Source organism: Doryrhamphus excisus, linkage group LG2 (assembly GCF_037039965.1).
Source record: "Doryrhamphus excisus strain RoL-2023G ecotype Guam linkage group LG2, RoL_Dexc_Guam_v1.1, whole genome shotgun sequence".
NCBI lineage: Eukaryota > Metazoa > Chordata > Actinopteri > Syngnathiformes > Syngnathidae > Doryrhamphus > Doryrhamphus excisus.
Window position 1 is genome coordinate 3604918 of NC_136358.1, and position 285319 is coordinate 3890236.

At 39.7% G+C, this 285319-nt stretch overlaps 19 protein-coding genes, 4 long non-coding RNA genes and 2 other non-coding genes across 38 annotated transcripts in view; 14 read left to right on the forward strand and 11 right to left on the reverse strand.

Moving 5' to 3' along the window:
- The first annotated feature begins 2524 nt into the window (after nt 1–2524).
- On the forward strand, nt 2525–9506 carry LOC131125539 (5,6-dihydroxyindole-2-carboxylic acid oxidase-like). Its single transcript, XM_058067181.2, has 7 exons — nt 2525–2904; nt 4004–4326; nt 6013–6217; nt 6301–6468; nt 8120–8299; nt 8377–8523; nt 8609–9506. The coding sequence occupies exons 1-7, from the start codon at nt 2547–2549 to the stop codon at nt 8794–8796; spliced, it is 1569 nt and encodes a 522-aa protein (XP_057923164.2). The 5' UTR covers nt 2525–2546; the 3' UTR covers nt 8797–9506.
- Nucleotides 9507–9692: 186 nt separating this feature from the next.
- Nucleotides 9693–12908, forward strand: lurap1l (leucine rich adaptor protein 1 like). Its single transcript, XM_058068863.2, has 2 exons — nt 9693–10068; nt 12265–12908. The coding sequence occupies exons 1-2, from the start codon at nt 9850–9852 to the stop codon at nt 12652–12654; spliced, it is 609 nt and encodes a 202-aa protein (XP_057924846.2). The 5' UTR covers nt 9693–9849; the 3' UTR covers nt 12655–12908.
- An 11546-nt stretch (nt 12909–24454) lies between these two features.
- LOC131126393 (large ribosomal subunit protein uL11) lies at nt 24455–27592 on the forward strand. Of its 2 annotated transcripts, none has more exons than XM_058068864.2 (6): nt 24455–24623; nt 25584–25657; nt 26742–26840; nt 26957–27038; nt 27112–27198; nt 27444–27592. In XM_058068864.2, the coding sequence occupies exons 1-6, from the start codon at nt 24587–24589 to the stop codon at nt 27560–27562; spliced, it is 498 nt and encodes a 165-aa protein (XP_057924847.1). In that variant the 5' UTR covers nt 24455–24586; the 3' UTR covers nt 27563–27592. The 2 variants fall into 2 exon arrangements, with proteins under 2 accessions (XP_057924847.1, XP_057924849.1); XM_058068866.2 differs by having other exon boundaries at nt 24494–24706.
- LOC131126998 (small nucleolar RNA SNORA65) lies at nt 25715–25839 on the forward strand. Its single transcript, XR_009129486.2, has one exon. It is a non-coding gene; the product is annotated as a small nucleolar RNA SNORA65 (small nucleolar RNA).
- A 656-nt stretch (nt 27593–28248) lies between the features above and the next one.
- Nucleotides 28249–60833, reverse strand: mpdz (multiple PDZ domain crumbs cell polarity complex component). Its single transcript, XM_078795657.1, is given in 49 exon segments — nt 28249–28751; nt 28826–28949; nt 29062–29156; nt 29702–29806; nt 30989–31285; nt 32356–32442; nt 32512–32659; nt 33301–33315; nt 34474–34667; nt 34857–34940; nt 35096–35241; nt 35316–35405; nt 36227–36337; nt 36411–36497; nt 36566–36752; nt 36939–36986; nt 37233–37311; nt 37918–38009; nt 38079–38275; nt 38932–39121; nt 40217–40288; nt 40402–40473; nt 40544–40654; nt 40741–40918; nt 41454–41534; nt 41602–41706; nt 42814–42849; nt 42981–43179; nt 43548–43656; nt 43730–43939; nt 44759–44893; nt 45039–45152; nt 45501–45710; nt 47312–47500; nt 48302–48469; nt 48538–48684; nt 48754–48833; nt 48952–49014; nt 49965–50184; nt 51863–51951; nt 52190–52292; nt 52371–52583; nt 53582–53704; nt 53770–53920; nt 54470–54612; nt 54689–54856; nt 57168–57334; nt 58632–58720; nt 60711–60833. Coding segments are annotated over 48 exon segments (6195 nt in total). The 5' UTR covers nt 58648–58720; nt 60711–60833; the 3' UTR covers nt 28249–28604.
- Nucleotides 31692–35508, forward strand: LOC131125494 (uncharacterized). The gene is made up of 3 exons (XR_009129036.2): nt 31692–31729; nt 31965–32016; nt 32343–35508. It is a non-coding gene; the product is annotated as an uncharacterized LOC131125494 (long non-coding RNA).
- Nucleotides 60834–62256: 1423 nt separating the features above from the next.
- Nucleotides 62257–68550, reverse strand: coro1b (coronin, actin binding protein, 1B). Of its 2 annotated transcripts, none has more exons than XM_078795673.1 (11): nt 68530–68550; nt 66254–66464; nt 66062–66184; nt 65825–65954; nt 65078–65259; nt 64893–65012; nt 64530–64634; nt 64304–64449; nt 64176–64233; nt 63492–63797; nt 62257–62891 (listed from the first exon to the last, which is right to left on the reverse strand). In XM_078795673.1, exons 2-11 carry the CDS (start codon nt 66455–66457, stop codon nt 62769–62771), a joined length of 1497 nt encoding a protein of 498 aa, XP_078651799.1. In that variant the 5' UTR covers nt 66458–66464; nt 68530–68550; the 3' UTR covers nt 62257–62768. The 2 variants fall into 2 exon arrangements, with proteins under 2 accessions (XP_078651799.1, XP_057924798.2); XM_058068815.2 differs by lacking the exon at nt 68530–68550 and adding an exon at nt 67250–67512.
- trnar-ucu (transfer RNA arginine (anticodon UCU)) lies at nt 68062–68150 on the forward strand. Its single transcript is given in 2 exon segments — nt 68062–68098; nt 68115–68150. It is a non-coding gene; the product is annotated as a tRNA-Arg (tRNA).
- Nucleotides 68551–68612: 62 nt separating the features above from the next.
- Nucleotides 68613–77737, forward strand: LOC131125839 (oxysterol-binding protein 1). 2 transcript variants are annotated; one of them, XM_058067749.2, is made up of 17 exons: nt 68613–68956; nt 69163–69341; nt 69419–69627; nt 71566–71734; nt 71817–71928; nt 72337–72523; nt 72581–72698; nt 72778–72835; nt 73792–73956; nt 74476–74721; nt 74799–74919; nt 75245–75348; nt 75678–75773; nt 75855–76048; nt 76341–76576; nt 76653–76691; nt 76777–77737. In XM_058067749.2, exons 2-17 carry the CDS (start codon nt 69199–69201, stop codon nt 76917–76919), a joined length of 2340 nt encoding a protein of 779 aa, XP_057923732.1. In that variant the 5' UTR covers nt 68613–68956; nt 69163–69198; the 3' UTR covers nt 76920–77737. The 2 variants fall into 2 exon arrangements, with proteins under 2 accessions (XP_057923732.1, XP_057923733.1); XM_058067750.2 differs by lacking the exon at nt 76653–76691 and having other exon boundaries at nt 68614–68956.
- A 1193-nt stretch (nt 77738–78930) lies between these two features.
- On the forward strand, nt 78931–83166 carry LOC131125840 (N-acyl-aromatic-L-amino acid amidohydrolase (carboxylate-forming) B-like). Of its 3 annotated transcripts, XM_058067752.2 has the most exons (7): nt 78931–79272; nt 79342–79559; nt 79627–79822; nt 81030–81123; nt 81191–81298; nt 81364–81476; nt 82145–83166. In XM_058067752.2, exons 2-7 carry the CDS (start codon nt 79342–79344, stop codon nt 82382–82384), a joined length of 969 nt encoding a protein of 322 aa, XP_057923735.2. In that variant the 5' UTR covers nt 78931–79272; the 3' UTR covers nt 82385–83166. The 3 variants fall into 3 exon arrangements, with proteins under 3 accessions (XP_057923735.2, XP_078651808.1, XP_057923734.2); XM_078795682.1 differs by lacking the exon at nt 82145–83166 and having other exon boundaries at nt 81364–81903; XM_058067751.2 differs by lacking the exon at nt 78931–79272 and having other exon boundaries at nt 79292–79559.
- A 2065-nt stretch (nt 83167–85231) lies between these two features.
- On the reverse strand, nt 85232–91147 carry cldnd1a (claudin domain containing 1a). Its single transcript, XM_058067753.2, has 4 exons — nt 90642–91147; nt 88347–88454; nt 87570–87707; nt 85232–86768 (listed from the first exon to the last, which is right to left on the reverse strand). The coding sequence occupies exons 1-4, from the start codon at nt 90934–90936 to the stop codon at nt 86548–86550; spliced, it is 762 nt and encodes a 253-aa protein (XP_057923736.1). The 5' UTR covers nt 90937–91147; the 3' UTR covers nt 85232–86547.
- Nucleotides 91148–92755: 1608 nt separating this feature from the next.
- On the reverse strand, nt 92756–116603 carry LOC131126076 (uncharacterized; the record flags this gene model as incomplete). The annotated part of the gene is made up of 22 exons (XM_078789148.1): nt 92756–93018; nt 93083–93228; nt 93326–93390; nt 93483–94450; nt 94518–94798; nt 95085–95134; nt 95715–95843; nt 97611–97805; nt 98880–98983; nt 99243–99267; nt 99999–100228; nt 100995–101047; nt 101187–101212; nt 101271–101661; nt 102016–102080; nt 102487–103256; nt 103386–104742; nt 104827–107379; nt 107461–108103; nt 108186–108250; nt 108545–113046; nt 113699–116603. Coding segments are annotated over 22 exons (15609 nt in total), but the record flags the coding sequence as incomplete, so codon positions are not given.
- A 24-nt stretch (nt 116604–116627) lies between these two features.
- On the reverse strand, nt 116628–117688 carry LOC131124904 (uncharacterized). The gene is made up of 3 exons (XR_013629665.1): nt 117567–117688; nt 116912–116971; nt 116628–116791 (listed from the first exon to the last, which is right to left on the reverse strand). It is a non-coding gene; the product is annotated as an uncharacterized LOC131124904 (long non-coding RNA).
- Nucleotides 117689–121045: 3357 nt separating this feature from the next.
- Nucleotides 121046–124245, reverse strand: LOC131125777 (uncharacterized). The gene is made up of 8 exons (XM_078789108.1): nt 124102–124245; nt 123765–124000; nt 123632–123696; nt 123373–123548; nt 123106–123293; nt 121904–121965; nt 121665–121813; nt 121046–121578 (listed from the first exon to the last, which is right to left on the reverse strand). Exons 1-8 carry the CDS (start codon nt 124172–124174, stop codon nt 121490–121492), a joined length of 1038 nt encoding a protein of 345 aa, XP_078645234.1. The 5' UTR covers nt 124175–124245; the 3' UTR covers nt 121046–121489.
- A 7312-nt stretch (nt 124246–131557) lies between these two features.
- Nucleotides 131558–132136, reverse strand: LOC144898125 (uncharacterized). Its single transcript, XR_013627029.1, has 3 exons — nt 132071–132136; nt 131826–131992; nt 131558–131682 (listed from the first exon to the last, which is right to left on the reverse strand). It is a non-coding gene; the product is annotated as an uncharacterized LOC144898125 (long non-coding RNA).
- Nucleotides 132137–132217: 81 nt separating this feature from the next.
- LOC144898126 (uncharacterized) lies at nt 132218–134233 on the reverse strand. The gene is made up of 3 exons (XR_013627030.1): nt 134098–134233; nt 132824–132869; nt 132218–132390 (listed from the first exon to the last, which is right to left on the reverse strand). It is a non-coding gene; the product is annotated as an uncharacterized LOC144898126 (long non-coding RNA).
- Nucleotides 134234–135820: 1587 nt separating this feature from the next.
- On the reverse strand, nt 135821–141461 carry LOC131126450 (uncharacterized). 7 transcript variants are annotated; one of them, XM_078795695.1, is made up of 10 exons: nt 141131–141461; nt 139649–140224; nt 139019–139051; nt 138200–138952; nt 138063–138127; nt 137808–137983; nt 137545–137732; nt 136395–136456; nt 136165–136313; nt 135821–136075 (listed from the first exon to the last, which is right to left on the reverse strand). In XM_078795695.1, the coding sequence occupies exons 1-10, from the start codon at nt 141431–141433 to the stop codon at nt 135987–135989; spliced, it is 2394 nt and encodes a 797-aa protein (XP_078651821.1). In that variant the 5' UTR covers nt 141434–141461; the 3' UTR covers nt 135821–135986. The 7 variants fall into 7 exon arrangements, with proteins under 7 accessions (XP_078651821.1, XP_078651816.1, XP_078651817.1 ...); XM_078795690.1 differs by having other exon boundaries at nt 139085–140224; XM_078795691.1 differs by lacking the exon at nt 139019–139051 and having other exon boundaries at nt 139085–140224.
- Nucleotides 141462–189855: 48394 nt separating this feature from the next.
- LOC131124914 (uncharacterized) lies at nt 189856–204030 on the reverse strand. The gene is made up of 5 exons (XM_078789149.1): nt 203930–204030; nt 193703–193852; nt 191481–193291; nt 189964–190025; nt 189856–189883 (listed from the first exon to the last, which is right to left on the reverse strand). Exons 1-3 carry the CDS (start codon nt 204028–204030, stop codon nt 191530–191532), a joined length of 2013 nt encoding a protein of 670 aa, XP_078645275.1. The 3' UTR covers nt 189856–189883; nt 189964–190025; nt 191481–191529.
- On the forward strand, nt 203933–207242 carry LOC144898127 (uncharacterized). Of its 2 annotated transcripts, XM_078789110.1 has the most exons (3): nt 203933–204216; nt 205204–205521; nt 206305–207242. In XM_078789110.1, the coding sequence occupies exons 1-3, from the start codon at nt 204088–204090 to the stop codon at nt 206443–206445; spliced, it is 588 nt and encodes a 195-aa protein (XP_078645236.1). In that variant the 5' UTR covers nt 203933–204087; the 3' UTR covers nt 206446–207242. The 2 variants fall into 2 exon arrangements, with proteins under 2 accessions (XP_078645236.1, XP_078645235.1); XM_078789109.1 differs by having other exon boundaries at nt 204079–205521.
- A 345-nt stretch (nt 207243–207587) lies between these two features.
- Nucleotides 207588–215030, forward strand: LOC131125533 (uncharacterized). Its single transcript, XM_058067172.2, has 7 exons — nt 207588–207746; nt 209428–209537; nt 209616–209697; nt 209891–210086; nt 210205–212035; nt 212109–212312; nt 213656–215030. Exons 1-7 carry the CDS (start codon nt 207655–207657, stop codon nt 213907–213909), a joined length of 2769 nt encoding a protein of 922 aa, XP_057923155.2. The 5' UTR covers nt 207588–207654; the 3' UTR covers nt 213910–215030.
- Nucleotides 215031–215575: 545 nt separating this feature from the next.
- On the forward strand, nt 215576–222223 carry mfsd8 (major facilitator superfamily domain containing 8). The gene is made up of 14 exons (XM_058065923.2): nt 215576–215946; nt 216036–216118; nt 216347–216390; nt 216479–216719; nt 216795–216908; nt 217311–217455; nt 217530–217588; nt 217660–217768; nt 217850–217984; nt 219552–219655; nt 219731–219942; nt 220133–221218; nt 221331–221350; nt 222075–222223. The coding sequence occupies exons 1-12, from the start codon at nt 215888–215890 to the stop codon at nt 220337–220339; spliced, it is 1512 nt and encodes a 503-aa protein (XP_057921906.2). The 5' UTR covers nt 215576–215887; the 3' UTR covers nt 220340–221218; nt 221331–221350; nt 222075–222223.
- LOC131124920 (uncharacterized) lies at nt 221215–228762 on the forward strand. Its single transcript, XM_078789150.1, has 13 exons — nt 221215–221218; nt 222075–222226; nt 222311–222391; nt 223319–223444; nt 223975–224176; nt 224253–224343; nt 224547–224688; nt 225224–225328; nt 225412–225569; nt 226122–226196; nt 226288–226390; nt 226468–226586; nt 227643–228762. The coding sequence occupies exons 1-13, from the start codon at nt 221215–221217 to the stop codon at nt 227716–227718; spliced, it is 1434 nt and encodes a 477-aa protein (XP_078645276.1). The 3' UTR covers nt 227719–228762.
- Nucleotides 228763–234056: 5294 nt separating this feature from the next.
- On the forward strand, nt 234057–267549 carry LOC131124923 (RNA-binding protein with multiple splicing-like). 2 transcript variants are annotated; one of them, XM_058065926.2, is made up of 9 exons: nt 234057–234560; nt 244957–245034; nt 245897–245935; nt 247543–247605; nt 251947–252097; nt 254261–254388; nt 256872–256935; nt 263404–263521; nt 265404–267549. In XM_058065926.2, exons 1-7 carry the CDS (start codon nt 234504–234506, stop codon nt 256932–256934), a joined length of 579 nt encoding a protein of 192 aa, XP_057921909.1. In that variant the 5' UTR covers nt 234057–234503; the 3' UTR covers nt 256935; nt 263404–263521; nt 265404–267549. The 2 variants fall into 2 exon arrangements, with proteins under 2 accessions (XP_057921909.1, XP_057921908.1); XM_058065925.2 differs by having other exon boundaries at nt 234060–234560; nt 256872–256941.
- A 1090-nt stretch (nt 267550–268639) lies between these two features.
- On the reverse strand, nt 268640–270383 carry LOC131124925 (fatty acid-binding protein, intestinal-like). The gene is made up of 4 exons (XM_058065929.2): nt 270219–270383; nt 269097–269269; nt 268903–269010; nt 268640–268828 (listed from the first exon to the last, which is right to left on the reverse strand). Exons 1-4 carry the CDS (start codon nt 270283–270285, stop codon nt 268778–268780), a joined length of 399 nt encoding a protein of 132 aa, XP_057921912.2. The 5' UTR covers nt 270286–270383; the 3' UTR covers nt 268640–268777.
- A 14692-nt stretch (nt 270384–285075) lies between these two features.
- LOC131124922 (doublesex- and mab-3-related transcription factor A1-like) overlaps nt 285076–285319 on the forward strand; it is a 1756-nt gene continuing 1512 nt past the window's right edge. The window contains exon 1 of the mRNA XM_058065924.2: nt 285076–285319. This exon is cut by the window's right edge and continues 267 nt beyond it. Within this exon, the coding sequence (XP_057921907.2) occupies nt 285130–285319 (190 nt within the window). The 5' untranslated portion in view covers nt 285076–285129.

Genomic DNA, 285319 nt, shown 5'->3' on the forward strand with positions numbered 1-285319 from the left:
ACATGATCACCCTGCAGGTTTATTGGCACACATGAACGGCCTATAAAGGACACGTGGATGAATGAGGGGAACTGTTCCATCGCCAAATAATGGAGGCCGTGTCCAGTAGCACTAAAGACTCTCTGTTGACATAGTCTGTTTTTATTGTTTTTTTTTTTTGTAAACAGTATATTTTGTCACCAAATGGAAATATACAAAATGATACACAATGCAAGGTGTTGAACAAATGGTTCAGCTGTGTTATAAGTGCTGACTGTTATGTTTGCTAGAACTTCGGAGGTTGGCGTCAAAAGTGAGTGCAAAAAAATTATTATTATTTCAACTTGTTGACGTTTACATACTTATTGTGAATATACTGAATCACCGCCGCACTGATGATGCTAAAAAAAAAATCCCCCAATTCACCCAAATTGCCTCCAGTGCATCCCACACACATTTCCACCAGACTCCACCGGGGCAGCTGTGACTACAGATGTAGTTTACCTCAGTGTGTGAATGAATAATGGCTTCACTTCATTTAGAAACCCTTTGTGGGGTGCCTTGAAAAGTGCTATATAAAATCAAATCCAATTGTTATTATTATATATTCAATATAAAAAGACAAATTTATCATAATAAAAATAAAAGCAAAAATTCCTGCGGAAATTTTGATGGGCATGCAACCTGTGCTTTGAACCTCGGGTGAGTTGTTTGCAAAAAAAAAGTTATTTTTTGCACACACCTCCTTCTGACAAAGATAACCCCAAAACTAAAACTAAACATCCAACCCAAAAAATGATCCACAGAGAGAGTTGAGAAATTTGTCTAAAAAAAAATGAGCCATGAATCCCGTTTCTACGAGACCGTATGGCCGAGCTAAAAGGCTGTGAAAAGTCTGTAAATTCTTGTTTTTCCTCTGAAATAGAACAGATGTACCTCATCTAGTGGCCCATTTTTTGAACGTTTGTCGTTAATAGCGTCGCCATGGTTACACAAATCTTTCCAAAGAATAAATACCGACCTAGTCCCTAACGTCATGACTCGGTGTAACATGTGTGGGGGTCCTTCTTGCTTCGGTTTGGGTTGCATAAGCTGCTCTGTTACGCCGAGCCCCCACTGACTGCTGCTTGTGCATTGGCAGGGCATGCCCATAACAAAGTATACTGATCATGCTTGGATGTATCAAGAACAGTTTTCAGCCCAACTTATACAACGGTAGATTTGTACAGATATGTAGATACTGTATGTAGAGCAGGGGTCTCAAACACGCGGCCCGCGGGCCAAATGTGGCCCGCAGGACACTAGTTTGAGGCCCCCGCCTTGATATGAAAGTTAATGAATGTTAGTGCGGCCCGCGCAAGTTTGATTTGGATGCTGTATGGTATCATGTACCCAGAAAAAATTATTACGTTTGATTAATGTTCAAGGTGTTAAAGGTTAAATAAGTGTTAATAGTTATCCTCACTATCCGTGTGGAAGTGGTAAGTTTTTGGCTATTTAAGTTTAAAGGAAATAACTTGAAGGCTACCGTTTAGGTCGCTAGCTCTCTAGTTTGCGAGTTAGCATGTGTCTCAAGACGCTGCAGTTGCGCAATATGTTGTAAATAAAAAAAAGTATAAATGTGACTATAGTCGTGTTTTGTTATGTCTACAGGGCTCTAATAATGCTTTGTTCATTTTAATCTGAAAAAAATAATTTGTCTAACCACCAACTATATGTGGTTTCTTAAGGTTTTATTATTTGCCGTTTTATTATTTTTATTATTATTATTATTATATTTATTACTGATTGATTGTTTATTTATTTTTCATCTTATTTTGTGTAGAAAAATATTAAAAGTAAGATATTTGAGAACAGTGGAATGTTTTATCAGAGCTTTTCTTGTAGAAAATTGGAACCAAAGCGAATTTTTTAATTTTTTTTGTTTTTAATAAATGTGGTTTTTTTTGTTTTTTTTTGGAAAACCTAATGCGGCCCAGTCTCACCCAGACCATAGCTCCAGTGGCCCCCAAGTAAATTGAGTTTGAGGCCCCTCATGTACAGTCACATGTGCAAATTGGCCATCATGTAGCATTCCATAAGGGGCGTGTCAGCGAGGATTAAAGCTAAGCTCGTTCTCACGGAGTACACTTGAAAATACATTCCCCGTGTAAGTAAGTGTAGTTGTCATGTTTGAGGTACATCCCGTAGTAGCTTTCTTTTTAGCCACAAAACAGGGTCACAACATTAGAAATACTTCTCAACAATAATTCTAAATTCCAATTTTAAATGTAACTTCATGATTATGATAATGGCGATGAAAAAGTGTTTGCCCCAATACTGATTTTTGTCAGTTTCAGATCATCAAGCCAACTTTTGAAACTTTGAACAGATGGTACATTACTTTCTTCTTTCTTCTTCCGCCTTTCCAGTCGGAAATACGATGTTGGTGTGTGTGATAGGATCACGCGGGAGTCAGAAATCCGGGTAGTCATGTGCTAATCTGTTATTTAAGGTGGGGTCACTTCTTTGAGGGTGGTGGGGGAGTCACAACAGAGGCAGAGTGTTCACTTGGTTATTTGGACACAATGTGGCAGTGCTGCTTACTGGTCCTGGTGGGCTCCCTTCTCATGGTGGGGGCCCAGTTCCCCAGAGAGTGTGTGACACCTGAGGGGCTTCAGAGCGGAGAGTGTTGCCCTTCCCCGTCAGGCCCAGACGACGACCCGTGTGGCTCCAGAGAGGGCCGAGGTCAATGCGTGTCTGTGGAGGTGGACGCGAGCCCCCACGGTCCCCAGTACCCGCACGATGGACGGGATGATCGGGAGCGGTGGCCAGCGCGGTTCTTCAGTCGGACGTGTCAGTGCAATGGCAACTTTGGTGGTTTTAACTGCGGTCGGTGCAGACATGGATGGACCGGAACCAACTGTGACCAGAGGGTGACCGTTGGTGAGTCTGCATTGTCTATTTTTAACTTGTGTATACAGCATAAATATGAAATGAAATATAAGTTCCTTGGTTTTATTATTCTGTCAAACATAAAATGATGCTAATAAGTATAAATCATATCATAATAAAATATAGGCAATACATAACAATAAAGAGTAACAAGTAATAAGGGGTAAAAAATATATATTTTATCATTTATATCAATCTATATATTCATATACTTTATTTTAGTACATGACAGATAAATAAAATAATAAAAAGATAACAAATTAAGTAAAATAAGTAATTATATAATAATTATAATAATTAATATATTATTATATATAATTATAACATTATTTATATAATTATATGTAATGTATATAATATCATTTATATATATAATTAATAATTATAATAATAATAAATAATAAAAAAGATACAAAATTAAGTAAAATAAGTAATTGTAATAATAATTATTATAATAATTATTTTTCAATATATATATTATACAATTATTTATATAATTATATATAATATATATGTAATATATATATATATATATAATATATATATGTAATTAATAATGATAATAATAATAAATAAATCATAAATAATAAAAAAGACAAAAAATAAGTAATTATTATAATAATTAATATATTAATATATATAATTATAAAATTATGTATATAATTATATATAATATATAATATTATTTATATATAATATACATAATTTATAATTATAATAATAATAAATACATAATAATTTGTGTATCTGTAGTTATACATGTTTTCAATGTAATGCATTTCATTTTATTGTATTGTTGTCCATATATACATAAATTAAAAATACTAACCTATATTATTATAATAAAATATATATGGCCCATCATGTAGCTGACATATTTGAGTTATTATTATTTGAGATATTGATGGCAGTGACTCTCATTAGGGTACCTAATGTAGTGGCCAGCGAATGTAGCTACAACAAAAAGGAAAAAAAAACAGCGAAAGAACATATCATTCATGTTTTTCCAGGATTCCTCACGCTTGTTAACCACACATTCCCAGTGAACGCATGACTAACTCACTTAATCCATTCCCAATTCATGCTCCAGTGAGGAGAAACGTAATGCAACTCAGCGCTCAGGAGAAGCTGGCCTTCGTGGATGCCTTGGACCGGGCCAAGCGGACCGTACATCCTGACCTGGTCATCGCCACCCGGCGCTATGCAGAGATTTTCGGCCCAGATGGAAACACAACACAGTTCGAGAACGTCACCATCTACAACTACTTTGTGTGGAGTCATTACTACTCTGTCAGTAAGACTTTCCTGGGGGCCGGACAGCCAAGTTTCGGAGGGGTGGATTTCTCCCATGAGGGTCCTGGTTTTGTCACCTGGCATCGGTACCACCTAATCCAGCTAGAGAGGGACATGCAGGTGAGCTCTACCACCACTGACTACAACTAAATTTCCTGTTTGTTTAAGAAAGACGCACCAGGATATGCAAATTTAGGATGCACATTTCACACATTAAAAGATGAGCACTGTGGAAAAATTTCCAGCAACGCTTTCAAAATAAGTCAACAGCAATTAAACACAGTGGGTTCCTGAATGCCGCAATTTATGGATGTGGACACAGGCACAGTAGTTTAAGCAACTTATTTGCAAGTCACTGTTTATGCAGTCATTGGGTGGTCTATATATGGTAATGGTTTTATTTCATTTCAACATGCATCAGATTACAATTGAATGCATCAGTTCACAGTTCCACATGTCCAAAAGGAGTAGGAAGAAGCAAAGTTTATTAAATCCTACCCCTGCATCTGGTACTTTTACAATCAATAACTGTTACATTTGTTCACTTCCTGCTTTCCATAATACAGTTTAAGGTTTTGTTTTGTTTTGTTTTAGTTTTTTTTTATTTTTGTTTTTGTTTTTTAAATCCTACCCCTCCATCTGGTACTTTTACAATCAATCACTGTTACATTTGTTCACTTCCTGCTTTCAATAATACAGTTTAAGGTTTTGTTTTGTTTTTTTTGTTTTTTTTAATTTTTGTTTTTTTTTTAATCCTACCCCTCCATCTGGTACTTTTACAATCAATCACTGTTACATTTGTTCACTTCCTGCTTTCAATAATACAGTTTAAGGTTTTGTTTTTTTTTTTTTTAATTTTTTTTTTTTTTTTTTTTTTTAATCCTACCCCTCCATCTGGTACTTTTACAATCAGTCACTGTTACATTTGTTCACTTCCTGCTTTCCATAATACAGTTTAAGTTTTTTTTTTATTTTTTTTTATTTATCTTTTTTTTTTTTTAATCCTACCCCTCCATCTGGTACTTTTACAATCAATCACTGTTACATTTGTTCACTTCCTGCTTTCCATAATACAGTTTAAGTTTTTTTTTTTTTTTAATTTTTGTTTTTTTTTTTAATCCTACCCCTCCATCTGGTACTTTTACAATCAATCACTGTTACATTTGTTCACTTCCTGCTTTCAATAATACAGTTTAAGGTTTTGTTTTGTTTTTTTTTATTTTTAATTTTTTTTTGGCTTTTTTTTTAATCCTACCCCTCCATCTGGTACTTTTACAATCAATAACTGTTACATTTGTTCACTTCCTGCTTTCCATAATACAGTTTAAGGTTTTGTTTTGTTTTGTACCTCGTACTTCGGTACGAGGTACATTGATATAAAAAAGTGTGGAATATTCATTCATTCATTTTCTACCGCTTATCCTCACGAGGGTCACGGGGGGTGCTGGAGCCTATCCCAGCTGTCTTCGAGCGTGAGACAGGGTACACCCTGGACTGGTCGCCAGTCAATCACAGGGCACATATAGACAAACAACCATTCACACTCACATTCATACCTATGGACAATTTGGAGTCGCCAATTAACCTAGCATGTTTTTTGGAATGTGGGAGGAAACCGGGGTACCCGGAGAAAACCCACGCATGCACGGGGAGAACATGCAAAACTCCACACAGAGATGGCCGAGGGTGGAATTGAACCCTGGTCTCCTACCTGTGAGGTCTGCTCGCTAACCATTATGCAGTCATATGTCAATCATTGTCCCCAGTCCATTTATTTTGATTTCTCTTTTATAAAACAACAACCAGGACATGCTGCAGGACCCCACGTTCGCCCTACCCTACTGGAACTTCGCCATTGGGGGCAACACATGTGACATCTGCACAGACGATCTCATGGGCGCCCGGAGCAGCTTTGACATCAACTCCCTCAGCCCCAACTCCATCTTTTCGCAGTGGAGGGTCATCTGCGAGAGCGTGGATGACTACGACACGCTGGGAACTATTTGCAACAGTACGACCATTGTTGTTGATGATGTACAAAGTGATACCCTTAAGCTAGTCAGCTAGCGTCTATGTCTCTATCTCTCTTGTTAGGCACTGAGACGTCACCGATAAGACGGAACCCTGCAGGGAATGTGAACAGACCCATGGTCCAACGTCTACCCGAGCCTGAGGATGTAGCTGACTGCCTGCAAGTGGATGCTTTTGATACACCGCCATACTACTCCACGTCCTCGGAAAGCTTCAGAAACACAATAGAAGGTAAGTAGCACCATCGCCATTTGAATCATCCATTCATTTTCTGTACCGCTTATTCTCACGAGGGTCCCAGGCATGCTGGAGCCTATCCCAGTTGTCTTCGGGCGAAAGGTAGGGTACACCCTGGACTGGTCGCCAATCAATCACAGGGCACATATAACTATGGCACCAATGCAACCGTTTGCCGGCTATAAATAATAATAATATTGTCAAAGACATTCAGACCGACCTATGACTTTTTGAACAGGGGCTAAAAAATGACCAACCAATGATCCAAGTCCTGTAACAACAAACTTTGGGGACAACAATTTAAAATCTGGGAACCACTCAATGACTGAATGAGATGGTACAGTCGGAGGTCACATCATTTAAAACATCCATTTAGGAACAGCCATTGACGATAGAGCTCAGTGGTGGGGTGCTTGTTTTGCACATAAGAAACTCCTTGGCATCTTCAGCAAGTACGTTGCAAAAGCAACAAGCTAACAAAGCATCTAGCGCAGCTTTTTCCTAAATGGGATTGATATACAGACCAGCCATCTCTGTGTGGAGTTTGCATGTTCTCCCCGTGCATGCGTGGGTTTTCTCCGGGTACTCCGGTTTCCTCCCACATTCCAAAAACATGCTAGGTTAATTGGTGACTCCAAATTTTCCATTGGTATGAATGCGGGTGTACCCCGCCTCTCGCCCGAAGACAGCTGGGATAGGCTCCAGCACCCCCGCGACCCTCGTGAGGCAATAGCGGGATGGATGGATGGATGGATGGATGGATGGATGGATGGATGGATGGATGGATGGATGGATGGATGGATGGATGGATGGATGGATGGATGGTTGGATGGATGGCTGGATGGATGGGTGGATGGGTGGATGGATGGTTGGATGGTTGGATGGATGGATGGATGGATGGATGGATGGTTGGATGGATAGATGGTTGGATGGATGGATGGTTGGATGGATGGATGGATGGATGGATGGATGGATGGATGGTTGGATGGATGGACGGACGGACGGTTGGACGGTTGGACGGTTGGACGGATGGACGGATGGATGGATGGGTGGATGGGTGGATGGGTGGATGGGTGGATGGATGGTTGGATGGTTGGATGGATGGATGGATGGATGGATGGATGGATGGATGGTTGGATGGATGGATGGATGGATGGATGGTTGGATGGATGGATGGATGGATGGATGGTTGGATGGATGGTTGGATGGTTGGATGGATGGATGGATGGATGGATGGATGGATGGATGGTTGGATGGATGGACGGACGGTTGGACGGATGGACGGTTGGATGGTTGGACGGATGGATGGATGGACAGATGGATGGACGGATGGTTGGATGGATGGATGGATGGATGATGGATGGATGGATGGATGGTTGGCTGGATGGATGGATGGTTGGATGGATGGATGGATGGATGATGGTTGGATGGTTGGATGGTTGGATGGTTGGATGGTTGGATGGATGGATGGATGGATGGATGGATGGTTGGATTGATGGATGGTTGGATGGTTGGATGGATGGATGGATGGATGGTTGGATGGTTGGATAGGGCTTTGGTTCAATCCCACTCATGGACATCTGGTTCATCTTGAAGTTTGTGTATCACTGGGATGCAGTTAAGCATATAGATTCTGTTTTTTAAGGCTACAGCGCCCCCAAGGGTAACTATGATCCCGTGGTGAGGAGCCTCCATAACCTGGCTCACCTCTTCCTGAACGGCACCGGGGGACAGACCCACCTTTCACCCAACGACCCCATCTTTGTGTTGCTGCACACCTACACAGACGCTATATTCGACGAATGGCTGAGAAGGCATAACCCAGGTAATACCGACGACTTCAAACGTATCTTTACCACTGTCTCGTCAGTTTTGACGCTGATTTTAAACATTTCACGACAGGTTCGGCTGTATACCCTGAAGAAAACGCTCCTATTGGTCACAACAGGGGATACAATATAGTGCCTTTTTGGCCCCCGGTTAGCAACGTTGAGATGTTTGTAACCGCCCCTGAAAATCTGGGTTACTCCTATGAAGTTGAATGGCCAGGTATGCAAAATTCAATATAGTGTGAATAATCCATATTCATGTTATCAAAATACTATACACATTTTTTAATTTTTTTTTTTTTTAGGTCAAGCGTTCACAATGATTGAAATCATCACAATGTGCGTCATCGCCGCCCTACTCCTCGTCGCTACCATCTTTGTTGCCACCACCTGTGTCATGCGTTCCCGCGCGTCCATGGCAGAGGGCCGCCAACCGCTCCTCGAGGACCAGTACCAGCGCTATGGGGACGTCAAAGGCCAATCTGTCGTCTAATATACTGTAGCACTCTTGGCTCAGCCAAACACCAGACCAGCGGTCTGAGCACAAAAGAACCAAGCTTCTTAACAAGGGCTACTGTTAACTAACTAACATCCGGGTTCTGGCTTACTTCCTGTCTCTTACCCTTTTCCTTCCCAACCCCGGAACATATCTCCCCACTGCATCACATGTGCAAACATGTCACATAATACCCCTAACTGTCATTACAATACTGTATCATATAATAATGTTGTTTTTGTAATTTTGTCACCGTATGTGCCTCTTCAATACAACACTGCTTATTTATATACTGAACAGAGAGATCTTTGTGTTGGAAGTTGATTGGTTTCGCATGTTTAAGTTGATGCAGACTTGCTAGACTAGACCTATTTTGGTGCAAATAATATTCAAATATATCATGTAAAAATAAACACAATTTATTATACAGCTACAATGCTCGTAACTCATGAAAACACAACTATGATTTATGCCCCAGGCACATTTTGTCAAAAACTGTGGCAAATATGTTTGTAATAGCACCATTTGCCCATTGGGTGGCACTGCAGTCCTGTTTGCTGCTGTAAAGCACACGAATGAGTCGTGGTGCATTTTTGGATCCATTTCATGGCGAGACACTTAAAACAAATGAAATAAAATGTGCCAGCTCTTGTATAAATCTATCAGTTTTTCCTCCTATGTGTGTTAAACACAATGTATTGAAAATACAACATATTTAATTTTTGTTTTTGTTTTAAATAATTAAACACGGAAGTTTTTTCCCGGTTGAAGGTGTGGTCATGTGACGTCACTGTCATGGTTCACCTGTCTGCTCAGTCTCTCGTTTCAGAGGGAGGTCCCATGGCGGCCCTCCCCCGACATAATAAAGTCGTGTTAGGACGCCACAGTGGTAAGTGAAGCAGCATTTCGAGCGCAGTCAAGTCATTTGTTCTCACATCATAACATGAATGAAGTTGGCACGACGCGGTCACGACACTGTATCCTAGATCCTAGTCTTTCAGTGGGCGCCATTTTATTTCAACTCGTTTAAACTCTTATTAAACACTTGTCATGGATGAGGACGGCAATTTGTTTCCCGAATTGAAGGACATCGAGACCAAATTGGGTCGCAAAGTTCCGGAAAGTCTCATTCGCTGCCTTGTTGGAGCAAAGCACAACAATGGGACATCATCAACAGCAGCAGCGCGTGCAGGATATGGCAAGATTCTGGCAAATTCTTCGGATTTTAAACGACTGGAGAGCAAAATGCTCATCCTCAAACAAGAAATGGTAAGTGTATAAACTTCATTTATAATAATACATATTTGTCTTTTCTGGGTATAAGCTTCCTGTTACGACTAAATATGGAAATCCCCCATTTCATTGGGAATAAATGCTCGCACGTGCTGTTGAATTAATACATTACAGCATATCATAGCAACCTCGGATGGAGAAATTTGCATGGGTGCTGTTTTTAATGGATATGATAAGAGCACTGGACTGAATTTTCAGAAGCAAATGAAGATAATGACACTCAGGTTTTTAAAAATTACAAGTTTAGTAAATAATAAAATAAAATTTAATGTAAATGTATATGAATTTGAGAAATTTAATTTGAATATCACATCAAAGTTGGGCCCCGGAATGATGTTGCTTGTCGCTTCCATGCTAATAAGTGGTGTTCATTGTGTGTTGGGAGAAGTAACTACCCAGAATTTTCCACAATGGCACTGAACACGTTGCCATTCCTGTCTGTGGACAGTATAAACACGCCACGCCTGTCACCCACACACATCATGTCACCCCATTATCATCTTGTCTCTGGAAAACAAACCAATGGTATATCAGGATTCATTGTGTGGTTTTAATTTGCTTTTATCATAATAGCAGAAAATTTCTATATTAGACACCTTCCAAAAATTCGGATGACAAGAGTTGTGACGTCATTCCACGGGCAGCATTCCGTCTGTGGGCTACCAGTTGAACAGTTCTAGTGGTTGCAAATTTCCTTTCAATTTGCACAGAATGCTCTTTCATTCAAAACATCACTGTGTGACTGTTACATGCAAAAAAAAGCCATTCTACTGTCTTTCCAGAGCACCTTCAACAAAGTCATTCACACTTGAAACCATCTTTACTGTTGAATATCATAAATACGCCTTCATGATGGGTACAGTCACCGCTAGCTCCTCCATTTAAGTACAGCTTCAAAAGGAATTAGGATTGCTCAGCAGATGGTCATGGTTTTTGAAGACTTGCAGACCAGGATTTGAGCTTGAGAGGCTTTATGGAGATGTAGACGGCAACATTGACTCCCATCTGTTTGTATGTCGGAAACTTGGTTGTTGCGGTTGTACTTCCAAGAAACCTAGATACCGTCTGTTTCCTGGCTGAGACCTGTTTTGCGTACCAGTGTTGTCTCTTTTGTACCCGAGAGAGTCGCAATAAAATAGCACCAAGGCCATGAAGCGGTCGGGGGTTGACGGGTGGGGGGGTCACAGTGGACTGGCGATCCCGATCATGGACGGGCTTGCTTCCTGTCGATGTTTAGCATTGTAAAACACTCTGACATTAACAAGCGGTAAAACACAACATGGTGAAAACGCATTCATACAGTTACACACATACAGCATGCTCTGCTAAACTATGCTATTCATACTACTTCATTCACGCTCCATAAGAGAGGAGTTACAATGTTTTGGTTTTTTTTTTGTTTTGGTTTCAGTCCAGGTTGCACCAGAGCCGGAGTCTTATATTTAAAAAAAAAAAAAACAGTCTGATGCCGATATGTATCAAAATATATTATTGGTCAAGGGCGGCACGGCGGCCGTGTAGTTAGCACGCAGACCTCACAGCTAGGAGACCAGGGTTCAATTCCACCCTCTTCCCGTGCTCCGGTTTCCTCCCACATTCCAAAAACATGCTAGGTTAATTGGCCACTCCAAATTGTCCATAGGTATGAATGTGAGTGTGAATGGTTGTTTGTCTATATGTGCCCTGTGATTGGCTGGACACCATTGATGTTGAAAATGACTGTTTTCACAACAGAGTGTTTATAATAAGATATAAAAGGGCTTTGGATGTGAGTGTGAATGGTTGTTTGTCTATATGTGCCCTGTGATTGGCTGGCCACCAGTCCAGGGTGTACCCCGCCTCTCGCCCGAAGATGGCTGGGATAGGCTCCAGCACCCCCCGCGACACTCGTGAGGAAAAAGCGGTAGAAAATGAATGAATTATTGGTCAATCACTACTATAAACTGTTATTGTTGATATTTTGGCAGCAGCAGCTTTATTATGTTGATGCTAACCTAACACACTGGTCAAGATGTCTTGGAATTTCTCACACTTGTTTTGAACGTTAACTAATCAGTTATACTGTTGTTTGTCTGAACGCTTAGGTTGAAATATGTCAAACTGAAAGCTTGAGTGCTTCAAGTACAAGTTGTCATGGTGACGCTAAGTCTAACACGAGTATCTCCCCCTCAGGCCAACCTGCGCGCCATCGACGTCAAACTAATGCATCAGCTCCTGTCCATCAACGAGGGCATAGAGTCCATCCGTTGGATGATCGATGACAAGGGGGGCGTGGCCAGCCAAGAGGGCAGCCTGTCGGGTAGTCTGTACAGTTTGTCCGACAGCCAGGATGGCGTCTCGTTGGGAGGCAGCCTCAGCAGCTTGAACGACGCTAACAGCGACGGCTTGGACGCTCTGTCTGTGGGCAGCTATCTGGACACACTCGCTGAAGATCTACCAGAAGATCCTTCACCGTCCAATCTGGACTGTTTGGTGGATAAATCCTTAATAGATGGCCACACCTTCAGTAAATCGCCACTGAAACTGGGGGTGGAATCTGATGAATACTACTGCTTTGGATAAATAATATGTTTTTTTTCATTGTGGTCTTGTTTTTTTTTAAATTAACACATGACTCACTTGTGACTTTTTTTTTGTCCTTTAAATTCTGTAACTTGCCACACCAAACCACTTAGGTCACACCCAAACCTCTTTAACTGGTAATGTCTTTTATGGTAACCTTGCGTGTCAGGTGTATAGAACCTATTTATTTACTTAATTTATTCAGTACTGTACACTCAGAAAATGTAGCAAACCCGACTCTTCAAGGGACCAGCGGCTTTCCTCAGGGTTTTGAAAATTCACAGCAAACTCAAAATTTAAGAAGTTAGAAGTTGTGTCTTACTGGATCGTAACCTAAAATGTTCTGCTTTTGGATCCTTGGCTGTTAACTGTACTTTACAGTCCAATGATTAGTCCAAATGTTATACTAGTTAGTTAGTTTTTTGGATGCAAATGGAAAACTTTCAGATTTACAATGGTCTGTTTTTTTTAGGAAGTGTCCTCATTGTTACAACTTCTGGACCGTTGACACTTCAGTTTTACAATTTGGGATTGTATCCACTTAGTCTGACCAAAGGTACCTTGGAGTCTAGTCATTACTCCTAAAGAGTTGCAATGTTATGACTAATTCAACCTTTGTTTTTTTTGTGGTACCTTCACAGTTACTACTTTGGCGGCCTTGACACAACAGTTTGGGGAACATAACTGTATCCCTTGAGCCTCGGAAAAGGTGCTTCACTGTCTACTTACTAGATCTAGTGGGTAGAAATTTAAGGAATTCTAACACAAATTTAACCTTCAGGTGGTACCCTCAACTTTTGGAACCCTAACTATTGACTTTTGCAACTTGGCAATGGTACCTCGGACTTGTCATTAGCTGAAAGAAGTAGCAATATTTCGACAGGAACCCAGTTTTGTGTTAGACTCCCACTATCGAACAATCGAAGTGATACATTTATCCGCTTATTTAAAGGTCCCGGCATCTATAATCAGACAACCCAAGAGCAAGATTTAGCATTGGATATTTCAGGAGGTTTTAATTGGTGTGTTCGTGTGCCAAATCCTGAGCAACACATAAATGGTCATAATTAAATAATAGTTATTCCCATAAACCTCGAACAAAGACTGTAGTCTGAAAGTATGTAAAAAAAGCAATTTAAGATTAAGTGCGCATTTACAGCACACATGCTTGACTGAAAACCAAAGCTATATTTGTTGCCTGGTAGATAATTTTAGCCTGAGGGGCATTGTTCTTGTGTGAAACACATGTTTACCATGTGGGCACTTTTTTTTTTTTTTTAAACATAAAAATGTACATTAAAAACACGTCATTTTAGCTTTAAATTGTGTCAGTTGCGGCCTTGTTTTGTACTGATTGCTGATGATTCTTACTGAGTAAATGACATAATATATTTGTGATTTGTTACTCGAGTTTTATTGTCTTTTTTTTTTTTCTTTTTTGTAAAATGGCTTGGTGCTCCAATAATGAAGCATGCACTCACCGTGTCCCATTAGTTCCATAGAGATCCACTCCCTTAATCCAGACACTTTAAACACGCTTGTAAACTTTGTCTCACTACAAGTGCAAAGCTGCTTCAGGCGGGTTTATGCTGCCTTTATCTCATGCAAACCTAAGCTTTAACTTAAACTGTACAACTCTTCTTAATGGAAGATCACACTAATTACAAATTCTTAGCTTTAATACTAACACAGTCCGAACAGGTTTGACTCGTTTTTTGTTGTCTTTTTGGGAAGATCCGTAATGACTTGTAATTGTATTTCAAACAGGAGACATTACACTTATTCTAGCTTTTTCCATTACATTGATATTGCCTATAATATTATGTTATCTTTAAAAGGTAATTGATTGGTTTTGAGCTGAATATCGGTTCAGGAAGAACGTCAATTTCAGTGTGTAGCAAGCATTTAGAAAAACTTTTTTTTTTGTTGCATTATTTCCGTCTAGTGTGGCAACCCGCAGTACCGTCAAAGTTTCTTCTTTCTGTTTGCAATTACACTTCCAGAGTTGACTGACATTCCGCGGCTTAAAAGTAACCCCAACAAAGAGATGAAGAGTGCAAAACAATTATATTCTTCACTGGCTGACTACAATTACGTTCCTTTACAGTTGAGACTTTGAGCAGGGAACTATCAGAAAATTCAACACCGTGGTCGGGCTCGTGCTCTAAAATGTAACTCGGACTGTCTGGAATCTGGGAAACTGTCACCACCGCAACCATGTGACGACACAGGATATGGGTTGTTTGAGTAAGGGTTGAGAAGGGGAGGGAGGGATCGAGAGGAAGTCAAAGGAGGTGATTGGTGGTAAATATACTCAACTGTCAAGCTACTGTATACTGATTTAATTAACAGTGGGCTCTGTCTTTCTTTAGGTTACCAAAAACTAACGAGCATTAATCTTTTTATTAGTCCTTTTAAATAAAGTTCAGTGGAACGCTCATTAATCTGTCCAAAAAGGCGAAAAAACGAAAACCCAAAAGCATGAAAACAGAATCCCTTTTTCCTATAAGAAAAAATGCAAATACAAGGAATCTGTTCCAGACACCCAAAAATACTAACACAAAACACAATTTATAGATAATTAGTTTTACATGCAGAAAACTACAGCCGAGTATTGGGGCTACACAGGGGGAAAAAAAGTTGGATATTTTCAGAATAAAAGTTTTTCAATAAAAAATTATCAGAAAAAGTTGTAAAATTACAACATTTATTCTTGTAAATTTATTTAAAAAATTTAAAAAAAAGTAAAATCAGAATCAGAAGTGGTTTTATTGCCAGGTATAATACATACTAGGAATTTGTTTTGGTGAAGTAGGTGCAGACACATCTATTAAAAAATGAAAATACTAAATATTTTACAGTATGTATACAGTCTGTATATTTATAAAAATATAAATGAGTACTTTTTTCTCGTAAATTTCAGACTTTTATTCTCATACACTTGTGCAAATGTGCAATACATACAAAACAACTACACTAACAAATTTTTACCTTTTTTGAAAACCGGATAGATGGATTATCCGGTTACACGGGCGCTGTTTCACCCTCGTTCGTTAAATTAGTTAACATGCATAACTTTAGATGTTAACTACGTGAACTAAGAGTGTATTGATAGAGATGCATACTTTCACTTTATTGTAAACTTCAACTGCAGCTACAATCATCATTACTCACACTGGCTTCTAATGTGTTTCTCTTAAATTCTTCCCCCCGTGTTTATTAGAAACATTTACAAATACAATCCTAATGTAAAAGATGCTAACTTTATAAGTTCTTTCTTGAATTCAATCGTGTTTTTCAGCTTCTTTATCAAAGTTCTGGTACTTTTTGTAACATTTTGCAGCCGTACTCAATGCAAAAAAATGTGTTCCCTTTTAAAAAGAGTTCCCTTATGAGTACGTCAACTGTATCCACATTCCCAGACAGGCAGCGAGTTCATTAGTTCTGTTCAGTCACCTCACTATCATATTTCATCTAGGACAGGGGTCTCAAACTCAATTTACCTGGGGGCCACTGGAGCGAGGGTCTGGGCGAGGCTAGGCCGCACCAGTTTTAAAAAAAAAAAAACTCATTTATTAAAAACAGAAAAATGAATAAACTTTGCTTTGGTTCCGATTTTCTACAAGAAAAGCTCTGATAAAACATTCCACTGTTCTCAAATATCTTACTTTTTATTTTTCTACACAAAATAAGATGAAAAATAAATAAACAAATCAAGAACAAAGAAAATCAATCAATCAGTAATAAATAAATATAATAATAATAAAACGGCAAATAATTAAAACTTAAGAAACCACATATAGTTGGTGGGTAGACAAATTATTTTTTTCAGATTAAAATTAACAAAGCATTATTAGAACAAAACACGACTAAAGTCACATTTATACTATTTTTTTATTTACAACATATTGCGCAACTGCAGGGTCTTGTGACACATGCTAACTCGCAAACTCGAGAGCTAGCGACCTAAACAGTAACCTCCAAGTTATTTCCTTTAAACTTAAAAAGCCAAAAACTTACCACTTCCACACGGATAGGGAGGATAACTATTAACAGTTATTTAACCTTTAACATGAACATTAATCAAACGTAATCATTTTTTCTGGGTACATGATACCATACAGCATCCATATCAAACTTCAACTTTCATATCAAGGTGGGGGCCTCAAACTAGTGTCCTGCGAGCCATATTTGGCCCGCGGGCCGCGTGTTTGAGACCCCTGATCTAGGATAAATCCAGCCTTAATGATGTGTATCTCCAGATATTTTAGCACTTAGCATCAAATACTAACATTTTTAGAGGGTGAATGTTGAACTGCATGACTCATTTTTTATTGCTGGTGTAGATATGACCAGGAAGTGCTTCCGTTATCGTGGACGCTTTGAAGCTCCCTGCGTCCATTCCCAAAATGCTTTTTATGCAACCCATTTTTGAATCCAAACATCCTCACAAGATGTTCTCACGCTTCAGATTTGACGGGGTTCGCTTAAAGTGACACTCTGGGAGGACTCTCCCGATCCCGCCTCCCCTCCTTTCAGACCCGCAAGCAATCACAGAGCCAAAAGGTCAAAAACTCTTTTCAAGGGTTTCCTGGCAACATGACGACTGCGAGTCATTAACAAGGGAGCGGCGTAGAGGTTTACAAACTAACAAAAATGTGTCCCCTCGGACAAATGCTTTGAGAAATTCCTTGGATTCAGGTCAAACACAGGAGCATGGCCCTTTAGGTCAGTGGTCTCAAACACGCGGCCCACGGGCCAAATGTGGCCCGCAGGACACTAGTTTGAGGCCCCCGCCTTGATATGAAAGTTTAATGTTAGTGCGGCCCGCGCAAGTTTGATATGGATGCTGTATGGCAGGGGTCCCCAAACTACGGCCCGCGGGCCGGATCCGGCGCGCCTCCACTTTTGGTCCGGCCCCCTGAGCAACACCAGATAAATACCCCTCTCCCCTCCCAGAAAAAAAATCCTTGACTCACCCCGTCAAATACAGTGGAACAATGGCGAAAAGATTAGGTAAGAGAAAAATTGATTCAGAATGCAGGGTATTTAACCTGCAGTGGACAAACGATTATTTTTTTGTTCAATGCAAAGAAAAAGCGGTTTGTCTCATCTGTCAAGAGACGGTGGTCGTATTTAAAGAATACAATCTGCGCCGACACTATGAATCCCGTCACAAAGACAGGTATGATAGCTATTTATAGTATGATATTTATTTCATAATTGTGTTGTTAAATATTTCCTGACTTTGTTTTTTCTTTGAAGTCCCCAGAGAGAGTATTTGGTTATTATTTATTTCACAAATAGTATTATTTATTTTATTAATAGTGTTATTATTTATTTCCGACTTATTTTTTTCCGTGAAGATCCCGGAAAGGGTTATTAATATTTGGTTTTGTGTGGCTTTCTGGAAAATAATAAATGTTTATGTTTAGACACCCATGCAATCGTTACATTTCCTGCTACAAACTGACCCCGGCCCCCCATCAGAGCAGGGAAAAGTTATGTGGCCCTCACAGGAAAATGTTTGGGGATCTCTGCTGTATGGTATCATGTACCCAGAAAAAATTATTACGTTTGATTAATGTTCATGTTAAAGGTTAAATAACTGTTAATAGTTATCCTCCCTATCCGTGTGGAAGTGGTAAGTTTTTGGCTATTTAAGTTTAAAGGAAATAACTTGAAGGCTACCGTTTAGGTCGCTAGCTCTCGAGTTTGCGAGTTAGCATGTGGCTCAAGACCCTGCAGTTGTGCAATATGTTGTAAATAAAAAGAGTATAAATGTGACTATAGTCGTGTTTTGTCATGTCTACAGGGCTCTAATAATGCTTTGTTCATTTTAATCTGAAAAAAATAATTTGTCTACCCACCAACTATATGTGGTTTCTTAAGTTTTTATTATTTGCCGTTTTATTATTATTATTATTATATTTATTTATTACTGATTGATTGATTTTCTTTATTCTTGATTTGTTTATTTATTTTTCATCATATTTTGTGCAGAAAAATAAAAATTAAGATTTTTAAGAACAGTGGAATGTTTTATCAGAGCTTTTATTGTAGAAAATCGGAACCAAAGCACTGAAAAAGTTTGTATATTTTTCTGTTTTTAATTTAAAAAATTGGAAAACCTGATGCGGCCCAGCTTCACCCAGACCCTAGCTCCAGTGGCCCCCAGGTAAATTGAGTTTGAGACCCCTGCTTTAGGTAAAACAGCGAGGTGTGATTTATGATATGACCCGCATTTGGCTTTTTCCTGATGGAGACCCAGAGAATAGCAGTCGAAGAAACTGTTTGCTTAGGATTTTGAGTCTGTTTTTATAGGCCCGGAAAGAATTCTGCTGAGGAACTGAATATTTGAACTGCCTCAACCGTTCCATTCCACAACTCCTTTTAAATCGAAAAAATGTGATGCTCTGGTCTTCATAACTGATTGAGCAGACATATTGCCACAATGACATTCATTTTCCCAACCACTCAGATGCACTGTCCTGCCCTGTTCTTCCTGGGAATGTGATGCCATCCTCTTGGGGAAAGGAAAAATGGTCTCCTGTGTCCGTTCTGTGGCCAAATCCTTGGTCTCTCTCATAATAAAAGTACACAAAAATGCAAAGTACTACTTATAAAAGTGAAACCAGGATTTTGATAGTGTTTACCTTATACAGGACAGTAGCTTTGGCAACAAATAGTTATTAGTTAATCATATTTTTCCAAATACAGTGGAACCACAGTTGGCATCATTAATGCATTCCGAAGGTCTGACTCTAACCAAGACGTACGCTATCCACATCAAATTTTCCCATAAGAAGTCCATCCATTCATCCATTTTCTATACCGCTTATCTTCATTAGGGTTGCAGGCCCATAAGAAGTCATGTAAATTCAATTCATCCATTCCAGTAAGTCAAAAATGTTAGTTTTTTTTAATAAAATTAATAGAAAATTCATCATTCGTGTATATATACAGTATATGCTGTATAAATGATGAATGAAATGGATAAATGAGCATTAACATTAAAATCCTTTTTACATTCATCAATTTGATTGTTGACAATAGATGAAAATATGAGCTGGAAACCCCATATTACAAATATACAACATAAGGTGGACAGAAATATTTCAGTATTGAACAAAGCAAAACTTCACTCCACACTCTTTATTGCTCTCTGGTTCTACCATATCTTACTTATTGTGTGGAAATATGGAGTAATAACTATAAAAACAATCTTCACTCACTAAATGTACTGCAAAAAAAGGTCAGTAAGGATAATTCATAATGCCGCCTACAGAGAACATACTAACTCCTTATTTCTAAAATCACAAATACTTCAACTTGCTGATATAGTTCATCTTCAAACAGCTAAAATAATGCATAAGGCTAAAAATAACCAATTACCTAAAAATTACATCCAATACTTCTCTACAAGAGAGGAGAAATATGACCTCAGGGAAGAACTACATTTGAAACACTTCTATGCTAGGACTATGTTATGCTAGCCATAGCATTTCAGTATGTGGAATCAAACTATGGAATGGATCGAGTAAGGACCTCAAACAATGCACAACGATGAGTACCCATTATTTCATTGGATGCTCATATTTACTCGTACTTCAGTACGAGGTGCATTATTAAAAAAAAAAACAACCTTAAACCAGTGGTCTCAAACTCGCGGCCCGCGGGCCAAATGTGGCCCGCAGGATGCTAGTTTGAGGCCCCCGCCTTAATAGTTATATGGATGCCGTATGGTTTCATGTACACAGAAATGACAGCTTAAAGCTGCGTGCACACCGGACAAAATTGTCGCGATTTTGCCCCGCCCATACGCAAGCGAACGAGATCAAAGCACTGAAAAAGTATTGTTTTTTGTTTTTGAAAACCTGATTCGCCCCAGCCTCACCCAGACCCTAGCTCCAGTGGCCCCTCAAGTAAATTGAGTTCGAGACCCCTGCCTTAAACTGTATTATGGAAAGCAGGAAGTGAACAAATGTAACAGTTACTGATTGTAAAAGTACCAGATGGAGGGGTAGGATTTAATAAGCTTTGCTTCTTCCTACTCCTTTTGGACATGTGGAACTGTGAACTGATTATGTGATGCATTCAATTGTAATCTGATGCATGTTCAAATGAAATAAAACCATTAGCATAATTAATTAGTTGGTAGTTTTTCTTTGGTTGTATCAAAAGCAGTTGTTTGACAGCACTGATTGGATGGAGCACATTGAGAACACCCTGAAAGTTTCAAACGAACGCCACTAAAGCGAGTCAAGTACCCGCTTAGCTTGAATTGCATGAAACAGTTTAGCCTTCCCTTGCAACAGCTGTAAAACCACACCACTGCTTTTTGTCCCAACTTGTCTCCGATTACTCCCAGCCCCCATGAACATTCCCTGTGGGGATAGCCACCTGTCTCAGCCAACTCCTGGGACTGATGAAGCCTCCCTGGGCCAACAGTCGGTTCTTTCTTTGTCTGCAACGAAATGGGGGGGGGGGGCTTTAACTGTGACTGATAGCAGCGCGGCAGTGTGTCATAGTCACATGGTTGTGCAAGCACTAAAAACGCAGCCGATCAATAGTACAGTGCAGCTTTAAAGGACAATCCAGCAATTACCACTTAGCTGACCTGTCATTGTCCCTGTTGGCTCTCTTGTTAATGATTGCAACCCCCCCCCCCCCCGAGCTTGTCTGCTCATGTAGATATATAGCTGTTCTGTGCAACTAAAACAGAAGCGGCCATTTGTACTGCTGATATTGTAGAAGTACTTACAAGGACAAGGTTACAGGTCGTTCTCTTACAAGTGACTTGCATGGTTCGACACATTTTGCCTTCAGGACGCTGTGATCTTCTGTAATGTTCAGTTTGTTCTGTACGTTTGCTAAAGACTACCCTGCAGCATCTCTTGTTAATCCTGCTATTTGTCTAACTCAATAACTGGAAGAAAACAGATGGATGGAAAGTGATAGTATCATTTTAACAAATAGGTAAATAGAAATTGCATTTAAATACAGTACATCAGGGGTCTCAAACTCAATTTACCTGGGGGACACTGGAGCTGGGGTCTGGGCGAGGCTGGGCCGCATCAGGTTTTCAAAAAAAACAAAAAAAAAACGCATTTATTAAAAACAGAAAAATTAATAAACTTTGCTTTAGGTCCGATTTTTGTACAAGAAAAGCTCTGATAAAACATTGCACTGTTCTCAAATATCTTCATTTTTATTTTTCTACACAAAATAAGATCAAGAATAAAGAAAATCAATCAATCAGTAATAAATAAATATAACAATAATAAAACGGCAAATAATTAAAAATTAAGAAACCACATATGGTGGGTAGACAAATTATTTTTTTCAGATGAAAATGAACAAAGCATTATTAGAGCCCTGTAGACATGACAAAACACGACTATAGTCACATTTATACTCTTTTTATTTACACATATTGCGCAACTGCAGGGTCTTGAGACACATGCTAACTCGCAAACTAGAGAGCTAGCGACCTAAACGGTAGCCTCCAAGTTATTTCCTTTAAACTTAAAAAAGCCAAAAACTTACCACTTCCACACGGATAGGGAGGATAACTATTAACAGTTATTTAACCTTTAACATGAACATTTTTCCGGGTACATGATACCATACGGCATCCATATCAAACTTGCGCGGGCCGCACTAACATTAAACTTTCATATCAAGGCAGGGGCCTCAAACTAGTGTCCTGCAGGCCACATTTGGCCTGCGGGCCGCATGTTTGAGACCCCTGCAGTACATTATTGAATATTAAATATAAATACATGGAAAACAAAAATCCCTATAGGCTATCTGTGTTTATTATATTCTGTAAGTACTATTGTTCTAAAGTAAAGTCTAATATTTAATATGGTGCAAAAGCACATTTCCAAGGATACGTGCATATTGCATATCACATTTATCTGAAAATAAACTCCACACCCTTCACACGTTCATGCAAGTCTGTTGGAACGATTCCACTTTTTCTTCTTGTTTGATGATTGCGTGCTTTCTTTCTCAGGTTGGTGTGCAAATTAAACACCCCCTCGAGGGATCGACATCATCGGTACGAGCGCCCGCTTGTTGGGAGGTGAGCAAAGTGTCCATTGAAATGAAATAATCTGTCCAAAGTTAAAGTGCTGTAATTGTATGGAAAGGAACCGGGTGTGCAGAGGGAGGCGCATGCTTGGGTGGTGAGTTTCTTCACATTTTGCGGTTTCACTGTATTTAAAGGCCCCATGCAACATGTTGTGTTTCATTTTAGCCCAGATGTGTGTTTGTTGTAAAGTTTGATTCCCTGCATGTACTCACAGGCTCACCATAAAATACATTAACCTAAACACGTGAGATGTCGTCACCTTTTTTTTGTTTTTTTAAGATAAACTGAACAGCTGCAAAAGTGGCCAGACAGGCATCAATACAACAATCCAGTCCGGTCCGAAGGTCAATCAGTTGTTTATTTCATGGTTTTCAGACCAAGATACATAGCAATCATAATAACAATATCAAATAAAATAAGTAAAAATGAATAAAAGAAGGCGGCATGGTGGTCGAGAGGTTAGCGCGCAGACCTCACAGTTCAATTCCACCCTCGGCCATCTCTGTGTGGAGTTTGCATGTTCTCCCCGTGCATGCGTGGGTTTTCTCCGGGTACTCCAGTTTCCTCCCACATTCCAAAAACATGCTAGGTTAATTGGTGACTCCAAATTGTCCATAGGTATGAATGTGAGTGTGAATGGTTGTTTGTCTATATGTGCCCTGTGATTGGCTGGCGACCAGTCCAGGGTGTACCCCGCCTCTCGCCCCAATACAGCTGGGATAGGCTCCAGCACCCCCCTGCGACCCTCGTGAGGAAAAAGCGGTAGAAAATGAATGAATGAATGAATCTGTGGGTCTGCTCAACAATGATGGAGCATCGACTGAAATATCGATCGAGGGCTGGAGGCGTTACATGTACGATCAATAGGTTGCTTTTATTTATAAACCGCATCGATAGTTCAGCATGCTATTGAACTGCACTTCATTTCACACTGATGACGTCCGACACCTTCTACCACCCTTTGCAAACATCACTACCAGCATTCTTCAAACACAGCCCATAAAAGCCATGATTACACTCTAAGCCTTATCGCGCCTGAGCCACATGGTGATGTCATTCCAAACTGAAAGGTAAACATGCCAAAGAGGAAGACGCAAAGGTGTGCTGAACACCTTGGAGTCCAAAGACTCCATATGGTGTAGCAGTTCAAGACTGTTTGTGATGCTAACATGGAGTGTTTAGCACACAACATGACCTTTCGCTGCCTATGTAAACACCCCACTTTGTCTAAATGCTCTACTTTGTGCAAACACATCACATCAGTTGGTGCTGTAAAATTACGTCATAAAGGCCATTCCATATTTAGTCATTTGACACCTCCCTTGAAGGTAATATAACACTGCAATTTTACATCTTACATCAATTTTACATCATTTCATCTTTATAAGACCCCCGGTTACATATTGTAGCGACCCTGCCGGGTTCATATGTTGACATGTTGTGCTCTTGAGTGTCTGACTGTTCCGGGTGACTGTGAATGCACCATATGTGGGGGGCGTGTTGTTGTTGAGTTAGCACTGTGGAGTTGCTAGCTGTGGTTTTAGCGACGGCCGACAGTAGCCATTATTGTTGTACAATAAAAAGCTTGTTATAGACCACAGTCGTGTCATTTTACAATATTATTAACTTGGGAATTGATTTGAGCAGTTTGGCTGTTCACGTAAGTGACGACGACACATCTCGCGAGATTTGGTACTAGTATATAAACAATGACGCCCACGCTGTCGGTCTTTCTTGCTTTTGTTAGAGGTGAAGGTGCAACAGTAATCGGTCGTCCCGAACCGGGTTCATCCGACACCATCACCGATCAAGCTGAACTGAGCTCAACTCAACATGCCTCCTAAATTCGATCCCAACGAGGTTAAAATTGGTATGTTTATACTGTGAAGTGCTACTTAAAGCAGTCAAGATGGCGCCGACCTCAGTTGGTCTCCCCACGGCGGGTTTGCAACGGTAATATTGGGTCTCGAGTGTGATGAAGACGTTGATAAACGTTAGTTGAGTTAGTCGGTTGTGTTTTTGGGAGGGATGGAATTAGTTTTGATGTGATAATGTGAATAAAGTATACTAACTAGTTGTTGCTAGTGACTAGTAACAACTTGTTGGCTAGTGACTAGTCCTATGGCACGTGGGGGAAACATGTCGCCGTTTACTATGCCTTCTAAATTCGATCCCAAATGAGGATAAAAAAACAGTTAGCTAGTGGGACTACTTGTCACTCAATTTTGAGCTTTCTCGTTTAAGCTCAACAGGACACATGTTCATTTTGAAATGTTAAATAAACAGGATTTTAGAGCTTGAGTATCATAAACCGGAAGTGTTGACTATATAGGTTGGGGTGGTGCTCAAAGTGCGTCCCGCGGGCCGTTTCGGTTCTTTGGCATAATCTGTAAAAGGTAAAACTAGTGTGGTTGGATACAACTGTAATTTATTTGCTTTGTTGGCTGTAATGCAAAGCGGGTATGTGCATATTTTGTTCAGATTCACAAGATATATTGATGTTCCATTATATTGACATATTCTATATAATGCAGTTGGATTTGAGCCCCATGCACAGCAAAAAAATCCAGCACATTTAAGTTACAAGCAAACCTGTTTGAATACTGTAGAAAAAGAGTACTATGTAGGGGGGTTTTGTATAAAAAGGCTGAAACCACTCAATATGCCATGAAGTTACAGTAAATAGATATATTAAAGGAAAAAAATCTTGCATGTAATCATTAATATTTGAACTTTTTCTTACATTTTCTCTTCTGCCAAAAGTGTTACTAGTGGTATTTACTGCACGCACAGCTGTTTTGATGGGCGTTTGATTGTTTTTGTCTTCTAGTGTACATGAGATGCACCGGCGGAGAAGTTGGTGCCACCTCAGCGCTGGCCCCCAAAATTGGGCCGTTGGGTTTGGTGAGTTTTGTTTTTTTTTTCCTTTTTACATTTTCTTAACGGCAAACAAAGCAGCCTCCTGCCACTATGGCGGTCTGTCAGTGACTAGCTATATTCCAGTGGAGGCTCAGAGTGACCCGGCTTTAGGAAACAGAGCTGCCCAAACTAATGGACAACTCTGTGCCGAAAAGTCCGGAACACAATGAGGAAAATGCGAGTGTTTGCTCGCTAGTCAGTATTGGAGATCAATCGATATGGATACGATTTTGCTTGGGCCGATATTTGTGGCCGATACTGCTTTTGATCCCTCAATTTACATGAAAAAATGATCATAACAAATATTACAGGTCTCATGTTTAAACAAATATTTATTGAAATGTAAACACTGAACAGGATTCAGCGTTCTTAAACACACATTTAAACAACATTATCAACTTTAAAAGGAATAAATATATAAATGTCCAGTTTAGGCTCACAACATAAAGTAGGCTAATTGAGTTTTGGCCCCTTGTGTGATTGAGTTTGATGCCCCTGTCATAGATGAATTACAAAATGTTAGCATACACTTTTTCAAAGGTGAAAAGTAATTATGCAGCAAAGATGCTTTGGCAACACACTAGATTTTTATTTGCATTAATCTTAGATTATATTTATTTTTCATTTATTCAAACATTCATTCCTTTTCTACGGCTTTTTCCTCACGAGGGTCGCAATGGGGTGCTGGAGCCTATCCCAGCTGTCTTTGGGCGAAAGGTGGGGTACACCCTGGACTGGTGCCAGCCAATCACAGGGCACATATAGACAAACAACCATTCACACTCACATTCATACCTATGGACAATTTGGAGTCGCCAATTAACCTAGCCTGGAATGTGGGAGGAAACCGGAGTACCCGGAGAAAACCAAACTCCACACAGAGATAGCCGAGGGTGGACTCGAACCCTGGTCCTCCTAGCTGTGAGGTCTGCACGCTAACCACTCGCCCGCCGTGCCGCCCAAACTGGTTCCCTACTTTATCTATAATTACTAATTACTAAAAGACAAACCCTTTGCTCCAAGTATAATGTGGCTCTGTCACTGTGTAACACATCCCCTTTTCTTCTAGTCTCCCAAGAAAGTTGGTGACGACATTGCCAAAGCTACCGGTGACTGGAAGGGTCTGAGGATCACAGTGAAGCTGACGATCCAGAATAGGCAAGCAGCGGTACGGGCCTTTTTCCTTCTACACATCAAGCAAAGGATTGACTCACTCCAACTTATCACAAAAGCACATTCTGGTTCTCAAGTGTGTTGCTCATAATTGTATTTTTTTTTTTTCAGATTGAGGTGGTGCCCTCTGCATCAGCACTTATTATCAAAGCTCTGAAGGAGCCCCCCCGTGACAGGAAGAAGGTCAAGAACGGTAAGTGACGACTATTCAAACCACCAGTTTTTCAAAAGGTATTGTTGAATAACGCAAATGTTGTCTTTTCCAGTCAAGCACAGTGGAAGTGTGACTTTTGATGACATTCTGGGCATTGCCCGCCTTATGAGGCCTCGCTCCATCGCAAGAGAGCTATCCGGTAAGAGTAGCCTGGCAGTGAAACTGCTAATGGGCCCCCAAATGGTTTGTGCTCTTTAGCCTCCCGCCACTATTCCTGTCTTGAGTGACATGAGTATATTCCAGTGGCTTTAGGAAACAGAGCTGCCCAAACTTAATGGACAACCCTGTGCCGAAAAGTCTGGAACACCAGAAGTGGATTGCAACTCTACGTAGACCTGTTTATTGATCATTAAAAGTAATTGGATTTTTATTTTTTTTTTCCAGGAACCATCAAGGAGATTCTGGGTACGGCTCAGTCTGTCGGCTGCACCATTGATGGTCGTCCTCCACATGATGTCATTGATGACATCAACAGCGGTGCAATCGAATGCCCATCTGAGTAAAAGCACTAATAAAATCTTGTGCAAAACATCTTTCATTGAAAAGCTGTTGTAATTTTTTTTTGAGTAAAAGTTTTTCATGTTAATCATAGAAATGGTTACTGAAAAAGGAAATTGTACAAAGATTGGAATACTAAAGTATTGACTTAATTGCTAAATTCTCAGCATTGTGCTGTTTGCTTTCAGAGCATTTTAGGGGAATTTATTATGCATCTGCATAGTTTGAAAATAAAATTAAAATTTTCGATTCAACGTATATTAGGTTTTAAACAAAAGTCCTCATTTAGATTGACTTTTCTTTTTTTAACTATGCGATAATTGCTCTGTATTTACTTGGTATTAGATCGATACCAAATCTAGAAGTATCTCACACCACTACCTGACATGCCTTAAGTAAACAATAACCTATCTGACTTCCTTAGAGTGGGGGGGGGGGGGTGTGACCCGGGGGTGACCCTGTTGCTCCGAAGCCAACAACAGGTGCTCCTTCACAGCTGTTCAGTCTGACCTTGAGGTGAACAAACCGCCATAATAAACCCGTTTTGTTGTGTTTTCACAGCCCAGTGAATCAGAACTAGCCCCGCTTCCCCCACAATTCACTCCACTCAAGGTAATGCAATAAAAACAGTCTCCAAATTTGTGGCGCCCTCTATAGGTTGCGGTCATATATAGATCTCAAAAAAATGTAATTGGAAAAGGTCACTTTTTAATTCAAATTCAGCATGAATAAATTCAATTATGCCGCTCGGACAGTTCTTGCATCACACACAAAGGTGGTACGAATAGACTTAACATAAATGTTGAAGAAATACTAATTTATCGTGCCATCTGTAACTCAGCTTTTACATTTTTGCATTAATACTTGGGTAAGAATGGGGTCTAACACTGGTAGAATACATAAATCATTCGCAGTTAATATCTGCCTAATTGGCTTGTGGCCTCCAGCGTCTGTCATCGTCAATTCATACAATTTATGCGAAAATAATAAAAAAAAAAAACAATTTCACAGTTAACATGGAGGAAATACTTAAGCGGAATGTCAATACTACGACAGCACGGTGAGCGTGACCCTTCCTTTGGTTCTCTTCAGGATACCCACGGCTTCCTCGTGTGTGACACCCTCGAGTGCTTGCCCGTTCACGGCCATAATCTGGTCTCCACGCTTCAGACAGCCATCCTCTGCTGCTGCCCCCTTTTACAAATACGTTAAAAAAGAAGGTGATGCATTATTCAATGCCTGCTGTATTAAACAAACAAGGTGCATACCTTTCCAAAAACGGTCTTCACGTAAATGGGCAGGTCCCCGTGGGGGCTGCCGTAGCCTCCCACGATACTGAATCCCAGCCCGTCGGGTCCTCTCTCCAGAATGATGGTCTTGTATTGAGGTGGGCTGATGGGGACACAATGAAACATGCTATCAGTTCATAGCGTTTTGGAATTTGACCAATGTGGCCACAGCTGCACTTTATTTAGTCTGCATACATGATACAGTGGATTCAAACCTGAGATCATCCTGAAAGATGCAGCTAGCTGTGAGGCCCCCGGCCACTTGATCCTGAGCTGGACCGGTCACAGTGTTATCGCCACCTGCCACCACCTTTAAGTAATTAAGCCATAGCCTTTCAGTATGTGGAATCAAACTACGGAATGGATTGAGTAAGGAACTCAAACAATGCACAACGATGAGAAACAATTCAAGAAACAATACAAGCAGTTGATGTTTGCTAAATACAAGGATGAAGAGTCTTGAACCAGTCATGATGTGCTATATATATCACTATATTGACACTTACTATGGTACACATTATGTCATTGGATGCTCATATCACCTTGTACTTCGGTATGGGACAAAAAAACAAAAAAAAACCTTAAACTGTATTATGGAAAGCAGGAAGTGAACAAATGTAACAGTTACTGATTGTAAAAGTACCAGATGGAGGGGTAGGATTTAATAAGCTTTGCTTCTTCCTACTCCTTTTGGACATGTGGAACTGTGAACTGATTATGTGATGCATTCAATTGTAATCTGATGCATGTTCACATGAAATAAAACCATTACCATAAATGTAGATTTAATTACAGGTACAGAAACCACTATAGATACATTATGATTTATTTCCTGTTCATGTGGCGTCATCTTACCTGGAGCTTTATTGTCCCTGTGGCGTTCTTGAGGAGTGTGACTGCTTGCGAGTGGCTCATGCCCTCAGTAAAAGTTCCACTGATACTGACGATTCGGTCCCCGACCTAGAGAAAAATATTGTATTTGTGTCTTTATCTTTTCATTCTATTTCATTTATTACATTGAATTTATTCATTTTCTACCGATTTTCTACTATATAGACAAACAACCATTCACACTCACATTCATACCTATGGACAATTTGGAGTCGCTAATTAACCTAGCATGTTTTTGGAATGTGGGAGGAAACCGGAGTACCCGGAGAAAACCCACGCATGCACGGGGAAAACATGCAAACTCCACACAGAGATCTGCGCGCTAACCACTAGACCGCCGTGCCACCCCAAAACAATGAACATATACAATTTGGAGTCACTAATTAAGCTAGCATGTTTTTGGAATGTGGGAGGAAACCGGAGTACACGGAGAAAACACATGCATGCACAGGGAGAACATGCGAACTCCGAGGGTGGAATTGAACTCGGGTCTCCTAGCTGTGAGGTCCACTCGACCGCCACACCACCCACATTGAATTTATTAATTCATTCATTTTCTACCGCTTATCCTCACGAGGGTCATGGAGGGTGCTGGAGCCTAACCCAGCTCTCTTGGGGCGAGAGGCGGGGTACACCCTGGACTGGTGGCCAGCCAATCACAGGGCACATATAGACAAACAACCATTCACACTCACATTCATAGCTATGGACAATTTGGAATCGCTAATTAACCTAGCATGTTTTTGGAATGTGGGAGGAAACCGGAGTACCCGGAGAAAACCCACGCAGGCCGAGGGTGGAATTGAACCATGGTCCCCTAGCTGTGTGGTCTGCACGCTTACCACTCATCCACTGCGCCGCCCACATTGAATTTATATTCTTTGTAAATGTTAAAAACCGCACACATTGTCAATACAACGATTAAATAGTGACACATTTTTTGTGATGCTTCTCCCTGACAAATATATTTAAGCAAAATATGGTCGCCATATGATAATTCACCAATATGTGTACATATATCATCGCATTGTTGTACAAACAGAAAATTGACCACATGATAGAACATAAAAACATTGTGTTCAGCTGCTTGACGAAGCTACTGTGTGTAATCGTGCTCAATGAGTCCTTCTGTTGGCGGCAACCGTTGGAATTCAACGAGTGGGCGATTCATTAGCCTTTTCTGCTCTGCGTCGCACAAAACAGCCATTGTCAACGGCGCTAAAAATCTGTGGGGGATCTCGGTATGCGCACCTTCAGTTTTTGGGTCTGCGCCGCCAGGCCGACAGGGTTCATCATGGCGATAAAGATGGGTATGTCGCCCAGGGGGCTGCCTACGCCGCCTGCGATACTGATCCCCAGGGAGTCGCTGGGGCCTTTGGTGAACTCCACCGTTCTCATGTCATCCTCATGCTCTGGAATGAGAAAGCCATCTTAAATCTCATTTTTTATTTTCGGAAGAGGGGGACGCTTACCCTCTTGACTGCCGCTCTGTTTGTCTGGGTCATTTCCTGAGTCCAAGGGCACCTTGGAGCAACTTGGTTCACTTATCTGAAACGACAGAAATCAGTGTAATGGACACATTTCATGATGCGCTTGTAACAGAGTTAAAAATAATAATTAATAATATTAATACATTTTATTTGTATAGCGCTTTTCAAAATACTCAAAGACACTTTACAGAAGAGTGAAGTTGAATAAAGCAAGTAAACAGAATAGAAGACACACCAAAATACAACATTTATTGGTTAATACACAGTTAAAACATGAGTAAAAGCGGGGCGGGGCACGTTATTATTTATTTTCTAAATGTGTGAATTTATTATTATTTAGTAATTGTGTGGATTTTGATCTCAATCAGTTGTTTATTTTTCTTATTTTTATATCGCTTTCTGTGTATGTGCTTTATTTTATCCTCCCGGGCTTCCGTAGTTGCCCCTAGCTCTAATAGCTCTCCCTCTCTTTGCCACACAAACACGGTTGGCATTGATGAGGGTAAGTCCAATTAAGGAGCTGCAGTCAAAATGTGTTGTTTAGTTTAAGATTTGGTCATCTGTGTCGTGTATATTGTTTTTTTATGTCGATATATTTGTCATTTCAAGTGGTTTTACGTTATTTTGATCGTTGGTTTTAGTTAAAAGGGCCTTGTTTTATTTTATACGTCTGGCGGGATTTACACTAGGCCTCGGTCGTTTTGTTACATTGTGTAATTTATGTTCCGTCTGTTTAGGGTGCAGAAGTGAAGAGAAAGAGAAGTTTATTTTCATTCTTTTGTTCCTCAGGTATGTGTTTTTCATTTTTGTAATCATACTTTTTCATTCATTCATTCCTTCGTTCATTCATTTTCTACCGCTTTTTCCTCACGAGGGTCATTAATCACTCTAGCCACTAGTTGGCAGTGTTGTGAAGCGTTGTAAATATAAAATCTGTGTTTATTACCATTAAAACAAGTAGGTCTCCCTCTATTTGCCACATAACGTGGTTGGCATTGATGAGAGGTGCAGAAGTGAAGAGAAAGAGAACTTTATTTTCATTCTTTTGTTCCTCAGTTCTTAACAAGGCCGTTCCACACTCTCTATATTCTCTATATTTCTCTGTGTGACGTAAGCAAGAAGGATCACCTGGCTACTTTGAGACAGCCTTCGTTCTGAGTGGAAGGGTCCGGCTTTAAACCTCCCTACGTCCATCTTCAGAGAACCAACACAGCACTGCACCCAGGGAAAGAAAAGTTCCATTAAGAAGATGCAGTCTACTGGTGGAATCACTGGCTAAAATACCTTAAGAAGAGCGGCAACAGCCTCTTGGGTGGCGGATCGGACATCTTCGCCGTTGACCGTCAAGATCTGGTCACCTTGCATGAGTCGACCGTCTGTTTCCGCCAAACCTCCTTTGACAATGTCAGAGACAAAGACGCCTGTATCGTTCCTATCAGATAAGACAGTTTCATCTGTGATTTGAGGACACTTCCTGTAAGGATTCAACTCAAATAATCTACTCACTGAAAGGAATGGGCTGCATATGACAGAATATAAGGTTCTTTGGTGGGGTATTTCCTTAGACATACACATGTAGACGCCTAATTGAGCGCTGAATCAAACATGAATGTCACCGCCATAATGGATGTGGTAAGAGAGAACAAAGAAGATGCCTCATTCATGTACGGCATGTAATTGTACCAACCGGTTTACAGTCCAAACCAGACCCAAAACCCGTAATACCGTGGATTCCTGTGGTGAAACCAGCAAAGAAGTCTTTGCTATTTAACAAAATTTATTGTTGTTAGTTGCTTAGATAACTTTTCGTATGCTATGTCGGCTTCCCATAAATAAAGACGAGAAAAAGCAATATGAATGTTATAGTGAATATAACTTTATGGAGATCCTTGTATTACTTTACAGGGCAGATCTGCCACATCCAATATGGCGGACACGTTGACGTATTGCAGTAACGCAACCAAGCTGCTCAGTGAGGCATCAATATATATATAGTATGTCTTATATAGTATTTCTATTTGTTCTAACTATGATTATCACATATGCTACATTGAGCAGTAATCATGGTTTTACCTTTGGTCCCGCGATCTGAGGAACAAAAGGAAAATTGGATATTTTGTTATGATTATTCAACACTTTGGACACCAAGCAGCAGATTTTCTAAAATATCTGACCCAGTGCAATTGAACTGCTGTTGTCAGACAGAGGACCATGAAATATGACGAGGGTTTGACATTGTCACATATTTACTAGGGATGTAAATATCTTTATGGTACACCATTTGATACGCGTCTTGGTTGAGATACAATTTAAAAACAATATATTTTCTATTGTCAATTTATAAAATAATGGCCATTATTTGACTCAAAAAATTATATACAGTCAGAAACACCGCGGTTCTTGAATGTTTAAGTTGTTTCTTGCGAGTACCGACGTGTCCCACTGTGTTCAACGTTCCTTGAACGCACCACCGAACTTACTCGCTCATGAAGCACGGATACACTGCTATACTGTTTTTACCCCTTTTTTTTTCACCTCATATTTGGTTCCAAATGCTGATACTATGTGGGAATGGTAATATTTGAAGACTAATTGAGCTAACGTGCTAATATTTGTTCGGTGCACCTGTCTGGAAAAACAAACTACCGACTGTACCGGTATATGGTGAGTCTGTATTCATTTAGTGCTTTTGCTATGATGTTGTTACTGTTTTAGTTTTAAATAATAAGATAAATTACATCGCTATAATGTACGCATGTTTTGCTGATGTGTTGAAAATATTTGCCGGTGACTAGCTAGCATGCTACTATCGCTATTAGACCCAATCTTCAGTCATGCTAAGCTACGTGGCATGAATGACAATCGTTGCACTAGCTGTTGCATGTCGATTAATCTAAGGTTTTATGGCTGATTCTTAGCGATTCAGGTGACTGTGAGAACTTTTTGTAAAATTTAGCTAGTTATTGAATTCATGAGTCCACTTTAGTCTGATGTACAGCGATAGTGTCTAATTACAGTTGACATATGATGTGATGTTAGCATCACATCACCCTGTGACGTTTATCTGCTTTTGAGACAAAAACTCGTTTCCAGTGTTTGGTTGGGTCCACTACAATAATTACAGTAAATACAGTACATTTTCACCACTAGTTGAGTCCAGTCTACTACAGTAAAGCTTAAACATTGATACATTTCATTAAAACCTGCATACTGAGCACGCTGGTGACTGCATTTGGATGAGGTTACCTCCTCCCAACGATGCTAAGTCCCAGTCCTTGTCCGGGCTTCTTGTCCAGCTCAACGGTGAACGAGTCCCACAAGTCCTCCTCTTTGTACTGGGCCTCGTCCCTGTACACACTCAGCCGGACCCTTTGTGGGGTCTGGCGCAGCACGTTGATGGCGTCGTCATGGCTCGCCGCGCGAAGGTCGATGCCGTTGACCTGCAATATGAGAGCACGCCGTCACGTCACATAAAACTAAACATTTCCCTCTAGGAAAGACAACTGCGTGATTAAAAACCAAAGTTCAGGCCCATTTAGTCACAAGGGTGTGTGTATTGCCTGACCTTCACCCCTGATAACCAATCCTTATATTATTGGATACTACATCTAGGAATCTTGGAAGCACACCTCTAGGATTTGGTCGCCGGCCCAAAGCCTGCCGTCCTTGGAGGCTGCACCTTCTTCATACACCTCATGGATGATGATGGCCCCCTGTTGCCAGGAAGAGTGGAATAAGTCAGCATAGTTAGCATTTCTTTGGAGGAAACACATTACACAATGTGGGTAGGAGCACACGTGGCAAATAATAAAAGAAGGTGCAGGAAATTGTAAATGTCAGAAACTAGGTCAGGGGTCGTTTCACTTACCAGCAGGGTGTCGCACCCCCCTACGATGCTGAGACCCAAGCCTGTCCGCCCTTTGGAAATGTCGATGGTGGTTTCGCAGCCAGGGATGATGGGGCATGTTGCTGGGTCAGAGGCGAGTGTAGAAGGGGTTGATGAACGGCTTTGACCTTTAAAAAAAAAAAAAACAGTGTTAGTGTATTTGTCATTTAATTATCACACTTAAGAAGGAAAGATAACCTACCTGTGGTTGTTTCCAGTTGACAAAGGTTGACGCTGGATAGGCTGGAGTGGCCTTCTTCTGGGTTGTTTTGAATCGATGAGTGGCTATGACCTTACCAAAAAAAAGAGCACAGTTTAGTGCAGGGGTCTCAAACACGTGGCCCGTGGGCCAAATGTGGCACGCAGGACACTAGTTTGAGGCCCCCGCCTTGATATGAAAGTTTAATGTTAGTGCGGCCCGCGCAAGTTTGATATGGATGCTGTATGGTATCATGTACCCAGAAAAAATTATTACGTTTGATTAATGTTCATGTTAAAGGTTAAATAACTGTTAATAGTTATCCTCCCTATCCGTGTGGAAGTGGTAAGTTTTTGGCTATTTAAGTTTAAAGGAAATAACTTGAAGGCTACCGTTTAGGTCGCTAGATCTCTAGTTTGCGAGTTAGCACGTGTGTCAAGACCCTGCAGTTGCGCAATATGTTGTAAATAAAAAAAGTATAAATGTGACTATAGTCGTGTTTTGTTATGTCTACAGGGCTCTAATAATGCTTTGTTCATTTTAATCTGAAAAAAAATAATTTGTCTACCCACCAACTATATGTGGTTTCTTAAGTTTTTATTATTTGCTGTTTTATTATTATTATATTTATTTATTACTGATTGATTGATTTTCTTTATTCTTGATTTGTTTATTTTTCATCTTATTTTGTGCAGAAAAATAAAAATTAAGATATTTGAGAACAGTGGAATGTTTTATGAGCGCTTTTATTGTAGAAAATCGGAACCAAAGCACTGAAAAAGTTTGTATATTTTTCTGTTTTTTTTTTTTTGGAAAACCTGATGTGGCCCAGTCTCACCCAGACCCTAGTTCCAGTGGCCCCCAAGTAAATTGAGTTTGAGACCCCTGGTTTAGTGTATGTGTCATTTAATCACCCTGAAGCAGGAAAGCTGACCCACTTGTAGTCGTTTCCAGTTGACAGAGGACGCTGGATAAACCGGCGAGGCCTTCTTCTGGGTTGTTTTGAAGCCATAAATGGCTATCACCTTAAAAAAAAAGAATATAGTTTGATTTATGTGTTGTTTAATGAATTACCACGAAGAAAGAAAGATGATTCACTTGTGGGTGTTTCCAGTTGACAAGGCGTACTGGAATGGCTGGCGAGGCCTTCGTCTGGATTGTTTTGAACCGATGAGCAGCTATTACCTTAAAAGGAACATAGTTCAGTGTATGTGTAGTTTAACTAGCACCCTTGAGAAACAACCGTGACTCACTCCTTGCCGTTTCCTGTTGACTACCGGAAATCACGCTGCATAGTCCTTCATCTGGGTTGTTTTGAAGCATTTCCACATTGGATCCAAGCTCTGTTTCTCCATTCACAGTGCCTCCTGTGTACACTTCACTGTACTGAACACTGTATTCTTCATGCACGTTCACCTCTGTGGTCTCTTCATCTTCCTCCTAATGGTAACCACAACATAAATAGGTTTCTTTAATGATAGGTCCCAACCCAATACTTAGGATATGTTTCTGTTTACTTTGATTTGGACACGATCATTTTGGAAAACGTCCCTCCCTCCTTGTGGCCAGACCTCCGAGAATACAGTCTATTTTTTGGTATTGTTTTTATGGAAGTGAGAGACTCACCTTTAGCGTTACGGCGCCGTCTACATTGCCATTGGCAGCAGTTTCTGGCTGTAAGGAAACATCAGAATCAGAAATGGTTTATTGCCAGGTATGATCAAACACATACTAGGAATTTGTTTTTGAAGTAGGTGCAGACACATCTATTACAAAATGAAAATACAAAATATACAGAATAAACAGTATTAATATATGTACACATGATGACTACACCCATACTAATTACCCATAGTCATGTCAAACATAATATAATTTCAATAATACCATGTTACTGTATATGATATGATATATTATTACCTCCACCTGGGGCTCCATTGCATCTCCCTCGGCTTCTTTCACCGGGCCCACCGCCATCTGCCCTAGTGCCTCTGTGTTCCTGTTCCAAAAATAAAAATTCATAATAACTTCAATAATAACTAAAGAGTTTAAAGCAAGGTTTCTCTCGACTTGGGACTATATCGCAGGACAGTTATGAATGTTTACTGTGTGTGAAATCAGCATTCCTCTGTACCATACTGATGATGATATGTACAGTTACACCACTACTAATTACCCATAGTCATATCAAATATGTGCCAAATCCTTTGTGTCTTGAAGAACTTGTTGTTCCATCATTTTGCATTCATGTTAACATCCACAAAAGCTGTTTCTAGTCCCGTCCCATTACTTTTGCAAAACTAGAATCACCACAGTGTTGACCACAACCAAACCAATTCTGAGCTGCAAAAAACAAAGTTCAGACTCTCTTTTTAACCGTGGGCTGAAAATGGTTGGGGACAACTATCTTATCTTAATATAACTTTAAAAGTAACTTTAAAAGACTTAAGAGTATGATACAATTGCGTCCTCTAGTGGATGTTGATGACATTACAATTGGGAGAGATACATGATAACATAAATGCTAAAACTACAGATTTTAATATAATGATATTAACAATATAATTTATCATTTGTTTTGAGTATTGACATATTAATTTCTTACCTGATAAAGATGACTTTAACCCTAGATGGGGCACTTTTGATAATGGATGATGCGTTCTGGTGACTGCGGCCATACAGGACCTCTCCATTGATCTGGAGAAACATAAATAATTAAACAAAAACAATAGAACAAAAATAACCCATCTGTAGACTCGGTCTTGCCTCCAGTAGCTCATCCCCGACAAGCATGCGTCCGTCCGTCCCGGCCGCTCCCGCCGGTTCGATTCCCACCACAAACACACTCATACGGGAGCGGTCCCTGTTGCCCGCCAGGCTGAGGCCCAGACCTGTCTTGCCCTTCTCCAGCTCAATCATGTGCAGGACGCCTGGTAGGCTGCCGTAGCGCTGGATGACATTCTCTGAAACGTAGTTCATATAGTGATATTATAATAAGTTACCAATAATTTATTAGGCAATATGCAATTGTTTTACATATACATTCATTCATTTTCTACCCCTTTTTCCTCACAAGGGTCGCGGGGGTACTGGAGCCTATCCCAGCTGTCTTCGGGCGAGAGGCAGGGTACACCCTGGACTGGTGGCCAGCCAATCACAGGGCACATATAGACAAACAACCATTCACACTCACATTCATACCTATGGACAATTTGGAGTCGCCAATTAACCTAGCATGTTTTTGGAGTACCCGGAGAAATCCCACGCATGCACAGGGAGACCATGCAAACTCCACACAGAGATGGCCGAGGGGGGAATCGAACTTGGGTCGCCGAGCTGTGAGGCCTGTGCCCTAACCACTTTCGTATCGTGCAGCCCACTTTTATGTACATTCATTCATTCATTCATTTTCTACCGCTTTTTCCTCACAAGAGTCGCGGGGGTGCTGGAGCCTATCCCAGCTGTCATCGGGCGAGAGGCGGGGTACACCCTGGACTGGTCGCCAGCCAATCACAGGGCACATATAGACAAACAACCATTCACACTCACATCCAAAGCCCTTTTATATCTTATTATAAACACTCTGTTGTTATGTTCTACATAATAACAATGTACTCACTCCAGCTGTATCCAAACTCATCCACTTCCTCTTCTTCTTCCTCATCTTTTCCCTTCTCAGCATCTTCCAAAAGCCAGTCCGGAATCTCCGTCAACATGTCGGTGTCCGTCTCCCCGACATGCGGCACTACCGGGAGGTCGAGGACACCGCTGCTGCTGCCGGGGAAATCTTTTGTCTCACACTTCTTCACCTGTTGGGAAAACGGCCTTATTAGCAAAAGGTAACACATATTTTTGTTTGGGATCAATATTATTTGCAGGAGAAGTTGATAGGCTTGATTTATGTTAGTTCTGACTAAGTCCTTCTAACAGCAGAGAGTTCCAGTCACATAGAACAGAGGTCCCCAATCACAGAAGACATGTTTTTTTTAAAAAAATACATTGTTGTGATTACATTTAATTTCATGTAAATGTATATGATTTTTGGAAATGATTACTTATTGTTACTTCATTCATTCATTCATTTTCTGCTGCTTATCCTCACAAGGGTCACGGGCATGCTGGAGCGTATCCCAGCTGTCTTCAGGTGATTCACTGGTCGCCAGCCAATCACAGGGCACATATAGACAAACAACCATTCACACTCACATTCATACCTATGGACAATTTGGAGTCACCAATTAACCTAGCATGTTTTTGGAATGTGGGAGGAAACCCACACACACACGGGTAGAACATACAAACAATATTGGAAAATATAATATACTATTGGAAAGCCCAGTTTCATGTTTTGTTTCATTGTTTGTGTTCATTCCCACTTTGTTCAGCATCCTTGAACACACCATAGTCGGTTGCTCTAAGTGAAAGTTCCGTATATCTTTCTCTGATGCTGTTGCAAATAGATTGATGTGTTTCCTCTTCTTCTTTCACCTCATTGTTTCCAAATAAGTGAGGTTTATTAATAGTGAGTCTGTAATCATTATTTTGTGCTTTTAATTCAATGTTGTTTTCAGCTACTTTTCTGATGGTTTTCAGTGCAGACACTGAGCCCTGCTGGCAGATAGACTAGACTAGCATTCCTTAAAACAAAAGAATGCTCCTGTCATAATGAGGTCCTCTAACTAGCTTTGCTGCACTATGTCCTCAAAAACAGCAGAGGGAAAAAAAACAACATTAAATTGCAGTGATATGACGCAGACAAACATTGAGACACATTCATTTGCATGCATGGACACTACAGTATGACTCCGAAAGTTGAAAATATATATGTTTTTCTTAAGCCAATATGCACATACACACACACAGCAGGAAAACTAAGATGCAAGCGGAAACGGAGAGACACAAACCTTAAACGGGGTAGGAGTAAAAGGGTTAGTTGGGGAGAGGCGGAGGACAAGTCTACTGTGACTGTCAGCCTCCTACAGAGAAGAGGACACAACCATAACTTTAGACAAGGACAAAACAACTATCAACACACAGTGTTTCATATTTAATAAAATAAAATCAAAACCACGTTTCATGCCACACCAACCTTGTCCTTCTTGTCTTTGGTTACAGATGCAACATTGTCCTCGCTGGACTCTACCGCCGCCGTTGATGCACACTGATGCATAAACAACATGACATATTATAGCTAAATATTCTACTGGTTAGTAATTAGTATTCGGGCTTACTCTGGGCTTATGGACGATACTCTGCACCAAGAAGGACACAGGGTTGCCTGCCTTGCGTATGGCCTCCACCGCCTCCTCATGACTGGCATCTCTCAAGTCTACGCCGTCCACCTGACAAAGAGACATCAGGTAGCGTCATTTTATAGCTCTTCAAGCTTGAAGAAGTAGAACTTAAAAAAATTAAAAAAAAAAAATACCTCGACAATTCTGTCCCCAGTTTTCAAGGTGCCGTTGTGTCCGGCAGGACTGTCCTCCAGGACATGCTTGATGAAAATGCCCCTCATCACCTCGCCGTTGCTAAGGCGGCTGCCCATCCCTCGCCCCCCGACAATGCTGATGCCCAGAGACTTGCCGGGCTGCCTGAAGAGCTCCACACTGAGGGTGGTGGTGAGTAAAGTCAGTGAGTAAACACCTGGCACTGGAGTTCTAATATTCTTATGCATTATTAGTCGTATTAAAATCTAAATGAATCAATAAAAGTAGAATAAATAGTATATAGTGATATAACAAGTAAAAAAAATACTAAAAATACATGAATAATTAGTACTACTGCTATTATTATTAGTAATAGTAGTATACTATAGTATAGTAGCAGTATAGATTAAAACGTGAAAAAACTAATTAAAATGTTGTAATAATACCACTACTAATAAAAACAAATTGGTTTGAAATTATAGTTATATATGCTCATATATACACACACACACGCACACAGTAAATAATAGAAACCTATTAAAACAATTACTACTAGTACTACTAATCCTATTATCATCATTATTTGTCCTAATAGGAATAGTATTAAAAGTAGTAACACTTCAAAAAAACAATAATACCAATAATAATGAAAGAGGGGTGATATTTTTTTTTATCCTGTACAAACTCATATCAGGTAGTAAATTGATGTACTCACAGTCGAGGTTGGTTCCAGTTGCTATAAGTCACGCTTTCTTCCCCCTCGCCATCTTCCCGCTCTGGAAGGTTCGGAACATCCCTATAATAACAACAAAAGACATTTAAACATTGTTTATTTTCCCTAAAAAAAACACCGTAACACGTACCTTGGAGCCGAGACCGGCGGCGGCGGTTCAGAGAAGACGTTGTCTGTGGTTTGCTCCAGGCTGTTCTTGTACTCATCCAGATACTCGGCAGGGACGTACGTGATGCTAAACACAAACATAAATACATGAATAAACTAATGGTTGATCAATATACATTTCAGAAGTCTTCATACACTCATCATGGGCTTTTATGTTGATTATGTTGTTCATTAATGATTTATTTGAGGGCGGCACAGCGGATGATTGTTAGCGCACAGACCTCACAGCTAGGAGACCAGGGTTCAATTCCACCCCTCGGCCATCTCTTTACATGTTCTCCCACATTCCAAAAACATGCTAGGTTAATTGGTGACTCCAAATGTGAGTGGGAATGGTTGTTTGTCTATATGTGCCCTGTGATTGGCTGGGGGTGGAATTGAACCCGGGTCTCCTAGCTGTGTGGCCTAAGCACTAACCACTCGACCACCATGCAGCCTATTCCAAAAATGCTATGTTAATTAGCGACTCCAAATTGTCATTTACTCCAAATTGTAATTTTTGGGGCAAATAAGGTTAAAGGTTAAACCTGCAACTTTTTTTTAAATTTGGGCCATCATTTACAATCCTGGGCGGCACGGCGGTCGAGTGGTTAGCGTACAGACCTCACAGCTAGGAGACCAGGGTTCAATTCCACCCTTGGGCATGTGGAGCTTGCGTGGGTTTTCTCCGGGTACTCCCACATTCCAAAAACATGCTAGGTTAATTGGCGAGTCCAAATTGTCCATAGGTATGAATGTGAGTGTGAATGGTTGTTTGTCTATATGTGCCCTGTGATTGGCTGGCGACCAGTCCGGGGTGTAGACTTTTGACCCTGTGTAATTTCCAAAATAAATTCAAACATCTGCACCCAGTTCACGTGTTTAAAAAAAAAATCAATGCAGATGTATGTCGTATTATCAATCTAATACATAAATAGAATGGTACCAATTAATGACTAAAGACACGAAATGGGTGATATTCATGGCCATGATGAGCGTATTAACTTCGGACCCTAATGTTAGTAACCATTAGGGGTATCACAAACATGCAACAAGACATGCAGCGACAGTGGTCCATTCAGAGGTTTAGAAAGTCACGATCGAAGTGGTTAGTAGTGAAATAAAGATTAGTACATGGTTCAAGTTTCACACTCATTTAGAATTTAGACGCATCACGTCCATTAGTTATACTCACACATAAAACGGGCACAGATCATCCTCGGGTGCCGATCTAGAATGTGAAGAATTGTTTTTTTTTATGTATGCACCGAACAACAGTGTCTTGTTTAGTCAGGCAAGCAAAATCCACTCATATTAGTCAATAATACAGTTCATGTATTAGATTTAACTATGATCTCTTACCCGATGTCTGGCCCAATGAGAGAGTGCCGGCGAAGCATGGCTCGGGCCTGAGCGTTGGTCATGTTGGCGGTGGGCTCCCCGTTGATGGACAGGATGAGGTCACCCACCCCGAGGCGCCCGTCGCGGCTGATGGAGCCGCCGTGGATGATGCTGCGGATCAGCATACCGAGGCCATCTTTCATGGCGCTTACTGTCATCCCTATCGAGGCAGATAATATCATAATAATAAAATATATGCACACACACAGTACCGTATATACATATTAGGGCTGATTAATCACATTTGTTCACAGTTAACTCATAATTAATCACAATTTATCACAGATGGAGCGTTTTTATCTACAATAAATGTACCTTTAAAGTTTTTAAATACATCTATCAACATAAGATTGCATAAAATATTGGCTTGTAAATTTTTTATTATTAAATATGCATACTGTTTCCTCCCATATTCCCAAAAAACGCTTGTTAGGTTAATTGCATTTTTTAGTTCAGGACCGAGTTGAAGGCTAACTGCTGTAAAATGTCGCCTATAATTTAAAATAATTTGAGGAATTGGACACAAACCAAGACTAGAGTTGCCCTTGACAACCGTGATGGTCCTTTCAAAGCTGCTTCCCGACATTGGCGCTTCCTCAGCGTCATCTGCGTCTGCACATCCTCTGGTTTCCTCCTCCTTATTCAACAACACACAGATTGTTAATTTATCGCATGAATACTTTCATTGATTCCTAATTCCTAATGATTACCTTCATCAACATATTTTTGTCCACAAATGTGAGCGTGGACTGAACCATCTCTTCTGACTGGACTTCAGGAGGTCTGCTTTCCAGGTCATTAAACAGGCTGTAGGAGTCGGAAGGCTCCATTGTTTCCTTTGTGTCTGACAGGTACTTATCAGCGTCATATAGTATAGTCGGGGACGATGGTTCATAGTTGAGGCGATTCGAGGCAGTCAACTGTACAAAGGAAAAAGAACTTTATTATGGCTTTCTTCCGGGGATGTTGAACTGGTAGGCGCATTTATTAAAAACTAATTTTTTTTTAAAAACTTCGCTTCGGTTCCGATTTTCTACAAGAAAAGCTCTGATAAAACATTCCACTGTTCTCAAATATCTTACTTTTTATTCTTCTACACAAAATAAGATGAAAAATAAATAAACAAATCAAGAATAAAGAAAATCAATCAATCAGTAATAAATAAATATAATAATAATAATAACATGGCAAATAATAAAAACTTAAGAAACTACATATAGTTGGTGGGTAGACAAATTATTTTTTTTCAGATTAAAATGAACAAAGCATTATTAGAGCCCTGTAGACATGACAAAACACGACTATAGTCACATTTATACTCTTTTTATTTACAACATATTGCGCAACTGCAGGGTCCTGAGACACATGCTAACTCGCAAACTAGAGAGCTAGCGACCTAAACGGTAGCCTTAAAGTTATTTCCTTTAAACTTAAATAGCCAAAAACTTACCACTTCCACACGGATAAGGAGGATAACTATTAACAGTTATTTAACCTTTAACATGAACATTAATCAAACGTAGTAATTTTTCTGGGTACATGATACCATACAGCATCCATATCAAACTTGCGTGGGCCGCACTAACATTAGACTTTTATATCAAGGCGGGGGCCTCAAACTAGTGTCCTGCGGGCCACATTTGGCCCGTGGGCCGCGTGTTTGAGACCCCTGACATAGTGGGTCCGACTTGTCTTACTTTGGTTTTTGTGCAGGTGTACATAATGTTTTGTCAGCTAACCTTGGGTGTGGATGAGTTCAGGTAATCCAGATCAGCGCTACTACCGTGAAGAGCCATCATGGACACATCAAAGGTATCCTCTTCGGCGTAAAATGTGCGCTCCAGCATCTTATCGTCCACGTCACCAGTGTCGACCTATTTAACAAAAAGAGGTATGTTTAACCAAATGCAAAACCGTGCAGGATTTGCAAAAGAAAATCTTCCAAAAGTGTTTAATCGTTGTTGTTGGTTTTCGTCGCCCTTTGTGATTATTCAGGGTTGCGTCAAAAAACTAACTAACCAATGCCGGCTCTGCTCGGAAAAGGACGGCGCCGGTCAGCTCCCCTTCATCGTCTGAATCTCGGAGGTCAAATGACGTTACTAGCTTTGGTGAGTAGGAATTCCCACTTATCCCCTGAGGAAAAGTGGAGACATTTCATCTTTGAGGGTTCTCCACAGAGAAAGAAAAAATCATGATTTGGGGATATAAAGGTACATGTATGTACGTAATGGGCGAGTTCCAACATTGTATTGGCGCATTACAACTGTCAATTTTTGAGAGAAAATGGGCCCTCGGAGGAGCATTTTCCTCTCCCACGGAGGCTTGTAATTCAAGGCGTACAAATCCCACCTCCTGCAGCCATGAACATGTTGCACTCTGGACCGTGAAGCAAAAAATGTAAACCCTTGTAGGTTTAAATCATCCCAAATAGACACCCTCCCACCATCAACACAGCAATTCATGTAGATTTAAATTACATACGGGCAAAGGCTTGGACACCCCGATCTGCACAATGCCCAGCTTGGCCCCCTTCAGTGCTTGGACAGCGTCCTCCAGGCTGGCATCCTCTAGGTCGGTGTCGTCCACGTACATCAGGCGGTCGCCCGGCAATAGGCGGCCATCTTGCTCGGCCACACCATCAGGGACCAGGGAGCGGATTACAATGACCGTTTTAGCTGGATCCAACGGGTCCTGGAGCAAAATGTTAGAGACTCTCATTAGATTTCAGCTTCAGAAAGTGCTTTTTCATTTTTTTTTTTATTTGTTGGGTCTAACACAGGGGTGGGCAAACTACGGCCTGGGGGCCACATCCGGCCCGCCAAGTGTTTGAATACGGCCCGCCCAATCTTTCCAAAGTATTTCATTTAAACTCAACATACAACCTGGCATCATGGCCTTAGCCAACCTTTTGATGGTTTTATCAATTTCGTTTTTTACATGGTCTGTTGTTTACAAAGTGCTCCTGAAAAAAGGGACACAAGCATATAATAATAATAATAATAATAATAATAATAATAATAATAATAATTATTATTATTATTAGATTATTATAATAATTATTAGAACTATTATGATTATTATAATTATTATATTAATGCTAATTATTATATTAATTATATATAATATTATTGTTATATTTGCATATTTTACATAATAATAATATAATAATTATTATTTTAATTTTATTGTAATTATTATAATATTTTATTATTTTTTAAATATTTAAATATAAATATAAAATAATAAATAATAATAGCAGATTGCATGACAATTTTACAGATACAATAATACCAGGTGGACTGTTACGTGTAAAATATATAGTCTGCCCCCCCCCCCCCCCCCCCCTGTAAATTTTGTCATATCAATGCGGCCCGCGAGTCCAGAAATTTTGCCCACCCCTGGTCTAACAGATACACTAAATTATTCATTTATGTTAAGTGTAATTTTTGGGACAAACAAGGTTAAACCTGAAACTTTTTTTTTTATTTGGGCCATCATTTACAATCCTTACACATATTTATTTCACTTTTCTGTGCATTATAACTAAGGATCGACCGATACAAAGATGTGTGCCCCCCCCCCGTTGAGCTGGTAAATTGTGAGGCGTTGTGATAATCCATCAGAAATATAGTACCATGCATTAGCTGCTATAATAACTATATCGCTGTGGCTCAGTTAATACGGTATACACGTCAGTTATGGAAATTCGCAATTCCCCTTTAAGTACCACATGTATGAAAAGTGACTGAGACACACATAACCAGCACTTATCAATAGTAAATCATATTTATATACAGCTTTTAGATACTTAAAGACACTGAAATAAATGAAAATAAACACACAAAAAATACTGAAAGAATATATTTAAGTAAAATGAAATATATAAAAGCATACATTATGATATTTTCACAAATATATCTAGGCCTCTTTTTTTAGAGCACCATTTTAACACTTAAAAGTGTAAAAAAAAGTTAACAAAATACTGACATAAAAACAATAAATGTAAAATAATCTGTTCTAAATCAAACTTCCCATACTATATATGCAGTTTGTATTTTTGTAAGATTTGTATCACACATTCAGGTGATTTGGTGTTCGGTTGAGGTGGCTCAATAAACATGTTAGGAGTAGTCCATTCCATCCACATGTTCAACAGTTATTAACAGTTATTGTTAACAGTTATGTATTGTACAATGACTGAGAACCACGGCAACATTTTTTTCATCAAAAACTGAGGCACTTGAAAACCCGCTTGAAGTGTTGGTGGGCCGTAATAAAGAGTAAAATCCCACCTGGTAGTCCAGAATGCTGAAGCCGAGTCCTCCGGGTCCTTTTTCTAACTCAATATTCTGGATCTCCAGCTCCCACATGGCTAGCGGAGAGCCGATCGTCTCGGTGTTTGCATTGTCCGCTGTCACCTCTTCTGTCTTCAACGCCGTATCGACCTCCAACTGCGTCACGCTGCTTAAATCGTTTGGTTTCTGAAAAAAGAAACATCTATTTGAAAAAAAAAACACTCGCTGCCTATTTCAGGTGTCATTTTCCTGGCTCATGTTGCTTAGGTGTAACCGGAGTACTTCTTTGTGAGGACTTCATCCATCATGCTCGCCAGCGTGGAGAACCAATATGGCCGCTGACAGCTCAGGATAACCTAATCAACCTGTTGACAGCTTATACAGTAATGTAGAAAGGAAGTATACTTCTATGAAGTATTGCAATGTCAGCATTTTCCTCTCTGAAGGAAATGGACATTTAATTAAAAAGGTCATTTTTAAAAGGAAAATTAAATAAATATGAAGCCAATTAAAATATTTCTTATTATAATTAATATGTTAATATTTATTTGTTAATTTTTTTATTTTATTATTAATTCAATTGTGAAATATAATAATATTTTTATAATTCATAATTAAATATTTTTTATTTTATAATATAACATTATTATTTTACAGCTGTTACCTTAAATAAGAACATAATTAAATTCAATTTAAATACATTAAGTTAAACTCTGAATACATATAATAAATACATACATAAATACAAAAAATTCATGATAGAAAATGAGACCAATTAAAGGGAAACTTAATTATGTAACTTTTTAATTAATTAATTCATATATGCTTAATTTAATTTTGGCAAATTGACACCAAACAAAAAACTCAATTTGACTACTATACTTACTACGTATATCGTGAGCCAATGTATACATTTCATGATCCTTTTAAAATGATGACACAGTATTGTATACAGTACTACAGTACAATACTAAGAGAGGTTGTTACCTTTAATTTCGAGCTGGCAGATAACATTTCTGACTCTTCATCTTTGGAAGAATCGTCCTGTTGGTGGGGGGTGGGTCTACAGCAGGTCATGTACACACAGAGGGGAAGCTCCTTCAAAATCCGGACCACCTCCTTGTGAGTCTCGCCAATCAGAGAAATACCGTTCACCTAAGAAAAAAAGTGTGAGTTATACCTGTATTAGTCGATAGAGCGTAAAATTCCTGGGTCTTCTTTACCTCCACCAGTTCGTCCCCACTGAAAAGCGTCCCACAGCGGCCAACGGGGCCCTCGGGCAAAACAGAGCGGATGTAATGATGGCCGCTGCTGGCTTCCAGGCTGATTCCCAGACCACTGCTCTCGCTGAACTTCTCCACCTGAGCCACCTATTGATTAACATTCATTCAGTGATGTGTGTTTACTTTTTGACACTTTATTTTTGTACTATGACTTACGACAACTTCATTGTTTTCCCCCAGAATCCCCTGCCACTTTTTCACAAGTTCCTCCTCTTCATGGCGTGTCAGCATTGTCCCTTTATAAAGTAAACAGTAAAAAAATACAATACAATTCAGTAATACTGTGTTTGTAACGGCGCATCGCTAGGATGCAGCCCTTATCTAGCATTGTTAAAGACCCCCCCGACCCCCGACCTTGTCTGTCCTCTGTTAGCTGATCTACAGCAGCAGGTCCTTGGCTCATTGTCTGCTTTTCATCTGAGAAGACAAAAGAACAATCACACACACACACACACACACACAAATTAGAGGAAACAGCCTTGAAAGAAGTGACTGACTCGCCACCCAACCGCTGCAAAAATATAAACCCAAAGTTGCTATTATTTAATCATTTATTATTTTATTTAACCCTCCTCTTGTGTTAAGGGTCGGCACCGACCCGTTTTTACATTTTAATGCATAAAAAGAATCACATAACATTTGTTTATTGCATCAAGTCAGAAAATTTCTAAAAAAATAAAACCAAAAAAATAATATTTACTACATTTTAAAATAATCTGCTTGAAATTATGACCACTGTATTATTAGGGTCGGTTTTGACCCGGTTATAATAATATGACTATGAAGCAATATTTGGATCATGGAAAGAATGGCAAGAAGTACAGTGAACCAAGATCTGGACCTGTTCTGCTTTTTCATTTCACTTTATACTAAATTTCTGTTGCTGAAAACAATCACTTTTTCTACCTTTTCTTGACATTAATATATATGGGTCAAAATTCACCCCAACACCATAGATGTTTCTTTAGTGTTTAATACTAAAATGAGAAAATAAATAAAACTAATTGATTTAAGAGATATGTTCTATATCCCTCAGTAATAGCCAGGTAACAAAAGGACCTTCAATTTATTAATATGATTCTTTTGAGGTTCATTTGACCATTTTTGGAAATTGGGTAAAGGGGTATAGTGACAAAAAAAGGCCTCCATGCCCACACCAAAAATATTAAAACCAACATTTTCATGGATGAGGAAGCCTAAGAAGATAACCAAGACATGAGAAGCAAATTTGATGGTAACTTAATGTTTTTAGTGTATTTTATAGCTGATTTAATACATGGGTCAAAACCGACCCATTAACATAAGAGGAAGGTTAATAAACAAATGCTAGCATAAATAGCATAAATAATATTTTGGCCTTGTTTTACCCTGTTCTGCTTCCTTCTGCCTCTCTATCACTTCCTGGTCGAGTAAGGCAGCGGCAGCCAACGGTGACGGCATGACGGTGACAACGGGGGCCACAGCGGGTGGGATCTCCTCAGGCCGGAAGCCCCGGCGGATCAGCTTGAGGTGGACGGCCTGGCCCGTGTGACGCAGGACTTCCACTGCTTGTTGATTGGTGTAGCCCTGGATGTTGACGCCGTCCACCTGTAAATGAAAAAGAAATGGAAGTAAGTACGGTACTCGACATGTTAATCAGCTTTCATTTCGGTGATGAATCAATTTTAGTTTAGTCAACTACCTTTATTTCCTGATGAAAAGTAATGAATAAAATAAGGTATACTGTAATCTGTATGTCCAATTACAGCTATTTTAGCTGCGTGTGGGAGATTTCTGGTGTATAAGACTCTACCCCCCGCTTTGAACTTTGCAGCTCGTACAGTGATGCAGCTAATTTATGGTTAAAACTACTAAGTTAAAACTACCCATGATGCTCTCAGTGCATATTCAGGAAGTAGGGAAATGGACGCTAACATCACGTTTTGAAGTCTTATAGAGCGGTTGCGTTTTGATCTGCTAATCCCTAAGTAAGTTGGATGCAAAATGACTATATCTTCTGTTAGGACTGCCTAAACTACCACGCGTCACTATTATAACAGTTAGATTTTGCCTAGGATGATTGGTCATGCCTGGAAAGTGGGGATGACATCATATAAAAGCGACAGTTGACTGCTGAATAAATAGAGCCAGCACTTCCACACCAAAAGAGTACAAGCATGTGAGTTTTTGTCTTGTCAAATACTAGTTTCGAAAACCTATTTTGCATACACCATTCAGCAGAAATTACAGTAATCATAATTACTGTCTTTGTGAGGTTGGGCTGTTGTGAGTTTTTGTTGAGTAAAACAAAATAAATTTAAAACTGACATTCAAAATTAACATTGATGCTAATTCATTTGTACTGAATGTCATTAATATCACCATTCACATGCAAAATTAATGAGACATAAGTTGTCAATTCATCATCATGATGCAGCTCCAAACAGTGCTCATACTGTTAAAAAATATTGGTAATGGTTTTACTTCATTTGAACATGCATCAGATTACAATTGAATGCATCCCATAATCAGTTCACAGTTCCACGTGTCCAAAAGGAGTAGGAAGAAGCAAAGCTTATTAAATCCTACCCCTCCATCTGGTACTTTTACAATCAGTAACTGTTACATTTGTTCACTTCCTGCTTTCATAATACAGTTTAAGGTTTTTTTTTTTTTTTAATAATGCACCTCGTACCGAAGTATGAGGTATATGAGCATCCAATGATATAATGGGTACCATAGTAAGTGTCAATATAGTGATATATATAGCACATCATGACTGGTTCAAGACTCTTCATCCTTGTATTTAGCAAACATCAACTGCTTGTATTGTTTCTTGAATTGGCTCATCGTTGTGCATTGTTTGATTTCCTTACTCAATCCATTCCATAGTTTGATTCCACATACTGAAATGCTATGGCTTTTTAACGTAGTCCTAGCATATAAGTGTTTCAAATTTAGTTCTTCCCTGAGATCATATTTTTGGATGACATTTTTAGGTAATTGGTTATTTTTAGCCTGATGCATTATTTTAGCTGTTTGAAGATGAACTATATCAGCAACTTTAAGTATTTGTGATTTTAGAAATAAGGAGTTAGGCGGCATTATGAATTATCCTTACTGACCTTTTTTGCAGTACATTTAGCGAAGATTGCTTTTATAGTTATTACCAAATATTTCCCCACAATAAGTAAGATATGGTAGAACCAGAGAGCAATAAAGAATGTGGAGTGATTTCTGATTGAGAACTAATTTTGCTTTGTTATTATTAATTAGAGATGCTTACAGCCACTATCTGATCTCCCACATGAATACGTCCATCTTGATCCACGGCGCTGTCCTTTGTGATGCTCTTGACAAAAATCCCAGAGGGCTCTGAGGAGTCAAAAACAAATAATATAATATTGCAGAAACATGTATTAAACATCATGACTATGTACAGTCTGTGTAACCTCGGGAATGTAAGTGCAATGCCTTGCTAACTAGATATGGGTCAGGCATGCGTGATCTGAAAGGTGCTTGTTACCGACTTCTTTCCACAGAGAAAAAGCCAGGGTTTTGTTTTTCTTATTTCCGCTAGCATTTAGTTGTCATTTTTTGTTGTCATTTTCACCTGAATTTTTATCCCCAACATAACCGGCAATCGTGATTCCCAGTCCTTGGTTGTTTTTAGTGAGGCTGACATCAAATGCTTCGGTCCCTTCGTCCTCATAGCCCTTTAAAAACAAACAGATGATTATAACATATGATATCATGGCACTTCATTATCTTTATGCTTTAAAGGGAAGACGAACCTCATCCACCACTTGCTTCTCCTCCTGTTGGTCCGTCACTGGCGTGGAGGCGGACACGGAGGGATTGTCTACGTCCACGTGACCCCTGGTGATGACCAGCTTCACCCTGTTGCCGCACTGCCTCAGGACCTGCGCCACCTGCTCGCTGCCCATGCCGTACAGGTCAGTTTCGCTGATTCTTAGGATGTGGTCTCCGCTCCGTAGGCGGCCATCCTGAGGCCAGCACAACAATGAATTAGTAACCCTAGTAAGGATTGCATTAAAAAAATTACTTGACAGATGGATAAAACAATCTCAAAACCAGGGGTCTCAAACTCAATTTACTTGGGGGCCACTGGAGCTAGGGTCTGGGTGAGACTGGGCCGAATCAGGTTTTCCAACAAAAAAAAAAAAACGCATTTATTAAAAACAGAAAAATGAATAAACTTTGCTTTGGTTCCGATTTTCTACAAGAAAAGCTCTGATAAAACATTCCACTGTTCTCAAATATCTTACTTTTTATTTTTCTACACAAAATAAGATGAAAAATAAATAAACAAATCAAGAATAAAGAAAATCAATCAATCAGTAATAAATAAATTAATATAAAAATAATAATAAAACGGCAAATAATAAAAACAAACCACATATAGTTGGTGGGTAGACAAATTATTTTTACAGATTATAATGAACAAAGCATTATTAGAGCCCTGTAGACATGACAAAACACGACTATAGTCACATTTATACTTTTTTTATTTACAACATATTGCGCAACTTCAGGGTCTTGAGACACATGCTAACTCGCAAACTAGAGAGCTAGCGACCTAAACGGTAGCCTTCAAGTTATTTCCTTTAAACTTAAATAGCCAAAAACTTACCACTTCCACACGGATAGGGAGGACAACTATTAACAGTTATTTAACCTTTAACATGAACATTAATCAAACGTAATAATTTTTTCTGGGTACATGATACCATACAGCATCCATATCAAACTTGCGCGGGCCGCACTAACATTAAACTTTCATATCAAGGCGGGGGCCTCAAACTAGTGTCCTGCGGCCCACATTTGGCCTGCGGGCCGCGTGTTTGAGACCCCTGCTTTAAACATTAGTTTAAAATGTGTAAATGTAAGAAACCAAAGCAATAAAATAATATTAACACCAAATAATACAATGAACATATAAAATTAAATACAAATATACATTACATGTTATGTTGAGAACTACCTGGTCCGCGATTCCTCCAGGAAGGATCGTCTTCACGATAACACCAGTCGTCTTTCCTCCCACGATACCGAATCCCAGGCCAGTCCCATCATTGACCAGCTCTATGGTCTCGACATGTTGCCACTAGAAAGAAAATATGATGCATGATTAAAAATGAAAATCTAATCAGTTATGCAAGCTTCTCTTACCAGTTGAGGTATGGGTCCTCGGGCCACAATGAGCTGCACCCTCTCTGTCGCCTTCTGCAGGATGCCGATGGCCTGCTGGTGGGTCACCGTCTGGTCTAGGGGCTGGCCGTTGATGGCCAGAATTTGGTCGGCTTCTTTTAACTTGCCATCGCTGCAGGAAAGCAGGAGTTAAAACAAATCGAAATTGAAATAAACAATCTATTTTGGCATACAGTGGGACATTAGTATTAGAATCAGCACTAAAGTTACTGTTCAAAGTGTTACAGTGCAGTATGATGGCTGCATTAGCCAACAAAATACATGTAAAGTAAAGTAAAACTACTCAATGGAGAGGGAACATGAGCAATAATGTCATTGAGTGGCATTTTTTTTACTATACTGAAATTGTCTTCTTGCCTTGAGCAATTATATAGCTGTATAATCAAGCTAAATAAAACTAAGATAAAGTAAAATCATTCACATTTAATGGACATGAAACAGGTTCAATAATACTATACACGATTTTTGGTATGACTGTAATTTGAGTTTCTTATGTTGTAATGAGCAGAGCAGTAAACCTGCGTTACAAGGACATCGATAAATAAAACTAAAATAAAGTAATCACTACTCAATGAGATTTGGTGAAACCTCTTTTTTTGTTTTTTTTGGAGGCATTTTCTCATTTTTTTGTGCGACTTTTCTTGACTTTGCATATGCGTACCAGTGAGCAACACTCCCCGCTTGAATCTCCTGTATAAAGATGCCGAGCTCGCCACGGTTCTCGCTCTTCAAACCCACCACGCTGAATCCCAAACCAGCTCCCGAAATGGGCTTGTTTAAGTCCACGTGAGCCACGTAGCGCCCCTGCATCACACAAATTAAACTTTTGGTCTTTGAACACATCACAGTAGCATCAAAGCATGTTAGGCAATGGTCATACTTGTGCCATGGTCTGAATAATCTGATTGAATTCCTGGCATGGTGTCTTGACGGTAGGCACCGCTGTCGAAATGTCCGAGTGAGAACCGTAGCTGCCGTTTTGTTGTTGTATTGTCGTCACGTGATCTCTGAGGTCACTCCCACCACGCAAGGCTGGAGAGACACTCCCCTGTCAGACAGAAAAAGAGGTGTCACTGCAAATATACAGTATATAGCATCTTTAAAGTAGGTCCCTAAATTCAGCTAGGCACCCCTGTCACTTGGAGGATCTTTGATTTGCATTTTGTGCAGTAGTTAATATTTTTTTTACAAATGCATAGCAAAAAAAAAAAAGAAAAACGGGGGGGCCTGACTAGGAGAGATGAAAATATGTGAGCAATGTCGTGGGAGGCTTTTGAGTGGAATTTAGATTAGAAAAGGTCTGCTAGTACAGACTGTACAGTACATTCCTCAAACACTTTGATCCTAACAGGCTTTTTTGTCACATTTTGGCTGTTAATGAATGTAGGTCAAATTTGCCCCCCCCCCAAAAAAATCTTCATTGACCACAAAAAGCGACATACTTCTCATGACCCAAAATGTGTCACTGAAAATGCAGTTTGTTTGTCCCACATTTATCTCCAAAGATTTAAATAATGAATTCATTCACTGGTGGCCAGCCAATCACAGGGCACATATAGACAAACAACCATTCACACTCACATTCATACCTATGGACAATTTGGAGTCGCCAATTAACCTAGCATGTTTTTGGAATGTGGGAGGAAACCGGAGTACCATGCATGGGGAGAACATGCAAACTCCACACAGAGATGGCCGAGGGTGGACTCGAACTTGGGTCTGTGTAGCTATGTGGGCTGCGTACACACCGTGCAGCCAGATTTCAATTAGGACTGCAAAATTACAGTTTTTATTTATATTTGTCCAACTGATTGTGCTAATTTCCCCCATTTAAAGCATGCATCAAAAACAGTTATGAACAATTACTGGCCTTTAAAGAATTAAAAAATATATATAATTCGGATTGTATAAGAATATTTCAGGCTTCTATAAAATGTAAAAATACATGAATTTTTAGGAAGCAGACATTTTTTGTTTTCTGTTTGAAATCTGATGGAAGCTGAGATTTTGTGTGGTGTGGACGAGTATTTTCAGGGTCTTGATTGTTAAACCACATTACAAGGAGGTTAGATGGCTCATTAGGGTTGTCCACCCGTCCGCCGTTTTCTGGCACTTGTGTTGCTATGGCGACGAGGCCACAGTAGTTAAAGAGGCCGTTCTCTGGTGTGTGTGTGTGTGTGTGTGTGTGTGTGTGTGTGTGTGTGTGTATGTGTGCGCGTGGGAAGTGAGGCAGAAAGAATTTCTTCAATGTGCAAGAAGCAGACTGGAACTTTAATCCTCTTTGGATAACAAAGTGCATGCACGCACCTTAGCAGCATGCAACACTAACGCAGGCTGGGTATTGTTTGGAGCTCTGTTGTATTATAATATATGTTATATTTGGTGCTTTAACCAGAAAAGTGCCATATGCCAAAACATGGGCTTTAATAATTAGTCTGTCTGAGCCTTTAGGGCTGTAAAAAGACAGCACAGAGGTGGATATTATCCTTATGAAGGATTAGGTAGCTAATCATGGTGGCATAACAACATGTGTGACATCATAGCAATAACAATAACCACGTTATTGGAGGGTTTTTTTTTTATAGTAAATAATGTATAGTATTCAGTATAGTTACTCCAGACTCCATTCACTGTGCAATATCTGATCAACCTCCATGTGCAATATTAAGGGCTCTAAATGCAATATACTAAGTTCTATGTGAAGTATTTCCATGATGCCTCATATTAACTCACTTTAAACTAACTTTAACTCAAAATTGGTCATAAATCTCATCTCGTTTCATATTATCTGCATACTGTATTTGTATATAACTCTGGGAAAAACTGTTGATTTTGTTAATACTTGGGTTGTTTATATTGTTTATTTTTCTGTATATTGTGTATTTTTTACTGCTTAACTGATTCTGTACTCTTGCTGCTGTGCAATGCAAATTTCCCCACTGAGGGACGAATAATTATCTTATCTTAATGATTGACAATGACACTAACTACTTGGTAACAAAAACAACAGTGGCAGCTGTTTTCTAGCACCTCCCGTCAAAGTGCAGCCCGGGAGCCTCGAACCCGCAGCTCATTTTATATTGGCCCTCAGCATATTCAGAAAATTAATCCTTTTTGTGTGACAAGAGTCACTCTACTATTCGTGAGTAACGACGGTAACTGCAAACCCACTAGTCAGACATTTCATAGTCACTATTGAGTACTTTTTACGTCTGTACTAACCATACTATAATACCACCATCCGGCCATGGCAAGCGTACCCTCAGAACCCATTACGAGTCTCTCTAAATGACCCACACCTTGTGACCTTCCAGATGATATCCCGCGGGGGTCATCTGTATACGGTGTGTGTACTTTACCTGGTCTTTAAGCTGCTGCACGGTCTTCTGCAAGGCCAGGATCTGGTGGAAGAGGGGGCTCTGTAGCACCGACCTGAGCAGACTGAGCTTCTCCTCAGTGGGCACCTCCCCCCGCTCCTTCAGTTTGGCCTGGAGACGCTCCACCGCCTGTAAGGCGCGCTGTGTGTCTGCAATGCGTCACATATTTTAGTGACAGGTGTATGTGTGTAAAGATAAAGGCAGGACAGAACATGGGCGGCTATTATTCATTCATGGAGGTTAGCTTTAGCGTTTAGTTAGCTGGGGCCACAAATTATGCAATATCGTAATGCATTTTGACCACAATATCCATATTATTTTCTGCTGCATTGTTTAATTCCAAGTCACTGTTCACACAGTCATTGGTCGGTCTACATGCCAGTCATCATACAGCACCACTGATTGCACTGACTGTGGTGTCAATCATTGTGCGTTTTTGTCATATAAGCAATTAATCCAGTAAGTAAGTGTTACTGATTTCAGTCATCTAATATGTTCAGTCATTGGTTGGTCTCCATGTCAGTCATCATACACAGCATTGTGTCATTTAGTGTGTGTATATATCTGCCTGGTATCACGTGTCAAAGTCTTATACAGCGATTATGTTTTGATCTGACAAATCTTAAGTAAGTTTGATCACATGTACAATGACTGGAGCTACTTGCTTGCTTGGACTGCGGCAGCTGTTTATGCCGATGGAGAAAAAACATCTCACATCTCGCTCATTGGAGCTAACGGACACCGAGTCTAGTTAGGATTGCAAGGTTAATAGTGTTTCTTTCTGTGTAAATATCCCATGTTACAACATAGACACCTATGCGGCTTATAGACAAGTACACCCTAAATGTACAAATACTTCTTTCTCTTTACATTTGGTGGGTGCGGCTTTAGATGTGCTCGAGTCTGGAATTTACAATACTTATTTTACACATCAAATGTACAGTTTTCATTCACCATTCACTCAGCTATTGGATCACTCAGTGTACATGCCAGACATTATCCATACAGAATGAACTGCATGTAGGCTAGGCTTAGCGGGCTTTCAGTTTTCATCAAAATTGTTGTTTTCAAAGCTCAATCTGCCCGTGGGGTAGAAATGAATATCCTGTATCCTTGCTGGACCCTGCATATACAGTATAAGCTCAGGGATGGACCAGCATGACAAAGTCATCTGCCCAAAAATGAAGTAATTTCCAGCGCTGGCCGACTATGACTAATACCTAATAGGGCGTGCACATAGCCGATTTGTTGTTTGAACAAAGGCAAGCAACACTTCAGACGTCAGCATGTTGTTTTTTTTCCCTTCTATTGGAACTACACAGGTAATCTTATTACATTAACTTCTTCAGTGGAGACACAGCATTCTAGAGAAGCTACAAATCTGATGCAAACTTGTCTACATGCGGCCATATTTTTAGCAGTAATTTAGGCATAAAGTAGACTCACCCATTGTTTCGATCATTTTTAGACCTCCGGAGGGATGGGATTTATCCCCATCGATAGGGTTTTTCACACTTTATCCTTTTTTTCAAGGCCTGTAGAGGAAAACATAGCATTAGCATCCCCAATCAGTCATTGGCCTGTCTACATCTCAGCACAAGTTACACGCCACGGTTTCACTCAGTGAGTTAACATAAAACATGTAAACATACTAGAGCCCTGACCTAAACTCAATTAAAACACTCGTGACACTATGGTTACAGCGATACTGTATTGCGATAATATTGTAAGTTGTTCTGTAATTCCTACCTCTACTCCGTCCCAATATTTTGGTCCATGCAATGTGTACTGTATATTATTGTAATGTATTGATACACATTGTGATACTGTGTTTTGGAAGATATTGTGATATCGGATTTGTGGGATTCTCGCCATTACTGTACAGTATACCGTATTGCAACATACGTTTTCACAAATGTCTTTGCTTTTGTTATAAACTGCATATTTTGATACAAAAACAGCTTAATTTTTGTTAATGGGGACCATTGATGCAAATTTTTGACTCTTTATTGAGTTGTGGACTCCTAACCCACACAGAAAGCTTTGTAGAGCTTCCAGAATCTGCACCTATTTCCTTGGATTTCCATAACATTCTGTTTTAATTTATTCCACCAACGGCCCGCCTCAGGGCACGCCCACTCTGCTGTGATTGGTGCCACTCAGCTTCTACAGCTAACCGCTTCAACCCTGGCACTACCGTGTTTATTTGTTTATCTGACTGTTTTAGTCTTTTTTTTTTCAGGTGGAAAAAGTAGAAAATGAGATCCGTTTATTTGTCGAGATCACCATTAAGTCTGCTCAAAATCTAACAAATAAGATTTGACTGAAAATCCTTAGTCAAAGACAGCTGTAATATTAATGTAATGTTGCAATACACTACCAATAGAACATTTTCATATCATATCATTGGTGTCTGATCATATTGACACAATACCGATACTGTGTCAATGTTGTTGGTACCTGATATCACAGAATTTTTACTTTATCATGTATTCATGGGACTATGATTGATACTATATTATTATTGGCTACTTCAGCTTTCCTCTGATGCATCAAATATCATGTAGTCGCTGTATGATTGGCAAGATAAGATAGCAACATAACATTATTGTTGTTGCTTATCACATAGTATCATAATCACTGTAATTGGAAATATATTGCTATAATTTCATGAATTAGTGTTATTGGTTAGCGTGATATCAACAGGTATCGTACGCCAATGTATTTGTTATAACTTTATTGCAATCGGTTAACATGATATCAATAGGTATCGTACATACACCAATGGTGTATCACATAATTGGCATACTGTAACACAACAGAATATGTATTGTGATATTATTGTGAATTGTTGTTATTGGTTAGCTTCATATCATGTCTCCTACACCACACTACAGTTGGAAAGATATTGCAATAATTTGATTATTATTGTTTAGCTTGACATAGTACACCAATGAACCTGGTATCACATAATCACTGTATCCTGATACTATGTATGTACTTAGTAGTGTATTTTTGTTTGCCATTCCTTGCGGGTTTTAAGGACGTCCAGAGTCATTTATCGGCATATAACCACCTAGCAATGATCCATAGGTCAGTTCACTTATTAGCCAGGTTGACGTAGAGGACTTCAGTCCCAGAACCCAGCTGTGAAACATGTTATTCAACAATAACAGACTATATGTAATATTCTGTATTCTATAATATTACTGTGAACGTTAGCTTTTATTTTGAATAGTTGCACCGAGGGGACAATCCGCTTTTCTCGACTCCTCCTCCTTTTCCTCCTCCTACTGCCTAGCTTCTGTGGCAAAGCAACAGGCTTCCCAGCGCAAAAAGTCGGGCAAAGTTTCATTCCATTACGCCGGTATAAAGTGCACGACCCAAATATGAAAGCACACAATGCCCACACACAGAGGCAACAATGGTGTCGAACCTATCATGAGATCAACAACAAAACTCTCCCCGCGAACCAAAACATCGTTCACAAACATGGATTTTGTTGCTGAATCATACGTTACTTACATGGAGCCGTGGTTCTCCGGCTGATGGTGTCCAAACCGACCATCCGTTGTCCCGCGGCTAACGGCGCACTGTCTCGGGCTTAATAAACACTGGGCGTAGCGTAACCCGATCCTAAAGAGAGTGAGGAGATCTAGGCGAGAGGGTTAAACTAGCGCCCCCTGTCGGTCGGTGGCGGCACTCACACCCTTGCCTGTATTATTTTTGAATTGAGACACACCTAATTTGTTCTTCCTTATGCATTTACTCTATTTGGGATTAAAAACTAAATGTATGTTAGGTGATGCAAATAATTATATTCAAACACTTGAGAAATGCAAAAAGTCTAATTCATAAAATCTAATTAATAATTCATTAAACATGTCTGAAAAAGAGCATGAAGAAGCACAACTTGCTAGTTTGGTGCAACAACTTAGAAAGGGAAGAAGTATAATACACTCCTAATCAAGAATTTACCTTTTGCACTGTTGGAGTTTCAGTAGGATCTAAGTCAGGGGTGGGCAAACTTTTTGACCCCATTTGGGCCGCATTGATATGACAAAATTTACGGGGGGGGGCAGACTATATATTTTACACGTAACAGTCCACCTGGTATTATTGTATCTGTAAAATTGTCATGCAATCTGCTATTATTATTTATTATTTTATATTTATATTTAAATATTTTAAAAATAATAAAATATTATAAGTACAATAAAATTAAAATAATAATTATTATTATATTATTATGTAAAATATGCAAATATAACAATAATATTATATATAATTAATATAATAATTATCATTAATATACTAATTATAATAATCATAATAGTTCTAATAATAATTATAATAATCTAATCTAATAATAATAATAATTATTATTATTATGTGCTTGTGTCCCTTTTTTCAGGAGCACTTTGTAAACAACAGACCATGTCAAAAAACGAAATTGATAAAACCATCAAAAGGTTGGCTCAGGCCATGATGCCAGGTTGTATGTTGAGTTTACATGAAATACTTTGGAAAGATTGGGCGGGCCGTATTCAAACACTTGGCGGGCCGGATGTGGCCCCCGGGCCGTAGTTTGCCCACCCCTGATCTAAGTAGAGGTCCAAAATGCAAAAAAAATAAATAAATGGGAGTGAAACAAACAAAATGTTAGTCATCAAGATGGCTGAAAAAAAACCCAAATGAAAATATAATGTTGGAAAGGGCGGTGCGGTGGTCGAGTGGTTAGCGCGCAGACCTCACAGCTAGGAAACCAGGGTTCAATTCCACCCTTGGCTATCTCTGTGTGGAGTTTGCATGTCCTCTCCGGTTTCCTCCCACATTCCAAAAACATGCTAGGTTAATTAGCGACTCCAAATTGTCCATAGGTATGAATGTGAGTGTGAATGGTTGTTTGTCTATATGTGCCCTGTAATTGGCTGGCCACCAGTCCAGGGTGTACCCCGCCTCTTGCCCGAAGACAGCTGGGATAGGCTCCAGCACATCTGCGACCCTTGTGACGATAAGTGTTAGAAAATGAATGAAAAAGCATGAAAAAAGAATGAAAAAACAGTTTACTGAAGGAATACAAAGGAGCATTTATTAGTCGTTGAACAGTCGCTACAACCACATAGAAAGATCAGTGCGTGTTGAAGTGGAATATTAGTGACAATTTCATCCGTCTAAAAAAAAAAAACAAATAACAAAATCACATTTCATTGAGTATTTCACATAATAAAACAGACATGTTGCTACTTGTCTTTAAAAGAGGTCACATATTTAATGCTAAAAAATATCATTTCAATGGAGGAATGCGGCTCACAAAAAAACACATACAAATTCTTCCCAATTCACACACTACAATAAAAAAAAAAAAAAAGTTGAGGTCTGGGACATCACCACAGATCATAGCAGCGTTCTACCTGATTAAATAGCCCTAATGGTGAAAAGATCATCTATTCGCAGATGATGTGCCACTCTGTGCTACAGTAATTTGGTACCTTTGTCTACATTTTAATCCATAAAGGAATCTATAAAAGAATCCTAACAATAATAACATGAATAATAATAATAATAGTAGTAATAACAGTTTTATACGTCGCCATCCTCAATGCGAGCTAGCTGGCGCTCCAGAAGTTCAATCCTCTGACTTTGAGCAAGAACAACAGCACGAAGGGCCTTCATCTCTGACAGCAGTTCACCAAACACATCATCCTGGAAAACATCAACAAATAAACATTTTATGCTATCTTTTATTTTAAAAGATTTTTGGTTATAAAGTGCTTTTGCAAAAAAAAAAAATGAAATTTTGTGTTGTAAAATAATTTAATTAAAATAATTTAAGTGCAACATTACTGACACCTAGTGACCAGAATATTACATAACTTGTATTTCTATATATTTTTGACTAATAAGAGGCCACAGTCAACCGCAAAACAGCAATCATTTATTGATGAATTTAAAAATAATGAACTGTGAAGTAGCAAGGGATGACTGTATTTTTAAAATACAACATTGACTCTCTGAAAATGACTTTTTTGTGTGTAAAATTTTTTATTATTATTTTTTTCTTGGTTCTCATATTTCTAAAATTATTCTTGATGTAAGCATTAACAGCTTTTTTACAGCATTTCCAGCTTTCCTGTTATAACTTTCGATCTTGTGAAATGTCAATGTTTTTATGTAACATCACTTTTCTATTTTCAGATATTTAAGGTAATATATTTTTCTCGTAAGCATGCAACTTTTTTCTTTGTTTTTAATGTAAAAAAAAATATTTTTTCTAAATTCTTAACACATACAGTATATACTGACCTCTCTCTTAGATCTGTCCATGTTCCCAGGTGTCTCTCTGGAGGCGAGACGTGGCTCCTCCTCCTCAACGTCCTTGGCGGGATTCGTGGCGGTTGGAGTGGGTGCCGCCCCGCTGCCAGAGTCCTGTGAGATGAGCTTGGGCTTGCTCCTGATGGTGTCTCTATGCTTGGAGGGTGGCGCCGCATAGCCTCCACTTAGGGACACCAAGATCGGGGGCGCATCCTGACCGGATATCCACTCGTCTGCCAGGAGCGCCGGTTCTAAGCCGGCTGTGTCAGGGTAAAGGTCTCCTTGGAACAGATCGGACTGCAAGTAGCAGGGCATCACATTAGCGGCTACGAATAACTAAATAGTCTTTCTACACAGACTCCGTTCCTTTTTGGTATGTAATTTTTGATACTGTCGTTGAAGAGTGGAGACACACTGAGGAGAATTTTTAACAAATTTTGAATTTTTCCAATTTTTTTCCGTTTTTCTTTTTGTTTAATTGTACTTTTAATTGTAGTCAGGCCCACAAATTGGACCCATTCATTTTGGGATGCCAGTCGCTGTATAACAGTGGACCTGGCAAGAGTCACGAAATTCCGAGTTTCTCCACTCAGACAACCCAGATGTGAATACATGGGAGGAAAATACCTATACTCGCACTATAATTTTTACAGTATTACTACAGTATTTCATTACCTTTCTTGGAACAGTCATGGAAATGGGTTCAACCTTCCTTTCGTGTAATTTGTAGAACCTGTGTAGAACATAAAGTGTTCAAAAAACATCCACACACCCCAAAACACACACACACACACTAATCCTACCTTGCAATTTCACACTTGTTGACGTCCACCCCTCTCTTACTGAGGTAGCCTGCCCCCCTCTGGGGCTCCTTACTGCTGTACAAACTGAGGAAATGAACGTAGGGCGATTCTTCAGTCACCTCAAAGTAGCGGATGGTGCAGTCACCCTGAAGGACAAGCATAACAAGTGCCAACTCTCAAGTCTGAAAGAAGAAATTTTTTTTTTAGGAAGATAACAATAACGAACCTTTCCCAACAGATAAACCATGTTGGTGTCCGGATCATAAAATGGTAAAAGTACGCCGTTGCTCGTATCCATTTCTTGTACAGCCATCGGCTCTGAGAGATCTTTCTGAGAGAAAAAAAAACACAAAAAGGTGAGACACTTTCACACACGCGCGATGAAATTGTCAGGAAAAACATGTCAAAGATCATTTCCATCTTTAGCATTAAGCAATGTTTTAGAACTGGTCACATTTACCATCTTTGTATTTCACTTTTAGCATTGATGCATTTTTAGTATCGTCATGGTTATATTCAGCGTTTTAGAATCAGACTACTTCTGATGGGAAAAAACTATAGAAGTCTAAATAAATGTCATGCTAATTACCGTATCCCATAGAGCTAGCTGTCTCTCACTCATACGGCTGAATCCCGTCGTCAAGATCTTTCCATCAGAGAGGAACACAGCTCTCATGGGTCTGGTGCCATCATGGACCTTCTCTTTCACCTTAGAATAAACAATATTAATTATCATAATACAGTATGATAGACTCTCGCTTGTGACTTCATTACTTTAAGGACGGTCCCCCTGCGAGGGTCGATAACACGTAAGGCCTTGTCTTTGCACACGGTGCACACGGCGCTCCCGTTCTTGTTCCAGCTCACGCTGTAGATCAGGTCCGGGTGGGCATCGGGCAGCTGGTACACCAACTCCCCTGTGCCCACGTTCCACACCAGAATCACGTTGTCACAGCCTTTAGGGAGTTAAGAAAACAGATGAAAATACATTTATTTATTTAAATGAATGAATTATTATGCTCTATTATTAGGGGATCCCAGGCCTTATCCATTTTTCTGACCTATAGTTGAAGTTAGAATGTTGTATTCTCGTGTTAAAAGATGCCAAAGTTTCAGATAATGAGCCCTGAAATAAGTTTGGGTTGGCTCTGAACACTTCCTTATATGGGCATGCCAGGGTATAAGCTGTACAAGCTGAATGGGACCAATCACAGTGGAGTGGGCATGCCCGGACCCTGGTTTCTGTGGGTGGAATAAACTCAGACAGTTTTTTGGAAATTTGGGTTTAAAATGAATTAATTATGATTAATCACCATTTTCAAGCATGACTAAAAGATGCCCATTTTTACTGTATTTTTTTTTTGAAAAACATAAATGACAGGACAGGATATTTATTTCAAATATTTTTCTTTATGAAATTTTTTCCAAAAAGGGTCCTCATTCTTCGCTGTTATAAAATGGTAAAAAGAAGCTAACACACAGACTTCCTGTTTTATTTACATTTAACAGTTATGGCGTTACCTGCAGTTAAGAGGATATTGAAGGCGGTGGGGTGCCATGCCAAGATTCCCACCCTTTTACTGTGACCCTCGAGGGTGACGATAGCCTCGGTCATGGGTGCCACCAGTCCCCCGTCGGGGATCTGCCACACCTGGATCACAAATCATGTAAATTGCTGGTTTCTGAGGATCTTCAGAGGACTTTGTGGAAGATGCTAACCATCTATGATAATTACAGTTAAAAAAAGCATAAACAGACCTTTACAGTGCAATCCTCCGAGGCACTTGCTATGATATTATCATCATGCGGGGACCACTGGATGTCCAAAACTGGGGCGGCGTGTCCGCACACCATTGGACAGGACTGATCGATCCTGCCGCTCTGTTTTTGGGACAAAAGAATGTCAATCCTGTCTAAAAAAAATTGCATCAAAGAAGATGCTAACTGGACCTTGCCGATGGGGACGACGAGGAAGGCCCCGCCTCCTCCCGCTTCCACAATGACTGCAATGAATTTAGGGTTGACGGCGCATAGCGGGCTGTCCCACGTGACACGGGACACACGGACGTCGTCGATGCAGTGCTCGGCTTTCCATGCCTGAGCGAATACGTGGCGGAACTTGCTCTGCCTGACCACACCTCGCCGGAAAGACATATTGTTCCTGGAAAGAATAGAATGAAACCTTCATACATAGGCTATTTGTATACAGTCACGCTTAACTTTGTTTACTCAGGTGCCACCTGGATTTGCATGGTCTCACAGTATATCTTCATTTCATGGCCTGGGGCCTTTACATATTTACAACATACTTTTGCATACTATTTATCTGCAGAGAGGAGTTGGCATCTATTCACTGTTTATTAGCTCACTGCTACTCAGGAGAAAATATACATGGTCTCACAGTATCTCCTAATACCAATTAGTGGACAAACAGGTATTTATGTGACTTGACTGTCTCCAAACAGATTGTGATGATGTCATCCCGATGCACCTTACAGCTGTAGCTATCTGGGGGTTGCTATGATATGCTTGGATGCTAGCACTTGGTTAGAACCCTAAATTGTGCGTATGCAAATTTGCTTTAAAAAAATATTGTCTTCATATTGTTAATGCATTTTTTTAAATTTCTTTATAACTTATTAGTTTATTTATATTTTGGAATAAATATCTAAAATTCCTATATTGTAATGTTTCTGTCGTACGTATTGGCAATAAACGTTATAATGTTGATAATAATAATATTGGGTGGAAGCACAATAGAGCCCTTTTAAATAATCCCCACACAATCTGTAGTGGAATTTGGGCCTATGTGGAACATTCCTTTTGTTCTGCTGGTGTTGGCAGAGGAATAATACAACCTTTATTACCTTCTTGGTGATGGAAAAGTGCGCATGCGTGTAATAAACAATAAATAATCTCAATAATAGTAATTGTAATGAGTCTTACCTTGTTGTTGTTTTCCGGTGATTTAATTAGCAACAACGTGAGGAGGCCAATAATAAAATAATCCAGCAGTAATCCAAATCCCCAGTCCACGTCGAATAAAAGCACTTAAAAACGCTTACAAAACCTTTACAGTTAGTGTATTTTGGGGCCTAAATGTCAGCAATTATGCGCTGACATATTCGCAGGCACTTAAGCTAGCTCGCCTTTCCATTAACGGAAAGCCAAGAGATGCTTAGCTATAGCGTTAGCCGCTATCACGTGACTATCGCGAACCAATCATATTCGTGCTAGGACGCTTACTTCTACACCACGACAATTAAGCAGCCGTAATGTAACACTGAAGCCAAGTAATATTATTTTTTTATGAATACTCACACGACAAGACGTTTTTGGTAGTCAATATTGTCACGTGACAGTATAAACAGTGGCTTTTTGCTCCATGCATTTAACGATAATGAGTTTAGAAACTACATATCCCACGATGCACATCGTGCGGCCACATCCAGCCGCTAGAGGTCATTGTTCGTCATAGAGAAAGTTTGGTGAGAAATCATTTAAACTTTAAACTTCTCAGACCAAACGCACTGGTTTTCAAAAACATGCCCTTTTTCACGTTCTGTCCTGGTTTCTTTTTAAATACCATGACAATTTTCTGGTTTTTATAGGGCCGGTAATTTGAGAGGCGTTTGAGCACTCTGTTGAATTGACGTAATACTCGAAAGCTTCCTATGCCAATTTTATTTTATGATTGTTGAGCAAAAGCCAAAGTAGTAGTTGAGTTGTATACGCTACAGCAAAGACGTCCAACAGGTGGCTCCGTGGCGCAATGGATAGCGCATTGGACTTCTAGATCTAGAATGTGGCAATTCAAAGGTTGTGGGTTCGAGTCCCACCGGAGTCGCACTTTTGTCATTGTCAAATATACTCGAGTCACACTTTTTAATTCACACTTTCCTCCTTTTCTTCTTCTAAAGAAAAAAGTTAAGACATATACAAACATGACTGTTCAAACATTCCGTCTTCTGAGTCGGATATGCTGCTTATTTTTATATTCTGGTGTTTTTACCAGCACATATTTCACGAAAAGCTTCTGAAATTGATTTTAGCAGTTGTTTGTGCAGTTTATATGCAAAGTTGAGTTCAATTCAATCAATCAATAGGCAAATAAACATCACACATTGGAAAACAATACCATGGCTAAGTAGCATGACTCTGTTGTCTAAGTAACCTCACAGTGTTTATTTAATGTCGTCGCTTCGTCATCGATTTGATTATATTACCAGTTGGAGGCGGTTGTTTCAAGACGGGCCACATCGCAGGCAGTTAAGCCAGCTAAGGTGATCTGCGCTTGCGCAGGTTAGTTGTTTCTACACGAGACACAATTCGTGTTACACCCACAGCTAGCTGCTACCATTAGGCTAGTTAGAAGTAGCCTAGCTAGCTTATAGATACGAGCAGCTAGCCCGTGGAACGTTATCTGCACGCGGGTTGAGAGATGTTTATTACATTTGGCGGTGATTTATCTGTTTATAACCACCGTTGCTGTTTTTTTCGGACGTCTTTTTTTCTGTATTTTTTCCGGCTTTTTCACCGAGCCGCTGTTGACTGTAGCGCCACTGTGAGCTAATAAGTAGCCATCTTGCATTGAGCGTATGGGTGTCAAAATTAGCAGTGACTTCACCGGGTGAACTTTTACTACACGTCAAGGTAACAAAATATGTCAGTAGAAGCACATTTTAACACATTTCTCTCAAAACGAAAACTATTGGTTCTTTGCTAGATTTAGCTGTCAAAGTTCCTTGAAATCAGCTAGCTTGGTTGAACTTTGACCTGTTACGCGACACACACAGCCACTATTGGACTCACACAGCAGTGAATCATCATTTTAAAATGTCCCTGTGTTGACTTCAAAGGTTCTGTGTATTCGTCTCTGGGTTTTGGGGATTGTGATGTCCGATCCCACCCCAAAGACACCCACTCCAACCCCTGCTGGAGATACATATAAGGGATGGGTGTTTAAATGGACAAACTACATTAAGGGTTACCAACGGAGGTGGTTTGTCTTAAGCAATGGCTTGTTGTCTTACTACAGGTATTAACATTCCTATAAATTATTTATCATTTTTATATGACACAAATTACTAATTTTCTCTCTTTTTAATGATAAAGGACTCAGGCGGAAATGGGCCACACGTGCCGCGGCACCATCAACTTGGCTACAGCGACCATCACTGTGGACGATGCATGCAATTTTGTCATCTCTATTGGCGGGGCACAGACGTATCACCTGAAAGCCAGCTGCGAGGTGGAACGCCAGCGTTGGATCACAGCGCTCGAGCTGGCTAAAGCCAAAGCGGTCCGCATTCAGGCGGAATCAGGTGACCAAAAAGCCTATTTTTCTTCTAATACTGTGTTGCATGTGATATCACAGTCTCAAAGAGATGGGTGTAGCTCAGTCTGTGCATTGCTTTCAGCACTTTGCCGTGTATAGCTAGAAGTGAGGTGATGTCAGAGCAAAAAATTACACATAAATGCGCTGCTCTAGCAAATAGTTGATATCAGGATTTTGGAAAAAGCAGTTACCAAGTACATCACAAAGGGAAAAAAGCAGACAACCAGAAGACACAGAGAAAGGTGACTGCCGAACCGGTCTCTCTGGTCCAGTGGAGCAGATTATGAACACACTCCAGTTTGCAGTGACCAACAACAAGCAAAAGTTATACTAAAACCAAAGTTAAAATGCTCTTTAAAAATAGGACATGCAGCAAGTGTTAGCTCACAACAAAACCAAAATATAAAGCTACCCAATCGGTGCGTGCCGGTTTTCCTAATGGGTCAACATGGCACAAAAAAGTAATAAATAAAGCACTATTAAACCCTAAAAGGTGAAAATCTTGTCTTGTTCTTGTAGATCCAATCTTGTGTATTGTTTTGTCTCTTGACAGTAAATAGAAACTTTGAGCCCTAAACAGCATTTTCCTCATATAACTAATTTGTTTAGGATATTGGCATAGTGTCAGGCATACAGTAAAGTCTCGTTATATCGATATCGGTTATATCGAAGTACTGCTTATTACGATACTATTTTCATTTCCCGGCAAATTTCTAGTCTTTTATGATATAATTAGTTCCGTTAGTACGATACCCGGTTATTATGATAATCCGGTTACTACGATGCCCTTTTCATCTCCCGCCAGCCAATTTGGTCTGCTTATATCGATACAAAAGCAGCTTAAATCAATCTTTGCTTAAGGATTTCAATACCAAAAAAGAACACGGCAAACGGCTGCTTCCAGTCAACTTTATTTTTCACACTTCCACCACCAGAGCACAGCACACACACCGATTCCCGCACTTCCTGGTTCACAGGTCATGCTCAACCCACCCCACATAGCTGGCCAAACACATGCCTGCAACAGAAGAACCAACTGCCTTCGTGGTTTCTCTCGTGTGTGTATAGAATCTATACACACGAGAGAAACCACCAACGCCAGCATGTAAATATGAAAAACAGGGATTATTGCAAGCGATAAAAAGATATCTGAATACAACACAATTAAATACATGTATTTGTACGCTTGTGTCTTCGTTGGAATAGGGGTGTATGCTATGTCAGTTGGTTCTTCTGTTGCAGGCATGTGTTTGGCCAGCTATGTGGGGCGGGTTGAGCATGACCTGTGAACCAGGAAGTGCGGGAATCGGTGTGTGTGCTGTGCTCTGGTGGTGGAAGTGTGAAAAATAAAGTTGACTGGAAGCAGCCGTTCGCCGTGTTCTTTTTTGGTATTGAAATCCTTAAGCAAAGATTGATTTAAGCTGCTCGACATTGTTCTATACTATAGAACAATGTCGAGTGCATTATTGCCCACTTTTAATGCAGTTCGGCGCAGGATCGGATATATCGACAGTCCGGTTATATCGATATTTTTTCCGACTCCCGACAATATCGATATAACGAGACTTTACTGTAGTTGCTAATGGTGATTAGTAAGTTGCAAATCGCAATTTGACAGCCCTTAAATACTGTGTGTGTGTTTTCACTCTGTCATCCTAACTGTCAAACTTTAATATTTTGAATACTCATTAATTGTTTAAAAAAATAACAATCAGATGAAATTTTAGGGAAGTTAAAATTGTCAAGTTTAAAAGCAATCATTAATGCAACTTTTGAAGCATATATTTTTTTCTAGGAATCCACTTTTCACTTATTTTCTTTTGTACAAACAAAATAGATGTTGTAAAAACAATAGATAACAAGCGGAAACTTGCAAGGTGTTGATGTACTCTCTTCTGTCTTCTCACTGACATTGTGGAACCAGATGACTCGGGTGATGACCCTTCCCCCTCGTCCCCGCCTGCGGCTCCCGGACAAGGCGGCGGATCGCAAAATTCTGAAATCCAGTCCACGCTAAGAACCTTAGGAAGCAAGGTCGAGGATCTGACCACATGTAATGACCTCATCTCAAAGCACGGCTCCGCTCTGCAGAGGTTAGGCCTTCATTGTTTTTAAACCTGTTTTTCTTTATATTATACCGTATTATGAAAATGTGCCTTTCTTTTTCTGTGCTAGGTCTTTATCGGAACTGGATAGTTTGCGTCTAACGGGCGAGGCGGGGGATAAGATTCGTCAGGTGACCGAAAGGGCTACGCTGTTTCGCATCACCTCCAACGCCATGATAAACGTAAGTGGCACATCCTTTTAATTCTGTAAAATTAGGACTTTATTCTTGTTTGCAAAACCTATACATTTGCTGTTGTGTAAACCGCTGTAATGATGCAAAATATTCACAAAGTGACTTCCTGTACAGTGCAAAGTAATGGTCTTGTCCGAAAAGGAGTAGGTGCTTACTGGATTTAATCCAACCCCTTTTCTGTTTTAGCAATTACTAATACATTTGGTTCACTTCCTGTGTTCATCCATTTACCATCAATTAATGTGGTTATTTGCTCTTAAATAAACACTGAATGCTTCTGCCAACCATTTTTTTGCCATAACTTAGTAGTATAATAAATACAATAAACATAGTAAAACGAATTATTGCTGTTTATTTTTTTCTTTCTGGTCCTCCATGCTGTTTTCTGCATCTCAGGCTTGCAGAGACTTCCTGGCTCTGGCTCAGGCCCATAGCAAGCGATGGCAGAAGGCCCTGCAGGCCGAGCGGGAGCAGCGGGTCAGGCTGGAGGAGACTTTGGAGCAGCTGGCCAAGCAGCACAACCACCTGGAGCGAGCGTTCAGGGGAGCCGCCCAGGCCAACGCCACCAGCCCTGACAGTAAAGGTGACTAACTGACGCAAATCAAATCAAGTACACGATTAACATACTATGAATATTTAGGATCCGTTGGAGCTGTTAAAGGAGAGGCCAGCGACGAGGACGACGAGAATGAGTTCTTTGACGCCATGGAGGAGGCGCCTGAGTTTATCACTGTTCCTGCAGATCCTCACTTCCATAAGTTAGTACATGTACAATGAAGTCTTTTGCCCGTACAGAACTCCCTTTTTTTTAACTGTAGCATTGACATCTCTACCCAGGAGGTCGAGCAGTAATGCAAGCGGTTTCAACAGCGAAATGTGCTCTGATGATCAGTCGGTAAGTGGCAATGGCAGCAATTGAATGAATCTGTTCCAGGGTCAAATCTCTGTAAAAACTATACAACCTTTCCCTTCTATCCAATTGCTATATTGCAGCCTTGAATATTGTCCGATGCATACTTTTTTTGTTTGTTTTGTAGCATGGAATGTTAGAAAAGGCTTGATCAAGTGATATTACGCAAAGAGAGAATAATAGTTATTTGTGTTGGGTATAGAGTCTGTCAGTGGTAAGAAAATTACTTATACTGGTATACATGATAAACATAAACAAGCCGAGTTGCGAGCAGCAGCCGACATTGATATATAATGTGAATGAAACGCTGTTGTCATGAGGTGAAGGAACGTCCGTGTTTTTACTCGGCGGACCGTTCTAATTATAAACACTAAACTAGTTGAAATGACGATAAACATAAGCAAAGGTGGGCAGAAACTCTGAGCGCGAGTAGAAGCTAGTCGGGTTAGATGCCTCTGTCATTGTTATGCTAACCTACATTGCTGTATGGTCCAGTTTCAGTTTGATGATAATCGTTGCGCTTTTGGTTGTGACCTTTCTGTAGTGATGTCACACAACAATAAAACTTGAATAAAAATAAATCATACTCATGGAAAAGCCTTTACATGCCGAAGATTTGCCAAAATAAACAATGAAATGAATTGGATTTGAATAAATTGTCCTGAAAAAAAATCACCCACCGAAAGGTGTGACCGCAATCCGTAATCCTCAGTTAATGATGCATTGATTTCCATCTTTTCTGTTCCAATTTTTGTACAAATTGTGCAGCAAACAGTTTTTTGCCCTAAAAATAAAAGACACATGTACATTGGAAATAGCAAGTAGTATTTTCATGTCTATACTATAAGCTACATTGCAATTTGTTCCAGGTTGGTTTAGTTGCATTATTGGTACTCTTCAATTGTGACATCAACTCATAAAACGTTTAATTTGACTTCCAGCTCAATGAGGAACCTCTCACAATGAACCAGGAGTCACCCTCACAGGAACTGGGGCCCCTGAAGAAGAGGCGTAAACGCATCCCAGACAAACCCAACTATTCTCTCAACCTGTGGAGCATCATGAAGAACTGCATTGGAAAGGAGCTTTCAAAGATCCCCATGCCTGTGAGTGTTTCAGATTTGACTGGTTGCCAAATTAGGGGCAGTTTCAATAGGGCCCCATGTGTATACGAGCACCATTTTGTACCCCACTTCCCTGAACATTTGTTTTCTATGTCACTTTTCCAGCCTTACTTGGTTGCCAAATTTGGGGTTGTGGCCCTCCCTTCAATTGTGAGGTTGGGTGTGCAGTGCCAGGCAACATCTTTTGAACTTTTCCTTGAAGCCACACATAGAACTTAATTTTCACGGAAGCCAGCACTTGAGGGAAACTGGGTGTTGTGCTGCCTCCCTTCTGGAGATTTTGCAGGGCAAGATGTGTGCCCATAATTTGGGAACTTATGTAACCAAAACTGGCATGCAATAGTGTATGTTCAGGGAAGGGAGGTATTGGGAACCATGGAAAGGTTGGACAATAAACATGCAGAGCAATTATTCAAGCATGGGGTGTGAAGTTGAGCTTGAGTTGCGCCTCCATTGAAATCCTATGTAACACTCAACCATTCTCTCCCTCTGTCCCCCCAGGTCAACTTCAACGAGCCTATCTCCATGCTGCAGCGGCTGTCAGAAGATCTGGAGTATCACGAGCTACTGGACAAGGCTGCCAAGTGCCACAGCTCACTGGAGCAAATGTGCTACGTCGCCGCCTTCTCCGTGTCTTCCTACTCCACCACTGTCCACCGCACAGGCAAGCCCTTCAATCCCTTGCTGGGCGAGACGTATGAGCTGGACCGTCGGAGAGAGAGCGGCTACCGCTCCCTCTGCGAGCAGGTGGGTGTTTCGATTTTCCTGCCAAGCTTTTGCGACTTTTGGGGAAACACTGAATAAGATGGCACTCCTTCCCACAGGTCAGTCACCACCCACCGGCTGCAGCCCATCATGTGATCTCCGACCGAGGCTGGACTCTGAGGCAGGAAATTACAGTCGCCAGCAAATTCAGGGGCAAATACCTCTCCATCATGCCATTAGGTACATTTCATAATATGACTTCCAGTGGAACCTTGGTTAGAATTACACGAGGGCTGGCCACAAGGGATGCTAACCAATACATGTTCCCCCCTAAAATTATGTCAATCCAAGGACGTTTTTTTTCCTAAAAATGCATTAAGAACACACTTGGATTCATGCAGTGTATTAATAACGCAATAATACATGCTAAAAAGAAAAAAAAAATTTGGTTTAAATTTTTGAGTTAACCGAAAATCACTTGGGCAGATGCTAACAAAGGCTCCGCTGTAGTTCACACAGTAAATAAAAACTGTGGTTTATTTTCTGTGCGCTATGGTTCCCGCAGGCACAATCCATGCCATCTTTGAGAAGAGCAACAATCACTACACGTGGAAGAAAGTCACCACCACAGTGCACAACATAATCGTTGGGAAACTCTGGATCGATCAGGTGAATACTATTGTTTTATGCAAGGTGGTGCTTTTCATTAATAACTGGTGGGAAAACTGATCACATTAATTATATTACACGTCGTCGCGGTGCATTGTCCTTGCATTAGTGAGTGCAGCGGACTGTGAGGATTATTTTGAGTTTGTTTAATTCTATTGTGCGGGGTGGCAGTTATCATCAACTGGCAGAAAGAATGATCACATTAAGTCTACATTTCAAGCATTAATGAATGTACTGAAGTAGTAATTATACAACCAATTTGGGATGTGTTTAACATCATAATGTACGAATTAGCAAGTAACATTTTCCAATTTCTACCTCCTGTCTAGTCGGGAGAGATCGACGTCGTGAACCATACCACAGAAGACCGTTGCCATTTGAAATTTGCACCTTACAGTTACTTTTCCAGAGACGTCGCCAGAAAAGTGAGTAAATCCTCTTTTCCAGCGTAATTTTATTTTATTTTTAATCTGGAAAACGGTGACCCTTAAATCGTCTGTCCACAGGTGACAGGCGTGGTCATGGACAAGACAGGCAAGGCCCACTATGTGCTGTCGGGCACATGGGACGAGAAGATGGAGTTCTCTAGGGTGATGCAAAGCAGCCGAGGAGGAGGCGGCGACAACGGCTCAGAGGGCAAGCAGAAGACCGTCTACCAGACCCTGAAAGCTCGAGAGGTGTGGAGGAGAAATCCTTTACCGTAAGTGTGTCTTCATTTCGCTCATTGTCATCTCTTGGAGCAGTTTTTAATGTTTTGTACACATTTTTAAAAATAGATTAGCACCCTGTTAGGATTGTCATTAAATTGAAATTGCTGACATCACTTTGTTGCTATTAAATTTGATGGTAATTTCAGACAACATAGTATATTTTTAACATACAGTGGAACCAGCATACCAAATTCAAGTGCCGACTACTTTAACCTGGGGAACCTCAGTCCATACTATTATGGGGTCACCTGCTAACACCGTTGGTGTCTTGGTGGTCCCCAGTGACGGCGCGGAGACCATGTACTACTTCACTGACCTGGCGCTCACACTGAACGAGCCGGAGGAGCCCATAGCGCCCACCGACAGTCGGCGCCGACCTGACCAGCGCCTAATGGAGGACGGCCGCTGGGATGAGGCCAATGCCGAGAAGCAGCGTCTGGAGGAGAAGCAGCGCATTGCCCGACGGGAGCGTGAGCGGGAGGCCCTCAGCCAGCGCTCCTCTGGCCAATCGGAAGAAGGTTAGAATGTGTTTTTTTGTTCGTGCTAAAACTTTTTTTTTGCAAAAATTCTACGATCTGATTCTTCTTTCAAAAGCTGTCGATGAGGATTCTCTTACTGATCCGTCACTAAAAAGCAAGTAGTAGCCTCAACCTGTGCTTTCCTCCGTCTCCATCCAGGTTTTTGCATTCTTATTAAGATCATAATTTGTTCCTCCCAGGTGGACCCCACGACAACTACAAGGCCCTTTGGTTTGAGTCCTGCCAGGACGGCATTACGGGTGAGCAGGTCCACATCTACAAGGGAGGCTACTGGGAAGCAAAGGACCGCGGCGTCTGGGAGGGGTGCCCAGACATATTTTGACCCCTGGCCTTAACTGGAATAAGGCCACCCTCCAGCCCCTCCAAGTGGTCGAGTTCCCCCCTCCCCCATCCCTTCTCTGTTTTAAGAGACCTCCCAGGAGGACAGTTGCTGCTTTCTAACTGAGAAGGAGGCACCCCCACTTGAGGGGGCAACGCCCTTTGGTCGAAGGACCCCCACACACCCCCAATAAGTGAGTAGTGCTTCCACATCCATAGTAGACAGTTATCTTAATGCGATAACATAGTGTTTCCTCTTGAATTCTGTGCTTAAAAACATTAATATATAAATTATAAATATATATGATAATAATAAATGTTAAAAATTTGGTGGCCTTCATGAATTTAAGGGAGAATTTACGGTATAAGAGTTTTGTGTCTTAATGTGTCTTCCATCACTTTTGTTTGTTTGGGGTGGATTTTTTTTTTTTTCTAAGTATCTGAAAAGAAGACCTTGCCTTCTCACCAACTCTCACTTGTAAGTATTGCAGTGATTGGATGCCACTTTGAATCAGTTGTCAAAAACAGTTCAAGTGTATACTTTGTTTTTAGTGTGTGATCAATCTCAACTAAAATGCAGTACACCAAAAAAGTTATGTTATGTTGTTTTTGTTTGTAAGTGTACTTAAAACAATGGCAAAGAATTTTTAAAAAAAGAATTGTGAATAAATCTGATTTTATAAATGTATAGAAAGTCCATATGTATTTGAAAACTGAGCAGACGGTCTTCAATTTCAGAGAGAACAAAAGGGAGATTCCATTACATTGTTAGGTATTTTGTATTAAAAAAACCCATCCTGTATAATAAATGCTGTAATGTCAGACAGTGTTTTTGATTTTGTTTTGATTCCACTATGACAATATTTCTTCATGTTAGAATTCAGCCTTAAACAGTTAAGCAAGCATTAGCATGCTAATGCTAATCATAGCATCATCCTGGGCTCAAACTGTATCAAATAAAGCAATGATGCAATATTGTTTTCACAAATAGGAGAGAAATTTCTCCTCTATGCTTTTCAAAAAGCAGCTCCATTTCCTTGTTGGCACTGTAGGACAGTGACAGAAAAAAAATGTAAACAAAGCACAAGAACTGGGAAATGTGGGAAATTTGACGCAGTTCGGTCGACTATAAAAGCTTTGACTTAAAATGTGTTTAGTTGAAAAGTGTTCTGGACATGTTATTGGGCAAAAAACTTTGGCTTGTTACCTGGGTAACAATGGCAATTGAAGAGAGACGTAGGGGTTTGGATCTGAATCTAATTCAATAATTCACTTTTATTGCAAATGTTGAATTGAAATTGGAGGTCCCCTCAATCCAGCATCATCATCATCCTGGTTTCATTTGTGTCAAAAATAAACACTTTAATGGGCATCACAATTGGACACAAACATAAAAATGGTTGTTGATTGTACATTTTATGTTTATTGGCAATGATGAAAAGATGGTAGTATTTTTAATCATGGTAATAATGCTAGTACTGAGCTGATCATGATACTATCCATAGTTAATTGATACTATTAATATTTGGATTAACCCACCCACCGTTTGCAGTCACAACTTTGGTTGAAATTTATTAGCTTGTTGGCTTCCTTTGTGGAAATTAGAGGTGAGTTGGATCTTTTTTTTTTTTATTATATAACTTCTATTACAAATGTGCACGTCAAACCAGGCAAAAGAGTTTGCAGTATTAGTATCAGAGATCTATATCTAACTAATATCTGATTGTTTTGTTGTTACATTGATAGTTATATTTCGTATATATGATTACAAAAGCTGGTAAGTAATAAAATAAGCTAAATGCAGAGAGCTTTGGAGGTAAAAATCCAAAGGGTTTGAATGAGCCGGTACGTAGTAGTTTTTGCAATATTGACTTTGAGTTTCCTCAAACAATTGAATGTAATGAACGGAATAATGTTATTATTTAGTTACATTGTTGACATATTCATTTAAATTACTCGCAAATAAGCTGGTTGATGAAAAAGTTTTGTGCTAAAATGTTTGTCCTGTGTTTTATTGTGATCATATTTTAAGTAATGATGTAACTGTATTAGTATTGGTATTAGCAATACTGGGTCTGTATGTACTTTGTATCAGATCCATACCAAACTTTGCAGCAGCACCCACCCTTAGCACAAACCAGGCAGCGTCTCTTCTGACGTAAGACAGATGGGACACACCCTACCCTGCCTGCCTTTGCGATAGCACGCAGTGCGGTGACAAAACAGCTACGTCGGGCCTGGAAAAGAGAGAGAGAGGAGAATGCTGAGTCAGTGAACATGCCATGAAAGCCCTGAGAGAGGGTGCCAGAGGGTAAACGCCAGGGCGAGAGGGTAGAGAAAGGTTACACCCACGGAAGGTAAGATGTCAATCCCATTTTTAAAAAAATGTCATTCCTTTTCACCAATTGTACTGCTTTCTGTCCAAGATGAACGTCCATTTGCCTGGGTTGTCCCGAGTGGCCGTATGTGGTGGTACCCATGGCAACGAGCTCTCAGGGGTCTACCTCGTAAGGGAGATGCTGAGAGCGGAAACAGGAGATGATGTGTCCATGCAGACGGTGCTGTCCAACCCGCTGGCGACCGAGCTGTGCCGCCGCTACGTGGACACCGACCTCAACCGCTGCTTCACCCACACCGCCCTCAAGTGAGTAAACTCCGGATCTTCTTTAAACCACCTCCCACTGATTGTCCTAATCTTTTGCTGCTGTTAGCGGCCCCTTACCCGATCCGGCGCCGTATGAAATGGTCCGAGCCAGAGAGCTGAATGACATGCTCGGCCCCAAAGGGAGTCCACAAGCTGTGGACTTGGTTTGTGACCTCCACAACAGCACATCCAACATGGGCCTGTGTCTTATCACCTTCTCTGACTGTGACTGGATCAGCCTGCATATATACCGCCACCTACAGGTAAGCACAAAAAAGAATGACACCTATTTGCACCACTTAGTGACTCTATTCTAGTTTCCGGCAGCTTTATGTACCTCTGCATGTGCTTTAAAATTAGCTGTTGTTATGAAACTCATGGTGTACTGTTTATAATGAGCTAATCCAGGGGTCTAAAACTCAATTTACCTGGGGGCCACTGGAGCTAGGGTCTGGGCAAGGCTAGGTTTTCCAAAAAAACCAAAAAACGTATTTATTAAAAACAGAAAAATATACAAACTTTTTCAGTGCTTTTGTTCTGATTTTCTACAAAAAAGCTCTGATAAAACATTCCACTGTTCTCAAATATCTTAATTTTTATTTTTCTGCACAAAATAAGATGAAAAATAAAGAAATCCGTCATAAATAAATATAATAATAATAAAACGGCAAATAATAAAAACTCAAGAAACCACATATAGTTGGTGGGTAGACAAATTATTTTTTTCAGATTAAAATGAACAAAGCATTATTAGAGCCCTGTAGACATGACAAAACACGACTATAGTCACATTTATACTTTTGTTTTTATTTACAACATATTGCGCAACTGCAGGGTCTTGAGACACATGCTAACTCGCAAACTCGAGACCTAGCAACCTAAACGGTAGCCTTCAAGTTATTTCCTTTAAACTTAAATAGCCAAAAACTTACCACTTCCACACGGATAGGGAGGACAACTATTAACAGTTATTTAACCTTTAACATGAACATTAATCAAACGTAATAATTTTTTCTGGGTACATGATACCATACAGCATCCATATCAAACTTGCGCGGGCCGCACTAACATTAAACTTTCATATCAAGGCGGGGGCCTCAAACTAGTGTCCTGCGGGCCACATTTGGCCCGCGGGCCGCGTGTTTGAGAACCCTGAGCTAATCAGTGCTATTCATACTGACTGGGCAGTTTGGTCCTTGCCCCTATTACAACATTGATTCTGTTGCTCCTGTGTTGTACAACATACAGTACTTATTAATAATAAATGAACATGCAAACTCCACACAGAGATGGCCAAGGGTGGAATTGAACCCTGGTGTCCTAGCTGTGAGGTCTGCACGCTAACCACACGACCGCCGTGCAGCCTTAGTAACAACATATTTTGTATAAATTTATCTAACTTTAATCAATATTTGGAGTACACCTAAATAATAAAAATAGTGTAATAAATGTGGTTCTGTATTGTTCCAGAGTGAGATGCCAGATATCCCAGTGAGGTACATTCACTTGGATGTCCCAAACAAGGATTCCTATTCTGTGGCCTCTGTGGGAAAACATGGTTTTGGTGAGTTTAAGAGGCAAATGTGTCCTCTATTGTTCTTATAATTATTACAAATTAATATCTAATGCAGCGTTAGAGATTGGGCCTCAGTCTCACGGTGTGGTGAGGTCTAACATCTACTCTGCCATGAAAGAAGGTCTCCAGCATATTCTCAACTGGGTGCGTCTCTTCAACTCAGGTATTTATTTAAACATTTTTCCATGTCAAATGACATGCAAACTAGAGCTTTATCTGCGGTTTCAGGGGTTGTTTTCAAAGGGGGACCAGTGGACGTGTTCACCACAGTGGGACATGTGGACTACCCGAGAGATGGTGACACACAAAACATCACAGCGGCAATTCATCCTCAACTCCAGGTACAAACCAGCATTAAATGGAAAATATCCCTTAACAAGTTATTGTTATTAATATGCTGGTATACTAATAATGGTTATCACCTTGTACTTCAGTACCGGACAAAAAAAAAAAAAAAAAAAACAAACAACCTTAAACTGTATTTTGGAAAGCAGGAAGTGAACAAATGTAACAGTTATTGATTGTAAAAGTACCAGATGGAGGGGTAGGATTTTAATAAGCTTTGCTTCTTCCTACTCCTTTTGGACATGTGGAACTGTGAACTGATTATGTGATGCACTCAACTGTAATCTGATGTTTCAAATAAAATAAAACCATTACCATAATTTTAACATAAAATAACATTCAATTTTCTCGCAAAATTACAACAGAATAAAACTTTATTGGCGCTGTTACAAGAACAGTGAAAATCAGTAAATTAGGATTTATTTGCGCAGTATTCAAACTTTATTTTGTTCTAAAATGACATTTTTATTACTTTCTCTTGCTTTTTGTCCATTGTCTTGCACCCATTGGATACAGGAGACCCACGCTGGCCTCTCCTGTTGTTGTTTTTTTTTTTTTTTTTTTTCCCAGGGAGTCCCATTTCTCAAGTTTTGCATACATGGAAGACTGACCAAAAAACTTAACCCCTGGATCCCTTCCTTTCCTTTCCCTGTCTCCTTCACAGGACAGAGATTTTTGCCTCCTCCACCCTGGAGACCCTCTTTTCCAGACTTTCTCGGGCCAAAGTGTGAGCTACAAAGGCAACCAAGCTCTTTACCCGTTCTTCATCAACGAATGCGCTTATTATGAGAATGGCATCGCTCTCTACCTTGCCACCAAGCGCACTTTCACCATCCCGACGGTCCGGGTACTCAAAGAAAACTATCAGGATGTGAGATTCCAATCAGAAGAAGAGGAGGAATGATGCTTGCAAATGGAAAAAAAAATTGATATTAAATATCGCCACTTTAATTCGCTCGCTCGGATCCCTTTGCTTCTAGTCAAATCTTCAAAATCCAGACTAAAAACTCACCTGTTCGATACTGCATCTGCACTGTTCATGTTGATTTCATGCTTTTTATCCTTCCATAACTTGTGCAGTGTCTTTCAGTTTTTAGAAAGGAGTTTATAAATTAAATGTTTTATTATTATTATTATTATTGTTGTATAAAATACCACTACTACTAATGCCTCGCTTTTTCATCCGCTTTTAGGCAGACTGTCCCGCATTTGAAATATGTACACTAAATGGGATCAGTATGTTGCAGCGATGGCTTTTTACCAGCCTTGACATGCACACACATGCATGGCAACGTGTACGGCACAACTCCTGCTGCGTAAAAGTGGACGGTCCTGTGCAGGATGGACATGCCTAGTGTTCAAAGCTTAAGAAAGGCAAGTAAGTAAAACAAAACAGCGGTCCGCACATCAAGAGTGATCAGCCACAACCATGATTTACTTACCTGGGGGTATTCCAGAACGCAGACCAAAACTCTGAAAGGAATCTCTGGGTCTTCCGGAAAGAGAGGCAAGTCGAACCATATTAACTTACTGACATTAACCTACTTGCTGCCTGTCCTCCCCCTTCTTTTTCCTTCCCAGTGGGAGCTTCCGATACCATATAGACGATGCAAAAAATATAGGGAAAGCCCTCTGTGTAGTGCAGCAACACCAATTTTACTATATTTTCCTCGTGATAAGCAAATTGGTGAAAACATAAAAAGTATGAATGAATATCTTAGTCCAAAAAATACCCATGATTTTAGATCTTACTTAGATTTCATTGATTTTTATAATTGAAAATAAATTGTTTATTCATTGTAAATATAATAATTGAGCTACATCGTATCCCTTAAAGTAAACTAATTTGTCTAACAAAATAACTGTAAAATTATTTTTTTTTTTTTTACATTGATTTGATGTATTTCAACTGTTTTTGATTTCATATTACTCTACTTTTCCACCCATTTAATGACTATTTTGGAATTTCATAATTGTAAATAGAACCAATATATGTGATCGATCTTACTTAACATAAGCATAAGACATCTATTTTGCATTTACTTGACTTGTCCAAGGTAATTAAAACAAAAAAATATATATATTTAATTTCCAGCTGCTTCCATGTGCATTTATGATCCATGAGATTTTATTCCATGTTATTCCATCACTTAATCTGTGGCCTAATAAGAAAATGTGCATGTTTAAAACAATAAACTGTATTCCAACTTAATCAGACTTGGCCAGTAGTACTTTCCCATGCCAGTTGTGTATTTTTGTTTTACTGAATTACTGAATTATATAAAAAAATGTGCTCATAGTAGTCCCATATAAACACATTGGGTTCCAGTGGGGAAAAGAAAGGTACCAGGGTCAATCCTAATATCAGATGGTGGCTTTTTATTGTGGCCCTAAGAGTCAACATACTCGGGAACAGAGGCGGGTGTGCCGACAGGCAAACCAGACATTTGCTTGGGACCCCGGTTTTTATTTTAGGGGGCCCCGGCTAGGGATTATATATTTGTGTGTTTAGGCTGAACGAGTGCAGAAGGGCGTGGTCCACAGGTGAGTGGGTGTATTTACCACAGAAGCCATAAATGGAACATCATCGAGAGGTAAGGCTTTGTTGACCCTTTCTAATGTGGTCTTTATTCCCAGCCATACATTTCACATGCAAAATTGCAATCACAATTTTGTCTAATTATTATAATCCCCCCCCCGTCCTGTTCATTGTCTCTGTCCCGCCACGACCCATTCTGACCTTCTCAGCGGACAAAAGTACAAGGAGGCCGCAATATTGGTCAACAAAAAAGGGCGGTTATCGTCACAAACTGGCCATCAAGCCGGGGGGAGTGAGGCGCCAAGTCAGCTCAGCCGTACGCACGCCACTGCCATGCACTCACAGGTAGGCCACCCGTTTCGTATGTTGTTGAAGCGTTGTTGTGGTGCAATTTTTACGTGCTTAAAATACACGCTCATGTGACTTTGCGGCAGGCAACGTTACTGATGTATTAATATGGCTTGTTTATGTTTATTGCAAACAAATGAATTATGAATGAATGAATGAATTCCTATATTCCAAAAAGAAACAACTTGATGCCAAAACATGTGAATTTGTTCCATCACTGCCTATTAAACAAAAAAGAGAAACACGTGAAAACGCACAATTATTTAAAAAAAACCTTGATATCACTAAAGCACCCAGCATGACATAGTAAACCTCAGTATCCAATGTCTTCTTAAAACCCCAGTACATTTTCATAGGAAATACAGGACCATAAAATAACAGTATACTGAACAAACAAAATGAAATTACAACACTCAAAATCCCAATATTTGAAGTACCTCTGAAGTTCCACACATTCATTAAAGCCTTTGAAAACAGAGTTGACCACAATACTACCTATAACTAAGATTGACTATACTTCCTGAAGTATTATGCAAAATAACTTATCTTGCAGTTCTTCTGAGGACGTTGGGTCAGGAAAAGATGGTGAGCAGCTATGTGGTGCCTTGGATTAGGACCGGAGCCTCAATGCATTCAGTGTGAGCCTCTGGTGAGATGAATTTCTTTTAGATTCTCCAGCCAATTTGCTTTTAGGATATTCAACAGTTTTTGAATTGACTTTGAATGATGTGGTTAAGGTGACCTGAAGAAGAAAATGACTTATTAGTGAACTTTGCCAGGAATATTTTGTGTTGAAATATTTTTGTCTCCTACTGTTTCTTTTTGTAATGATTGTGAGTGTCAATAATTTAGGGGAGACAGGTTATATTTTTGTGTGTTTAGCCTGCGCGGGTGTGCATGCTTACGCATACGGATGCTATAAATATTGCACACTTGCTTGGGTAAGGAAGGAAACGAGAGATTTGTCATTCGGTATGGCACATTTTCCATACATTACTGTAACCATCAATTTCATATGTAAAATATGTTTGTCTTTCACTTAAGCGCGTCAAGACGCAAGACCCATTCTGGTACGAGGAGGCTGTATTTAATAACACAGAACGGTGAAAACATATTTTAAAAATATTTATTTGTGTCAGTCACAAGACATTTCAATAAAAATGAAAAAAAAAACAGCAGAAAAGTGTTCACTTACACATAAAAATTTCATATTTACCAACAAAGGAAGCAGTGTTTTGGATATATAAAATATTATACTGTATATTATTTTTCAAAATAATTCCAGTGCAAAGCATTACAAGCTACTTTATAGCTTTATCGCAATATTGTGGCCTTTCATTTACATTCATAAATCTCAATATTAAATCCATTAAATGATTTTCTTGTAGTGTTTCTACAGAATCGCAGACTTGTTAAAAGTAAATAAACCATTTCAGTAAATGTGGAAAAACAAAGAAGCACAACCACGTAAAATCATGTAAATAAAAACCTAAAGAGTAGTAGAAAAGACAAACCAAATATGTAAATAAATAGAAACTTAGTTTACAAAACAACATATAGTTTTGAGTATTCGGGCACAATGAAAAGGTTTAAAAAAAAATGCTAAAATAAGTCATAATCTTACCAAAATACAGTCCTTTAACATGACAAAATATTACATGTATTATTATTTTTTGTAATATAAATCTTCTGTTAAAAATACTTGTTAAAGTACTCATGGTAATACCACTTTTTTTGGTATAAATATGACTTTATTCTTGTTATATTACATATTTATTAATCATAGTATTTCCACTTTTATCTGTAAAAGTATGACATTTGTAAGATTGTGTTTTTTCCTTGTAGAATGACATTTATTCTTTTTTTCTTGAATATTGTGATTAGTTTCAAATTTCTTGAACAAAAAATATTTCCATAAAATTAATTTTTTTTTGTTTTTGTAAAAATATGACTTCTCATACGAGTAAAAAGCTTTTCTTTTTTATTAATAGGACAACTTATCGATGTAATTTTCAGTATGGCCCAAAGAAAAGAATGTCTTTAGTGTTCCTAATATTACGTCCAGTGGGTTTTCCCTGATCCCTGAAGAGATGCATGATAATCCGTCAGGTCACGGATTAACCCACATCCTCTCTGTAGCGTCATAAATCAATCATGTCGGCTTCAGAGGGGGCGGGGCTTTAGGCCACTCGGTAGGCGCTCATGCGGTAGTAGTTGCGACTGTGGCTGCGCGCCGCCCACACCAGCAGCGCGGCGGCCATCATGTGGAGTGGCGAAGACATGAGTGCCAAGTACAGGGACCAACCCAGCGAGCCATCCACCTTGTCAGGAAGAACCGAGACCCTGTGCAGGAGGTCCATCCCGGCTAGGTAGCAACACACTGTGGCTAAAGAGCAAAGGCCTGTAAGGGCACAACACAGTGATGGTCTGTTACAGGGTCAAAATGTCATAGTATAGAAATACAGTAACAGGCATTCCAGGTTTGAGTGACCTCACAACAGGCACAGGTAAAATAATCCCTAATAAAAGCAAGGGCTACTGTTGCGGATGTACACGTCAAGCTAAAACTGGACTCTGAACCCCCCGCCATACACCCTGCTCCCTTAGGAACACACACAAGCATGAGTCTTATTAATGTCTTATATAGCTTATTTATTTATGTCTGCTACAGTATATTGGGTAATATGAGTGTAAAAGTGACTATAGGGGTGCTACTTTTTCTACAGGGCTTTAATGTTAAAACTTGTATTTAGAAGCTTGTAAACAGGGTTTCTATCCTCTTAACTACAAAAAAATCTTCCGTTCATAAAGAAGGAATCCTATTTCACCCTGGACTGGTCGCCAGCCAATCACAGGGCACATATAGACAAACAACCATTCACACTCACATTCATACCTGTGAACAATTTGGAGTCGCTAATTAACCTAGCGTGTTTTTGGAATGTGGGAGGAAACTGGAGTACCCGGAGAAAACCCATGCATGCACGGGGAGAACATGCAAACCCCACACAGAGATGGCCGAAGGTGGAATTGAACCCTGGTCTGCGTGCTAACCACTCGACCGCCGTGCCGCCTCATTTTGAATTATTAAAAAAAAAAGTTAATAAAAACAAAACATCATCTTAGTTCATCCCTTTCTGGCGTGATGCATGATCTCAAACTCGACTTGTGTGACGCTCACCATTAACGCAAGCTACCTTACCTGTTAGCAGGTGAAGGACACCGATGGCGAGTGTCGGGGCGAGACTTCGGCAAAGGCAGGCAAAGAATCCGATCAGGCCTGCCAAGACTTCTAATCCCAGAGATACAAGCGGGAGAAGGAACTGGAATCTCCACAAATCTATAAAAAAACATGTAATGAAGAGTAGCATATACAGTATATAGCCATTCAATATACGTATGTCTTCAATAAATACATATAGAAATAATAAAACAAAGTATAAATTGTGCAGACGTTGCTAATTCTTAGTGATAAATATGCGAATAAAAATGTTCCAGATTGTTATTCCTGGTCACCGGTCTCTGCCAGCTGTTGCTAGGTAGGAGTTCATAAGGCTCCGGAAAACTGGCCACTCATTGGCCAATGAAAAAAATAAATTTGTTCCCTTTGAATTCTGCCTGCCAACAAGTCATGACCACACATATTGAACAAATGACTTGAAATGTGAATGTTGGCATTTTTTAAAATCCATATACACAAATACATTTATTTAAAATGAATTGGCTTACTGGGCAGTGATGACTCAAATGAATGTCATTGAAAAGCAACAGATGGAGGTAACGAGTGATACGTGAATATTTAGCATTTATTGAACTTAAATTAATTATCGCCTCGATATAAGAATAAAAATCAGTCATAAAAAAAATGCTCTATACAACACATGTGTTTATTCCACCACAGGAGATATGTATCAGAGTATATCGGAAATGGAATAATATTGCCAATATTTATTGAGGCGAGAAGGAAAACATAGCTTACATGTCCGCAGCAAATCCTCTCCACTGTTGTGGTTTCCAGGTTCCTTGTATTTTGGCGTGAGCTGCTGCTGGACAGTGAAACTCCTGCACTCCAACACCATCTTGGCCCCTGGGGAGGGAGGAAGGGAGGGATTAAAACATTTTGTCATTTAATTTAATCATTCATTTTCTACCGCTTTTTCCTCACAAGGGTCGTGGAGGTGCTGGAGCCTATCCCAGCTGTCTTTGAGCGAGAGGCAGGGTACATTCTGGACTGGTCGCCAGCCAATCACAGGGCACATATAGACAAACAACCATTCACACTCACATTCATACCTATGGACAATTTGGAGTCGCTAATTAACCTAGCATGTTTTTGGAATGTGGGAGGAAACCGGAGTACCCGGAGAAAACCCACGCATGCACGGGGAGAACATGCAAACTCCACACAGAGATGGCCGAGGGTGGAATTGAACCCTGGTCTCCTAGCTGTGAGGTCTGCGCGCTAACCACTAGACCGCCGTGCCACCCCATTTTGTCATTTAATTTAATCATATTTTTTATATATATATATATATATATATTGTGTGTATATATATATATATATATTATATATGTATGCCTGAACTGTAAATAAAATATAATTTCTTCTGTACCATTTTGCAATGCAACTTTGAGTGACAGGCGGAAACAACATGACAACAAACGCTGTCCAGCCTATGATGACATCCTGTTGGTACGTATTTACTTACACAGCCAATCAATTCCCGATCAATTCATGAACAGTGTATAGTACTCAGAACGGAAGTTGGACTACCTCAAGTTCTCAAGTTTGGACAGGTGTGATACTTCAGGTGTAGGATAGTCTCAGGTTGTTGTTTTTTTATATACTGTATGCTCAGATACTTGACAAGAGGTGATGCATTTCATTTCAGAGCAATTTGAAGCCATAAAAACGACCACAAGGTGGCAGAAGAGCTCACTGTGGAAAAATCACACATGACAGGAAGTAGGAAGAACAAGAAGTGTAGCCTGCAGAAAGGTTAGGAAATTTTAACACACACTTCAGTTGCAAATGTAAAAACTGTGAATAATTCATGGCGTTATATTTGTAAATACATTATTTTTATGAGCGCGCAGACCTCACAGCTAGGAGACCAGGGTTCAATTCCGCCCTCGGCCATCTCTGTGTGGAGTTTGCATGTTCTCCCCGTGCATGCGTGGGTTTTCTCCGGGTACTCCGGTTTCCTCCCACATTCCAAAAACATGCTAGGTTAATTAGCGACTCCAAATTGTCCATAGGTATGAATGTGAGTGTGAATGGTTGTTTGTCTATATGTGCCCTGTGATTGGCTGGCAACCAGTCCAGGGTGTACCTCGCCTCTCGCCCGAAGACAGCTGGGATAGGCTCCAGCGTCCCTGCGACTCTCGTGAAGAAAAGCGGTAGAAAATGAATAAATATTATATTAAATATTATATAAGAACATAATAACTTAAAGGGGCGGCACGGCGGTCGAGTGGTTAGCGCGCAGACCTCATGGCTAGGAGACCAGGGTTCCAATTCCACCCTCGGCTAACTCTGTGTGGAGTTAGCATGTTCTCCCCGTGCATGCGTGGGTTTCCTCCCACATTCAAAAAAACATGCTAGGTTAATTAGCGACTCCAAATAGTCCATAGGTATGAATGTGAGTGTGAATGGTTGTTTGTCTATATGTGCCCTGTGATTGGCTGGCCACCAGTCCAGGGTGTACCCCGCCTCTCGCCCGAAAACAGCTGGGATAGGCTCCAGCATACCAGCAACCCTCGTAAGGAAAAAGCGGTAGAAAATGAATGAATTATTTTTATGTAAAAAAGAAAAAAAACTTTTTACGTTGTTTATGTTAGTCATTTGTTTTTTCATTTGGTTTTTCAAAAAGCTGTTTTTCTCCCTTTTCTAGTTGGATATTTGACCTGAAAACATTTTAAACTTTTGAAAAATGGCTGCCATTAAATGAGTTAAAGATCGTATTGTAACATCTACCTCATAAGGATCTCTTTATTGCCAAAAAACAACCACTAAACCACACCAAAACACAGCACACAACCATCCTTCTTCTTCCCCCTGCAAGCCTACACAGAGTCAGGACACATGACACATTCAAAAACAATTGGAAATCACAAAACTCTAACTCTACGCGGGTCACTACGTTCACTTCAATGACGTTAAGCGGTTCTATCATTGAGATAGAAATGTTGCTAAAGCTAGTATACAGTTAGCATGACTCACCCCGCCCCCAAATCCTTCAGGCGCGCCCCCGATCGACCGACTCTTACGTACCTGCATCCCTGTACCAGTTCGGGTTGTCGGGGACGAGCACGCAGCGCCACCACAGGCCCACGGTGCCGTTGAGCCTAAACAAGGTGTCGCTGTACGTCTTCTCGTCCAGCTCCCCTTCCATGGCGAACTCTTCGTACAGGGAGCGTAACTCCGTCACGTTAGCCTCCCCGCGTATCGTGGGGCTGCTGTACGCGTACCAGTGTTGCGTCCCCACGGCCACGGAGAGGTAGACGGTGGCGAGGATGCTGAGCACGCAGGCGATCACCAGAGCGGTGGCGTAACGGTTGTCAACCATTGTTAGTTGCTTTGAAAATACTTTGATATCCCTCCGCGATGACGCACTAATTCTTCATCACTGATTGTGTCCGAGCAAGCAGCACCGAAGTCTGGCCGCCACCATTGCCATCTGCCGTCCCTTGTCCCACTTCCACGGCCCACAGATGGTGGTACACACATACACAACACACACACAACACGTATAAACAGTTCCAAAAACACACAAACTAATCCATGCTGCTTCCGCTTCCGGTTCCCAGCACATAATAATGCGCGGATTCATCACAAAGTATCCAAATACATTAATAAATCAAGCAAAAAATAAGGTAAAATAAATTTTAAAAATGCAATAAAATAAAATAAAAATAAGCAAATATAAATCAGATTTAATTGTGATATTATTTTTATTATGTATTTACTGCTATTGTATTATATTACTTGAAATATGTTAATAAAAAAACAAAATGTAATAATGAATTATAAGGATTCCTCATTGTGTTTAAATAAAAGACTGAACAAATCACATTTAATTGCTTCCTGATACTTTTTTTCATTAATTTGTAATAGAAAAAAATAATAAAAAAATAATTAAAATAATAGTATTATTTTAAAATACAACCAAATTATTTTTTAAACTGTCATTTATTACAGTAAAAAAAGCACACATTTATTACAAACTGAATGTACGCATTCCAACAGATACATCAATATATTTGTACAATTTCATTCTGAAAATACATAAAAATACGAATAAATACATATGAAATACAATTAAACAGTGTGATATTATAATAATAATATTAATATTTAACTTGAAAATATTATTAGATGCAATTTTTTTCCATTTAATATTGTTTGCTTTTTTTTAGAATACAGTAATCCCTAATAAAACAAATACATGAAAATATTACAAAGAATTGTTAATAATATAATTAATTAATTAGTAATTAAAATATAAATATGTACGGCTGATCAAAATTTTAAGGCCGGTGGAAAAATTGAAAATTAAAGTTTCAAAATGCAAAAAAAAGAATGGGAGTGAGACCATTTTTTTTAGGAAGTAATTGATTAGGTAAAAGAAAATGTTATGTTCAAAAAATAAGTCACTAATAAGTAGCTGCGCCATTCTTGTTAATCACCTCAGAAAAGGCCATTTTGTGGCGTTGAAGGAAACAAGATGATGTCTGGTGGTTATTGGGCTAACCTCGGCACCAGTAATAACCTTCGTTTGACGAGCGTCCTGTGTCTTAATGGACAGGATCCTCCGGCTCAGGGGCGTTCGTTTACCATTTGACATCTTTATTCTGTAACCTTTAGGATCTATTCATAAAGGCGTCGCTCAACAATCCAATTTCTTTCAAAGAGAGAAAGCTTTTTTTTGCTTTTCCCATGAAGAGGTCATGACAGAAAATGACATTGGAGTCACATTTGTAAAGGTATTTTTGAAAATAAATGGCTTACTCAAAAACTTTTTTCTATCCCATTTTTTCAATCAAAAAATTCTTGTAATTTTTCAACTGGTCTTAAAATTTTGTTCAAAAGAAAATCATGACTGTAACTTTTATTGTTTATATTTCCGTCAGTCGTCACCTTTGTAAAAGAGGCGTGCGTGTTTTTGTGTAAATGAGTCACCCGCCATTGTATGTTGGTCTACTTTCCTTCATAATTCCAATACCATAATAAAGAAAAGCACCTTTCTTTCATGGCTTATTGCGACACAGCTGCATACGTGTGAAAACCTGATTCTCTTGCATTTATCATAACAACCATTGTGTCCGTTGTTATTGTTGCAGCAATTGTGTGTTGCACCCTGTTTTTGCGCCACGAAATAACCACTCAAGACACATTGTGATCATGCCATTTTAAATAACATTTTACATACTGTATATATAATACTATAAGAACTGAGCAGTTACATTTCATATAAATACATCAGAAAGTGCATTTAAGACAGTCTTAGTGATTTAATTATTGAATAAACCTTGCACTTTTGGCGCAAATAAATATGTATAACACTATTGCTGATGTGATAGGAGCCAGGAAAGGGCGACCAGACAGAATGCGGTGACCATATTGATTCGGAGGGGGGCTCCACTTGAAACTGTAAACAAAAAATGGCAAATTTACTACATTTGTCAAATTTCAATTTAGTTAAAATGACGTACCAATTCCATCCACGGTGATGGACCCTTGTTCGATGTCGAAACCGGTAACGATTGACGAGGCACTCCTTAGAACGTTGGCAATTTCGGTGTTGTTTGGTGACGTGTTCCGGAACTGCAAGTCCATGTCGTTGATGACTGAGCCATTTCTGTAAATATATTTTAAGAAATAACATAATTACAAGCTAACACAAAGATTTAAAAAAAATCACATGTACAATATTTATGCAAAATTTTATGAATTACCTGAAGTCCACAATAAACAGTTGCCGAAATGTGGAAGGGAATTCAATTTCGAATAAAGGTTGAAGCTGAAAAAAAAAAGATACACATAAGATGACGTTTTAGGTAATTTTATATAGTTGTTTATTGTGAATTTTTCTATTTTTACTCTCTTACTTACCTGACTTCTTATTAATGTCGCTCTTATTATGAAAGCCGGTGAGGAATGGTTGAGCAAGTCGCTGGTAAATGTACTCTGAAGAGAACGAAACGTAACTCTTCTTGTTATTATGGTTAGAGCTGTGGCAATGGTTCTGAATTGTGTTGCTGCTGGCGCATTTGTTGCCGCCGCATTAGTTGCCGGCGCATTTGTTGCCGGCGCATTTGTTGCTGCCGCATTTGTCATTCCATTTGCTGCTGTGTTCGTCACTGCATTTGTTGCTGCTGCATTTGTTGCTGCTGCATTTGTTGCGGCCGCATTTGTTGTGGCCGCATTTGTCGGTCCATTTGCTGCTGTGTTCGTCACTGCATTTGTTGCTGCCGCATTTGTTGTGGCCGCATTTGTCGGTCCATTTGCTGCTGTGTTCGTCACTGCATTTGTTGCTGCCGCATTTGTTGCGGCCGCATTTGTCGGTTCATTTGCTGCTGTGTTCGTCACTGCATTTGTTGCTGCCGCATTTGTTGTGGCCGCATTTGTCGGTCCATTTGCTGCTGTGTTCGTCACTGCATTTGTTGCGGCCGCATTTGTTGTGGCCGCATTTGTCGGTCCATTTGCTGCTGTGTTCGTCACAGCATTTGTTGCTGCCGCATTTGTTGTGGCCGCATTTGTCGGTCCATTTGCTGCTGTGTTCGTCACTGCATTTGTTGCTGCCGCATTTGTTGCGGCCGCATTTGTTGTGGCCGCATTTGTCGGTCCATTTGCTGCTGTGTTTGTCACTGCATTTGTTGTAGCCGCATTTGTTGCGGCCGCATTTGTCGGTTCATTTGCTGCTGTGTTCGTCACTGCATTTGTTGCTGCCGCATTTGTTGCGGCCGCATTTGTTGTGGCCGCATTTGTCGGTCCATTTGCTGCTGTGTTTGTCACTGCATTTGTTGTAGCCGCATTTGTTGCGGCCGCATTTGTCGGTCCATTTGCTGCTGTGTTTGTCACTGCATTTGTTGTAGCCGCATTTGTTGCGGCCGCATTTGTCGGCCCATTTGCTGCTGTGTTCGTCACTGCATTTGTTGCTGCCGCATTTGTTGTGGCCGCATTTGTCGGTCCATTTGCTGCTGTGTTCGTCATTGCATTTGTTGCTGCCGCATTTGTTGTGGCCGCATTTGTCGGTCCATTTGCTGCTGTGTTCGTCACTGCATTTGTTGTAGCCGCATTTGTTGCTGCCGCATTTGTTGCCATGATTGTCACTGCAGTTGTCGCTGCAATTGTCGGACCATTTGTTGCCGTGTTCGTCACTGCATTTGTTGCTGCCGCAGTTGTCGCTGTGTTTGTCGGTCCATTTGCTGTTGCCAAAGTTGACACAGCTTTGGTTGCTGCATTTGTCGTCACTACGGTTGTTGTTGTTTCAGCAGGTGTCACCACTGCAGTTATTGCGGTTTCTGCTGGTGTTGTCAGTCCAGTTGTTAATATTGCAGTAGGTGTTGCAAGTGCTGCTCCTGCAATTGTAGCTGGTTCAGCAGGTGAGGTCAATGCAGTTGTTTCTGTTTGTGCAAGTGTCATCGCTGGGGTTGTTGCTACACTTGGAGAAGTCATCACTGCATTTGTTTCTGTTCCAGCAAGTGTGGTCACTGTAACCGCAGCTGTTTTAGCAGCGGTTGTGACTGCGGCTGTTGGTGTTTCTGCAGGTGTTGTTACGGCAGTTATGGCTGTTCCAGCAAGTGTTGTTGCTGTTTCTGTAGGTGTCGTCACTTCAGTTGTGGCTATTTCAGTAGCTGTTGTCACTGCAACTGTTGCAGTTGTGGCTGTTTCAGCAGCTGTTGTCACTGAGGCTGTTGCAGTTGTGGCTGCCTCAGCAGCTGATGTCACTACAGCTCTTGCAGTTGTTGCTGTTTCTGCAGGTTTTGTCGCTGCCGTTGTGGCTGTGTCAGCGGCTGTTGTCACTGCAACTGTTGTTGCTGTTTCTGCAGGTGTTGTCGCTGCCGTTGTGGCTGTGTCAGCAGCTGTTGTCACTGCAACTGTTGCAGTTGTTGCTGTTTGTGCAGGTGACGTCACTGCAGTTGTGGCTGTTTCATCAGCTGTTGTCACTGAAGCTGTTGCAGTTGTGGCTGTTTGTGCAGGTGTTGTCGCTGCCGTTGTGGTTGTGTCAGCAGCTGTTGTTACAGCAACTGTTGCAGTTGTTGCTGTTTGTGCAGGTGTCATCACTGCATTTGTGGCTGTTTCAGCAGCTGTTGTCACTGAGTCTGTTGCAGTTGTGGCTGTTTCAGCAGCTGTTGTTACTGCAACTGTTGCAGTTGTTGCTGTTTGTGCAGGTGTTGTCGCTGCCGTTGTGGCTGTGTCAGCAACTGTTGCAGTTGTTGCTGTTTGTGCAGGTGTTGTCACTGCAGTTGTGGCTGTTTCATCAGCTGTTGTCACTGAGGCTGTTGCAGGTGTGGCTGTTTCAGCAGCTGTTGTCACTGAGGCTGTTGCAGTTGTGGCTGTTTGTGCAGGTGTTGTCGCTGCCGTTGTGGCTGTGTCAGCAGCTGTTGTTACTGCAACTGTTGCAGTTGTTGCTGTTTCTGCAGGTGTTGTCGCTGCCGTTGTGGCTGTGTCAGCAACTGTTGCTACTGCAACTGTTGCAGTTGTTGCTGTTTGTGCAGGTGTTGTCACTGCAGTTGTGGCTGTTTCAGCAGCTGTTGTCACTGAGGCTGTTGCAGTTGTGGCTGCATCAGCAGCTGATGTCACTGCAACTGTTGTTGCTGTTTCTGCAGGTGTTGTCGCTGCCGTTGTGGCTGTGTCAGCGGCTGTTGTCACTGCAACTGTTGTTGCTGTTTCTGCAGGTGTTGTCGCTGCCGTTGTGGCTGTGTCAGCAGCTGTTGTCACTGCAACTGTTGCAGTTGTTGCTGTTTGTGCAGGTGACGTCACTGCAGATGTGGCTGTTTCATCAGCTGTTATTACAGCAACTGTTGCAGTTGTTGCTGTTTGTTCAGGTGTTGTCGCTGCCATTGTGGCTGTGCCAGCAGCTGTTGTCGCAGCAACTGTTGCAGTTGTTGCTGTTTGTGCAGGTGTCGTCACTGCATTTGTGGCTGTTTCAGCAGCTGTTGTCACTGAGGCTGTTGCAGTTGGGGCTGTTTCAGCAGCTGTTGTCACTGAGGCTGTTGCAGGTGTGGCTGTTTCAGCAGCTGTTGTCACTGAGGCTGTTGCAGTTGTGGCTGTTTGTGCAGGTGTTGTCGCTGCCGTTGTGGCTGTGTCAGCAGCTGTTGTCGCAGCAACTGTTGCAGTTGTTGCTGTTTGTGCAGGTGTCGTCACTGCAGTTGTGGCTGTTTCAGCAGCTGTTGTCACAGAGGCTGTTGCAGTTGTGGCTGTTTCAGCAGCTGTTGTCACTGAGGCTGTTGCAGGTGTGGCTGTTTCAGCAGCTGTTGTCACTAAGGCTGTTGCAGGTGTGGCTGTTTCAGCAGCTGTTGTCACTGAGGCTGTTGCAGTTATGGCTGTTTGTGCAGGTGTTGTCGCTGCCGTTGTGGCTGTGTCAGCAGCTGTTGTCGCAGCAACTGTTGCAGTTGTTACTGTTTGTTCAGGTGTTGTCGCTGCCGTTGTGGCTGTGTCAGCAGCTGTTGTCACAGCAACTGTTGCAGTTGTTGCTGTTTGTGCAGGTGACGTCACTGCAGTTGTGGCTGTTTCATCAGCTGTTGTCACTGAGGCTGTTGCAGTTGTGGCTGTTTGTGCAGGTGTTGTCGCTGCCGTTGTGGCTGTGTCAGCAGCTGTTATTACAGCAACTGTTGCAGTTGTTGCTGTTTGTTCAGGTGTTGTCGCTGCTGTTGTGGCTGTGCCAGCAGCTGTTGTCGCAGCAACTGTTGCAGTTGTTGCTGTTTGTGCAGGTGTCGTCACTGCATTTGTGGCTGTTTCAGCAGCTGTTGTCACTGAGGCTGTTGCAGTTGTGGCTGTTTCAGCAGCTGTTGTCACTGAGGCTGTTGCAGTTGTGGCTGTTTCAGCAGCTGTTGTCACTGAGGCTGTTGCAGGTGTGGCTGTTTCAGCAGCTGTTGTCACTAAGGCTGTTGCAGGTGTGGCTGTTTCAGCAGCTGTTGTCACTGAGGCTGTTGCAGTTGTGGCTGTTTGTGCAGGTGTTGTCGCTGCCGTTGTGGCTGTGTCAGCAGCTGTTGTCGCAGCAACTGTTGCAGTTGTTGCTGTTTGTGCAGGTGTCGTCACTGCAGTTGTGGCTGTTTCAGCAGCTGTTGTCACTGAGGCTATTGCAGTTGTGGCTGTTTCAGCAGCTGTTGTCACTGAGGCTGTTGCAGTTGTGGCTGTTTGTGCAGGTGTTGTCGCTGCCGTTGTGGCTCTGTCAGCAGCTGTTGTTGCAGCAACTGTTGCAGTTGTTGCTGTTTCAGCAGCTGTTGTCACTGAGGCTGTTGCAGTTGTGGCTGTTTGTGCAGGTGTTGTCGCTGCCGTTGTGTCTGTGTCAGCAGCTGTTGTCGCAGCAACTGTTGCAGTTGTTACTGTTTGTTCAGGTGTTGTCGCTGCCGTTGTGGCTGTGTCAGCAGCTGTTGTCGCAGCAACTGTTGCAGTTGTTGCTGTTTGTGCAGGTGTTGTCGCTGCCGTTGTGGCTGTGTCAGCAGCTGTTGTCGCAGCAACTGTTGCAGTTGTTGCTGTTAGTGAAGGTGTCGTCACTGCAGTTGTGGCTGTTTCAGCAGCTGTTGTCACTGAGGCTGTTGCAGTTGTGGCTGTTTGTGCAGGTGTTGTCGCTGCCGTTGTGGCTGTGTCAGCAGCTGTTGTCGCAGCAACTGTTGCAGTTGTTGCTGTTTGTGCAGGTGTCGTCACTGCAGTTGTGGCTGTTTCAGCAGCTGTTGTCACAGAGGCTGTTGCAGTTGTGGCTGTTTCAGCAGCTGTTGTCACTGAGGCTGTTGCAGGTGTGGCTGTTTCAGCAGCTGTTGTCACTAAGGCTGTTGCAGGTGTGGCTGTTTCAGCAGCTGTTGTCACTGAGGCTGTTGCAGTTATGGCTGTTTGTGCAGGTGTTGTCGCTGCCGTTGTGGCTGTGTCAGCAGCTGTTGTCGCAGCAACTGTTGCAGTTGTTACTGTTTGTTCAGGTGTTGTCGCTGCCGTTGTGGCTGTGTCAGCAGCTGTTGTCACAGCAACTGTTGCAGTTGTTGCTGTTTGTGCAGGTGACGTCACTGCAGTTGTGGCTGTTTCATCAGCTGTTGTCACTGAGGCTGTTGCAGTTGTGGCTGTTTGTGCAGGTGTTGTCGCTGCCGTTGTGGCTGTGTCAGCAGCTGTTATTACAGCAACTGTTGCAGTTGTTGCTGTTTGTTCAGGTGTTGTCGCTGCTGTTGTGGCTGTGCCAGCAGCTGTTGTCGCAGCAACTGTTGCAGTTGTTGCTGTTTGTGCAGGTGTCGTCACTGCATTTGTGGCTGTTTCAGCAGCTGTTGTCACTGAGGCTGTTGCAGTTGTGGCTGTTTCAGCAGCTGTTGTCACTGAGGCTGTTGCAGTTGTGGCTGTTTCAGCAGCTGTTGTCACTGAGGCTGTTGCAGGTGTGGCTGTTTCAGCAGCTGTTGTCACTAAGGCTGTTGCAGGTGTGGCTGTTTCAGCAGCTGTTGTCACTGAGGCTGTTGCAGTTGTGGCTGTTTGTGCAGGTGTTGTCGCTGCCGTTGTGGCTGTGTCAGCAGCTGTTGTCGCAGCAACTGTTGCAGTTGTTGCTGTTTGTGCAGGTGTCGTCACTGCAGTTGTGGCTGTTTCAGCAGCTGTTGTCACTGAGGCTATTGCAGTTGTGGCTGTTTCAGCAGCTGTTGTCACTGAGGCTGTTGCAGTTGTGGCTGTTTGTGCAGGTGTTGTCGCTGCCATTGTGGCTCTGTCAGCAGCTGTTGTTGCAGCAACTGTTGCAGTTGTTGCTGTTTCAGCAGCTGTTGTCACTGAGGCTGTTGCAGTTGTGGCTGTTTGTGCAGGTGTTGTCGCTGCCGTTGTGTCTGTGTCAGCAGCTGTTGTCGCAGCAACTGTTGCAGTTGTTACTGTTTGTTCAGGTGTTGTCGCTGCCGTTGTGGCTGTGTCAGCAGCTGTTGTCGCAGCAACTGTTGCAGTTGTTGCTGTTTGTGCAGGTGTTGTCGCTGCCGTTGTGGCTGTGTCAGCAGCTGTTGTCGCAGCAACTGTTGCAGTTGTTGCTGTTAGTGAAGGTGTCGTCACTGCAGTTGTGGCTGTTTCAGCAGCTGTTGTCACTGAGGCTGTTGCAGTTGTGGCTGTTTGTGCAGGTGTTGTCGCTGCCGTTGTGTCTGTGTCAGCAGCTGTTGTCGCAGCAACTGTTGCAGTTGTTACTGTTTGTTCAGGTGTTGTCGCTGCCGTTGTGGCTGTGTCAGCAGCTGTTGTCGCAGCAACTGTTGCAGTTGTTGCTGTTTGTGCAGGTGTTGTCGCTGCCGTTGTGGCTGTGTCAGCAGCTGTTGTCGCAGCAACTGTTGCAGTTGTTGCTGTTTGTGCAGGTGTCGTCACTGCAGTTGTGGCTGTTTCAGCAGCTGTTGTCACTGAGGCTGTTGCAGTTGTGGCTGTTTCAGCAGCTGTTGTCACTGAGGCTGTTGCAGTTGTGGCTGTTTGTGCAGGTGTTGTCGCTGCCGTTGTGGCTGTGTCAGCAGCTGTTGTCGCAGCAACTGTTGCAGTTGTTGCTGTTTCAGCAGCTGTTGTCACTGAGGCTGTTGCAGTTGTGGCTGTTTGTGCAGGTGTTGTCGCTGCCGTTGTGTCTGTGTCAGCAGCTGTTGTCGCAGCAACTGTTGCAGTTGTTACTGTTTGTTCAGGTGTTGTCGCTGCCGTTGTGGCTGTGTCAGCAGCTGTTGTCGCAGCAACTGTTGCAGTTGTTGCTGTTTGTGCAGGTGTTGTCGCTGCCGTTGTGGCTGTGTCAGCAGCTGTTGTCGCAGCAACTGTTGCAGTTGTTGCTGTTAGTGAAGGTGTCGTCACTGCAGTTGTGGCTGTTTCAGCAGCTGTTGTCACTGAGGCTGTTGCAGTTGTGGCTGTTTGTGCAGGTGTTGTCGCTGCCGTTGTGTCTGTGTCAGCAGCTGTTGTCGCAGCAACTGTTGCAGTTGTTACTGTTTGTTCAGGTGTTGTCGCTGCCGTTGTGGCTGTGTCAGCAGCTGTTGTCGCAGCAACTGTTGCAGTTGTTGCTGTTTGTGCAGGTGTTGTCGCTGCCGTTGTGGCTGTGTCAGCAGCTGTTGTCGCAGCAACTGTTGCAGTTGTTGCTGTTAGTGAAGGTGTCGTCACTGCAGTTGTGGCTGTTTCAGCAGCTGTTGTCACTGAGGCTGTTGCAGTTGTGGCTGCCTCAGCAGCTGATGTCACTGCGGCTCTTGCAGTTGTTGTTTCTGCAGGTGTTGTCGCTGCCGTTGTGGCTGTGTCAGCAGCTGTTGTCACTGCAACTGTTGCAGTTGTTGCTGTTTCTGCAGGTGTTGTCGCTGCCGTTGTGGCTGTGTCAGCAGCTGTTGCTACTGCAACTGTTGCAGTTGTTGCTGTTTGTGCAGGTGTTGTCGCTGCCGTTGTGGCTGTGTCAGCAGCTGTTGTCACTGAGGCTATTGCAGTTGTGGCTGTTTCAGCAGCTGTTGTCACTGAGGCTGTTCCAGTTGTTGCTTTTTGTGCAGGTGTTGTCGCTGCCGTTGTGGCTGTGTCAACAGCTGTTGTCACTGCAACTGTTGCAGTTGTTGCTGTTTGTGCAGGTGTCGTCACTGCAGTTGTGGCTGTTTCAGCAGCTGTTGCCACTGAGGCTGTTGCAGTTGTGTCAGCCTCAGCAGCTGATGTCACTGCGGCTCTTGCAGTTGTTGCTGTTTCTGCAGGTGTCGTCACTGCAACTGTTACAAGTTTTGCTGTTTCTGCAGGTGTCGTCACTATTGTTGTGGCTGTTTCTGCAGGTGTCGTCACTATTGTTGTGGCTGTTTCAGCAGCTGTTGTCACTGCAGCTGTTACTGTTTCTGAAGGTGTCGTTGCTGTTGCTTCTTTTTCTGCAGTTGTCGTCAGTGTAGTCACAGCTGTTTCAGCAGCAGTTGTTTCTGTTGCAGCTGATGTTCCAGCTGTTGCTTTTTTTGCAGTTGTTGCTACAGTTGTAACAGGTGTTGTTGTCACATCTGTTATTGTAGAATCAACAGTAATGGAGCTTGTTTCAATGTCAAATCCAGTGACACTTGGAGCGGCACTGGCCAAGACGCTTGAAATTTCGTTGTTAGTTGGCGTTGATGTGGTTGTGAACCGAGCATCCATTTCATTGATGACTGACCCACTTCTGCAAAATAAAAAAACAAAAATATTACAATACTCTCCAACTCAGTTGTATCAAATCATCAATTCATACCCTCAATAATCAACCAAGCCTTTAATATGTGGTCCTTCGAGGGGCCTCTGCGTTTTAACAAACCTTTTACGAACATGTATTTATGTATTTGTTTCTCTAATACAACTAACCAAAATAATTCATTTAGGTCCATGCAACATGGGTCAGAAATTATTTCAGAATTTAGTACATGACAGCCGTCATAATTGATACCACAGCCTCTGTAAAGGGCAAGATCCTGTTAATATGATGTTAATATGGTATTTGATATCCTATTTCGCATTCCACTTGGACAAACAACTATACCTGAATGCAATTATGATCAGGAACTTGAAGGACAAAGGAAAAGCTTGCAGGAATATTGTCCCAATCTGCAAAAGAGAAACATAAATTGTGTTTATTCTTCATATTCACTTCAAGCACATGGTAATTATTAATCAGTCACAGTTTTTCAAATAAATACATTCATAAATCATCACTGTTTCGTAGTTGACTACGGCCTATCAATAGTCAAATAATGAGCAGATTTAAATTGCTTTAAAAATGTACTTAAAAAAATGACATAATTACAGCTTTTAAAAAATGTGATCGCTGACATCACTTCCTGTCTGTCCCCCACCAGAAGATGTTTACAGCAACACATATGGTTGTGAGTGTCATATATCTTATATGACTTATTTAATTTTATTATTTGTACTGTATTGGATAATGCGGGTGTAAAAAAGATTATAGGGGTGTTATTTCATGTCGCAACAACAACATTAATTTGTCACTTACTTGTTGTGTTATCATTGTCGCCCTATTCTGGAAAGCTGCAGATGATTGATCCAGCAAGTCATTAGTAAATGTGCTTTGAAGAGACCTGAACGTAACTCTTTTGGTTACGATGCCTGTTGTGATAGCTGCAGTTGTTTCAGTGGGTGTTGTCATTTTAGTTATTGCTTCAGTAGTTGTTTCAGCAGGTGTCACTGAAATGGTTGTTGAGTCTCTTCCTGCAGGCTTTGTTTCAGCAGGTGTTGTCACTGTAGTTGTCGCTTCAGTCGTTGTAGGTTCTGTTGTTTCAGTAATTGTTGTCCCTGCAGATTTTGCCTCAGTAGTTGTTTCACTAGGTGATGTCACTAAAATGGTTGTTAATTCTGTTCCTTCTGTCGTTGTTTCAGTCGGTGTTGTCACTGCAGTTGTTGCCTCATTTGTTGCTACTTTTGTTTCAACAGGTGTTGTCACTGTAGTTGTCACTTCAGTTGTAGGTTCTATTGTTGCAGTAAGTGTTGTCGCTACAGTTGTAGATTCTGTTGTTGTTTCAGAAGGTTTTGTCACAGCAGATGTTGCCTCAGTTGTAGCAATGGTTGTTGTTTCAACAGGTGTTGTGACTGTAGTTGTCGCTTCAGTTGTTGTTGGTTCTATTGTTGCAGTGAGTGTTGTCACTACAGTTGTTGTAGGTTCTGTTGTTGTTTCAGAAGGTGTTGTCACTGCAGATGTTGCCTCAGTTGTAGCAATGGTTGTTGTTTCAACAGGTGTTGTAACAATAGTTGTCGCTTCAGTTGTAGGTTCTATTGTTGTTGCAGTAAGTGCTGTCACTACAGTTGTTGTAGGTTCTGTTGTTTCAGTGGGTGTTGTCACAGCAGATGTTACCTCGGTTGTAGAGATGGTTGCTACAACAGGTGTTGTCACTGTAGTTATTGCTGCAGTAGTTGCAGGTTCTATTGTTGTTGCAGTAAGTGTTGTCGCTACAGTTGTTGTAGGTTCTGTTGTTGTTTCAGAAGGTTTTGTCACAGCAGATGTTGCCTCAGTTGTAGTAATGGTTGTTGTTTCAACAGGTGTTGTGACTGTAGTTGTCACTACAGTTGTTGTAGGTTCTGTTGTTGTTTTAGAAGGTGTTGTCACAGCAGAGGTTGCCTCAGTTGTAGAAATGGTTGTTGTTTCAACAGGTGTTGTCATTATAGTTGTTGGTTCAATTGTAGGTTCTATTGTTGTTGCAGTAAGTGTTGTCGCTACAGTTGTTGCTTCAGTTGTAGCAATGGTTGTTGTTTCAACAGGTGTTGTCACTGTAGTTGTCACTTCAGTTGTTGTAGGTTCCATTGTTGTTGCAGTAAGTGTTGTCACTACAGTTGTAGGTTCTGTTGTTGTTTCAGAAGGTATTGTCACGCCAGATGTTGCCTCAGTTGTAGCAATGGTTGTTGTTTCAACAGGTGTTGTCACTGTAGTGGTCGCTTCAGCTGTTGTAGGTTCTATTGTTGTTGCAGTAAGTGTTGTAACTACAGTTGTAGGTTCTGTTGTTGTTTCAGAAGGTGTTGACGCGCCAGATGTTGCCTCAGTTGTAGCAATGGTGGTTGTTTCAACAGGTGTTGTGACTGTAGTTGTCGCTTCAGTTGTTGTTGGTTCTATTGTTGCAGTGAGTGTTGTCACTACAGTTGTTGTAGGTTCTGTTGTTGTTTCAGAAGGTGTTGTCACAGCAGAGGTTGCCTCAGTTGTAGAAATGGTTGTTGTTTCAACAGGTGTTGTCATTATAGTTGTTGCTTCAGTTGTAGGTTCTATTGTTGTTGCAGTAAGTGTTGTCACTACAGTTGTTGTAGGTTCTGTTGTTGTTACAGAAGGTGTTGTCACGCCAGATGTTGCCTCAGTTGTTGCAATGGTTGTTGTTTCAACAGGTGTTGTCACTGTAGTTATCGCGTCAGTTGTTGTAGGTTCTATTGTTGTTGCTGTAAGTGTTGTCGCTACAGTTGTTGCTTCAGTTGTAGCAATGGTTGTTGTTTCAACAGGTGTTGTCACTGTAGTTGTCACTTCAGTTGTTGTAGGTTCCATTGTTGTTGTAGTAAGTGTTGTCACTACAGTTGTAGGTTCTGTTGTTGTTTCAGAAGGTGTTGTCACACCAGATGTTGCCTCAGTTGTAGCAATGGTTGTTGTTTCAACAGGTGTTGTCACTGTAGTGGTCGCTTCAGCTGTTGTAGGTTCTATTGTTGTTGCAGTAAGTGTTGTAACTACAGTTGTAGGTTCTGTTGTTGTTTCAGAAGGTGTTGACGTGCCAGATGTTGCCTCAGTTGTAGCAACTGTTGTTGTTTGAACAGGTGTTGTAGGTTCTATTGTTGTTGCAGTAAGTGTTGTCACTACAGTTGTCACTTCAGTTGTTGTAGGTTCTATTGTTGTTGCAGTAAGTGTTGTAACTACAGTTGTAGGTTCTGTTGTTGTTTCAGAAGGTGTTGACGCGCCAGATGTTGCCTCAGTTTTTGCAATGGTTATTGCTTCAACAGGTGTTGTCACTGTAGTTGTAGCTTCAGTTGTTGTAGGTTCTATTGTTGTTGCAGTAAGTGTTGTCACTACAGTTGTTGTAGGTTCTGTTGTTGTTTTAGTAGGTGTCGTCACTGCAGATGTTGCCTCAGTTGTAGCAACTGTTGTTGTTTGAACAGGTGTTGTAGGTTCTATTGTTGTTGCAGTAAGTGTTGTCACTACAGTTGTCACTTCAGTTGTTGTTGGTTCTATTGTTGCAGTGAGTGTTGTCACTACAGTTGTTGTAGGTTCTGTTGTTGTTTCAGAAGGTGTTGTCACAGCAGAGGTTGCCTCAGTTGTAGAAATGGTTGTTGTTTCAACAGGTGTTGTCATTATAGTTGTTGCTTCGGTTGTAGGTTCTATTGTTGTTGCAGTAAGTGTTGTCACTACAGTTGTCACTTCAGTTGTTGTAGGTTCTATTGTTGTTGCAGTAAGTGTTGTCACTACAGTTGTAGGTTCTGTTGTTGTTTCTGAAGGTGTTGTCACGCCAGATGTTGCTTCAGTTGTTGCAATAGTTGTTTCAACAGGTGTTGTCACTGTAGTTATCGCTTCAGGTGTTGTAGGTTCTATTGTTGTTGCAGTAAGTGTTGTCACTTCAGTTGTTGTAGGTTCTATTGTTGTTGCAGTAAGTGTTGTCACTACAGTTGTTGCTTCAGTTGTAGCAACGGTTGTTGTTTCAACAGGTGTTGTCACTCCAGTTGTAGGTTCTGTTGTTGTAGGTTCTTTTGTTGTTTCAGACGCTGTTGTCATGGCAGATGTTGCTTCAGTTGTAACAATGATTGTTGTTTCAACAGGTGTCGTCATTGTAGTTGTCACTTCAGTTGTTGTAGGTTCTACTGTTGTTGCAGTAAGTGTTGTCACTACAGTTGTTGCTTCAGTTGTAGCAATGGTTGTTGTTTCAAGAGGTGTTATCACTACAGTTGTCACTTCAGTTGTTGTAGGTTCCATTGTTGTTGCAGTAAGTGTTGTCACTACAGTTGTAGGTTCTGTTGTTGTTTCAGAAGATGTTGTCATGCCAGATGTTGCCTCAGTTGTTGCAATAGTTGTTGTTTCAACAGGTGTTGTCACTGTAGTGGTTGCTTCAGTTGTTGTAGGTTCTGTTGTTGTGTCAGACGCTGTTGTCATGGCAGATGTTGTAGCAATGGTTGTTGTTTCAACAGGTGTTGTCATTGTAGTTGTCACTTCAGTTGTTGTAGGTCCTATTGTTGTTTCAGTAAGTGTTGTCACTACAGTTGTTGCTTTAGTTGTAGCAACGGTTGTTGTTTCAACAGGTGTTGTCACTCCAGTTGTAGGTTCTGTTGTTGTAGGTTCTTTTGTTTCAGACGCTGTTGTCACGGCAGATGTTGCTTCAGTTGTAACAATGGTTGTTGTTTCAACAGGTGTCGTCATTGTAGTTGTCACTTCAGTTGTTGTAGGTTCTACTGTTGTTGCAGTAAGTGTTGTCACTACAGTGGTTGCTTCAGTTGTAGCAATGGTTGTTGTTTCAACAGGTGTTGTCACTGTCGTTGTCACTTCAGTTGTTGTAGGTTCCATTGTTGTTGCAGTAAGTGTTGTCACTACAGTTGTAGGTTCTGTTGTTGTTTCAGAAGGTGTTGTCACGCCAGATGTTGCCTCAGTTGTAGCAATGATTGTTGTTTCAACAGGTATTGTCACTGTAGTTATCGCTTCAGTTGTTGTAGGTTCTATTGTTGTTGCAGTAAGTGTTGTCACTACAGTTGTCACTTCAGTTGTAGGTTCTATTGTTGTTGCAGTAAGTGTTGTCACTACAGTTGTAGGTTCTGTTGTTGTTTCAGAAGGTGTTGACACGCCAGATGTTGCCTCAGTTGTTGCAATAGTTGTTGTTTCAACAGGTGTTGTCACTGTAGTTATCACTTCAGTTGTTGTAGGTTCTATTGTTGTTGCAGTAAGTGTTGTCACTACAGTTGTTGTAGGTCCTGTTGTTGTTTTAGTAGGTATCGTCACTGCAGATGTTGCCTCAGTTGTAGCAACTGTTGTTGTTTGAACAGGTGTTGTCACTGTAGTGGTCGCTTCAGTTGTTGTAGGTTCTGTTGTTGTTTCAGACGCTGTTGTCACGGCAGATGTTGCTTCCGTTGTAGCAATGGTTGTTGTTTCAACAGGTGTTGTCATTGTAGTTGCCACTTCAGTTGTTGTAGGTTCTATTGTTGTTTTAGAAGGCGTTGTCACGCCAGATGTTGCCTCAGTTGTAGCAATGGTTGTTGTTTCAACAGGTGTTGTCACTGTAGTTACCGCTTCAGTTGTTGTAGGTTCTATTGTTGTTGCAGTAAGTGTTGTCACTACAGTTGTCACTTCAGTTGTTGTAGGTTCTATTGTTGTTGCAGTAAGTGTTGTCACTACAGTTGTAGGTTCTGTTGTTGTTTCAGAAGGTGTTGTCATGCCAGATGTTGCCTCAGTTGTGGCAATGGTTGTTGTTTCAACAGGTGTTGTCACTGTAGTTATCGCTTCAGTTGTTGTAAGTTCTATTGTTGCAGTAAGTGTTGTCACTGCAGTTGTTGTAGGTTCTGTTGTTGTTTTAGTAGATATCGTCACTGCAGATGTTGCCTCAGTTGTAGCAACTGTTGTTATTTCAATAGGTGTTGTCACTGGAGTGGTCGCTTCAGTTGTGGTAGGTTCTGTTGTTGTTTCAGACACTGTTGTCATGGCAGATGTTGCTTCAGTTGTAGCAATGTTTGTTGTTTCAACAGGTGTTGTCATTGTAGTTGTCACTTCACTTGTTGTAGGTTCTATTGTTGTTTCAGAAGGTGTTGTCACGCCAGATGTTGCCTCAGTTGTAGCAACTGTTGTTATTTCAATAGGTGTTGTCACTGTAGTGGTCGCTTCAGTTGTTGTAGGTTCTGTTGTTGTTTCAGACGCTGTTGTTTTATCTTGTGTTGTTGCTGCAGTTGTTTTTTCAGCAGGTGGTTCATTTGTTGTAGTGGGCTCTGCTTTTGTTGTTTCAGCAAGTGTTGTTGTCACATCTGTTGTTGTCGAATCAACAGTAATGGAGCTTGTTTCAATGTCAAAGCCAGTCACGCTAGAAGCTGCACTGGCCAAGACGTTTGAAACTTCAGTGTTACTTGGCGTCGATGTTGTTGTGAACTGAGTGTCCATTTCATTTATGACTGACCCACTTCTGCAAAATAAAGAACAAAAACACTTTAGTACTATAGTATTGTAAATATTTTTTATTTCCATAGTTACATAAACAATTGTACCTGAATGCGATTATAATCAGGCCCTTGAAGGACAAAGGGAAAGCCTGCAGCAATAATGGCACAAGCTGCAAAAAAATAAACACAAATTTTATTCATTTACAATTTCATCAGTAGATAAAGCTGATGTCATTAGCTCATAATATTTAAAATATAGCATATTTCATCTTGTGGAGTTAATTTTTAAAAGTACAAAATCATCACAAGTTTGCGTCAGCCACTGTGGCATTATTTTTTTGCCCGAATTATAAGCACTAGTGGTTGTTTGCTGTTGTAAACCACGCACACAGCAACTTTAGTCCAAAGTGAATCGAGGCAATAACTGGAGCATTCAAGAACACCAACTTTAATTTATCACTTACCTGTTGTGTTATCATTGTCGCTCTATTCTGGAATGCTGCAGATGATTGATCCAGCAAGTCATTAGTAAATGTGCTTAGAAGAGACCTGAACGTAACTCTTTTGGTTACTATGGCCTGAGATTGTGTTGTTGCTTCTGCAGTTGTTGTTTGTGAAGATCTTGTCACTGGAGTTATTTCCTCAGTTCTTGTATCTGCAGTTGCTGTAGGTTCCCTTGTTGCTAGCATTGTTGTTTCAACAGGTGTTGTCACTGCAGTTGTTATAGTTGTTGCTTCTGTTGCTGCTAGCATTATTTGAGTTTGTGTTGTTTTTGTGGCCTCTGTTGCTGTTTCAGCAGGGGTTGTTGTTGAAGTTGTTGTTGCTGTAATTGTTGCCAGCGTTGTTTCAGTCGGTGTTGTCACTGTAGTTGTTGCTTCAGTTGTTGTGGGTTGTCTTGTTTCAGTAGGTGTTGTCACTAAAACTGTTGTTGCTAGCGTTGTTTCAGTCGGTGTTGTCACTGTAGATGTTGCTTCAGTTGTTGTTAGCATTGTTATTTCTGCAGGTGTTGTCTCTGTAGTTGGAACTTCAGTTTCAGTAGTTGTTTTTATCGTAGTTGTTGCTTCAGTAGCTGTTAGCATTGTTTCTGCAAGTGTTGTCTCTGCAGTTGTTGCTGCTAGCGTTGTTTCAGCAGGTGTTATCATTGTAGTTGTTGCTTCAGTTGTATCGATAGTTGTCGTTTGAATAGGTGTTGCCACTGCAGTTTTTGTTTCAGTTGCTGTCGGGTCTGTTGTTGTTTCAGCAGGTGTTGTCACTGAAATTGTTGTTGCTTCTGTTGTTACTAGTATTGTTTCAGTGGATGTTGCCACCGTAGTTTTTGCTTCAGTTGTTGTGGGTTCTCTTGTTGTTTCAGTAGGTGTTGTCACTAAAACTGTTGTTGCTAGCGTTGTTTCAGTCGGTGTTGTCACTGTAGATGTTGCTTCAGTTGTTGTTAGCATTGTTATTTCTGCAGGTGTTGTCTCTGTAGTTGTAACTTCGGTTTCAGTAGGTGTTTTTACCGTAGTTGTTGCTTCAGTTGTTGTTAGCGTTGTTTCTGCAAGTGTTGTCTCTGCAGTTGTTACTGCTAGCGTTGTTTCAGCAGGTGTTATCATTGTAGTTGTTGCTTCAGTTGTATCGATTGGTGTTGCCACTGTAGGTTTTGTTTCACTTGTTGTCGGGTCTGTTGTTGTTTCAGCAGGTGTTGTCACTGAAATTGTTGTTGCTTCTGTTGTTACTAGTATTGTTTCAGTGGATGTTGCCACCGTAGTTTTTGCTTCAGTTGTTGTGGGTTCTCTTGTTGTTTCAGTAGGTGTTGTCACTAAAACTGTTGTTGCTAGCGTTGTTTCAGTCGGTGTTGTCACTGTAGATGTTGCTTCAGTTGTTGTTAGCATTGTTATTTCTGCAGGTGTTGTCTCTATAGTTGTAACTTCAGTTTCAGTAGGTGTTGTTACCGTAGTTGTTGCTTCAGTTGTTGTTAGTGTTGTTTCTGCAAGTGTTGTCTCTGCAGTTGTTGCTGCTAGCGTTGTTTCAGCAGGTGTTATCATTGTAGTTGTTGCTTCAGTTGTATCGATAGTTGTCGTTTGAATAGGTGTTTTCACTGCAGTTTTTGTTTCAGTTGTTGTCGGGTCTGTTGTTGTTTCAGCAGGTGTTGTCACTGAATTTGTTGTTGCTTCTGTTGTTACTAGTATTGTTTCAATGGATGTTGCCACCGTAGTTTTTGCTTCAGTTGTTGTGGGTTCTCTTGTTGTTTCAGTAGGTGTTGTCACTAAAACTGTGTTTGCTAGCGTTGTTTCAGTCGGTGTTGTCACTGTAGATGTTGCTTCAGTTGTTGTTAGCATTGTTATTTCTGCAGGTGTTGTCTCTGCAGTTGTTGCTGCTAGCGTTGTTTCAGCAGGTGTTATCATTGTAGTTGTTGCTTCAGTTGTATCGATAGTTGTTGTTTGAATAGGTGTTGTTACTGTAGTTTTTGTTTCACTTCTTGTCGGGTCTGTTGTTGTTTCAGCAGGTGTTGTCACTGAAATTGTTGTTGCTTCTGTTGTTACTAGTATTGTTTCAGTGGATGTTGCCACCGTAGTTTTTGCTTCAGTTGTTGTGGGTTCTCTTGTTGTTTCAGTAGGTGTTGTCACTAAAACTGTTGTTGCTAGCGTTGTTTCAGTCGGTGTTGTCACTGTAGATGTTGCTTCAGTTGTTGTTAGCATTGTTATTTCTGCAGGTGTTGTCTCTGTAGTTGTAACTTCAGTTTCAGTAGGTGTTGTTACCGTAGTTGTTGCTTCAGTTGTTGTTAGTGTTGTTTCTGCAAGTGTTGTCTCTGCAGTTGTTGCTGCTAGCGTTGTTTCAGCAGGTGTTATCATTGTAGTTGTTGCTTCAGTTGTATCGATAGTTGTTGTTTGAATAGGTGTTGCCACTGCAGTTTTTGTTTCAGTTGCTGTCGGGTCTGTTGTTGTTTCAGCAGGTGTTGTCACTGAAATTGTTGTTGCTTCTGTTGTTACTAGTATTGTTTCAGTGGATGTTGCCACCGTAGTTTTTGCTTCAGTTGTTGTGGGTTCTCTTGTTGTTTCAGTAGGTGTTGTCACTAAAACTGTTGTTGCTAGCGTTGTTTCAGTCGGTGTTGTCACTGTAGATGTTGCTTCAGTTGTTGTTAGCATTGTTATTTCTGCAGGTGTTGTCTCTGTAGCTGTAACTTCAGTTTCAGTAGGTGTTGGTACCGTAGTTGTTGCTTCAGTTGTTGTTAGTGTTGTTTCTGCAAGTGTTGTCTCTGCAGTTGTTGCTGCTAGCGTTGTTTCAGCAGGTGTTATCATTGTAGTTGTTGCTTCAGGTGTATTGATAGTTGTCGTTTGAATAGGTGTTGCCACTGCAGTTTTTGTTTCAGTTGTTGTCGGGTCTGTTGTTGTTTCAGCAGGTGTTGTCACTGAAATTGTTGTTGCTTCTGTTGTTACTAGTATTGTTTCAGTGGATGTTGCCACCGTAGATTTTGCTTCAGTTGTGGGTTCTCTTGTTGTTTCAGTAGGTGTTGTCACTAAAACTGTTGTTGCTAGCGTCGTTTCAGTCGGTGTTGTCACTGTAGATGTTGCTTCCGTTGTTTTTAGTATTGTTATTTCTGCAGGTGTTGTCTCTGTAGTTGTAACTTCGGTTTCAGTAGGTGTTTTTACCGTAGTTGTTGCTTCAGTTGTTGTTAGTGTTGTTTCTGCAAGTGTTGTCTCTGCAGTTGTTACTGCTAGCGTTGTTTCAGCAGGTGTTATCATTGTAGTTGTTGCTTCAGTTGTATCATTTGGTGTTGCCACTGTAGGTTTTGTTTCACTTGTTGTCGGGTCTGTTGTTGTTTCAGCAGGTGTTGTCACTGAAATTGTTGTTGCTTCTGTTGTTACTAGTATTGTTTCAGTGGATGTTGCCACCGTAGTTTTTGCTTCAGTTGTTGTGGGTTCTCTTGTTGTTTCAGTAGGTGTTGTCACTAAAACTGTTGTTGCTAGCGTTGTTTCAGTCGGTGTTGTCACTGTAGATGTTGCTTCAGTTGTTGTTAGCATTGTTATTTCTGCAGGTGTTGTCTCTATAGTTGTAACTTCAGTTTCAGTAGGTGTTGTTACCGTAGTTGTTGCTTCAGTTGTTGTTAGTGTTGTTTCTGCAAGTGTTGTCTCTGCAGTTGTTGCTGCTAGCGTTGTTTCAGCAGGTGTTATCATTGTAGTTGTTGCTTCAGCTGTATCGATAGTTGTCGTTTGAATAGGTGTTGCCACTGCAGTTTTTGTTTCAGTTGTTGTCGGGTCTGTTGTTGTTTCAGCAGGTGTTGTCACTGAAATTGTTGTTGCTTCTGTTGTTACTAGTATTGTTTCAGTGGATGTTGCCACCGTAGTTTTTGCTTCAGTTGTTGTGGGTTCTCTTGTTGTTTCAGTAGGTGTTGTCACTAAAATTGTTGTTGCTAGCGTTGTTTCAGTTGGTGTTGTCACTGTAGATGTTGCTTCAGTTGTTGTTAGTGTTGTTTCTGCAAGTGTTGTCTCTGCAGTTGTTGCTGCTAGTGTTGTTTCAGCAGGTGTTATCATTGTAGTTGTTGCTTCAGTTGTATCGATAGTTGTTTGAATAGGTGTTGCCACTGCAGTTTTTGTTTCAGTCGTTGTCAGGTCTGTTGTTGTTTCAGCAGGTGTTGTCACTGAAATTTTTGTTGCTTCTGTTGTTACTAGTATTGTTTCAGTGGATGTTGCCACCGTAGTTTTTGCTTCAGTTGTTGTTAGTGTTGTTTCTGCAACACTTGTTTCAGTGGACGTTGTCACTTCAGTTTTTACTTCCATTTCAGTAGGTGTTGTCACCATAGTTGTTGCTTCTGTTGTTACTGCCCTTGCACTTGTTCCTTCAGTAGTTGCTGCTTCTGTCCTTGATTGTGTTGTCTCAGTGGGTGTTGTCAGCGTAGTTGTTGCTTCAGTTGTTGCTGTTGCGGTAGGTGTTGTCACTGTAACTGCTACCTCAGTTGTAGCGACAGTTGTTGTTTCAGAGGGTGTTGTCCCTGTCGTTGTTGCTTCTGTTGTCGTGGTTTCTGCTGTGGTTGTTACAGGTGTTGTGACATCAGTTGTTGTTGAAGCAACAGTAATGGAGCTTGTTTCAATGTCAAAGCCAGTGAAGGTAGCGCTTGAAGCTGCATTGGACAAGGCACTTGAAACGTCATTGTTACTTGGCGTAGATGTGGTTGTGAACTGAGCCTCCATTTCATTGATGATTGACCCACTTCTGCAGATTGAACAACAAAATCAAATGCAATATTTGTACAACCCTATTTATTATTGTTGATGTTATGACTGTACCTGAATGAAATTATAATCAGGACCTTGAAAGAGACAGGAAAAGCCTCCTGGAATATTGGCTCGAGCTGTAAAAAAGACACATGAACTTAGGTTGTATTGATGGTCATTGCATTGTGGAAGTGTCACAATGACTTACTTGTTGTTTTATCAGATTTGCTCTACTCAGGAAAGCTGCTGATAAAGGATCCAGGAAATCATTTGTGAATGTGCCGAGAAGAGACCTGAAAGTAACTCTTTTGGTTACAATGGCTGTAGATTCTGTTGTTTTCACTTCTGAAGAAGTTTTAATGTTGGTTGTTGTCTTCAGTGCAGGCATTTCAGTGATTGTAGTTTGTGCTGTTGTTGCTAGTTTTGTGCTTGCTGTTGCTATGATTGTTGTTTCAGCAGGTGTTGTCACTGCAGTTGTTGCCTCTGATGGTGTAGGTGTTTCTGTAGTTTCATCAGATGTTCTCAGTTCTCCTGTGGTCTCAGCAGGTGTTGACAAGGCAGTTGCTTTAGGTTCCGTGGTTGTTTCAGCAGGTGTGGTCACTGTAGACATTGTCAGGTCTTTAGTTGTATCATCAGATGTTATCCCTGCGGTTGATGCCTCTGATGGTGTGATTTCTGCTGTAGTTTCATCAGGTGTTGTCACTGCAGTTGTTGCCTCTGATGGTGTGAGTTCTGCTGTAGTTTCAGCAGGTGTTGTCACTGCAGTTGTTGCCTCTGCTGTGGTGAATTCTGCTGTTATTGCTAGTATTGTTGTTTTATCAGGTGTTGCCTCTGATGGTGTAGGTTCTGCTGTAGTTTCATCAGGTGTTGTGGGCTCTTCTGTGTTTTCATCAGGTGTCACTGCAGTTGTTGGTTCTGATGGTGTGAGTTCTGCCGTGGTTTCAGCAGCTGTTATCACTGCAGTTGTTGCCTTCGATGGTGTGAGTTCTGCTGTAGTTTCAGCAGGTGTTATCACTGCAGTTGTTGCCTCTGCTGTTGATGAAATTGTAGTTGTTTCACTGAGTGTTGTCACTGCAGTTGTTGCCTCTGATAATGTGAGTTCTGCTATAGTTTCAGCAGGTGTTGTCACTGCAGTTGTTGCCTGTGCTGTGGTGGGTTCTGCTGTTGTTGCTAGTTTTGTTATTTCATCAGGTGTTACCACAGTTGTTGCCTCTGGTGTAGGTTCTGCTGTAGTTTCATCAGGTGTTGTGGGTACTTCTGTGTTTTCAGCAGGTGTTGTCACTTTAGTCGTAGATTCTGTAGTTGTTTCATCAGGTGTTGTCACGTCAGTTGTTGCCTTCGATGGTGTGAGTTCTGCTGTAGTTTCAGCAGCCGTTATCACTGCAGTTGTTGCCTTCGATGGTGTGAGTTCTGCCGTAGTTTCAGCAGGTGTTATCACTGCAGTTGTTGCCTCTGCTGTTGTTGAAATTGTTGTTGTTTCACTGAGCGTTGTCACTGCAGTTGTTGCCTCTGATAATGTGAGTTCTGCTATAGTTTCAGCAGGTGTTGTCACTGCAGTTGTTGCCTGTGCTGTGGTGGGTTCTGCTGTTGTTGCTAGTTTTGTTGTTTCATCAGGTGTTACCACAGTTGTTGCTTCTGATGGTGTAGGTTCTGCTGTAGTTTCATCAGGTGTTGTGGGTACTTCTGTGTTTTCAGCAGGTGTTGTCACTTTAGTTGTAGATTCTGTAGTTGTTTCATCAGGTGTTGTCACGTCAGTTGTTGCCTTCGATGGTGTGAGTTCTGCTGTAGTTTCAGCAGCCGTTATCACTGCAGTTGTTGCCTTTGATGGTGTGAGTTCTACCGTAGTTTCAGCAGGTGTTATCACTGCAGTTGTTGCCTCTGCTGTTGTTGAAATTGTTGTTGTTTCACTGAGTGTTGTCACTGCAGTTGTTGCCTCTGATAATGTGAGTTCTGCTATAGTTTCCGCAGGTGTTGTCACTGCAGTTGTTGCCTGTGCTGTGGTGGGTTCTGCTGTTGTTGCTAGTTTTGTTGTTTCATCAGGTGTTACCACAGTTGTTGCTTCTGATGGTGTAGGTTCTGCTGTAGTTTCATCAGGTGTTGTGGATACTTCTGTGTATTCAGCAGGTGTTGTCACTTTAGTCGTAGATTCTGTAGTTGTTTCATCAGTTGTTCTCACGTCAGTTGTTGCCTTCGATGGTGTGAGTTCTGCTGTAGTTTCAGCAGCCGTTATCACTGCAGTTGTTGCCTTCGATGGTGTGAGTTCTACCGTAGTTTCAGCAGGTGTTATCACTGCAGTTGTTGCCTCTGCTGTTGTTGAAATTGTTGTTGTTTCACTGAGTGTTGTCACTGCAGTTGTTGCCTCTGATAATGTGAGTTCTGCTAAAGTTTCAGCAGGTGTTGTCACTGCAGTTGTTGCCTGTGCTGTGGTGGGTTCTGCTGTTGTTGCTTGTTTTGTTGTTTCATCAGGTGTTACCACAGTTGTTGCTTCTGATGGTGTAGGTTCTGCTGTAGTTTCATCAGGTGTTGTGGGTACTTCTGTGTTTTCAGCAGGTGTTGTCACTTTAGTCGTAGATTCTGTAGTTGTTTCATCAAGTGTTGTCACTGCAGTTGTTGCCTGTGCTGTGGTGGGTTCTGCTGTTGTTGCTAGTTTTGTTGTTTCATCGGGTGTTACCACAGTTGTTGCCTCTGATGGTGTAGGTTCTGCTGTAGTTCCATCAGGTGTTGTGGGTTCTTCTGTCTTTTCAGCAGTTGTTGTCACTGTAGTCATAGATTCTGTAGTTGTTTCATCAGGTGTTGTCACTGCAGTTGTTGCCTCTGATGGTGTGACTTCTGCTGTAATTTCAGCAGATGTTGTCACTGCAGTTGTTGCCTCTGATGGTGTGAGGTCTGCTGTAGTTTTAGCAGGTGTTATGAACTCAGCAGGTGTTGTGGACTCTGTGGCTTCAGCAGATGTGGTCACTGCAGTTGTGTCTGCAGTTGTTGCCTCTGATGGTGTAGGTTCTGCTGTAGTTTCAGCAAGTGTTGTGGGTTTTCCTGTGGTTTTACCAGCTGTTGTCACTGCAGTTGTTCTGGATTGTACAGTTGTTTCACCAGGTGTTGTCACTGCTGTTGTAGTCTCCTGTGTTGTAGGTTCTGCTGTGGCTTCAGCAGGTGTTGTTGCAGTTGTTCTGGATGCTGCAGTTGTTTTAGAAAGTATTGTCGCTGGAGTAGTTGGACGGTCTTTGGTTGTTTCAGAAGGTGTTGTGACTGTAGTTTTTGCTTCAGTTTTTGTGGGTTCTTTTGTTGTTATTTCAGCAGTTGTTGCCTCTGATGTGGTGGGTTCTTCTATTGTTACACCAGCTGTTGTCGTTATTCTGGATTCTGGAGTTGTTTCATCAGGTGTTTTCACTGCTGTCATTTCCTCTGATGGTGTGGGTTCTGCTGTAGTTTCAGTAACTGTTTTCACTTGTGGTGTCACTGCTTTCATTGTTGTTGCAGGTTTCAAACTTGATGTTGTTGCCAAAGGATTGGTTATCCTTAAACCTTTGATTTGTGTTGCATTTTGTAAGAATAGAATATAAAAAAGTAATTTTAGCCACTTTTCAAATAAATATTTTAAATACACAGCAAAAAAGATCTATACAGTTGACCGGTTCAGTTTACCTGTTAAAATCAGGAACATTGTTAGGGTCCATCTGATGATCATCTTACTTCTGTTTTAATCTGTAGAATAAAACAAGAATTCTTGCTTGAATATACAAAAACATGATTTTTTTTTGTCAATCAGTGGCACATGTGCCCAGCGACGAGCAATAATCATTTTGTTGCAAATCCAAATTAAAAAATTGTGCCCTATTCTTGTTAGAGCAACACTGGTGATTGTAGAGGCTGTTTTTTTTTTCTCTTTTGTTGTTCTGTCTTTGATTTAGCCTTTACTGAGTTATCTGCAATTTCTTGAGGCACAAAAAAGTAACAAAAATACTATTAATTAGACATGAAAAGAATATAAATATATATAATCTTAATGTCAAATACAATGCAAACATCAACAATTTAAATGAAAATAAAATTTGAGAAAATTTAGAAAAGACTAAATAATGCATTAAATGCATTTAATGCATACAATAATTAAACAAACAGATACAATATAGTTAGATATAAGGACAATGAAATATAATGATTACAGACATAAATAAATTTTATATAAATTAAAATAAAATAAAAGTCACTAAAGATATATACATGTAAAATTCGAATAATAACGGCAAACACCATTAGAGTAAAAAAACAATAACAAAAAAAATACTAATGAACTTACCTTAAATAATAATAATACATATATCAAGGCCTTCAAAGATGAAATGTATCTGCTCTTCTAATGTGTTGTCCTGGTTTTTTTTCCCCCCAATAAGTTCTTAACCTCTCTCCAGTTGGAGACACCTTCTTAAGTGGTGGCGTGACTTTGAAATTCTTCTTATAACTCAGACGGTTCGGGCAGAAGGAGTACTGATGTGACTCAAAAAAAAAGGATGATGCATTTTGATGCAATGTGGCACAACAATATGGCTGGACAATGCTAAAATCCCTGGATAAAGACCATAAGGCGTCAGGCTGTCAGTCTCACACCTCTACACCCTTATTTCTTTTGTTCAAGGCACATTCCAACTCTTGTCAATATAGTTAAAAGGATATATGACATTTAGCAACCCAAAGGTAAATAAAGGATAGCGAACATAGGAAGACACGCCCAAAGACGTATAAAATTGTTCAGTTAAGATATTAGAATTGTAGTGAGTCATGAGCACAAGTGGCAATACAGCTTTATCACAAAAAATATCAATCCTCACAATAATAATAATAATAATAATAATAATAATAACATTGAGCCTTCAAGTGGCTAATTTTAGCATCCACTCCCATTGTAATGCCTCAATGCACACAAAGAGCGATATGATCCCCGTGACGTCTGTTTTCTTTCACATCACGTTGTTGTTTTGGTCTCAAGTCCAACCTTTTTAAAAACAGAAAGAAAAAAAATAAGAATGACGCATGTTGTTAGTACAATACAAGATTAAATATGCTATAATAACAAAATAACACTTTTATGAGACATAGACCATTATATAATAGTGAATAATGACGCTTCAGAAGGTGTAGAAAATATGAGGGTATGATGATAACATTTCCTCGACAACAAATCTACTGAAGTCAAACAACCATTCACACTCACATTCATACCTATGGACAATTTGGAGTCGCTAATTAACCTAGCATGTTTTTTGGAATGTGGGAGGAAACCGGAGTACCCGGAGAAAACCCACGCATGCACAGGGAGAACATGCAAACTCCACACAGAGATGGCCGAGGGTGGAATTGAACCCTAGCTGTGAGGTCTGCGCGCTAACCACTTGTCCGCCGTGCAGCCACTAAAGATATATACATGTAAAATCGGAATAATTTAAAACATCAAAAACAATAAAATTATTAAAATAAGATGTAAATAAAATAGTGTTAAAACAAAATCACACAAGCTCTAATTGTATATTGGATTTTTTTTGTCTTTCGTTTTTTTTTTTTTTTTTAAATGAATGTAGCATTTTTTGAGACTTGGATTAGACTTGAATAAGACTTGGATACATATACATGATTATTGTACAGTAAAAAAACAACAACAATAAAAAATACTAATGAACTTACCTTAAATAATAATAATATGGTGAGATGGATGGAGAGATAATTAACCTTTCAGTCTGTATTTTAACTGCAACATTTCTATCATAAGGATATTAGATTGCAGAGCTCCCCAGCTTTTTTGTTAACCAATGACTTTTTTCCTAGTTTACAGTGAGATCATAGCATCTATTAGACATAGACATAGACTCCCTTTATTGTCATTGCACAAAAACACAGTATTGAAATTGCCAACAAAATGTCGTTGCCTGGCTCCCATATAATAACAGACACAAAAGAAGATAAGTAATAATAAATAATAATAATAATAATAATGTGGAGAATAAATAGTAATAAATAATATTATTCTGCATCATATAAATTTGCACTTTGTTTCCCGCTTGTCTAGAATTTTTGTCTCTAATCATGCATTCAAGAATGCATGATTGAAAGACTATTGAAAGACTATTTTGGTGGTGGGAGGTGGACCTTTTTGGGGTTAACTTTAAATTAGCAATTGCATTTTAATAATTAATATTTTAATATTAATTATAATATTTTAATAATTTTTATTTTTTTTAATTTTAATATTTAATATATTAATATTTAACATTTTAACATTAACCCTTGTATTATGTTGAAAAAAAATGACATTGATTATGTTGCGGGTCATTTTGACCCATATTGTGTAAATCCACTCAAAACAATCAAAAAATCAGGTTAACCAATAACAACTTTATTTTAGATTGTATATGCATTTATATATGAGACATACAATACATTTTTAATACCAACACTATGTTTAAGAACTATTTTCTGGTGACCAAAATGGGCAGGGATGTTTCTGTCGAATGCCTCATCTCTGCTATTTGCAGATGATGTGGTCCTGATGGCCTCTTTGGGCTGTGACCTTCATTTTTACTGTGAAGCTTCTGGGATGAGACTCAGTGCCTCCAAATCAGAGGCCATGGTTCTCAGTCGGAGAAGGGTGTGTGTTGTCTCTGGGTTGGGAATGAGGTCCTGCCCCAGGTGGAGGAGTTCAAGTATCTTGTATAGAAGTATAGACGGATCGGTGCAGCCTCGGCAGTAATGCGGTCTCTGTACCGGACCGTCGTGGTGATGAAAAGAGAGCTGAGCCGGAAGGCAAAGCTCTCGATTTACCGGTCGATCTATGTTCACACCCTCAACTATGCTGATGAGCTTTGGGGTGAGATAGGGTGAGCTCAGTCATCTGGAAGGGGCTCAGAGTGGACTTGCTTCTTCTTCACATTGAGAGGAGTCAGTTGAGGTGGCTCGGGCATCTAGTCCGGATGCCTCCCGAACGCCTCCCTGGTGAAGTGTTCCGGGGATTGTGTCTCACAGCTGGCCTGGGAACACCTTGGTGTCCTCCCGGTGGAGCTGGAGAAGGTGGCTGGGGACCGGAAAGTCTGGGCTTCCTACTGAGACTGCTGCCCCTGCGACCCGGACCCGGATAAGCGGAGGAAAATGGATGGATGGATGTTTCTGTCAACTGTATTAGAAGTCAAGCAGGTTCTCCAGTCATTAATGTTATGTCAGATAGATTATTGCTATCTTGTGGTCATGTGCTCCAAAGAAAGACACCCATAAGCTTCGACTCATGCAAAACAAAGCTGCCAATATCAAAGTACCAATATCATGGTCGTAGCAATATTTTGGCCAACTATATGTACGTAATATTTGAAGTGGAACAAATATTTTGTACTGCCATTGAATCCATATTCTGTGTTAAATATTGGGAAAGAAATAGCAGTTAGTTTTATTTCCACAAAAGGGATGGAGAAAAAAATGACGAGTCATGCTTTGCCATTTTTTAATTATGATGACAATGACAAAAATACATTTTATATAAATTAAAATAAAATAAAATAAAAGTCACTAAAGATATTAATTCATTTATTCATTTATTCATTCTTTTTCCTCACCAGGGTCGCGGGGGATGCTGGAGCCTATCCCAGCTGTCTTCCCAGCTTGCCATTTTTTTATTATTTTTTTGACACAGAGAAGCACTTTTGAGTCAGTTATTTATTAAATTCAATTGTGTTTCTCACTTTTTTTTTTTTTTTGCATTTCTTCAAAATGCTGACATTTGCAATTTTTGTCTTTGGCTCCATTTTATTATTTTACAGCCGTGATCCATAGAAAAGCAGACACTTGAGGCGAGAAACGTGATTGAAGTCAAGAAACAACTCGTTTCTGCCACGTTGAGTCTTTCGCAAAACAACCAGGTCTTCAATGAAAATAACAGTAATATTAAGTTGTATCCCATTAGCAGTGTACTACAGCAATAGTACTTCAACGTCCATTTATCACTTTCAATCATCATTTATAAATATTTATAATGTTTTAAATTGTTATAATATATACGACAAAACCCATCACAAAACTTAGACTTCATTTTATTAGCAACCCAAAAAAAAAAAAACACGTACCCATCTTGGCCCCTGAGCCTCAGCTTGGGAAATTTGTTCAATTCTAACACATTAAATACAATGAAAATATATATTAGCTTATATTAGATCTATGTATTAGCATAATACTCTGGTGCTGATGCTAGTGCTGGCTGGACAGTAACCATGACAACAGCGCTAGGCAGGATGCAGTGATGATGCTCGTCTTGTGGCTCGCTCCACTGGAAACCTCTACAGACATCAAGAAAAAAAAAAAACATTGTGATTATGTCTGTTTTTAATTTTTTGAATGAAAATAACACAACAAATGATCTTACGCATTCCGTTCACAAAAATGGATGTGACGTCCACGTTAAATGCCGTGATGTTCGGCGCAGCGTCGATCAATACTTGTCCAATGGCGGTGTTGTTGGGCACCGACCCCGATATAAACCTCAAGTTCATGTTGTTGATGATTGAGCCATTACTGACAAAAAATACAAATAAAAAAAACACTGTACTATGAACACATAGCGCAATGATATAACATGTAATAAAAAAAAAAACAATAAAATACCTGAATGACGTAACTCTCAAGGAGTTGAATGAGGAAAAGGCGCTGCTGTAGAAAGGTTCAAGCTGTGGAGAAATAGCATTATACATTTATTATTTCTTTTTATATTATATCTTAATTTACTGACTGGCAAGAAAAAAACATTCACACTGTTGGGTATGATTTTGTTTTACCGAAAAATGCATTATTTTCATAAATTAGTACCGTAAATACTCAGCATCTACTAATACTAATACTCATTCATTCATTCATTTTCTACCGCTTTTTCCTCGCAAGTGGGTTGCTGGAGCCTATCCCAGCTGTCTTCGGGCGAGATTGCGGGGTACACCCTGGACTGGTGGCCAGCCAATCACAGGGAACATATAGACAAACAACCATTCACACTCACATTCATACCTATGGACAATTTGGAGTCACCAATTAACCTAGCATGTTTTTGGAATGTGGGAGGAAACCGGAGTACCCGGAGAAAACCCACGCATGCACGGGGAGAACATGCAAACTCCACACAGAGATGGCCGAGGGTGGAATTGAACCCTGGTCTCCTAGCTGTGAGGTCTGTGCGCTAGACCCAAGACCTAAGACTAATACTAATACTAATACTAATACTAATACTAATACTAATACTAATACTAATACTAATACTAATACTAATAAATAAATACTAATAATGCATATTTAATATGTCTAGTGTGACATGAGTTGGAATGCTGTGAGTCTAATATTGCTAATATTTTTTTATGATGAGCTCAAATGCTGAGAATCAGGCATGTAAAAAAAAAAGTTATTCAAGTTATTTCCTTTAAACGTAAATATCCAAAAACTTACCACTTCCACACGGATAGGGAGGATAACTATTAACAGTTATTTAACCTTTAACATGAACATTAATCAAACGTAATAATTTTTTCTGGGTACATGATACCATACAGCATCCATATCAAGGCGGGGGCCTCAAACTGGTGTCCTGCGGGCCACCTTTGGCCCGCGGGCCGCGTGTTTGAGACCCCTGAATGAAAAAGTATGATTTCTTTTGTATGACTTAAAGATTTCTGAGAACTAATGTTTTGTTATTACCACGAATGTTGAGAATCGAACAATTGTGTGCTGTTTTTCTGACCATTTTTGAACGCTAAGAACCAAACACTCACACTAGATGCCACTAGAATTGCCTAGAATTGAGCATGGTGTGTTTTTTTTCTTACCGTAGTTTTCATCATCAGCGCTCGAGCAATGAACGCAACGGAAGACTGGTTGAGCAAGTCACTGATGAATGTCTCGCCCACTGACGTAAACCTCAATGTCCGTATTGTTAGCTGCAATGGCGTTAACGCCGCCTTTTTGGTAGTAGAAGCAGGCTTTGGCGTTGTTGAATTAGCTTTATGTGGAGATTCTGTCAAAACATTCAGAAGAACCTGGTTTAAAAAAAATTGCGGGTTAATCAGGATATATAAATTAAACGATTAACTTACGTAAGACTTGAACGCTGTTTTGAGCGATGCTGATATTGAACGTGTTGTTGGGTTGACCGAGTGTTTCCTGCAAGGTGGAAACAATGAGGTCATCCTGCGGGGTTGACGCCGTGTCCACAAACTCCAGTCCCACATCCACTCGCGTGTTGTCCATTCGCGTGATGACCACTGCTCGGCTGCGTTGCACATAAATCGCAGTTTTTTATGATCTTTTCCAACAATAACGTATAATATTTACATCATTTTGTGAAAACTGTACATGATTTGGATGACATAAGTGCGGATGAAGATGAAACCAAATCTTGCTCTATAGATGATGTCACACTGTAATACAGATTAAAAAAGTTAATAAGTATAAAAATTTATAAAATACAGTATGAAAGTGGACTTACAGTCGTGACGACTTGTGTTTCAAGAGCTTTGTACTGTTCACTATTGACATCATTGAATTCTTCTACAAAAGGTTCCTCCAAAGTCGCAGAAAGAATGACAACTGGTGGTGGAGACGTTGTTGGTCCATGAGTTGGAGATACCTGGCTGGTTGATGTTGGTCCATCAGTTGAGTGCACCTGAGCAGTTGTGGGCCTGCGGGTGGTCATTGGGCCATGGGTGGTTGTTGGTTTTTTGGCTGTTTGATGTGGAAAAACAATAAAATAAGAAATTAGGCAGTGTAGTCTTCAGCATTAACACTAACAAAACGTTACAATGGTGCCAGAAGTGTCAACTTACAAATGACTGCTATTGAGTCTGGATCAATGGTGAGGGCGAATGTGTTGTTGGGACTAGTCACAGCCTTTACCATTGTGTCTACCACAACAACACTCGAAACTGAATTGTTGAATTGTAATTCCACTTCTACTTGAGTGTTTCCCATTTGTGGCCTTGAATGTTAAAAAAAATATATAATGTTCATTTCAATTCCAGGGGATGTAAACTCTGGCAGTCCCAATATTTTGCTATACTTAAAGCATTACCTGAATGCTTTAACAATGGTTCTGATGAAAATACTTCCAAATGATTCCAAGAAGATGAAGTCACACTGGAAGAAGAATTATAGTTTTTAGTAATTTCACAAAAAGTGAAAATTTCACAGATTAGAAATGTACTCACCATTGATACCACTTGTGTTTGAAGAGTTTGGTATTGTTCACTGCTGGGATCATTCAATTCCTCCACAAAAGGTTCCTCCACAGTTGCTTGGACAAACACAACTGGTGAAAGGACTGAGGTGACTGAAGTTGTTGGTCCATTAGTGGTCTTTTGTCCATTAGTGTTTGTTGGTCCATGAGTTTCGAATACCTGGGTACTAGTTGGTCCATCGGTTATGGCAACCTTTGTGGATGTTGGTCCATTGGTTATGGCAACCTTTGTGGTTGTTGGTCCATTGGTTCTTGGAATGTGGGTGTTTGTAGGTCCATGGGTTGTGTGAACCTGGGTAGTATTTAGTTCAGTAGATGTGGGAACCTGGGAGGTTGATGGTCCATGGCTTATTGGACCCTGGCTAATGATTCTATGAGTTGTTGGTAGTTGGGTGGTTTGAATCTGGGTGGTTTTTAGTCCTTGAGTTGTGGGCCTGTGGGTTGTCATTGGGCCGTGGGTGGTTGTTGTTGGCTTTTTGGCTGTGATGTGAAAAACAATACCAGGATATATTAGGGAGGGTTGTCTTTAGCATTAACAGAAACAAAAAATGACAGTAGATGTGTTGACTTACTAATGACTGCTATTGAGTCTGGATCAATAGTTAGGTTGAAAGTGTTGGGACTAGTCACAGCCTGTACCAACGTGTCTACCACCACATCAGCTCCTGGGATTTGATCTGTCGATACCGAATCGTTGAACTGTAGTTCCACTTCTACTTGGGTGTTTCCCATTTGCGGCCTTGAATGATAAAAAAATCAAGTAAATGTCAATTCCAGGGGGTACGGTTTGACAGTGCCTATATTTACAGCATTACCTAAATTCTTTAACGACAGTTCTGATGAAAATACTTCCAAATGCTTCCAAGAAGATAAAGTCACACTGGAAGAAGAATTACAGTTATGAGCAATTTAGCAAAAATCATCGCAAGAATCTAAAAGAATGCTCACCATTGATACCACTTGTGTTTGAAGAGTTTGGTATTGTTCACTGCTGGGATCATTAAATTCTTCCACAAAAGGTTCCTCCACAGTTGCTTGGACAAACACAACTGGTGAAAGGACTGAGGCGACTGAAGTTGTTGGTCCATTAGTGTTTGTTGGTCCATGAGTTTCGAATACTTGGGTACTAGTTGGTCCATCCGTTATGGCAACCTTTGTGGATGTTGGTCCATTGGTTATGGCAACCTTTGTGGATGTTGGTCCATTGGTTATGGCAACCTTTGTGGATGTTGGTCCATTGGTTCTTGGAATGTGGGTGTTTGTAGGTCCATGGGTTGTGTGAACCTGGGTAGTATTTAGTTCAGTAGATGTGGGAACCTTGGAGGTTGATGGTCCATGGCTTATTGGACCCTGGCTAATGATTCTATGAGTTGTTGGTAGTTGGGTGGTTGTTTGAATCTGGGTGGTTTTTAGTCCTTGAGTTGTGGGCCTGTGGGTTGTCATTGGGCCGTCTGTGGTTGTTGTTGGCTTTTTGGCTGTTTGATGTGAAAAACAATACCAGGATATATTAGGGAGGGTTGTCTTTAGCATTAACAGAAACAAAAATTGACAGTAGTGGCAGATGTGTTGACTTACTAATGACTGCTATTGAGTCTGGATCAATAGTTAGGTTGAAAGTGTTGGGACTAGTCACAGCCTTTACCAACGTGTCTACCACCACATCAGCTCCTGGGATTTGATCTGTCGATACCGAATCGTTGAACTGCAGTTCCACTTCTACTTGAGTGTTTCCCATTTGTGGCCTTGAATGGTAAAAAATCAAATAAATGTCAATTCCAGGGGGTACGGTTTGACAGTGCCTATATTTACAGCATTACCTAAATTCTTTAACGACAGTTCTGATGAAAATACTTCCAAATGCTTCCAAGAAGATAAAGTCACACTGGAAGAAGAATTACAGTTATGAGCAATTTAGCAAAAAGCATCGCAAGAATCTAAAAGAATGCTCACCATTGATACCACTTGTGTTTGAAGAGTTTGGTATTGTTCACTGCTGGGATCATTCAGTTCTTCCACAAAAGGTTCCTCCACAGTTGCTTGGACAAACACAACTGGTGAAAGGACTGAGGTGACTGAAGTTGTTGGTCCATTAGTGGTCTTTTGTCCATCAGTGTTTGTTGGTCCATGAGTTTCGAATACCTGGGTACTAGTTGGTCCATCCGTTATGGCAACCTTTGTGGATGTTGGTCCATCGGTTATGGCAACCTTTGTGGTTGTTGGTCCATTGGTTCTTGGAATGTGGGTGTTTGTAGGTCCATGGGTTGTGTGAACCTGGGTAGTATTTAGTTCAGTAGATGTGGGAACCTGGGAGGTTGATGGTCCATGGCTTATTGGACCCTGGCTAATGATTCTATGAGTTGTTAGTAGTGGGGGGGTTGTTTGAATCTGGGTGGTTTTTAGTCCTTGAGTTGTGGGCCTGTGGGTTGTCATTGGACCGTCTGTGGTTGTTGTTGGCTTTTTGGCTGTGATGTGAAAAACAATACCAGGATATATTAGGGAGGGTTGTCTTTAGCATTAACAGAAACAAAAATTGACAGTAGATGTGTTGACTTACTAATGACTGCTATTGAGTCTGGATCAATAGTTAGGTTGAAAGTGTTGGGACTAGTCACAGCCTTTACCAACGTGTCTACCACCACATCAGCTCCTGGGATTTGATCTGTCGATACCGAATCGTTGAACTGTAGTTCCACTTCTACTTGGGTGTTTCCCATTTGTGGCCTTGAATGATAAAAAAATCAAGTAAATGTCAATTCCAGGGGGTACGGTTTGACAGTGCCTATATTTACAGCATTACCTAAATTCTTTAACGACCGTTCTGATGAAAATACTTCCAAATGCTTCCAAGAAGATAAAGTCACACTGGAAGAAGAATTACAGTTATGAGCAATTTAGCAAAAAGCATCGCAAGAATCTAAAAGAATGCTCACCATTGATACCACTTGTGTTTGAAGAGTTTGGTATTGTTCACTGCTGGGATCATTAAATTCTTCCACAAAAGGTTCCTCCACAGTTGCTTGGACAAACACAACTGGTGAAAGGACTGAGGCGACTGAAGTTGTTGGTCCATTAGTGGTCTTTTGTCCATTAGTTTTTGTTGGTCCATGAGTTTCGAATACCTGGGTACTAGTTGGTCCATCGGTTATGGCAACCTTTGTGGATGTTGGTCCATTGGTTATGGCAACCTTTGTGGATGTTGGTCCATTGGTTATGGCAACCTTTGTGGATGTTGGTCCATTGGTTCTTGGAATGTGGGTGTTTGTAGGTCCATGGGTTGTGTGAACCTGGGTAGTATTTAGTTCAGTAGATGTGGGAACCTGGGAGGTTGATGGTCCATGGCTTATTGGACCCTGGCTAATGATTCTATGAGTTGTTGGTAGTTGGGTGGTTTGAATCTGGGTGGTTTTTAGTCCTTGAGTTGTGGGCCTGTGGGTTGTCATTGGGCCGTGGGTGGTTGTTGTTGGCTTTTTGGCTGTTTGATGTGAAAAACAATACCAGGATATATTAGGGAGGGTTGTCTTTAGCATTGACAGAAACAAAAATTGACAGTAGATGTGTTGACTTACTAATGACTGCTATTGAGTCTGGATCAATAGTTAGGTTGAAAGTGTTGGGACTAGTCACAGCCTTTACCAACGTGTCTACCACCACATCAGCTCCTGGGATTTGATCTGTCGATACCGAATCGTTGAACTGCAGTTCCACTTCTACTTGAGTGTTTCCCATTTGTGGCCTTGAATGGTAAAAAATCAAGTAAATGTCAATTCCAGGGGGTACGGTTTGACAGTGCCTATATTTACAGCATTACCTAAATTCTTTAACGACAGTTCTGATGAAAATACTTCCAAATGCTTCCAAGAAGATAAAGTCACACTGGAAGAAGAATTACAGTTATGAGCAATTTAGCAAAAATCATCGCAAGAATCTAAAAGAATGCTCACCATTGATACCACTTGTGTTTGAAGAGTTTGGTATTGTTCACTGCTGGGATCATTCAATTCTTCCACAAAAGGTTCCTCCACAGTTGCTTGGACAAACACAACTGGTGAAAGGACTGAGGTGACTGAAGTTGTTGGTCCATTAGTGTTTGTTGGTCCATGAGTTTCGAATACTTGGGTACTAGTTGGTCCATCCGTTATGGCAACCTTTGTGGATGTTGGTCCATTGGTTCTTGGAATGTGGGTGTTTGTAGGTCCATGGGTTGTGTGAACCTGGGTAGTATTTAGTTCAGTAGATGTGGGAACCTGGGAGGTTGATGGTCCATGGCTTATTGGACCCTGGCTAATGATTCTATGAGTTGTTGGTAGTTGGGTGGTTGTTTGAATCTGGGTGGTTTTTAGTGCTTGAGTTGTGGGCTTGTGGATTGTCATTGGGCCGTCTGTGGTTGTTGTTGGCTTTTTGGCTGTTTGATGTGAAAAACAATAACAGGATATATTAGGGAGGGTTGTCTTTAGCATTAACAGAAACAAAAAATGACAGTAGATGTGTTGACTTACTAATGACTGCTATTGAGTCTGGATCAATAGTTAGGTTGAAAGTGTTGTTGGGACTAGTCACAGCCTGTACCAACGTGTCTACCACCACATCAGCTCCTGGGATTTGATCTGTCGATACCGAATCGTTGAAGAGCAGTTCCACTTCTACTTGAGTGTTTCCCATTTGTGGCCTTGAACGGTAAACAGACCACAGTTCATTTCAATTATAGGTCATGTAAACTGTGATAGACCTGTATTTAAAGTATTACCTAAATCCAATAACAATCGTTCTGATGAAAATACTTCCAAATGCTTCAAAGAAGATGAAGTCACACTGCAAGAAGAATTGCAGTTTTTTCACAAAAAGCAGTGGAGAAATCTCAGACTAGAAATATACTTACCATTGATACCACTTGTGTTTGAAGAGTTTGGTATTGTTCACTGTTGGGATCATTCAATTCTGGCACAAAAGGTTTCTCCAAAACGGCTTCAACAGACACAACTGGTGAGGGAACTGATGTCACTGCAGTTGTAGGCCCATTAGTGGCGACTGATCCAATGGTGGTTGTTGGTCTCTGGGTGGTTGTTCTGGGCTGTTCAGCTGTTTAATGATAATGGAAAACAAAACAATTAGTTAGTAAACCTTGTAAGACTGGAGAGCCAATGCAAAAATCCACAGAAATGTCCACTTACGAATGACTGCTATCGAGTCTGGATCAATAGTTAGGTTGAAAGTGTTGTTGGGACTAGTCACAGCCTGTACCAACGTGTCTACCACTGCATCCGCTTCTGGGATTTGTTCTGTCGATACCGAATCGTTGAACAGCAGTTCCACTTCTACTTGAGTGTTTCCCATTTGTGGCCTTGAACGGTAAACAGACCACAGTTCATTTCAATTGTCGGTCATGTAAACTGTGACAGACCTGTATTTAAAGTATTACCTAAATCCAATAACAATCGTTCTGATGAAAATACTTCCAAATGCTTCAAAGAAGATGAAGTCACACTGCAAGAAGAATTACAGTTTTTACTGATTTAATAAAAAACAGTGCCGAAATCTAACAGATTAGAAGTGCACTCACCATTGATACCACTTGTGTCTGAAGAGTTTGGTATTGTTCACTGTTGGGATCATTCAATTCTGGCACAAAAGGTTTCTCCAAAACGGCTTCAACAGACACAACCGGTGAGGGAACTGATGTCACTGCAGTTGTAGGCCCAGTAGTGGCTACTGGTCCATCGGTGGTTGTTGGTCTCTGGGTGGTTGTTCTTGGCTGTTCAGCTGTTTAACAATCGAAAACAAAACAATTAGTTAGTAAACCCTGTAAGACTGGACAGCCATTGGAAAAATCCACAGAAATGTCCACTTACGAATGACTGCTATCGATTCTGGATCAATAGTTAGGTTGAAAGTGTTGTTGGGACTAGTCACAGCCTGTACCAATGTGTCTACCACGACATCCGCTTCTGGGATTTGATCTGTCGATACCGAATCGTTGAACAGCAGTTCCACTTCTACTTGAGTGTTTCCCATTTGTGGCCTTGAATGGTAAAAAGTCAACAGTTGATTTCAATTGTAGATCATGTAAACTCCGACAGACCTGTATTTAAAGTATTACCTAAATCCAATAACAATCGTTCTGATGAAAATACTTCCAAATGCTTCAAAGAAGATGAAGTCACACTGCAAGAAGAATTGCAGGTTTGAGTCAATTCACAAAAAGCAGTGGAGAAATCTCAGACTAGAAATATACTTACCATTGATACCACTTGTGTTTGAAGAGTTTGGTATTGTTCACTGTTGGGATCATTCAATTCTGGCACAAAAGGTTTCTCCAAAACGGCTTCAAGAGACACAACCGGTGAGGGAACTGATGTCACTGCAGTTGTAGGCCCATTAGTGGCGACTGATCCAATGGTGGTTGTTGGTCTCTGGGTGGTTGTTCTTGGCTGTTCAGCTGTTTAATGATAATGGAAAACAAAACAATTAGTTAGTAAACCTTGTAAGACTGGACAGCCACTGCAAAAATCCACAGAAATGTCCACTTACGAATGACTGCTATCGAGTCTGGATCAATAGTTAGGTTGAAAGTGTTGTTGGGACTAGTCACAGCCTGTACCAACGTGTCTACCACCGCATCCGCTTCTGGGATTTGATCTGTTGATACCGAATCGTTGAACAGCAGTTCCACTTCTACTTGAGTGTTTCCCATTTGTGGCCTTGAATTTTAAAAAGTCAACAGTTCATTTCAATTGTCGGTCATGTAAACTGTGACAGACCTGTATTTAAAGTATTACCTAAATCCAATAACAATCGTTCTGATGAAAATACTTCCAAATGCTTCAAAGAAGATGAAGTCACACTGCAAGAAGAATTGCAGTTTTGAGTCAATTCACAAAAAGCAGTGGAAAATCTCAGACTATAAATATACTTACCATTGATACCACTTGTGTTTGAAGAGTTTGGTATTGTTCACTGTTGGGATCATTCAATTCTGGCACAAAAGGTTTCTCCAAAACGGCTTCAACAGACACAACCGGTGAGGGAACTGATGTCACTTCAGTTGTAGGCCCATTAGTGGCTACTGGTCCATCGGTGGTTGTCCTTATTGTTGTGTCGATCTTTGTCGTTGACATTATCGGAATTGTCGTCGGCTTGTAAGTTAGAGTCGTTGGCTCTTGTGTTGTGGTTGAACCTTTTGATACAAAATAGAAGAATAACAATGAGGGTTTTTTTTACGTAATAGTATACAGCCAGGACAAAAAACTTGCACTGGAAGCAATCCCTGGGGAACACCTATGCAAAGCTACGGATTAGAATGATGTTTAGTTTACTTACGAATTACTGCAATTGATTGTGGATCCACAGCGAGTTTGAAGGGGTTGCAGGAGTTATTTGCCACCTGAATGAACATTTCGACCACCAGGTCCTCTTCTGGCATTGGGTAGGATGATGTATTGCTGAACTCCAACACCATTTCTACTGCTGTGTTTGCCATTTGTTGACTTAAATTGAAAAAATTAAAAGATTTATGAGAATGCCTACTATAAAATTAGCGCGTTTACATATCATTAAAGTTTTACCTAAATCCAACAACTGTGGTTTTGATGAAATTAGCTCGAAATGCTTGGATGAAGATATAGTCGCACTGTGAAAGTAGTAAATATAAGATTCATGAATGAAATATCAGAACATAACATGAATTTACCTCAACGTGTACTCACCATGGCTTGCACTTGTGTTTCAAGTTTTTCATATTCAGCACTGCTGTTATCCTCCAACTCCGCAATGAAAGGTTCGTCAAAAGTCGCCACAAGCGACACGACCGCTGTCGATGCCGCTGTCAGCCCATCACTGATGCTACAAATTTGTGCTCCAGAAGGCGTAGAAACTGCCATCGCCACTGTATTCGGAAGAAATTTGATCTATCTATATAAACTGTATATATTAGAGGTGCTCCGATCAATCTACCACATATCGGTATCGGCCAATATCACTGAAAATGCATTGTCAAATAATAAAATGTGAGTTGTGGATGCCAGCATTCTGTTAATGTTCTGATACAACAAGCATATTGGATTTTTTGGCTTGAAAATATGAAAAATATGAAATGTTTCATGTTAAATGCAACCACAAGATAAAACCTTGGTCACCCCTAATATAGCCACTTGTACATGTGTATGTGATCCGTATTGGTATCGATATCAGCCGATTTCACTCGTGGATTAGCGGGATCGATATCGGCAGCATAAAGTCCTGATCAGAACATCCCAAATATATATAAATACACTACAATTATTGAATTATTGATATTTCTTGATCAGAATTGCACTCACCTAGCAGCACTAAAATATTGCCAATATCCATAATGTCCTGTTGCACCTGTAAAATCATTTAATAAACATGAAAAAAAATCACAAAAATTTGGCAGAAAATTATACACAGAATCCTGCAAAACATTTTTTATATTTTTGTCAAAAAGCTCGAAAACGTATGGGAAAAATATGTAGAAAAACACACATAATACTGTAACTTTTTACAAGGTTTGCTCTGGAAAAAAATTTGAAAAAATGGCAAAATTTGCAAAATTTCACATTCACACATTCAGACTAACTTCATTGTAATCTTGCAACTTTATTCTTGCTCATTTGCATACACTTGCTTAATTAAATTTTAGTTCCCCGTCCATCCATTTTTTATGCCGCTTATCTTCACAAGTGTTGCGGTGGTATGCTGGAGCCTATCCCAGCTGTCTTCGGGTGAGAGGTGGGGTACACCCTGGACTGGTGGCCAGCCAATCACAGCGCACATATAGACAAACAACCATTCACACTCACATTCATACCTATGGACAATTTGGAGTCGCCGATTAACCTGGAATGTGGGAGGAACCGGAAACCGGAATACCCAGAGAAAGTTTAGTTTGTTTAGTTTAGTTTGTAAAATTACGTAAAGAACTCCGGTCATATATTCCAGAAAATATAAATAGGGATCAGGTTAAGTAGCGACTCTAAATTATCCATAGGTATGAATGTGAGTATAAATGGTTGTTTTTCTATATGTGCCCTGTGATTGGCTGGCAACCAGTCCAGTTTGTACCCTGCTTCTTGCCCAAAGTCAGCTGGGATAGGCTCACTTGGAATACAGTGATTACAGTATGGCAGTATTACTCATAGAATTAACTGTTTTTAAATCTCTGAGCTTTGATCTAAAAAAAATGAAAATTTTATTAGAATTATTAATTAATTATTAATTATGTTTCAATTATTTTTTAAATTAATAATTAATATTAATTATTGAAATTATGATTAATATACTCTTTGTTCTTTTATTGTAACATTACAAATAATGAACTAATTGGCATTTTCCTTACAAAAAATAAGATGCAAACTACCTGTGGTTGCGATTCTTCAGAATTTTCAAGTGTGATCGACACAAAAAGCTTTTACCTTTGACTTTCTGCCTTTTCTTGAATTAAATAATATTATTGGATTGCAAATATTACCCAAGTAATATCCTACAGCACAGTAAAACATTAAAATCATTCACCGACATCAACTCAAAAAAAAAAAAAAAGATCTGACTTTAAACAATCAAATGAAATACTTACCTAAACTCTTTATTTCTGCTTTACTTTTTATTCCTTTTCACACCGACACTCGCACCTTTTATGGCAAGTTCTGCAAAAAAACGGAGCCTTTTTATAAAGTCGGTGGTGTGAGACATCTTTTAGAAATGTGGACTCTTAATCTGCTAACAATATGTGTCTCCGTCAGCGGTGACAGTGCCTTGGCAATGTGTCACGGCACCCTCCCTTCTTTTGTCTGCCAATAAAAATGTAAAACAACCTGTCAATCAAACAAAAAAAAACACACACTGTGATGGATGGTTTTGAATATGCAAGACATTGAAAAATAATGATAATAATGACAATTTTCTATACTATATATTTTTTTAATATTATAAGTAACACAAATGAAATAAAAATATGATTCAATTGTAAAAATGTTTTAAATGAAAAAAGAAACAAAGAAGATCAGCATCTGACCTTCTCCCAGATGTAACATATGATGATGGACAGGTTCATGTTGAGTTCTCAGACTCTGTATTCTCTACAGAAGGTTTTCAATGGGATTTGTATTGGTATTTCTTCCACCCCCCTGATTATATCCACAGTCGAGGTCAGCTGCCCACCCCCCCTTTCCCCCCCCACTGTAAACTGTCTGGACAGGACACTGCTTTCTCTTTCTGAGGTGTCAGGTGCTTTTTGTTTATTTATTTGGTAGGGATAAGCACATGGGTGATTCTCCTCAAAGGCGTAACAAAAAAGCGACATAGCAATCAGGAATTAAAGTTATTTTCTAACTAATTTGCATATTAAAATCAAACAACTTGTTCTATTTTAGTTTATGAAGGAAAAACCTAAAAGAAAATCTTACATTTTATTTATTTTATGCCCTGAGGGTACTGATTCAATTATAATATTTACATAAAAATGCTATAATTTATTGACTTATTTTTGATAAAAGCTTGATTTGTACTTTTTATACATTAATACATTTGTTGTTTTTTTTTTTCATGGGATGATTTTAGAACAGGGGTGGGCAAACTTTTTGACTCGCATTGATATATTATAATAATTACAATAAAATTAAAATAATAATTATTAAATTATTATTATGTAAAATATGCAAATATAACAATAATATATAATTAATATAATAATTAGCATTAATATAATAATTATAATAATCATAATAGTTCTAATAATTATAATAATCTAATAATCTTATAATAATCTAATAATAATATAATAATAATAATAATAATAATAATAATAATAATTATAATTATAATTATAATTATAATTATAATTATAATTATTATTATGTGCTTGTGTCCCTTTTTTCAGGAGCACTTTGTAAACAAAAGACCATGTCAAAAAACGAAATTGATAAAACCATCAAAAGGTTGGCTCAGGCCATGATGCCAGGTTGTATGTTGAGTTTAAATGAAATACTTTGGAAAGATTTGGAAAGGTGATATGAGCATCCAATGACATAATGTGTACCATAGTAAGTGTCAATATAGTGATATATATAGCACATCATGACTGGTTCAAGACTCTTCATCCTTGTATTTAGCAAACATCAACTGCTTGTATTGTTTCTTGAATTGGCTCATTGTTGTGCATTGTTTGATTTCCTTACTCAATCCATTCCATAGTTTGATTCCACATACTGAAATGCTATGGCTTTTTAACATAGTTAAAAACGTTTATCAAGGTACATGAGATATAATGCTATATTTCAAAAGGAGGAAAAACACCCGTCTTGCAAATAAATGACTTTATTTTATTAGCAACCCAAAAGAAAAAGCGTACACATCTTGGCCCCTGAGCGTCAGTTTGGGAACTTTGTTCAATTGTAACACATTAAATGCAATGAAAATATATATTAGCTATAGATCTATATATTAACATATACATTGGTGCTGATGCTAGTGCTGGCTGGACAGTAACCATGACAACAGTGCTAGGCAGGATGCAGTGATGATGCTCGTCTTGTGGCTCGCACCGCTGGAAACCTCTACAAACATCGAGGGAAAAAAAACATTATGATTGTGTCTGTTCTTAATTAAAAAAAAAAAATGAAAATAACACAACAAATGATCTTACGCATTCCGTTCACAAAAATGGATGTGACGTCCACGTTAAATGCCGTGATGTTCGGCGCAGCGTCGATCAATACTTGTCCAATAGCGGTGTTGTTAGGCACCGACCCCGATATAAACCTCAAGTTCATGTTGTTGATGATTGAGCCATTACTGACAAAAAATAAAAATAAAAAAAACACTGTACCATGAACACATGATATAACATGCAATAAAAAAAAAACAATAAAATACCTGAATGACGTAACTCTCAAGGAGTTGAATGAGGAAAATGCGCTGCTGTAGAAAGGTTCAAGCTGTGGAGAAATAGCATTATACATTTATTATTTCTTTTTATATTATATCTTAATTTACTGACTGGCAAGAAAAAAACATTCACACTGTTGGGTATGATTTTTTTTTTTTTTTTTTTACCCCAAAATGTGTTATTTTAATCAAACATACTAACTAACATGCTGCTATTGCATCGATTGGGAATGCTGTGAATCTTGTTGTATGGCAAAACATGTTTATTATGATTAGCGGGCATACTGAGAATAAATTATTATCTTGTGTAATTTTTTAATTGTTGTGAAACTGCTGGAAATCAAACATAATACAAACTACAGTGTGCCTAATTACAGGTGGTCCTCAGGTTACGTACAAGGTCTTTTCCTAGGCTCTGTCTTTATCTAGTGGGATCTTATATCTAAATATACCTTAATTTATTTTTTAATGTACTAACACTGCACAGATCAAATGAAAGATGAAAGAGTAAAAAAAAATAAATAAATTAACTGAAAGTGATCAAAAATAAAAGTCAAAGCACTAGCAACCTTTCTATCTCAGATCAGCAACCAGGCAGTTACAGTTTGTGTACTGTAGTATTAGTTGTGTGATTTCTGAGTGTCTGTGAATGTGACATGAGTTCTGACTGTGTGCGTGGAGTTGCCAGTCCTGTTGAAAAATAAAAAAAATATAAATGATATAAAAAAAAATTATTTGTCCATTGAATTTTATTTTCTTTTTTACATTTTTTTGAGTAAAAATACCTGAATATGCATATTTCCTATTCAAATACTGAGCAGAAACCTGCACTAATATGGATCATGGGGTCTTTAACTTCCAATGCCATGACTTTCTACAGCTCGGGTAATTATTCTTATTCAGGGTTTGGATTTTTTTTTCTCCCTTAATCATAAAACGTTTAATTTAACAACAACGTTTTGTGTCCAGTTGTGTTGTTGACTAATATTAACATTAGTTTGATGATCTGAAACATTTAAGTGTGACAAAAAAACATATCAAGATAGGGGGCAAACACACCAGCCAATGTTATTCTGTGGGCATAAACTTTGTTATTATGAAGGTGAATGCTGAGAATCTAACATGGCGTTTTTCTTACCGTAGTCTTGATCATCGTCGCTCGAGCAATAAACGGAGCAGACGACTGGTTGAGCAAGTCACTGATGAATGTCTCGCCCACTGACGTAAACCTCAATGTCCGTATTGTTAGCTGCAATGGCGTTGATTCCGCCTTTTTGGTAGTAGAAGCAGGCTTTGGCGTTGTTGAATTAGCTTTATGTGGAGATTCTGTCAAAACATTCAGAAGAACCTGGTTAAAAAAATTGCGGGTTAATCAGAACATATAAATGACGATTAACTTACGTAAGACTTTAACGCTGTTTTGAACGATGCTGATGTTGAATGTGTTGTTGGGTTGACTGAGTGTTTCCTGCAAGGTGGAAACGACGAGGTCATCCTGCGGGGTTGACGCCGTGTCCACAAACTGCAGTCCCACATCCACTCGCGTGTTGTCCATTCGCGTGATGACCACTACGCGGCTGTGTTGCACATAAATTGCATAAATGATATTTTACAACAATAACGTACAATATTTACACCATCTTGCGAAAACTGTACATGATTTGGATGACATAGGTGCGGATGAAGATTAAACCAAATCTTGCTCTATAGATGATGTCGCACTGTAATACAGACAAAAATGTTTTAAAACATTAGAAAGCAGAAAAAGTGATAAAATAGGAATATGGACTTACCGCCGTTACCACTTGTGTTTCAAGAGCTTTGTACTGTTCACTATTGACATCATTGAATTCTTCTACAAAAGGTTCCTCCAAAGTCGCAGAAAGAATGACAACTGGTGGTGGAGACGTTGTTGGCCCATGAGTTATGGGCATGTGGGCGGTTGTTGGCCCATGGGCGGTGGTTGGCCCATGGGTGGGTGTTGGCCCATGGGCAGTGGTTGGCCCATTGGCTGAGGCAACCAGGATGCTTGTTGGTTCATGAGTTGTAGATACCTGGGTGCTTGTCGGTCCATGAGTTGTAGGCATGTGGGTGGTTGTTGATCCATGAGTTGTGGGAATTTTGGTAGTGGTTGGTCCATGGGATACAGATGCCTGGGTCGTTACTGCTTTCTGTGTTATGGGCATGTGGGCGGTGGTTGGCCCATGGGTTGAGGCAACCTGGATGTTTGTTGGTTCATGAGTTGTAGATACCTGGGTGGTTACTGGTCCATGAGTTGTGGGCATGTGGGTGGTTGTTGGTCCATGAGTTGTGGGAATTTGGGTAGTGGTTGGTCCATGGGATACAGATGCCTGGGTCGTTACTGCTTTATGTGTTATGGGCATGTGGGTGGTTATTGGTCCATGAGTTGGTGGAGCAGTTGTAGATACCTGGATGGTTACTGGTCCGTGAGTTGGAAGAATTTGAGTGGTTCTTGGCCCATGGGTGGTCGTTGGTCCATGAGTTGTGGGAACCTGGCTGTCTGATGGTCCATGAGTTGTAGGAACCTGGCTGTCTGCTGGTCCATGAGTTGTAGGAACCTGGCTGTCTAATGGTCCATGAGTTGTAGGAACCTGGCTGTCTGATGGTCCATGAGTTGTAGGAACCTGGCTGTCTAATGGTCCATGAGTTGTAGGAACCTGGCTGTCTGATGGTCCATGAGTTGTAGGTACTGGGGTACTTCTTTGTCCATGCGTTGTGTGAACCTGCATGGCGGTTGGTCCATGGGTTGTAGATGCCTGAGTGGTTACTTCTTCATGGATTGTGGGCATGTGGGTGGTTATTGGTCCATGAGTTGTGGGCATGTGTGTGGGTATTGGCCCATGGGCAGTAGTTGGCCCATGGGTTGAGGCAACCTGGATGTTTGTTGGTTCATGAGTTGTAGATACCTGGGTGGTTACTGGTCCATGAGTTGTGGGCATGTGGGTGGTTGTTGGTCCATGAGTTGTAGGCATGTGGGTGGTTGTTGGTCCGTGAGTTGTGGGAATTTGGGTAGTGGTTGGTCCATGGGATACAGATGCCTGGGTCGTTACTGCTTTATGTGTTATGGGCATGTGGGTGGTTATTGGTCCATGAGTTGATGGAACCTGGATGCTTGCTGGTCCATGAGTTGTAGATACCTGGGTGGTTACTGGTCCGTGAGTTGTAAGAATTTGGGTGGTTCTTGGCCCATGGGTGGTCGTTGGTCCATGAGTTGTGGGAACCTGGCTGTCTGATGGTCCATGAGTTGTAGGTACTGGGGTACTTCTTTGTCCATGTGTTGTGTGAACCTGCATGGTGGTTGGTCCATGGGTTGTAGATGCCTGAGTGGTTACTTCTTCATGGATTGTGGGCATGTGAGTGCTTATTGGTCCATGAGTTGTGGGCATGTGTGTCCGTGTTGGCCCATGGGCAGTAGTTGGCCCATGGGTTGAGGCAACCTGGATGTTTGTTGGTTCATGAGTTGTAGATACATGGGTGGTTACTGGTCCATGAGTTGTGGGCATGTGGGTGGTTGTTGGTCCATGAGTTGTAGGCATGTGGGTGGTTGTTGGTCCATGAGTTGTGGGAATTTGAGTAGTGGTTGGTCCATGAGATACAGATGCCTGGGTCGTTACTGCTTTATGTGTTATGGGCATGTGGGTGGTTATTGGTCCATGAGTTGATGGAACCTGGATGCTTGCTGGTCCATGAGTTGTAGATACCTGGGTGGTTACTGGTCCGTGAGTTGTAAGAATTTGGGTGGTTCTTGGCCCATGGGTGGTCGTTGGTCCATGAGTTGTGGGAACCTGGCTGTCTGATGGTCCATGAGTTGTAGGACCTGGGGTACTTCTTTGTCCATGTGTTGTGTGAACCTGCATGGCAGTTGGTCCATGGGTTGTAGATGTCTGAGTGGTTACTTCTTCATGGATTGTGGGCATGTGGGTGGTTATTGGTCCATGAGTTGTGGGCGTGTGTGTGGGTGTTGGCCCATGGGCAGTAGTTGGCCCATGGGTTGAGGCAACCTGGATGCTTGCTGGTTCATGAGTTGTAGATACTTGGGTGGTTACTGCTCCATGAGTTGAGGGAACGTGGATGCTTGTTGGTCCATGAGTTGTAGATACCTGAGTGGTTACTGGTCCCTGAGTTGTGGACACGTGGGTGGTTGTAGGCCCATGGATTGTCGATCCCTGGGTTGTTACTGCTCCACGAGTTGTGGGCATGTGGGTGGTTGTTGGCCGATGGGTTGTGGGAATTTGGGTGGTTGTTGGCTCATGGGTGGTCGTTGGTCCATGAGCTGAGGGAACTTGGCTGCTTGTTGGTCCGTGAGTTGTGGGAACCTGGCTGTTTGATGGTCCATGAGTTGTAGGTACTGGGGTACTTCTTTGTCCATGCGTTGTGTGAACCTGCATGGAGGTTGGTCCATGGGTTGTAGATGCCTGAGTGGTTACTTCTTCTAATTGGGTGGTTATTGAGGGAACCTGGATGTTTGTTGGTTCATGAGCTGTAGATACCTGGGTGGTTACTTGTGCATGAGTTGTGGGCATGTGGGTGATTGTTGGGCCATGAGTGGTCATTGGTCCTTGAGTTGAGGGAACGTGGATGCTTGTTGGTCCATGAGTTGCAGATACCTGAGTGGTTACTGGTCCCTGAGTTGTGGGCACGTGGGTGGTTGTAGGCCTATGGGTTGTGGAAATTTGTGTGGTTGTTGGCCCATGGGTGGTCGTTGGTCCATGAGTTGTAGGAACCTGGCTGTCTGATGGTCCATGAGTTGTAGGTACTGGGGTACTTCTTTGTCCATGCGTTGTGTGAACCTGCGTGGTGGTTGGTCGATGGGTTGTAGATGCCTGAGTAGTTACTTCTTCATGGATTGTGGGCATGTGGGTGGTTATTGGTCCAAGAGTTGTGGGAATTTGGGTGGTTGTTGGCCCATGGGCTATGGTTGGCCCATGGGTTGAGGGAACCTGGATGGTTGTTGGTTCATGAGTTGCAGATACCTGGGTGGTTACTGGTGCATGACTTGTGGGCATGTGGGTGATTGTTGGTCCATCAGTTGAGGAAATCTGGATGCTTGCTGGTCCATGAGTTGTTGATACCTGGGTGGTTACTGGTCCGTGCGTTATAGGAACGTGGGTGGTTGTTGACCCATGGGTGGTGGTTGGTCCATGGGTTGTAGGTGTTTGGGTGGTTACTTCTTCATGGATTGTGGGCATGTGAGTGCTTATTGGTCCATGAGTTGTTGGAATTTGGGTGGTTGTTGGCCCATGGGTTGAGGGAACCTGGATGCTTGTTGGTTCATGAGTTGTAGATACATGGGTGCTTACTGGTGCATGAGTTGTTGGTACCTGGGTGGTTACTGGTCCGTGTGTTGTAGGAATGTGGGTGGTTGTTGATCCATGGATGGTCGTTGGTCCATGAGCTGAGGGAACTTGGCTGCTTGTCGGTCCGTGAGTTGTGGGAACCTGGGTGTTTGTTGGTCCATGAGTTGTAGGGACTGAGGTACTTCTTTGTCTATGAGTTGTGTGAACCTGCGTGGTGGTTGGTCCATGGCTTGTTGATGCATGGGTGGTTACTTCTTCAATGATTGTGGGCATGTGGGTGCTTATTGGTCCATGAGTTGTGGGAATTTGGGTGGTTGTTGGTCCATGGGCACTGGTTGGCCCATGGGTTGAGGGAACCTGGATGCTTGTTGGTTCATGAGTTTTTGATACCTGGGTGCTAACTGGTGCATGAGTTGTTGGTATGTGGATTGTGGTTGGTCCATGGGATGTAAATGCCTGGGTTGTTACTGCTCCATGTGTTATGGGCATGTGGGTGGTTGTTGACCCAAGGGTGGCCGTTGGTCCATGAGCTGAGGGAACTTGGCTGCTTGTTGGTCCATGAACTGTGGTCAATGCCGCATTTGTGGTTGTAGATACATGAGTTGTTGGTCTGTGGGTGGTTGTTCTTGGCTGTTCAGCTGTTGAATGATAATGGAAAACCAAACAATTAGTAAACCCTGTAAGACTGGACAGCCACTGCAAAAATTCACTGAACTGTACACTTACGAATGACTGCTATTGAGTCTGGATCAATAGTTAGTTTGAAAGTGTTGTTGGGACTGGTCACAGCCTGTACCAATGTGTCTACCACGACGTCCGCTTCTGGGATTTGATCTGTCGATACCGAATCGTTGAACAGCAGTTCCACTTCTACTTGAGTGTTTCCCATTTGTGGCCTTGAATGGTAAAAAGTCAACAGTTGATTTCAATTGTCCGTCATGTAAACTCCGACAGACCTGTATTTAAAGTATTACCTGAATCCAATAACAATCGTTCTGATGAAAATACTTCCAAATGCTTCGAAGAAGATGAAGTCACACTGCAAGAAGAATTGCAGTTTTTAGTCAATTCACAAAAAGCAGTGGAGAAATCTCAGACTAGAAATATACTTACCATTGATACCACTTGTGTTTGAAGAGTTTGGTATTGTTCACTGTTGGGATCATTCAATTCTGGCACAAAAGGTTTCTCCAAAACGGCTTCAACGGACACAACCGGTGAGGGAACTGAGGTGACTCCCGTTGTTTGTCCATTCGTGGCTACTGGTCCATCGGTGGTTGTTGGTCTCTGGGTGGTTGTTCTTGGCTGTTCAGCTGTTTAATTATAATGGAAAACAAAACAATTAATACGACTGGACAGCCACTGCAAAAATCCACAGAAATGTCCACTTACGAATGACAGCTATGGAGTCTGGATCAATAGTTAGGTTGAAAGTGTTGTTGGGACGAGTCACAGCCTCTACCAACGTGTCTACCACCACATCCGCTTCTGGGATTTGATCTGTCGATACCGAATCGTTGAACAGCAGTTCCACTTCTACTTGAGTGTTTCCCATTTGTGGCCTTGAATGGTAAAAAGTCAACAGTTGATTTCAATTATAGGTCATGTAAACTGTGACAGACCTGTATTTAAAGTATTACCTAAATCCAATAACAATGGTTCTGATGAAAATACTTCCAAATGCTTCGAAGAAGATGAAGTCACACTGCAAGAAGAATTGCAGGTTTGAGTCAATTCACAAAAAGCAGTGGAGAAATCTCAGACCAGAAATATACTTACCATTGATACCACTTGTGTTTGAAGAGTTTGATATTGTTCACTGTTGGGATCATTCAATTCTGGCACAAAAGGTTTCTCCAAAACGGCTTCAACAGACACAACCGGTGAGGGAACTGATGTCACTGCAGTTGTAGGCCCATTAGTGGCTACTGGTCCATCGGTGGTTGTTGGTCTCTGGGTGGTTGTTCTTGGCTGTTCAGCTGTTTAATGATAATGGAAAACAAAACAATTAGTAAACCCTGTAAGACTGGACAGCCACTGCAAAAATCCACAGAAATGTCCACTTACGAATGACTGCTATCGAGTCTGGATCAATAGTTAGGTTGAAAGTGTTGTTGGGACTAGTCACAGCCTGTACCAACGTGTCTACCACCGCATCCGCTTCTGGGATTGGATCTGTCGATACCGAATCGTTGAACAGCAGTTCCACTTCTACTTGAGTGTTTCCCATTTGTGGCCTTGAATTTTGAAAAGTCAACCGTTGATTTCAATTGTCGGTCATGTAAACTCCGACAGATCTGTATTTAAAGTATTACCTGAATCCAATAACAATCGTTCGGATGAAAATACTTCCAAATGCTTCAAAGAAGATGAAGTCACACTGCAAGAACAATTGCAGTTTTGAGTCAATTCACAAAAAACAGTGCAGAAATCTAACAGATTAGAAGTGCACTCACCATTGATACCACTTGTGTTTGAAGAGTTTGGTATTGTTCACTGTTGGGATCATTCAATTCTGGCACAAAAGGTTTCTCCAAAACGGCTTCAACAGACACAACCGGTGAGGGAACTGATGTCACTGCAGTTGTAGGCCCATTAGTGGCTACTGGTCCATCGGCGGTTGTTGGTCTCTGGGTGGTTGTTCTCGGCTGTTCAGCTGTTTAATAATCCAAAACAAAACAATTAGTTAGTAAACCCTGTAAGACTGGACAGCCACTGCAAAAATCCATTGATATATCCACTTACGAATGACTGCTATCGATTCTGGATCAATAGTTAGGTTGAAAGTGTTGTTGGGACTAGTCACAGCCTGTACCAACGTGTCTACCACCGCATCCGCTTCTGGGATTGGATCTGTCGATACCGAATCGTTGAACAACAGTTCCACTTCTACTTGAGTGTTTCCCATTTGTGGCCTTGAACGGTAAAAAGTCAACAGTTAATTTCAATTGTCGGTCATGTAAACTCCAACAGACCTGTATTTAAAGTATTACCTAAATCCAATAACAATTGTTCTGATGAAAATACTTCCAAATGCTTCAAAGAAGATGAAGTCACACTGCAAGAAGATTTGCAGTTTGTAGTCAATTCACAAAAAGCAGTGGAGAAATCTCAGACCAGAAATATACTTACCATTGATACCACTTGTGTTTGAAGAGTTTGGTATTGTTCACTGTTGGGATCATTAAATTCTGGCACAAAAGGTTTCTCCAAAACGGCTTCAACAGACACAACCGGTGAGGGAACTGATGTCACTGCAGTTGTAGGCCCAATAGTGGCTTCTGGTCCATCGGTGGTTGTTGGTCTCTGGGTGGTTGTTCTTAGCTGTTCAGCTGTTTAATGATAATGGAAAACAAAACAATTAATACGACTGGACAGCCATTGCAAAAATCCACAAAAATGTCCACTTACGAATGACTGCTATTGAGTCTGGATCAATAGTTAGGTTGAAAGTGTTGTTGGGACTAGTCACAGCCTGTACCAACGTGTCTACCACCACATCCGCTTCTGGGATTGGATCTGTCGATACCGAATCGTTGAACAGCAGTTCCACTTCTACTTGAGTGTTTCCCATTTGTGGCCTTGAACGGTAAAAAGTCAACGGTTCATTTCAATTGTCGATAATGTAAACGCCGCCAGTTCTGTATTTAAAGTATTACCTAAATCCAATAACAATCGTTCTGATGAAAATACTTCCAAATGCTTCAAAGAAGATGAAGTCACACTGCAAGAAGAATTGCAGGTTTGAGTCAATTCACAAAAAACAGTGGAAAATCTCAGACTAGAAATATACTTACCATTGATACCACTTGTGTTTGAAGAGTTTGGTATTGTTCACTGTTGGGATCATTCAATTCTGGCACAAAAGGTTTCTCCAAAACGGCTTCAACAGACACAACCGGTGAGGGAACTGATGTCACTGCAGTTGTAGGCCCATTAGTGGCTACTGGTCCATTTGTGGTTGTTGGTCTCTGGGTGGTTGTTCTCGGCTGTTCAGCTGTTTAATAATCCAAAACAAAACAATTAGTTAGTAAACCTTGTAAGACTGGACAGCCATTGGAAAAATCCAAAGAAATGTCCACTTACGAATGACTGCTATCGAGTCTGCATCAATAGTTAGGTTGAAAGTGTTGTTGGGACTAGTCACAGCCTGTACCAACGTATCTACCACCGCATCCGCTTCTGGGATTGGATCTGTCGATACCGAATCGTTGAACAGCAGTTCCACTTCTACTTGAGTGTTTCCCATTTGTGGTCTTGAATGGTAAAAATTCCACAGTTAATTTCAATTGTCGGTCATGTAAACTCTGACAGATCTGTATTTAAAGTATTACCTAAATCCAATAACAATCGTTCTGATGAAAATACTTCCAAATGCTTCAAAGAAGATGAAGTCACACTGCAAGAAGAATTGCAGTTTTGAGTCAATTCACAAAAAGCAGTGGAGAAATCTCAGACTAGAAATATACTTACCATTGATACCACTTGTGTTTGAAGAGTTTGGTATTGTTCACTGTTGGGATCATTCAATTCTGGCACAAAAGGTTTCTCTAAAATGGCTTCAACAGACACAACCGGTGAGGGAACTGATGTCACTGCAGTTGTAGGCCCATTAGTGGCTACTGGTCCATCGGTGGTTGTTGGTCTCTGGGTGGTTGTTCTCGGCTGTTCAGCTGTTTAATAATCCAAAACAAAACAATTAGTTAGTAAACCTTGTAAGACTGGACAGCCATTGGAAAAATCCACAAAAATGTCCACTTACGAATGACTGCTATGGAGTCAGGATCAATAGTTAGGTTGAAAGTGTTGTTGGGACTAGTCACAGCCTCTACCAACGTGTCTACCACCGCATCCGCTTCTGGGATTTGATCTGTCGATACCGAATCGTTGAACAGCAGGTCAACTTCTACTTGAGTGTTTCCCATTTGTGGCCTTGAATGGTAAAACATCAACAGTTGATTTCAATTGTAGATCATGTAAACTGTGACAGACCTGTATTTAAAGTATTACCTAAATCCAATAACAATCGTTCTGATGAAAATACTTCCAAATGCTTCAAAGAAGATGAAGTCACACTGCAAGAACAATTCAGTTTTGAGTCAATTCACAAAAAGCAGTGGAGAAATCTCAGACCAGAAATATACTTACCATTGATACCACTTGTGTTTGAAGAGTTTGATATTGTTCACTGTTGGGATCATTCAATTCTGGCACAAAAGGTTTCTCCAAAACGGCTTCAACAGACACAACCGGTGAGGGAGGTGAGGGAACCAATGTCACTGCAGTTGTAGGCCCATTAGTGGCTACTGGTCCATTTGTGGTTGTTGGTCTCTGGGTGGTTGTTCTCGGCTGTTCAGCTGTTTAATAATCCAAAACAAAACAATTAGTTAGTAAACCCTGTAAGACTGGACAGCCATTGGAAAAATCCACAAAAATGTCCACTTACAAATGACTGCTATTGAGTCTGGATCAATAGTTAGGTTGAAAGTGTTGTTGGGACTAGTCACAGCCTGTACCAACATGTCTACCACCGCATCGGCTTCTGGGATTGGATCTGTCGATACCGAATCGTTGAACAGCAGTTCCACTTCTACTTGAGTGTTTCCCATTTGTGGCCTTGAATTTTGAAAAGTCAACCGTTGATTTCAATTGTCGATCATGTAAACTGTGACAGACCTGTATTTAAAGTATTACCTAAATCCAATAACGATCGTTCTGATGAAAATACTTCCAAATGCTTCAAAGAAGATGAAGTCACACTGCAAGAAGAATACAGTTTTGACTGATTTAACAAAAACAATGCCGAAATCTAACAGATTAGAAGTGCACTCACCATTGATACCACTTGTGTTTGAAGAGTTTGGTATTGTTCACTGTTGGGATCATTCAATTCTGGCACAAAAGGTTTCTCCAAAACGGCTTCAACAGACACAACCGGTGAGGAAACTGATGTCACTGCAGTTGTAGGCCCAATAGTGGCTACTGGTCCATCGGTGGTTGTTGGTCTCTGTGTGGTTGTTCTTTGCTGCTCAGCTGTTTAATAATCGAAAACAAAACAATTAGTTAGTAAACATTGTAAGACTGGACAGCCATTGGAAAAATCCACAAAAATGTCCACTTACGAATGACTGCTATCGAGTCAGGATCAATAGTTAGGTTGAAAGTGTTGTTGGGACTAGTCACAGCCTGTACCAACGTGTCTACCACCGCATCCGCTTCTGGGATTTGATCTGTCGATACCGAATCGTTGAACAGCAGTTCCACTTCTACTTGAGTGTTTCCCATTTGTGGCCTTGAATTTTAAAAAGTCAACAGTTCATTTCAATTGTCAGTCATGTAAACTCCGACAGACCTGTATTTAATTTAAAGTATTACCTAAATCCAATAACAATCGTTCTGATGAAAATACTTCCAAATGCTTCAAAGAAGATGAAGTTACACTGCAAGAAGATTTGCAGTTTTTAGTCAATTCACAAAAAGCAGTGGAGAAATCTCAGACTAGAAATATACTTACCATTGATACCACTTGTGTTTGAAGAGTTTGGTATTGTTCACTGTTGGGATCATTCAATTCTGGCACAAAAGGTTTCTCCAAAACGGCTTCAAGAGACACAACCGGTGAGGGAACTGATGTCACTGCAGTTGTAGGCCCATTAGTGGCTACTGGTCCATCGGTGGTTGTTGGTCTCTGGGTGGTTGTTCTGGGCTGTTCAGCTGTTTAATGATAATGGAAAACAAAACAATTGGTTAGTAAACCCTGTAAGACTGGACGGCCATTGGAAAAATCCAAAGAAATGTCCACTTACGAATGACTGCTATCGAGTCTGGATCAATAGTTAGGTTGAAAGTGTTGTTGGGACTGGTCACAGCCTGTACCAACGTGTCTACCACAGCATCCGCTTCTGGGATTGGATCTGTCGATACCGAATCGTTGAACAGCAGTTCCACTTCTACTTGAGTGTTTCCCATTTGTGGCCTTGAATGGTAAAACGTCAACAGTTGATTTCAATTGTCGGTCATGTAAACTCCGACAGACCTGTATTTAAAGTATTACCTAAATCCAATAACAATTGTTCTGATGAAAATACTTCCAAATGCTTCAAAGAAGATGAAGTCACACTGCAAGAAGAATACAGTTTTGACTGATTTAACAAAAACAGTGCCGAAATCTAACAGATTAGAAGTGCACTCACCATTGATACCACTTGTGTTTGAAGAGTTTGGTATTGTTCACTGTTGGGATCATTCAATTCTGGCACAAAAGGTTTCTCCAAAACGGCTTCAACAGACACAACCGGTGAGGGAACTGATGTCACTGCAGTTGTAGGCCCAATAGTGGCTACTGGTCCATCGGTGGTTGTTGGTCTCTGGGTGGTTGTTCTGGGCTGTTCAGCTGTTTAATAATAATGGAAAACAAAACAATTAGTTAGTAAACCCTGTAAGACTGGACAGCCATTGGAAAAATCCACAGAAATGTCCACTTACGAATGACTGCTATCGAGTCAGGATCAATAGTTAAGTTGAAAGTGTTGTTGGGACTAGTCACAGCCTGTACCAATGTGTCTACCACCGCATCCGCTTCTGGGATTGGATCTGTCGATACCGAATCGTTGAACAGCAGTTCCACTTCTACTTGAGTGTTTCCCATTTGTGGCCTTGAATGGTAAAAAGTCAACAGTTAATTTCAATTGCCGGTCATGTAAATTCCGACAGACCTGTATTTAAAGTATTACCTAAATCCAATAACAATCGTTCTGATGAAAATACTTCCAAATGCTTCAAAGAAGATGAAGTCACACTGCAAGAATAATTGCAGGTTTGAGTCAATTCACAAAAAGCAGTGGAGAAATCTCAGACTAGAAATATACTTACCATTGATACCACTTGTGTTTGAAGAGTTTGATATTGTTCACTGTTGGGATCATTCAATTCTGGCACAAAAGGTTTCTCCAAAACGGCTTCAAGAGACACAACCGGTGAGGGAACTGATGTCACTGCAGTTGTAGGCCCATTAGTGGCTACTGGTCCATCGGCGGTTGTTGGTCTCTGGGTGGTTGTTCTCGGCTGTTCAGCTGTTTAATAATCCAAAACAAAACAATTAGTTAGTAAACCCTGTAAGACTGGACAGCCACTGCAAAAATCCATTGATATATCCACTTACGAATGACTGCTATCGATTCTGGATCAATAGTTAGGTTGAAAGTGTTGTTGGGACTAGTCACAGCCTGTACCAACGTGTCTACCACCGCATCCGCTTCTGGGATTTGATCTGTCGATACCGAACTGTTGAACAGCAGTTCCACTTCTACTTGAGTGTTTCCCATTTGTGGCCTTGAACGGTAAAAAGTCAACGGTTCATTTCAATTGTCGATAATGTAAACGCCGCCAGTTCTGTATTTAAAGTATTACCTAAATCCAATAACAATCGTTCTGATGAAAATACTTCCAAATGCTTCAAAGAAGATGAAGTCACACTGCAAGAAGAATTGCAGGTTTGAGTCAATTCACAAAAAGCAGTGGAGAAATCTCAGACTAGAAATATACTTACCATTGATACCACTTGTGTTTGAAGAGTTTGGTATTGTTCACTGTTGGGATCATTCAATTCTGGCACAAAAGGTTTCTCCAAAACGGCTTCAACAGACACAACCGGTGAGGGAACTGATGTCACTGCAGTTGTAGGCCCATTAGTGGCTCCTGGTCCATCGGCGGTTGTTGGTCTGTGGGTGGTTGTTCTGGGCTGTTCAGCTGTTTAATAATCGAAAACAAAACAATTAGTTAGTAAACCTTGTAAGACTGGACAGCCATTGGAAAAATCCACAAAAATGTCCACTTACGAATGACTGCTATGGAGTCAGGATCAATAGTTAGGTTGAAAGTGTTGTTGGGACTAGTCACAGCCTGTACCAACGTGTCTACCACCGCATCCGCTTCTGGGATTTGATCTGTCGATACCGAATCGTTGAACAGCAGTTCCACTTCTACTTGAGTGTTTCCCATTTGTGGCCTTGAACAATAAAAAGTCAACGGTTCATTTCAATTGTAGATAGTGTAAACGCCGCCAGTCCTGTAAAGTATTACCTAAATCCAATAACAATCGTTCTGATGAAAATACTTCCAAATGCTTCAAAGAAGATGAAGTCACACTGCAAGAACAATTGCAGTTTTGTGTCAATTCACAAAAAGCAGTGTAGAAATCTCAGACTAGAAATATACTTACCATTGATACCACTTGTGTCTGAAGAGTTTGGTATTGTTCACTGTTGGGATCATTCAATTCTGGCACAAAAGGTTTCTCCAAAACGGCTTCAACAGACACAACCGGTGAGGGAACTGATGTCACTGCCGTTGTAGGCCCATTAGTGGCTACTGGTCCATCGGTGGTTGTTGGTCTCTGGGTGGTTGTTCTCGGCTGTTCAGCTGTTTAATAATCAAAAACAAAACAATTAGTTAGTAAACCTTGTAAGACTGGACCGTCATTGGAAAAATCCACAAAAATGTCCACTTACGAATGACTGCTATCGAGTCTGGATCAATAGTTAGGTTGAAAGTGTTGTTGGGACTAGTCACAGCCTGTACCAACGTGTCTACCACCGCATCCGCTTCTGGGATTTGGTCTGTCGATACCGAATCGTTGAACAGCAGTTCAACTTCTACTTGAGTGTTTCCCATTTGTGGCCTTGAATGGTAAAAAGTCAACAGTTAATTTCAATTGTCGGTCATGTAAACTCTAACAGACCTGTATTTAAAGTATTACCTAAATCCAATAACAATCGTTCTGATGAAAATACTTCCAAATGCTTCAAAGAAGATGAAGTCACACTGCAAGAAGAATACAGTTTTGACTGATTTAACAAAAACAGTGCCGAAATCTAGCAGATTAGAAGTGCACTCACCATTGATACCACTTGTGTTTGAAGAGTTTGGTATTGTTCACTGTTGGGATCATTCAATTCTGGCACAAAAGGTTTCTCCAAAACGGCTTCAACAGACACAACCGGTGAGGGAACTGATGTCACTGCCGTTGTAGGCCCATTAGTGGCTACTGGTCCATCGGTGGTTGTTGGTCTCTGGGTGGTTGTTCTTGGCTGTTCAGCTGTTTAATGATAATGGAAAACAAAACAATTAATACGACTGGACAGCCATTGCAAAAATCCACAGAAATGTCCACTTACGAATGACTGCTATGGAGTCTGGATTAATAGTTAGGTTGAAAGTGTTGTTGGGACTAGTCACAGCCTGTACCAACGTGTCTACCACCACATCCGCTTCTGGGATTTGATCTGTCGATACCGAATCGTTGAACAGCAGTTCCACTTCTACTTGAGTGTTTCCCATTTGTGGCCTTGAATGGTAAAAGTCAACAGTTGATTTCAATTGTAGATCATGTAAACTCTGACAGACCTGTATTTAATTTAAAGTATTACCTAAATCCAATAACAACCGTTCTGATGAAAATACTTCCAAATGCTTCAAAGAAGATGAAGTCACACTGCAAGAAGAATTGCAGGTTTGAGTCAATTCACAAAAAGCAGTGGAGAAATCTCAGACTATAAATATACTTACCATTGATACCACTTGTGTTTGAAGAGTTTGGTATTGTTCACTGTTGGGATCATTCAATTCTGGCACAAAAGGTTTCTCCAAAACGGCTTCAACAGACACAACCGGTGAGGGAACTGATGTCACTGCAGTTGTAGGCCCATTAGTGGCTCCTGGTCCATCGGTGGTTGTTGGTCTCTGGGTGGTTGTTCTTGGATGTTCAGCTGTTTAATGATAATGGAAAACAAAAAAATTAATACGACTGGACAGCCACTGCAAAAATCCACAGAAATGTCCACTTACGAATGACTGCTATTGAGTCTGCATCAATAGTTAGGTTGAAAGTGTTGTTGGGACTAGTCACAGCCTGTACCAACGTGTCTACCAGGACGTCCGCTTCTGGGATTTGATCTGTCGATACCGAATCGTTGAACAGCAGTTCCATGTCTACTTGAGTGTTTCCCATTTGTGGCCTAGAATGGTAAAAAGTCCACAGTTAATTTCAATTGTCGGTCATGTAAACTCCGACAGACCTGTATTTAAAGTATTACCTAAATCCAATAACAATCGTTCTGATGAAAATACTTCCAAATGCTTCAAAGAAGATGAAGTCACACTGCAAGAAGATTTGCAGTTTTTAGTCAATTCACAAAAAGCAGTGGAGAAATCTCAGACTAGAAATATACTTACCATTGATACCACTTGTGTTTGAAGAGTTTGGTATTGTTCACTGTTGGGATCATTCAATTCTGGCACAAAAGGTTTCTCCAAAACGGCTTCAACAGACACAACCGGTGAGGGAACTGATGTCACTGCAGTTGTAGGCCCATTAGTGGCTACTGGTCCATCGGTGGTTGTTGGTCTCTGGGTGGTTGTTCTGGGCTGTTCAGCTGTTTAATGATAATGGAAAACAAAACAATTAGTTAGTAAACCCTGTAAGACTGGACAGCCATTGGAAAAATCCAAAGAAATGTCCACTTACGAATGACTGCTATCGAGTCTGCATCAATAGTTAGGTTGAAAGTGTTGTTGGGACTAGTCACAGCCTGTACCAACGTATCTACCACCGCATCCGCTTCTGGGATTGGATCTGTCGATACCGAATCGTTGAACAGCAGTTCCACTTCTACTTGAGTGTTTCCCATTTGTGGTCTTGAATGGTAAAAATTCCACAGTTAATTTCAATTGTCGGTCATGTAAACTCTGACAGATCTGTATTTAAAGTATTACCTAAATCCAATAACAATCGTTCTGATGAAAATACTTCCAAATGCTTCAAAGAAGATGAAGTCACACTGCAAGAAGAATTGCAGTTTTGAGTCAATTCACAAAAAGCAGTGGAGAAATCTCAGACTAGAAATATACTTACCATTGATACCACTTGTGTTTGAAGAGTTTGGTATTGTTCACTGTTGGGATCATTCAATTCTGGCACAAAAGGTTTCTCTAAAATGGCTTCAACAGACACAACCGGTGAGGGAACTGATGTCACTGCAGTTGTAGGCCCATTAGTGGCTACTGGTCCATCGGTGGTTGTTGGTCTCTGGGTGGTTGTTCTCGGCTGTTCAGCTGTTTAATAATCCAAAACAAAACAATTAGTTAGTAAACCTTGTAAGACTGGACAGCCATTGGAAAAATCCACAAAAATGTCCACTTACGAATGACTGCTATGGAGTCAGGATCAATAGTTAGGTTGAAAGTGTTGTTGGGACTAGTCACAGCCTCTACCAACGTGTCTACCACCGCATCCGCTTCTGGGATTTGATCTGTCGATACCGAATCGTTGAACAGCAGGTCAACTTCTACTTGAGTGTTTCCCATTTGTGGCCTTGAATGGTAAAACATCAACAGTTGATTTCAATTGTAGATCATGTAAACTGTGACAGACCTGTATTTAAAGTATTACCTAAATCCAATAACAATCGTTCTGATGAAAATACTTCCAAATGCTTCAAAGAAGATGAAGTCACACTGCAAGAACAATTCAGTTTTGAGTCAATTCACAAAAAGCAGTGGAGAAATCTCAGACCAGAAATATACTTACCATTGATACCACTTGTGTTTGAAGAGTTTGATATTGTTCACTGTTGGGATCATTCAATTCTGGCACAAAAGGTTTCTCCAAAACGGCTTCAACAGACACAACCGGTGAGGGAGGTGAGGGAACCAATGTCACTGCAGTTGTAGGCCCATTAGTGGCTACTGGTCCATTTGTGGTTGTTGGTCTCTGGGTGGTTGTTCTCGGCTGTTCAGCTGTTTAATAATCCAAAACAAAACAATTAGTTAGTAAACCCTGTAAGACTGGACAGCCATTGGAAAAATCCACAAAAATGTCCACTTACAAATGACTGCTATTGAGTCTGGATCAATAGTTAGGTTGAAAGTGTTGTTGGGACTAGTCACAGCCTGTACCAACGTGTCTACCACCGCATCGGCTTCTGGGATTGGATCTGTCGATACCGAATCGTTGAACAGCAGTTCCACTTCTACTTGAGTGTTTCCCATTTGTGGCCTTGAATTTTGAAAAGTCAACCGTTGATTTCAATTGTCGATCATGTAAACTGTGACAGACCTGTATTTAAAGTATTACCTAAATCCAATAACGATCGTTCTGATGAAAATACTTCCAAATGCTTCAAAGAAGATGAAGTCACACTGCAAGAAGAATACAGTTTTGACTGATTTAACAAAAACAATGCCGAAATCTAACAGATTAGAAGTGCACTCACCATTGATACCACTTGTGTTTGAAGAGTTTGGTATTGTTCACTGTTGGGATCATTCAATTCTGGCACAAAAGGTTTCTCCAAAACGGCTTCAACAGACACAACCGGTGAGGAAACTGATGTCACTGCAGTTGTAGGCCCAATAGTGGCTACTGGTCCATCGGTGGTTGTTGGTCTCTGTGTGGTTGTTCTTTGCTGCTCAGCTGTTTAATAATCGAAAACAAAACAATTAGTTAGTAAACATTGTAAGACTGGACAGCCATTGGAAAAATCCACAAAAATGTCCACTTACGAATGACTGCTATCGAGTCAGGATCAATAGTTAGGTTGAAAGTGTTGTTGGGACTAGTCACAGCCTGTACCAACGTGTCTACCACCGCATCCGCTTCTGGGATTTGATCTGTCGATACCGAATCGTTGAACAGCAGTTCCACTTCTACTTGAGTGTTTCCCATTTGTGGCCTTGAATTTTAAAAAGTCAACAGTTCATTTCAATTGTCAGTCATGTAAACTCCGACAGACCTGTATTTAATTTAAAGTATTACCTAAATCCAATAACAATCGTTCTGATGAAAATACTTCCAAATGCTTCAAAGAAGATGAAGTCACACTGCAAGAAGATTTGCAGTTTTTAGTCAATTCACAAAAAGCAGTGGAGAAATCTCAGACTAGAAATATACTTACCATTGATACCACTTGTGTTTGAAGAGTTTGGTATTGTTCACTGTTGGGATCATTCAATTCTGGCACAAAAGGTTTCTCCAAAACGGCTTCAAGAGACACAACCGGTGAGGGAACTGATGTCACTGCAGCTGTAGGCCCATTAGTGGCTACTGGTCCATCGGTGGTTGTTGGTCTCTGGGTGGTTGTTCTGGGCTGTTCAGCTGTTTAATGATAATGGAAAACAAAACAATTAGTTAGTAAACCCTGTAAGACTGGACAGCCATTGGAAAAATCCAAAGAAATGTCCACTTACGAATGACTGCTATCGAGTCTGGATCAATAGTTAGGTTGAAAGTGTTGTTGGGACTGGTCACAGCCTGTACCAACGTGTCTACCACAGCATCCGCTTCTGGGATTGGATCTGTCGATACCGAATCGTTGAACAGCAGTTCCACTTCTACTTGAGTGTTTCCCATTTGTGGCCTTGAATGGTAAAACGTCAACAGTTGATTTCAATTGTCGGTCATGTAAACTCCGACAGACCTGTATTTAAAGTATTACCTAAATCCAATAACAATCGTTCTGATGAAAATACTTCCAAATGCTTCAAAGAAGATGAAGTCACACTGCAAGAAGAATACAGTTTTGACTGATTTAACAAAAACAGTGCCGAAATCTAACAGATTAGAAGTGCACTCACCATTGATACCACTTGTGTTTGAAGAGTTTGGTATTGTTCACTGTTGGGATCATTCAATTCTGGCACAAAAGGTTTCTCCAAAACGGCTTCAACAGACACAACCGGTGAGGGAACTGATGTCACTGCAGTTGTAGGCCCAATAGTGGCTACTGGTCCATCGGTGGTTGTTGGTCTCTGGGTGGTTGTTCTGGGCTGTTCAGCTGTTTAATAATAATGGAAAACAAAACAATTAGTTAGTAAACCCTGTAAGACTGGACAGCCATTGGAAAAATCCACAGAAATGTCCACTTACGAATGACTGCTATCGAGTCAGGATCAATAGTTAAGTTGAAAGTGTTGTTGGGACTAGTCACAGCCTGTACCAATGTGTCTACCACCGCATCCGCTTCTGGGATTGGATCTGTCGATACCGAATCGTTGAACAGCAGTTCCACTTCTACTTGAGTGTTTCCCATTTGTGGCCTTGAATGGTAAAAAGTCAACAGTTAATTTCAATTGCCGGTCATGTAAATTCCGACAGACCTGTATTTAAAGTATTACCTAAATCCAATAACAATCGTTCTGATGAAAATACTTCCAAATGCTTCAAAGAAGATGAAGTCACACTGCAAGAATAATTGCAGGTTTGAGTCAATTCACAAAAAGCAGTGGAGAAATCTCAGACTAGAAATATACTTACCATTGATACCACTTGTGTTTGAAGAGTTTGATATTGTTCACTGTTGGGATCATTCAATTCTGGCACAAAAGGTTTCTCCAAAACGGCTTCAAGAGACACAACCGGTGAGGGAACTGATGTCACTGCAGTTGTAGGCCCATTAGTGGCTACTGGTCCATCGGCGGTTGTTGGTCTCTGGGTGGTTGTTCTCGGCTGTTCAGCTGTTTAATAATCCAAAACAAAACAATTAGTTAGTAAACCCTGTAAGACTGGACAGCCACTGCAAAAATCCATTGATATATCCACTTACGAATGACTGCTATCGATTCTGGATCAATAGTTAGGTTGAAAGTGTTGTTGGGACTAGTCACAGCCTGTACCAACGTGTCTACCACCGCATCCGCTTCTGGGATTTGATCTGTCGATACCGAACTGTTGAACAGCAGTTCCACTTCTACTTGAGTGTTTCCCATTTGTGGCCTTGAACGGTAAAAAGTCAACGGTTCATTTCAATTGTCGATAATGTAAACGCCGCCAGTTCTGTATTTAAAGTATTACCTAAATCCAATAACAATCGTTCTGATGAAAATACTTCCAAATGCTTCAAAGAAGATGAAGTCACACTGCAAGAAGAATTGCAGGTTTGAGTCAATTCACAAAAAGCAGTGGAGAAATCTCAGACTAGAAATATACTTACCATTGATACCACTTGTGTTTGAAGAGTTTGGTATTGTTCACTGTTGGGATCATTCAATTCTGGCACAAAAGGTTTCTCCAAAACGGCTTCAACAGACACAACCGGTGAGGGAACTGATGTCACTGCAGTTGTAGGCCCATTAGTGGCTCCTGGTCCATCGGCGGTTGTTGGTCTGTGGGTGGTTGTTCTGGGCTGTTCAGCTGTTTAATAATCGAAAACAAAACAATTAGTTAGTAAACCTTGTAAGACTGGACAGCCATTGGAAAAATCCACAAAAATGTCCACTTACGAATGACTGCTATGGAGTCAGGATCAATAGTTAGGTTGAAAGTGTTGTTGGGACTAGTCACAGCCTGTACCAACGTGTCTACCACCGCATCCGCTTCTGGGATTTGATCTGTCGATACCGAATCGTTGAACAGCAGTTCCACTTCTACTTGAGTGTTTCCCATTTGTGGCCTTGAACAATAAAAAGTCAACGGTTCATTTCAATTGTAGATAGTGTAAACGCCGCCAGTCCTGTAAAGTATTACCTAAATCCAATAACAATCGTTCTGATGAAAATACTTCCAAATGCTTCAAAGAAGATGAAGTCACACTGCAAGAACAATTGCAGTTTTGTGTCAATTCACAAAAAGCAGTGTAGAAATCTCAGACTAGAAATATACTTACCATTGATACCACTTGTGTCTGAAGAGTTTGGTATTGTTCACTGTTGGGATCATTCAATTCTGGCACAAAAGGTTTCTCCAAAACGGCTTCAACAGACACAACCGGTGAGGGAACTGATGTCACTGCCGTTGTAGGCCCATTAGTGGCTACTGGTCCATCGGTGGTTGTTGGTCTCTGGGTGGTTGTTCTCGGCTGTTCAGCTGTTTAATAATCAAAAACAAAACAATTAGTTAGTAAACCTTGTAAGACTGGACCGTCATTGGAAAAATCCACAAAAATGTCCACTTACGAATGACTGCTATCGAGTCTGGATCAATAGTTAGGTTGAAAGTGTTGTTGGGACTAGTCACAGCCTGTACCAACGTGTCTACCACCGCATCCGCTTCTGGGATTTGGTCTGTCGATACCGAATCGTTGAACAGCAGTTCAACTTCTACTTGAGTGTTTCCCATTTGTGGCCTTGAATGGTAAAAAGTCAACAGTTAATTTCAATTGTCGGTCATGTAAACTCTAACAGACCTGTATTTAAAGTATTACCTAAATCCAATAACAATCGTTCTGATGAAAATACTTCCAAATGCTTCAAAGAAGATGAAGTCACACTGCAAGAAGAATACAGTTTTGACTGATTTAACAAAAACAGTGCCGAAATCTAACAGATTAGAAGTGCACTCACCATTGATACCACTTGTGTTTGAAGAGTTTGGTATTGTTCACTGTTGGGATCATTCAATTCTGGCACAAAAGGTTTCTCCAAAACGGCTTCAACAGACACAACCGGTGAGGGAACTGATGTCACTGCCGTTGTAGGCCCATTAGTGGCTACTGGTCCATCGGTGGTTGTTGGTCTCTGGGTGGTTGTTCTCGGCTGTTCAGCTGTTTAATAATCAAAAACAAAACAATTAGTTAGTAAACCTTGTAAGACTGGACCGTCATTGGAAAAATCCACAAAAATGTCCACTTACGAATGACTGCTATCGAGTCTGGATCAATAGTTAGGTTGAAAGTGTTGTTGGGACTAGTCACAGCCTGTACCAACGTGTCTACCACCGCATCCGCTTCTGGGATTTGGTCTGTCGATACCGAATCGTTGAACAGCAGTTCAACTTCTACTTGAGTGTTTCCCATTTGTGGCCTTGAATGGTAAAAAGTCAACAGTTAATTTCAATTGTCGGTCATGTAAACTCTAACAGACCTGTATTTAAAGTATTACCTAAATCCAATAACAATCGTTCTGATGAAAATACTTCCAAATGCTTCAAAGAAGATGAAGTCACACTGCAAGAAGAATACAGTTTTGACTGATTTAACAAAAACAGTGCCGAAATCTAACAGATTAGAAGTGCACTCACCATTGATACCACTTGTGTTTGAAGAGTTTGGTATTGTTCACTGTTGGGATCATTCAATTCTGGCACAAAAGGTTTCTCCAAAACGGCTTCAACAGACACAACCGGTGAGGGAACTGATGTCACTGCCGTTGTAGGCCCATTAGTGGCTACTGGTCCATCGGTGGTTGTTGGTCTCTGGGTGGTTGTTCTTGGCTGTTCAGCTGTTTAATGATAATGGAAAACAAAACAATTAATACGACTGGACAGCCATTGCAAAAATCCACAGAAATGTCCACTTACGAATGACTGCTATGGAGTCTGGATTAATAGTTAGGTTGAAAGTGTTGTTGGGACTAGTCACAGCCTGTACCAACGTGTCTACCACCACATCCGCTTCTGGGATTTGATCTGTCGATACCGAATCGTTGAACAGCAGTTCCACTTCTACTTGAGTGTTTCCCATTTGTGGCCTTGAATGGTAAAAGTCAACAGTTGATTTCAATTGTAGATCATGTAAACTCTGACAGACCTGTATTTAATTTAAAGTATTACCTAAATCCAATAACAACCGTTCTGATGAAAATACTTCCAAATGCTTCAAAGAAGATGAAGTCACACTGCAAGAAGAATTGCAGGTTTGAGTCAATTCACAAAAAGCAGTGGAGAAATCTCAGACTAGAAATATACTTACCATTGATACCACTTGTGTTTGAAGAGTTTGGTATTGTTCACTGTTGGGATCATTCAATTCTGGCACAAAAGGTTTCTCCAAAACGGCTTCAACAGACACAACCGGTGAGGGAACTGATGTCACTGCAGTTGTAGGCCCATTAGTGGCTCCTGGTCCATCGGTGGTTGTTGGTCTCTGGGTGGTTGTTCTTGGATGTTCAGCTGTTTAATGATAATGGAAAACAAAAAAATTAATACGACTGGACAGCCACTGCAAAAATCCACAGAAATGTCCACTTACGAATGACTGCTATTGAGTCTGCATCAATAGTTAGGTTGAAAGTGTTGTTGGGACTAGTCACAGCCTGTACCAACGTGTCTACCACGACGTCCGCTTCTGGGATTTGATCTGTCGATACCGAATCGTTGAACAGCAGTTCCACGTCTACTTGAGTGTTTCCCATTTGTGGCCTAGAATGGTAAAAAGTCCACAGTTAATTTCAATTGTCGGTCATGTAAACTCCGACAGACCTGTATTTAAAGTATTACCTAAATCCAATAACAATCGTTCTGATGAAAATACTTCCAAATGCTTCAAAGAAGATGAAGTCACACTGCAAGAAGATTTGCAGTTTTTAGTCAATTCACAAAAAGCAGTGGAGAAATCTCAGACTAGAAATATACTTACCATTGATACCACTTGTGTTTGAAGAGTTTGGTATTGTTCACTGTTGGGATCATTCAATTCTGGCACAAAAGGTTTCTCCAAAACGGCTTCAACAGACACAACCGGTGAGGGAACTGATGTCACTGCAGTTGTAGGCCCATTAGTGGCTACTGGTCCATCGGTGGTTGTTGGTCTCTGGGTGGTTGTTCTGGGCTGTTCAGCTGTTTAATGATAATGGAAAACAAAACAATTAGTTAGTAAACCCTGTAAGACTGGACAGCCATTGGAAAAATCCAAAGAAATGTCCACTTACGAATGACTGCTATCGAGTCTGCATCAATAGTTAGGTTGAAAGTGTTGTTGGGACTAGTCACAGCCTGTACCAACGTATCTACCACCGCATCCGCTTCTGGGATTGGATCTGTCGATACCGAATCGTTGAACAGCAGTTCCACTTCTACTTGAGTGTTTCCCATTTGTGGTCTTGAATGGTAAAAATTCCACAGTTAATTTCAATTGTCGGTCATGTAAACTCTGACAGATCTGTATTTAAAGTATTACCTAAATCCAATAACAATCGTTCTGATGAAAATACTTCCAAATGCTTCAAAGAAGATGAAGTCACACTGCAAGAAGAATTGCAGTTTTGAGTCAATTCACAAAAAGCAGTGGAGAAATCTCAGACTAGAAATATACTTACCATTGATACCACTTGTGTTTGAAGAGTTTGGTATTGTTCACTGTTGGGATCATTCAATTCTGGCACAAAAGGTTTCTCTAAAATGGCTTCAACAGACACAACCGGTGAGGGAACTGATGTCACTGCAGTTGTAGGCCCATTAGTGGCTACTGGTCCATCGGTGGTTGTTGGTCTCTGGGTGGTTGTTCTCGGCTGTTCAGCTGTTTAATAATCCAAAACAAAACAATTAGTTAGTAAACCTTGTAAGACTGGACAGCCATTGGAAAAATCCACAAAAATGTCCACTTACGAATGACTGCTATGGAGTCAGGATCAATAGTTAGGTTGAAAGTGTTGTTGGGACTAGTCACAGCCTCTACCAACGTGTCTACCACCGCATCCGCTTCTGGGATTTGATCTGTCGATACCGAATCGTTGAACAGCAGGTCAACTTCTACTTGAGTGTTTCCCATTTGTGGCCTTGAATGGTAAAACATCAACAGTTGATTTCAATTGTAGATCATGTAAACTGTGACAGACCTGTATTTAAAGTATTACCTAAATCCAATAACAATCGTTCTGATGAAAATACTTCCAAATGCTTCAAAGAAGATGAAGTCACACTGCAAGAACAATTCAGTTTTGAGTCAATTCACAAAAAGCAGTGGAGAAATCTCAGACCAGAAATATACTTACCATTGATACCACTTGTGTTTGAAGAGTTTGATATTGTTCACTGTTGGGATCATTCAATTCTGGCACAAAAGGTTTCTCCAAAACGGCTTCAACAGACACAACCGGTGAGGGAGGTGAGGGAACCAATGTCACTGCAGTTGTAGGCCCATTAGTGGCTACTGGTCCATTTGTGGTTGTTGGTCTCTGGGTGGTTGTTCTCGGCTGTTCAGCTGTTTAATAATCCAAAACAAAACAATTAGTTAGTAAACCCTGTAAGACTGGACAGCCATTGGAAAAATCCACAAAAATGTCCACTTACAAATGACTGCTATTGAGTCTGGATCAATAGTTAGGTTGAAAGTGTTGTTGGGACTAGTCACAGCCTGTACCAACGTGTCTACCACCGCATCGGCTTCTGGGATTGGATCTGTCGATACCGAATCGTTGAACAGCAGTTCCACTTCTACTTGAGTGTTTCCCATTTGTGGCCTTGAATTTTGAAAAGTCAACCGTTGATTTCAATTGTCGATCATGTAAACTGTGACAGACCTGTATTTAAAGTATTACCTAAATCCAATAACGATCGTTCTGATGAAAATACTTCCAAATGCTTCAAAGAAGATGAAGTCACACTGCAAGAAGAATACAGTTTTGACTGATTTAACAAAAACAATGCCGAAATCTAACAGATTAGAAGTGCACTCACCATTGATACCACTTGTGTTTGAAGAGTTTGGTATTGTTCACTGTTGGGATCATTCAATTCTGGCACAAAAGGTTTCTCCAAAACGGCTTCAACAGACACAACCGGTGAGGAAACTGATGTCACTGCAGTTGTAGGCCCAATAGTGGCTACTGGTCCATCGGTGGTTGTTGGTCTCTGTGTGGTTGTTCTTTGCTGCTCAGCTGTTTAATAATCGAAAACAAAACAATTAGTTAGTAAACATTGTAAGACTGGACAGCCATTGGAAAAATCCACAAAAATGTCCACTTACGAATGACTGCTATCGAGTCAGGATCAATAGTTAGGTTGAAAGTGTTGTTGGGACTAGTCACAGCCTGTACCAACGTGTCTACCACCGCATCCGCTTCTGGGATTTGATCTGTCGATACCGAATCGTTGAACAGCAGTTCCACTTCTACTTGAGTGTTTCCCATTTGTGGCCTTGAATTTTAAAAAGTCAACAGTTCATTTCAATTGTCAGTCATGTAAACTCCGACAGACCTGTATTTAATTTAAAGTATTACCTAAATCCAATAACAATCGTTCTGATGAAAATACTTCCAAATGCTTCAAAGAAGATGAAGTCACACTGCAAGAAGATTTGCAGTTTTTAGTCAATTCACAAAAAGCAGTGGAGAAATCTCAGACTAGAAATATACTTACCATTGATACCACTTGTGTTTGAAGAGTTTGGTATTGTTCACTGTTGGGATCATTCAATTCTGGCACAAAAGGTTTCTCCAAAACGGCTTCAAGAGACACAACCGGTGAGGGAACTGATGTCACTGCAGTTGTAGGCCCATTAGTGGCTACTGGTCCATCGGTGGTTGTTGGTCTCTGGGTGGTTGTTCTGGGCTGTTCAGCTGTTTAATGATAATGGAAAACAAAACAATTGGTTAGTAAACCCTGTAAGACTGGACGGCCATTGGAAAAATCCAAAGAAATGTCCACTTACGAATGACTGCTATCGAGTCTGGATCAATAGTTAGGTTGAAAGTGTTGTTGGGACTGGTCACAGCCTGTACCAACGTGTCTACCACAGCATCCGCTTCTGGGATTGGATCTGTCGATACCGAATCGTTGAACAGCAGTTCCACTTCTACTTGAGTGTTTCCCATTTGTGGCCTTGAATGGTAAAACGTCAACAGTTGATTTCAATTGTCGGTCATGTAAACTCCGACAGACCTGTATTTAAAGTATTACCTAAATCCAATAACAATTGTTCTGATGAAAATACTTCCAAATGCTTCAAAGAAGATGAAGTCACACTGCAAGAAGAATACAGTTTTGACTGATTTAACAAAAACAGTGCCGAAATCTAACAGATTAGAAGTGCACTCACCATTGATACCACTTGTGTTTGAAGAGTTTGGTATTGTTCACTGTTGGGATCATTCAATTCTGGCACAAAAGGTTTCTCCAAAACGGCTTCAACAGACACAACCGGTGAGGGAACTGATGTCACTGCAGTTGTAGGCCCAATAGTGGCTACTGGTCCATCGGTGGTTGTTGGTCTCTGGGTGGTTGTTCTGGGCTGTTCAGCTGTTTAATAATAATGGAAAACAAAACAATTAGTTAGTAAACCCTGTAAGACTGGACAGCCATTGGAAAAATCCACAGAAATGTCCACTTACGAATGACTGCTATCGAGTCAGGATCAATAGTTAAGTTGAAAGTGTTGTTGGGACTAGTCACAGCCTGTACCAATGTGTCTACCACCGCATCCGCTTCTGGGATTGGATCTGTCGATACCGAATCGTTGAACAGCAGTTCCACTTCTACTTGAGTGTTTCCCATTTGTGGCCTTGAATGGTAAAAAGTCAACAGTTAATTTCAATTGCCGGTCATGTAAATTCCGACAGACCTGTATTTAAAGTATTACCTAAATCCAATAACAATCGTTCTGATGAAAATACTTCCAAATGCTTCAAAGAAGATGAAGTCACACTGCAAGAATAATTGCAGGTTTGAGTCAATTCACAAAAAGCAGTGGAGAAATCTCAGACTAGAAATATACTTACCATTGATACCACTTGTGTTTGAAGAGTTTGATATTGTTCACTGTTGGGATCATTCAATTCTGGCACAAAAGGTTTCTCCAAAACGGCTTCAAGAGACACAACCGGTGAGGGAACTGATGTCACTGCAGTTGTAGGCCCATTAGTGGCTACTGGTCCATCGGCGGTTGTTGGTCTCTGGGTGGTTGTTCTCGGCTGTTCAGCTGTTTAATAATCCAAAACAAAACAATTAGTTAGTAAACCCTGTAAGACTGGACAGCCACTGCAAAAATCCATTGATATATCCACTTACGAATGACTGCTATCGATTCTGGATCAATAGTTAGGTTGAAAGTGTTGTTGGGACTAGTCACAGCCTGTACCAACGTGTCTACCACCGCATCCGCTTCTGGGATTTGATCTGTCGATACCGAACTGTTGAACAGCAGTTCCACTTCTACTTGAGTGTTTCCCATTTGTGGCCTTGAACGGTAAAAAGTCAACGGTTCATTTCAATTGTCGATAATGTAAACGCCGCCAGTTCTGTATTTAAAGTATTACCTAAATCCAATAACAATCGTTCTGATGAAAATACTTCCAAATGCTTCAAAGAAGATGAAGTCACACTGCAAGAAGAATTGCAGGTTTGAGTCAATTCACAAAAAGCAGTGGAGAAATCTCAGACTAGAAATATACTTACCATTGATACCACTTGTGTTTGAAGAGTTTGGTATTGTTCACTGTTGGGATCATTCAATTCTGGCACAAAAGGTTTCTCCAAAACGGCTTCAACAGACACAACCGGTGAGGGAACTGATGTCACTGCAGTTGTAGGCCCATTAGTGGCTCCTGGTCCATCGGCGGTTGTTGGTCTGTGGGTGGTTGTTCTGGGCTGTTCAGCTGTTTAATAATCGAAAACAAAACAATTAGTTAGTAAACCTTGTAAGACTGGACAGCCATTGGAAAAATCCACAAAAATGTCCACTTACGAATGACTGCTATGGAGTCAGGATCAATAGTTAGGTTGAAAGTGTTGTTGGGACTAGTCACAGCCTGTACCAACGTGTCTACCACCGCATCCGCTTCTGGGATTTGATCTGTCGATACCGAATCGTTGAACAGCAGTTCCACTTCTACTTGAGTGTTTCCCATTTGTGGCCTTGAACAATAAAAAGTCAACGGTTCATTTCAATTGTAGATAGTGTAAACGCCGCCAGTCCTGTAAAGTATTACCTAAATCCAATAACAATCGTTCTGATGAAAATACTTCCAAATGCTTCAAAGAAGATGAAGTCACACTGCAAGAAGAATACAGTTTTGACTGATTTAACAAAAACAATGCCGAAATCTAACAGATTAGAAGTGCACTCACCATTGATACCACTTGTGTTTGAAGAGTTTGGTATTGTTCACTGTTGGGATCATTCAATTCTGGCACAAAAGGTTTCTCCAAAACGGCTTCAACAGACACAACCGGTGAGGAAACTGATGTCACTGCAGTTGTAGGCCCAATAGTGGCTACTGGTCCATCGGTGGTTGTTGGTCTCTGTGTGGTTGTTCTTTGCTGCTCAGCTGTTTAATAATCGAAAACAAAACAATTAGTTAGTAAACATTGTAAGACTGGACAGCCATTGGAAAAATCCACAAAAATGTCCACTTACGAATGACTGCTATCGAGTCAGGATCAATAGTTAGGTTGAAAGTGTTGTTGGGACTAGTCACAGCCTGTACCAACGTGTCTACCACCGCATCCGCTTCTGGGATTTGATCTGTCGATACCGAATCGTTGAACAGCAGTTCCACTTCTACTTGAGTGTTTCCCATTTGTGGCCTTGAATTTTAAAAAGTCAACAGTTCATTTCAATTGTCAGTCATGTAAACTCCGACAGACCTGTATTTAATTTAAAGTATTACCTAAATCCAATAACAATCGTTCTGATGAAAATACTTCCAAATGCTTCAAAGAAGATGAAGTCACACTGCAAGAAGATTTGCAGTTTTTAGTCAATTCACAAAAAGCAGTGGAGAAATCTCAGACTAGAAATATACTTACCATTGATACCACTTGTGTTTGAAGAGTTTGGTATTGTTCACTGTTGGGATCATTCAATTCTGGCACAAAAGGTTTCTCCAAAACGGCTTCAACAGACACAACCGGTGAGGGAACTGATGTCACTGCAGTTGTAGGCCCAATAGTGGCTACTGGTCCATCGGTGGTTGTTGGTCTCTGGGTGGTTGTTCTGGGCTGTTCAGCTGTTTAATAATAATGGAAAACAAAACAATTAGTTAGTAAACCCTGTAAGACTGGACAGCCATTGGAAAAATCCAAAGAAATGTCCACTTACGAATGACTGCTATCGAGTCTGCATCAATAGTTAGGTTGAAAGTGTTGTTGGGACTAGTCACAGCCTGTACCAACGTGTCTACCACCGCATCCGCTTCTGGGATTGGATCTGTCGATACCGAATCGTTGAACAGCAGTTCCACTTCTACTTGAGTGTTTCCCATTTGTGGCCTTGAATGGTAAAAAGTCAACAGTTGATTTCAATTGTCGGTCATTTAAACTCCGACAGACCTGTATTTAAATTATTACCTAAATCCAATAACAATCGTTCTGATGAAAATACTTCCAAATGCTTCAAAGAAGATGAAGTCACACTGCAAGAAGAATACAGTTTTGACTGATTTAACAAAAACAGTGCCGAAATCTAACAGATTAGAAGTGCACTGACCATTGATACCACTTGTGTTTGAAGAGTTTGGTATTGTTCACTGTTGGGATCATTCAATTCTGGCACAAAAGGTTTCTCCAAAACGGCTTCAACAGACACAACCGGTGAGGGAACTGATGTCACTGCAGTTGTAGGCCCATTAGTGGCTCCTGGTCCATCGGCGGTTGTTGGTCTGTGGGTGGTTGTTCTGGGCTGTTCAGCTGTTTAATAATCGAAAACAAAACAATTAGTTAGTAAACCTTGTAAGACTGGACAGCCATTGGAAAAATCCACAAAAATGTCCACTTACGAATGACTGCTATGGAGTCAGGATCAATAGTTAGGTTGAAAGTGTTGTTGGGACTAGTCACAGCCTGTACCAACGTGTCTACCACCGCATCCGCTTCTGGGATTTGATCTGTCGATACCGAATCGTTGAACAGCAGTTCCACTTCTACTTGAGTGTTTCCCATTTGTGGCCTTGAACAATAAAAAGTCAACGGTTCATTTCAATTGTAGATAGTGTAAACGCCGCCAGTCCTGTAAAGTATTACCTAAATCCAATAACAATCGTTCTGATGAAAATACTTCCAAATGCTTCAAAGAAGATGAAGTCACACTGCAAGAACAATTGCAGTTTTGTGTCAATTCACAAAAAGCAGTGTAGAAATCTCAGACTAGAAATATACTTACCATTGATACCACTTGTGTCTGAAGAGTTTGGTATTGTTCACTGTTGGGATCATTCAATTCTGGCACAAAAGGTTTCTCCAAAACGGCTTCAACAGACACAACCGGTGAGGGAACTGATGTCACTGCCGTTGTAGGCCCATTAGTGGCTACTGGTCCATCGGTGGTTGTTGGTCTCTGGGTGGTTGTTCTCGGCTGTTCAGCTGTTTAATAATCAAAAACAAAACAATTAGTTAGTAAACCTTGTAAGACTGGACCGTCATTGGAAAAATCCACAAAAATGTCCACTTACGAATGACTGCTATCGAGTCTGGATCAATAGTTAGGTTGAAAGTGTTGTTGGGACTAGTCACAGCCTGTACCAACGTGTCTACCACCGCATCCGCTTCTGGGATTTGGTCTGTCGATACCGAATCGTTGAACAGCAGTTCAACTTCTACTTGAGTGTTTCCCATTTGTGGCCTTGAATGGTAAAAAGTCAACAGTTAATTTCAATTGTCGGTCATGTAAACTCTAACAGACCTGTATTTAAAGTATTACCTAAATCCAATAACAATCGTTCTGATGAAAATACTTCCAAATGCTTCAAAGAAGATGAAGTCACACTGCAAGAAGAATACAGTTTTGACTGATTTAACAAAAACAGTGCCGAAATCTAACAGATTAGAAGTGCACTCACCATTGATACCACTTGTGTTTGAAGAGTTTGGTATTGTTCACTGTTGGGATCATTCAATTCTGGCACAAAAGGTTTCTCCAAAACGGCTTCAACAGACACAACCGGTGAGGGAACTGATGTCACTGCCGTTGTAGGCCCATTAGTGGCTACTGGTCCATCGGTGGTTGTTGGTCTCTGGGTGGTTGTTCTCGGCTGTTCAGCTGTTTAATAATCAAAAACAAAACAATTAGTTAGTAAACCTTGTAAGACTGGACCGTCATTGGAAAAATCCACAAAAATGTCCACTTACGAATGACTGCTATCGAGTCTGGATCAATAGTTAGGTTGAAAGTGTTGTTGGGACTAGTCACAGCCTGTACCAACGTGTCTACCACCGCATCCGCTTCTGGGATTTGGTCTGTCGATACCGAATCGTTGAACAGCAGTTCAACTTCTACTTGAGTGTTTCCCATTTGTGGCCTTGAATGGTAAAAAGTCAACAGTTAATTTCAATTGTCGGTCATGTAAACTCTAACAGACCTGTATTTAAAGTATTACCTAAATCCAATAACAATCGTTCTGATGAAAATACTTCCAAATGCTTCAAAGAAGATGAAGTCACACTGCAAGAAGAATACAGTTTTGACTGATTTAACAAAAACAGTGCCGAAATCTAACAGATTAGAAGTGCACTCACCATTGATACCACTTGTGTTTGAAGAGTTTGGTATTGTTCACTGTTGGGATCATTCAATTCTGGCACAAAAGGTTTCTCCAAAACGGCTTCAACAGACACAACCGGTGAGGGAACTGATGTCACTGCCGTTGTAGGCCCATTAGTGGCTACTGGTCCATCGGTGGTTGTTGGTCTCTGGGTGGTTGTTCTTGGCTGTTCAGCTGTTTAATGATAATGGAAAACAAAACAATTAATACGACTGGACAGCCATTGCAAAAATCCACAGAAATGTCCACTTACGAATGACTGCTATGGAGTCTGGATTAATAGTTAGGTTGAAAGTGTTGTTGGGACTAGTCACAGCCTGTACCAACGTGTCTACCACCACATCCGCTTCTGGGATTTGATCTGTCGATACCGAATCGTTGAACAGCAGTTCCACTTCTACTTGAGTGTTTCCCATTTGTGGCCTTGAATGGTAAAAGTCAACAGTTGATTTCAATTGTAGATCATGTAAACTCTGACAGACCTGTATTTAATTTAAAGTATTACCTAAATCCAATAACAACCGTTCTGATGAAAATACTTCCAAATGCTTCAAAGAAGATGAAGTCACACTGCAAGAAGAATTGCAGGTTTGAGTCAATTCACAAAAAGCAGTGGAGAAATCTCAGACTAGAAATATACTTACCATTGATACCACTTGTGTTTGAAGAGTTTGGTATTGTTCACTGTTGGGATCATTCAATTCTGGCACAAAAGGTTTCTCCAAAACGGCTTCAACAGACACAACCGGTGAGGGAACTGATGTCACTGCAGTTGTAGGCCCATTAGTGGCTCCTGGTCCATCGGTGGTTGTTGGTCTCTGGGTGGTTGTTCTTGGATGTTCAGCTGTTTAATGATAATGGAAAACAAAAAAATTAATACGACTGGACAGCCACTGCAAAAATCCACAGAAATGTCCACTTACGAATGACTGCTATTGAGTCTGCATCAATAGTTAGGTTGAAAGTGTTGTTGGGACTAGTCACAGCCTGTACCAACGTGTCTACCACGACGTCCGCTTCTGGGATTTGATCTGTCGATACCGAATCGTTGAACAGCAGTTCCACGTCTACTTGAGTGTTTCCCATTTGTGGCCTAGAATGGTAAAAAGTCCACAGTTAATTTCAATTGTCGGTCATGTAAACTCCGACAGACCTGTATTTAAAGTATTACCTAAATCCAATAACAATCGTTCTGATGAAAATACTTCCAAATGCTTCAAAGAAGATGAAGTCACACTGCAAGAAGATTTGCAGTTTTTAGTCAATTCACAAAAAGCAGTGGAGAAATCTCAGACTAGAAATATACTTACCATTGATACCACTTGTGTTTGAAGAGTTTGGTATTGTTCACTGTTGGGATCATTCAATTCTGGCACAAAAGGTTTCTCCAAAACGGCTTCAACAGACACAACCGGTGAGGGAACTGATGTCACTGCAGTTGTAGGCCCATTAGTGGCTACTGGTCCATCGGTGGTTGTTGGTCTCTGGGTGGTTGTTCTCGGCTGTTCAGCTGTTTAATGATAATGGAAAACAAAACAATTAGTTAGTAAACCCTGTAAGACTGGACAGCCATTGGAAAAATCCAAAGAAATGTCCACTTACGAATGACTGCTATCGAGTCTGCATCAATAGTTAGGTTGAAAGTGTTGTTGGGACTAGTCACAGCCTGTACCAACGTATCTACCACCGCATCCGCTTCTGGGATTGGATCTGTCGATACCGAATCGTTGAACAGCAGTTCCACTTCTACTTGAGTGTTTCCCATTTGTGGTCTTGAATGGTAAAAATTCCACAGTTAATTTCAATTGTCGGTCATGTAAACTCTGACAGATCTGTATTTAAAGTATTACCTAAATCCAATAACAATCGTTCTGATGAAAATACTTCCAAATGCTTCAAAGAAGATGAAGTCACACTGCAAGAAGAATTGCAGTTTTGAGTCAATTCACAAAAAGCAGTGGAGAAATCTCAGACTAGAAATATACTTACCATTGATACCACTTGTGTTTGAAGAGTTTGGTATTGTTCACTGTTGGGATCATTCAATTCTGGCACAAAAGGTTTCTCTAAAATGGCTTCAACAGACACAACCGGTGAGGGAACTGATGTCACTGCAGTTGTAGGCCCATTAGTGGCTACTGGTCCATCGGTGGTTGTTGGTCTCTGGGTGGTTGTTCTCGGCTGTTCAGCTGTTTAATAATCCAAAACAAAACAATTAGTTAGTAAACCTTGTAAGACTGGACAGCCATTGGAAAAATCCACAAAAATGTCCACTTACGAATGACTGCTATGGAGTCAGGATCAATAGTTAGGTTGAAAGTGTTGTTGGGACTAGTCACAGCCTCTACCAACGTGTCTACCACCGCATCCGCTTCTGGGATTTGATCTGTCGATACCGAATCGTTGAACAGCAGGTCAACTTCTACTTGAGTGTTTCCCATTTGTGGCCTTGAATGGTAAAACATCAACAGTTGATTTCAATTGTAGATCATGTAAACTGTGACAGACCTGTATTTAAAGTATTACCTAAATCCAATAACAATCGTTCTGATGAAAATACTTCCAAATGCTTCAAAGAAGATGAAGTCACACTGCAAGAACAATTCAGTTTTGAGTCAATTCACAAAAAGCAGTGGAGAAATCTCAGACCAGAAATATACTTACCATTGATACCACTTGTGTTTGAAGAGTTTGATATTGTTCACTGTTGGGATCATTCAATTCTGGCACAAAAGGTTTCTCCAAAACGGCTTCAACAGACACAACCGGTGAGGGAGGTGAGGGAACCAATGTCACTGCAGTTGTAGGCCCATTAGTGGCTACTGGTCCATTTGTGGTTGTTGGTCTCTGGGTGGTTGTTCTCGGCTGTTCAGCTGTTTAATAATCCAAAACAAAACAATTAGTTAGTAAACCCTGTAAGACTGGACAGCCATTGGAAAAATCCACAAAAATGTCCACTTACAAATGACTGCTATTGAGTCTGGATCAATAGTTAGGTTGAAAGTGTTGTTGGGACTAGTCACAGCCTGTACCAACGTGTCTACCACCGCATCGGCTTCTGGGATTGGATCTGTCGATACCGAATCGTTGAACAGCAGTTCCACTTCTACTTGAGTGTTTCCCATTTGTGGCCTTGAATTTTGAAAAGTCAACCGTTGATTTCAATTGTCGATCATGTAAACTGTGACAGACCTGTATTTAAAGTATTACCTAAATCCAATAACGATCGTTCTGATGAAAATACTTCCAAATGCTTCAAAGAAGATGAAGTCACACTGCAAGAAGAATACAGTTTTGACTGATTTAACAAAAACAATGCCGAAATCTAACAGATTAGAAGTGCACTCACCATTGATACCACTTGTGTTTGAAGAGTTTGGTATTGTTCACTGTTGGGATCATTCAATTCTGGCACAAAAGGTTTCTCCAAAACGGCTTCAACAGACACAACCGGTGAGGAAACTGATGTCACTGCAGTTGTAGGCCCAATAGTGGCTACTGGTCCATCGGTGGTTGTTGGTCTCTGTGTGGTTGTTCTTTGCTGCTCAGCTGTTTAATAATCGAAAACAAAACAATTAGTTAGTAAACATTGTAAGACTGGACAGCCATTGGAAAAATCCACAAAAATGTCCACTTACGAATGACTGCTATCGAGTCAGGATCAATAGTTAGGTTGAAAGTGTTGTTGGGACTAGTCACAGCCTGTACCAACGTGTCTACCACCGCATCCGCTTCTGGGATTTGATCTGTCGATACCGAATCGTTGAACAGCAGTTCCACTTCTACTTGAGTGTTTCCCATTTGTGGCCTTGAATTTTAAAAAGTCAACAGTTCATTTCAATTGTCAGTCATGTAAACTCCGACAGACCTGTATTTAATTTAAAGTATTACCTAAATCCAATAACAATCGTTCTGATGAAAATACTTCCAAATGCTTCAAAGAAGATGAAGTCACACTGCAAGAAGATTTGCAGTTTTTAGTCAATTCACAAAAAGCAGTGGAGAAATCTCAGACTAGAAATATACTTACCATTGATACCACTTGTGTTTGAAGAGTTTGGTATTGTTCACTGTTGGGATCATTCAATTCTGGCACAAAAGGTTTCTCCAAAACGGCTTCAAGAGACACAACCGGTGAGGGAACTGATGTCACTGCAGTTGTAGGCCCATTAGTGGCTACTGGTCCATCGGTGGTTGTTGGTCTCTGGGTGGTTGTTCTGGGCTGTTCAGCTGTTTAATGATAATGGAAAACAAAACAATTAGTTAGTAAACCCTGTAAGACTGGACAGCCATTGGAAAAATCCAAAGAAATGTCCACTTACGAATGACTGCTATCGAGTCTGGATCAATAGTTAGGTTGAAAGTGTTGTTGGGACTGGTCACAGCCTGTACCAACGTGTCTACCACAGCATCCGCTTCTGGGATTGGATCTGTCGATACCGAATCGTTGAACAGCAGTTCCACTTCTACTTGAGTGTTTCCCATTTGTGGCCTTGAATGGTAAAACGTCAACAGTTGATTTCAATTGTCGGTCATGTAAACTCCGACAGACCTGTATTTAAAGTATTACCTAAATCCAATAACAATTGTTCTGATGAAAATACTTCCAAATGCTTCAAAGAAGATGAAGTCACACTGCAAGAAGAATACAGTTTTGACTGATTTAACAAAAACAGTGCCGAAATCTAACAGATTAGAAGTGCACTCACCATTGATACCACTTGTGTTTGAAGAGTTTGGTATTGTTCACTGTTGGGATCATTCAATTCTGGCACAAAAGGTTTCTCCAAAACGGCTTCAACAGACACAACCGGTGAGGGAACTGATGTCACTGCAGTTGTAGGCCCAATAGTGGCTACTGGTCCATCGGTGGTTGTTGGTCTCTGGGTGGTTGTTCTGGGCTGTTCAGCTGTTTAATAATAATGGAAAACAAAACAATTAGTTAGTAAACCCTGTAAGACTGGACAGCCATTGGAAAAATCCACAGAAATGTCCACTTACGAATGACTGCTATCGAGTCAGGATCAATAGTTAAGTTGAAAGTGTTGTTGGGACTAGTCACAGCCTGTACCAATGTGTCTACCACCGCATCCGCTTCTGGGATTGGATCTGTCGATACCGAATCGTTGAACAGCAGTTCCACTTCTACTTGAGTGTTTCCCATTTGTGGCCTTGAATGGTAAAAAGTCAACAGTTAATTTCAATTGCCGGTCATGTAAATTCCGACAGACCTGTATTTAAAGTATTACCTAAATCCAATAACAATCGTTCTGATGAAAATACTTCCAAATGCTTCAAAGAAGATGAAGTCACACTGCAAGAATAATTGCAGGTTTGAGTCAATTCACAAAAAGCAGTGGAGAAATCTCAGACTAGAAATATACTTACCATTGATACCACTTGTGTTTGAAGAGTTTGATATTGTTCACTGTTGGGATCATTCAATTCTGGCACAAAAGGTTTCTCCAAAACGGCTTCAAGAGACACAACCGGTGAGGGAACTGATGTCACTGCAGTTGTAGGCCCATTAGTGGCTACTGGTCCATCGGCGGTTGTTGGTCTCTGGGTGGTTGTTCTCGGCTGTTCAGCTGTTTAATAATCCAAAACAAAACAATTAGTTAGTAAACCCTGTAAGACTGGACAGCCACTGCAAAAATCCATTGATATATCCACTTACGAATGACTGCTATCGATTCTGGATCAATAGTTAGGTTGAAAGTGTTGTTGGGACTAGTCACAGCCTGTACCAACGTGTCTACCACCGCATCCGCTTCTGGGATTTGATCTGTCGATACCGAACTGTTGAACAGCAGTTCCACTTCTACTTGAGTGTTTCCCATTTGTGGCCTTGAACGGTAAAAAGTCAACGGTTCATTTCAATTGTCGATAATGTAAACGCCGCCAGTTCTGTATTTAAAGTATTACCTAAATCCAATAACAATCGTTCTGATGAAAATACTTCCAAATGCTTCAAAGAAGATGAAGTCACACTGCAAGAAGAATTGCAGGTTTGAGTCAATTCACAAAAAGCAGTGGAGAAATCTCAGACTAGAAATATACTTACCATTGATACCACTTGTGTTTGAAGAGTTTGGTATTGTTCACTGTTGGGATCATTCAATTCTGGCACAAAAGGTTTCTCCAAAACGGCTTCAACAGACACAACCGGTGAGGGAACTGATGTCACTGCAGTTGTAGGCCCATTAGTGGCTCCTGGTCCATCGGCGGTTGTTGGTCTGTGGGTGGTTGTTCTGGGCTGTTCAGCTGTTTAATAATCGAAAACAAAACAATTAGTTAGTAAACCTTGTAAGACTGGACAGCCATTGGAAAAATCCACAAAAATGTCCACTTACGAATGACTGCTATGGAGTCAGGATCAATAGTTAGGTTGAAAGTGTTGTTGGGACTAGTCACAGCCTGTACCAACGTGTCTACCACCGCATCCGCTTCTGGGATTTGATCTGTCGATACCGAATCGTTGAACAGCAGTTCCACTTCTACTTGAGTGTTTCCCATTTGTGGCCTTGAACAATAAAAAGTCAACGGTTCATTTCAATTGTAGATAGTGTAAACGCCGCCAGTCCTGTAAAGTATTACCTAAATCCAATAACAATCGTTCTGATGAAAATACTTCCAAATGCTTCAAAGAAGATGAAGTCACACTGCAAGAAGAATACAGTTTTGACTGATTTAACAAAAACAATGCCGAAATCTAACAGATTAGAAGTGCACTCACCATTGATACCACTTGTGTTTGAAGAGTTTGGTATTGTTCACTGTTGGGATCATTCAATTCTGGCACAAAAGGTTTCTCCAAAACGGCTTCAACAGACACAACCGGTGAGGAAACTGATGTCACTGCAGTTGTAGGCCCAATAGTGGCTACTGGTCCATCGGTGGTTGTTGGTCTCTGTGTGGTTGTTCTTTGCTGCTCAGCTGTTTAATAATCGAAAACAAAACAATTAGTTAGTAAACATTGTAAGACTGGACAGCCATTGGAAAAATCCACAAAAATGTCCACTTACGAATGACTGCTATCGAGTCAGGATCAATAGTTAGGTTGAAAGTGTTGTTGGGACTAGTCACAGCCTGTACCAACGTGTCTACCACCGCATCCGCTTCTGGGATTTGATCTGTCGATACCGAATCGTTGAACAGCAGTTCCACTTCTACTTGAGTGTTTCCCATTTGTGGCCTTGAATTTTAAAAAGTCAACAGTTCATTTCAATTGTCAGTCATGTAAACTCCGACAGACCTGTATTTAATTTAAAGTATTACCTAAATCCAATAACAATCGTTCTGATGAAAATACTTCCAAATGCTTCAAAGAAGATGAAGTCACACTGCAAGAAGATTTGCAGTTTTTAGTCAATTCACAAAAAGCAGTGGAGAAATCTCAGACTAGAAATATACTTACCATTGATACCACTTGTGTTTGAAGAGTTTGGTATTGTTCACTGTTGGGATCATTCAATTCTGGCACAAAAGGTTTCTCCAAAACGGCTTCAACAGACACAACCGGTGAGGGAACTGATGTCACTGCAGTTGTAGGCCCAATAGTGGCTACTGGTCCATCGGTGGTTGTTGGTCTCTGGGTGGTTGTTCTGGGCTGTTCAGCTGTTTAATAATAATGGAAAACAAAACAATTAGTTAGTAAACCCTGTAAGACTGGACAGCCATTGGAAAAATCCAAAGAAATGTCCACTTACGAATGACTGCTATCGAGTCTGCATCAATAGTTAGGTTGAAAGTGTTGTTGGGACTAGTCACAGCCTGTACCAACGTGTCTACCACCGCATCCGCTTCTGGGATTGGATCTGTCGATACCGAATCGTTGAACAGCAGTTCCACTTCTACTTGAGTGTTTCCCATTTGTGGCCTTGAATGGTAAAAAGTCAACAGTTGATTTCAATTGTCGGTCATTTAAACTCCGACAGACCTGTATTTAAATTATTACCTAAATCCAATAACAATCGTTCTGATGAAAATACTTCCAAATGCTTCAAAGAAGATGAAGTCACACTGCAAGAAGAATACAGTTTTGACTGATTTAACAAAAACAGTGCCGAAATCTAACAGATTAGAAGTGCACTGACCATTGATACCACTTGTGTTTGAAGAGTTTGGTATTGTTCACTGTTGGGATCATTCAATTCTGGCACAAAAGGTTTCTCCAGAAGGGCTTCAACAGACACAACCGGTGAGGGAACTGATGTCACTGCCGTTGTAGGCCCATTAGTGGCTCCTGGTCCATCGGTGGTTGTTGGTCTCTGGGTGGTTGTTCTTGACTGTTCAGCTGTTTAATGATAATGGAAAACAATTAGTAAGACTGGACAGCCACTGCAAAAATCCACAGAAATGTCCACTTACGAATGACTGCTATTGAGTCTGGATCAATTGTTAGGTTGAAAGTGTTGTTGGGACTAGTCACAGCATCTACCAACGTGTCTACCACCGCATCCGCTTCTGGGATTTGATCTGTCGATACCGAATCGTTGAACAGCAGTTCCACTTCTACTTGAGTGTTTCCCATTTGTGGCCTTGAATGGTAAAAAGTCAACAGTTTATTTCAATTGTAGATCATGTAAACTCTGACAGACCTGTATTTAAAGTATTACCTAAATCCAATAACAATCGTTCTGATGAAAATACTTCCAAATGCTTCAAAGAAGATGAAGTCACACTGCAAGAAGAATTGCAGTTTTGAGTCAATTCACAAAAAGCAGTGGAGAAATCTCAGACTAGAAATATACTTACCATTGATACCACTTGTGTTTGAAGAGTTTGGTATTGTTCACTGTTGGGATCATTCAATTCTGGCACAAAAGGTTTCTCCAAAACGGCTTCAACAGACACAACCGGTGAGGAAACTGATGTCACTGCAGTTGTTGTTGTATTGATCTTTGTAGTTGATATAATCTGAATTGTTGTTGGTTCTGAAGTTACTGTTGAAGGTTCTGGTGTGGTGGTTAAACCTTTGGATAGAAAAAGAGAAGCATGGGGATCAGAGTTGAATTTTCAGATAGTACTGTACAGCCTGTAGAAGCAAATGTGTGGTTGACAAACATTTGTACTGGAAGCAAACCCTGGGGAACCCAATTGCAAATATATGGATTAGAACGATTTTTGGGTTACTTACGAATTATGGCAATTGATTCTGGTTCTACAGCGAGTTTGAAGGGATTGCAGGAATTATTTGCCATCCGTACGAACGCTTGTACCACCAGGTCGTCTTGTGGGATTGGGTATGAAGATGTATTGCTGAACGCCAACAACACTTCTACCGTCGTGTTTTCCATTTTCTGGCTTAAATGGAAAAATATCATGATTTATTACAATTGTGGCAATAGATTTTGCTTATTTATCCTTAGTTTGTTACCTAAATCCAACAACTGTGGTGTTGATGAAGTTCGCTCTAAATGCTTGGATGAAGATCAAGTCACACTGGAAATTAAATATCAGGTTCATTAATGAAATGTCCGAAAATTTCCCCTCAACATGTACTCACCATGACTTGCACTTGCGTTTCAAGTTTTTTGTATTTCGCAGTGCTCTTATTCTCCAACTCTGCAATGAAAGGTTGGTCCAAAGTCGCCACAAGCGACACTACCGCTGTCGGTGCCGCTATCAGCCCATCACTGATGCCACAAATTTGTCCTCCGGATGGCGTACAAATCGCCATGGCCACTGTAGTAGAAGAATTATGTAAATAAATACATATTAATTATTTCGATTATATATATATACAATAATTTGCATATCAGTTTTGCTCTAAAGGTGAATTTGTTGGGATCCATTATGAGGATGTTCGATGAGGTACAATTGAGTACTTGAGTACTTATAATTGAGTAATTTTTCAGTATCAGTAAAACAGTTTGACAGGGTAGAGTAGGTCTGAGGTTTGGTGAATTTTGTGATTATGTAAGGTTGTATGTCATCGGCGTAACCATTGGAACTAAGACCATGATGATGGATAATCTGACCAATGGGGAGGAGGTCAAGTATGAAGAGGACCAAGCACCAAAAACTGGTTGCCGTGGGAGAAGGGGGTATTAGAGAAAAAATATTTACAATTTCTGGACTGTGGTCTCAGCCAGATGAGGGCATTGATGGGCTGTGATGTGGAGAGATTTTAGATGGAACGGTTGATTGAGGTCCAGGAGGATAGGAATAGAGAGTAGGCCAGAGGAGGTTGTTTGTGACCTTGAAGAGAAGTTTCTGTGCCATAGTGAGCATGGAATCCTTATTGAAATAGCTCATAGAGTTTGTTGTTGCTGAGATGGGTCTTTATTTGGGTGGCAAACACATGTTCAAGGATCTTGATGTGGGCCGAGCTCATGATCATGATATGAGATCATTTGGATTGAATCCAGGTTTCTTGAGGATGGGGGTAATAACAACCAGTTTGAGAGACAGAGAGACAGTAGAGGAGCTAAGAGAGAAGTTTATGATTCTAATGATAATTGGGGAGATAGTGGGTAGGCAGTGTTTAACGAGGGATGATGGAATGGGAATAGGAGTGGGATGGTGGATATGGAAAAGTACGGCTAGGTGGTTGGAGATGTGGAGGTTAATCCTGGATGGTTGCTGAACGGTGAGACCAGTAGAGCAAATCAGTAAGACTGGAATTATTGATATTTCTTGGTCAGAATTTCACTCACCTAGCAGCACTAAAATAGTGCCAAGGCCCATAATTTTCCGCTCTTGCACCTGTAAAATCATTTTGTAGAGAGATGAAAAAAATAATCACAAAATGCGGGCAAAAAAATATCCACAGAAACATTTTTTTTTTATTTTTTTTGTCAAAATCACCCCAAACGTCTTGACAAAATGCATAGAAAAAAATCTCAAAATACTGCAACTTCGTTTCTAATATTGTCAAATGTTGTGTGTTATTACGTCGTGATATTTAAAAGCTGTCGTCCACTTATTAGCTCGCTCATAGACATGTTTTTTGTTAACTTTTGTAAGTGAACCATGACAACTGATTTGCAGATATAAGAGTAAAATATCATGTAAAAAATAAGAATGAGTCATATGCATGGAACATCTTAATGGCACTACAAAGCTACATAGAAATTTTTACATATACTATGTAGATTTTTCATAAAGGCAATAACTACTTTACGTGGTAACAAATTACATTAATGACAAAGATTACTAACGCAATTACTTTTTTGAAAAAAAATATATAACTAATTACTTTTTTAGGAACTTTTTTATTTCTTGGAATAGGTTTTTTTGACAGGATTGTAGGAATATTCTCATAGAATTGACAGATTTTTGTAAATCTAAGATGGGAAATCAAATAAAATGAGCTTTTTCTTGTGAAATTATGATTTATATACTTGCAAAATTACACATTTCCAAAGTCCTGAAACTGGTATTGTTTGCGGATAATACCACTGCTTTTTGTTCTGGATGGAGCACAGAAGAAATCATTAGAAAGGTCAGAGAAAAAATGGTCATATTAAAATGACGGTTTGATGATAATAGATTGGTTTATTATTGGTTTATTTGATTAGATTAAACCTAAGTAAAACTAAAATCATGCTGTTTGATCGCAGTAAAAAGGACAAGTATGAACAAATACAAATAGACGGTGAAGACATTGAAAAGGTGAGGGAAAATACATTTCTGGGGATCACAATAGATAAAAATATGAGCTGGAAACCTCATATTACAACATATTAACATAAGGTGGCCAGAAATATTTCAATATTGAACAAAGCAAAAATTTGTTCTCAATCAGAAATCACTCCACACTCTTTATTGCTCTCTGGTTCTACCATATCTTACTTATTGTGTGGAAATATGGGCGAATAACTATAAAAGCAATCTTCACTCACTAAATGTACTGCAAAAAAGGCCAGTAAGGATAATTCATAATGCCGCCTACAGAGAACATACTAACTCATTATTTCTAAAATCACAAATACTTAAACTTGCTGATATAGTTCATCTTCAAACAGCTAAAATAATGCATCAGGCTAAAAATAACCAATTCATATGTGCTATATATATCACTATATTGACACTTACTATGGTACCCATTATGGCATTGGATGCTCATATCACCGTGTACTTCGGTACGAGGTGCATTATTTAAAAAAAAACAAAAAAAAAACCTTAAACTGTATTATGGAAAGCAGGAAGTGAACAAATGTAACAGTTACTGATTGTAAAAGTACCAGATGGAGGGGTAGGATTTAATAAGCTTTGCTTCTTCCTACTCCTTTTGGACATGTGGAACTGTGAACTGATTATGTGATGCATTCAATTGTAATCTGATGCATGTTCAAATAAATAAAACCATTACCATTACTTTGTTCTTGTCATGTAAAACAACAAAGAATGAATTTTTGATTTTTGTCATTATCGGTTTTCCATTTTAACTTTTGACTTTTCTTTAATTTACTAATAAGAATATATTGCAAATATTGCCAAAGTATTGCAACAATAAAAGCCTTCACTTATCCAAACTCAAACAATAAATGAAATACTTACCTTAACTAAGAATAGCCTTTATTTCTGCTTTTGTTTTTAATCCTCTTCACATTGATGCGTTCACCGTTTGTGGATAGCTTTGCAACAAACAAAAAAAAAAGGACGAAGCCTTTTTATAAAGTTGGTGGCGTGAGACATGTTTTAGAAATGTGGACTCTTAATCTGCTAACAATATGCCTCTCAATCAACAGTGCCTTGGCACAGTGTCAAGGCATAGTCACGCCCTCGGGTAAGTTGGATCCCAAAAATGCTGAGAGGCAGGATGGTGTCTGAAAATGGCTGTTCCAAAGAACCCAGATACCAAGATGAAAAAAATCCATAGTGCAGAATGAAAAAAAAAAAATTACTTCCAAACAATTCCTTTGCCACGACCAAAAACGCTTCATGACAAACTTGGTAACCTATTTCACAGACTCGTTTAAAGTTGCTATACCTGCCCTCACTGCTAGGAAACCAGGGTTCAATTCCCACCCTCGGCCATCTCTGTGTGGAGTTTGCATGTTCTCCCCGTGCATGCGTGGGTTTTCTCCGGGTACTCCGGTTTCCTCCCACATTCCAAAAACATGCTAGGTTAATCGGCGACTCCAAATTGTCCATAGGTATGAATGTGAGTGTGAATGGTTGTTTGTCTATATGTGCCCTGTGATTGGCTGGCCACCAGTCCAGGGTGTACCCAGGTGGGTTGGCTGGCGGTATGCTTTGGCAATGTCCTGGGGTTTTGCTGGGGTGTCCGATGTTCCCACTCGTTTTTTTTGTTGTTGTTTTGTCTTATGTAAGATTCTGTGATTATATGTGTGGAAAAAAATCACTTATTGAATTGGTAACTGGCGGCACGGCGGACTAGTGGTTAGTGTGCAGACCTCACAGCTAGGAGACCAGGGTTCAATTCCCACCCTCGGCCATCTCTGTGTGGAGTTTGCATGTTCTCCCCGTGCATACATGGGTTTTCTCCGGGTACTCCGGTTTTCCTCCCACATTCCAAAAACATGCTAGGTTAATTGGTGACTCCAAATTGTCCATAGGTATGAATGTGAGTGTGAATGGTTGTTTGTCTATATGTGCCCTGTGATTGGCTGGCCACCAGTCCAGGGTGTACCCCGCCTCTCGCCTGAAGACAGCTGGGATAGGCTCCAGCACCCCTGCGACCCTCGTGAGGAAAAAGCGGTAGAAAATGAATGAATGAATGAATTGGTAACTGCTATGGCGTGGAGAAGGGGTAGGATTTAATAAGCTTTGCTTCTTCCTGCTCCTTTTCAGACATGTGTAGTAATGAGGTGTTGTATATGTGTATATATACATACATAGGTATTTTTTATTTGATTTAGTTGATTTATGTTTGGTTTGTTGTGCTTTGGATGATGTTCGAAATAAAGAAGAAGAAAAAAAAAAAAAGATAAACTAAGGGAAAAAATTCCCAATTATGTCACGCAGCACAATGTGAAGAGGAGTTAAGGAAGTAAGGTACGTGTTTCATACGGTAAGACAATACACGGTCACAAGGAACCAAAGAAGAACCTGGCTGCCAAGAGAGAAGAAGAGGAGCAGTGAAGAAAATCCTCGAGAGCCTTCTGCTCAGGTTGAGAGATGTTATATAACAAGTGGCAATAAATCAATAGCGCAGTCATAAGGACGGCGAAAAGGAAGTGATCCCTACAAAAAACTGAACGCAAACAGTGAGACTGGCAAAAAAAATAGCTCCACTTGGTAAATGTACTTGTCTTACCTTCAGAAGTAAATATAAAATATATAAATATGAATAAATAGAGTGGGGCTGCGCACAATAAACGAGGTGGAGAAACCAAACCAAAACAAATAAAGGGAAACCAATAAGGTGCTCGCTTGTAGCAACTAAGAAGAGCCGCTGCAGAGCGTGACAGTCATCCTCCCTTCTTTTGTTCGCCAATAGAAAATTGAAACAACTTTCTGATCACTTGTCAGTCAAACAAAAAAAACAGGCTTTGACGGATGGTTTTGAATATGAAAGTTCATTCGTTCATTTTTATATCCTCACACAACCATTCACACTCACATTCATACCTATGGACAATTTGGAGTCGCTAATTAACCTAGCATGTTTTTGGAATGTGGGAGGAAACCGGAGTACCCGGAGAAAACCCACGCATGCACGGGGAGAACATGCAAACTCCACACAGAGATGCACGAGCAGGGGATTCGAACCAGAGTCTCCTAGCTGTGTGGCCAAAATGTTTACAAAAAAAGTGATATTTCCAGGGCAAATCTTAGTATTGCAAAAAAGTTTGAGTTTTTAATGAGAAAAGTTAATACTTTGTGGCAGTAAATGTGATTTTACATGAAAAACATAACGACAAAATTTACAAAATTTGTAATGAATTTATGTTGTAGATTTACAAAAAAGTCACTATTAACAGTAACAGTAAAGTGAAAAAAATTACGATCAGAAAAGTAGAAAAAAAATGTCATTTTTTGACAAGACAAGAGATGTTTTTTGGGTTGTTTTTTTTTACGATAACTTTATGAAAGTCAGTATTTTATGGGCGTAAATTTGTCTAATAGACGCTGTAACAGTGAAGTGATAAAATTACGATATAAAACTTGGAGATGTAGAAAAAAGTAAGAACTTTATGATATTGTCATGTTTGTTTGTTTCTGCGTTTGTCATATAATCAGAAAATTTGAAAAAAAACGTCATTTTTTAACAAGACAAGTGATTTTTTTTAAGATAACTTTATGAAAGTCAGTATTTCATGGACGTAAATTTGTCTAATAGACGCTGTAACAGTAAAGTGACAAAATTACGATATAAAACTTGGAGATGTAGAAAAAAGTCATAACTTTGTGATATTGTCATGTTTTTTGTTTCTGCGTTTGTCATATAATCAGAAAAGTAGAAAAAAATAGTCATTTTTTTAACAAGACAAGAGATGTTTTTTTGTTTGTTTTTTTAACGATAACTTTATGAAAATCACTATTTCATGGGCGTAAATTTGTCTAATAGACGCTGTAACAGTAAAGTGACAATTATGATTTAAAACTTGGAGATGTAGAAAAAAGTAATAACTTTGTGATATTGTCATTTTTGTTTGTTTCTGCGTTTGTCATATAATCAGTCTGTAAAATTAAATAATTAAAAAAAAAATCCAAAAATAATGATAATAACAATAATAATATTACAATGATAATAATAAAAGGGGAAAAGAAGTGGCATGAACATGATTATATCTTGCAAAAAGGGGTAGGCATTTATTAGCTTTTGCTTCAGCCTACTCCTTTTGGGCTTGTGATCAGATCGTTGAATACAAATGTAAATAATGCAAAGTTATATTTTGATTGATGTAAGAAATGCACTGTAATCTTTCATATATTTGCCCCAAAAATGTGTTTTTTTTTTAAAGATAACTTTATGACCATTCTTGGATCTTCTCCAGCAGACGTCTGGTGCATGGCGTTGTCGTGGTCAGGGTTCTTATGTCAGATTTCAACTGCTTGCCAGCATATTTTGAAGCTGTCATGATCACGTCCGTCACCATGGTGATTGCTAGAGGAGATACGGTGCAGCTAACCATGATGCCAATTTCTAGGCTGCGCCACATGATGGCGAGAAGCAAAACTACAGGTATTGGAAATCGTCAAGCTATGGTAATCTGAATTTGAAGAAGGTCCATAAGATGTTGTAGGGGACTTTGGTTCATTGACATTTGTTTTTTAAAATATAATACACATCACAAAACCCAACATTGTTATGAAAATAGGCTCAATGTTCCGCAACAATGACATTTCTGTCTTCACATTGGGATTCCCTTAGTGTGTTATTTAGTTATGGACGGGTTGTACCAGTTCATCCAGCATCTTTTTTTCAAAATAAGATTATACATATAACTTCTGTGTAAACTACATCAAACTATGGAGAAATATGAGGAATATTCAAGAAGCACAAAAGACAATCTTTGAACTCTTTTATTGAAATATATATTCAGAATAATTTAAGTGGACTGAAATAAAATATAATACTTGTGTCCATGTGTAGTTAAAAAGAGGTCTGACCTAACACGCCTAAGATTGTTTAAATAAGAAAACAAGAAAAAGCTGTCAAGAAAAAACATGGTACTTGTATGATGAGAAAGTGAGAATATTATCTTGAATACTGCCTACGAATACGACCTAATATTCAAGACTACAATTGGAACAATAGTCTACACCAGGGGTGGGCAAACTACGGCCCGGGGGCCACATCCGGCCCGCCAAGTGTTTGAATACGGCCCGCCCAATCTTTCCAAAGTATTTCATTTAAACTCAACATACAACCTGGCATCATGGCCTGAGCCAACCTTTTGATGGTTTTATCAATTTCATTTTTTGACATGGTCTGTTTTTTACAAAGTGCTCCTGAAAAAAGGGACTCAAGCACATAATAATAATAATAATAATTATTATTATTATTAGATTATTATTATTAGAACTATTATTCATTCATTCATTCATTTTCTACCGCTTTAATTATTATATTAATGCTAATTATTATATTAATTATATATAATATTATTGTTATATTTGCATTTTACATAATAATAATATAATAATTAGTATTTTAATTTTATTGTAATTATTATAATATTTTATTATTTTTAAAATATTTAAATATAAAATAATAATAGCAGATTGCATGACAATTTTACAAATACAATAATACCAGGTGGACTGTTATATAATATATAGTCTGCCCCCCCCCCCCCCCCGTAAATTTTGTCATATCAATGCGGCCCGCGAGTCAAAAAGTTTGCCCACCCCTGGTCTACACTCATTACAGTAAAGGTCATAATTATAGTATTATAGTATTATATAGTAGTTTATAAACAATCTTTCTGAGAATGTAATATGATGAGAAAAATCACATTTTTTTTTTTTTTTTTTAGTAAATCTACGACTTTTTGTTATTTATTTTGACTTCATTGACTTAATTTTTAAAATTTTTTTGCTGATTTGGGTTTGGGGATTAAGGTAAATAAATACTGTAGATATGATCAGTTTCTCAATAGAATCTCGAAATGACAGAAAGTAATTGAGAACCACTGCTATGATCAAAATTTCTTGTTAAAAAAAAACATATTTTTATGAGAATAAAATGGTAATTTTAGGACAGTTACTTGTTTGTATCATAAGTTAATTGAAGCCATTTCATTTCAAGAGAATGAAGTCGTTCCATTACGATAAAAAATGTTGTAGATTTAGTAAAAACAAAAAAAAAACATGAAGTACATGTCATGTTGGCTTCCCTCTGATGAAGTCATTTATTTTTATGTATCCTTTGTTAAAATAAGTTGATGCGAAAACAAAATTCTATTATTGATGGTTGGACAGTAACCATGACAACAGCGCTAGACAAGATGCAGTGATGATGCTCGTCTTGTGGCTCGCTCCACTAGAAACTTCTGGAAACATCAAAAAAAAAAAACCATGAGTCATTAATAAATAGATTTTTTTCAAATGTGCAAAATGTTCAACTTTTCATCGCTTACGAACGCCATCCACGAAAATGTATGTGGTGTCCACATTGAAGGCGTTGATGTTTGGGGCGGCGTTGATCAAAACGTTTACAATGGCGTCGTTGTTGGGCACTGACCCCGACACAAATCTCAAGTCCATGTTGTTGATGATGGAGCCGTTACTGCAAATAATAAATAAAAGCAATTATTATACATATATATTTTTATTACTACTCTTATTATTACCTAAAATGAACACTACCTGAATGAAACCAAGGTTAAAGTTCGGAATGAAGTGAAGGCGGTTGTGTACAAAGGTTCAAGCTGTGGAAACACGAGCAAAACATGTTCATAAAAGGTCTTAATAAAGGTCATAATATTATAAAATTGAAGTCATAGCATTACTATGAATTCTGAATTAATTGGCCGGAGAATCTTTGTTGATATAAAGGCTTAATTTTTTTCAGAACAAAATGGTATTACAATGATGAAGTAGTAATACTACAAGATAAAGTCTTTATTTTACCAGACCAGAATTATGTCATAATCATTACAATAAAATGTTAAAATTATAGAAATAAAATAAAAAGTATGCAAACAAGTTGAAATATTTTTTAAAAATTATATAAATTTATGAAAAAGTTGTAAAATGAGAATAAAATGTGATGAAAATGTGATAAAATTAAAAACTAATGCAGACCAAATTAATTGATGCATTTTAATTCATTTTTATTACTATTATATTATATTATATTATATTATATTATATTATATTATATTATATTATATTATATTATATTATATTATATTATATTATATTATATAGGTAAGCTTTCTTTATTGTCATTGCACAATAACACAGCAGTGAAATTGCCAACAAAATGTCGTTGCCTGGCTCCCGTATAATAATTAATAATTAATAATTAATAATTAATAATTAATAATTAATAGTTAATAGTTAATAGTTAATAGTTAATAATTAATAGTTAATAATTAATAATTAATAATTAATAATTAATAATTAATAATGTGGAGAATAAATAAATGACATCAGATATGAACAATGTACAGCATAAACAGTTTATATTGTAATATTATATTATATTATATAGATAGATAGACTTTCTTTATTGTCATTGCGCAATAATACAGCAGTGAAATTTTTATATTGTTATATTATTTTATATTATATTATACATATTATATTATATCATATTATATTATATTATATATATATACAATATATTATATAGTTTATATTACTTTTTTTATATTATATTATATATATAATATTATTATATCACTAACATTTCAATATTGAAGAAAAAAGTTTGCTAAAAATTTTAATATTATGCAAAAAGCTTTCTAGATGTACAATTTTTTTTTAATCACAATTTCAAAAGTTTTTTATAATTTTTATAATATTTATAGTTTTAAAAGAAAGGCAAGTTGAAACGTCACACAAAAACGTAATTTTACAAGAGACGGTATGATGTTATTAGAAAATTAGAAAATTCCTGACAATTATATTTATTGCAGTTATATTTCGTGATGACTTACCGTCGTCTTTATGAGCGCAGCCCGACTTTTGAACGCTGAGGAAGATGAATTCAGCAAGTCTGTCGTGAACTCCTCGTCAGCGGATCGGAACGTCAAGCGTCGTGAAGTGAGCGCCTCGGCAGGGGCGGCAGTCGCTGGTGCAAGCGTTGTTGTTCTTGTTTCGTTTCTCGCTGTCAATTGGAAGAAAAACAGATGGAAAAATGTAATCCTTAAAATACTACGTGATAATAGCAGTCAGATATTTCAAACACAGTATTATTATCGTTACGTACCAATGACGGTGATGGAATCGGGCGCAATGTCGATAGATGTTTGTTGGCTCAAACCCTCTTGTAACGTCTCAACGATGGCGTCTGAACTCGGGATTTCCTCCGTTACGCCTCTGTCGTCGAAATCTAGTTGCATCTCTGCTTCCACACTGTCCACTCGTCTTATACTTGAACCTGGCCTGCATTACAATAACATACTGTCAATATCGATCTGCTATTTATGCTAGTTTTTTCAAAAACGTCATTGACAGTGTTTCACCTGAAGCTCCTAACAGAACACCCAGTGTACGTTACATATATCGGCCTGTAGATTGCGTTGTACTGCGGTGAGAAAGACAACATTCAAATATAAACACAATGCAAATACTGTACGTTTTTGACAATGTACTTATCACTAAATTCTATTAAATTATATTTTATAGATATTTTTATTATAAATATCTGTATTTATTATTTTAAAAAAAGCAAATTTATAAATTATAAATATCTGTATTTATAATGTATCATTTGTTGCCTTTTTTCTGAAAAAATTTTGCTCTTGATGTCACTTCATCTATGAACTGGACTAAATTTTTTTTCAGAAAAAAGGCAACAAATGACACATTTGTTGCCTTTTTTCTTAAAAAAAAAAATAAAAAAATTCCTAAATAAAATGTTACAAGTAAAAAGCGAATTTTTTTCGACACATTATAAATACAGATATTTATAATGTGTCATTTGTTGCCTTTTTTCTGAAAAAAATTAGCTTTTTACTGGTAACATTTACATTTTATTTAGGAAAATATTTTTTTTTTTCTGAAAAAAGGCAACAAATGACACATTATAAATACACATATTTATAATGTGTCATTTGTTGCCTTTTTTCTGAAAAAAATTTGCTCTTGATGTCACTTCATCTATGAACTGGACTAAATTTTTTTTTATTATAAATATCTGTATTTATAATGTGTCATTTGTTGCCTTTTTTTTGAAAAAAAAAATAATATTTTCCTCAATAAAATGTAAATGTTACAAGTAAAAAGCAATTTTTTTCAACACATTTTAAATACAGATATTTATAATGTGTCATTTGTTACCTTTTTTTCTGAAAAAAATACATTTACATTTACATTTTATTGAGCAAAATATAATTTTTTTTTTCAGAAAAAGGCAACAAATGACACATTATAAATATCTGTATTTACATTTTTTTACAATTTTTTACAATATAATATTGTAAAAAATATTATATTGTATTTTACAATATAATATTTTACAATATTTTACAATTTTTTTCTGAAAAAATTAGCTTTTTACTTGTAACATTTACATTTTATTGAGGAAAATATACTTTTTTTCAGAAAAAAAGGCAACAAATGACACATTATAAATATCTGTATTTATAATGTGTCATTTGTTGCCTTTTTTCTGAAAAAAAAATTTAAATGTTACAAGTAAAGAGCAATTTTTTTTTCAGAAAAAAGGCAACAAATGACACATTATAAATACCTGTATTTATAATGTGTCGAAAAAAAATTGCTTTTTACTTGTAACATTTACATTTTATTTAGGAAAATAGAATTTTTTTCAGATATTTATAATATGTCATTTGTTGCCTTTTTTCTGAAAAAAATTAGCTTTTTACTTGTAACATTTACATTTTATTTAGGAAAAAATATTTTTTTTTTTCAGAAAAAAGGCAACAAATGACACATTATGAATACAGATATTTATAATGGAACTACAACTACAACTACAAATACTGTACAGTGTTTTCATTTTTGACAGGGTACTCACCACAACAATAATTCTTTGACTAAGAATAATAAATTGTTGACTACTTTGGTCATTCAGCTGTTCTACGTATGGTTCCTGAATTACTGCCACAAGAACAACTACAACAGATGGAGTCGGGGCAATGGTAGTGGTTGTAATCGTGGGAACTGCGGTTGTTGTTGCAGCTGTTGTTGTGGTAGTTGTGCCTCCAGTTGTTGTGGCTCCAGTCACGGTTAAACCTCCAGTTGTTGTGGCTCCAGTCACAGTCGTGCCTCCAGTTGTTGTGGCTCCAGTCACGGTTAAACCTCCAGTTGTTGTGGCTCCAGTCACTGTCGGGCTTCCAGTTGTTGTGGCTCCAGTCACAGTTGTGACTCCAGTTGTTGTGGCTCCAGTCACGGTTAAACCTCCAGTTGTTGTGGCTCCAGTCACTGTCGGGCTTCCAGTTGTTGTGGCTCCAGTCACAGTTGTGACTCCAGTTGTTGTGGCTCCAGTCACAGTCGTGCCTCCAGTTGTTGTGGCTCCAGTCACGGTTAAACCTCCAGTTGTTGTGGCTCCAGTCACTGTCGGGCTTCCAGTTGTTGTGCCTCCAGTCACAGTTGTGGCTCCAGTTGTTGTGGCTCCAGTCACAGTCGTGACTCCAGTTGTTGTGGCTCCAGTCACAGTCGTGCCTCCAGTTGTTGTGGCTCCAGTCACGGTTAAACCTCCAGTTGTTGTGGCTCCAGTCACTGTCGGGCTTCCAGTTGTTGTGGCTCCAGTCACAGTCGTGCCTCCAGTTGTTGTGGCTCCAGTCACAGTCATGACTCCAGTTGTTGTGGCTCCAGTCACAGTTGTGCCTCCAGTTGTTGTGGCTCCAGTCACAGTCGTGACTCCAGTTGTTGTGGCTCCAGTCAGAGTCGTGACTCCAGTTGTTGTGGCTCCAGTCAGAGTCGTGACTCCAGTTGTTGTGGCTCCAGTCACAGTCGTGACTCCAGTTGTTGTGGCTCCAGTCAGAGTCGTGACTCCAGTTGTTGTGGCTCCAGTCACAGTCGTGCCTCCAGTTGTTGTGGCTCCAGTCACGGTTAAACCTCCAGTTGTTGTGGCTCCAGTCACAGTCGTGCCTCCAGTTGTTGTGGCTCCAGTCACAGTCGTGACTCCAGTTGTTGTGGCTCCAGTCACAGTTGTGCCTCCTGTCACAGTTGTGCCTCCAGTTGTTGTGGCTCCAGTCACAGTCGTGCCTCCAGTTGTTGTGCCTCCAGTCACAGTCGTGCCTCCAGTTGTTGTGCCTCCAGTCACAGTCGTGCCTCCAGTTGTTGTGGCTCCTGTCACAGTTGTGCCTCCAGTGGTTGTGGCTCCAGTCACAGTTGTGCCTCCAGGCACAGTTGTGCCTCCAGTTGTTGTGGCACCAGTCACAGTTGTGCCTCCAGTCACAGTCGTGCCTCCAGTTGTTGTGGCTCCAGTCACAGTCGTGCCTCCAGTTGTTGTGGCACCAGTCACAGTTGTGCCTCCAGTCACAGTCGTGACTCCAGTTGTTGTGGCTCCAGTCACAGTTGTGGCTCCAGTCACAGTTGTGCCTCCAGTTGTTGTGGCGCCAGTCACAGTCGTGCCTCCAGTTGTTGTGGCTCCAGTCACAGTTGTACCTCCAGTTGTTGTGGCTCCAGTGACAGTCGTACCTTCTGTTGTTGTGGCTCCAGTCACAGTTGTGCCTCCAGTTGTTGTGGCGCCAGTCACAGTCGTGCCTCCAGTTGTTGTGGCTCCAGTCACAGTTGTACCTCCAGTTGTTGTGGCTCCAGTGACAGTCGTACCTTCTGTTGTTGTGGCTCCAGTCACAGTTGTGGCTCCAGTCACAGTCGTGCCTCCAGTTGTTGTGGCTCCAGTCACAGTCGTGCCTCCAGTTGTTGTGGCTCCAGTCACAGTAGTGATTCCAGTTGTTGTGGCTCCAGTCACTGTTGTGCCTCCAGTTGTTGTGGCTCCTGTCACAGTCGTGCCTCCAGTTGTTGTGGCTCCCGTCACAGTTGTGACTCCAGTTGTTGTGGCTCCAGTCACAGTTGTGCCTCCAGTTGTTGTGGCTCCAGTCACAGTTGTGCCTCCAGTTGTTGTGGCTCCAGTCACAGTTGTGCCTCCAGTTGTTGTGGCTCCAGTCACAGTCGTGCCTCCAGTTGTTGTGGCTCCAGTTGTTGTGGCTCCTGTCACAGTTGTGCCTCCAGTTGTTGTGGCTCCAGTCACAGTTGTGCCTCCAGTTGTTGTGGCTCCAGTCACAGTTGTACCTCCAGTTGTTGTGGCTCCAGTGACAGTCGTACCTTCTGTTGTTGTGGCTCCAGTCACAGTTGTGCCTCCAGTCACAGTGGTGCCTCCAGTTGTTGTGGCGCCAGTCACGGTCGTGCCTCCAGTTGTTGTGGCTCCAGTCACAGTCGTGACTGCAGTTGTTGTGGCTCCAGTCACAGTCGTGCCTCCAGTTGTTGTGGCTGCAGTCACAGTTGTGCCTCCAGTTGTCGTGGCTCCAGTCACAGTCGTGCCTCCAGTCACAGTCGTGCCTCCAGTTGTTGTGGCTCCAGTCACAGTCGTGCCTCCAGTTGTTGTGGCTCCAGTCACAGTCGTGCCTCCAGTTGTTGTGGCTCCAGTCACAGTAGTGATTCCAGTTGTTGTGGCTCCAGTCACTGTTGTGCCTCCAGTTGTTGTGGCTCCTGTCACAGTCGTGCCTCCAGTTGTTGTGGCTCCCGTCACAGTTGTGACTCCAGTTGTTGTGGCTCCAGTCACAGTCGTGACTCCAGTTGTTGTGGCTCCAGTCACAGTTGTGCCTCCAGTTGTTGTGGCTCCAGTCACAGTTGTGACTCCAGTTGTTGTGGCTCCAGTCACAGTCGTGCCTCCAGTTGTTGTGGCTCCAGTCACAGTCGTGCCTCCAGTTGTTGTGGCTCCAGTCACAGTTGTGCCTCCAGTTGTTGTGGCTCCAGTCACAGTTGTGCCTCCAGTTGTTGTGGCTCCAGTCACAGTCGTGCCTCCAGTTGTTGTGGCTCCTGTCACAGTTGTGCCTCCAGTTGTTGTGGCTCCAGTCACAGTTGTGCCTCCAGTTGTTGTGGCTCCAGTCACAGTCGTGCCTCCAGTTGTTGTGGCTCCAGTCACAGTTGTGGCTCCAGTCACAGTTGTGCCTCCAGTTGTTGTGGCTCCAGTCACAGTTGTGCCTCCAGTTGTTGTGGCTCCAGTCACAGTCGTGCCTCCAGTTGTTGTGGCTCCAGTCACAGTTGTGGCTCCAGTCACAGTTGTGCCTCCAGTTGTTGTGGCTCCAGTCACAGTCGTGCCTCCAGTTGTTGTGGCTCCAGTCACAGTTGTGGCTCCAGTCACAGTTGTGCCTCCAGTTGTTGTGGCTCCAGTCACAGTTGTGCCTCCAGTTGTTGTGGCTCCAGTCACAGTTGTGCCTCCAGTTGTTGTGGCTCCAGTCACAGTCGTGCCTCCAGTTGTTGTGGCTCCAGTCACAGTCATGACTCCATTTGATGTGTCTCCAGTCCCAAACTTGATTCCAGTTATTGATGACTGAATAATAAACACTACAAAGATTGGAAACATTATTTGCATGACTGACTGGCCAAATAGTTTTGCAAATATGTAACAGAAATGACAAACTTACCCAGTAGCACAAACTTCTTTGTTGTATACATTCTTGCTGTTGCTGAACCTGCAAAATGTAACAGCATCTCTGAAAGTGTTTGTAAAATGTAAAAATATAATTGCTTCAAGCCGACATGGGTGGAGCCAAATATTATGTAAATTGTTCACAAACTTCATTAATTCTGTCCACCTTGAACTGATTCAAATCTCTTCAACAGGGTGGGCGTGGGGGTCAATTTTGGTAGGGTGTGTTCCAGTGGCCACTACTCGGAATGAGCCACAACCTGAGAAGGGTGACCAATGTAAATATACATTCATTCATTCATTTTCTACCACTTAGGGTAGGATTGTGGGGGTGCTGGAGCCTATCCCAGCTGTCTTCGGGTGAGAGGCGGGGTACACCCTGGACTGGTCACCAGCCAATCACAGGGCACATATAGACAAACAACCATTCACACTCACATTCATTAATTTGGACAATTTGGAGTCGCCAATTAACCTAGCATGTTTTTGGAATGTGGGAGGAAACCGGAGTGCCCGGAGAAAACCCACGCATGAACGGAGAGAACATGCAAACATGAGGGTGGAATTGAACTGGGGTCTTTTGAAGCAAATGACGAGTAACAATGTAACAGTGTTGTTACTTTTTACACGACAGGTCATTAAAATGTTGATCAAATGTAAATTTTAGTCAGTGATTCTAATGTCTCAATTGTTTAAAAGCACAAAAAGAACCTTATTGAAACACTGTGTTTTTTTTCCAGTAATATAATGATTGAAAAAAACAACTCAGTTGTTAAGCTATTGGTATTGTGTGTGTGCCCACAATATTTCATAAAAGGAGTCTGTATCGAGTTTTGAAAGTTGGGCAAGAACTTTTTAAGGTTAGCGTCCAATTGCCTGTAAAAAAAAACGGTAACGTAAAAATACTCAGTGCCTCACCAGCCATGAACCTTAGAACTCAACATGACCTTAGGATAATCAACAAACCCGATACGATGGGTTACGATTGTTCAAATTAATGTTAAAATTAATGTACAATTCCAAACAGCTAACATTGTGCACAAAAGCAAACAACAATCTGCTACCAAACGATGTAAATGAATAGCAATGAATGAAAATCATATCATCAAGTAAGTAATTATGTCATTTTTTAGCTTAAAACATTTTAAATGTAGTTTTTTCATATCTATAAATAAACAAAATAGTTATTTTTGTAATATATTTTGTATCATGTTTTTTATTTAATTATTAGCTTTTTAATACTACTAGTGCTACTAATAATAATATTACATATTTTATAAATTAATCTTAAAATAGCACCGCAATACATTGTAGAAGTTTTAAAGATAGCACAAAAGAGAAAATATACTTGCAAATTAAATGTTGTATTATGTTGTATTAACATTTTTTTTTAAATTGATTATGTTGCCATACTGTGTAAATCCACTCCAAAGAGTAAAAAAAAATCAGGTTAACCAATAACAACTTTATTTTAGATTATAAAAGCATTTAGAAAAGAGACATACAATATATTTTTAATACTAACACTATGTTTAAAATATATATATTATTCACTTACCTTTTCTACGTCACAAATTCTTCTCACAAATTTAAATCTTTTTTTTCATAATTATTTTCAACTGTTTATGAATAGTGGTATGTTGCCAGTGTTGTGTGTCTCATCAATGCTGCTCCAGGTTACCAATGTATGTATTTATATAGCGAGCAACGTAACGGGTAGTGACGTGTGTAGTGAATTGTTGAAAAAAACTGCCTGAACCACAGTCCTTAAAAAAAATAATCTTTTGTCAATTAGACAATAGTGATGCATTCCACTCAGGTGGAGTGTTTTTTTTTTTGTTTGCTTATCTTTAAAAAAAATCTTTTTGGAGTAATTTTTTCCTTTTTTTTTAAGGCGGGATTAACGCAAAAACAAAAAATAACGAAAAATACAAACAACAATTACATCACTGTTGCTATGGAAATAGTCCGTATAATGTATGATATCCTGCCCACACACATGCAGGACAATTATTCATTGTTTTCAATTACATTGGGTGTGTCCCACTGGAGGAAGTAGATGGTTGGTTTTTTTTTTTAAACAATGTACTTTTTTTGTGTGTTTTTTATCATCTCTGAATCAGGAGTTGACGGAAAGGATGGCGGAATATTTGGTGTTGTTATCATAGCACATGACATGCGAGAAACATGGCATCTGATGTCTGAGTTCATTTTTTAAGGTGTGGCAAGTTTTTTTTGTTTTTTAAATGGGCCAGTCTACAATCTGTGTACGTTTTTTTCCAGTTTTTAACACTAATGGGCTACGCCAAGTACCAGGTTTCATACCACATGAAATACTGTAAAACCTGGAACTTTTTTTCTTTGGGACTAAAACTTGTTGAATTAATGCAATTAGATTATATTTGAGTTTTAGAGTATTAAAAGTAAAAATTAATACTAGTACAATAGTACAATACTATCTGCCCCAATGGCTGGATGGAACAAAAAAAACAAATAAATAAATAAATAAATATTAGATTATATTTGAGTTTTAGAGTATTAAAAGTAAAAATTAATACTAGTACAATAGTACAATACTATCTGCCCCAATGGCTGGATGGAACAAAAAAAAAACAAAAAAAACAAATAAAGAAATAAATATTAGATTATATTTGAGTTTTAGAGTATTAAAAGTAAAAATTAATACTAGTACAATAGTACAATACTATCTGCCCCAATGGCTGGATGGAACAAAAAAAAAACAAATAAATAAATATTAGATTATATTTGAGTTTTAGAGTATTAAAAGTAAAAATTAATACTAGTACAATAGTACAATACTATCTGCCCCAATGGCTGGATGGAACAAAAAAAAACAAATAAATAAATAAATAAATAAATAAATTAATTAATTAATTAATTAAATGTTGTTTCATGAAATTTACATTAAAAAAATTTCAAATTCCAGTAATTATTGTGACACTGTTTTTGCTAATCTAATACAACTAATCAAACAATTTTTACAAACATGAACAACGCGTCATTAACATCACTTCTGTCACGGTTCGGCTTGAGAGCTTTAAGGTTCGACCCCAGGATGCAGAGAGCAGGACCAATTGCAGGTAAATTATATTCATTTGTTGCGGAAATTGCAGCAGCAGGAAAAAAGCAACTCAGGTAGCTGACGGACAAACAACAATGATCCCACAAATGGAGAAGCGCACACCTGAACTAAATAGACCAATACAAATTAGGGACAGGTGTGGATGAGTGAGGCAACCAAGGAAGACAGGGCAAAACAGGAAGTTAAATACAAAATAAGAGTCCAGAACGGAAACCAAACAAACTGTCACGAGAGAACCCACCCAGAGTCTTCTGGCGATAGCAACTACATTCTCTAAGTAACGCCACACAAAGGAGAAGTTACATCTGCAAGCTTAAATATATCTTGTGGCGTACCCCAGGTGTCAATCCTGGGACCAAAAAGTTCTGTAAAGTCATGACACCTACACCTGGGATTTGCAGCTCATGTTGTTATCTATTATACCACCCACAAATATATTTTTCTTCACCCTGTCAATGTCTACTACATCTACGTATTAGTATTTGTGCATAAGTGTCCATTCTGCTATTACCAAATAACATGCTAATAATTTGCATAGGTTTATAATTTATTATTATATTTATTATCTTATTAACTCTTATTAACTCTTATTAACTCTTATTAACTCTTATTAACTCTTAACTCTTATGCATGTGTTTTCTTCAGAAACAAATGCAGTAGTATAGTCTGCAAATATTACTTACTGTAGGTAAAACTTGTAATAATAAATAATTGAATAATAATAAATAATAATAATAAATTATTTATTATAATATATAATATAAAATAATTTTATAATAATAAATAATAAATAAATACATTATTTAATAATAACAAATAATAATAATAATAAATTGTTTATTATAGTATATAATTTAATAATAATAATAATAATAATAATAATAATAATAATAATAATAATAATAATAATAATAATAATAATAATAATAATAATAATAATAATAATAATAATAATAATAAAAAATTATTTATTATTAAATAAACTTTGCTTCTTCCTGCTCCTTATTTTCAAATCAACCTGTAGTGCCTTGATATCATTGCATAAGGCCTCCTTAAAGGTCTTTAACCTCCTAAACGGCATCCCTCCATTTTCTGTACCGCTTATCCTTACGAGGGTCGCGGGCACATTCATACCTATGGACAATTTGGAGTCGCCTAGCAAATTTTTGGAATGTGGGAGGAAACCGGAGTACCCGGAGAACATGCAAAATGTGTGACCTGCCACTCGGACACCATGCAGCCATTAACGAGGTTAATGGCAAAAATATGTTAAAAGAAAACTGCACTTCTGTTTTATGATCCACATGAACACACGTCTTTCTCTGTTGTTTATTCTAAACAGCTAAAAACAACCAGCTAATTAACTCATTCACTGCCAAAGACGTCTAAGACATCAAGATGTGACTGACAGTGTCACTGCTCGACTGCTGATGTGCAGAATTTTAGTGCTCTTTTTTTAATAACATGTGGTCATACCAGCCCAAATATTAGCGGATTTATGATCGTAAGTCTCTTTTTTTGTGACCTGCTCATATTGTGTAAATGTACACAATTTGTATTATTATTAATATTCACTTATTTTTACACGATTTGCATTAAAACAGTCACTTTGATTAAAAAACATGGTGACAGATTAACTCTTGAATACACTGTTTCTATATTCTATGTCACTGTTTTCAAATATTAGAAACCATAGGGTGGTATGTACAATAAAGTCTCGTTATATCGAGTCGGGAGTCGGAAAAAATATCGATATAACCGGACTGTCGATATATCCGATCCTGCGCCGAACTGCATTAAAAGTGGGCAATAATGCACTCGACATTGTTCTATACACACGAGAGAAACCACGAACGCCAGCATGTAAATATGAAAAACAGTGATTATTGCAAGCGATAAAAGATATCTGAATACAACACAATTAAATACATGTATTTGTACGCATGTGTCTTCGTTGGAATAGGTGTGTATGCTATGTCAGTTGGTTCTTCTGTTGCAGGCGTGTGTTTGGCCAGCTATGTGGGGCGGGTTGAGCATGACCTGTGAACCAGGAAGTGCGGGAATCGGTGTGCGTGTGCTGTGCTCTGGTGGTGGAAGTGTGAAAAATAAAGTTGACTGGAAGCAGCCGTTCGCCGTGTTCTTTTTTGGTATTGAAATCCTTAAGCAAAGATTGATTTAAGCTGCTTTTGTATCGATATAAGCAGATCAAATTGGCTGGCGGGAGATGAAAAGGGCATCGTAGTAACCGGATTATCATAATAACCGGGTATCGTACTAACGGAACTAATTATATCATAAAAGACTAGAAATTTGCCAGGAAATGAAAATAGTATCGTAATAAGCAGTACTTCGATATAACCGATATTGATATAACGAGACTTTACTGTATATACGTATGCCCTCGTAGGTTGTATTGTATTTTTACAGCAGCATCGCTCATGGAAAAATTCGAATGTTTAACATTTGTTTGCGAGTGATGGTTATCTCGGAGCAGTGACCAGATCTGACAACGGCAAACAAAAAGCAAAGCATTCCAGGCGTTTGCGTCACATTTTGACTCGCCTACTCGCCTTATACTCACAACCACATTTTCTACATGTTTAGCATTACTCTTACTTCCCATGCCTTCTTTGAAAAAAAATAAAAAATGTCAGTCTGGTGCTTGGCAAATAGCCTGCAATTGAACGTCCACAAGATCAAATGACTGATTGTGGACTTCAGGAAGTACAGGCGGGAGCGTACCCTCCTCTTTCCTCATCAATGGGGAACATGTGGAAACTGTAACCACATACATTCAGGTTCCTGGGCACCCATGAAGTGATATACAGTAAACCTCGGATATATTGGATTCAATTGTTCCCACTGGTTTTGTCCGATATAAGCGAAATCCGTTATATGCGTATACCGGAAAATGTCAGTTTTACGCATATATCGGATTTATATCCGGTATATACGTAAATCGGATTTTATCCGTTATAAAAAGGCACTTCCTTGACGATGTTTCCAATGTACCTGGACTGGGCAATGAAAAGAGACGTAAGGTAATGAGAATTTAACTTTATTGGACTCTGAGCATAACAAATTGTTACTTAAGCTAGGCCCTGTTACGCCCGTCAGGCCTACGTTATTTCCAATAGTGAGGTTAAGATCTCATTCACTGCTGTGCTAGTATTATTGACGTGACTCACTTTTATATTTGTCCTAAATCTGGAGCCAGGAGAAAGACACGATGCGGCCATCCGATATATGCAAGGGAAATTTGAACGAGACAGGAGATTTTGTCCGAAATAGGCGAAATCTGTTATAAAAAATCCGATATATGCAATGAATTTTTATTGGAAATGCATTACAGAAAAATTGGTTCTTTTTTATCTGTCCGTTGTGAGCGAATTTCCGATATATCCGAGTCCGATATATCCGAGGTTTACTGTATACGCTGAGGTTCAACACTTGTGATGCCTTTATTTTTTTTTTTTGCTAAAATGTATGTATCCCAATGGTAAGTCATGATTATGACATAAAAACTCAACATTATGAGACAATGTTAGAATAAAATGTAGATAGAATGAATATATCCATGAGTAAATTCGTCCGATACCGATACCAATCACCTCCATGCAGTGTAAATGTTCAATGTACTACTGGCTATATTAAGGGTTACCAAGATTTTTTTCTCATTTTTGTCACATTTATTTTCCTAGCTTATTTCAAGCCAAACAAAGTCAATGTTTTACCAGAACATGAACAAAACGCTTTTTAAAGCAAAGACAAAGACAGGAAGTCCCACACAAGGCAGACATGCTTGTTCTGAATGCTGCAGCGGGGGTGGAGCTGATCGGTGATGGGTCGCCTGTCCTTTTTCATTGATACCGATATCAATCTGTGGCCGATCGGCCGGAGCACCCCTAATTGTTATTATATAAAATAAACACATATTTAAAAATATATATGTTCATAAATTATATTTATTAATAAAAATAAAATACATTATAATGTTTTTGTGTTCTCATAACTGCCATAAACAGCCTAAAAATATATAAAATACAACAGTATTTTTTATCAAATATAATACAAATGTACAAACATTTTAAAAAATGTATATAAATAAATATTTTCGGCATTTAAACAGTCGTGTTGATTTTGTCTGGTTAACTTGTGCTTCAAATTATGTTTAAAAAAAGCAGCCGAGCCCAACCTTATTTATGAGATAAATGCAAAAACACATGCATTCACCTCAACCTCATCTCTGATTTTGCATCTGATAGCAGATGCCTAATGCTTGACTTGTAAAGAACAAAACATAAGGAATATTTTTAGCTCCCTTACAGAAAAAAATGCTATTGCAACATGGCATGTAAAAAAAACAAACAACAAATATCATTTAACTTGTTAGGTTGAACAAAGGTGTCATCGTCATACATGAAAAGTGTTTTAAATATAAAAACAAACACTGGAATGGAGTACTTATTTTCTGAATAAACATAAGTTATTATAAGTTAAAGCTTTCGGCCCAATGATTGACGCTTTCGTTTTCCATTCCGAAGGTGGTGTGTTGCATAACTGCATGAAACCTAATGGCACATGAGAACCAAGTAAATGTCTGGTCATACTACAACACATATGTACACTTCTACACACTATGATACATAGTACTCTGATGAATTGCACTGCATGGAATCCGCTAAATGATTTGAGTTAAAGTAAGTTTAACGTTGGCGAGTGTATCATTGAACAGCAAAGCACGAAATCCAAAGATTCTGGAAGATCTTGAAAGCTTTCTGTGCTGGTTATCATGTGTAGCTGCTCTATAGGAGTCCACAAGTCAATACAAAGGAACAAAAAATGACCACAATAGCGCCCCTTTAATTATTTATTAATTATATATATTATTAATCATTAATAATAGCATAAATAAATATTAGAAATGAATAATTTTCAAATGCAAATGTTGACAAGTAGGACCTAAGTGGCCTAAGACTTTTTCCTGTGTCCATAATGCAAATTGTTCTTTGTCTCCACCTTGTGGCAGGTGGAAAAACTGTGTCTTCACGTGGTCTCCAGTTTTAATAATAAATATGTGGGGGATTTTTCTATGTTTCCATTTAAATTATTTTTGTGTTTTGAAAAGATAGATACCACATATTTTAATAATAGATTTGTGGGTTGTCTTCAAATTAAAAATATATTTTTTTGAAAGGAGGCAGCACATTTGAGTGATTATTTTTTTTGTATATTAATGTAATATATATTTCATTTTCATTGAATGATAGCCACATTAATTTGTGTTTTATTTTGAAAAAAATTTTTTTATCTTAAAATATGGTCACACATTTGAATAATTTTTTGTTTTGTATTTTTTCCATATTTTTTTATTTTTTTTCAATTATTTTCATACATTGTGATATTTTTATGTACTTTTATATTTATATATATTTATATAAATATATAAATATACATATATTTTATATATTTTTGTATATTTTATATATATATATATATGTGTATATATGTATATATATATGTGTGTGTGTGTATATATATATATACATATATATATATATATGTATATATATATATATATATATATATATATATATATATATATATATATATATATATATATATATATATATATATATATATATATATATATATATATATATATATATATAATATTCTTACATTACATTACATTACATTACTTTGGATGGGTGGGTTGTCACACAAAAAGCGCTCCCCGGTTTGTATCCATGTGTGCACCCACCTAAAATTGTCGCTGCGGCCGGAACCAATCAGCATCCTCTCTTTTTGTTCCTTCGTCCATAATGCACACGCTTCTACAAAAGCTGCATTAAATCCCTCCATCGTAAAACTTGACATTATTTTAGCTGCTAAAACACAGTCGACGCAAAATACGCCGTCATGGCCGAACAGGAGGAGCAGCGGATGGTCTCTCACGACACGCCGGTGAATGATGGCTCACCGACGGGGAGAGCGGTGTCCCTCGCCCGGCTACTGCACTACGAATGTAGCCGTCTGCTGCAGCTATACGTGAGCTAGCATAACATCTATTCTTACTGTAAACTTACTTCACTCATAGAAACCGTTTTGTTTATTTGTTATCATACAATATACACTAGCTATTCATTTAAAATGATGATTATTGTGGTTTGCAGTGGTGCACTATGCAGTTCATCAACCAAGTAAAGGGGTTTTGCGAATATTTTACAACTCTCAAGTAGCTAAATAAATTCCATATATATTTTATTATCCTATTGTTGAACTACTGTATATAATTTAAATGTGTAAATATAATATAATAAATATAAATGTTCTATTAAAATGTTTCAAAATTATTTAAATTGATTATTTTTTAAAACAGTTGAAAAATAGATGATGTTTTAAAATAAGTAGTTGTATATTTAGATAATGTATGTTTTTTTAAAATAATTTTCAAGGGATTACATTTTTTCATGGCCATGAATTCTTGTTCTTGTGGGGGAAAAATCTGTAATGAACCACTTTTTAATGAATGATTAGAATAAATTAAAGAGTGAAATATTAATTACTATTTTTAATAACCACATTTTGTTATTATTTTATAATATTAGTATTATTTAAAGGCGTTTGTGTTGTACTTTTTTCAAATTTTTCAAATAGTTATAATAACTGCAGTAATTCAGGAGAGAATAATTTAAAATCAATGCAATTTTGGTAATTATATGTGCATATTTTTATTATAAGATATTATTTTTTATTAAAAGGATGAATTATTCTTGGAGCAGATGTACCTAATGTAGAGTCCTATAAACAATTTATCAGATGCAGACAATCAGACTAAAAGCAGCCCCCCCATCCCCCTCTCCCGTCCACCCACCTCCCATTTCCCTGCAAGACCCGCCATCCTCCACCCCCAGTCCCCCCCATCCTCCGAAGACATCTAATGGATTGTGTATTTTTATTCCGCGGTGTCTTTTCCCAAATCAATATAATGTTCAAAGCCAACGGGGGGCGGCGGGTGGCTGCCTTGCCTTTCAGACAGAAAAGGAGCCCTTCCTGATGGACCACACCCCTGAGGGTGGCCGCATGGTCTCCGTGTCCCACAGTGCAGACGAGGAGCCCGATGGTCCCGAGAGGGAGGTGCAGCTTCTGCACAGCGCCCTGCGACAGTGTCTGGGCCTGTTACACTGTGTCATCGCCAGGGAGGAGGAGGAGTGGGGGCAGATGGAGGGTGACTACGAGACCCTGCGCAAAAACGTGCGAGTCCGGCTTCAGCACTTACTCCACAGCACCAAACATCTGGCAGAGACAGAGGACACCGTACTGGAAGTCACCCCGGACATCCAGTGCAATGAGGTAGTCTTTTGGTAACATTTGACAAAATTGGGGGCGGCACGGTGATCTAGTGGTTCGCGCACAACTAGGAGACCCGGGTTCAATTCCACCCTCAGCCATCTCTGTGTGTGAGTTTGCATGTTCTCCCCGTGCATGCGTGGGTTTTCTCCGGGTACTCCGGTTTCCTCCCACATTCCAAAAACATGCTAGGTTAATTGGCGACTCCAAATTGTCCATAGGTGAGTGTGAATGGTTGTTTGTCTATATGTGCTCTGTGATTGGCTGGCGACCAGCAGTAGAAAATGAATGAATGACAAAATTGGGTGTCACTCAATGTTGTGAACATCTAATGCTGTTGACATGGGTTTTTTTGGAAGAATGTCATTGTCTTCTCGTACTTTTACGTACAAAGGTGTGATGACTCTTTCAAGAGGTCACAAAAGACCCCCAAAAACAGAATTCCAAGAAAATAAACACTGCTGAACAAAAAGGACATGAAAACTTGTCTCAATTTTGTCACAAAACATCTTGATGATCCCCATGTGATGCCATAGCTTTCGCATTAGCAATGTGGTGTAAACAGAGAACATTAGGAGCGTGAAGGCAAATATAGGGGTGCTATTTCATGTTACTGGGTTCCAATAATGGTTAAAAAAATCATTTAAAAAATCATAAATATGTTTTCTGTGCGCTTCTTGGACAACAAGAAAGTGTTCAGTGAAGAATCTGAAGTTATAAAAAAAAATTGCAAATGATCAGTTAACATTTTATTGTTTTTAAGCTTTGCGCTGTCTGCTATTGTAGGAGACTGATGGCGCCGGGGGAGCTTTTGAACTAAAAATGTGGACGCATCGTGTGCTTCTGGAGCTCATCCACTGGGCCGATCATGCTGCGCAGACACTCCATGTTTTCCATAAAGAGAGGGAAGGAACACAAGATGCCTAACTTTCCAAAAAAACACCTGTAAATAATGAAGACATGCTCGTTTAATACAGTTAGGTCCATAAGTATTGTGTGATAAAATTTCTTCTGTCCAAACATAGATGCCTTCAAAAAGTCCTGTTCAATATGTTAAAGGTCATACAAGCTCAACTTTGTTTTTTTTTCTAGAATTGGATTCTGTTCTTTAGAGGCTAATTTTTTATGCTTTTACATGCCTGCATGCTGCATTCAGCTGCCATTGTTGTATTCCTGCAAATTCAAAGCTAATCAAGACTTTTTGAAGGCAAAGAATCGGCTCCAGACTTGTACAAATACTTGTGGACCTAATTTGCTAATCCCAAATAATGCACCCCTTCACTAACTAAGCTTCTTTAATAAAAACACGCCTTGCCCCGCCCCCAATACACACACACACTTTTCCCCTTGACATTGGTATTTCCTCAGCCAAGTGCTAAAATGACCTTGAGTTTGCTGTGACGTGGTTTTCTCTTTTCAGTAGGTTATTTATTATATTTATTTATTTTGGAAGACTAATCGTTCACTCAACATGACTAGCTGCTAGCCAAAAAAAAAAAAAAAAGACTGACAAACTGTGATTGTGTTATTATTATTTAAATTAGTCTCTTTTTAATGCATTATTCCACGAAATACATGCACCGAATGTTTTGACATGTTAGTTAGATTGCTGCTCCTGATGTTCTACTTGAATATGCTGCTACACTGTTTCAGTTAGTAATAATAGATAGCTTTAAAGCTGATCAAATAATGGAAACTGTATTTATTTTGAATTTGTGATGACAAATAAATAACAATCTTAAAACATGCTGCTTGTTTTGTTGACTTTCTTGATGATAATATGTTACGCCACTGGTTTTACAAGCCAGATCAGTTATTTGATGCCAATGTAAATTATGTTTTTTATCGTTTTCGTTATATTTATAATAACTTCAGCTTTACAGATGGCATCTGTGCTGGTGGTGAAGCCATCTTACTGCATGTTATAACCATAACGTTTCGGAGTCAATGTTAACTCGTATACACATTATTTTTGATTAACAAAATATACATTTTAATTGAAAATGATTTAAATGTTATGAAAAGTACATTTATTATTTTGGTGTTTATTATTAGGAAAACGGCAGCTACCGCTAAACGGGATGTTGCGCGCCTGCGCATTGGACACCACGACCACAGTTAGGGAAGGCAGTCCTAATGGCGGAGAATGTGCGGTCGCCTTTTGACTACCGGGAGCCCCCGACGCTCGACAGCGACGGGGATGGCAGCAAACCACCGCCGCAACGTGGGTGAGTAAAGCCCGATTTTCACTTATTCTTCCTTTTTTGTCGTGCTATACCGCCGGGCGACATTGCTAGCTTAAACGCTAGCTCTGAACAGGCACGTTACAAGCCCCGTTGTGTATGATTTTTAGTGTGTTATTATGACACAAAACTACGCATTTGAGGTGTTTTTAGATGTGGTAGGTGTCGAATGTTGTGGTATTCCCTACCAGGCGCTACTATATTTGTAATTTCAACCCCGCAGCTTGTTTATTCGTGATGTTTTGACGCTCTTTTTGGAAAGCTAACTGGTTTAGCAAGCTTCAGCATTGGATGTGTTGATGATGAATGAAACTGATCTGAGATCAGCTGTCTTGTTCATTAGAAACGTCACGTGACATCAGAAACGTTCGCAATGGGAATATAAAGCAAATATTCATGTGTATATATATATATATATATATATATATATATATATATATATATATATATATAAACGTTTGCAATATGAATGTAAAGCAAATATTCATATGTGTGCAATAGGAATATAAAGCAAATATTCATATGTGTGTATGTGTATATATATATATATATATATATATATATATATATATATATATATATATATATATATATATATATATATATATATATATATATATATATATATATATATATATATATCTTTAAAATAGTATGTATGTTTTGTTGTTTTGGTGTTTAGGGCAGTTCCACACCTTAAAATTTACACACCAACAAAATATTAAAAACCCACAGAAAACAAAGACAGATATAACAGCGACCATACAACATCATTAAATATTTATTTGCACAGGAGCGCTTTCAGCATTACAGATGGCATGCGTGTTGGTGATAACAATATCTTACCACAACATTACATGTATTTTAAAAATAACATTAGAGTTTCAATATTAAAAGGAATAGTGCACTTTTTTCCCCATATTGTGAGACAGGAACACCCAACTTTCCCTTATCTGTATGTTCTAAATAGTGAAAATCTGCTAGCACGAGACAGGTGAAAATGTACACAATGGGATCCCCCATTTCACCTATAAAGCCCCTCAAAAAGAATGACCAAAACCTCCAAGAATGCTTTATGGTTTTATATAACAATTTATATATATTTTATATATTTAGGTAGCCATGTAGTAGCAGTCATATTCATGATAACGTACAATATTTTGGTAATTTTTGCTACTTCCATTAACAACTAGCCAGCAATGGCGACCATAAATATCAATAAAATTTTATTCTGCTTAATTAACACAACAGCCTTACTCGTGCTTAGTTTCAACAACAGCATAAGTGTTCTGGGTAACGTAATACAGTACACATTGATATTTATCAACACAGACGCTATTTGTTAGCGCAAACAAACTTTCTTCCACCTATCCAAAGTCAATTGGAAAAGACGCCCCAGGCCAGACGGACCAGGCGGACAACAGGCTAATATGCAGGTCACGGCATGTGGATGGGACGTTGTTGGCGTTCTTGGACGTTTTTTAGGGAGCGAAATGGAGGAATCCCATCACATGCATTATTAGCGTCCTTGTGCTAGTAGTTTCCACTTTGTAAACACACAGAGGGCAAAGACATGTGTTACCTTTGCTCATAAGGATTTTGGATTGTTGAACATTTTTGTAACAATACCACTTGCTTAATACGTTTTTTTTGCTTGTTTTTGCAGCCGTGTTTGTGGGAGAAAACGTAAAGGGACGCCTGTGAAGGTGTGCGACCGGGCTTACGTAACAGAGGATGAGGAGGAGGAGAGCTTGTCGGAGCACAGCTACAGCCCCGGTATATGCTAATGCTAATGATCATTGACGTAAGAATCGTGTCGTCATGGTGGATTCACACTGCCCTTATTTACTACAGGTGAGGGCCAGTACCCGGAGGGCGCAGAGGACCGCCTCCCACCACCTGGCAGTCCCTACTACCTGCCTGATCCCCAGCTCTGGTAAGGATGGCCGTCGTTACGGGGATCGGCCTGTCCTTAAATCTGAAACTGATCTTATCCACCGATCTTATCTTAGTGCTAGCAGTTAGCAAGCATTATAGGCATGATAGTACAGAGTTTTGTATGTATTCCCACTTGTTACCATGGTAACCAACAATGCAGGCTCAGTTTTTCATATTTTGTAACTTGACAGTGTACCAGAGCTGGGAGAGGAGAGTGCTGGCGGAGTCCGGGGCCCTGTGCTTTTCCACCCGCCTCCCAATTGCAGAATCCGTGAGGTGCACTGCGGGACTCAGGTGCGGCTGGTCGTCATAGCGATACGGGACATCGCCAAAGGAGAGGAGATCACGGTGGACTATAGCTTGACAGACTGGGGCGAGAACGCAATGGTAACAAATGGACAGCGTGTCCACAAAGACCTTGCCCCTAATGATTGCTTGGTCGGTTTTAGTAAATCCTGGGTTTAGTTACTGGGTTTGGTTCATGTAGTTCTCTTACGTTCACTAGGAAGAAGATGCTGGCCCCCACCCGCTCTCTCTCTCCGTTTCTGATTACCTCACCCCTTCGTGGTCGCTATCGCCCTCATCCTCCCCACTTACCCACTCGGAGCCCAGTGACTCGGACCGTGAGGAGGATGAGGAGGAGGAAGACGATGATGATGACGACGATGAGGAGGAGGAGGACATTGAGGAGATGCGGGGCCGCATGCTCCGACGGCGCAAGAAGCGCAAGATCACTGCGGTAGGGGTTGGCAGCAAGAAAAAGAGCGCCCCTGCCTCCTCCCGAGGGCCCGGTCGCCCCTGCTTGTCCTTCTCCCGCCCAACACCCGTCGGACCGCCCCCGAGGTCTCCGCCTAAGCCGGTCAGCGCCCGAGCACCTCCACCTCCGACAACCAACATCAACAATAACATTAACATAAACATTGGCAGTTCCAGTGGTGCCACAGTGAGCCGTCGGCAACACTGTCCCTACTGTGGGCGCCACTATCGCTCGTTGCCACGGCACTTGGAGAAGCACCATGCCAGCCAGCCAGAGGTCAGGTCGGCCATGGAGCTGGCGCACCTCCGCACACACTCCAACGGCACGGCCCAGCACCCTTCGTCCACTGTTGCCTCCTCTCACAGTCATTCCTTTGCAGTCCCGCAGTCGTCGTCGCCCCCCAACCCGACGGTGGCACCGCCCTCTCTCTTCACTCGGGAGCGGGAATCACCACGTACTGGCACTGGCGCCGTTTCTTTCTCGTTGTCCCTGTCGCCGCCCGTTTCCAAAAAGAATCCACCGGCGGCTAGCTCGCCCACAAAGCGTGCCGCCCCTCCTCCGGTGCCTCCTCGGATAAAGAGCCCGACACCTCCTCCGCCTCCGCCGTCTCCTCCCAGACGGGGTCGCAGGCTGAAGCGGGAGAAGCATGAGGAGCCACCGAAGGTAGAAGAGGATCTGGCTCCGCCTCCAACACCAGAACCAGACATAGATCCAGAAGAAGATATCGAGCTGAGTGCTGACGGCGAGTGTGACACTCCAGAGGAGAAGAATGGAGACACCACAAGGTCACGTCGGCATCACATCTCCCCACTCCTTTCTTCGCTCTCCATCCTTGTGGTCTACCTTCGACAGCAGCAGCGATCTGCCTTCGTTGCGCTCAACCATTCCCGCTCGGCCGAGGCCTGGCGCCAGCTCTGCCACTCCAGCCTCTCCCTACTCATCCTCTACAACCGCCACCGCGAGTGTGAGGTGGCCAAGCTCACTATCCAGGACTACCGCAAACGAGCCACCCCGGAGGGCCCCCGTAATGCCTCCCCCTCTGGCATGGAGGCGCTCCTGTCCCCCTTCGAACGCAATGTCCTCTGCCACCTCTCACGGGCCGGCGTCATGGGCAAGCGCGGGCGACTCCAACCCCTCATCCTTCCCCCGAACTGTGAATCCTGCCTAGACCTGCTCCTTCAAACGAGCCCCGAGGTGGGCGTGGACCCCGAGAGTCCTTATGTCTTCTCCCGCCCCTACCATTCCCCTGCTACCCCTCTCCGCGGCACGGACCTCCTGCGGAATCTTGCACGAGCAAGTGGGGCCAAGAACCCCGGGGCAATAACAGGCACGCGAGTGCGCCGGCAGGTCGCCATCTTCACTCAGCTGCTTCTCCTCGAGGAGGGTGAGGGTCAAGGTGGTTCCACCAAGCGCCTGGAGAACTTCCTGGAGACAGAGTACCACGTGACGCAGAACTGCTCCTCCATTGTACGAGACGCCGCCCTTATGGGTCGTGTGGGGCGTGTCGTTCTCTACGGGGAGAAGGAGGGCGTTCTTTTTCGTGGGATGAGCCTGCAGCACATCTGTCTGGAGTTGGATGGTAAGCTTTCAAACATTTTAAATCACATTCCTAAATGACTTTGTATAATCATAATGATCTCATTGCTTCGCAGTGATGTCCGGCAACTCGGCAGACTCCTTCTCAGAAGAGTCAGAACCAGAAGACCACAAGGAGCAAGTGCAAGAGAAAGTGGATGTTATTGTGAAAAAGAAAGGACCGGGGAGACCACCGAGGAAGAAGAGAGCGCCTGTTACTCCGCCTGTCAATACCTCCATAGCCGGCGCTCAGAAGAGGCGATCGGCCCCACCCAAATCAGGTAACCCTGAGCCTTGTTGATCTAAATCAGACCTATCATTAAAATATATATTAAAAATACCCAATACCCAACGCACAAACCTATTTTTGAAAAATAATGTGAGTGGAAGCACTGTTTGGCTTTTATCCTGGGTGGGATACTTTCTGGTGTTTTCACAATCATTCAGTTTGGAATATGAATTTGAATGTGATTAATAGGGTTGGGCGATACAGACCTTAGGATAGATCACAATATTTTTGGGATGTATCACAATACGACGTTATAAAACAATATAAAATTTTAATCCAGGAGAGTCTTGTATAAAAAGCTACATACCTTAAGCCATATAATGAAATATACTTGTCTCAAATTGTTATTTACTGATAACAAACTAACTTTTCTCTGCACACATTTCGACCAAATCTTTAACAAACTAATGCCGAATATGTAGTCACCCATGCAATTCCGAAAGTAAATGGAAGATACTCTTTATGAAACTCTTGTTTTGTTTAGGCAGACATGGGGCAAACGGTATTTTAAAGGACGCTCACAGAAGTATGTTCCGTGTGTGGAGACTGTGTATTTAGTGCAAAAAAAAAAAAAATGTGCTTCTCGTATTTTTTCCACTAAGAAACTGCACGTCGTCATCAGGCACTGTAAAACCCTTACATTCCTTACATTAAAGCCGGAAAAATCAACCCAATGAAAATATACTCATCGAGCACAAGTCACGCTAGCATTCACTCACTGGAGGAGGAGATGTCAACTGTCACATGCGTTTTTTTTCGCCATTTCAACCAAAACTGTTCAGGGTTTACAATGATTTTGTGCCACGATTGAGCAGTCTGTGAATAAATACTTTTACACATCAACATTCCTCATGATGACAGCATTTCATTCATCTTAGATATCCGCCGCAGAGCGATGTTATCAACTTGTTTACGTTTTAGCATTTTAATCAGTATAAGTCATCGCCCAACCCTAGTGATTGAGTTTTGAACATAACTGAAAGTATGTTAAAACTATTTGTTTTTTTTAGACTTATTTACTATAATTTACTATAATTTTAATTTAGTTTAGATTTACAACTTGCCAAGGGTGTCCGGTTTGGTGGCTTGAGGATCATGTCTGCTATTTTCAGATGATGTGGTCCTTTTATATGTAATAATTACTTTGTGGATGTCCATGGGTAAGGTAGTTGTCTGGATGGCTGCATGAGAAAAAATTGTCAAACCATCAAAGGTTTGTCTCAGATTGACAGACTCTGACTACTTGCAAGTCATGTTCCGAACAGTCACTTTCAATCATATGTGATAATATTTTGTGCACTTTGAATCACTGATTTCTGTATTTACCTTCCATAGGGAAGCGTGGCGTGCTGAAGCGTCCCTGGTCGGAGGCCGAGCGCATTTCTGTGGAGACGCACCTGAAGCGTAACCTGGTGGAGCTGCGCGTGCCTGCCAAGGCCGACTGCGAGCGCTGCCTGGAGCTTTGCCCGCTGCTTGTCAGCAATCAGCGTGACTGGCGCGCTATCAAGTTCTACGTGCACAACCGCATCCAGCTGCTGAAGAAGCAGGGGCGGCGGGAGAGTGCAGTCATTGCAGCTGCCGCCGTTTAAATCAACAATGGTAAACCTAAAAAAAACAAAAACAAAAAACACCAGCAATCAATCATGGTGGAGTGCAGCTTCCAACTGTAATATACTATAAGGGAGTACTGGCTCCCTCTAGTGGTGAACAATCACTTTGTCTCTTGTTAATGTGAACTGCCAATGTAGCATTCATGTATTGGCTACTAATATTCCTTTGATGACCAAACGTGAATGTTAAATGCAGCATCATCTTTCCAAAAAGGCCCACAGATGGACTGCGTTGTCTTCTCGGTCAGTGTTTCCCAGCCGTCATTGAGCCAAGGCACATATTTTACATTAGATAACTCTTAAAACAGCAGGATACACAGGTTAATTGTGTATATCCTGCTATCTAGTGGAAGACCATTTATTTGTTCTGCCTGCCCCTATATGTTGCTTGCATAGATAGATAAAAGATACATGTGTGGGTGTGTATGGGTCATTTTCCTGGAAGGGGTACCTAAAGCGTGGCATAGCAAACAAAATTTAAAGTTATTTTCTAACCAATTTGCATATTAAAGTATGACTTTAATATATATTGCTATACCATCTACTGTATGCCTATCAATATAAATGCTTTAAACTTACCTTACATTGTCACAAACATGCTCCACAGTGTATGAATTAGTAGAAATCTGATATTGTTTTTATTTGGTTCTAGATGCATTTCAGTAGTCTGTGCGTCATGCCCCTCAAAGTGTTGGCATTCTCTCGTAGCCCTTTCAGGAGACTGCCCCATGTACTGTATGCGTGTGCGTACACGCCTGGGCAAAATTTTAAGACCAGTTGAAATACTGCAAGAATTTACATTTAGCACTTTTGGATCTCAAAATGCAAAGAAATGGCAGTGAGACCAAAAAAAATGTAGTATAACATGATTGCAAATACAGGTCGGCAGTGCAAAATGTACTTTTTTGCAATGTTTCAACTCCTCCTAAAACCTTGGTCAGGAATGAATGTGTGTGTGTGATATGTATAGTGTGTATTCAACTTGTCTTTGCATACCGTTATTCACTGGCTGATTTAAAAAAAAAAAACTGACCAGTAGTTCTGAATGTACATATTGTAAATACTATCTGTATTAAAGTTAAAGGACTTGTTGTTGTTTTTTAAAACTGGTTGTGAGTTTCTTGCAGTCTGCTCTTGTTTTAAAAAAATGACATTTATTCATCAATTATACATTAGTATAAAATTATAGAGTGCAATTATTTCAAATTAGAAATGGTTTGAATTATTGACTTACTAAAAATCATAAGGCATCACATTCGAACCGCCTCTGCTTAACTAAAACTAGATTTTCTGTCTATTCATTGAAACAGAAAAAACTTTCAGTTGAAAATACACCTTTTACAAATGATTTAGTACAGTATATCATAGGCTCCAGCATAAGACAAGCGCTATAAGTAAAAGGAAGAATACAGTAGTCTATATCTTATTTTGAAGTCGAACAGAAAGCGTCAAGGTATGTATTTGAAGGTGTCGGAAGTCTTAGGTACGTGTCTAAAATAAGTTTATAACATGTCTGCCATCGATATAACCCTATATAAAAGTGGATTCCTTAATATGCAATACAATAAAATGTTATTTTGTACTTTGTTTTGGTAGGAAAAATGCAGAAATAGTTAAGATAAGCCTTATAAAGTGCCATAATTTTGAAGTCTAACCGGAAGTGTGTTTCAGCATCAAGTGACAGCTGTTATCCGTTGCTTGTTACGGTATCATAGTCCGCATTTGTTGTCATTTTGGGTCGTACTTGATTTGAAAATATCGTTGTTTATTTTAAATTAGTCGAATTGACAATGCGTGGCATTCGTGCTTTTCGCAGACGCACAAACGCTTGTAATGTTAGTTGTGCGGGCTAAAACTAAGCTAGCTAACTTGTCTGTTTGCTGTTGTCACTGCTCGATGACAGCCAGTTTACAAATCCCCCGAATTTAGCCTCATATTATTGATATTTTTTCCAAGAATGTCTCAGTTTGCAGATGAGGACGAAACAACGCCATTACTGAGAGACGATCCAGCGAGGTGAGAGCTAACATAACGTACTGAGTGGCTATTGTTGCTATAGTGGTTATTGTTTACTTTTTTATTGTTTTTTTTTTTCTTGTGCGCAGCGATGACTTCCAAGATGACACGTACAAAAGCCGATGGAGATCTATCAGAGTCATGTACTTCACTATGTTTCTCAGCAGCGTGGGTGAGCGTTAAGAGCTATTAAACATAGAAATGTGAACATATTGAACGAAAAGTTTTAAGGAGCTATTTGTGTACTTTACGTGACGTCACTTCCGGTTGTAGCGGCTCACACGGATGGGGGCCGAAAAATATAAATATAACTTAACTGCTTATTCTGAATTACAGATGACAAGCAAAATATTTATAATAACAATTGTATAATAATAATTTGGACATATGTTTCTTCTAGGTTTTACTATTGTCATAACATCACTTTGGCCATACTTGCAAAAGGTTGGTGCTTATTTTCTGTATTTTAATTTGAGCTCTATCAGTATTAGCAGTTCTTTCTTTGTATTTAAATGTTTTTTTTCTATTCAAGATTGATGACACCGCCAACGCCACCTTCTTGGGCTGGGTTGTGGCTGCCTACAGCCTGGGACAGATGGTGGCGTCGCCCATATTTGGCCTCTGGTCCAATCACAGGCCATGCAGAGAACCACTAGTGTGCTCCATTTTCATCAACCTGTCTGCAAATATCTACTACGCCTACGCACATCTGCCCAGGACGGACAATAAGTACCACATACTCATGTCTAGAGCCTTTGTGGGCTTTGGTGCAGGTACTAAGTCATTCTAGGTCATAAATATTGTGGTACCTATTGTACATATGCCAACATGAGTCACCGTTATGGTAGGTAATGTGGCTGTAGTGAGGTCCTATGTTGCTGGAGCCACATCCCTGAAGGAGAGGACAAACGCTATGGCCAACATGAGCGCATGTCAAGCTTTGGGTTTCATCCTCGGACCAGGTAAATATGCTTTAAAAAAACAAATCTCTATGCTGTGGTGCTGGGGGAACCTGCGGCGGCGACCCAAATGGTTCTTGGTAAGATACATCGGCTATGAGGTACACTCTATGGCGTATGATACGATATGATTGTAGGCGGCAAAGTATCTGATGGGTTGATCAAACAGTCAGATATACTGTATCAGATACAACTGTTGGTTATGCACATTGTTTGAACCAGTAAAACGACTGAATTCCTTTGTTAGTAAGTCTTTGATGAAAGTCCTCAGGGAGGATGGTGGGTGGTGAGATACTACAGCCATGTGTCAATGGACCGACTTGATCCTACAGTAGATCATCGGCACCTGATGGGCAATCTATGGAGCCAGAGAATAGCTTGTTCTACTTTTATGTGCCGCCTCAGCTCTACAGGCCTGCCTGTCGTTCATCGGTGAACTCGGCTACACCGTGGACGTCATAGACCTGAAACTCAATATGTACACTGCGCCAGCACTACTGGCTGCCATCTTTGGCGTCATCAACATCCTTTTGGTGGTCCTGGTGCTCAGGTGAAGTTTTTTTTGAAAGGCAAAAAGAGTTGGCATATGAATAAATGAGCGTGTCTGATGTTTTTTTTTTTCAGGGAACACCGCGTCAGTGATGATGGCCGACACGTCCAAGCCGTCAACTACATATCCGAAGGTAAAGATTGTTGACATCATGAATGTTGTCATCATTCAACAGTCAATCTGAGAGTTTACCACGTTTCTCAGATCTAGCTGACGTCGAAGAGGACTCGGAGGAAAATATTGACCAAGTCGCTGTCTTCACCTCCAACATCCTCTTCTTTATCGTCATGTTCATCTTTGCCGTTTTTGAGACGTACGTAGTACTTGCAAGTACATAATACGGACTTGCATAGATTTTTTGTAATTTCCTTTTTTTTGCATCCTTTTCTCCCAGGATTGCCACCCCGTTGTCCATGGACATGTTCGCTTGGACAAGGAAGGAGGCCGTATTGTACAACGGCATAATCATATGCTGCATCGGTTTCGAGTCTATCCTGGTCTTCCTGGTGGTCAAAGTGGCCTCTCAAAGGTATCCAGATACAAAATAATAGCCAAAGATCCTCTACATGACAGAAACATGCTACAGTTTTTGATTATGTAAGTTATTCTCAACTGGTGCGTTGCTAACCAAAATTGGGACCCGTTTTCAGAGGGAATGAGGTCTTTGCGTCGGCAAATAAAATTGAGCTTTTATTCTGAAGGGGATATTTTTTTTCATACGTATATTAATATTCCTTAAAGTGGTGGTACGATTTAAAACTCGCTGTCATAGAAGAAGACCAACAGAGTTTCACATGTTGTGTGAACAGTGTCAACAGTACTGTTTGAAACCAGACGTTACAGAAGAAAACCAACAAAGGTTTTTAGTATATTGGGAAAGGGGGGGGGGGGGGTGGGGGGGGCGCTTGAGGAAGGAAATAGTCAGAGGCAAACTTCAGCTTGCTTTAAGGAAGTGCTCTTTATATGCAGAGATTACACAGCAAATACTCGGACAAAAACAACACCAGGTTGAGGAACAGCTTTTTCCCCAACAGCTGTCTCCTTGTTGAACTCTGCCCCCCAATAGCCCCAATAGTCACTTCATTGCACTACTTTATTGCACTACTGTACATATTACTATTATATCTTGTCACATTCATATATATTTATATTTATATCCTTGTATATTTCTACACTGTATCATAGTCATAGCCTGTTATAGTTTGTAGATATATCTGTCCTTTTACAGCGCTATTTTATTTCTTCATTTATTTATTTATATGGTATTTATAAATTTGCACCTCTGGTTGGATGCTAACTGCATTTTGTTGCCCTGCACCAGTGACATGAGCAATAACAATAAAGTTTAACCTAATCTAATCTAATCTCAGCACAACAAATCAATACACATGGAACACAGCTGCAGCACACAGACTACGCAGGTATTAGTTTATGTTTAAAACACAGGCTAAGATGTAAATTAACAGTTAACAGTCAACCTATTGAGTTAATAAGAAAAGCTAAATTTGTTCAAAATTGTTTCAGTTTTTGAACAGTTCGGTTTTGGATTGCCCCTTTGGAACATATTCATAACAAAAACCGACATACCACACTATATTTAAATCTTTTTTAATTGCACTTTTTGTATATCTGATGAGTTGAATCAGAGGAACTGGCGTTGCTTGATTTTCTTGAAAATGTTTTACCGCTCACTCAGGTCCAAGTCCACTTCCTTTGATTCAAGTCATTTTTTAAAACCTTTTAGAAATACTTTTCATAAGAATTTTTGTTGAGTTTGCGAATAAAAGCATATAGTTTCTATCATGTTCATTAAAGTTCTTTTGTGCTGGCATGCTGTTACTTTTTACAACCTCATGGATGAAGTATATTTGACAAATGTGAGTTGGAAAAATGCAATTTGGATCTCGGCTTGTTATTAAGGGTTTATACTGGGTCCTGCAGCCAAACCAGTTGATAACCACTTTTCTATGTGACAGGAGTGCTGTGCTGGACCTACAACTGATCAAAGATCAAACTTATCACATGATGGGCTCAACTCCCATTCTTTTAAACTTGGCTACTTTTATATTTACTTACAGTAATTGCATCATTTTTAGGGTTGGGGATCGTCCCGTCTTGCTTGCTGGCTTGGTCATCATATTCTGCGGCTTTTTTGTCCTGCTTCCATGGGGGAACTATTACCCCAAAATCCAGTGGGCAGGTATTTTTTTTTAATGCACTATATAGCAAAATGACTAAACCTTCAATGTTAAAGTTGTGTCCTCAACATCTCCAGACCTTAAAAACAACTCATTGGTCAGTCAGATGTCATCCAACGGTACTTTGGAGCCGACTGGGTGCCCGTATGAGCAGACTTGGTGCCAGTATACCCCTGTCATCCACCTGGCTCAGTACATCTCTTCTGACTTCCTCATCGGAGTTGGGTACCCGGCTTGCAACGTAATGTCCTACACCCTCTATTCCAAAATCCTTGGACCCAAACCACAGGTAAAAGACTTACGTACTCAATTACTGTCTTGATTAGAGTGAGATTTCCCAGTCTGGTGAAGTTAAACATGAAGGACTGAGGGTCCCCTTCATCTTGATGTTCCCCAGAATGAGAACATGAGAAAATGAGAAAGTGATTCTGGTGAGGTTGAGTCTCTGTTTTTTTTCTCATGGGTTCCATGTCTTTCAGGGTGTGTACATGGGCTGGCTGACGGCGTCTGGCAGTGGAGCACGGACTTTGGGCCCTGTGTTTGTCTCCCACGTTTACACCCTCCTGGGACCTCGCTGGGCCTTTGCGCTCATCTGCGTCATGGTGGCGGCCGCCATTGTCCTCCTTAGCGCCGTCTACCGCAGACTCATTGCCTATTCCGTACGCAATGGGAGGACGATAGAATGAGGAGGACGTTTATTTCCCTTTAAGAGGGTCCAAAGATGAGTTTTTATAAAAGGGACCGATGAGTTACCACAGTTTTGTTGTAAAACAACATTTTACTGAACACAAGTTTTAAAACTTCACACATAAGCTCACTGGTTTAAAAATGTGACCTAACATGAATGTGAATATCATGCAGTGATTTAAAAAAAAATGAAATTAAATGTCATATTTTATATATTGCTGAGCTAATATTTTTGTTGTTTTTTTAAATTATGTATGGTCCCAACTTAATCCATTAATTCTGGAAAAAGAAAAAAAAACCTGCAAAAAATCACTATTAACTGTTTAAAAATTATATGTTAGATTTATACATCTACAAAGCTAATATTTGTTTGTTATTTTTAAAGTGAATGTTGGTGTAAATGGGCCATTACTTATTTTAAAAATACATTTCAGAAAGGAAATTAATAAAATTAAATGCCACATTGATACATTCCAATGAACCAATTGAAAGCTAACATTTTGTTGGGTTCCTCCCAATACATTATTTTTATTTTTAATGTTTACATTTAAATGTATGGGTTTCAGTGGGTCGGTTCTTTTCATTAAAAAATATAATTACACAAAGAAGCATATATGTAAATGAAAAAAATCAATACCACACGTTGTCTTTTTTTAAGAATGAGCATGCGTGGAATTAACTACTTCCTGACAGACAGGAAGAGACCTTACTCACCGGAAGTCCCGAATTGCGACGTCGAAACGAGCATAAGAGTAGTCAGAGAATGTTTTGAATGAGTTTATATCGTTATATATACTATTTGCATCATTCTTCAATACGTTTCAAACGTATTATCAATTTTGAAGAAGTCGGTGGATAATTTGTTCCCGCCTAAATGGGTAAGAAAACTTTTAGAACTTCCTACGACGTGTGACGAGTTGTTTGGCTAGCATTAATTAGCTGCTGCTGTTAGCATTTAGCTAATTAAGTTGTGTCTGTTTTATTTTCCAGATCCAACAGAAACCCCTCTCGTATGTACACTCTTCATATTACTGGTGACGTTTTATGTTTCGACTCTTGAGTTGTATAAAAAAAGGCGACGAAATTACAAATATTTTTTTCAATAAGTTGAATAGTTGGAAGAAAACTAATCGTTAGTGTTACTTTTATTTCAAACAAATGCATAAACTTCAATCTCGCTTTTAAATGTTTTGATTTTTGAGGATGCTGTACATAAGTACGAAACGGAACAAAAGTAACTGCAGGCCAGTCACAATTTATCGAGCATAACCAGGCAGACCAGCTGGGAGTGTTTTATAGGATATTTATCTATATGCAATTCACCTTCCCTTTTCAGGAAAAGGAAGACATAACATCCTCTTTTCTAGGTAAGAAGTCTATGTTGTCTTCAATTCGGACTTCATAAATTCATTCCCCAAATATTTTTCTTTTTCACAATTATAACCATTATGCAGTTTTGTATTATATTATACGAGAGACCATCATATGCTAAGTTTGCGAAGCAACGGTGACAGCAAAATGTAGGAACATGACAAATTTGTTCTTCCATCTCAAGCGCAAACAAAAATGAGCACGAAGAATGTGTCATGACGCATGAGACAGCCAGCACATCTACACTTATCCAGTCAAATATACAACACGCTATTTAGTATTTTTACTAACTAAAAAATAACTTTATGGATGTAAAATGACAACTGTACCTCTTGTAAAAATTTCCTTTTTCCTTGCCTACAGACATAAGATCCAGAGTACGGGAAGACCAGCTGGAATTGTACGATTACTTCTACGGATTTCTCCATGAGAAAGACCCCGTAGAATCCACCCTATTCAGGAGATTGTGTAACATTAGTACTATTCCTTTTGATCAAGAGAAGACCCAAGAGATTGTATGTTTTCTTCTTGTTAGCGAGATAAATGTGGCTATTTTAATGTTTATTTCAACAATATTGTACAACTTATTTTCCCTGTAGAGTGCTAAATTGAATGAGGTGTTCCCACCCAAGGAGGATGAAGTGAAAGGAAAGGCAGCAAAGAGTCAGCAGAAGAAACTGGTAGCAATCGATATTATTACAAAAGTCATTGTAATGTAATTCCAACCTTATAATCTAGGGGCGTAACGGTACATGTATTAGTATTCAGTTCAGTACAGAGGTGTACCGAATTCCCATGTGGTGCACACATTAATTTGAAAAAAGTGTTTCTTGCATCATGTGTTTGCTTGGCAATCAGCAACACATTCATCACAGGCGCGAGAGCCGTTAATACGCATGTTGTAGTCTGCGTCTTTCCACTATGTGTCTTTAAACTCCAGAAGACAATTTTCGCTAAACTCCTGCCTGGTGTGAGCCTCAAGTTCTTCCAACTTGTTTCAAATGAATTGTACATTTAAGAGTCGAACACTTGGAAGTGGTGGGAGCCTGTACCGCTGTAGCTGGTGTTGTATGCCTGCCCTTTCTTTTAGGCAAGGGACTAATCTGCATAATTACCATTTGTCATACATTCAGGATAAAGAGCGAACGGGTGGTGGCTATAAACAAGCCTGAGAGTGTCTGCCACTGGCCTGTAAAACATACGCAAGCTTTATGTTTATGCGAACCTTCCAGCTCGGGTCACATGAAATATTACGAAACTGTCAGACATTCGCACTGCTCACATAAAGTGCTCATGGGTTGCACAGACCAGACAGTATGAGCGTTCCTTATCATGTACACTCCTGATCAAAATGTTAATACCAGTTGAAAAATTGCAAGAATTCCCATTTTGCACTGCACGTTTTAAGGAGGTTCTAAGTAGAGCTTCAAAAGAAACATTTTTAGTAAGCATTCCATTTTCTTCCTTTTATGCTTTTATTATATTTCTCGTAAATCTGAATTCTCATAACTGTTAGGTGGAAAAGTTTTCTTTATGAATTATTGTTGTATTATAACAGTTTTCCTCCTCAATGTTTACACTTTTTTTTCCCCCCATCGTCCTGACAGCGAATGAAGGAAAGAAAGCGCCTGAAGAAACTGGAGAAGACAAAGTCCAACGTGGAGGAGGAAGAGGAGGAGCACAACATAGCTAAACCATCAACTTCAGCTAATGACTTCCCTGATGATTGTGAGGTATGTTTGTCATTGTAAGATTGCATTTTACCACAAAAAGAAGATCACAAAAACCAGAGCGGGAATTCATCGTGTTACGTAAAGGATTTCAAATGCAGTAAGGAAAAAAGGACAAAGAAGCCATTTACCACTTCCACATGGAATGGAAGAACGTCTTTTCACTACATCATGGATACATGCCGAAAGGCACAAAAACTTACACTAGCAGTTGGCAAAAACAGAAACTGCACAGAAAGAAACCTCTAGGACATGTTCAACGCTGGCGATGGCTGGAAACAATCTGGTGTGATTACTGCAAACAGACGGAAGATGGTAGCAAACGCCATCAGTCCGCAAATGACTAAATAATTTTTATCCCGTACTGTTGGGATCATTTAGCTGCCATTAAGTGATTTTGGGTCTACTTCTTTAACTCTGCTTCTCACTCCTGATGCTCATTTTTTTCCTCTACTGCCACTGCAACAAATATTGACAAATTTTAATAATGTACTTGGTCTATTTTTTGTTTTTTTTGGTGTGTGTCTATAAAGGGACTGGATATGAAAAGTTCTTTTGTGAACAACGCTGCCCAACGAGTTCAGGGCAAGATGGATCAGAAGCCCAAGTCAGAGAAAAAAGAGAAAAAGAAACCTCCACCCAAAGGTGTACCCTCCCAAGAAGGTGACAAGGCTGAGAATGAGGCTTGTGACGTTGCTTGCGAAGACAACATTGAGATAAGCAACAAAATTGCTGGTGAGTGCCTCATCTTGTGCTTTTTTTAACTTCTTCATAACAGTGTAGTTTTCCTTTTTCCTCTCCTCTTTAAAAGTTATTGGCAATGACTGCGCCAGTGCCGGGCGATTTGATGCGGCCGTGCAGAACTTTACCAAGGCAATCCAGTACAATCCTACGGAGTACAAGTAAGACTCTACAATGTTAGCATTTTATATATACTGTATACGTGCATTCCTACATTTAAAAAAGTAACATCAGTAGTAGTGAAACATGTAAATCTTTATTGTATATAAATCTTTAAAAAAAATGTATATGTTCATATTTTTCACCTTTTAGTCTGGAAAAAAAATAATGTATCCCCACATTTAAACACTGCTTCACCTTCAAGGTTCTATGGAAATCGTTCCTTCTGTTTTGAGAAGCTGAAGAAATACGAGCAGGCTCTTGCCGATGCCGAGGTGTCCCTCAACTTGTGCCCAGGCTGGACTAAAGGTTTTTTTAGGAAAGGACGGGCTTTGGCCGGTTTAGAGGTGATTATTCATGTTGTGTACATATTAATATGCAACGTCAAGTGGAGCAGGGACCTTTATTCACGTCAAGCAGAGCAGGGTCTCACTCGCTCACATTTTGTAATATGTCTAATATGCTAATAATAAAGAAAAATAGTCTTTAAAATAGTCTGCAAGAATATGCTTGGGGACGGGGGCCATGACTTGAGGGAATAGAAGGAAATGGAGTATTTCTCTACAAGTCAACAGTCGTATTCAAAGTAATCTGCCCCTTGTGGCGGCCCCCTATTTTATTTCTTTGTCAATTTGGTGGGGTATGGTGTCTATTCGAGCAGGGGTCTTTGAGGATAAAAGGTATATTTCAAAACATGAATCACAATCAACAAGTGCCTCTGCCTGGTTTTCTTTTTTCTTACCATTTAGCGTGGTATAGCGTCTAATCCAACACGGGATTTCCCCTCTGAGCACATCCAGTTATTTTTAGTTATTTTTTGGGGTGTGCCGTCTACTCGATGTGGCCACTATTTGAGGGAATGCTGTGTTCTTCCCATGACAGAGACACGAGGAGGCCGCCCAGGCCTTCCAGGAAGTTCTGCACCTGGACAGCACTTGTATTGAGGCTTCCCAGGAAATGATGAAAGAGCAGATAAAGCATCTAATGGTCTGTTTCAGGCTATAATTGAACCATCAGATGAACAATGATAAATGGAAAGGTGGTGTCAAAGGGGTGTGTTCTTTAACCAGGAGGACGGCTATACGTGGACACAGTGCACAAACGCCTTGCTGCTACACGGCACAGTCCAGAAAGCGAGGGAACTGCTGAACGAGTTGCGTTCAAGTGAGATGGCCGGAAGCAGACCGTCTCTGCCGGATGCTGCAGTTGGGATGTCCAGGGGGCCCGTGTAAGTAAATGACACACAATGAATAACTGGGGAAAACTAATGATCCATTTATCCATTTAATGTGTACTTTTTTCAATTACCTGTTTACTGCTTGTTGCAACCAAGTTGTAGAGATGGTCAAATGAGACCCGGTGGGCGGGGCAGTTACTGTCTTAACTTATTGTCTAAAATGCATCCTCGAAAAAAGTCTCACAATTGCTTGGTGTTACTTTCTCTTATCACTGCGTATGCTGTCACCTGTATGTGTAATCATTGGAACACATACATAAAGGACACAACAATGGCGAGCAGGGCAGCGAATGAGGAATGCACTGACCGGGACGGGTTGTGAGGGAAAAAAACATCATGTCATCCAAATATATTATAGCAAGATTATTGAGTGAATTGGTGAATGAAATGTGTTCAGAGAGGGAAAAAAAATCTGAATAAAAGCAGCATCCACGCCCGTCAATATAGATGTGTGGGTATCCACGGTAAATATGAAAATGTTATACTGCACCACCATTCAATATGTGTGATTGGTGTAGGCAATGATGTTTCTCTTTCCACCAGGGAGCTGTTCCCAATCTGGGTGGGGAACTTGAGCGTTTCAGTGACCGCGTGGATCCTCAACAAGCTGTTCAGCAAGTTAGACCAACAAAACAAAAAATGTCAAAAACAACCAATACACTACTGCTATTTTTGTAGTAGTAATAATACTAATTGTCTTCCTCCGCAGGGCTGGCTTTATTCACAGCATCAAGGTCCTGACCTTCAAACAATGCGCCTTCATCAACTTCACACAACAGGAGAGCTGCCAAGACGCCATAAACAGATTTCACGTAAGTGCCACCATTTGTTCAATACTTTTAACAAATGATTTTAGACCCAACTAATGTATAGTCTCACCTCTCACCAGGGCTATGAGTTGATGGGCAACCGGATCAGCGTTCGATACCCAGACAGGATGCCAGTGGGCATGGGCATCTCCAAGTTGGCCCTCAAGGCTCGAGACGTCCGCAACGACAGTTGCCACTTGTAAGTAGTCTTCACATAGTAAACATTATGTTTACTCAAGTGCATCGAGTACCAGGCACCACCTGTATTGACCCAAATATCAGACCACTTAGCTGAAATGAGTTAAGTCATATATTGACAGTTTTACTTCTGCACTTCCAACTTTACAGATGGCATTATTAGGTTTTGTATATGTAGGTCCAAATGGGAGGAATAAAATGTGGTTTTAACAAAGACCAGGAGATAAACACAAAGCCATGATGCCAAAAGGGACACAATGAAGGGACAGTCAGTCTACGTATTAGGTAAAACAGCAGTGTCACACAGGTAGGTCAGGAACTATTGTGGCATACCTTATCAGAAAGTTGGCATAAAATATAGAAACTGAAGGAGCACAGTAGAGGATCAGGAATGAGAAGATATATAAAAAAAAAAGCGCTGTACCGTAAAAGCTGGGTAGCAGTCCAAGCGAATGACAAGGTGGAGGAATCAACCAGCTTCAGCCAGCTGACAGAGATCAACTTAAGTGAGCACTGCTGGTAATCGGCGCACGCGTTCCCAGTGGTTCTGCCTCCAGCTGAAGGGAGGCGCAATTCAATGACAACAGCGAACCAAAAGGACAGCTGTCGAGATCTTTTAATTAATACACTATCAAATACATTAAAGATTTTATATTTTACATTAAATTATGCTATTTTGGTTGCACAGTGAATACGGTGATCATTTGGTGTGATCACCTCCTGTTGGTTTCCTTCAGTGTCTTTTGTGGGCATCTCAATTATGTTTTTTCGCCATTCGCAGGTAGTCTGAGACACAATCCCCACAAATAGTGGCAATCTACTGTACTATATAATTATAACATCCCACAGTAATTGTTAAACCTTTCCCCTTTAAAAAAGTATTTTTTCTCATTGAATGCATATACCAGTATATGCATTTGAAAGTCGTCTTCATATGGCAGTTTTATTTTCTAAGCCTTTATTAGCAGCTTTTCCAAACATCAGCTTTGTAGATTTCATGCCTGCTACTGCTCAATGAAATATATACAGTATATGTAACTTGATGCGGTGTCTCTAGGGAAAATGCGAGCGGAGGCTACTACGGACACCCTAACAGAGTGCCCCCAGACTCCAGAGGCTATCCCAAACACTAAACTGCCAAAGTGATATTGTCGTTTCTCTACCTATTCACTGTTTTTAGCATGTTAAATCTAGACTAAACCAAAGACTTTCTATTTTGTTTCTGACAGACTACAGGTGGTCTTCAGGTTATGAATGAATGGACTTTGATATGTTGAGTTTTCGTATCAGTCGGATCTTATAGCAAAACGAAAACCTAAGTCACTCGCACTGGACACAGAATTCATGAAGGACATGTAAAATACAGAAATAAAAACATTGTATACAAGAATTAAATGAAAAGAAGTAATTGAAAAAGAGACCATTCCTGCGTGAATATTTGCTCTCGTGATAACTCGCCTTAATAACTTGTGGGGCTTTTTTTGGTGCCAAATACAAACCCGAATATTTTTTTCATGTTTATGGTTATTATATAGCGTTTAATTACTCTGTATTGTTGTTTGTTCTTGGAGTTTACAATGTATAGAGATATTTTCCAAATGGTCACTGTAACTGTTATCAGTATGATGATGATGATATCAGAGTGCCCATGTGTTTGCGGTATCTGCGGCATTTCAATCTTCCGGTGGCCGCAACATAGCCATGACAGATTCAGTGTGAGCCCAGGGTTACCTTCATCACCGTGGCTTATTGGGAGGACGGAGTTGATGTGGTAGTGGAACAAGTAAAACAATATTTTTTATTTGTACTGAATCAACATAAGGCTCACTAGGATGTTAATTCTGGTCTTCCAGCCTATAATAAGATCACTTTTCCTGAGTGAGTTTCCACCAGGAGAGCCTGCCTTCGGTTAGGGAGACACAAAGAAGTGCAAAAAAGGTAATTAATAAGCGATGTTTCAAAATCTCTAGTGCACTGTTTTCATATGCATCATGCGAGACAAAGCATAAACGGCATCCTTGCAAGCGTGCAAGTCGTTCCAATATTGCGTTTTTAATGACTTGATGGGAGCGTGTTTGTAAATCACGAAACACCCAAACATAGAAGATTGTAACCAGACGACCACCTGTACTTTTGTATTTTTATGTGACTTTAATTGAGCCATTGTTGCCTTTTATACTCGACAAAAATATACAACTCTTTTGTTTTTGCTCCCATTTTTCATGAGCTGAACTCAGAAATCTAAAACGTTTTCAGTATCGACAGAATCTGTTAGTGAGCGTTCATAATTCATCCTCTATTGATTATTATCCTTTATTAGCACCCCAGGAACACATGATTAGGGTTGGGCTTGAGCATTGACTAACATTCCAATTCTGGGATTGTGAAAATTTTTTAATTTAGATTTCTACTGTAGTTTTTGTAGTTATGTCCTGTCCGCCAACTAGAAGTCGCCAAAGAAGAAATAGTAAGCATTAGTATACAGTAATTCCTCACGAGGGTCGCTGGAGCTGCTGGAGCCCATCACAGCTGTCTTCTGGTGAGAGGCGGACTGGTTGTCAGCCAATCACAGGGCACATATAGAAACCGGAGTACCCGGAGAAAAACCATGCACGGGGGGAGAACATGCGCACTCCACACAGAGATAGCGAGGGTGGAATTGAACTCGGGTCTCCTAGATGTGAGGCCTACACGCTAATCACTCGTCCACAGTGCAGCCCTGGTTAGATTTTATACATAGGTTGAATGTTTTATCGTAAGACAGAGATCATGTTTACCTGTAACTTGCATGCTGAAAAAGTATGTATACCTCTGATATACATTGCACATAAACACTAACATATAAATATAGTAACTCTATTACAAATTGGTATATTTATAAATAGATTTAGTATGTTTACAGTTGGAGGTAGATATTTTGGACATGGTCATGTTAAAAGTAGCTTGCAAACTGAACAAGTGTGTTAACCCCTACACATAAACAGGATATGTGTACTGTTTTCAAAAATAAATGTCAAGGTTAACCTTTATTATCTCCAAGGGGCAATTTGTTCTACAGCCAGCTGTATCACGCTGACAACAAGCCAACAATAAATACAAAATTAAAAACAATAAATACAATAGCAACACCAACATTATAAACAGTTCTTCAGCAGAATAGTGGCTGCTGGAACCAAAGAGTTGTTATTATTGGTCCAACATGTCGGAACACTGTATCTTTGACCTAGTGGAAAGAAACTTGATAACATTTATATTCAAGTTGAATGGTTTGATCTCGATATATATATATATATATATATATATATATATATATATATATATATATATATATATATATATATATATATATTCATTCTGGTAGAAAATAGCCTTGTGAGAAATTTAAACATCTTAAAAGATAAGGAATCGGTACCAGAGTCGTTCAACTTGAACGATTGAACGAACTGAAATAGCCTAGCAAGAAATGCATTCTTTGCATTCTGAAATACAAAATATAGTTTTGTTGTTGTTTGTGCCATTCATCCACTACCATCACCTCATGCTTCAACATGATAATGCATAGCCCCATAGTCCTAGGATCTGTACGCAATTCTTGGAAGCTGACCAGAATACTCACCAGACATGTCACCCATTCAGTATTTTTGGGATGAATAGTGGTCACACCAAATACTGCCTGGTTTTCAGACCCCCAACCCCCTTCCGCTTTAAAAAGGCCTTTTATTGTGGCCAATCTAAGGCGCACCATGTGCAATAATTGTCCTGTCTAGTCAGCGTCTTGATTATGCCATACCTGTGAGATATTGGATATTGGTCAGTAACACATATTTAGCCAGATCGGGGGCATTTGTGTACATTTGTTCAGCTCGTGATAAATGGTATCAAAAGAATTAGAATTTATTATAGTTATAATTCCGTCCATTTAACTATGTTCTACAATCCCTCACAATTGTGATGCTGCAGCATTTTTTTTACTATATTCAAATAACAATGGAGAATATTATATGTTTGTTTGATTTAAAGGCACACCTTAATATTCTGTTCATGTACGTTCATATTGAACATTTTCAGTTGTATACAAACGCAATGTGTTTTTGTGCTGCTTTTTAAAAATGATACAGTATCTATTGAACATTTAATTGACGTTCTAACCTGTGCAGTATACCTTTTTTCAATTGCTTCAATAAACACAAGTTGGAAAAAAATACATGAAGAACTGAGTGAATGTATGAGATATTTTAAATGTGAATGATTTTAGTTTTAAATTATATAGCACCCCACAATAGTGACTACACAATGATGATGACTCTTGTGGACACTAGAGGGCAGCAATGACAATATCGAGTTATTTTTCAGTCAATAGCATGACCTGACTGACCCACGGAAAGGTCACACAGTCTTTTTGTTATACATTGAATGTTATGTTTCCATGTTCTATATATTCACATGTTCTATGTGGTCTAGCCTTGGAACTAGTACATTTCAAGTACAGACACAGTTATTTGTGTACTACAGTAGTTGTATGTGTTCATGTTCTATTTGTAAGACGTCTGCATGCTTCCTCCCAGTATGCACTATATGTTCTTGAGTAAAACCAGGAAGTATGGAGTGTATAATTTGTCTTTCAAATACACAGCGGAGAGCTAAAAATAGCCGCCTCCAAATATAGCGCGTCACATTTGAACTTCCTCTCAAATTCCTGCCGTCACTTATCATCTTCATCATTGGTGTTATGTTTGTGATTAAACAACCCGTCCCCACAGCACACTAACAGCATCTAACATGTCATATTCTCAAAAATACAAACTAATACAAAAGAATGGCCCTGTATGACCTCCATTACGGCACTAATTGACGTGCCCATCGGAATTCATCTTGATAAAAATAATTTGTTTCAAGGTTAAACCGCCAACATTAGAAATTGTATAATTCTCTCTTGCTGCATCATGGATCCAACATCTTGCTTTAGCTCGGTAGCTTGCTATGCTTTATTGTCATCACATTTTTCTCATAATATATTCAATTTTTTTACCTTTATTTTATATTTTCCTACTTTTAACGTTCATTCCTGCAAAATGACCTACTTTATTTTGGCTAAATTACTTATTTCCTTGTCATCGTATAGCAAATTTCATCATATTTTGACTTTATTTGTGTTATATAGTATACCTTTATTGTCATCACATTTTTCTCATAATATAATTCAATTTTTTTTTACCTTTTTATTTTATATTTTCCTACTTTTAACGTTCATTCCTGCAAAACGACCTACTTTATTTTGGCTAAATTACTTTTTTCCTTGTCATCGTATAGCAAATTTCATCATATTTTGACTTTATTTGCGTCATATAGTATGCCTTTATTGTCATCACATTTTTCTCATAATATATTCAATTTTTTTTCCTATATTTTCCTACTTTTAACGTTCATTCCTGCAAAACGACCTTCTTTATTTTGGCTAAATTACTTTTTTCCTTGTCATCGTATAGCAAATTTCATCATATTTTGACTTTATTTGCGTCATATAGTATGCCTTTATTGTCATCACTTTTTTTCTCATAACATATTCAATTTTTTTTCCTATATTTTCCTACTTTTAACGTTCATTCCTGCAAAACGACCTTCTTTATTTTGGCTAAATTACTTTTTTCCTTGTCATTGTATAGCAAATTTCATCATATTTTGACTTTATTTGTGTCATATAGTATGCCTTTATTGTCATCACATTTTTCTCATAATATATTCAATTCTTTTTTTACCTTTATTTTATATTTTCCTACTTTTAACGTTCATTCCTGCAAAATGACCTACTTTATTTTGGTTAAATTACTTTTGTCCTTGTCATCGTATAGCTTAATTTGCATCGATTCACTTCTTTTTCTTGTTATTAATTTAGATTTTTTTTCGTGCAGTATTATTTTTGTCGTGTTCAAGTAACTTCATTCATTCATTTTCTACCGCTTATCCTCACGAGGGTCACGGGGGGTGCTGGAGTCTTAAATAATGTCTGCATGTAAGGATGTCCTCATGTCATTTTCACCAAAGCAACTAAACAACTAAAGTGTGTGTGCATGTTTTCCTTCCATGGTTGGTAGGAGGCCTCCTTGCTCCCCCTTCCTTCTTTTCCTCCCCCTTCGTCCCCTCCCTCCATTAGCATCAGACCACACAGCTCAGCCGTGAGACCTGTCAAACACAGCTGGGACATGTTCCCCCCTCCCCACTCCCCCCCTCTCCCCAGTCCTCCCCATAGACTCCAGCAAGAAGCTTTGATACCGAGGAACATTTCCATTTTTATCCCTCCTCCTCCTCAGCATAAAACCCACTTTTTTTTTTTTAGACAGCACTATCATTGCAGGAGACATGATGGGGAGAGGCAAAAACGTCCCATCCTGTCCACTTCCCTCTGTCCAACCAGCCATACTGTCAGCTTTGAGGGTTTTCACTGTGAAACAAAGAAAGAGAAGAATCAGCAGCTGAAAATAAATGTCCAGGGAGTGTTCAAAGCCACTATGATGTTTAAAAGCGATGTTATTGTCGCACAAATGCAGTTAGATGTGCCGCAACATCTTCAGGCATCAATTCCAGAGCTGCATTGTCTTTTTTTTTTTTTTTAAAAAGAACATCTGGTAATCATATCTGCAGCTTTATTATCTTAACTCCGTATGGAGGTGTTGTCTTCTTGAGTGTATCGTTTGTGTTCCTATACTGCTGAGTCATACATGTCCCCCCCCCCCCCCCACACATTTTTGACATTACTTAGCTGCAGATAATACCAGGGGTCCATTCGAGGTAAGGCTTAACAGAACTGAAATATATTACACTTTTGATTATACAATTTAAGAAGTCGATTTAAAAATAGTAAATACCCCCCTCCTTTTAAAATACTAATACATTAAAGAAGACGCTTTATTGTCATTGTCATGAATTCTGACATTGTGTGTATTAGGCCTCTATTTTATATACATTATTTTTTAAAGAATAATATGAGGTATATAAACATTTTTAATGATCAGACATAAATTATATATTTTTTATTTGACCACAATTATTTTTTCTGCAATATTTTCTGTATTTTAATACATTTATTTTTATATTATTGAGTGCATTATTGGCATCCCCCAATCATTTATTGTAGCTATTTTATTCAGATATTTTTAATATTAGAAATTAATATATTTTTATTGTAGCTATTTTATTCACATATTTTTAATATTAAAAATAAATATTTTTATAAAATATTTGTTAAAAATGATGAATGGCCATATAATGTATACTTTTACATGTATTTTAATGATTTTATTCTTGCCAGCATGATGGCAAGGAGTATCATGTGTCTATATTAGGGCTTGGGCCTCTATTGGGTTACTATACGATTACTAAAATTTTTGTCATACATTTTGGACAATGTATTGCTTTAACATATAAATTAAATCAAATATTACACAGTAAAAGCTATATATGAATATATATATGAATGTTTCTACCAGAAATGTTCCCAGCATAGCACACAAAGATAACCACGCCCTTACCCATCCGAAGCCACGCCCCTTTCCTCCTCTCCCTAGTCCATGCATGGTCTCTCCCTTCCTCCTCCTCTCTTCCTCATGTGAGATGAGGAGAAGTTGAACATTTTCCTGCCATTGATTCACATCAGGAGGACATACCGGGGACTATTTGAAATACTTCACTTTTTTTTTACACGTTTCTAGTTCAGAACAACAGGCGGGAAATATTTCACATCGATGCCAACTAATTAAGTGGGAGGTTCCGGTCGGACAGCTGACGCACGCGCACGGACTGACTTGTCTGTTTAATTAACGGCGCTTTTTTTTTGGTTTGTCTGTTTGTGTAAATCCATATATATATATATTTTTGTACATTTGTGTTTATTGAACGAGTTGTGCCGAAGAGTGACTCCAGGATGAACAGCAACAAAATCGAGAAGGAGAACGAGCAGACTGAATTCCACGAAGAAGAGGTGAGGCTCGCGCACCTGGTCATCGTATTTGTTGTCAGGCGGCAATAGAACACCACTTTCAGCTACTTGTGAAGTTTGTTTAACATTATTTTAACACCAAATACCGTCAAAACTGTGACTTGTAACTTTCTGTAACTGCCATGTCTTCATATTTTTTGTATGTTGACAAGTCATGTGTGTCCTTGCTTTGCTTTTACCCTTCAAAGTCATCCTACCCTCCCTGTAGTTAAAAAAAAAATCAATTGTCTTAAATTATCCACAATCTGATTATGCTTTAGTGAAGAAGCATTATTCACTCAGCGTATCAACAGCATTGTGATGTGAATGTGTTGACTTCATCTTGTACTGAGCAGCCAGGATGTGGATGCATGTCACAATAGCTAGCATAATGACGTAACACTGCACAGAATTTGTCCAAAGAGATACATTCCACAGATGCTTGTTTGCTTCTGATATGTTTATAGTTTCACGAATGAGGAACTAAAAGGGATATCAAATAAATAAAGTTAGCATTATTATTATTATTATTATATTCTTTCCTGTGCGTTATAATGCCAGAAAACGAGTTCATATGAGCTAGCTCAGGGGTCAGCAACCTGCGGCTCCAGAGCCGCATGTGACTCTTTATTGTGGCTCCCTTTGCGATGCTTGAATATTTTTAACACCCGAGTGGGGAAAATGCACGTCTTTTGTAATGAGTTTTAAAAAATCCAACTTTGTCTGAGACCATGAATGCATCCTGAGTGAGTTCTGACTGCTATCCAGTTCAGTACATGAAGAAAAACAAGTAATACTTACCTACAAATCTAAAAAATAAATTCGAGATAATTTAAAAACAGCGGCATGGGAACTTGTTTTTACATTTACAGTAGTTTACACATACATTTATGTAAGTTTATCTCCAAAACTAGCAAGAGTACTCCAACTCGTCTTTTCTTATCTGAACTACTTTGATACCCCCAAATTCCCTCCAATGTTGTTTTAAACATACTATATGTTTTGCGGCTCCAGGCTATTTTTCTTCAGTGGGCATTGGGTAAAATGGCTCTTTTCATAGTAAAGGTTGCCGACCCCTGAGCTAGCTAAAAATGCATGTCATTGGGGCACACCTGTTTCCACTACAAGGCCCTCAAAAAATAATGTCCCATTGATAATAATAATAATAATAATAATAATAATACATTTTATATGTATAGCGCTTTTAAAGATACTCAAAGACACTTTACAGAAAAATGAAGTTGAATAAAGCAAGTAAACAGAATAGAAGACACACCAAAATACAGCATTCATTGGTTAATACACAGTTAAAACATAACATGTAATACTTACTGTTTTTTCACATTTTTAATGATCGAAAACATTACCTAAACGGGTATTGATTGGACCTACCCATTTATCGGAACTAACACTAGTTTCGTCAACAAGGTAAAATACCCCCCCCCCCCCCCCCCCCCCAGGCAGAGAATCATGTTGCTGTGTGCTAGGCAGATCAGGCTATAGTGAAACATATATAGACACACACAGAGACAAAACAGTTATTTCCACATTGGGATGCCGACTGGTGCAATAGCATCAATAGTATCTTTCATAACAAGACGTGTGCTCCCTGTTGAGCTGCTAAATTCTAAATAATAAAAAAACGCTCAGAACAAACAAGCATCTTGCTGAGACTTTGTTGCGATGTTGTCGGGTCTGGTTTGAGAACTGGTATCCTTCGGTCTGTCTTGTTGTTTTATTGGTCATTTGTGGAATCTCAAAGTTGCCCAACTATTCAGCTTCTTGCCACAACGTTCAACAATACACATGCACGCCATGATTTATAATCGTGATCGATGCTGAGACGTCACAACGCCTGTAGCGAGGCATTGTGATAGTCAGTTATGGCAATGGAACGCTGTTGGTGTTTTTGTTAGTTGCGTTAGCTATAAAAGACAATAGCTATAAAACGCTAACTCTGACCTTGCGAGAGACAAAGTTTAACAACCTTCAAGGTATGACTCTCACATGCTGAACATCGACACAAGAATGTAACACGCCACTCAATGGATCACTGATTCGCAGCAGTTAAAGAGCCGTAATGCTGCTCGTCATGCTTCACTACACTGCCGGACCTCATACGCTACCAAAACCTGATGCAAAGTAGTCGTGTTAGCCAAATATGGTGCTGCTGCAGGCGAGCTATGTCGGCATTTTATCTTGCTTTGATAAGCTATCAGGTGCTCTGGATGCTTTCACGTCGCATGACACTTAGCATTTGCTGATTTCGCGTAGGTGACCACTAGCCTCCAGACCTAGTATGGACATGTGATCTTTTGAGACTGCACTGGGGTTCCGATCGGAAAATCCGGGATGGCTATCGTGCCTTGTGTCAGCTACGTAAATAGTGTTAGCATCGTAGCATAGCATAAATCTGAAACAGTGCACGCAAAAAATCTTGTCGATTGAATTGACAGATCATTAAGAATAGAAAAGGTTATCATATTAGAAGTATTACCACCTAATTGTTTTGAAATTGCACTGAAAATTAAGGGCATCCTGGTTAATTATTTTTCGTCTTTTTTCGCATACTTTCCATTGTACTTTCCGTTCCACCATGTAAAATTACTACTAATTATTACTACAGTTTTTGGCTTATTCATACAAGTTGTATTGGAATATTGTGAAATATCGCTGACTAGCTAGCTAGCTAGCTTCTGGGATGGTTTTGTTTGTAAATATCATGATATTGTTTCATATTGATGCTATGCTACTACTACGTCTCAATCACTTCAGGTTCCCGATCACTTTAGTTACACCACCAGCTAAATAACTTATGTTGCGATAAGTTCCATTTGATAACCTAATATAAAATAAATTATGAAATGAGGTTAGTATAAGTCATGGCCGCAGCTTTACCCTGGAACAGATTATTTGTATTTTTATTTATTTCCAACAAACAAAAAATAAAAGATCTGAAAATACCAGGATTCTTTTACAAATCACATCAAAATATTTGATTCCATTTGACCTGGTTGACTTTTTGATTTACTTTTACAACTACCGAGTATGTCCATCTTTTTATTTTTTTATTTTAAACGTTGTCACATGAAAAACGTTCTTTTAACGCAGCAGGAGTTTGAACCTTGTACAACGTTTGTTGACTCTCTAGAAGAGAATATCACTCCAGCATCTAGGGGGTACATCTCCCCGCGGTGTCACTGTCCATTTTTCCTTGGAGTTATCATCCGCCAGGTGGAATAGCGGGTCATTCGTGACCTTTTCCCTCTATGCTACACGGGGGGGCTACACAGTGGTCCATCGCTGGACTGGCGATGAAAAGGGCATGCGGATATGTTAACTCTCTGTGACATCACATGCTTATATTGTAAAATAAATAAATAAATACAGATACTCCCCCAAAAGAGCTTTTCCATCTAACCCCATCCCCCCCCCCCCCCCCCCCCCCCCCGCCCTCCCATGTCTGATAGCTTTGCAGTTTATTTATAAAAGCGGCGGGGGAATTGTCATCTTATCTTAGCCATTTGTCAGCTGTGCGACAAGAGCTATTTGAAAAGACAACAGCAAGACTTAACGTCAGGAACGGCTGGCTAATGAGAAACTGTCACGTGAACTTGCTAAAATACATCGTACGTACTACATAAACTAGTTAGTTAGTTAAGAAGTTAGGGATTGACTGAAAATGTCAGGAAAATAGCTTACTGGGTGTGCTGTATAAGCAGGGTTTAACTGTAACCTCCATAGAACCAGATGTATTATTCAATATTAATATATGCTTTAGCTATTTCATTGTTTTTGACTTATTTATTATTTTATCAGTCATACAAGTGGTATTTATGTATTTATTTAATATGAATATAATACCTTTATATATCTGTGATTAGTTTCACTTCACGCAAGTGTTTTTTGATTATTTACTATGAATTGTTTTTCTTCATTATTTACATTTATTTCTACAGCTGAAGTGTAATTATTATTATAATAACATAATTAATTATTAGCGCTCAGACCTCACAGTTAGGAGACCAGGGTTCAGTTCCACCCTCGGCCATCTCTGTGTGGAGTTTGCATGTTCTCCCCGTGCATGCGTGGGTTTTCGACGGGTACTTCGGTTTCCTCCCACATTCCAAAAACATGCTAGGTTAATTGGTGACTCCAAATTGTCCATAGGTATGAATGTGAGTGTGAATGGTTGTTTGTCTATATGTGCCCTGTGATTGGCTGGCGACCAGTCCAGGGTGTACCCCGCCTCTCATGAATGAATAATTAATTATTATATTTAATTTTAATATAGAATTATGTATGCATAGGCACAGGTATGTATAAATGTATTAATTGCGCTCCAAGTGTAAAAAGAAATTAATTATGAGACTTACAGCTTTAATTATAATTGTTATAATAGTTTTTCCATTTATTTTTTTGGAGCGGAACGTATCCATGTCGCATTTTAGGCCCCTTACCGCCAGTTTGGGAACGCCTATCGTAGATATTACTATTTCTCAGTAATGTTTACTATTTCTCAGACTATGTTTATGTGCTTATCCTATCCCATACAAGCTAGAATTATGCGTTTCACCTTCCTTTCCACACTTTTATCTCTCTTTACCCTCGCTTCCTTCCCTTTGCCACACCCCTTTTCTTTCCAAGCCGACTTTATCTTGTTCTGGAAGCAGTTTCCTCCCTTCCTCATAATTTTTGCCACACTTGCTAAACCATTTAATCCCAATCGGCTCAGCTCCTTAAAGGGTAGTACCTTGAGTTACCAAACAGAACTACCATATATGGTCACAGGGAAGTGAAACTTGGCTGCCAGACTGCCGTCTCCATCAATGTTGAGACTGATAAAACGACTAAATTGAGGTAACGAACTTTTGTTACAAAACAAAATAAAAATTTGCATCATTTACACTCATGACTTGTCGCACACACGACTTGAGTCGGATAACAACTTTCAAAAAAACACAGTAAAGTGGAAAATAGGATGAATATACTCATTCATTTAAAAAATGTACGATTGATACCATGGTAACATTGATACCATTTCAAATGCTTCATCTGCTTTAGGATGCTGTGCAATTTTGGGTGTATTTTTGCACATCACGCAAGCCCAGTGCCATATGTTTTTAGAAGTTCCACTCTTCTGTGTGATTTATTATTGTAACTATTAAACCTCTTTAAGGGTGTGTTCTTGAGGAAACGGAAACAAAGGGAAGTACAGGAAGTTGCCGACATGGTCTTGGCCGATTAGCTCGCGTTAACGACTGTTTTGGAATGTTGGAAAAATGGAAGATGTGAGTAAAGTCGTCTCTGAGCAAAGAGACATAAAAACCTTTAAAGGTTAACCTGTTGGATCATTGACAGGCCTGGCGAGCTTTAATAGCGGCTTGATAGAACATCTGAGCTAAAGAGTGGGGGAGTGCTCTCAACCTCGCCCTCGGCAATAAGTGCACCCAACCTCTGACCTCAAGGTTTGCGCAGCTCTCAGCGTCTTGGGCTCTGGTGATTAGTAGTCAAACGGAATCGTCTGACAATGCTAACGCCTGTGGTCTGTCTGTCTTTCTACACAATGTCTTAATGCTAATGGAAAACAGTAACGGACAACAAAACTCAAACATTTGCCATTACCCATGATAGTATGTTAAAAATAACTATAGGCGTCTTGGTCAAGTTGTGTACATTTTGTATATGTTTTGCAAAAAGTCTGAAAAATCATTTAATTTGTAATATTAAAGTAATATTATTCATTCATTTTCTACCGCTTTTTCCTCACGAGGTTCGCGGGGGGTGCTGGAGCCTATCCCAGCTGTCTTCGGGTGAGAGGCGGGGTACACCCTGGACTGGTCGCTAGCCAATCACAGGGCACATATAGACAAACAACCATTCACACTCACATTCATACCTATGGACAATTTGGAGTGGCCAATTAACCTAGCATGTTTTTGGAATGTGGGAGGAAACCGGAGTACCCGGAGAAAACCCACGCATGCACGGGGAGAACATGCAAACTCCACACAGAGATGGCCGAGGGTGGAATCAAACTTGGGTCGCCTAGCTGTGAGGCCTGCGCCCTAACCACTTTTAGTATCGTGCAGCCCACTTTTATGTACATTCATTCATTAATTTTCTACCAATCACAGGGCACATATAGACAAACAACCATTCACACTCACATTCATACCTATGGACAATTTGGAGTCGCCAATTAACCTAGCATGTTTTTGGAATGTGGGAGGAAACCGGAGTACCCGGAGAAAACCCACGCATGCACAGGGAGAACATGCAAACTCCACACAGAGATGGCTGAGGGTGGAATTGAACCCTGGTCTCCTAGCTGTGAGGTCTGCGCGCTAACCACTAGACCGCCGTGCCACCCTAAAGTAATATTAGTAAAAATAAAAGTAATGCTAGTGGCAACTGATCAGATATTGATTGACTGAAGTTCAATTTTACGATGTAATACTCCACCTCATTCAAAAGTAGCTTTACGCGGCGGTGTAATTTGTTGCACAAATTACAAAGATCTCAATTAAAAATTTGGTGTTTTTCGGCGAATATGAGCATGCTCGAGTGTGTATTTTGACCTTGTGACCACAGACCACAGACGACTGTGCTTCACAGCTGAATCCTTGTCCATCCACAATGTGGCCAGAAGGTCCTCTTATCTATTAACTTGGCTGCGGAACACACACATGCACCAAGGTCATGTTCCTCATTTGAGACGGGACTGGACGGTCACCCTGCCCTGCACCACCCCCAACCTCCGGGCCCCTCCCTCTAAATAAACCCACTCATCTAAAGTCACCAAATGTGTCTAAAAAATCAGTTTGCCGCTATTAATATTGAAAAGAATAAAATATGTACATGCTGGAAGGTATTTTCTTTACTGCTTTGTCTTTCAGAATAAGGGTTTTAAAGAAAACGTCTGTTTAATTACAAAAAATAATAGTATGTTAAATGGGTTTAAGCTTCAAAACAAAATCTTGTCAACTGATGACACGGGATGGACATGCGTAAAGTGTGGATTTTTTGCTTCCCGTATCTTCCAATGTACTGTAAATGCTTGTTTGTTTCTTGTTCTTCTCCTCTGAACACTCCTTGTTCATGCAGCTTCTTTTTCAGCACAAGCATCGCAATGTAAATGCACATTTTTCCTGAAACGCACATATAGTCACCTTTACAGTGGTATTACCCAATATAGTATATATGATTAAAGGAAATAAGCCATTTAAGACAGATTACCTTGTAGGGAAGTAAAATCAGTGGCGGACAGGAAGTGACATTTGGGATTTTGAGTTGAGATTCAGCTTGTTGTGGGCAATGGCTGCACGGTGGTCTAGTGGTCAGCATGTTGGCCCCACAGATCTGGGTTTGAATCTCTGTTTGGGCATGCAAAAATATGCATGTTTCAATGCCAATGTCGATTGCCGTCTCTAAATTGCCCATCGGTATGACTGTGAGTGTTAATGGTTTTTGGCCGCCATTACAGGATGTACGCCACCTTTCGCCCAAAGTCAGCTGGGATAGGCTCCAGCATATCCAGGTCTTGATCGCATATGCATTTTATAGTATGAAATTTTAGATTTAGGCATTTTAGGCATCTTATACTATATTTGTATTTAGCTATTTTCATGCATGAAAATGCTTAATTTGGGCAAAAAATATGTAGAATTTGTATGTACGTATGTATATTTTTCGATTAACAATATGTTATAGTCAATCATCAAAGCGTGATCATTTATGAATGAATTTTTAAGGGAGCGATGTTCAAATCGCAATGTAGCGAGAGACAACAATATATTCTATGCATATTTCACAAAATAGATTTTCCACTAGTTTATGTAACTCATTGAACACATACTGTAGAACTTCAACGTAGTAACACCCTGTAGTAGTAGTAGTAGTAACTGTAATTAGAGCTTTACAAGTTTTCTGTATTTTCGAAGAGATTTTATTTTGGTGCTTCATATTCTGCTTTAGTGTTGCTAAGGAAACCGCCCCAGGCATTTGATCGAAATCTGCATGCCCATATATGGTCAATGCTTCAACAGCCATTCAACACTACTACTAACCAATAAAAGCGAATAAAAACATGCTTTATCTGCACTTTTAGACCCTAAAACTGCACCTTGACCATCTGAAAACACTATAAATAATAATAAGATGGAGCTGCACTGTAATCCGAAGCAGATGTTCCTGTGAATCAGTGCAGAAAACGACGGTGTATCACAACAGCTGACGTCAGGATTTGTGTCGGCAAGGGTCTTTTAAGGTGGACTCTTTAAATAGCTTAGCAAGGAGTTTTCCATTTAAGGACGTCTTATGCATCGATCAACTTAAAAGCCCGCGATGCCCCCCCCGCCTTAGCAAGCTCCCTGGTTTGATTAGATAAAGTGATAAGATTCGGTGGCGTGTCTAAGTATGACAACTTCCCGTACCCCCCCCCCCCCATCCACACCCCACTGCTCCACCATCTACCAGTTGCTAAGATCCTTTGTTTGTGTGTAGCACTCGCCATTGGCATCAAGTTACATGTGGGAATGAGGTGTGCTCAGCGCTTTCCTTTGTCTCCCCCCCAACTGATTATTGAATACTTCTTGTACTAGAACACTAGAAGCCCCCCCCTTCTAAACTTTTTAGAAGTCGTAGTTAAGAAAAAACAGTTATGGGGAGTTACATGCTCTGATGGACATCAAAAATTGTGAAAAGCTTGTGTATTACCTGTAGAATAGGGCTGCACTTTCTTGCTTGAAATTTAGATAGCGATTATTATTATTCTGATTATTTTGTGTTTTGTGTCATGTTCTAAATCTGTGAATAAATGTAGTTATAATAAATGTAGTTCATCTTTATTACATTTTTTTCATTGTAAACAACTCTTCAGATGTTTGAGGTATCACTAAAACAAAAAATATGGACTTCAGTCACCGTTCTGCTTGAATTTTCTTTTTTTTGGTCAAAATCAGATGTTTTCGCATAAACCACTTTTATGTTCTACTGCCGATCTATAAAGACCCACAAAGGCTAGAAACACATTATTTTTTCTAATGAAAGAAAAAAGTTTTTTTTATAGTTTTAATGTTTATGTCATCAACTCGATATTCTGTGAGTCATGAAAGTTCAGCAAAAATGGCCAAAAACTCTGGCAGCGTGGAGCGTTCTTCTCTGAAAATGGCTGGCACTCAATGAGTTAATTAGGGTTGCCCGCTAAGTTTTATATACTGGTATAAATTCTTTCAATGATGACAAAATGGCCGAGTTGTTGACAGTGTGCCGTTGTGCATTGGTGTTTCACATGTACCACAGTATGTAGGGCCCTATGATTTCCACGTTCCAGGAATTGTTGAATTGGTTAGGGTTAGGGTTAATAAAAACGTACTCTCATGGAAATTGATATAATGTGGATAGAATGTTGTCATCGGGCGGAGAATCGTGCTCAATCATGGCACATAATCATGATAAACATTAACTGCCTCCTCCTAAACTAAACATGTTGAAATGGCGATAAACACCGGCAAACGTTGGTGGAACCTCATCTTATGGAGGGTGAATTGAAGCTAGCAGATTTAGCTTAGTTTAGCATGCTCGTGTGGTTGTGTGTGAGTGCGTGACTCTGACTGGATGAGTACATTTTTAGTGCGTGATTTTTACAATGCCCGATGATAAGCACCTTTTATTCTTTAATGTTTTCAATTATAAATGGTAATGGTTTTATTTCATTTGAACGTGCATCAGATTACAATTGAATGCATCCCATAATCAGTTCCCAGTTCTACATGTCCAAAAGGAGTAGGAAGAAACAAAGCTTATTAAATCCTACCCCTGCATCTGGTACTTTTACACTCAGTAACTGTTACATTTGTTCACTTCCTGCTTTCCATAATACAGTTTAAGTTTTTTTTTTTTTAATTAATGCACTTTGTACCGAAGTACGAGTTGATATGAGCATCCAATGACATAATGGGTACCATAGTAAGTGTCAATATAGTGATATATATAGCACATCATGACTGGTTCAAGACTCTTCATCCTTGTATTTAACAAACATCAACTGCTTGTATTGTTTCTTGAATTGGCCTGAATAAATGAATTACCATTAGCTTCATTGTTGTAACCCCTTGTTAGCACTGCACTGTATGCAGATTAACATGTTATTTTGTGCAAGCTAACAACTGCTTTTGCACCCTTACTGCCACTCTAACTTCTCCTCTTTTCTATTCTCTTGTCGTAGAACATTTAAATTCCCTGCTGAGGTTGAAAAGTTCAAATGTAAAAGGGAGGCTATGAGAGCTGTCTGTTCTGCTGTACTGTACTGTAAAAAAAAAAGCTGTCTTAACCTCCTTTGTTACACTGTCTGCTATTTATATAAGAAGTTAATGAAAAGTACATGTCTTCTTCTAAGGTCCGAACTCTGTTTGTGAGCGGGCTACCACTGGATATTAAACCACGAGAGCTCTACCTCCTCTTCAGACCATTTAAGGTATGTTTATATGTTTTAAATGGATGAGCAGCAGCTATTCTTAGCAGCTGTTCTTTCCAGCAGCAGTCCCCCATTAATAGTGATGAAATTAACCGCAATGGAAACTCCCCCCAAGTGTGCCCCTTATAGTACCAAAACAATATGAAGCATCTTTATATTGTATTTTTTTAAAAAATAATATACTGTATGCATTAACCAATCGCAAAAAATAAAAACACAGCAGCAGTTGCAGCAACTAGTTACATTGTGGTAGTGGCTTAGCGCATTGTGAGCGCAGTGCTGATGTCGCTGCAGGTGAGTGTGTAGTGAAGATAGTCGCTAGCCAGTCGGGTGTGTCTATGTTAATATTAATATTAACATATATATTATATTAACGTCGCTGGCGCTTGGTTAAGATGCACATCACATTATATGTAATTGGAGCTTTTTGAGTTTTTTGTCGAATAAGTGTCTCCCATTATGTCTATTCATAGCTAGATCTTTTTAGCTCTTTTCATATCTTCGGAACGCACAGAAACGAGAGGGTTGAGGATAATGAGGATGAACAAGTATTATTTTTAATACTGAAATTTTGAGTTTTGTTCAGGTTTGGAGAGTTTGTAAATTTTTTAACAGTGGTCGTAAACTTTTGATCAGCTGATAAACAGCCTAGTTCAGTTTAATTGTTGTTTTCAATAAATTACTTTTTCAAAGTGTTTTTTCTCACACTCCCCCTTCTTACTTTTGCATATTGTAGCTCTACTTGAAATGTCATTCAGATACAAATGTGCAAAAGGTAAATTTTAGCTGTTTTCCAAAAGGTTTTGTTTGTGTGTGTGTATTTGTATACAGTATATTCATTGTAATATTTTATTTCTTTCAGGGTTATGAAGGTTCATTGATAAAGTTTACTTCAAAACAGGTAGGCAACTAATCACACACACATCCTGCCTCCACTGTGGCATTGTTATTGTTGTTATTAATATTAGTAATAATACATCATATTTTTGTGCGCTTTTCCTCTATACTTACCAACACTGAATTATTTTTAATTCATTCATTAATTTTCTACCGCTTATACTCACGATGGTCGCGGCCGTGCTGGAGCCTATCCCAGCTGTCTTCGGGCGAGAGGCGGGGTACACACTGGACTGGTCGCCAGCCAATCACAGGGCACATATAGACAAACAATTATTCACACGGTGTCTAGTCAACTTGCTAGCTAAAGCTAGTGTTAACATCAGGTAAAGTACACAGCATTATGTTAACTGGATAATTGAATTGTACTGTATTCACAGTATAAAGCATAATTTGTGTGCTGCTTCAATATCGACTTAATTTCTTGTTTTGCTTAAAAGGGGGCGAAAAGTCCTGTGTGACGCGTCATAAATGGTGCTAGGTAACTCTGTAAACCATGAATCCGGAGGTGTTGCGAGTGGGGCATCCTCATTTTTTGCTTATTATCACAATTTGCACTAGCTAGCATTGTCGCAATGTCGGAATCGATTCCAATCGATGCTTGATGCCCATTCATTCATTCATTCCTTTTCTACCACTTTGTTTTCACGAGGGTCGCGGGGGGTGCTGGAGCCTATCCCAGCTGTCTTTGGGCAAGAGGCAGGGTACACCCTGGACTGGTCGCCAGCCAATCACAGGGCACATATAGACAAACAACCATTCACACTCACATTCATACCTATGGACAATTTGGAGTCACCAATTAACCTAGCATGTTTTTGGAATGTGGGAGGAAACCGGAATACCCGGAGAAAACCCACACATGCACGGGGAGAACATGCAAACTCCACACAGAGATGGCCGAGGGTGGAATTGAACCCTGGTCTCCTAGCTATGAGGTCTAACCACTCGACCGCCGTGCCGCCCACTCAATGCCCAATCCTAGTTAAATCCTAGTTAAATCTATTAATTTATTTACTAATTAATTTATTGTTTGTTGTCAGCTTTATCTAGTCTATGCTCCGTAATTATCTATACAGTGGTGAAAACCTTGAAAACCTTCACTGAGGCAAGTGAGGCAACTGGATGTTGTTGTGGGGTCTTATTTCACACTACTATAAGGTTATGTAATTTATACTGCCATTTTTTTTTTGACGACACCATAATAACATTAACAAGTGAGGAAAAAAAACCTAACCCCTTTTCACAAATCGACTTAGCACTTTTACCTTATAAGGAGAGAGTCCTGTCTCGGAAGCCTTTCTAATTATATTCTGCCTGTTGACGTCGTCTTTTCTGTTTTTTCCCCATTTTTTTTTCTTTTCAGTATTCCCATAACCCCTTCGTACCCGTCTAGCAATAATAACGAAGATGCTCCGTTATTTCTCCCCCTGGCTGCTTCCTTATTTGGGCGTATAGGGGAGCTTTAATAAACACTGCGAGAGCGCCTACATGAACAAGGAAACAGGAAGGAGGAGGGGGGTTGAATAGATGTTTATGTCACTCAGACAGGAATGCCGACTCAGTTTTTTTTTTTTTTTACCCTAAAATCTGTGTTTCTTGTCTCCCTAGCCGGTGGGGTTTGTCAGCTTTGACAGTCGATCAGAGGCAGAAGCTGCTAAGAATGCCTTGAACGTAAGTACCACGCCCTCCACATCTCCAAGACAAAAATAATCCTCATATTATGCACCAGAACACATAAACACAAAGCCTTTGTCTGGCAAAATACGCTCTTATTCCACATAGAAACACAAGATATTGATCTAGGGTTTTATGTGGTTCTCATAGAGACTTATGACCCTCACAAAAGTTCTCACAGAAACACTAATGAGATCCAATAGTGGATCAAAGTATTCCTTTTACACGACAATAATCAAGTGTTAAACTGCATTATACTGAATAGTTGTATTATGGTTTCCATATTTTGGGGCAAAAATATTAAAAACCAATGCAGGGCACTCAATATAGTGGACATAATAATAGAAAATATGACATAATATAGACTCACACTTAGGGAGTATTGTAGATTCTGTTTTTATTTGCCAATGATATGATTCCGGGCCATATATTCTACACAGTGGCTAACAAAAACACATACTACTAAGTAATGTAATGAGCAATGCCGTAATAAGTAATGCTATTGTTTGTCTTTTTTAGCACTTGGGTAACAAATATATCTACAAAGACTTACTAATTATTGTTAGGGGTAATAATGCATCACCATTAATGAACATGACATAGTTCTCTCATATAAATTAACTTTTGAAAATAGCTGTCCAAACTTTGAAATTACACCACATAATTTTATTTAATTTATTTTCACATTTTAAAAACAAAGCTTGCACAGCAGGTTGCACTGCTTGACCAGATTTGAATAAAGTGTACCGTGACTGGAAATAGCTTGTTGTGGTCAAGCTGCCTGGCTTTTTGCTAGTTAGCATTAGCTTTAGCCTTAGCTTGATTGCCAACTGTCAGTCTGGCAAAGCAAAAGGTGGATAAGATCGGTTTCATGTGTAAGAATTGGCTGAACGATTCTCCAAAATGAATTAAATCAACACCAATCAGCATTCTGGAAACTTCAGCACCACTTAATATATGCAAGTATACATATGTATCTGTATACTTGAGACTAAATACATATTTCTGACCCTGTGTGGGGAAAAAGAAAAGATACATTTACATGACACCCAAAAAAAATCATTGAGAGTTGTGTTGTCGGATCTTTCCATTGTGGGGAAAGAGCCGGTGTATCAAATAAATGTCACATTCATTAAGGGCCCAAAATTAATAAAACATACAATACAAGCCCGTGATGAGTTCATGCACTCACCGGAACTGCATTTATATTTTATATTATCATTTTATTATGAGCTAACAATAGTCAGAGTGTTTCCATAGTATTACACAGAGAATTGTGCTGGGGTTTATTTTTTGGGCGGGGGTGAGATGCATCCCGGGGGTCCTATGCAGCTATGGAAGACTTTTCAAACATCTATTTGCATATTAAAATATGGGTGCATTTGTTTTGTGTCATTATTCAGAACCGATACACGAGTGACAATGTTGCTTTTATTTTTTGCTTTCTTTTCTCTTGCTCTCTTTTCTCTTCTTTTCAGCGATGAAAAATACTTTAAATAGCAGTCGCCATTTTGTTATGCCCAGACAGCGTCTGTACCTCAACATTGTGTATGTGCAAGCGTATAAATAAGTGACTCCTTAATGATGAATCATGCAATTTAAAGATGGTTTGGTTTTGCGTGACCCAGCATTAACATTTTTTTTTCCTTAATCCTCACACAAGCCAATAAGAAGGTAAGCGCTGTCACTTTGAAAAATGTGTATTACAGTATTGAATACAGGAAGTGAACAAATTTCTGAGTGATTTCTCTGATATGGAAAAGGGGTAGGATTACATAACCTCTGCGCCTGTTGCATTGTGGAACTGTAAATTTATGATTTTCTCAAAATGTCATGCATGTTTGAAATAAGAAAACCTGAAGTGAAAAACAAAAGTCTCAAGTAAAAACTATAAAAACAATCACTTAAATGATGAAATACTCAACAAATGACAAATTGCATAATGTGACAATCTTGTGGCATTCCTACGAAATCATAGAACAAATAATCATATTGTTTATGAGGGATTATGCTATTTGAAGATGGTTCGCACATGTCACTTTTTTTCTTATCCCATAAGTGTAAAAATAAATAAATGTACTAATAGTAAAAAGTAAGAACAATAATAGCATTTATGCGGTATTACACTATTCAAAGATGGGTCACGTCACATTTTTAGCACATTGATTTTTATATTGAAAATACACAAACAAATATGATACAGGCACATGTCTTAAACAATACCTTTCTTTCTCAAGCACTAAGGTTATAAATAACTTTGAGGGAGTGTGCCTTGAAGTTATGATGAAGCGCAACGAATTTAGACGTCGACTTTAGAATTTAGACATGTTTTTTTTGTGGAGCTCTTTGACATTTCTATTTTTGTAATCAGGTGTCCACTTTTTATCTCTCCGTTTTTTTTTACAAGTGCAAAAAAGAAGCTTTGGCAAGAAAGGAAGGAAGGAAGGAGGGGGAGAACATTGTCGGCGGGCGGCTATAAATGGCTCAGTTGTGGATTAGCGTGATATTCTGTTTCTGATGATGGGCGGCGGTGGTGGTGGACGTGATGATACAAAGCTGGTATGATGTCACTGAAGGCTATCAATGCTCTCTCAGGTTTAATAGGCGCAACCTTGTTTTGAGAGCACGGCGCATTAGCGGAAAGCGGAGGGATGACTCTTCCCATGAAGGGGAGGGGAATTAAGTGGGATTGCCTTGGCTCAGCGTACTGGCAGCCGCTGCCCGTTGAGGTAGAATAACAAATCAAGGCCTGAGCACGTCTCTGAATCTTTGAAAAACGTATTGTTACTGTGCCTGAGTGTAACCTCACAGGTCGAAAACGATAGGAAGTAATACAAACAATCATACTACTCTTTTGATTGGATCCAGACCAATCAGATTTATTTCATAAATCAGTACAAAACAACCAATAAATGCTATTAACTAACAATTAATATATTTATATTATTTTTGGCAAACTAACAACACAAATATTTTAGTTCAGAGCACATCACTGGTATAAAATATTTTCCCTTTTTTTAAATGTATTTCATTACCTTTTTTAATATTTGTGGACATTTGTAAACATTTAATGGCATTTAAAAATATTCAAAAATATTTTGATCGCTTCACCCTCGACCATCTCTGTGTGGAGTTAACATGTTCTCCCCGTGCATGCGTGGGTTTTCTCCGGTTTTCTCCCACATTCCAAAAACATGCTAGGTTAATTAGCGACTCCAAATTGTCCATAGGTATGAATGTGAGTGTGAATGGTTGTTTGTCTATATGTGCCCTGTGATTGGCTGGCCACTAGTCCAGGGTGTACCCCGCCTCCTGCCCGAAGACAGCTGAAGACAGGCTCCAGCACCCCCGTGACTCTCGTGAAGATAAGCGGTAGAAAATGAATGAATGAATGAATGAATTTTGATTGCATTTTTATAATTTATTTAACTGTATTATTTATTTAAAAGTTAGTTTATTTTATAAAATGCTGTAATTTATATACTTTCATTGTTGAATAAATATATTTATCATGAAACGTAACTAAAAGTGACATATTTTCTTTTAATTAATCAATAAATCTTTTAATAAAGCTCTAATTGTCAGCATTTCAGCTCCAGAGTGAACCAAAGGTTCAAAGCTGGAGGCTCCTTAGGATATTTCAAATATCCCTAACTTCTTGTGAGCAGTATATGAAAAAATGTGTTACTTATACTCCCGAAAATACACAATGTTTCACAAGTAAATTGACAATATAATACATTACACAACATTGTAGTTATCTGTTAATAAACTTAATATCACTTACTTTTATTTGCTGTGGTATTAAATGTAATTATCATTCAAGCATTATGTAATTTCTCAAAATGTGAAATAATTGATAAAATTGTAATTTATTACTGCGAAATATACTGAAACTTTATAGGGTTATTTAAAAAAATATTTAACCGCTATTATGTTGTTAATAATTGGATGCTTAATGTAATTGTCATATACATATATAGTATATAAACAAGTAAATACAATTAGTTATGAATTAATTATATACCATATCCTAACTATATTTCCCAATTTAGTACTGTTTATATATTTCATTTTGGTGCTGGTATCAATAGCCTTCCCTTCATTAGAAAAAACAAGAGCAGTGTCAGAAGGCAATAAGACAGTCTTAGTTGGTACACATTAAAACAAAAGGCCACGACTTTCATTATACTTCACAGCAGCTTGAGTGGATTAAGTGAACACACTTCCTGGTTGTGCTGATCCACTTTGTTTTTGGTTTCGGGTTTCCTTTGTTCTCGGGAACGCCAAGAAAGCCCTCATTGAGTCTCTCTTTTTTTTTTTTTTTTTCCATCTCAGGGGGTCCGTTTTGATCCAGAGATCCCGCAGACTCTCCGGCTGGAGTTTGCCAAGGCCAACACCAAGATGGCCAAGAACAAGCTGGTGGGCACCCCCAATCCACTTCCCTCCCAGCAGAGCCCTGGACCACAGTTCATTAGCAGAGACCCTTGTGAGTACTCCCGATACGCTTTTTCCATGGACAGGCGTTGGCGTAATTGCTGGAATGTTAGCGCCTCGTACAAGCTACGTTAACAAAAGCACTTGGTATCGACCAATTAATACATTTGTGTGTGTTTTGGTAATAATATATTTGTAATAAAGGTGTGTAATTATATATTTTTTTCAATTTAACAAATTTATCAATATATAAACTTGAAAAATACGGTATATCAAAACAACATCAAAGCAGTTTTTGCACAAATTTCCACGTTTCCACTCTACATGGCAGTTCAGTGTTGCCTTCAGGTGTATTTGTCATGTGATAATACCTCTTTTGTACATTTCCCTGGCCTTGTAAGTAAGTTAAATATTTTTCTAGAAGGCCCCAGATTGTGCAAAGAGTCTTGCATTTTTCCTCAGTGACCGAACTTTCTCTTATCTAGGATATTTGCTGCCAGAAAAAGGGTGTGCGTCTGTGTGTGTGCGCGTGCACTTTTGAGAGGAAATGACATCGTGGCTGCCAATTTCTGTGAGATTTTTTTTTTCCAATGCAAGTTGTTTTTGGATTGAAGATTTTGAACGGGTATCTCTGTACACAGCGGCCATGACTGAATACAGTCCTAGTGATGACCCTCAAGTCTCTACAGTTGATAAATCTAAGGATTTATAGCTGATTGTTATCAATAGAGGAGGCTGCTGCCATATCGCTCGCTTGTCAAACCGGATATCCGGTTGTGTCCCTTTATCGTTTTCAGACTTGACATTGGCATCGGTGTTGTGAAGCAGGGAGTTTTTGGTATTCATTCATTCATTTTCTACCGCTTTTTCCTCACAAAGGTCGCGGGGGGTGCTGGAGTCTATCCCAGCTGTCTTGGGGCGAGAGGTGGGGTACACCCTGGACTGGTGGCCAGCCAATCACAAGGCACATATAGACAAACAACCATTCACACTCACATTCATACCTATGAACAATTTGGAGTCACCAATTAACCTAGTATGTTTTTTGGAATGTGGGAGGAAACCGGAGTACCCGGAGAAAACCCACGCATGCACGGGGAGAACATGCAAACTCTACACACAGAGATGGCCGAGAGTGGAATTGAACCCCAGTTTCCTAGCTGTGAGGTCTGCGCACTAACCACTGCATCCCAATATAAACATAAAAACATAGTGAATAGTAAAACTAAATATTTTGTAACCGTCATATAAGTGTAAAAATATATGAACTGCCGTGGAATGTAAAATTCTTTGCCCCACTCCACATAACAGCTCTGACTCTGTTTTGTTTGTTTTCATTTTTATCCTGTTTTGTGCTTGTATTTTGTACTCTGACTTCCTGTTTTGCACCGTTGCCAGCAGCTTTACTTTTGTTGTGAGTGTATCTGCCGCTGATTGGTGAGCTGTTATTGTTTTAGTCCAGCTGGACTCTCTGCTAGTTGCTGGTTCATTATTTGTGTCAGTCTGACACGGTTGTTATATCCTAGCAGTTCAACGCATCACTCTGCATCTTCTGTTGTTATTTACTGTATCTTTTTTTTTTGCTCAGAATGCTTTTGTTATTTTTATTTTTGCACAGTTTCATTGAATTTTTGACTCTACAAGTACATCTGTGACTGCTTGCACCTGCCTGTGCTACGATTAAGGACTTTTACCTGCACTGTCTCTGCATGCTGGGGTCATGACCATACCACACCACATATCACTCCACTCCACTGTTAGCAAAACAAAATTATAAGACTGCTAATCTTAACTACACGCCACAAATATACAATGCACTGCTTTTGTCTTTGCATCCATATGTCATAAGATGAATGCAATCTAAAATGTTTTTATGTTCACAAATCTGTCTAAATTTGGATTCGTGAGCATTCATAATTCTATTATTGCACTATATTATTATTGCACAGGTGTGCAATAGGAGGTCCGTGAGGGATGGAGGGGTCAGATTGTGGAGAGCTTTGTAGGTGATCAAATTCTGCCTTTTGTGTGAGGGAAACATTATTTTCCTACAATGTCCGTCTGGAAGCAGGCTTGGGCTAACTGTTGAACACAATCTATTTTGCATACTCGCGCTCACCCACCTTACCATCACAACTGTCGCGTGCCACACGCCACCCCTCCACTGGCCACCCACCTCATCCCACTGGTGGTCTTCTTCTTCTTCTTTCCACAGATGAGCTCACAGTGCCCGCTCTCTATCCCAGCAGCCCAGACGTGTGGGCGTCATACCCGCTGTACCCGGCGGAGCTGTCGCCAGCCCTCCCACCCGCTTTCACCTACCCCTCCTCGCTCCACGCTCAGGTAACCCCGCCCACCCTTTTAGCCCCACCTTTTACTCCCGCTCAAACCATTGCCGCATCTGCCACCCCCTGAATGCCACAGCGCCATCATTGTCATTGTTTGCCGCACAATCCTACAGAACTTAGCTTGAGCACAAAATATCTGTGTATCTTATTTTTTTGCAATACCGATTTGATACGCTGACATAAAATATTGATCATTAATTTATACCAATTTTGTGTTCAACTTTTATTTTAGCAATGTAATTTTTTTAACTCAACTTCCAAAATGTTTTTACTTAAGGATGACTTACCTTTCACAATATATAATGATTTATTGTTTTTATCATAGCAAAATATTGACATTGTGATGTTTTTTTTCTTACAAAATTTGTGTTCGAACAAAATACAATGGAACCTCAGTTAGCATGTTTTTAGCTCGATCATTTACAGTAAAATCTTGCTTTGCGTACATTTAACGTACATCTAACTAACACAGTTACGCCAAGTATCTGATTTTTTTTTTTACAACATAACCCACAATTCAGCCAAAGAAAGTTGCAAGTGCTAGCATTTTGATTAGTCAATTCAATTCAAGAACTAACTCATAGCAAAACACGAAGGTGCCGTCTGTGTGGATCTCGCTACCACATTTGTTGTCTTTGTCAACAATCGCGTCTTCAGTCAAGGTAAAAAGGTTCATTTGTTCTTTGCTTTCTCTGCTAACCAAGGTTCCATTGCAATATTGTGGTGCATCGTTTTTAGTGTACGGTGTTAAGTGTTAAATGTTCCACGCCCAAGTAGTTTTTGATGATTATGATTTTTTTTAAATATGACACTTACCATTATGACACATTATTTTTTTATGTATTGCATATGTCCGTCAAAGCATTAAAAACATTTTAACAAAATTACCGATTAAAATTAATACTAATTCGTTATGATTGAAAGTTACTTTCCCCAAACAGTAACTTGCAGATAACAACAGTAACAGTACACACTGACCGGTTTACTTGACTGGTTTTTGGAAAGCCAGCAAAATTTATATAAAAAATATTGAAATATTTGAAATGATTGGGACTTACTCAGGGATGTAGCTTTGGAATGCTGTTGTGAGATGTTTCATGAGATTTCAGTTTCAGACAACCAACATGGAGAATCACTTTGTTCTGGGTAATAATGTACACTTGTCATGTATGTCTGTGTCTTTGACATCAATAAGTAGTGCCTGTACTAGTGCCTGTACCCTCTAAACAGGTAGATAGTAGCTCTCCATGGTGACAGCAGCAGCTCCTGACACTGCCGTGTCCAGCTGGCTGGTCTTTGTCCACATGTTGTCCTTCACTCCGGCACCGTTTGGCTCAGCATGAAATTCTACGCTATCTATAGTCAATTATCATTACTCGTTTCTGTCACCTCTCACCAACGAAGGACATTCGGGCAGGGAGGGGAATCACTTTTTATTTGTGCACTGGCTGAGCACTTGAGAGCGGATAACAGCTGTTATGTTGTCCATGACTAATAACGGTTCGTAACGGTGTTTAGATTACCCAATAATGGAAAATAGGAACAACTTTCCCAACGCGGTTATTCCCAACACTGTACAACATACAGGGATGACTGTGGGAAAAATAGACTTACATTGCATTAAGTCTAATTGCATTAAGTCTACATTGCATGACTGTTCTAACTACCTTTATATATTGTTTTTTTTTTAAATAACTATACAGTTTTTATAACTAATAAAATGTGCTATCATATTTAGTGAGATTTTGTTTGCTTAGTGCGTAAAATGACATTTTACTAATAAAATTTTCCATTCTTTAGTTGGATAGATATTGAGGTGCAATGTCGCTATCAGGTTATAAAATAGAAAAATATTGCAATAATACTGACTGTTTTTCCGAGATGTTTGTTTTCTTCCAATGTCCTGATATTGCCCTGATATTGTCCTGATAGTCCTAATTTCACAATATCATAATTAGTCTATAATACCCTCCAACTGTGACTTACTGGATTCCCATCATATCACAATTAAAGCTTTTTTTTCCAGAAGTTTCCATCATTATTTTTAATTTTTTTTTTTTACCATTAACTCCTTTTCTTCTCGCCTGCCTTGATCTTGTTCATCAAGCAAAAAGCATCTTAATCTGCAAATCTCCACTGCGACTTCCCAATAGAGTTCACTATTGATCCTTTTTAAAATTCTTCCCATGTAACTCACTCGACCTGATTGGTTCGCGATCTCGCTACCTCTTCATTTCACTTTTAAGCTTCAGCGTATTTTTAGCACAAAAGGGCCTCTTGCTATTTATTCCTTGCTGTCTTCTATCCTTTGTGAGCATTTCCATACGTGTGATGTTGAGCTTCAGTCAGCCTTTTTTTTTTTTTTGTTAAAGCACCAGGTTTCTCGTGTTGGCACGTTGGGAAATAGCTAATGTCTCACAGAGCGTAGAGACAGACGCATCATGTTATCATACTAGTCGTAATGTTCTGTGTTTTTAGATCCGTTGGCTCCCACCTGCAGATGGAACTCCTCAGGGATGGAAGTCAAGACAGTTCTGCTGAAGTATGTGTGAGTACTGCAGACTTATACTCATGTTAGGACACTTTGTTTACATGTGAAAAAACAAGAGGAACTGTTTTGGGTAAGAAGTGAATGAATGTTCTTACTTGCTCCAAAAATGCTAATGCATCAAATTCTGTGTTGTCAGTTTTGACCTAGTTGAGGCATCTCAAATATTCCATTTTGCACCTAATTTGGGAAAATTATATCTAATGACAAATATGGCGTCAAAGCACAAATTATATATTTTTCAGTGGGTCTGAATTTAGTGTGGAGTGAAACTAGAAAAAGATTACAGTAAATTACTATACACTATTTTTCACACTATTATGTATGCGATCATTTTGGACCTAACTTGGACCACCAAGGCATTTTGTGTGTGGCGTCTGCATGTTCTCTCCCAATCCTGGCCGCCCACGATCTATCAAGCAACCCTTTGGGGGCCTTTCTAAGTGGAGTTTGGGCTTTGACCTGGTTTCCCCCCCAACCAACAAGATGTAATGTCAATGTGCAGAAAAAACAAACATACTGGACATGCAAATTCAGTGCAAAGTCTGCAAAGAAAAGGCCTTCAATGGGTGGCTACTCTGAGCCGTTTAAGCTGGTGTGTGCCCCGTATTAGGAAATAAATTGATATGGTATTGTCCCGTCATTCATCAACATCCTCTTCCAGACAAGATGACTCTGATGACCCACTCTTTTTGAGACCTTTTTGAGTGGCGTTTGAGTTTTCTCCACTTTCCTCTCACAACCAAAGACATATCATGTTAATTTTGACTTGGAGGCCTCTGAGAAATTAGTTTTCTAGAATCATTGAAAGAAAACAAATGGTTGCCTCCACCTGCACAGCACAGATGCAAAAGAAAAAAAAAAAGTGGATGGGGGAGTCCAGTCCGAGGCCCCCTGTAATCTGTAATGTGTATAAAAGCCTTTAGGCCCTGGCTGTGTTTCTCACGTACCAGCAATAGTTGGTGGAGTGGGGCTGGTGATGAATGCGCCAGCTGACATCTATCTGGACTAGTCCGGGTGAGCTTGTGTGTTATATGTCAACAGTGGGAGTGAGGGGTGGGGGGTTCCGCTCCCTTATTAGAAGGGGTGGCCCCAGCTGGTAAGAGCTGCGCAGGTACCATTGGTTTTGTAAGTCCTCGGGGCGAGCGGCCAGACGACATAGCACGCATGGGAAAGAAGCCCATACATACACACAATGCCTACCCATGCCCCCCCCCCCCGTCATGTGTTGTCAAATGGAAAATCCGGATTACCTTTCCCCTTCACTTCACTAAGCATTAATGTCCACTATTAGCTTGTCTCTGCATCCCCAAACCTCTGCCTGTGCAGCAGGCATGCCAAATACAATTCAGCTTGTTAGGAGGAAGACTAGCCTCGACCTCCTCAACGGGTGCTGTTGGTGGGGGTGGGTGCACCACGTAAGGCACCTCTACAGAAAACTCTTTCCTGTACTTAGCATGGTTTTTAGCATTCACTTTTTTGGATATTTCAGCCTTCTATTGCTTTTATGAATTAAATCATTCATTCATTTTTCTACCGCTTTTTCCTCACGAGGGTCACAGGGGGTGCTGGAGCCTATCACAGCTGTCTTTGGGCGAGAAGTGGGGTACACCCTGGACTGGTCGCCAGCCAATCACAGGGCACATATAGACAAACAACCATTCACACTCACATTCATACCTATGGACAATTTGGAGTCGCTAATTAACCTAGCATGTTTTTGGAATGTGGGAGGAAACCGGAGTACCCGGAGAAAACCCACGCATGCACGGGGAGAACATGCAAACTCCACACAGAGATGTGTGGTGGGCATTGAACCCTGGTCTCCTAGCTGTGAGGTCTGTGTGCTAACCACTCGTCCGCCGTGCCGCCCCCAATGAAATCATGGTCAATGTAATTTGGCTTTTTTGACAATAATTACAAAAAAAAAAACTTTCATTTTGAAGTGAAAAGGGGGGGGGGGGGTCCCAGCTGGTAAGAGCTGCGCAGGTACCATTGGTTTTGTAAGTCCTCGGGGCGAGCGCCGTGCCGCCCCCAATGAAATCATGATCAATGTTATTTGGCTTTTTTGACAATAATAATAATTACAATATAATATTATAATATTACAATAATAATTACAAAAAAAAATTCATTTCGAAGTGAAAAGAGATTTTTAGAAAGCAGTATAAATGAAACATGTAACATACAATAAGTGCATAAATATGACCCCCTTTTAAAGTGACTGAACTAATTCAGCAGAGATCCAGCTAGTTGGTGCCTGTAGTGTCACAGTCAGTTAATGTGTCAAGTGATTTTACCATAAGAACACTTACACTGTCTGGGAGCTGTCTGTGGCAACAAACACACCATTTCCACAGTCAAGCATGTTTGTCAAGTTAAAGGGGAATATGAATGCAGAAGAATAACGACACTACGCGCTGGGAGAAGATTATTTTCCCGCAAGACAATGACCACAAACAAAAGCTATGCAGAACTAGTTGAAAGACAACTAGGTAACTGTTCCAGAGTGGCCGAGTCAAAGCCGAGTAATGAGATCTATGCTGCTTGGTTATCACTGTGCGTTTCATAGGCGTACATCCTCCCACATCTTTTTCCTTGAAGATGCTTGCAGTGTTTGAGCGACTTGGACCAGGCATGCAGCCAGTCTTGATTTCTCTATGTTCTAAGAGTTTTACGATCTTTCTTTGAAGAGTGTGCGTCACGCTGGGGGACATAATGGAGGTTATAGTTAAAAAGTTTATGAAAAGTTCATGTTGAAATGTTGAAAAAATGCAGACTGCTTGTATGAGGAAAAAAGTCAGAATTGTCCTGATCATAAAAAGCTGATGTGAATGATTTAGGTTAATGAATTACAGTTAACTGCGGCACGGTGGACTAGTGGTTAGCGCGCAGACCTCACAGCTAGGAGACCAGGGTTCAATTCCACCCTCGGCCATCTCATGTTCTCCTCGTGCATGCGTGGGTTTTCTCCGGGTACTCCAGTTTCCTCCCACATTCCAAAAACATGCTAGGTTAATTGGCGACTCCAAATTGTCCATAGGTATGAATGTGAGTGTGAATGGTTGTTTGTCTACGTATATGTGCCCTGTGATTGGCTGGCGACCAGTCCAGGGTGTACCCCGCAGTACATTTTCTACCGCTACAAAAAGCGGTAGAAAATGAATGAATTACAGTTAACTGTGATTGGTTGGCGACCAGTCCAGGGTCTACCCTGCCTCTCGCCCGATGACAGCTGGGATAGGCTCCAGCATGCCTGCGACCCTAGTGAGGATAAGCGGTGTATAAAATGGATGTATGGATGTGAACAAAGTCATGATAGAACAAAAATGAAAGCTATGTTAGGACATAAAAGGACTAATGGTATAAGGGGGAACAAAATCCAAATACAAAAATTAAATTCATCTGTGACCTTTTAATGATAGTGAAAGCAAACTCTGTTATTACTGTTCGTACTAGATGTCTTACCCTCCCCTCTGCCCTTTTTTTGGGCCCCAATGCGAGGCAGATGGGGGAATGTTATTGTTGCAGCGAGGGGCTAATATCCACAGGGCCAAATGACTTCTTCCTGGTTTGATAGCAAAGCAATTACTGGATGTCCTGCAAAAAACCACCCCTAAGCACTCCCCCTTACAAAAACTCCCAAAACGGAGGCTCAGAGCATAACTTGAACCAATCAACAGCATGATAGATGTTAGCCTACATGCTAGCACCACCCACGCACTGATGAAAAGGTCTGCTGGTATTTCTTCCTGTCCATGCAGCAGGGAGAGTTAGAGTATGCCTGTTATATATATACACATATATGTATGTATATATATATATATAACAACTTTTTTACATATATACATATGTATATATATATGTATATGTGTATATGTATATATGTATGTATATGTGTATATGTATATATGTATGTATATGTGTATATATGTATGTATATGTATATATGTGTGTGTATGTGTATGTATATGTATATGTATATGTGTATGTGTGTATATATGTATATGTGTATGTGTGTATATATGTATATATATATGTGTATGTGTGTATATGTATATATATGTGTATGTGTGTATATGTATATATATGTGTGTGTATGTGTATATATATGTATATGTATATATATGTGTGTGTATATATGTATGTGTGTGTATTTATGTGTGTGTATGTATATATATGTGTATATGTATATATATGTGTGTGTATATATGTATGTGTGTGTATTTATGTGTGTGTATGTATATATATGTGTATATGTAGTATATATATGTGTGTATGTGTATATATATGTGTATATGTATATACATATATATGTGTGTGTATATATATATGTGTATATGTATATATATGTGTGTATGTGTATATACGTATATGTGTATATGTATATACATATATATGTGTGTATATATATATATATACCCCAAATTATAATACAGTAAACATAATACAGTACAGTATATGAATGTGCATATGAATAAAGTAGTGATATTACAAAAAATGTCAGAATATTATGAAAGAAAGTCAGAGCACTGGTCTATTGGAAATGACCCCTGTTTGGAACCGAGTCATAATTTCATTCCGTCTGTTTATCGATCGTAATTCCACAACTTCAACGTTCATTCTTGTGAGGGGACAAAAAATGATTATCACAAAACACAAAGGCAAAAAAAAAAAGCCAAAAAAACAAAGCACTCATTGACGAGATAACAAATCGTCGTCCACATCCAACAGGACTTGTTTACCTATCTCACGTTATGCGCCTGGCTTCCCGTTCTCGGATGTCACACATTAAGCCGTCGAATCGCTAAACCGTTGGCAAACCCGCTCCGACGTGTTCAATGATCAACCCGATCTTTAACCTTGGGGGAGAGTCTCAGGCAGAACAAATTAGGGTGCAAAGCTATGGAGAGTGCATCCATTCACTCATCCTTGATTGAGCGCGCAACGGGACATTAGCTAGGCCAGCCGTGTCGCGTCAACAGAGGAAAATAATCTTTTCTTGTCCAAAAAAAACAATTTCTATTTTTGAGATCGCTTTGTTGTGGTAGTGTCATGGGAGAAATATTGTTATTTAATACTGTTACTGACTTGTTCTGGTATAATAGTTGTATTATTATTAACTAATATTATTGTTTCATCTATAATCAATATTAGATATTTTCAAAAATAACGTATATTATGAGAAAGATTTTTTTGTTGTACTTGTCATACCATTCTGCTATTTTTCTCATAAATTACAATTTAATTCTTGTGTCATTACTAGGGTTGCCAAAAAATAGTGAGTTAACGACTGTAATTTATTAATTGAATTAATTACATTGATTTTTTGGGGGGCGTAATTAACGCACAGGACAGTGAGGTGCATTCACTGACACTCTGAAAATCACAAAAACTTTGCTGTGTGGCCTAAATGAACAGAAAGACAAAGAAAAACAGTAAGTGGGTATTTTTTTATCTCTCACTAACATAACTCTTACTGGGGAAGTACAATTTGATGTATACTTTGAAGTATACTTGGAAATCCTCCAAAACATCCATCTACTGTACACTCAACTTAAGTTACATGATGTCTTTGAACGCAGCCCTTCATGGTTAAAGCCCCTTCAAGCCCCTCAAATGTTTTGCTACTATTAAAGAGAAAAACACATTTTCAGACATTTTTAGCTTGATTTGAATTTTTCATTTCATTTGGAGCTGATTTTGCTACTTTTCGCCTCATAATAATCTTTTCACAATTTTTTTTCTTATTATTTTACAATTTTATTCTTGTACCATTCTAATTTTATTTGTGTGACATTCCTACTTTTTTCTCATAATGTTGCGACTTTATTCTCGTACATTTACGATTTCATCCTTCTGAAGTTTCTGCTTTTTTCTCATACTATAACGACTTAACGCTCATACCATTATGGCTTTTTAGTATTAGATTTTTTTTCTCATACTTCAAGACTAAAGTCATAATACTATGAGAAAAAGTAGTAAAATTCATACATTCATTAATTCATTTTCTACCACTTTTTCCTCTCGAGGGTCGCGGGGGGTGCTGGAGCCTATCCCAGCTGACTTCGTGCGAGAGGCGGGGTACACCCTGGACTGGTCGCCAGCCAATCACAGGGCACATATAGACAAACAACCATTCACACTCACATTCATACCAATGACAATTTGGAGTCGCTAATTAACCTAGCATGTTTTTGGAATGTGGGAGGAACCCGGAGTACCCGGAGAAAACCCACGCATGCACAGGGGGAATATGCAAACTCCACACAGAGATAGCCGAGGGTGGAATTGAACCCTGGTCTCCTAGCTGTGAGGTCTGCGCGCTAACCACTAGACCTCCGTGCCGCCCGTAGTAAAATTGAAAATGTAATAATTCAAACTGAAGTGTTCTATCTAGTGTATATTGTTGTTGTTTGTTGCGTCACACATTCTATACATGATGATGAGATGTCTCCTCAGGTTCCTGATGTGTGATGGTGGCCTCGGCCGGCTGTGACGGGCGTTGCCGACTGGACCTCTCTGGTCCACTTAGAAGCTAGGAGGACTGACGCCGGACTTCACGAGCAGCCAACCGTCGGTAAGTGTCCATGTTATTGCTCATTGATGGCGACAGACAGCAACCGAAGGTGTAAACATCACACCTTCACCTCCTCTTCTCTTCTCGCTGCCCTCTGGCTGCTTTCACTTGGCTTGTAGGGCGGCAGCATAACACGACATAGCACGCAGCAAGACTACTTCTTAAGGCTCCTTTGTCATCAGCAATAGATAACAATAATTGGCTGTCATATTGGCATGTGCAGAACTTGGTCAAATCAAGCGTCTAGTTTGGAATTTGATTACATTTTGAACTTGGAGACCTTAGTGCAATTAAAAAAAAACAGCTGACAACTTCAATCTTACAAAAAAAGATGAAGTGTCAGGAAAAAGTTGTCATTGTATGAAAATTAGTTGTAATAATAAGTGCAAATATGAATATAAGTGGTAGTGGGGCTGCACAGTGCCCTAGCGGTTAACAAGTTGGCCACACAGTCAGGAGATCTATGGGTCCGAATCTCTGTTGAGTATCCCTGTATGGAGTTGGCATGTTTGGCTGGCCACCAGTCCAGGGTGTACCCCGCCTCTTACCCAAAGACAGCTGGGATAGGCTCCAGCATGCCTGTGACCCTCATGAGGATAAGCGGTATAGAAAACGAATGGATGGATGGTCGTTACGGGAATACCATTGTACCGTAACAGGTGTAAATATTATTATTATTATTATTATTATTAATAATAATAATAATGATAATAATAATAATTATTATTAATATTATATTTTTCTTATTCTTATTATTAATAATAATATTATATTCTTCTTATTCTTATTTTTATTCTTGTTCTTCTTGTTCTTCTTGTTCTTCTTGTTCTTCTTGTTCTTCTTGTTCTTCTTGTTCTTCTTGTTCTTCTTGGTCTTGTTCTTGTTCTTCTTGTTCTTGTTCTTCTTGTTCTTGTTCTTCTTGTTCTTGTTCTTCTTGTTCTTCTTGTTCTTCTTGTTCTTGTTCTTCTTCTTGTTCTTCTTGTTCTTCTTGTTCTTCTTGTTCTTCTTGTTCTTCTTGTTCTTCTTCTTCTTCTTCTTGTTCTTCTTGTTCTTCTTGTTCTTCTTGTTCTTGTTCTTCTTCTTGTTCTTCTTGTTCTTCTTGTTCTTCTTGTTCTTGTTCTTGTTCTTCTTGTTCTTGTTCTTCTTCTTCTTCTTCTTCTTCTTCTTATTATTATTATTAATAATGCTAATGATTATTATTATTATTAATATTATATTCTTCTTATTCTTATTATTAATAATATTATATTCTTATTCTTCTTATTCTTATTTTTATTTTTGTTCTTGTTCTTCTTGTTCTTGTTCTTCTTCTTCTTTTTCTTATTATTATTATTATTATTAATAATAGTAATAATAATAATACCTAAATAAATAATAGAAAACCTTGAAATGAACACCAGTCTAGTAAATAGGTTGTGAAATTACAAGAATAAAGTAGTAATGTTATGGAAAATGTGTAACATTTTAAGAAAAAACATGGAAAAACTGGAATGGAGTTGTAGTATTCCGATGAAAAAATCCGAAAAAATCAGGTCTGATTATTACGAGTGAATAGTTTTTTGTAATGGCTTAAGAATCTTCCATAATATTAAAAAAAAGGTCGAAATAATGTCAGAATGAAGTTGAAGAGTGGTGGAATGTGTTTCATTAAAAAAACTGTTTAATTTCCGTCTGATGTTTTGACCCGGGCTATTCCCGTGCAACCAAACCAAGACAACCAAGGTTGGACTGTACAGTATTTTTTTGCTTTGATGGGTGTTTGTGTCACCCCTCCCTGTGGTGATCTGCCCCCCCCCTCGCTTTGTGTTTTCATTAGTGTTCAGTCACCATAGCAACCTCACACCCCCCCTTCCCCCTCCCTGTCTCTTTGTGTCTCTGGCAGGCAGCCTCTGAGGACATAGCAGACCCCCGCCTCCATCACACATCGAGAACCCACCACCTCCTAACTCTTTTCTTTTTTTTTTTTTTTTTTAAAGCTACACCTCCCTTTGTGAAACCTTTATGCATTGGAAGTGTGAATGCAGCGCCTCCTCGTGGCTATTATTATTATTACTACTATTATTATAATATACTTATTCACGTTAGTACATGTTGGAGCATGACTTTGCAAAAAAAAAACCAAACAAAAAATAAACCAACATTGTACATTGGGAGATATTTTCCAGAAAGGTATTTTTGTAATCGAAACGTTGAGCTGGAGTGTGCATTTAAAGCTCGGCATTGTTTGGTTAAAAACATTCAAATCTTTTTCTTTGCCCATATGAGAGTGCAATACCAAAGCCGTCCTCTTGGTGTGCTCTTTGTCTTGTCATAGTTACATGAAAGCCCCCATGCTATAATTAGCAAACAGCAACACACCAAAAGCATTTTATTTGAAACTATTCCTATTTTTTGATACCTTTATTGTCTGATTTTTTACCGTCACTCCAACTCTAGGCAGCCAAATGATTTTTTTTTTTTTACAAATAAAATGTACGTAATAAATGTACATAATAATGAAGAGGAAAAGAAACCTTTTTGTTTGTTTGCTACATCTGCTGTAACAATTGCTGTCCCAATTTATAATTAGCCCATATAGCCGTGGTGGGGAGCAAATCCGAATCATTTTTGTTCGATATTTTAACGGCAAAATTTGTAATGTTTGGCTTCTGGGAGCTAAACGATTTTCCTGATTTATCTATAGCGTAATCACTGTACGTACAATCATACGAAGAAGTGTTAAGGTCGCGATGCAAAGCAAATTACGAGGAAAAAAAAGTCGTAATGGTACATGATTGGCATTGTAACGAGATTACTACAAAAAACTATTACATGAAAAAAAAAAAAGGTGAAATGCTTTCAGGAAAAAAGTCTGAATATTACAAGAAAAATGTTGTAACGGTACAAAAAGTCATAATTTTGCGAGAAAAATGTCCCAATTTAGAAGAAAAAAGCTGTAGTGGTACATAAAGTCGTAATATTACAAGAAGAATCTTAATAATATAGGATTTTTATGTCATGAGAATAGTTAAATAATTGTAAAAACAATACAAAATAGTCATTTAATGTCTTAAAATGATTAGGAAATAGCTATATTGAATTCAAGCTATCATGATATTATGAGACAAAAGTTGTAAAAGAATATTATAAGAAAAAGGCAATGGCTATTTGCTGTAGTATTACAAAAATGATATAAAAGTATTAAGCATTATAAAATAAGCATATCGTTACAATGAAAAAAAGTGAATGGCAACATTATGTTTACAACTTTATGTTTGTAACTACAACTTTATTCTCACAATATTATGACTTTACTGTCATTCAACACAAAAAATTGTCTCGCAGTATTACTACTTTTACCGTCCAATTTCGACTTTTTCTATTATTCTCTGCCTTTTATCGACTTTGCAACCTTAATACTCTTTCAGACTAGTCATTAATGAATATGGATAATATGCACATTATTTTTGATTTCATGAGAATCTATTGTTTTTGGGTTGGGTTGAAGCATCGACTTTATTAGAACAAGTATTTATGAAGTGTGTGTGTGTGTGTTTTTATTATTATTAAGGGTGTTGTTTTTAAGAAGATTAATGAAGAAGCCAAGCATTCTATTATTATTCTTATTCAATGTATTGTATTATTGTATATTCATTTTCTAGCTGTGACTACTGTATGTATGATATATAAATACTGTATCATTCACTGTGAAATACAACGGTCCTTTTTTTTTCTATTTTGGCTGCCGTATGGTACAGCAAAAAAAAAAAAACCCTAACAAAAAACGCTGATGACTTTTCCTTGTTGCTGTATACAAAGTGGGTGCATTTTTCTGTTCATATTCACAGCATGTATGTGTTTGTGTGTGTGTGAGTGCATGTGTGAGTGTTTATGTATGTTATGTATGTGTGTGTGTTTTATTTAGCCGCAGAAACGCGAGAAACGGCATTCAATGAATTGTTTTGTTTTTTTTTTTAAAAAACAAAAAACATGTTTTTATGAAAATGTTAAATGAGACCGTTTGCCATTAAAGATTGACAAGATCCTCAGTGATTTTTTTTGGGTGTTTTTTGTGTATTACTGTACCCCCCTTGAGTGAAAACTGTATCTTTAGTGCATATCTGGACGTGATGCATGTTTTTTTTTTTATGTATTTTCATAATCGGCAGCTAAGTGGTTAACACGCAGACCACACAGCCAGGAGACCTGAGTTCAATTCCACCCTCGGCCATCTCAGTGTGGAGTTTGCATGTTCTCTCCATGCATGCGGGAACTCCGGTTTCTTCCCACATTCCAAAAACATGCTAGGTTAATTAGCGACTCCAAATTGTCCATAGGTATGAATGTGAGTGTGAATGGTTGTTTGTCTATATGTGCCCTGTGATTGGCTGGCAACCAGTCCAGGGTGTACCCCGCTGAAATCGGCTCCAGCACGCCCGCGACCCTCCTGAGGATAAGGTAGAAATGCTAATTTTCGGGGCTTTGAGTTGTAGGCTCCTATTGAGCATGTACAAGTGATAACTCACACAGAAAGCTTTCTAGATCTTCCAGATTCTACACCTATTTCTGCAGTGTTTCCATGGACTTCCTGCTTATCTAATCTTTGAATGATACTATACACCGAGTCGGTGGACGGATGGGAGATGTGGTGGGGACGGGTTGGCGTGGCATTGAATAAATTGCAACTGTACTGTAAAGTCCATAAAGAAAATGTGTTTTAAATAATAAGATGGAATATGATATGACATGCACAAATTATTAAAAAAAAAACAGTGTATCAACATAATGTCAACAATAATAATCCAAATAAAAATAATCCACAGAAACTGTAAAATGTTGTTACAATGCCCTCTTGTGAACAAATAGTGTTATTACAACATAATCATTTAATTAAAATAATACTTTGTTGTTAAGGAACTCATTTGTTTAAATAAAAATCAATTCTTTCATTATTTTGATACATTTAAATTATGATAATGGGCCCAAAACAAAAGACCGAGAATGTAATTCCACTCATGGATGTTATAATTGCCAATGAATGCATCATTGTCCACCATTATTCCCACCATTCCCATTGTGTCTTTTCCCACTATTGTCCATTATGTTGGACATGTCACAATCAGACCACATGAGACCAGACACACTACTAAAAAAATCACTTTTATTGTCATGTTTATTCAATGAATTAGTGCAAAAATCCTTAGCCCTATTAAATGGCTAAAATGTAGGAATAAGTGTTATTTGTCCTATTTTTCTATATTTATATTAAGGTAAAAATTACTGCTTCTGGAAAATTCTCTTGGCATCAACGCCTTCGTAGCTGTAAGTCTGTTGGGAAAAAGACAAAAGATGTCATTATTGTGGGTAAAAGTAAAGTACTACTTTTATACATTTATACTGACCTGCACTAATTCTCCTCCCACAAGAGCCCTGGTGGTGGTTAACACCTTGTTGTTGTCTTTCCTGGTAAATTTACCCTTTAGCATGTCTCCATCCATCTGCCATGTACCCTAATGGTAGACATTTCCATTCCAAAAAAAAAGTTCATTTTTCATGATTATTTTATCATCTTGTAATAGTTAGTGTGATAACGTACCGAGACGTCAGTGCCGTCGGCTAGGCTGTAGTCGAATGGCGTTCCGAGGGTGAAGTCGATGTCTTTAGTGCGGAACGTGCTGGATTCTTTGATGTGGAAGTCGTCACCTTTTTGCTCAATTGTGATCTTCAGGTTGTCGTGCTCCGCCAACTTGCGTTTCATGACGTTGATGCCTTTTTTTTAAGAGGACAAAAAAAAATCACAGTTAATTAAGAATTCCGTTAGCTAGTTAATTAATGCATCGAGAGGGTTTGATACTGGTAGTAGTACTATATGTTTGATTAAATTCTGATGTCAATTTTGTAGCGGCTACACTGCTTCCAGTATGTTGTATTTTTTGTGTTGCCATGTCGATGTAATCTGCCCAGGGCCTTCAGAATGAGGAGTGCTGGCCCATGTCACTTAAACACTATTAGCAATGGGGATGTTTTGTTTTACTAGTCAGATTTCCCAGAGACGACCGCATGTTGCTGTCCTCTGATTGGTTGATGACTGAAAGTGTATTCCTTAACACTCAAATTTCCTGATTATCTTCCTTCCAACTTTTATATGAACAACTAAATTAGATAGCCAACTCGTATGGTTGGGAATCTGATTGGGAATGGCAAAGATGAATGTCATTGGTCAAGATGTGTGTCAGCGTAGAGTGGGGGTCTGTGTTAAACACACACACTGTGTACTCCGAGCCGATTCGTTTGTCAGAAAATAAATTAAATAAACATTTGACATCAGCAATTATTTTTACACAATCCAGCTAATTTGCTAATAAATTCATTTAAGAAGGAAAGAAAATTGTCGGATCCACTTGGGAACCGAAAGCGACAACTCGAAACGAGCCAAAATTTCCATCACTAAATCAGCCTGCTAAAATAATGTGGAGTTGCATGGACAATATTGTAATATTGTATAAATAAAAACTACAATAAAACTGTAGTGCTACAACAATATATGCTACTGTCACCATACAGTGTTTTTTTCCTTAGACAAAAAGGTCAAAAACGGTGTGTTGGTACTCCAGTTTAGTACCGCACTTACTTCTATGTACAGTATCCCTAGTCCCCCCTTAAAGTTTTTTTCATATCTAAAAACTGTAAAACATAGTACCGGGACACCAAGACTCACCCATTTCTTCCATGAACTTGTCATAGTTCTCGCTACGGTCCACCTTCCAGGTTCCATCGAACGCCATGTCTTGTATTGTCGTAAACCGTGGGACTGTCCATTGAGTGCCAATTTATATACCGCCACCCACCCTCAGACACCCCCCCACCACCATTATCTCCTGATGTGGCTCGACCCGTCCAGGATACGCTGATAAATAACCAGAGGGCCAGTCGGGTTGACGCCCCCCTCTCGCCAAACACTGAGCTACTGTTCTCGGGTAAAATGAGCAAAGACAGAACAAGGGTGGGCTCTTTGGTGTGGGTGGTAGGGGGGGGGGGCCCGAGTTTGGAGGCAGTCAGTCAACTGAGGCCCCACCGCCACAGCACCCCTGTCGCCCTGTGTTTGTGACCTGCATAGAAATGTGGTGCGATCCCACGCTCGTGCAAGTATTACAAAAATGCCATTGGTTGTCCGTTGAGCTTCAGGAAGTCTTGCTAAGCAACAAGTGAATGGTCACATGACTAGCGAGAAGATACAGACTCCACACGGAGATGACAGAAGGTGGAATTGAACCCTGGTCTCCTAGCTGTGAGATCTGCACGCTAACCACTAGACCGCCGTGTACTATGAAATTTTATTTGCCGTTATTTGAAAAAAATAAATTGCCGCCCCCAAAGAATCCCCCCGAAGAGACCAGCAAGGGGCCATGTACCGGTAACAGGGCGCCAGCAGGCCGGAGGAGATCCACACCCCCGAGACCGGCAGGAAACCATACCCCACTAGGACAGAAGGGCATCAATGGCTACACACCTGCGGGCACAAGGGCGCCCCCGCCAACTGGAAGGGAGCCCGTCCACGGCCGGAGGCGCCCCCCCCCCGCGCCACACACCCACAGGAAGCGGAACCCGGGCGACACCCCAGGTAACCCCAGGCCCGACCACCGACACAGGACCGCCTCGGCCGGGACAGAAGAGACCCAGACCCACTGCCCCATGGAGGACCGGGCGGCAGAGATGGAACGCCCAGCGCCGGACCCCCGCAGAGCCCACCCTCGTATATCTATATAGCTATACATACAATCATAATAAAACTAATATCACACACGCTAACAATATATTATAATCATATAATCACATAACAATGTTGGGTATTGCTAGCTGAGTATGATATGCATTCATTGCAATATCAATATTGGATGGCATTGTCTTAATATTTAATAGCATACCTTTCATAATGTGCTTCATATTGATTTTGTGTCAGGGTCATAATTAAATTGTAAAACACAAAGAAGAATTATAAGTTAATCCAACTGAGCTAATATTGTAGTTAGATATTGTAGTAGATATTATTTCAGTATTATTTATTTATTGAAATAAAATCGTTTAAGTAAAGTCGATTCGTGCTCAACGCAACAATGAGCTCACGTGCAGTAGTTGACTTTGAAATGCAATTCTTGTGGTGGCCAATAGAGGGCAGCAGAAACAAGTCAAAAACGTCCTGGCTTTTTTTGGCATTTCCCTTTATCGTTTTGATAAAAGAGAAAAAAGAAGGCCCCGGAAGTATCCAAAATGGCATAAAATGGCGGTGAATTTTGAAAAAAAAAACGTAAGGGGTTAGTATGTCGTTTTTTGGGGGAGTTTTTTCAACTTGCTTCTAATGCACTTTTCTGGTCAAATAAACAAACAGTGGAAACCTCACACACACTCAACAGGGGCCTCAGAAGCATCCTCAAATGGCATGAAATTCCAGAGTTTGAGGGCAGTGATTTTTGACAAAAACGTAAGGGGTTAGTATGTCGTTTTTTTTGTTTTTTAATTTTCAACTTGCTTCTAATGCACTTTTCTGGTAAAAAAAAAAAAAAAAAAACAGTGGAAACCTCACACACGCTCAACAGGGACCCGAGAAGCATCCAAAAATGGCATAAAATACCAGAGTTTGAGGGTGGTGATTTTTGACTACATACATACATACATACGTACATACGTACATACGTACATACGTACATACGCACATACATACATACATACATATACACACATACATATATATATATACATACATACATACATATATACACACATACATATATACATACATATATATACATACATATATACATACACACATACATATATACATACATATATACATACATACATATATATACACACATACATATATACATACATATATATACATACATACATATATACACACACATACATATAGACATACATATATATATACATACATACATATATACACACACATACATATATATACATACATATATTTATATATATACGTACATATATATATACATACATACATATATATACATATATATATACACACACATATATATACATACATATATACATACATACATATATACACATATATACACATACATATATATACATACATATGTACATACATACATATATACATACATACATACATACATACATATATATATACATATATATATACGTATATACATACATACATGCATGTATGTGTTACTGTATGGAGACATGTATGTATATATGTTTGCATGTGTTATTGTATGTATGTATTTATTTATGTATGTAATACATAGTAGTGTACTACATACAGTAGTAGAGTAGTGTAGCGTAGTGCATGTATACATACATAAATATATACATAGATACATACACACATACAATAAAACACACACACACATACATACATTTACACACATACATATGTATGCATGTATATATGTCTGTATATATGTATGCGTGTATGTATGTATGCATGTATGTGCGTTTGTATGTGTGTTTGTATGTATGTATGTATGTATGTATGTATGTATGTATGTATGCATGTATGTGTGTTTGTATGTGTGTTTGTATGTATGTATGTATGTATGTATGTATGCATGTACATGCATGTACATACGGGCTTGCTGGCCCATCCATATTTCTTGATGATTTGAGATGTACGTATTTCTATAATGCTGATGTTGGTCCTTCAGTGTCATATCATGGTTGTTGTAGAGTGACAGCATCACACTTCCTTTTCCTTCCTGGCAGATGTATTCATCCCTCCATCATCTAACATGTTCCTACAAACAAAAGGCCTCCTTCATTCATTCATTCATTCATTCACTGACGACGGTGCTGCTTTCACATGTCGGCACATTCCCAACAGGTGTAAGGTGAGGCTGTCCTCCCGCATCCTGTAAGGAATATTCTGTGACAAACTTCATCGCTTCTTTCGCAGCTAATCTTTGGACATTTCCTCTCCTCCTCACTCCGGATAAGCTCTTAATTGCAGGTGCTCCACTATGTGTGTATGTGTGTGTATGTGTGTGTGTGTGTGTATGTGTGTGTGTGTGTGTGCACGCACACTCCCACACCTTCTTTGTTCACATACAAAACAAAAGAAAACCCTTTTTTTTGTTTTGTTTGTGAGGCGGAGGGGATTAGCGCAACATTTCTCATGACCTTTGAGATTAGGGGTAATGGGGCACAGGGAGAGGAGCAGAGGGAGGGGGGCGGTTCGAGGTACAGGGGGTGCCACCTTTGCTTGGGTTCATGATGGAAAGTGGACAACGAAGTACAAATAATCAATCAATGATTTGATTGTAGTATCACTGGATGTATAGTGATTCAAGTATTGGGATATTTCATGTTACGTATGTCTACCTTCAATTTTACATATCATTCATTCACAAAATTATCATCAAAGGTTTATATATATATGTGTGTGTGTGTACACATATATATACACACATATATGTACACATATATACATATATACACATATATATGTACACATGCATATATACACACACATATATATATGTACATATACATATATGTATATATATGTACACACATATATATATACACACATATATATATTCACATACATATACACACATATACACATATATACACACACATATATATATACACACATACATACACACACACATATATAAACATATATGTATGTACACATATATATATACATATATGTATGTACACATATATATGTACATATACATATATATGTACACACACATATATATATATATGTACACATATATATACACACATACATATACACACATATACACATATATACACACACATATATACACACATATACACATATATATACACACATACATACATACACGCACATATACACATATATGTACACATATATGTACATATACATAGTATATATGTATATATATGTACACACATATATATGTACATACATACATATACACACATATACACATATATACACACACATATATATACACACATATATATGTACACATATATACATATATACACACATATATATGTACACATAGTACATATATATATACACATATATGTATATGTACACATACATATATACACACATATATATATATACATACATATATACACACATATATATACATACATACACACACACACATATATACATACATACACACACATACATATACATACATATATATATATATATATATATACATACGTACACATATATATATGTACACATATATATACACACACATATATATACACACACACATGTATATACACATATATATATATATACACACATACATATACACACATACACACACACACATATATACGCACACATATAAATATATATATACACACACATATAAATATATATATACACACACACACACACATATATATATATATAATGATGAATATGATTTCTTATACTTTTACTAGATAAGGTTAGTTATGATTTTCCTGTCTTCATGGAATCACATTTTCAATGCCCGAAGAGTTTTAGGAATTTCCAGAATTGTCTTAGTGTGCAATCTTGCAGTCTTGTGTGTTTTTCCAAGCATGGATGCCCTGGTAAACATCAATGTTTATATAAGCAGCCTCAGCCAAGTGTGAGCGTCGCATTCCGCAGGTCAACTAGTCTGGAAGCGTGTCCACGGAGGCGTGCTAAAACAACTAAACAATGCTAACATTAGCCAAACACTGACCTAAACGTAACGCATTAACATCCATTATCAACCTTTTAACTATATTTTGTATTAAATCCATGTTCAAACCCACACTAATGACAATTACTAGCATATTAAGTAACAAATGTGTCCGGTTAGCAGTGTGTGGACGACAATATGTAGTACTTTTAAAATGTCCTGTTACGGAAGAATTTCACACGTTATTAGATTAAGTTTAGTTTACATTAAATGGAGTAGATTAACTAGAAACAAGACTATCGAGTTGCACCGGGAAAAAGTGTCAAGACAAGATGTATATTGTGTGATATCGTGGAAAAACATGCTTTGTTTCTTTAATGGCGGCAAAACAAGTTAGGCCTACTTGAAGCGTGTAAGAGCTTGTTTCTGCACGCTTAACCGACAAACTTATCATGCTAATCCACTGAGATGTAACTGAACAAACGACACTAAAGACGATGTTTCAGAAGGTATCAGTACTGGGGAGTGGGGGGGGGGGGGCTACAAGTGCTATTACCTGAATTTGCTCCAGTGTTTTTAAGCCTCCCACACCAACATGGCCGCCACATCAATCCCCATCATGCTTTGATTTCATCCATTCATTTTCTACCGCTTTTCCTCATGAGGGTCGCGGGGGGTGCTGGAGCCTATCCCAGCTGTCTTCGGGCGAGATTGCGGGGTACACCCTGGACTGGTCGCCAGCCAATCACAGGGCACATATAGACAAACAACCATTCACACTCACATTCATACCTATGGACAATTTGGAGTCGCTAATTAACCTAGCATGTTTTTGGAATGTGGGAGAAAACCCACGCATGCACGGGGAGAACATGCAAACTCCACACAGAGATAACCGAGGGTGGGATTGAACCCTCGTCTCCTAGCTGTGAGGTCTGCGCGCTAACCACTCGACCGCCGTGCCACCATGCTTTGATTTATTTGTCTTTTTGTCGCTTTCAACCGGCTTTCATCTCATTTCCAGGAAGTGCTCTGCTGCTTGTGTGTTATTTTGTTGTGGAAAAAGTGACCCGCCCACCTTTACCCCCCCCACACACTCAGCCTTCCCTTCACAAAGTAACAAGACAAAAAAAGCACGTGCATTGACTTGACGACATGAGGGATTAGATGTTGTAGCATAGTCACAGCTGGACTAACCAACCCTTTTTTGGGGCTGCCAAGTAGGGGACCCTCGTACCCCCTGCTTGCTTGAGAGGATCAAAGTGTTTTTTTGAAGGCAGGGAATTTGTCAAATTTGGGGATAAAGCTCAAATCCTCTTAGGAAAGAGGAAATGTGCATGAAGTTATTATGTGAATTACGCGTTACTTTTTTTGCATGAAGTCCAATTAAAGTCTACTAATTGAAGTGCACTTTTAAATTAATTGGTCAAACTGCTTTTTTCCCCCCGAATTAAAAGTGTACTTTTCATATGAAATGAAAGGTAAATTATTCATACTATTGCAAACAAGAAATTAAATTAAATTAAATTAAATTAAATTAAATTAAATTAAATTAAATTAAATTAAATTAAATTAAATTAAATTAAATTTTACCAAGCATTCTGTTTACTTTTTTTTTTCAAATCCTTCTAAATTCTCATTAGAGATTTTTTTTTTTAATTCAGGTATGTCCATATTTTTTCTGGACAATTATGTAAGGCAAAATATGCTTTTTGTGTGTTTTATACAAATGACAGTATATATTTTGTATGGCATTCAAGTTTTATTTTTCAGAGCTGTTACATCTATTTTTAAAGTAGTAATACATTTAAAGTAGGAGTGTGACGATAGTTCTAATTTTGAGAAAAATTGTCTTACAGTTTTTTCTAACAGAGTTTAGTTATTGACGTCAGAGCGATCTGGACTTCCTTATATGAGCTGCAGATTGCCTGCCCCCAGTGGACACGTACCTATGTATCCGGAAGTCCTCGGTAGTCCATGGGAGTATGACCAATCACAGCAGAGTGAGCATAAATAGATGTGAGCCTGGGATGGATTTAACTTAATGACAGTTTGGGTCAAAAGCAGGAAGTCCATGGAAACACTGCAGAAATAGGTGCAGAATCTGGAAGATCTAGAAAGCTTATCACTTGTTTATGCTCAATAGGAGCCCACAACTCAAAGCCTCGAAAATGTACATTTCTACCGCTTATCCTTGCAGGCGTGCTGGAGCCTATTCCAGCGGGGTACACCCTGGACTGGTGGCCAGCCAATCACAGGGCACATATAGACAAACAACCATTCACACTCACATTCATACCTATGGACAATTTGGAGTGGCCAATTAACCTAGCATGTTTTTTTGGAATGTGGGAGGAAACCCGGAGAAAACCCACGCATGCACAGGGCGAACATGCAAACTCCACACAGAGAAGGCCGAGGATGGAATCGAACCCGGGTCTCCTAGCTGTGAGGCCTGCGCCGTAACCACTCGTCCACCATGCAGCCCACAATGACGGCAGTACAACATAATTTAATTACATAAAATGAAAGGAAATGTACTTCCAACAAGTGGATAAGGTTCAAAACCTGTAGGGGGAAAGGCACAGGAACAGATAAGACTACTACTACTACTACTACTACTACTACTACTACTACTACTACTACTACAGAAGTCCATTGGCATGTATGGACTAGCTTCATGCAGATTCATGTGTGATAAAAAGCGGGAAAATACAAGTTCTGACCACATGTGGGAACAAAGAAGGAGGAAAAAAATGTTTGTTGTTGAAATGGGAACGTTTTAAAGCTCTTCCAGAGATAAATGTGATGTCTTTATCAGCTTTGCATGTTGTGTCATCACTGAAACGTTCACAGTCTTTATCTGATCACAAGACGCCGATTTGTGCTTCAGATCATCTTCAGCCAGTGTGGGAACACACCAGGTTATATTTCAAGTACTATGAACAACTTCAATAAAGATAATTGTTTAAAAAAACCATCAAAGTGGACATTTCCTTTGGTGTCACTCAACTAAAACATCAAATGTGTTGTACAATTCAGTCCATGATTTGACTGATATTTACAGGAGAAATATACTTCAAATATCACACTAAATGTTTTAGATAACAAAAGTAACCAACTGTGTACTGCGTATCAGAGATCGACAAACTGTACAATATCATAAACTGCAGAATGTATTTATTTAAGAGTATTTCATAGCTAATTCCCAGTAAATAAAAGCAGGATTTTAATGGCGGCTGTAAGGAGAAAAGGTTGCATTCCGTAGCGCCAAAAGCTCCGCAGGTATTTTCCTTGACATGGGGGTCGTCGTACGGCCAGATGCAGAGCTTCTAATTTTGGGATCAGGTCCTAATGAGAAGACCAGAAAACAACCTGCTGGTGAGAATGGACCACAAAGGCCAGCTTAGAGGATCTGTGATGTCACGGCAAAAAAAAAAAAAAAACACACCTCCGTTGTGTCCTTTTTGTCCTTTTCCCGTCAATCCTGGTTGTCTCTCTAAATAACGAGACCTTTGACGAGTCATTAGGCGTTATTAAAAGTCTTAATGGAAGGCTTCAATGGCCGCTGTGTAGTGCTACACAGTGGAAAAAAAAACTGCAAAAACCAACAAACAAACTCCATTGTACTTAGTCCTGCTTTCAATAGTAGAACTCGAAAAACATCGAAACTTATTTAGTACAGAAATTTGTTGGATTTTACAGAGTTGGAAAAACAGTTAAAAATATCATTAGTTAAATTAAATTAATTTCATAGACCTATCCACATTCGGACATATTTCTGAGTTAGAAACAGAAAAATAGAAAATAATGGTAACCTTAATTTAAGTGGTGAGAAGGATTTAATTTATTTTATGGCAGTTATTATCAAAAAGAAATAAAGTGGAAAAATAGTAACAGAGCTAAAAGTCAAGAACTTTATGACATGAATGCTAAAAGCAACAAAAATATCAAATTAAGTACGATTTCATACAAAAATTAGATACCAATTAAGCGGAATCCCGCATATTTTTGACATACTTGATCATTTTCTATTATAAAATTGATATACTACATTAAACTGCTCATGATACTATAACTCATATTAATCTAATAAAAACAACATTGAAAGGGATATTACAGTGTATATTTACTTTTTGTTGCTGAAATGGTGAAAATGGTGGACTCTAATTCTATGTTTGAATGTCTGTCGTTAGCGACTAGTTTAAATTCTCTGTCTCTTGCGAGCCAATGAGGAAACAGTAGCTCCTTCTATGGCAGGAGCTAATCACAAGCTATAAGGCAATGCCAGTTGAGCTCGGAAACCGCATGCTGAAATCATCACACAACAACTTAACACTCAAATGATAGATACGAAAGACTCTAGACTAATATTACACCGCAAGCACATTTGACACTTTTAAGTAGTCATTCATTCATTTTCTAACGCTTATCCTCACGAGGGTCGCAGGCGTGCTGGAGCCTATCTCCGGGCGATAGACAAACATATAGACAAACAACCATTCACACTCACATTCATACCTATGGACAATTTGGAGTTGCTAATTAACCTAGCATGTTTTTGGAGTACCCGGAGAAATCCCACGCATGCACAGGGAGACCATGCAAACTCCACACAGAAATGGCCGAGGGGGGAATCGAACTTGGGTCGTCCCTAACCACCTTTGTACCGTGCAGCCCACTTTTATGTACATTCATTCATTCATTCATTTTCTACCACTTTTTCCTCACGAGGGTCTATCCTAGCTGTCTTTGGGCGAGAGGCGGGGTACACCCTGGACTGGTCGCCAGCCAATCACAGGGCACATATAGACAAACAACCATTCACACTCATATTCATACCTATGGACAATTTGGAGTCGCCAATTAACCTAGCATGTTTTTGGATTAACTGGAGAAATCCCACACATGCACAGGGAGACCATGCAAACTCCACACAGAGATGGCCGAGGGGGGAATCAAACTTGGGTCGCCTAGCTGCGAGGCCTGCGCCCTAACCACTTTCGTACCGTGCAGCCCACTTTTATGTCCATGTAAAGTATAAATATAGACACTTTTGCTTTACTCTCCTAAAGAGGAGACATTTGTGAATGATGGTGGAGGAGGATGTGTAATCTTTTGCCATCTTGTCATCCCCTATTCTACGTATATTCTTGTGTTTCTTCTCACGGCTGCACCGGTGGTCCTGTCCTGGTAGGTAAGCATCGGGGGCCCTCACTTAGCTTGATGACGCCTCATCGCCACTGAACAATGGCGAGCTGGAGCCAGCCAATACGTTTGAATGGTGACATCAAATCATGCATGTGTGCGCTTGTGCATGCGTGTGTGTGTGTGTGTGTGTGTGTGTGTGCACACATAAGACTGTTGCGTGTAAGGTTCTGGTCAGGTGACACCAAATGAACACTTTAGGTCCTTGAATACACAACTCAATGACTAATATGCATAAAGTAGGTTTCTCAGCATATTTTGTAGCTTTAAAATATAGCTGCTACATTATTGGACTGGTCGCCAGCCAATCACAGGGCACATATAGACAAACAACCATTCACACTCACATTCATACCTATGGACAATTTGGAGTCGCCAATTAACCTAGCATGTTTTTGGAATGTGGGAGGAAACCGGAGTACCCGGAGAAAGCCCACGCATGCACAAGGAGAACATGCAAACTCGGAATTGAACACTGGTCTCCTAGCTACGAGGTCTGCGCGCTAACCACTCGTCCACCGTGCCGCCGCCATTTTAAAAACAGTATACTCAGTATAAACAGTATAACAGTACTTCATAATTATATCTATTATGGTACTTTTTAAAACATAAATGTATTCTACAGGCAAAAAAAAAACAAACTGTATTATGGAAAGCAGGAAGTGAACAAATCTAACAGTTACTGATTGTAAAAGTACCAGATGGAGGGGTAGGACTTAATAAGCTCTGCTTCTTAAAAACAGTTCTTCATAATTATATCTACAGAATTACAGTACCTTTTTAAACATAAATGTATTCAATGTATACAATATCTTGTAAGTAACTACACTACAATATTTTGAAGGATAAAAATAGCATGAAAGAATATTTAAAAAATATAATAAGAAAGACTTTCTTAAAAATAAATGACATATCACCTCGTACTTCGGTATGAGGTGCATTATTACATTTTTTTTTAAAAACTGTATTACGGAAAGCAGGAAGTGAACAAATGTAACAAAAAAATAAATAAATGATGATAATGACACCTATCAACTTTATCCGAGTGTTTTAGCTTTTTTCTTTAAGTTGGAAAAAGTGTCAAATGAGATGTGTGTGGTGCTTTTAAAAAAAAAAAAATTGAACTATGGACAATTATGGCGGACTATGTACGATGGACTTAGTCCCAGTCGGCACTACAAATGCAACAATTTCTATCAGCTAGTGGTGACCCAAAACTTTTGCACATCCACCATGACCGACGAGCGAGGTCACGACCTTTCCGCACACCGACAGAGGGGAATTTGATCACAACTCCTTAGCGTCACATAGCAAAGATAGCATCGCTTGACACTACGTTAGCAAAGCAGCATTTGCTGTTTTAGCACGACTTATTTAACATCCACCTCCATCTTTGCTTTTGGACGGTCAGGTTCGGCGAGATTGATGAGCAGATTGGGAGGCGCTCTGATAGGGGCGCATGGAAGACAATTAAGACACTGTCTAGCCTTATCTACTATGACGCTACGTAGCACTTGACTGGACATACTGGAAAAACTATGTACTTGTCTTTTGCAGGGGGTACATGGAAATACTTCATCTCCAAGATGATAAGTTGATGAAGTATTTTGGGGAACACATGGTCGAAATGAGTCAGCTTTACTACCTCGAGGTAAATATTCTTAATAATAGGCGTTATTCAACATACTCAGTGTTTTGTATTGAAATAGCATTAGTGGGTTCTTACAGTACAGCGGTGCCTTGGTTAACATCCAGAAAGTCACACTTAAACCAAAACGGACTGCAACCAAAGCAACATTCTTAAACAATGTTGTTGTTTTTTTTTTACATCACAAATGTAAATAGTGGAGAGTGGTTAGCGCGGAGACCTCACAGCTAGGAGACTAGGGTTCAATTCCACTCTCGGGAATCTCTGTGTGGAGTTTGCATGTTTTCCCCGTGAATGCGTGGGTTTACTCCGGTTTCCTCCCACATTCCAAAAAACATGCTAGGTTAATTAGCGACTCCAAATTGTCCATAGGTATGAATGTGAGTGTGAATGGTTGTTTGTCTACGTATATGTGCCCTGTGATTGGCTGGCCACCAGTCCAGTGTGTACCCCGCCTCTCGCCCGAAAACAGCTGGGATAGGCTCCAGCACCCCCTGCAACCTTTGTGAGGAAAAAGCGGTAGAAAATGAATGAATGAAATGTAAATAGTTATTTTTCATGGTATGTAAAAATTAATTTTGTCATATTTGGTTGAGTATCAACATAACAAGCACCGATATATCGCCGATGACTGGTAGAAATTCGCCATAAATTCGAAGTTACTAAATTTAGTGTATTTGTGACTATGTATTCCAATATATGTGTATTATTTTATTATCCATAGTGGCAACCCTAGGGTCGTGCCTATTGGTATGGTGCATCTTTAACAACATTGTCCTTCAAAATGACACATCATTACTACCATTGTTACTTTCTTCTTACCAAAATGCTAATGCTAATATGCTACTATACCAGAATAAACTGTCCAGATGCAAAATTCCATTTCACAGTGGCTGATGCGATAAAAGTCAGCATCCCCACAGCAATCTGCCTCACTAAACGTTTATTGACGTTGTTTTAGCGTTTGCTAGGCAATCTTGTCGCTTCATGTCTACTTCTGTGCCGGTGGATTATTTTGTTTAAAAAAAAAAAAAAAACACAGCAAATGCACTGTTTTGTGTTTCTGATGTTTTGCAGGTGTCGGGTGTTGGGTCTCCTTCTGATAAGATCCACTACTTTTGGGACGGATGGAGAGGGCATCCAAGCGAGGAACAGGTGAAAATGGTGGCTTGGAGCTGCATTAAAAAAAACACCCGAATCCCACAAAAGTGATTCAATTGTACAAATAATTTTTATATACACTAATCTTATGTACGTATGTATCTTATGTATAAACTACAGTCGGATTGTTGAGCCTCACCTCATTCAACACTGCAAAATTGCCTTTTGGAATTTGCAATTTAGTAGCAAGATGGAAGAAGAAAATTTGATCTTAAGGGGTCCTAATGCTTCCAACGTTACTGGCATGACAAGGACAGCCCAACAGAGGTTTTCTACACCGCACCATCATGAATTGGGGTGTTTTTTTCTTCTACGGAACAATGGACCTTCAACCCCTTGTGCAGGGTTGTCAAACGGCATATTTCTATATGTGGCAAGATATCACGCTAAGTATATTATTGTTGAATTATAAATTGACTAAGTTGAATAAAAACATAGATAAGGTAAAATCCAGTGATTTATGGACACGCCTTGTCGATGACGCTTGAATTAGTTCATTAGTGGTTGTTGTTTACCGTCTTAATAGCATAGCTAGATAAATAGTACTAATTTTGAAGAAAGTAAACAACCAAACTTAACAATAAAAACAATTTAAAAAAAAAGAATAAAACGTTATCGTTTGTGGTCACAAACTTTTCCTCCCCCTTTATCCCGGAAAACAAACCTAGTAGCCTTAGGTCGGCTTTGATTCAAATCCTCTCTCGTTTGTTCTCCTCCTGCGGAGCAATCAAACGTTACTATTAGGACGAGTTTAACACAACAATGGCCCCCGCTTGCCACAAAGCAACATGTGATTATCGACCTGGTTATTCCGTCCTACAAATTACCTGGCGTCCCATCTGTCAACAAGAGAGCTAATCACACCTTGTCACATGTTTCTTTCACCCAGCGAGCTCCGGTTACAAGCAACAGATTGGCACCGATGGAAACGACTAAAACACTCATTTACTGACTGAAAAAATATATATATCTAAAAAGAGCCCTGCTGTGGGAAAAAGAGTTATACATTGTCTTCAGTGTCGGAAGTATTGTAAGTAACTACACTACAATATTTTGAAGGATAAAAATAGCATGAAATAATATTTAAAAAATATAATAAGAAAGACTTTCTTAAAAATAAATGACATATCACCTCGTACTTCGGTATGAGGTGCATTATTAAAAAAAACAAAAAAAAAACAAAAAAAACCAAACTGTATTATGGAAAGCAGGAAGTGAACAAATCTAACAGTTACTGATTGTAAAAGTACCAGATGGAGGGGTAGGATTTAATAAGCTCTGCTTCTTAAAAACAGTTCTTCATTATTATATCTACAGAATTACAGTACCTTTTAAAACATAAATGTATTCAATGTATACAATATCTTGTAAGTAACTACAATATTTAGAAGGATAAAATAACACGAAATAATATTAAAAACATAATAAGAAAGACTTTCTTAAAAATAAATTACATATCACCTCGTACTTTGGTATGAGGTGCATTATTAAAAAAAACCCCAAAAAACAAAAAAAAACCTTAAACTGTATTATGGAAAGCAGGAAGTGAACAAATGTAACAGTTACTGATTGTAAAAGTACCAGATGGAGGGGTAGGATTTAATAAGCTTTGCTTCTTCCTACTCCTTTTGGACATGTGGAACTGTGAACTGATTATGGGATGCACTCAATTGTAATCTGATGCATGTTCAAATGAAATAAAACCATTCCCATTCCCATTCCCATTCCCATGAATTCCCATTTTTGTAGCAGTGGTAGCCTCCTGCATGCTATGTGTTAGACACACAGTCGGTTAAAGCAGGATACAAATGAATGGAAAGGAGCGCCCAAGGGGTGGGACTAGGGTGTTGAATTTCATCCCCAACCACCTCTTAAAGGCCCGATGTCCAGGCTGCTAGTTCCAGCAGACGTCCTAAACTCTGCACTGAAGTCCTCTCATCATGGATGCCAGCACCAGACCCTTCAGCCTGACTGGCTTAAAGGTGACCCCTTCCCTGCTGCACCCTCCTCCACCACCACCGCACCTTTTCCTCCGGGCTCCAGTGCTGGAGCGAGGATACCCTCGGACTCCCAAGTGTGCCCGGTGCCGCAACCACGGCATGGTGTCCGCCCTTAAGGGCCACAAGCGTT

Excerpts from the sequence above, each read along its gene's own strand:
- LOC131125539 (XM_058067181.2), top strand. The coding sequence starts at position 2,547 with ATGTGGCAGTGCTGCTTACTGGTCCTGGTGGGCTCCCTTCTCATGGTG. Across the intron at positions 4,327-6,012 it reads AGCTAGAGAGGGACATGCAG|GACATGCTGCAGGACCCCAC; the intron begins GTGAGCTCTACC and ends AACAACAACCAG. Across the intron at positions 8,524-8,608 it reads CTATGAAGTTGAATGGCCAG|GTCAAGCGTTCACAATGATT; the intron begins GTATGCAAAATT and ends TTTTTTTTTTAG.
- lurap1l (XM_058068863.2), top strand. The coding sequence starts at position 9,850 with ATGGATGAGGACGGCAATTTGTTTCCCGAATTGAAGGACATCGAGACC. Across the intron at positions 10,069-12,264 it reads TCATCCTCAAACAAGAAATG|GCCAACCTGCGCGCCATCGA; the intron begins GTAAGTGTATAA and ends TCTCCCCCTCAG.
- LOC131126393 (XM_058068864.2), top strand. The coding sequence starts at position 24,587 with ATGCCTCCTAAATTCGATCCCAACGAGGTTAAAATTG. Across the intron at positions 27,039-27,111 it reads CAGGAAGAAGGTCAAGAACG|TCAAGCACAGTGGAAGTGTG; the intron begins GTAAGTGACGAC and ends TGTCTTTTCCAG. Across the intron at positions 27,199-27,443 it reads CATCGCAAGAGAGCTATCCG|GAACCATCAAGGAGATTCTG; the intron begins GTAAGAGTAGCC and ends TTTTTTTTCCAG.
- coro1b (XM_078795673.1), bottom strand. The coding sequence starts at position 66,457 with ATGTCTTTCCGGCGAGGTGTGGTCAGGCAGAGCAAGTTCCGCCACGTA. Across the intron at positions 65,013-65,077 it reads GCAGGGGGACCGTCCTTAAA|GTGAAAGAGAAGGTCCATGA; the intron begins GTAATGAAGTCA and ends GTTTATTCTAAG. Across the intron at positions 63,798-64,175 it reads CCATGACTGTTCCAAGAAAG|TCCGATCTGTTCCAAGGAGA; the intron begins GTAATGAAATAC and ends TGCTACTTGCAG.
- LOC131125839 (XM_058067749.2), top strand. The coding sequence starts at position 69,199 with ATGTCCGATCCCACCCCAAAGACACCCACTCCAACCCCTGCTGGAGAT. Across the intron at positions 75,349-75,677 it reads GGAAACTCTGGATCGATCAG|TCGGGAGAGATCGACGTCGT; the intron begins GTGAATACTATT and ends CCTCCTGTCTAG. Across the intron at positions 76,692-76,776 it reads TACTGATCCGTCACTAAAAA|GTGGACCCCACGACAACTAC; the intron begins GCAAGTAGTAGC and ends TGTTCCTCCCAG.
- LOC131125840 (XM_058067752.2), top strand. The coding sequence starts at position 79,342 with ATGAACGTCCATTTGCCTGGGTTGTCCCGAGTGGCCGTATGTGGTGGT. Across the intron at positions 79,560-79,626 it reads TTCACCCACACCGCCCTCAA|CGGCCCCTTACCCGATCCGG; the intron begins GTGAGTAAACTC and ends TGCTGCTGTTAG. Across the intron at positions 81,299-81,363 it reads GGTGCGTCTCTTCAACTCAG|GGGTTGTTTTCAAAGGGGGA; the intron begins GTATTTATTTAA and ends CTGCGGTTTCAG.
- cldnd1a (XM_058067753.2), bottom strand. The coding sequence starts at position 90,936 with ATGGTTGACAACCGTTACGCCACCGCTCTGGTGATCGCCTGCGTGCTC. Across the intron at positions 88,455-90,641 it reads GAACTGGTACAGGGATGCAG|GGGCCAAGATGGTGTTGGAG; the intron begins GTACGTAAGAGT and ends CTCCCTCCCCAG. Across the intron at positions 86,769-87,569 it reads TGTCCTTCACCTGCTAACAG|GCCTTTGCTCTTTAGCCACA; the intron begins GTAAGGTAGCTT and ends GTGCCCTTACAG.
- LOC131125777 (XM_078789108.1), bottom strand. The coding sequence starts at position 124,174 with ATGGTAAAGGCTGTGACTAGTCCCAACAACACATTCGCCCTCACCATT. Across the intron at positions 124,001-124,101 it reads AGACTCAATAGCAGTCATTT|CCAAAAAACCAACAACCACC; the intron begins GTAAGTTGACAC and ends CACATCAAACAG. Across the intron at positions 121,814-121,903 it reads TTGAGAGTTACGTCATTCAG|TAATGGCTCAATCATCAACA; the intron begins GTATTTTATTGT and ends ATTTTTTGTCAG.
- LOC131126450 (XM_078795688.1), bottom strand. The coding sequence starts at position 141,433 with ATGCCCACAAGTCATGCACCAGTAACCACCCAGGTATCTGCAACTCAT. Across the intron at positions 136,314-136,394 it reads TTGAGAGTTACGTCATTCAG|TAATGGCTCAATCATCAACA; the intron begins GTATTTTATTGT and ends ATTTTTTGTCAG. Across the intron at positions 136,076-136,164 it reads CATTTTTGTGAACGGAATGC|AGGTTTCCAGCGGTGCGAGC; the intron begins GTAAGATCATTT and ends CGATGTTTGTAG.
- LOC131124914 (XM_078789149.1), bottom strand. The coding sequence starts at position 204,030 with ATGGAGGGATTTAATGCAGCTTTTGTAGAAGCGTGTGCATTATGGACG. Across the intron at positions 193,853-203,929 it reads GGCCGCAGCGACAATTTTAG|TCACGACTGTGACTGGAGCC; the intron begins GTGGGTGCACAC and ends CAACAACTGCAG. Across the intron at positions 193,292-193,702 it reads TGGAGCCACAACAACTGGAG|GCACGACTGTGACTGGAGCC; the intron begins GTACAACTGTGA and ends CAACAACTGGAG.
- LOC144898127 (XM_078789109.1), top strand. The coding sequence starts at position 204,988 with ATGCAGACAATCAGACTAAAAGCAGCCCCCCCATCCCCCTCTCCCGTC. Across the intron at positions 205,522-206,304 it reads CGGACATCCAGTGCAATGAG|GAGACTGATGGCGCCGGGGG; the intron begins GTAGTCTTTTGG and ends CTGCTATTGTAG.
- LOC131125533 (XM_058067172.2), top strand. The coding sequence starts at position 207,655 with ATGGCGGAGAATGTGCGGTCGCCTTTTGACTACCGGGAGCCCCCGACG. Across the intron at positions 209,698-209,890 it reads CTGCCTGATCCCCAGCTCTG|TGTACCAGAGCTGGGAGAGG; the intron begins GTAAGGATGGCC and ends GTAACTTGACAG. Across the intron at positions 210,087-210,204 it reads ACTGGGGCGAGAACGCAATG|GAAGAAGATGCTGGCCCCCA; the intron begins GTAACAAATGGA and ends TACGTTCACTAG.
- mfsd8 (XM_058065923.2), top strand. The coding sequence starts at position 215,888 with ATGTCTCAGTTTGCAGATGAGGACGAAACAACGCCATTACTGAGAGAC. Across the intron at positions 216,909-217,310 it reads GGGTTTCATCCTCGGACCAG|CTCTACAGGCCTGCCTGTCG; the intron begins GTAAATATGCTT and ends GTGCCGCCTCAG. Across the intron at positions 217,985-219,551 it reads GTCAAAGTGGCCTCTCAAAG|GGTTGGGGATCGTCCCGTCT; the intron begins GTATCCAGATAC and ends CATCATTTTTAG.
- LOC131124920 (XM_078789150.1), top strand. Across the intron at positions 222,227-222,310 it reads AAGAGAAGACCCAAGAGATT|AGTGCTAAATTGAATGAGGT; the intron begins GTATGTTTTCTT and ends TTTTCCCTGTAG. Across the intron at positions 226,391-226,467 it reads ACGCCATAAACAGATTTCAC|GGCTATGAGTTGATGGGCAA; the intron begins GTAAGTGCCACC and ends ACCTCTCACCAG.
- LOC131124923 (XM_058065926.2), top strand. The coding sequence starts at position 234,504 with ATGAACAGCAACAAAATCGAGAAGGAGAACGAGCAGACTGAATTCCAC. Across the intron at positions 252,098-254,260 it reads GTTCATTAGCAGAGACCCTT|ATGAGCTCACAGTGCCCGCT; the intron begins GTGAGTACTCCC and ends TTCTTTCCACAG. Across the intron at positions 254,389-256,871 it reads CCTCCTCGCTCCACGCTCAG|ATCCGTTGGCTCCCACCTGC; the intron begins GTAACCCCGCCC and ends CTGTGTTTTTAG.
- LOC131124925 (XM_058065929.2), bottom strand. The coding sequence starts at position 270,285 with ATGGCGTTCGATGGAACCTGGAAGGTGGACCGTAGCGAGAACTATGAC. Across the intron at positions 269,270-270,218 it reads CAAGTTCATGGAAGAAATGG|GCATCAACGTCATGAAACGC; the intron begins GTGAGTCTTGGT and ends CTTAAAAAAAAG. Across the intron at positions 268,829-268,902 it reads TGGGAGGAGAATTAGTGCAG|ACTTACAGCTACGAAGGCGT; the intron begins GTCAGTATAAAT and ends TTTTCCCAACAG.